The 278,681-nt window shown below is 39.6% G+C and overlaps 2 protein-coding genes and 1 long non-coding RNA gene across 9 annotated transcripts, besides 20 other annotated features; 1 reads left to right on the top strand and 2 right to left on the bottom strand.

The window, feature by feature from the left end:
- The first annotated feature begins 22,160 nt into the window (after window positions 1-22,160).
- ESD (esterase D) lies at window positions 22,161-48,605 on the top strand. 3 transcript variants are annotated; one of them, XM_011534954.2, is made up of 10 exons: window positions 22,161-22,259; window positions 26,417-26,464; window positions 28,441-28,515; window positions 32,752-32,840; window positions 35,511-35,609; window positions 37,070-37,194; window positions 38,246-38,365; window positions 39,828-39,926; window positions 42,238-42,405; window positions 48,365-48,605. In XM_011534954.2, exons 3-10 carry the CDS (start codon window positions 28,448-28,450, stop codon window positions 48,443-48,445), a joined length of 849 nt encoding a protein of 282 aa, XP_011533256.1. In that variant the 5' UTR covers window positions 22,161-22,259; window positions 26,417-26,464; window positions 28,441-28,447; the 3' UTR covers window positions 48,446-48,605. The 3 variants fall into 3 exon arrangements, with proteins under 3 accessions (XP_011533256.1, XP_005266335.1, NP_001975.1); XM_005266278.4 differs by lacking the exon at window positions 22,161-22,259 and adding an exon at window positions 22,616-22,637; NM_001984.2 differs by lacking the exon at window positions 22,161-22,259 and adding an exon at window positions 22,700-22,756.
- Window positions 22,783-22,832: an enhancer, noted in NCBI's record as "active region_7713". NCBI's record gives its function as "activates an Ori minimal core promoter by ATAC-STARR-seq in GM12878 lymphoblastoid cells {active_cell/tissue: GM12878}" and the evidence as "EXISTENCE:reporter gene assay evidence [ECO:0000049][PMID:35858748]".
- Window positions 22,964-23,565: an enhancer, noted in NCBI's record as "H3K27ac hESC enhancer chr13:47370431-47371032 (GRCh37/hg19 assembly coordinates)". NCBI's record gives its function as "activates a minimal SCP1, AML or CMV promoter by ChIP-STARR-seq in primed H9 embryonic stem cells {active_cell/tissue: H9 hESC(primed)}" and the evidence as "EXISTENCE:reporter gene assay evidence [ECO:0000049][PMID:30033119]".
- Window positions 23,143-23,192: a silencer, noted in NCBI's record as "silent region_5327". NCBI's record gives its function as "represses an Ori minimal core promoter by ATAC-STARR-seq in GM12878 lymphoblastoid cells {active_cell/tissue: GM12878}" and the evidence as "EXISTENCE:reporter gene assay evidence [ECO:0000049][PMID:35858748]".
- A 9,623-nt stretch (window positions 48,606-58,228) lies between the features above and the next one.
- Window positions 58,229-59,703, bottom strand: LOC107984563 (uncharacterized). The gene is made up of 3 exons (XR_001749983.2): window positions 59,613-59,703; window positions 58,927-59,024; window positions 58,229-58,360 (listed from the first exon to the last, which is right to left on the bottom strand). It is a non-coding gene; the product is annotated as an uncharacterized LOC107984563 (long non-coding RNA).
- On the bottom strand, window positions 66,820-266,691 carry LRCH1 (leucine rich repeats and calponin homology domain containing 1). 5 transcript variants are annotated; one of them, XM_017020483.2, is made up of 20 exons: window positions 266,158-266,691; window positions 169,516-169,660; window positions 150,705-150,831; window positions 138,015-138,120; window positions 133,820-133,956; window positions 131,882-132,009; window positions 130,665-130,728; window positions 127,220-127,325; window positions 124,844-124,968; window positions 120,458-120,525; window positions 118,654-118,740; window positions 114,704-114,793; window positions 114,557-114,593; window positions 108,017-108,070; window positions 107,264-107,336; window positions 104,197-104,301; window positions 96,531-96,640; window positions 90,877-91,014; window positions 85,863-85,940; window positions 66,820-69,321 (listed from the first exon to the last, which is right to left on the bottom strand). In XM_017020483.2, exons 1-20 carry the CDS (start codon window positions 266,462-266,464, stop codon window positions 69,211-69,213), a joined length of 2,196 nt encoding a protein of 731 aa, XP_016875972.1. In that variant the 5' UTR covers window positions 266,465-266,691; the 3' UTR covers window positions 66,820-69,210. The 5 variants fall into 5 exon arrangements, with proteins under 5 accessions (XP_016875972.1, NP_001157685.2, NP_001157683.2 ...); NM_001164211.2 differs by lacking the exon at window positions 66,820-69,321 and adding an exon at window positions 74,963-78,219; NM_001164213.2 differs by lacking the exon at window positions 104,197-104,301.
- Window positions 151,510-151,559: an enhancer, noted in NCBI's record as "active region_7712". NCBI's record gives its function as "activates an Ori minimal core promoter by ATAC-STARR-seq in GM12878 lymphoblastoid cells {active_cell/tissue: GM12878}" and the evidence as "EXISTENCE:reporter gene assay evidence [ECO:0000049][PMID:35858748]".
- Window positions 151,620-151,839: an enhancer, noted in NCBI's record as "active region_7711". NCBI's record gives its function as "activates an Ori minimal core promoter by ATAC-STARR-seq in GM12878 lymphoblastoid cells {active_cell/tissue: GM12878}" and the evidence as "EXISTENCE:reporter gene assay evidence [ECO:0000049][PMID:35858748]".
- Window positions 152,355-152,404: an enhancer, noted in NCBI's record as "active region_7710". NCBI's record gives its function as "activates an Ori minimal core promoter by ATAC-STARR-seq in GM12878 lymphoblastoid cells {active_cell/tissue: GM12878}" and the evidence as "EXISTENCE:reporter gene assay evidence [ECO:0000049][PMID:35858748]".
- Window positions 171,507-171,676: a silencer, noted in NCBI's record as "silent region_5326". NCBI's record gives its function as "represses an Ori minimal core promoter by ATAC-STARR-seq in GM12878 lymphoblastoid cells {active_cell/tissue: GM12878}" and the evidence as "EXISTENCE:reporter gene assay evidence [ECO:0000049][PMID:35858748]".
- Window positions 180,359-180,458: an enhancer, noted in NCBI's record as "active region_7709". NCBI's record gives its function as "activates an Ori minimal core promoter by ATAC-STARR-seq in GM12878 lymphoblastoid cells {active_cell/tissue: GM12878}" and the evidence as "EXISTENCE:reporter gene assay evidence [ECO:0000049][PMID:35858748]".
- Window positions 200,243-200,745: an enhancer, noted in NCBI's record as "H3K27ac-H3K4me1 hESC enhancer chr13:47193251-47193753 (GRCh37/hg19 assembly coordinates)". NCBI's record gives its function as "activates a minimal SCP1, AML or CMV promoter by ChIP-STARR-seq in primed H9 embryonic stem cells {active_cell/tissue: H9 hESC(primed)}" and the evidence as "EXISTENCE:reporter gene assay evidence [ECO:0000049][PMID:30033119]".
- Window positions 200,746-201,250: an enhancer, noted in NCBI's record as "H3K27ac-H3K4me1 hESC enhancer chr13:47192746-47193250 (GRCh37/hg19 assembly coordinates)". NCBI's record gives its function as "activates a minimal SCP1, AML or CMV promoter by ChIP-STARR-seq in primed H9 embryonic stem cells {active_cell/tissue: H9 hESC(primed)}" and the evidence as "EXISTENCE:reporter gene assay evidence [ECO:0000049][PMID:30033119]".
- Window positions 211,940-211,999: an enhancer, noted in NCBI's record as "active region_7708". NCBI's record gives its function as "activates an Ori minimal core promoter by ATAC-STARR-seq in GM12878 lymphoblastoid cells {active_cell/tissue: GM12878}" and the evidence as "EXISTENCE:reporter gene assay evidence [ECO:0000049][PMID:35858748]".
- Window positions 224,425-224,474: a silencer, noted in NCBI's record as "silent region_5325". NCBI's record gives its function as "represses an Ori minimal core promoter by ATAC-STARR-seq in GM12878 lymphoblastoid cells {active_cell/tissue: GM12878}" and the evidence as "EXISTENCE:reporter gene assay evidence [ECO:0000049][PMID:35858748]".
- Window positions 240,747-240,796: an enhancer, noted in NCBI's record as "active region_7707". NCBI's record gives its function as "activates an Ori minimal core promoter by ATAC-STARR-seq in GM12878 lymphoblastoid cells {active_cell/tissue: GM12878}" and the evidence as "EXISTENCE:reporter gene assay evidence [ECO:0000049][PMID:35858748]".
- Window positions 241,117-241,426: an enhancer, noted in NCBI's record as "active region_7706". NCBI's record gives its function as "activates an Ori minimal core promoter by ATAC-STARR-seq in GM12878 lymphoblastoid cells {active_cell/tissue: GM12878}" and the evidence as "EXISTENCE:reporter gene assay evidence [ECO:0000049][PMID:35858748]".
- Window positions 241,797-241,846: an enhancer, noted in NCBI's record as "active region_7705". NCBI's record gives its function as "activates an Ori minimal core promoter by ATAC-STARR-seq in GM12878 lymphoblastoid cells {active_cell/tissue: GM12878}" and the evidence as "EXISTENCE:reporter gene assay evidence [ECO:0000049][PMID:35858748]".
- Window positions 248,156-248,205: a silencer, noted in NCBI's record as "silent region_5324". NCBI's record gives its function as "represses an Ori minimal core promoter by ATAC-STARR-seq in GM12878 lymphoblastoid cells {active_cell/tissue: GM12878}" and the evidence as "EXISTENCE:reporter gene assay evidence [ECO:0000049][PMID:35858748]".
- Window positions 265,534-266,234: an enhancer, noted in NCBI's record as "H3K27ac hESC enhancer chr13:47127762-47128462 (GRCh37/hg19 assembly coordinates)". NCBI's record gives its function as "activates a minimal SCP1, AML or CMV promoter by ChIP-STARR-seq in primed H9 embryonic stem cells {active_cell/tissue: H9 hESC(primed)}" and the evidence as "EXISTENCE:reporter gene assay evidence [ECO:0000049][PMID:30033119]".
- Window positions 265,558-265,877: an enhancer, noted in NCBI's record as "active region_7704". NCBI's record gives its function as "activates an Ori minimal core promoter by ATAC-STARR-seq in GM12878 lymphoblastoid cells {active_cell/tissue: GM12878}" and the evidence as "EXISTENCE:reporter gene assay evidence [ECO:0000049][PMID:35858748]".
- Window positions 266,438-266,497: a silencer, noted in NCBI's record as "silent region_5323". NCBI's record gives its function as "represses an Ori minimal core promoter by ATAC-STARR-seq in GM12878 lymphoblastoid cells {active_cell/tissue: GM12878}" and the evidence as "EXISTENCE:reporter gene assay evidence [ECO:0000049][PMID:35858748]".
- Window positions 266,558-266,747: a silencer, noted in NCBI's record as "silent region_5322". NCBI's record gives its function as "represses an Ori minimal core promoter by ATAC-STARR-seq in GM12878 lymphoblastoid cells {active_cell/tissue: GM12878}" and the evidence as "EXISTENCE:reporter gene assay evidence [ECO:0000049][PMID:35858748]".

Genomic DNA, 278,681 nt, shown 5'->3' with positions numbered 1-278,681 from the left:
CAAAGCTCATGTTAAAACTGCACACATTGCCTAAATGAAGCAAAATGTGTCCTTTGCAAAAGTCGTCAGTCTTGCCTGTAACTTTTTCAGAAGATATACAAATAACATAAAAAACATATTGTCATTGTAAACTATTCAAATATACAACAGCTCACAGCCAAATGGGAGGGTCCCTTTTACAGCTGTTCAGTCTCTTCTACTTCTCATCAACAGTATGATGTAAGTCACTCCATCCTCCATACTCCTTCCTTCACTCCAGGAGTTCAAAGAAAGAATTCAATTGTTTTTCTCTTTTAGGTTCTCTCTCCTGTTCTCTTCTCTTGTCTTCTCTTTTCTCTTCTCCTCTCTTTTCTCTCTCTCTCTCTCATTTCTCTGCCTGTGTGTCTGTCTCTCTCGATACATTTGATATCTTCTCCATCAGGAAGTCGTGTTGGCTCAGTCTTCAAAATATATCCATCACCCCACACCAAAACCACCATCAACTCTCACATAAATGACTAAGTAGCTCCCTTCCTGGTCCCCTGGCTTTTGTTCTTACCCCACCCAGAAAATCTGTTCACATCACAACAGCCAGAGGGACCCTTAAAAAAACAATCTTCTGCGCAAAAGCCTCCAATGGCTCCCCATCTCATGCAGAATAAATGCCTGAGAAATTCCTACATAACCTGCCCAGCCCTCATCTCTCTGAGCTCTTCTTCTGTAACTCCCTGAGCTGTGACCAGCCACACTTGGCTTCCCAACTCTTCCAGAATGTGAAACGTAAGTGTCCACTTCAGGCCCTCCAGAATGAATGGAGCTCCTCCAGCACCTTGATTTTAGCCTAAAGGACTCATTTCAGATGTCTAACCTCTGGAACTGTAAAATAATACATTTGTGTTGTTTTAAGCCACTAAGTTGTGATGTTATGGGATCACTGGGGTGTCAGTTTTTCTGGCTGGATCCATGACCACAGCACCTTTGCCCAAGTTCTTGTCCTACGTCCTGGAAGAATGAGGTATGCAGACAAGTGAAGGCTGAAGAAGAAGAGTTTTATTTAGTGTTAGAACAGTTCAGAGCAGTGGGTAGCTCTTCTCTGTAGGCAGGTCATCCAGTCAAATGTTCAGCTCTTAGAAGAGGGGAGGCCCTGGAGAGGGTGGCTCTTCTCCTCAGGCAAGTCATTCCAATGTATCTGCAGGTCTCTGAAGCTCTCAGCAGAGAGGGTAGCTCCTCTCTGGTCCTCCCATTATCTGCAGCTCTCAGTGGAGAGGATACTCCTCCCTGCAGCTGCTGGTCATCTTCCTCATCTCTCCATCCTCTGCTCTCTTAGTTATCTGCCCATCCTCTGCCCTGCTCTGGCTGGGCCCAGGGCTTTTATGGACCTCACAGGCAGCCCAGAAGAGGTACCATGAGACCCAACTCCAGTCCTGCAGAGACTTGCAGCCAGGACAGCAATCTTCCGCCCTCCCTGGCCTGAAGGTGGGGCCTCACTGGGGATCTGCCCCCTTCCACCCAGTTCTCTGTCTGCCTCCCACAGCCATTCATGGCCCCGGGGTCTGGCCCCAACCCTGCTCTGAGATCAGAGCAGGCAGGAGTGAAGAGAGGCCAGGCAGTGGGAGCAGACACCCCCGAGCCTGCAAGGACTGAGGGGGTGGGTCCTTCCTGGGGCCCCCGAGGGTGCAGGCTGCAGAGATGCCCGGGTCCTGCGCCTGGGAGGGCAGTGGCAGCTGCACCCATGCGCACCCGCCCTCCCAACTCAGAAGGGACAGGGCTCCTGGGCGGCTGCAGCCATGCCCTCCTGGGCAGGGCTCCTGCTTGCTCTGTAGAGCAGGAGGCCTGGGTCTGCAGCTGTGGTTTGAGAGGCCGCAGCAGGACGGAGAGCTCCCGTTCCAACTCAGAAGGGGCAGGGCTCCCACTGGCTCCATGGAGTGTGCAGCCCCAGCCGTGCTTCCCTGCTGCAGCCAGCATGATGGCAGCAGCCACTGCCATCAATAATTTGTTACATTAGCAATAGAAAACTAATACAAAATCCAAACTTCATTTCAGAGTAGCCACAGGCAAGCATCACTTCTAGACACAAGTGGGAAAAGTGCTTCCAACTTTGAACTTTCACAAAGTTCCTAGTGAATGTGTGGCTTGTTTGTTTATTTCTGTGTAGTATATGGCAACTGGAAACCTGGTCTATTCAGTAGACATAATGTGTAGACAACCTGGTATTCAAATAGAGAAAAGGCAGAGAGAGCAAAAACAATTTTATCCAAAAGTTACTGAAAATCTTCCATGGGGCAGACACCATACCACAGCAGGCACTGTGCTACTACGCAGTATAAAAGAAACAGATTCATTCAATGATTGCGTTTATGATCTGAGAGACCAAAATAGATGCCCCTTTATCAACTAAAATGGACCCTAAGCTTTAAGAAACAAAAGTTAATCTACAAGCCGAAGGTTCAGGACTCAGCCAGCATGCAACTTCCTAAATTCCTACAACTGCCAAAACAAAACAAAACAAAAACACTCTTGCTAAACTCCCTAACAATAGGAGCTATCAGGCAAAATGTCAGATCCTCCTTACCTCTGATTCACAACCCAGAACACTGCAACTCTGATTGGACAGAGGACTGGCCTTAGAAACACCATTTCCTGATAAGCAACTGCAAACCCCAAGCCAGTCACAGCCAGCTTATAGAGACTACACACAAGTTGTTTTTGTATCCTCTAGTACATCTTTTGATGTAAAGAGCCAAATTCCACCTCATTTTAATACTAAAACCTTGCCCCAAGGTGAACATGGACTGTATGTTACATATGTTTACCCATTGTGCATGCACTTGACTCCCCTTGTAAATATGTACAGATTTTCCCCAAACCTACTGAGTATGTATGATTCTATTGTGTAACACACACTCGTGGGAAGTAAAAGCAACCTCTTCCTTCCTTCTCTGAGAGAGAGCATCTTCTCACACCAGGGACTGTCTGTTCCCAGTTTTCAAACTGATATCACCAATAAAACTCTCCTTTCTACTTTATAGCCATCCTGGTGGTACTTTGGATGACAAACAGATAACAATTGTTATTAATAATTAATCAGCCAACTAGAAATTATTGATCATCTCCTGCTCAATATTATGCTACATGCTGAGTGACACAAAGAAGCATCAGAACAGGTTCACAATTATGTGATACCAGACTAGTAGACCAGAGTGAACAATGTGAGGCAGGATCTATCGAGTTTCCATGAAATTATGAGTATAATAGGAAGTCAGTGTGGACTAGCAAGAGTGGCATGGGTGAGGAGGGAATTTGAGGGCACCTTAGGCAGGAGAAACAATAAGATCAAAAGTGTGAAGAGAAACTGAGCATAGCAGGAGGGAGGGATAATGAGGGAAATAGCTTGGTTACAGCAGAGGGCCTGATAGGGAGCAGCAGAAAATAAGGTTGGACAGGTGTAGCACAACTATAATCTTTCTTTAAAGGCCAGGCAGAGGCATTTCAACTTGATGTAACAAGAATAGGGAGCTGTGGCAGACTTTTTTCCTGTTTCATTTTGAGAATTTGCAAATATCAAAAACAACTGAAAGAACTGTACACTAAACACCCTCTATGCATCACGTGGACCGTCAATTATGTATTACTACATTTGCCTATTTGTCCTAGTACCTAGCTATCAATTATATTTCATTTTGCATTTTTGTTTTTGGCTTTTTTTAATGGTGGTAAATTTTCAATTCTTATTCTTCCAGAAGAATCTTGACTCATTTTGCCAATTTCTGCAAAAATACCCTTGGAATTTTGATGAGGATTACACGAAACTTGTAAATCAATTTAGAAGGAATTTACATTTTTTAATTATCTGTCTTTCTTCCCAGGAGAATAGCTTCAGTAATGTTTTGTGTTTTATATTTTTCCTTTTACTGATTTCTCAACTTTATGATGCAGCTTATTCTTAGGTATTTTATTGATGATGTGGACATCTTTTTTTCCCCTCATTTAATGTTTCTAGCTGGTGACCCAGGTCTTTCCTTTCATGCCCATGCTTAGCCAGACTTTGCTCATTTTGCATATTTCTCTTATACAAGGCTCTATTATAACGTGGGCTCACAATGCCAGATGCAGGGCTGAGAGGAGTAAATGGTCTATGCACACAAACAGTTCGTTTGTCAATTATTTATCAGAAAATACATATTTCTCAGTACTTATATACTCTTGCTAACCTGACATTTGGGAGAACAATTCATTCACAAAAGTTTCAAGAGTCAAGGAAATAAAAGACTTAGAAGTTGACAAAAGATCATAGCTAAAAGTAAATATATGTCCTTCTTTAATAGTTGGTAGCATCCATTTCCTGAATTGATCACTTATTTTCTTCTGAGAGAATAAAAAGCTGGACTACAAAGAATAGTTATTTTAAATTAAAGACAAAAAGATAATGGGTATGATAAAATGTTCATTTTCATCTAAAGTAGAAAATCAAATGGACAGCTCTGTGGCACATATTCTTATCAGCACAAGGCCACATTTTTCTTTAGCCATAGTCTTTAATTCAGCTATGAATGAGCAGAACTTTTAAAAAACATTATAAGTTTCAAAAATCAAACGAATAAAATTGGGAATCTTATTGCCTTCTCTTCCCTCATGTCCATTCTCTATAGTATGTTTATAGGTAGCCCTTTTTATTAGATTTTGTGTATCCTTCCAGTATCCATTAACACAAATACCTACTTTTATTTCCATTTTATATATAAAAAGTAGCATACTGCATACATCTATACTTGATTTATACCTTACATTTTTTAAACTAGAGATTGATCCATATTTCTATATACAGAACTACCTCATTCTTATGTAAGGCTGTATAGAATCCCATTTTGTAATGTACCTTAGTACATTTAAATGGGGCTTTATTGACAGATATTCAGGTTATTTTTCTTGTTTTGGTGTTATACACAATGTTGCTATGAATAACCTTGGAGGTATAATATTTAATACATTTGAAGTCATATCTGTAAGAAAAATTCCACAAGTACTGGGTCCAAATATTAATGTATTTTTAATTTTGACAAATATCATAATTTGATTTCCACGGTGTTTGTTTCTACTTTGTGCTCCCACCAACAGTGTGTGAAAGAATTTGCTTCTCCATGGCCTTGCCAAGAGTGTATTGTCAACTTTCCAAATTTTGTCTAATAGGTAGAAAATGGTATCTCAATGCGGTTTTAATTTGTATTTCTTATGATAAGTGAAGTTGAGCATATTTTCATACCTTGAAGGCTCACTTGCATTCATTTTCCTGTGAAGGTCCATGTTGTTGTGCCATTTTTCTATGTGGTGATTGCTAGATCTTTTTCTGCTTGATGTCTAGGAGCTCTTTATTTCTAAGGGAAGTTAAATTTTAATTTATGGTATGAGTTTATTATCTTTTTCCATTTTTTCCTTTTTTATTTTACTTATTGTGTTTTTCTCTTATGCAGAAATGTTGTTTCTGCTGTTGCGGTTGTTGCTAATGTCAAATTTAATGCATATATAGGGGTAGTGTTATGGATACTAAATTGGAATTGTGATTAGAAGGACCTTCTCTACCTTAAGGTTACAAATAAATTTGTCTATCATTTCTTCTAGTACTTTGATGGTTTTATTTTTAAATTTTAAATCTTTGATGTTATTTGGTATTTAATATTTAATTAAGGTTGTTTTATTTGATAGTTTAAAAGTATTACCTACATCAGGGAACTATTCAGATTATTAGTTGAATTATTAATTTTAACCTTAATTTACACATGGGGAAGTTAGTTTCACTGTATTTTTTTTTTGGTCAGAAAAAACAAGGCAGCCCTTCTCTGCATGTGGCAATAACAATAAAACCAAATGATTACAAGTGATTTCAAATAAGTGAAGAACAAAAGAGTTCATATTAGTTTTAAGCAAATATATGATCCCTCATATATTGAATTCAGTTTGATTATCATAATTTATGGCAAAATGCTACTGGATGTGTGCAGCAATTAGAACTTTCATACATTGTTAATGGGGATACAAAATGTTATGGCCACTTTGGAAAATAATTTGCCAAGTTTCTTATAAAGTTAAACATACCTATCATTCAACCCAGAAATCTCACTCCTACATCTTCACCTAAAAGAAATGAGAACCTAGGTTCGCAAAGACCTATATGTAGATATTTATAGAAGATGTATTCATAAAAGCCAAAATCTAGAAATAATCTAAGGTCCATAAACTGGTGAATCGATAAATAAATTTTGATACATTCTGACAATGGACTAATACTCAAGGATGAAAACTAAAGGAACAGAAATTACATCAGTGTTTGCCAGAGGCAGGAGGTGGGAGAAAGGATACAAAGAAACTTTTGGGGGGAAATGGAAATTTTCTGTACTTGTACCTTGTTTGTGGTGCTGGCTACATAACTACAGATACTTATTGAGCTATGCAGTTTAGAGGTAAGTTTTGCTATTTATAAATTATACCTCAGTAAACATGATTTTTTTTAAAAAAGTGAATATACTCTGATTACCACTACCAATTATGACACAGTAACTAGCACTGCACCTGTCCTTCCGCTGAAGAAAACTCTACCCCTAGCAAAATGCAGCAATATGTTTTCATGCACTGAAAAACAAGCAGTGAAGCACCGTGATCCTTCAGAAAAGGAAAACCACAAGATGAGTCCCATAATTGCCCAAGTTTTTTTCCTAGGCACTTTCTTGCCACAGATCATAAAGATGGGACCTAAGCACAGCAGTGATATTATTGACCTGAGGAGGCAAAGATTAGAGTTCTGGGCTGCTGAAGCAGCTAGAATTTGTGAAAGAACTTGAGAAGAGAGAGCTATAGAAAGTTGGTTCCAGAATTCTGCATGAGGATTCATATGGGCGCTTGGCTAGGTCTGACATAAACATGCACAAGATAAGACTTCATGAGACCAAACAAAGATCATGTGCTTTAGGCTGAGGATACCCCAAGTTATGCAACACTGGAAGATATTAGAGTTCATTCCAGCCAGAGTAGAGAGATGTCACTGAGCATTTCATGTATTAAATTGTCACTCAAGAAACACCATGCCATAGGAATAAAAAGCATATACCAGGCTAAGGGGTATGCCCTAAGAATAAATTCAAACCAAAAGTGACCTACCTACCATCAAAAAAGTCTGACAGGACTAAAAAATAAAAGGATTGTCAGTAAATGAAGTGCCTGCTGATAAAAACTCACTACCCTGTAACCAATACAGCATAATGCAAACACCATACCACATGTCATTAGCATTATCCAACATATTACCAAAAATTACTAGACATGTGAAAAGAAAAGGAAAGTGTGACTCATAACTAAGAAAAAAGTCAGTCAGTGGAAACCACCTCCAAGATGAACAAGATGTCAAAATTAGCAGATGGTACTTTAAAATAGCTGTTAAAAATGTTTGAGGACTTAAAGAAAAACATGGTCATAATGAATGAGCAAATGTGGACAATCTCAAGAGAGAAATGGAAACTATTAAAAATTCAAATAGAGTTTTTAGAACTGAAAACATAATATTCTGCAGTAAAGTATTCATTAGGTGGGCTGAACAGCAAATTGGAGACAGTAGGGAAAAGAATCAGTGAACTTGAGGATAGATCAGTAGAACTTTTTCAACCTGAGGAACAGAAAGTGAAACTAACTTTTTAAATTTAATGGAGTCAGGGTGACCTGTGCAATAATGTTAAAACGTCTAACATTGGAATTCATTTGGAGGAATAATTACAGTTCTACTAGAAGAGGAGAGACAAAATTGGACAGAAAAAAATTTGAAAAAATATTATGGTCAAAATACACCCAGATTTGGTGAAAAACATAAATTTACATATTTTACAAATTCACTGAAGCTCAAGTAGAATTAATGAAAAGAAAATCATTCCCAGACACATCATAGTTAAATGGCTGAAGACTCAAAAAGAAATAGAAAATCTTGAAAAGCTGCCAGAGGATCAAGGGAAAACACACTGTATACAGGGGACAACATTACAAATAAATAACTAAATTGTCACCTAAAATGATGGTGGCCAGAAGACAATAGAAAAACATTTTTAAAGAGAAAAAAATGGCAACCTAAAATTCTATATCCACCGATGAAAATATTCTTTAAAAGTAAAGACAAAATGAAGGCATTTTTTCAGTAAACAAAAATTGGGAGAATTTGTTATAGGCAGATTTGAACTCTAAGAAAGCTACAAGATCTTCAGACTGAAAGAAATGATACCAGGAGGAAATTCATGTGTATTGGAAGAAATGAAGAATACTGAAAGTGGCAAATATTAAAAGGATGTGTTATGCCACTTCTTCTCTTAATTATTTTATTATGATAAAATATTTGCCTATTTAAAGTAAAAGTTACAATACTACTTCTATAGCACACTTCTATAGTTTTATAATGTTTGTAGATCTAAGAGTCATGATAACAAGAAATAAAATAATGAGGAGTGGGGAAATAGAAATATACAGTTACAAAGTTCTTACATTAAAGTGGTATAATATTAAATCAAAGTAGACTGTGATAAATTAAGAATGCACATTATAATCCCTATAGAACCCACTTAAAAACAGAAACAGGTACAATTAAAAGGCTAATAGAGGAATTCAAGTGGAATTATGAAAAAAAATCAATTAACCCAAATGAAAGCTAGAAAGGAGAAATAAAGTTTAAAAGGTGGGACAAATGGAAAAGAAATAGAAAAAAAGTAGACCCAAATCCAATTACATCAATAGTTAAATTAAATGTAAATGGATTAAACATTCCAATTAACAAACAAAGACATTCCATAATGATAAAGAGCCCAGGAGTTCAAGACCAGCCTGGACAACACGGCAAAAACCCATCTGTCTCTATACAAAATTTAAAAATAGCCAAGCATGGCAGTGCACACCAGTAGTCCCAGCTACTCAGTAGGCTGAGGTGGGAGAATCACCTGAGCCTGGAAAATTGAGGCTACAGTGAGCCGTGATCATGCCATTGCACTCCAGCCTAGGCAACTGGAATAAGACACTGTCACAAAAAAACAAACAAACAAACAAAAACTTCCCTGGAGTAAAAACCAATTAAATATAAAATGCTCTAAGCTCTGAATTTCCTAAGAAATAGGCGATACTACGATATTGGGACTTTAAAGGGAGACAAGTTGTTATGGAAATGTGAACCGTTAAAGACTTTATTAACAGAAAAAAATTATTATGAGTCATCTGATGGAGACATGACCAACAGTGAACTAGACTGATATTTCTCAGAGTACATTCCAGACTACATGAATCTTTCAGAATGTCCAAAGACAAAAAAAGAAACTATAACCCCCTAATGGGAGTTGCATACTGTAAACTAGCACCTTGAAGACTCGGACTCGGTGACATCTTTTGTTCAACCTACCATTCCCACATTTAATCACAGAAACATAAATCTAAATAATATCCTACGGAATTGGAGTTTCTCAATGTCACTCTGAGAAATGTGGGACCAGATTTATAAAGAAAGCCCATTTACTAGCCAAGTTTGATAACAAGATAAAATTTAAAATCAGATATAAATTGTTTTGTGAGCTGTAACTTCACCCAAGTGTATTCCTCAAATATACAAGCCTATGAAACTCCAGAAAATTGGCAGTTTTGCAAGAATTGTCCTTTCTATACCAGTCAGTTCAAATATAATGATAATGTTGCTACTATTCCCTTCCCATTTCCAATAAATTTAAAATAATCTTGGCACTATTTCCCATTTCTTCCATTCCAAATCAGGTTCTGGTTTATAAACATCTCTCCTCTTTTTCTCATGTTACTATCTCTGCTAAGTCATTTTACTCAGTCTTTTAAACTCTGTTCTTTCTTCCCCTTATTGATTTCAATGAAAGCACTGTTAGAGCTGGCTCTTTTTTTTTTTTTTTTTTTTTTGAGACGGTGTCTCGCTCTGTCGCCCAGGCCGGAGTGCAGTGGCGCGAGTTCGGCTCACCGCAAGCTCCGCCTCCCGGGTTCACGCCATTCTCCTGCCTCAGCCTACCGAGTAGCTGGGACGACAGGCGCCCGCCACCGCGCCCGGCTAATTTTTTTGTATTTTTAGTAGATGCGGGGTTTCACCGTGTTAGCCAGGATGGTCTCCATCTCCTGACCTCGTGATCCACCTGCCTCGGCCTCCCAAAGTGCTGGGATTACAGGCGTGAGCCACCGTGCCTGGCCAGATCTGGCTGTTTAACCATGTCTCTTATTCACAGTATAATGCTTCTAGAGGGTTTCTGCAACATTGCTGACTTCCAGGTTATATGGATTACTTTAGTAGGAGGTAGACTGGAAAAAGTCAGAATTTAATAATTATTGAGACATCTTGGCTGTGTCTTCTCAAGTACAACTGAACTAGTGTGGGCTAAAAGCAGCTGACATTCACAAACAGTAATCAGGTTCCATTTTGTGGGACAAATATTGCTTTTTTGCAAGCTTCGTTCTGCTCCAAGAAATTAGGCTTATCTAGTATTTGAGCTGGAGCCAGATCACTTGGGTTCATAGCAATCTAAACTTAAGCTTTATTTCTAGCTGTACCAGTGCCTTGACTAAGGTCATGTATCTCCTTGTGAATCAGTTTATACTCTGTAAAGACAAAATTAACTTTATGCAAAGATATTTGATGATGTTAACTGAGTTAATATATATAAAAAAGATTTGTTTTACTGAGAAATAATAGTATTTTCCCATGCTTTTAGAAAAAGTAAGCTTGGACTGTGGTTCACACCTGTAATCGTAGCACTTTGGGAGGCCAAGGCAGGAGGATCACTTGAATCCAGGAGTTCAAGACCAGCCCTGCCAACACAGCAAGACCCCATCTCTACAAAAAAAAGAAAAAAGAAAAAAAAAAACTAGCCAGGCATGGTGGCAATGCCTGTAGTCCCAGCTACATAAGAGGCTGAGATGGGAGGATCACTTGAGCCCAGGAGGTCAAGGTTGCAGTGAGGTGTGGTTGCACCACTGCACTCCAGCCTAGTTAACAGTGAGACCCTGTCTCAAAAGAAAAGAAAAAAAGAAAAAGTAAGCCCTATGAAAGCAGAGACTTTGATTTGTCTATTTCTGTATTTCCAGTATCTAGAAAAGTACCTTGCGTATGGTAAGCAATCAATGACTACTTGTGGGTGAAAGAATAAATTAATGGATAATAGTATAACTAGAGATCCAGAGATATAACAAACAAATTTACTTTGCCCAGTGACATAAAATAAAGCCATATTCTTGCACCTAATTTTTTATATTTTTAAAATTAATTCCTTGTTGTTTTCATTAGTTGTGACTAGGGGAAAGTATTAATTTGTTCAGTCTAGAATGCTTTGATAACAAAAATAATGTATAGGATCAGTATCTTCATCATGATTATTATTGATGAAGAGTATTATTATTATTGGCGGTATGGAATGGCAGTTAAGCACACAAACTCAGGATTTCAACTGATGGAAGCAAATCCCAGCTCTGCCATTTACTAGCAGACAGTTCTCAAAAGAAGACATTTATGCAGCCAACAAACATGTGAAAAAAAGCTCATCTTCACTGGTCATTAGAGAAATGCGAATCAAACCCACAATGAGATACTATCTCACTCCAGTTAGAATGGAGATCATTAAAAAGTCAGGAAACAACAAATGCTGGAGAGGATGTGGATAAATAGGAACACTTTTACACTGTTGGTGGGAGTGTAAATTAGTTCAACCATTGTGGAAGACAGTGTGGCGATTCCTCAAGGATCTAGAACCAGAAACACCATTTGACCCAGCAATCCCATTACTGGGTATATACCCAAAGGATTATAAATCATTCTACTATAAAGACACATGCACACGTATGTTTATTGCAGCACTGTTCACAATAGCAAAGACTTGGAACCAACCCCAGTGCCCATCAGTGATAGACTGGATAAAGAAAATGTGGCACATATACACCATGGAATACTATGAAGCCATAAAAAGAGATGAGTTCATGTCCTTTGCAGGGACACGGATGAAGCTGGAAACCATCATTCTCAGCTAACTAGCACAGGAACAGAAAACCAAAAACCACATGTTCTCACTCATAAGTGAGAGTTGAACAATGAGAACACATGGACACAGGGAGGGGAACATCACACACCGGTGCCTGTCAGGGGCTGGGGGCTAGGGGAGGGATAGCATTAAGAGAAATACCTAATGTAGATGACGGGTTGATGGGTGCAGCAAACCACCATGACACTTGTATACCTATGTAACAAACCTGCATGTTCTGCCCATGTATTGCAGAACTTAAAATATAATTTAAAAAAAAGAAATAAAAGAAAAAGAAAGCGGGTCTTGCTATGTTGCCCAAGATAGACTCCATCCTCCCGTGTCAGCCTTCAGAGTAGCTAGGACTATAGAAGTGCACCACTATCCCCAGCTATTGAGAAAGTATTTTTGAGTTTAGTGAGTGAAAGTCAGAACTGATTTTACATAGTTCATAAAATATTTGTAGAAGGGATACAAAATTAAATCAGTAGCAAAATAAATGTATATGTAACTATGAAATGTAAATTCTATTTACCCATGATATTTGGAAATTGGAGCAGCCTCCCACGTCACATTTCCAAACTAACACATAAAAACAAAAATAAAAAAATAAGATCTCAAATACAATAATGTTTCAAAAATAATCAGAGGCATAGATTATCTCAAGGTGTCAACCTAGAGTTGCTAGATCTGTCATATTTTATCAATGTAAAATGTTAAAATGTGCAAAAACTCTTCTCTAGTTAGCTGTGCTATAAAATAAGCCATTAGATGTTTTATTAAACATAGTTTATAAAAACAAAAGTAGATTAAACCTAAAATAAGCTTTTGATTACTCCTAGACTCCTTTGTCAAGCACAAAAAGTAAATAGCAAAATAACTCACACTTGAATTTTTAAACTGCTTCTAGGTCATACACAAAAACCACTACATATTCAGCGTAGCCCTTAAATCACCTGTATTACAAATTAAAGACATAACTTTTATCAATTAATTTATAATTTGACCCTCCTACTCCATCTTCTAAAAATGATTGAAGGACAATTAATTGCAGTAAGAGCCAAACATATCCCCAGAAAGAGAGAAATGAGAAGTAAAAGAGGAGAAAAGAAAACCTTTATTTAAACATTGTAATTAAAGTAAATACTGGAATGCTACAGTAATGGGTAAAACTTTATTCTGAGCATCCTAAAAACCAGGACAAAGAATGAAGTACAACACATAGTTCTAACTGATGGACAGAAGTATGCTCATTTATCAGAAAACAAACTTTTATCTAGACTGTTAGTGCTAAAAGAAATACTTATAGGAGACTTTGTAACCAGTCACTGAACTACTTTATAAATATTATGTACAGCTATTTCAAATGTTACATTTTTTAAATCTTAACTGTCTATATAAGAAAATAACGCCATAGCGTCATTCTGTACATGCAACTCTACTGAAGGCAGGGAGATAATGGAAGGTAGTGAAGTCTAGGTGTAGAATTTTCTATTATCTTTAACATATTGTGCACATCAAAGATAATGCGTTCATCAAAATATCCCATTAGAGAATTATAACTAGAGTTAAAGACTTCTTTGTGATTTCTGAGTTCCTATTGGGACTTTGTAGCAAAATGTGCTTCAGGTTTCCCACCATGAAATGTGAAGCGAGCCAGGCGCAGTGGCTCACGCCTGTAATCCCAGCACTTTGGGAGGCCGAGGTGGGTGGATCACCTGAGGTCAGGAGTTCAAGACCAGCCTGGCTAACATGGTGAAACCCCATCTCTACTAAAAATACAAAAATCAGTTGGGTGTGGTGGCGAGTGCCTGTAATTCCAGCTACTTGGGAGGCTGAGGCAGGAGAATCGCTTGAACCCAGGAGGCAGAGGTTGCAGTGAGCCAAGATCATGCAATTGCACTCCAGCCTGGGTGACAAGAGCGAAACTCTGTCTCATTGCCCAGGCAAGGTGGCTCATGCCTGTAATCCCAGCACTTTGGGAGGCTGAGGCAGGTGGATCACAAGATCAGGAGTTTGAGACCAGCCTGGCCAATATGGTGAAACCCTGTCTTTACTAAAAATACAAAAATTAGCTGAGCATGGTGGCGAGCACCTGTAGTCTCAGCTACTTGGGTGGCTGAGGCAGGAGAATTGCTTGAACTCGGGAGGTGGAGGTTGTGGTGAGCCGAGATCACACCACTGCACACCAGCCTGGGCGACAGAGTAAGACTCCATCTCAAAAAAAAAAAAAGAAAAAAGAAAAAAAGTGAAGTGCCCTACTGTTGAAGAACACTGCAGAATGAAGGGAGCATAAAAAGAGAACAGGACATGCTGGTGGGGATGTTAAGTGGCATAAGTGTTCTAGCTGATATTTTGGCAATTTGTGTTGGGAAGCTTAAAAAGGAGAAAATATTTTGACTTAGTAATTCCACTTCTAGGACTATGTCCAATCCCTGTGCAGCAGCAATTCTATTTCTAGGAAATATACCTTGCAAGAATACTTGCTGTGTGCACAAAGGTATATACAAAGATACACACATTGAATTAGTTAGTTCTTGCACTGCTATAAAGAACTACCTGAGACTGGGTAATTTACAAAGAAAAGAGGTTTAATTGATTCATGGTTCTGCAGGCTGTGCAGGAAGCATGGCTGGGGAGGCCTTAGGAAACTTATAATCATGAAGGAGAAGAGGAAGCAGGCACATCTTCACATGGCAGAGCAGGAGAGACAGAGAGAGAAGGGGGAAGTGCTACACACTTTTAAACAACCAGTGAGAACTCAGTATCACAAGAACAGCAAGGGGGAAGTCCATCCCCATGATCCAATCACCTCCCACCAGGCTCCTCCTCCAATACTGAGGATTACAATTCGACATGAGATTTGGATGGGGACACAAAACCAAACCATATCACTCATATTCACTGCTGTGCTGTTGTAATAAACAAAACTATAACGGTCTAAATGTCCAAGTAAGTGTGGTGGTTTTGAAGATGTGTTCACAAATTCTTTGACACTTCTCTCATCCAGTCCCCTCTCTTGAATTCTAGGTAGTTTGTGACTACTGTGACCAATAGGCCGCACTGTGTGGACTTCCATCACTAGGTCAGAAAAAGCCACACAGTTTCTGCCTCTCTCTCTTGAGACACTTGCCTTTAGAGTCCTGGGTCACCATGTAAAAAATCTGACTGCCCTGAAGGGGCCATGTTGTTAGGAAGCTCCGGCCACATGGACAGGTAGGTGCTCTGGCCAACAGCCAGCACCAACCAACAGGCATGTGAGTGAAAATACCACCAATGATTCCATTCCCCAGTTATTGAGTCACCTCAGCTGCTGGATCTCCCCAGCAGAGGTCTCAGACATCATGAATCAGAGACAAGTCATCCCCATTATGCCCTGACCAAATTCCTAACCTACAGAGTGAGCGCAACAAGATGGTATTTCACAGGACTAAGTTTTGGAGTAGTTTTTTATGCAGCTTTAGTAACCAGGATAATATGCCATTGGTTAAATAAAATATGGTACATTCATAGAATGACATACTATGCAGCTGTTTAAAAAAAAAGATGGGGTAGTTCTAGAATAATACATATAATATTACCCTTTATACCTTCTTCTCAATTTTACTATGAACATAAAACTGCTCATTAAAAATTAAGTCTTTAACAAAAAAAAAAAATCTCAGTTATCTGTGGTAGTTTGTGTCAAGGATGACTTCCATCTACTCCTTCCTTCTCAGCACATAGATGTCATTGCTTCCTTCCGATGGACTCTGGGCTGGCCTTAGTGATTTGCTTGGGCAATAGAATATGGCAGAAATGACATTCTGGGATTTCCAAGACTATGTGTGGTGTTATGATATTTCTTGGTTATTGTCCACAGTTCCTGGCTAACCCCTGCAGCCCTTGTTACAGTCTTGTGTTAGAATATCAGGTGTGTTAGGACTCAGGGGCAGGCCACCTGCCCTCCTTTCATTCTAATGTTTCCCCCATTGGTCTGACTGTTGGTCTTAAGACGCTCCCATGAAAGAGTCCCATGCTTTCCCTGGGGGAAGAAATGCTGAAGTCATGAAGTGTCCATAAAAGCCCAGGAGGATAGGGTTTCGTGGGCTTGCGGATAGCTGAACACGTGGAAGTTCCTAGAGGATGGCTCACCCAGGGAGAGCATGGAAGCTCCTAACCCCTTCCCCCATACCTCACCCTATGTGTCTCTTCATTTGTATCCTTTGCAATGTCTTTCATTAAAAAACGGTAAACATTAGTAAGTGTTTTCCTGAGTTCTGGGAGCCACTCCAGCAAATTAATTGAACCCAAAGAGGAGGTCATGGGGATCCCAACTTGAAGCAGGTAGGTCAAAAGTTCTGGAGGCCTAGACTTGCGACGGTGGGTTCTGACACTATCTCCAGGTAGATAGTGTTAGAACCAAATTAGAGGATACCCAGCTGGTGTCTGCTGCTTGGTGTGTGGGGAACAAAACCCACACATTTGGTCACAGAAGACTTCTGTGTTGACAACTGCTGTGGTGTGAGAGTAGAGGAAAAACAGAGAGAGTTTTCCCTACCCACTATGTCATAAGAAGTGTTGCAGCTTCTGCCGGGGCTTCTTGCAATGCTTGATAGGGGGCAGCCAGACCTAATGTAGGAAGTCCAACTACCCTGAGACTACCATGCTGTGAGGAAATCCAAGCTAGCCAGGTGGAGAGAAGGTGCTCCAGCAGCCTCCAGTTGTTCCCGCCATTCCAGCCCAGGCACCAGATAGGAAACTGAAGAAGCTATCAGCAATTCAACCTCCAACCATCTGACTTCAACTAGATGAAGAACCACAAATGAGATGCACCAGCTAAGCCTGTCAGCCCCTGGACCCATGAGAGATAATAATCAATTGCCACTTTAAGCCACTAAGTTCTGGTGTGGCTAGTTACAAAGCAGTAGGTAACTAGAACATCACTTCCCTCCAAAAAAATCGTTTTATGATTTAATATTTAAAGCAGTATTTAATCTGTAAATTAAAAGGGCAAATTGCTTTATTTCAAAACTGTAAAACAACTTTATTTTGGGTTATGAAATAAATTAGTATGCAAACCTAAGGAAAATGTTTCTATGAATAGACTGAGTACATGTGTCTGTGAGAAAATCAATTAAACTGAGAAATGTAAAAACAAATTTGCAATTAGGGGAAAAAGTACAAGAGAATAATGTTAGCAATTTAAACAAGGATGTTTGCGTCCAGCTTTGTTGAATAACTCAAAAGGGATATTTTTAAATGTTGATTTCATAATCTGTCAAAAATGTTAACCATCTAACAAATGGATAGCATCACTGTTATATGCTAAGCTTTTGTTTCCTTTATGTTCTTTTATGGAAAGAAAATAAAAATTTACTTCTGCATTCTATAAACAATAAAAAAACGTATTTCAATCCTGAAAACATGATAATTACTAAACCTTTGTCTTAGTCATACTGGGCTGCTATACCAAAATACCTTAGACTAGATAATTTATAAACAACAGAAATTTACTGCTCACAGTTCTGGATGTTAGAAAGTCTCAGATCAAGACATCAGCAGATTCAGTGTCGGTTAAGGGCTTCTGTTATAAGAGTGCTTATCCCATTCATGAGGGATCCACTATCATCACTTCATCACTTCTAAAAGGCCCCACCTCTTAACACCAACACATTAGAGATTAAATTTCCACATATGAATTTTGGAGAGACACAAATACCCAGACCATAGTAACCTTTCATGAATTCTAAAGCCACTTGTGTGCCTACGATTTGCAAGTATTAGAGCTAGGATATGACTCAGCTCCTGCCTTTCAGAAACTTACTTATATTCAAAATTGCAATGCAATGTTAGGTGCCACAATAGAGGTGTGGCTGTACAAGGGCTAAAGGTGCACTGAAGAGTGCTTAGCTTTATCTAAGCAGTTCAAAAAGTTTCCTTGGGGAATGTGCATTTGAGCTGGGAACTGAAAAACATGTAAGTTTGTAAGGTAAATTGTGCATGGTGAGAAGTGTGTTGTGGGATAGGCAAAAGGAACAGCATGTGCAAAATCATGATGGTATAAGAGCATGGGGTGTTTAGATTATAATTAGGAGGGAAGTAGCTTGATACAGCTTCAGCATAGGATGGAATTATGAGGGAGCTGTAGCTCATGAACCTGGAGGGATAACTTGGTAATAATGTCATCTTCATTCATAGTGCCTGGCACATAGCAAGTGTTTCTTAACAGTAATATTTTGAGCATGTGTGTGTACAGATGCAGCCATGGGCTGCATTACAATGTTTTGGTCAATAACTTATTATATACACTACAGTGGTCCCATAAGATTGTAATACTGCATGTTTACTCTACCTTTTCTGTATTTAGCTGTGTTTAGATACACAAACACCATTGTGTAACAGTTGCCAAGAGTATTTAGTACAGTAACATGCTGTACAGGTTTATAGCCTAGGAGCAACAGACTATACCATGTAGCCTAGGTGGGTAGAAGGCTATACCATCTAGGTTTGTGTAAGTATACCCTGTGATATTCCCATAGTGACAGAATCAGCTATCAATGCATTTCTCAGAACACATCCCTGTCATAAAGCAACTCATGACTGTAGATAGATAGATAGATAGATAGATAGATAGATAGATAGATAGATAGATCCATTTATCTGTCTATTGAGAGAGAGAGCTGGAGGGAGGACATGGGAAAAAGAAAATGGAATTTCTAAATTGTTTTCATATAGGGAGGCAAACAGAAAGGGAAATTTGGGGTGACTTGTGGATATAATGGTCCTTGCAATAAGGCCAAGATGGCATATCTGCGGGGATTTCTACCTAACAGCTGATTCTTCATAACCAAGGAAGCTGTCCTAGTTCTCAGCCTAAAAAGATAATGATATAATATCTAGAGCTACTGACTTTTGGAGGATACATAAAACCCCAATTTTCTTCTAAATTCTTAGTTTCCTTTAGCAAAATCCCAGCCATGGTTATAATGGTAATCTCAGAATTTTTTAGTTGCCTCATTGTCTATGAAATAGTTTATTTTACTTCACTCTCCATGTTTACAAATAATTATAGAAGCATGTTTAAGCTATGCTGGGGAATGTGTAAGTGACTAGGAGGCATTTTAGAAATGACCTAAAGAAATAGTTGGCATTATTGAGAAAAGGATCATGAAAGCATAGGTAGTCTCACTAGCAAAATACTAATCTTACACCAAAGGAGATTTATAAGCATTAACCAAAACAGTTAGTGAACTGGCCTTTTGTCAGTTTTCATACATGCCAATGATTAACAGATAGCCAGAGTTCATTTTGTTTCTAATAAGCTATCAATGGAACTTTAAAAATTATGAATAAACTGACAAACTGTGGCTCAACAAATATGTAGAATGTTAAGAAACTTAACAGTACTGTAATTGAGCAAAAGGTGATAAAAGAATAGGAGTCACTTTGAACAGGAAAAAATCTATAGTTTTAGTTCTCATGCTAACAAAAATAACAATAATGGCTAACACAAAAGTCTAGCTCTGTACAATCACACACTAACTCTTGATTTTTTTGAATGTGTGATGAAAAAGAAATATAGCTTTTAGGATTTAAGAATTAAAAAAAAAAAGTAAATGGAATTGAGGCCAGATGCAGCTGGGTGCAACGGCTCATGCCTATAATCCCAGCACTTTGGGAGGCTGAAGTGGGAGGATCACTTGAGCTCAAGAGTTCAAGACCAGCCTGGGCAACATAGCAAGATCCCATTTCTACTAAAAATACAAAAATTAGCTGGGCATGCTAGCACACGCCTGTAGTGCCAGCTACTCAGGAGGCTGAGGCAGTAGGATCACTTGAGCCCAGGAGTTTGAGGTTGTAATGAACTATGATTGCGCCATTGCACTCCAGCCTGGGTGACAGAGTAAGACCCTATCTTAAATAAATAAATAAATAAAATTGAAATATGTGAAATTTGGACATTTGCTAATATGAATGTGAGACTGAAAGGCTTGTCTGTACTTGTTGTATTGTACTCTGCAGTTAGAACTTAAGATAACAAAGTCAAGATGGAACAGTGGCACAGGGCTATAAGTTTCCGGTACTTGGTTCAGTTCCCATGATCCAAAGTCTGGTCCTCAGAGTACACATTCAGAAACTCAATTCTGTAAGGTGAGTATCATGCTCAGAGATGGTAAGTCTTTGGGAAAATGTATCATCTCAGCTACACTCACCAGAGACTAAAGCATTTTTAACCTAAGTTCTGATTTATTAAATAACAATGGAGCCTATTATTTTCCAAAATGTCACTAGATAAGAATAGAATCAAAATAAAGGGAATTTTGAAAAATGTTTATCTAGGCCAGTGGTTCTTAACTAGGGGCAATTTTGCAGCCCTCCTCTACACCAACCCCTCCTTCCATGGACATTTGGCAATGTCTAGAGACGTTTTGGGTATCTAAGCTTGTTAGGGGTACCACTGGCATCTAGCTAGTGGAGGCCAGGGATGTTACGAAACATCCTACAATGCACAGGGTAGGCCTCCACGACAAAGAATCATCTGGCCCCAAATGTCAACAGTGCCGAGGTTGAGAAACCCTGTTCTAGTCTGTGGAAAAGCCACAAGGACACTTCTCAAGTAGCATATTTGATACCCAAGAGATTATATTATTTTCTATGTATGGTGTCTTTTCTAGTCTCTCTAAAACTATCTTTGCTATGGATTGAATGTTTGTGTTCCCCAGAATTCAAACATTGAACCCTAAATCCTTAACGTGATGGTATTTGGAGATGGAGACTTTGGAAGATAATTACACCATGATGGTGGAGTCCATGTGAATGGGACTAGTGCCCTTACAATAAGATGAAGGAACCAGAGCTCTCCTCACCCCACCCACCAAGTGAGACTACAGCAAGAAGGTATTCCTCTGCAAACGAGGAAAAGGGCTCTCAGCAGGAACAGATTTCATCAGCACCTTGATCTTGGACTTCCCAGACTTTTAGAATGGTGAGGAATAAATTTCTGTTAAGCTGGAACTGACTAAAACAATCTCTTTTCTTACAGGCTTCAAGTATATTTGACTTTTTCTCATTTTTATTGCATCCCTTTATTGCCTCCTTAAGATTATATTCCTACTCATTTTAGTTCAAACCAAGAGTCCTATATCCTCTCAGCCACACATTTACACATAATTTTTGGACTATTTCTTTGTGTACTTAATATTCATCCATTTTTATTGGTAGTGCCATTTTTTAAAATGTCAACCTTAATTTCTGATTTCAGCCTTCTTTGCTTCCATGTCCAAATAATAATGATAATTATATATATTCTTAATATTTTTAAGCAATCGACTTTTGTGGATCTATTAACATTTTATTTATGCTGGGTAAAAGAAATTTTAGTTCTGCTTATTCTCACATTGTATTCACACAAGAACCCTTTAGTAAAGAACTTCACACTTACAGTTCTTTGGCTAGTCTGCACCTCACAGCAGTCCACTTATTAGGCAAATATATCATTTAATCAATTATTTCTCTTTGTTCAAACATCAGTTATAAAGAACTTGCAATTTAGGTATTTATTCTGTTTCAGTTTTGAAACTGAAGAAAATCCCCTTTTCAATGATTTATACTTAAAGATAGTAAAAAGAAAGTTTAAAACAATTTACTTCAATGCTTTCTCAAAATAAAAACATTATTTTGATGAAACATTATTTTCAGTCTAAGTTCCAATTGATCCACAGGTTCAGTCCACAGGTTAATTTAGTCCAAAGATCACTATGGCAAAATGGGCCTGAGCCACACAATAGATTCTGGCAGGTAATCTCTTGTGTGGCAGCTCATCCATACTTAAGTCAGCTCCCATAGCTACACAATTTGCAGGGCCCAATTCCAGACACAAACGTGGGGCCCTGGTTCAACACTTACTGAGAGAAAATGTAGCGTCCTTCTGTTCTGGGGGCCGGGTAATAGCACAGGTTGCAGGCCCATGAGGCCAGCCCCAACTATCAGATTGTGTATTTACAATGTCAGTCTAACCGTTGCTGAAAAATACTTAGCTCTGTTGTAATCAGATTTAATTTCTCAAGAGGCAAAGTACACTCAACAGTTTGCTTAAATCAGAGAGACCAAAAGGAAAGATTTGCTGTAAATTATCAACTAGCAAATCTTAGTCAGTTCAACTTAATTTTTATTGAGGGAAGAAGGGAGAAAACAGAAAACTGATGGAGTTCCCACTGCGTGTCGGCCACTGGAGATTTCAAAGGTTTCTTGTTTAACTCAAGCTACCAAGTAGGTGACGTGGATAGTCTTGGGACAGAGGAGTTGAGGGAGTTGAAATTAGGCCCTAGTTTCTACATAAGTGACACGGAAACCCTCTGCACGAGTTAAGCGAAGCTACATCTCAAGTTTATTAATGCCTCGGGTTCTTGCTGCTGGCTCTGGGAAGAGTCTGAGCACGCACAGCAGACTGATCCCCGACAAGGTGACAGGGACTAACCTAACGCCCTCCTCGTTGGTCCTAGTAACCACACAGAGCAGAAACGCGGGCGAAGGCAGGAGTTGGAGGGGGCGCCCACGCGGAGGCTGCCGGGAAGTGCAATGTGCAAAGGCGGCGGGGCCATGGAGACTGAACTGGAGAAGAGCGGGTTCTCGGAGTTAAAAGCGAGAGTGAGTGGGACCGGAGGGGCGGGGCATCATATGGGCGGGGCTGAGGCGAGGCCCCGGCGGCCATCTTGAGCCCCGCCTTTTACTTCGGCCCGCTTCTTCTGGTCACTCCGCCACCGTAGGTAAGACTGGGTTCGGGTAGAGGCCTGGACGTTGTCAGCCTTCCTGCGGCTGCGGCACGGCTAGGCGTGATCGGGGCGGACGCCGAGTCCTGCGGTGCAGGTATCCGCAGGCACGAGCGCAGAGACGGCGACCCTGGGCCTTGGGCGCCACCATCCATGACAGGAGGCCAAGGACCTTTTCCCGTGACCCGGAGCCTCGCCTCTAATCCCTTTTCCTTCTCTGAGCCTCCAACCTAGTGTAACCCGGGGCGAGCGCCCGTTTACCTACTGCCCGCTACATTTGTACAGCTTTTTCCTGTTCAGAAAGACTTTCCTAGACCCGCAGCCACCGCGCGAAAATGTGAAGTAGATGTGTACGCATTTTAAGGAGGGAGCTGGCCTCAACGCGTTACTAGCGGCCGCCGGCGCCTGGTTCGGGGGAGTGTGGACCTGCTGCTCTAGGCAGCGTCCGCGTCGGGGCACGAGCCAATGGCGCGGTCAGGAGCACTCACCTGATGGTGCCGAGGGGAGCACGTGTCTTTGGAGTTTGACAAAATCTGTTCGGGTCGTAAAATGCTCTCAGAGCGCTGTGGGGGACTGGAAGTCATTTCTGATGGGGTCATTAGGGAAATGGGATTGAGCGCACCTGGAAGGAGAGGGCATTCAGGTTGCAGGAAAAATAATAGCTCATGTTTGTGTGTGTGGTAGAAGCAGCATTTTAAGCACTACGTGAATTAACTCATTTAATTCCCAGAGCAACCCTATCAAATTGATATATATTACTGTATACCCATTTTGCAGATGGGCAAATGAGGCATAGATTAGCTTGCCCAGTGTCATGTAGTAATAAGTGGTGAAGTCAGGGTTTGAACCCGGAGGGTCTGGCCCCAAAACCTGCTCTGAAACCATTGTACCGTGGCATTGAGTAAAGCCACCCGATAGCAACATCCAGGCCATCCTAGAATTATGCATAGTTGAGTTTAACTAACAAAATAGGGAGTGAGACCAGAAAAATAATCTGGGACCAAATTATAGACCATATTTAGAGCCATGTGAAGGTGTTTGGCGTTTATAGATGCTATATTTTTTTTAAAAAATTTTCCCCAGAGTTTAATAGAAATCCTTACCTAGGCAAGCCATGTGAATTTTTATGAAGGAAAAGAGACCCAGCCTAGGCAGCATGGCAAAACCTCCTCTACAAAAAATTACCTGGGCATGGTGGTGCCACCTGTGGTCCCAACTACTCCAGAGGCTGAGGCGGGAGGATCACCTGAGCCCGGGGGCCGAGATGATTGCAGTGAGCCGAGATCAGGCCACTGCACTCCAATCTGGGCCACAGAGTTTGACCCTGTCTCAAAAAAAAAAAAAAGAAGAAAAAAAAGACTGTGTTTGCACACAGGTAGAGTGTGACTGAAGTTTATATGGAGTTTTATTCATCTATTTTTTCAGTGATCCTGCATGGTTTTAATTTTATGAAATTTTAATGGCATTAAACTTGAAGAAAATTGTACAATTAACATGGTCTTCCATTTCAGTGACTTTCTGGTTCTCAGCGACTGGCCTAACAGCGAAAGGGATTAGTAGTCTCCACCTGCAGCAGCCAGGGGGTGATGAGGCAGTTCTCATCTGCTCATTATTGTGAGCTGGCGAACTGCGTTTTTACATATGACTAATGGATACTTAACACTACTGAAATACACACTTAGGAATGGTTAAGATAGTAAATATTATGTATGTGTTTTTATCACAGTTTTTAAAATACTAAATAAAAATGACTAACAATTCCACGTAGGCCGTATTAGGCTGCAGATGAGCTGTTGGTAGGGATCCGTTGACCAGTAAATTAAGTGGATTAAAACCCTAGGCTTTCATGCAGGATTGATCGTAGTGGGATGTATTAGGAAGAAAGGAAGAGGCTAAGTTTTAATTTCTTATATATAATTAGGATGATGGCAGTGGGAATTCAAAAAGAAGGTAACTTTGAGGCATCTCAAATGTAGATTAGGCAAGACAGGCATGAGTCTGAAAAAGAGAGGCAATGAAAAGAGGAATGGTTTGAAGGTGAGATGCAGAAGCTTAATTTTAGGTGTGGTAAGTTTTAATAGCTGGTGACATGTCTTGGTAGAAGAGTCCAGCAAGAAATGTCATTATGGGTACTAATGCTTGAGAAAGATTGGTTATAGAGATGCAGATTTAGATTATTTCACCCAGAAAATGTAGTTGAAATTTAGGGAATGAGGTTTAGGGAAAGAGTGTGAAGAAAAAAGAAAAGGGAGGTGGGAGGAGACAGAGTGAAAGGGAAGAAGCCAGATCCTGAGTTTTCACTGAGAAGAGGATTTGAACAACACAGTGGTGGTCAACAGCAGTTATTGGAACTGTAGATTGTTGGTTTTGGGAACACCTGTCTAGGTTGTTAAGAGCCAGTGGAATAGGACATCCTGGAAATGAAGAAACATCAAAATCCAAGGAATCTGAGAGAATGGGAACAAAAAAACACATGTAGAGATTTATGGAAAACTTGAGACACAGGGGAAGAAGGATAAAAATAGAACTCAGATTTCTGGAGGTGGATGACATTTAACTTTAATAAGTAAAGGGCCCTGTCTCTACAAAAAATTAAAAAAAAAAATATTCCAGTGTGGTACGCACCTGTAGTCCTAGCTGCTCAGGAGGCTGAGGTAGGAGAACACTTGAAGCTTGGAGTTCTAGGTTACACTGAGTCATGATTATGCAACTGTACTACAACCTGGGCCACACAGCCAAGACCCCATCTCCAAAAAATAAAAAATAAAGGGAAGAACAGTAAGGTTTGACCTTTAGGGGAATGGATGTATTATGCACTGAGAGACCCTTTCTTCTCCAAAGAATGTTGATGTTCACTAACATTTGGGAAAAATTGTGTAACTCCCACTGGCACTGTGAAATTGTTTTTCTGTTTTTGTTGTTGTTGTTGTTGTTGTTGTTTTTTGGAGGGGAAGGAGGAAGGGTGTTGTTTGGTTTTTTGGTATTCCACCCTACTCTGTCACCCTATTTCTCCCACAAAATCTGTTCTAGAACCTAAATATATATTTGTTCTAGAGCCTAAATGAAATCTACCAGATAAGTGACATGATATATACTATGTAAGTTTCCATATATATTTTTCTTACTGAATATCAGTCACTTCATCGTTCATAAGCCCACTTTTCTTATACATCCTTTCTAGTCACCCTAGTAGTAGTCCTTCAGTCCTCATCTCTTCCCTTCTTTCTCCCCATGTTACAAGTTCGACTTACAACTGAGCCAGATAGATCCATCTTCCTCTACTTACCTAGTCCCCACTCTTATTTTCTTCACTCAGGAGTTGACTACATCTCATGCTTCGAAATTACACTTGAAAACTTTGTTTATTGATTTAAAAAGATAAAAAACTTTCATAGTACTTTTACTTCAGCAGATGGTTTTGACCAAGTACCAACAAGCTTTATGGCAAAATAGGTATTAAGGTGGCCTGTGGCAAATAATTAGATTATGGGCAATTAAGGTAATTAAGTGGTGATGTGGTATCCCATCAGGGTGTACAGTCATTTACCTCAAAAGAAGAAAACATCTCTATTGAGAATGCATATGCATATAAAAGCTCTGTATAACCTTTGCTGTGAAAAGTATATCCCATTTGTAAACCATTGGTGTTTTTTTCAGAATCGCCTACCATTTGGTGCAAGCAAAAAGCAATCAGCAATTGGACAGGTAAACTTGTTTTATTGTTTATATGTTACTCTGAACATTGAATGAAAATACCACTAATAGCTTGTTTTAAAACGTGCTATTTTTCACATAGAAAAATTCTATTGAAAAATATAACCACCTATTATAATGTATCAGATATCATAGTATATCACAGTATGTCATATCTAGTTCTTAGTTTATGTCATATTTCTTGTTAAGCCTAACATATTTTTTTGATTTGTAATTAAAGATAGTTTCTAAAATGGTGGGTAGAAAAAATACTTTAAAAGCTTTGTTTTTTAAAAAATATTCTACCAACTTTTAAAAAGTGTTTTAATCTTGTTTCTTCTGGCCAAATGAAAAGCATTTGATTTTGAATTTTAAGAGCAGAGAAAACTGACAACTTGAGGTTTATTAAAATAGACGAATAGCAAAGATACAGACTCCTATGTACCAGATACGTGCTCAGTGTACCATCTTTTGCAAAGTGGATATAGTCCTTTCTAAGTTTAAGAAAATCTGGTTTCCTTGTGGAATAATGGAGCAAATAAATTTTATTTGTTGGTCTCATATATATGTATTAATATATTAAAATTAGTATCTCTCTCTATAAGTTCATTATTTAAGATAGGATTGTTAACAGTAGCTAAAGTTAATATTCAGTAACTAATAACATCTCATGGGAGTTTATTGTTTAAGAATTAATCTTTTATAGATTAAAAGCATAAAACTGAGCAGATGGTAATTTCTTTGTGTACAGTTGTAATATCATAATTCTATAGAATCAGTTATCTTAAAGTGTCTTAAAAAATGAGTATTTAAAGAACCTCTAGAGAGTCAGGACAGCATAGCAGTTAAGAGTAGGGCTTCTGATGTCAGACTTCTGGGTTCAAATCCCAGTCTTCCAAAATAAAACTATTTGGGTTTATTGAAGAAATTAGAGATAAGATTGAAACTAATTTTTTAAAGTATTTTATAAAGACATTTCCAAAATTAGCTTTTTAAGATTATTGTTATACATCTTTGAAAGAGTAATCCTAAAGCTCCAGCTGATTAGCATGTAGTAGTGCATTTCTCTGAGAAGATCACCAGGGTGGTAATACCTGTTCCTGATATCTAAAGCTTTTTCTTCAATATGTAGGACTTACTGCCTTATATTCTAATACAGTGTTTCTAGGAATAGAAAGGGAATCTTTCTTTGAGAGGTACATGTCAGAATCAGTGTGGTTTCCCTTTGCTTAATAGGCATTTATGATAAAGATAGTTTTCCAACTTTTTTCCTGTATTTATCATTAAAAGCAATAAAATATGTCATTTTACATGTAAGTTTAAAATTATTTTTACATGAAAACAAAAGATTTGTTGGACAGAAAAGAAGTTAACAGGCTTGTTTTACTTATTGGTTTGTTTTAAAAGGAGAAATAAATGTTGATCTTAAAGTTTCATATCACTTTCTCTTAAAAATTCATGGGATGAGTAATTGGATCTGGTTTAGTGTCTAGAAAAATGTGTATCACACCGTAAGTGTTCAGTAATGTTACATATTATTATTACCAAAATCATTATCACATCTTTCTTCCATTTTAAAATCAACTATAATCAGTCATACCAATTCCTTGACTACTTTGTTGCAGTTGATAGGCAGACTATTAACAATTTTTAATCTTCTAAACTAAGGTAATTAATTGGTAACTTATGTATTTTCTGCCTCTTTTAAAAATAATTTGGGGCAGTCCACCACAACGAAAAAACTTGTTAATAAATTAGTAATGATATACCAAAGTATGAAAGCTTTTAAAAGTGAGTAACAAGTGTAAATGCATGTATGAGCGTTAATCAGTTTCTTAATATTATTTACTGGAGAAAAATGTGAAAAAAAAATTCTAAGTAGAAAATAGTTGTATGTTCAGATAATTTATCTGAAGGCAATTAGTTTTGTTTCAAGTTTTTCAGTAACTAATTCTCTGGAAATTAATGAGATTACTCTTTACTAATAGGAAAAGAATGGCATTGAAGCAGATTTCCAGCAACAAGTGCTTTGGGGGATTGCAGAAAGTTTTTGAACATGACAGGTAACTATTAAGAAGATATAATTTTAGATACCTCATTCTGTTGGATTATTTTGTTCTATTTTAAAACCAATCTTTATCTAGATATTATAGTACCTCATTTTACTTTTAAACTTGCTTACTCTCTTTCTGTGGTTATGTATTTGACAATTCTACCAGACTTAATTAACTGTGGATGTGATTGTGTGAGGTAGAGCCTTAACAGAGAAGTATCTTCAAGCTTTGACATGATGCTCTTCTGAAACTTTATGAAAATGCTTATGTTGCCAGTAAAAATTCTGAAAACATTTTCTTTGAGGATCTCTAAGTGTAGGAAAAACACCTGGACTTTTTGAGAAAGATGGCACACTAAACACATGCATTTGCTTCCGCTGCCTCCAAAACTCTGACTAACATGGCATTAAGTAAAGAGATTAAACACACACGCACACATACATATACCTATAAAGGCATAAAGAAGCAGGAGACAGGAGCTAAGAATAACATTTTAGAAGCAGGAATACAAATGGAGAGGTAGTACCTGACTTAGTAAAACCTAGAAAGCTACATTCTAAACATAAGCAAGAAAACCTGAGAAATGACACAATTTATTTAAAGCCATAGTAATTGGAGGCACCAGGGACCCCTGAAAATAAGGATAAAAGTTGAGCTTAGAAAAAAGATTAATTGAAAGTCTGTTTTTAAAAGGAGATAGATCTGAGAGTGTCCCAGCTTTATGGACTGCCTCTTCCTAACTCTGGGAAAGATTGGAGGTAAGTTCTCTAGAGAAAGTAAACTGTTTGTACTGGGGAATACCAGACACAATTAGTGGGATTGTGATACTGCAAATAGATTAAGCAAAAGTTTGCACACTGAGTTTCTTCCACTAGCTTTCAAAATTTGGGGACTTAGTCTTATATCCTTTAGAAGAATTTCTTTGTGGGGAGTTTGAGTAGCCCAAAGGAAGAGATTTCAAGATACTGAGATTTGCCAACAAAGTAACCTAACCAGACCTTACAGTAAAGCAATGATTGACAACTCCACCTGTAGGCACAGTGCTTTCAACTAGATTTTTAGTGTTTCTCTCTTAAATAGGAGTGGACAGCTAAAGATCACTAGACATTTGTATAAAGTCTTTAATTTGATATGAACTTCTCTTCATATCAAAGTATAAAAGATATTGACCTCTTGACTTCATAGGATGCTATTAAAAAATATTCAAGTACATGGCCAGGTGTGGTGACTTACACCTGTAATACTAACACTTTGGGAGGCCAAGGCAGGCAGATCACCTGAGGTCAGGAGTTCGAGACCAACCTGGCCAACATGGTGAAACCCTGTCTCTACTGAAAAAAAAAAAATATATATATATATATATGTACAAAAATTAGCCAGGCATGGTTATGCACACCTGTAGTCCCAGCTACTTAGGAGGCTGAGGCAGGAGAATTGCTTGAACCTGGGAGGCAGAGGTTGCAGTGAGCTAAGATGGCACCACTGCACTCCAGCCTGGGCGACAAGAGCGAAACTCTGTCTCAAAAAACATAAAATAAAAAAATCCTCAACTACAAAAAAGCCTAGACATTTAAATTTTGGTAGTAGAAATGACAAAACTCAATAGAATGGTTAGTTGAACATTCTAGAAAGTAAAATAAGATAAAAGTGATAAATCAGAAAGGACAACAAAATTAGAGGACTAGTCCAAAAATCCAACATTAAAAGTTAGGAATTTTGGAAAATAGAACAGAAATAGAGGTATAGATATAAATAATAAATAATTCAAGAATTCCCAGAACTGAAGTTGCCAGATTTAAAAAGTTGTCTAGTACAATGGATGAAAATAGATCTACACCAACAACATAGTAAAGTTTTAGAGTGTTGGGAACAAAGAAAATTCTCAAACATTGAGAAAAAGAGAAAGTAGATTAAGAATTTTTCAAAGGTTTAGGTCAGCTCAACGGTATTACTAGAACTAAGAAGGCAGAGCAGCAGTGCTTTCAGGATTCTGAAGGATAACTTCTATGTCCAACCATATTGTCAATTAAGTGAGAGTAGAATGAAGATGTTTTCATATATGAAAGGTCTCAAAGTGTATTTCCCATGCACTTTTGGAAGCAACTGAATAATATGCTTCACCAAAATGAGGGACTAAAGCAAGATAGCTGAAGGCATAAGATCCAAGAAAACAGATCAGAGGAGAAAGAGTTTCCAGATGAGTGGAGCTATATTAAGGCAGCAACTAGAAAGCAGCAGGTCAAAAGTTGGAGATGGTAGCCAGTAATTACATGTAGCCATTTACATCAAATTAGCTAATTAATAAAACTTCAGTCCCACTAGCCACATTTCAGGTGCTCAGTAGTCACATGACCAGAAGCTGTTGTACTGGACAATACATAGATAGAACATTTTTATTAATATCACTGTAGAAAGTTCTGTTCGGCAGTACTGGTCTGAAGGGGTTTTTTTAATGTAGATGAAATTGATAGAACTGACTGTATTAGAGAGGAAATTTATGAAACCAATCAGGGTTGGGGGAGTTTGGTATTGAATTAGTGATACATGCAGAGTGACCACACAAATATCTGTGCATGAGATTGTATTCTTTTGGTAATTGAGCAACATCTTAATGACATGATAGGGACAGAGGTTTCAGAAGATTGCTTGATAATCCTGTTGTGTTTTTTTTTTTTTTTTTTGCTTTTACATAAGTGTTAATCATACCACTGTTGAACATACTTTAGACCTGATTTATTCCACAACTGCTTGAGAAAGGTCCTCTTTTAAAAATTTTGTTGTAATAACAAAACAACATGAAATATACCCTCTTAACAAATGTTTAAGTGTGCAAGAAAGGTCTTAAGGCACCAACCATTCTGTAACAAGATTATGTTCTCTTGATTTTACGTATTGATAACAGATATCCCTGCATTGAATATGGATTTGATATAGTATTATAATGAAAGTAAATGTTTCAGCTTCCCTAACAAAAGTTGAAAACCTAAAAACAAATGTCAGAAATTTTTTGTGCCGTCAGTCATCAACAAGAAAAGTTGCTTAGAATAATGTGGAAAAAGAAAATCACCAATATGCAGAGAATGGAAAGGAGCATACAGAAAACTTCCCATGATGGGGCCTTTGTGGGAGTCTATTCCTAACAAGGAAGGATAACCAGTAACAAAAAGGAGAGAATTACCAGCTCAATGAAAACAAAAAAAACTGAAAGAAAAAGGAAAGTAATGCTAATATACTACATGGCTTATCTCTGAATAGCATTTATAACTTCTTAATATTGATTAACCAAAATTATATGTGATACGATAGTGGAAGGAGAAATGTAGGGGCATGCAGAGAGCAAAGACAGGGAGCTGAAAGTTAACTAAAATCCTTCTATAATGGGAAGCCAATAGATAATAACTAAAAACTGAAAAATCTAGAAGCAGTAATAAAGTCATATTATGTAGATAGGGACATAAATACCAGAAAAATCAACTAAAAGAGGTAAATTAATTATCTCTGGAATATGGAAAATGAGAAGGTTGGAGAGTTTTTTATATATTTAGTTTTTATATATATTTAGTTTTTCATAACAGTGTGTGGAAGTATTTACTATTTAGTTACAGTTTACTTTAAACTATGTACTTACATAACTTTGATAAAAAGATAGGTGTTTACTCTGAAGTAGTAAGAGTTTACTTCCATTTATATGATGTTTTAAATAAACCCATGAGAGATCACTGTTGCATGAATTACTGTTTACTGGAAAAACGCCTGTGGTTTTAATCAAAATTGTCTTTTCTAGTTGCATTAATAGTGATTGTGATAAAATATTAGTGATGAAAGAGCGAATTAAGGATGTGTTGCATTTTAGTGCCTATGAACAAATATGTAAGATCTCAAGAATTCATTTTTTTATGAAAGATGATTTGTCATTTCATACATTTCTTTAGAAACAAAAACTATTTTTTAATAAATGCCACAATGAATTACATTTATTTTTTCACTTATTTTGCCCAGAATGACAGTGCCATGCAAAGTATAGGCTCAGGTTGGTTTAGATCAGTATGCTAAATTGACCACATTCTTTCTTTAAGGGACAAGTATATTCGTTAAATGTTAGTGGAACCACTTATTTTGAACATTAAATAACTTATTTTGGACCTTTAGTATATATCTTACTTTTTATATAGTGCATAATTATTTTGTTTCTGTATTGATTAATGAGGGGCATTAATATTTTGTTGTTGTTTTTGTTAAAACTAGTGTTGAACTAAACTGCAAAATGAAATTTGCTGTCTACTTACCACCAAAGGCAGAAACAGGAAAGTGCCCTGCACTGTATTGGCTCTCAGGTAAGTATTATGCATTTGAGTTTTATAAAGTCGTTTCTATTTTCTTTTTAACTGGCTTATCTTACCCTTTTATTTTAACTTGGTAGGCTTTTTGAGCCATTTATGAAAGACTTTAAGGACCTGTCATAGTCTACTCTGTTACTTTTATCCTCAGAATAATTTCAGACCTACTGAATTATATTTATTTCATATATTTTTCTAATAGACCAAGTAATTTAGCAGAGAATGTAAAGTTCTGTACTCAATAGCAAGGGCTTAGAAAACTTATTTACTTAATTTGGACCTACCCAAGCATTTCTGGAGTTTATAGAGACTTTACTAGTCCATTAGAACAATATTAGGTGAAATCAGGACACCAAGATACTCTAATTAGAAACCAGCTATTGTAAAAAGTCAAATAACTTACAGTGTTCTCTAAAATATTTTAACTGGACTCCATAGAGCTTCTCTGACAACAATCTGGAAAGTCACAAAAGAACGCTAAGGCTTCTCTTAATCAGTGTTTCATATTAACTACTGTAGAATAGATTGTGAAGAGTAAGATTTTGACACCTGCAGTTTTGAAACCTCTATGCTAACTTTTCTTTCACAAGACGCTGGTACTTCATCTTCAGAAGCAAACATAAGGAGAGAATCCTAGCAACTAAATTGTGTCACAGAGTACTATTTTAATTTTGTTTCCTTCAAATTGGTTCCTGTAACTTTGATTTAACAAATCCTCCCTCATGTGTGTTTCATCAAGGACAAGTCCCAAATACCAGTCTTTGAAAATGAGAATAAATATTTCATCTTAAAGGGTAAAGATTAAGTGCATATCTGACTTTAACTCAAGAAAACATTTCTGTGATTGAATGAAGAGCACTGATTTTGCTAGAAGAGCATTAGGTATTGCTAAAAGCAAGAGCAACAAAATTAGTTATTTAATTGTCTTAGAAAATATAATATTGTATAGCTAAAAATGATCTTAGAAATCATGTAATCCCTAGAAAGAAAATGAGGCCCAGTGAAGCTAAATATTGTCCAGGGTCACACGCTAATGTGGAGTTGAACAAGTTTTCTGACTCACAGTCCAGAGCTGTATTTAGTTTTTTCTCCTGTTGTTTTTGCGTTTTGTTTCTGGTGAGGGGTACTATAGTCATATCTCTTGGCTAAACAATAATAACCAGAAGCCCTGAGGCATTGTGTCATAGGTACTCTAATAATAGGGCCCTAAGTTTTAACTAAAATTGAATCTAGCAAGACATATCTGAGCTTTACAAGTATAAAATACAGAATTTTTGTTTGTTTACATCAAATGACAGGACAGTTTCCTTAGTGAGATGCTGAAGAACAGATAGACCTTGGAAATTAAGGCTTGATTTTCTGAGTAAAGGTAAGATTGCCTGACCAGTGCACGTGAGAAATGGTGACAAAAAAATTTCAGAAGGTTTACTTCCCAGCAAGTCTAAGGAAAACAATGACAGAAAGATTACACAATTATTATATAGCTAAAATAGAGAAATTAGCTGAAATCAAAACAGCCAAACTGAAATCTTAAAAGATAGTTCATGTGTAGTGATTTGTATCTTTCCCAAGTGAAGGTGACCATTGAAACAGCCCTTTATTAGCTGTGTACCCAATAGAATTGAAAACATGTCCATACAGAAACTTGCACATGAATGTTCATGGCACACTATTATAATAGCCAAAAAGTATAAACAAACCAAATCTCTCTCAACTGGTGAAATGATCAATAAAATCGATTGCTAGTTCATTCCTCACCATTCTCACATCATTGTAGTATTAGATACCTATAGTAAAAGAATTAAGTCATCTCCTCTATCATGACTGAAAAGCATGGAGCTAGGAAAAATAACAGAAACTTCTAAAAACTGAGGCTAAAACTCAATTTAAGGATGGCATATGGTCACCATTACTCTCTTTTTAGTTCAGTGAAGAATACAAAGATGATTAAGCTAAATTTTGTTGCTGAGAACTATCTGTATGTAAAAAAAAGTATTTGTATTATGAAGACCATAGTATTTGCTTATTTACTGTGAATATGTTTTGGTGCAGAAATAGTGCGATGTTTAATTAGCATATTTGATAACACTTCACTGGGGTTGTTTTAATATTGGGCTTATGCACCATATTGTCACTCTACAGTTTGAAAATTTCTGAATTCCCAAACACTCCTGGTCCAAAGGATTTTAGTAATTGAAACTTTAGTAGTGATTTTAAAAGGATAGTTATGGGATCACTTAACCTAACACAGTTCTTAGGTTAATACTATTACAAATTTTGTGAAAAAGTGAATTTTAGTGTCTTACTCAAAATTGTTTCTAAAGCAAAAAAAATAATAATACCAAATGAGCTTGTTTTCCTGTATTATAAACAGTTTAAAGCTTATAAACCATTCACAATATAGCATGAGATAATTTATTTTTAATAATTTCAACTTTTATTTTAGATTAAAGGGGTACACGTGCAGGTTTGTTATATGAGCGTATTGCGTGACATGGAGGTTTGGGGTATGAAAGATACCATCACCCGGGTAGTGAACATAGTACCTAACTGGTAGTTTTTCAGCCCTTGTCCGTCTCCGTCTCCCCCTGCTCTAATAGTCCCCAGTATTAATGGTGCACATCTTCATGTCCATGTGTGCCCAATAACAATATTTTTTATCTTCAGGTTTAACTTGCACAGAGCAAAATTTTATATCAAAATCTGGTTATCATCAGTCTGCTTCAGAACATGGTCTTGTTGTCATTGCTCCAGATACCAGCCCTCGTAAGTGTTTGTGGTCTAGATATCCTTTGTAAAAATCTAAATCTTTAAGACTGGTATAAAGTGGTATGATATATACATTATACAATTCATTTTATATTTTTGCTGTTATCTCTATTAACCTTTCAAGTGGCATCATGACTCCAAAATACCATGCTGTACATTTTCCTCATTGAATTTTACTCATGACATGGCCTTTATGAAAGAGGATAGTTTTGCTATTCCCATTGTACAGATTAAGATACTTCAAAGCAGAGATTGAGCAACTCAATTCATATATCATGTTGGCACTACTGTCAAAATACTAATGTGTAATGCATAGGAAATTATTTTTCTATTCCAGAGGTATACTGTCTTGTTGCATGATAATTACATCTTTTTTCATCTCTGTTAACATCAACCATACAGTTAAACAAGTATTAGTTTTAATATAAATGATTTGAATATTTACATTAGAGAAATGAAAATATCAACTACGTGAGACTCAATGCATCAGACAGTTAAAACTTGTTTTATGACTCTAGAAGTTTCAGGAAATGGAATTTAAATGGCAGTAAAACTAGGGAAGTTATATGGCTGGCCTGGCAAGTAGTATATTTCCTTTCACAGGCCATATTATACAAAAACAATGCATATCTGGTTAGAAATATAACAACAGATTTAATTCAAAATAATATCAAAAATATAAAATACGAAAATAGATATATAAAAGGGAAACTAAAATTTTGTTATCATAAACGAAGACTTTAATAAATGGGAAAATGCTGTGTTTCTAGATGGATAAAATGAATCTTACGACAAGGTCATGTCTCCAAATTACTCTACGTGTTACTGTAATTCTATTCAAAATCCCAATGGTTGGCTTTTTAACCACATGCAAGTATATAAAATAAAATGTAACAAGTTAAAAAGAAACATAAGAAAATTCCAGTGGAGGTTGGATAGATAGGAAAAATGTGATGGAAAGCATATTAGAAAACATTTTCAGTTCAAGATAGTAAGTTGAGCACAAGCATCTGCCTCCCCACTCCTGTGTAAAGAGAATTTAAAAAGTGCTGATAGTGAGAGAGGGTCATCAGGGAAGGGATCACAACACATTTCTGAAAGATAAAAAGAGGATATAAGTCCTTTTTGACAGGTAAACCAGAGTAAGGAAACATATGTTCAGAGTACATAAGAAACTTCATCAACAAAGAAAGTTAGTGTATCTTACCTTGGCAGCTGAATACTCCAGCTTGGAAGGTCATTTTTTACCTCATTGGCCAGAACGAGTCGCAGGGCCCCATTCAAGGGCAAGAGGAGCAGGAAGTATAATCCTATCATGTGCTCCAAAAGGCAGAGAGCTCACAACATTTGGTGAACAGTTCCCATGCAAATGGACTTGCAGATTCATCTGAAAGTGTGTTATTAAACATGGGCCATTACTACAGAGCAGATGAAACCACAAGATTGTTTCTTGATAGGTGGCTGCAATATTAAAGGTGAAGATGAGAGCTGGGACTTTGGCACTGGTGCTGGATTTTATGTTGATGCCACTGAAGATCCTTGGAAAACCAACTACAGAATGTACTCTTATGTCACAGAGGAGGTAATTTAATTTGTATTGTAATTATTAATTGATGACTGCCAAGAGTTTGATTTTGAACACAAAGTCCTTACAATCCTGAGGATTTTAAACTAGGGTATAAAAGTTACTAGTAAAAATTCCAAAGTTTGCTAGTACTATAGTTCTATTTACTGCAATTTAAATTAACACTAAGTACAATTAAAGAATATAATCATTATATTGAGACCTGTTTATACTACCCAGAATAACCAAGAAAATGGTATATGAAAAAAACCTTTAATTTGCCTGGCAGCTGGTTCATTTGGATGTATTTTATAGTGATAAGCCAAGGCTTAGTTAGAAAACATAAGTGGTAAAGCATTACCTCTATTAATAATATTTGTATGCTGCTTATGCATTTTCTGAATTTTATATGATTTTCATTGTTACTATGTATATCATAAAAACTTAGAAACAATAGTGTAAGTTTTTAATTACCCATAATTCTGTTACCCCCCCAAAACACTTATGTTTTGGTATGTTCCAGACTGTTTCTATGACTAGTTTTCACGTAATTCTAAACTTTTTTATTTTCTTCTTCTTTTTAAGTTACATATAAAAATATTTTCTAGTGTTATTCTGATTTTAATAATTGTGTAATATTCTGTCATATGCCATAATTGACTTTTTCCTCTTATAGAATACTTATGGTTTTGTATATGTTTTTACCCTAATAAATATTACTGCATTGATTATATTTGTGCATAATGTTTTCTCCCTAAGGACTTTTCCTTAGAATATATTCCAAAAAGTGAAATTACTAGGTCAAAACTTAAAAGCATTTTAAAGGTTCTTTCTGCATCACCTTCCTAAAGTGTTTTCTAAGAAGTCTGTACCATATATTTTCCAGGGATATATTAATAATCATGGTCTGCCTGAGGATTTAGTTTTGTTTTGTTTTCATTGTTACTAGTTCAAACCATTGTAAGACTATGATTTGGCAGTATTGATTGTGTAATTATTTTCTGTAACTTTGAAATGTCTGAACTTATTTTCTTTGATATCTTTTGTCACACTATTAAATTTTTTCTAGCTTCCCCAACTCATAAATGCCAATTTTCCAGTGGATCCCCAAAGGATGTCTATTTTTGGCCACTCCATGGGAGGTCATGGAGCTCTGATCTGTGCTTTGAAAAATCCTGGAAAATACAAAGTAAGATTATCTAAACTTCTAGTGATAAATATTTCTCTTGAATAACATAATATTAGGAACCTTCAAAGAGTAAAATTACAATATTGTTAGTATTGGAACTAAACTTTTCTAGTGTTGAGAACTTTGGGGTGTTTGAAGGGTGGGTATTTAATTTGACCATAGAGTGTATGCTGCAGAATCAGACGCATAGGAATTCAGCAAGAGTGCTTTCTTATTGGCCTACTGGAAGTATTATAAAATGTAGCTTCTCCTTTAATTGTTTTTATTCCAACTATAGTTTTGAACACACTTTTTTTCTGTAAAGGTTATTATTACTGATTAATGTTATAGTGGCAGGATCTATCATTTATATTCTTACCAGGGATGTCTTTGTAAAGTTGACTTTGATTTTCTGAGGTAAAAGATATGATTTGTAGAAGCTTAAGAATTGTGTTCTTAATGCCTCTAATGAAAATTGAAATGCAGCTTGATTAAAAAACATCACTCTCAGCCTTTCCCAGAGTCAAATTTGAATAACTACCATATGTAGTATGTCATACTGTGCAGAACAGCATGTTACAAGAGTTGAATAAGGAAGTGTTAAAGCAACTAGCATCTTAAAATTTCTTCTGCCTTTAAATTTACAGGGCTGTTCATGCCCTTAAAATTGGTTTAATTCATTTCCTCCTCTTAGGAAGAACTTGATTATTTTAGGTGTGCTACTGAGAAATGAAAACATTTCTCATAACAGTTTCTTTCTGTGGCATCAAATATTTTGTTTTTGGTACGCTTTATTATCAAGTTTTATTAATTCATGGCCTGACAGTGGGCTTTCTAAGTAAGCACTTTTATTTCCATTTTTTAAGGCAGTCTATCATGTCTGAGGTAGAAAAGCAAACTTAGTTGATTTTTTTGTCCTTTAAAAAAGCTAGTAGATACCACTAAACATTTACATTGATGAGTACTCTGAAGTTGAGAGATCCCATCTCTGCATCTCATCCAGTGAAAAAGAACATTGTATAGAACACAGAGTTGTATTAAAAATTCTGTCATATTGAAATGCATTGCTCACTGCTTTGTTGGTACTGTTTAAGAGAAATGTGTCAGATTTAGTAACATGTTCACTAAGGTAAGCATGAACTGTTTTATATCACTATAGATTAATTTTCAGTGCTAAAAAAGCAGAAACGCTGAACATAGACTTCTGTTTGTATCTTAAATTGCAATGTATTGTTTTGCATTATTTTAGCAACTATACTTATTAGCTCTCTTAATAGAATACACAAAAGATGTATTATGGAAAGGCCTGCAATCTAAGCCAGCAATATATCAAAAGGAAAATTGTTCACAGGGTTTTCATGGCAAGTCAGAATTTTTAAGCAAGTTGCAAGTAACTTCTATATTTTTAAGTAAGTTGCAAATATCTATTCATATTTAATTTAGCAAAATATAACTTGTTTTTAAATTTCTTTTGTTTCTGAAGTCTGTGTCAGCATTTGCTCCAATTTGCAACCCTGTACTCTGTCCCTGGGGCAAAAAAGCCTTTAGTGGATATTTGGGAACAGATCAAAGTAAATGGAAGGTAGGTACTGAATGGCTGTCTTAATACTCATTCTTAAGTTTCAAGTTTGTTTAAAAGGTTGGACATATATTATATTCCTACCCTGCTCATGTTAGGGCTCTAGAGCTGAGACAAATTAGCAAAAGATATATATATATCGATATATATATCAATATATGAGATATATATTATTATATATATTATTTTATATATATTATTATATATATTATTTTATATATATATATATATAAATCAACAAAAAACCCTACTTTCTAATTGTATTGAATCATGGCAGATATTCTGGGGCTATATTTTTTTTCTACTAATGGTTAATTTATATTTTTATTTCTAAATTAACATCACTTCTAAATTAACCAAAAAATACCACATATTACAGGTTGAGCATCCCTAATCTAAAAATACCATATATTACAGGTTGAGCATCCCTAATCTAAAAATTCAAAATGCTACAATGGGTATTTCCTTGGAGCATTACCTTTAAGCGTCATGTGGGTACTCAAAACGTTTCAGATTTTGGAGCATTTCTGATTTTGGATTTTTGGATTAGGGATGTTCAACCTGTGTTACTAAATTTAGACTTGCCTCTTATTAACTATGTGCTCAGTTGTGTAATAGAAGCAAAGAAGCCTGGCTTTTTAAATTACTTTGTTTTCAAAATTTAGCATTTCAGATCTCGATTTTAAATTCCAGACACGAGTCTTTAAAAATAGATATTCTGTTATGTACATTTATGTGAATATTCCCACAGCAAGATTGCTTTTTCAAGCATGCAAACAGGTGCTTTCAAGTGGAAATAAAAATGACCCTTTTTCCTGAGAGCCATGTTACTCTTGTGCAGAAATGGGCCATTTACAAACTCTGCCAAGAGTTTGAATACTTTGCAAATGAACTCATCATGATGTGTATTGTTAACAAGCAGAAAATACTTGAATGGGTAAAAAATGCAACTTCTTTGTCTTAAAGTATTTAAAGTATAGTTCTGTGTTCAGGGTTCATTCCTACATGAACCCCTATTTTATGTAAGGATGATTATTGAAATTCCAACACATTTTATTTAAGGATGATTACTGAAATTCTAACTAATTAAAGGGTTCATCCTTTAGTAACTAGATTACAGTTTTGTTTAGGCTTGAATTTTTACTATGTTTGAAGAATGCTAGAAATGATTTAGGATTAGGTCCTTTGAGAACTGACATTGCATGTACATCAGTGTTTTGAGTCTTCATCTGGTGCAAAGTCTATGCTAGGTTCTGAGCTGTTTTGTCACGAAAATGGTGACCCTTTCACATCCACCAGGGGCTTATGGTCTAATAGAAGAATTGGGTAAAAGACCAACTAATTGGAGGGTGAAGGTGAGAGGTAGAGGTACAGGTAACCTAAAAAGGAATCTAGATATGTACTTTTCTCCAAGTGACAGTAGATTTTACTGTCTTAATTATGTTGTATTTAGGGTATTATTTAATTTACGATTGAAATCAGGAAACCATGTAGAATTATGAAATCATAGAATTTAGAACTAACTAGTCAGACTTTATAGGTCCTCTCCCACTCTAAGATGAAAGGAAATAGAACCTTCAAAAGCAGGATACTTAGAGGACAAATCTTTTCGTGGTTGTTTGTCTTGGTCAATGTATAAAGTTGTGGTTAATGAATATATATGAATAAGAATATTTCGAGGTGGATGATAAAACATAAAATTGTAACTAGTGGCAGCTCCTCAGAGAATAAATTTGAGATGATGTTGATATGATTCAGATGATTCACACCAGGTGTTTCTGAAAGCTTATGTAGATAGCAGAGGTTTGGTGCTGTTCAACAGCAAAAAAGAAGGCTGAATGTGTTTATGTCTGGAATTACAGCCATAAAGAAGAGACATAAAAAAAAAGATTATCTGAAATAGAGAATATTTGGAAAAAGATCATGGAGTTAGAAGAAGCTTCTAGTTTCCAATTTGTGGAAGGAGTTACAAAGGAAAAAAAATCATGTTCTTGCTGGAGCCAAGAGGAGATTAAGAATATTAAAGGTTTAGAAGGAAAAAGGCCATTTTCTTAAGAATCCCTGAGATATGGGATTCTTGCCACTAGTCTAGGACTGCTTGAAAGTAGGGAAGAGACTATTATTAGAAAATAGAATTCCGAAGACCTTGTAAATAAAAGCCTGGCAAGTCAGATTTTGAACCAACTTAAAAGCATATTTCTGATTTAATCAGCCTAAGAGCTTAAATAACTTTAAATTTCTGTTTGGTACTAGTATAGTATATCCTGAAGAGTATCTTTGAATTTATTTTTCAATGTTACTTCTCTTTTTACAGGCTTATGATGCTACCCACCTTGTGAAATCCTATCCAGGATCTCAGCTGGACATACTAATTGATCAAGGGAAAGATGACCAGTTTCTTTTAGATGGACAGTTACTCCCTGATAACTTCATAGCTGCCTGTACAGAAAAGAAAATCCCCGTTGTTTTTCGATTGCAAGAGGCAAGTATTAGGAAACTTTAGCTTGATCTAGATAATGTAACTATGAAAAATTAGGATTCTGTGATATTTTCTTAACTTTATTTTAGAATATAAAATGCTACTTCTAGTAAGTTTTTAATTATATTCAGACACTTGAAGTGAAAACCTGCCTATAAAATTAATTATATCTAACACTAAATTTGATAGAAATAGGAAAGCTTTTGGCAGTGAAAAATATTGTTTTCCATCAAACCAGTAAATAACAAGATTTTTAATGCTTGAATGATGATTAATCTTCAGCATTAGCAGATACTTCTTTCTTTACACATGGACCTTTGCTGCAGTAGAATAAAAAGGACAAACTTCTACCTAAATTACTCCTTATTTTATGTATATATTTTAGCCTCAGAAGTTAAGTATTATTTATCACACATGTGCTTTATATTATTTGACTTTCATATTAATCTATTCATTGTGCTACTTGATATTTCTAGTTGTTTAAGAATAATTACTGAATCCCAATGGGCTTGCAAGTTTTTTTTAACTAAAATATTTTTGACCGTCCACTACTCACCTAACTCTATATATGCTACCATAGTCCTAATTAAGGAAGTTCTGCTTTTATTTTTAAGAAAAATTCATAAGCTTCAGAATATAATTTAAAATATTTTAGAGTGAAAAATGAGCACTGAAAATTATACATGGTCATGATTTTTAAATAAATTTTTATCCATGTTTAAGGATAATGTGTCAGGCACATTGATCTAAAATGTAATTACGATGGTAAATGTTCAAATCTAGATCAGTGTGTAATGTGGTACATTAGTTTGTAAAATGCTTTCACAGCATTAACTCATTGTTAATTCTTATACCGCCAAATGAGATATCATTTCTTTCCTATCCATCTGTTTTACAAATGAGGAGACAGGCTCAGAGAAGTAACCTACTTATCTAAGGCCACATAGCTAGTAAGTGGTGGAACCAGAACTGGAACTAAGGCCATTTAACTGCAAATACTGACCTCCTGTCATTTATCAAGCCATTTTCAGACGGCATGATATTCTCCTGAGGAGCAAAGGAATGGAATTAGAGCTAGCACAAGGAGAAATTGTGCATAGCTTGCTGCCTACGTAACTTATGCAGAAGATCTGAGCAGTCTTCCTGTTTTTAGGGATATTTTGCACATGTGAACTATATAGTGAGAAAATGTCAAAAACTAATACATGATATACTGTTTGTCTCTTAGTGTCCATCCTTGAGTAATAGAATTTTGTTTTAGATTTATTTGAACATTTACCATCACAATTAAATTTTAGGTCAACAACCAGCCTTGAGAAATCCAAATACCAATTTGACTATAAATATAGTAATACGTTTAACTGCAATAACTATAGCTATAAGTGCGTACCAAACCATGTTTTTTCCAAATGACCTTAATTTCTTGGCACTACCCATGTTGGATACCTCATTTGCTTCCCCAAAGACTGGGCCCAAAATTTCTGTTGTTTCTACAATGATTCTGCCTGCCAACAAAGTCTGAAAATCTCAAGTTTGTTATAAAAACAGCACAGTTAGAACATGATGACATTCCTGGAGGGAAAAATAAGTCCACTTATTTGTTTCTAAAATGCCTGTATCCCAAGCAACTAGAACACATAGTTGGCTATACTTAATGAGGAGTCAAGACAAACCATTCAATTCTTCTAAAAAAGTAAGAAAGTATTCAAAGCACCAGAGTCACAATGTTGAGCTCAGGTGCAATTTTCTATTCACTTTACTTCCAGCATGGTCGGGTTAAGAGTGGACTACATAGCTTGAAGCGGATTTCGTTGAGATTCGTTGTAATTGAATCAACAACTGAATGAGCATGCCTAAGTAGTGGCTCCAGAGAGTCTGCTTTCAGATTTTCTTGCCAGCTTTGACCCAAGATTACCCTGGGTCTGCGAGTTTTATCACCTGCTTTATCATTTGATTACAAGTATAGTATAACTGTATTTCCTTGTGGGATAGAAGCTGTAAAAAATAAGCTGAAAATAATAGGGGATATATATAAATAAACGATCTGAGAAAGAATAAAGAAAATAATTACAATCATGCACATGATTTACTCAACTTCATTCTTTTACCTCTTTTTAATGGTGTTAAATGCTCACAATTTATATTTATACTCTGTCGAATGTCAAAAAAAATTTTTTAGAGAGAGGGGTTAGTGCATCGGGGATATTTATTTGGTTATTATTTTATATAATTTTTTCTTTTTCTATTTTGGCTTCAGGGAATCTAAATTGAAAAAAAAATACTAGGTAGCAGAATTCTGATATCTAGTGTACAGAGATCAAATCTTAGTCTGAAAAAGAAGGGCCTAGTATGTCTTATCTTTAGTTATTGGAGTTACACAGTGAGAAAAAAAAATTTAGTGACCTAATACTGTGAAGAAGTTTCCAGAAATAGTAATCTCTTTTTGTGGAATAGAAGGAGAGGCTATACTACCTCCTTAAGTCTCAGGACCTTTTTGAAGATTGAGAGGCTGTTTTAGCCTCTGCATCTGCCTGCTAGAGAAGAGTAAGAACATGGCAGAGAATCCCAGAAATGTAGAGCTCTCTCATTCATCTCTGTATCCCATGCTTATTTAGCATAGGTATCTAGCACAGAGACTCTCAATACTTGTTAAATGAATACAGTGCAAAGTCTTCCTCCTTATACACTGAAGAGATTTAATAACCTGGGGATTCTTATCCAAGCTTTTCTAATTGGGTCTGGAAAATATATAAGAAAACACTGCCTGTTAGGATAAACATCCATCATAGCTGCTGGAGCACTGCTCCCTTTTTGAGAGCTGAGTGAAGAATGAAAGAATGAAAGGTGTTCATTTATTTTTATACTCCAGGAGTCAAGAGTTTTGCTACCAAGGATTTTCCATTTAAAGTGTGAGGTAGAGGAGAAAAGTCCCCTTCAAGTGTCACTAAACATAGGCATTTGCACAAGCTGCTTAACATATCATACCAACTCATTCATCAAAGAATTTAATTAAAGAAGCCATCCCCATTTAATAAGACTGATAAATAGAAACCCTCGTCAGGGATGATACAATTAGCTCGAATTGTGTAACTTCAGCAGGATACCAATTGTTCAAATGTATTCTATTGCCTTTTTGTTGACATTTTTTAAAATTCTTGGGCCCTCAATGGCAGGCATTTTCTTCTTTCTCATATAGGTGAATCTTTATCATTATGGAACTTATGGTCATTTGTTTTGGATTTTAGATGTCTTGTCTTGCAATATATTCCTGGGTTTACCTTGGGACTTCTCTAATAATAATGATGGCTATTCATATGTGTCTGATGGCTCTTAACACACAAGAAACTAAGGATAAAAATATGGCATACTCAGTCACATTGGAACTTGGTCACACAAGTCTTTTGAGATATCTGTTTCCCTGCATCTGTACCCATTTTCTATCAGATCCATCTTTTGATCTGTGAAAAATGGCAGATAATACTTGGTACATTTTACAGGTTTGGTGGCCTAAAACTCCAGGCCTGTTTAACTTCTTAACAATTCAAGAATTATATGGATGGAAAATGTTTTTCTTTACATTTCTTTCTTTATATAGGAAACTGTAATTTAGCTCTAAATTCAACTAGCCAGCTGGGACTAGTCTAATCATTGAGAGACATGACACCAAGTAATTCCGAGGCTCAGCTTTAATCTTGACAACATTCCTGTCACATTCACTTCCATGATAGAAGACAGATTGCTTTAGAAGACTTAAGTTACCTTGACCTTAAACTAGAACTTTTTATTAACAGCTGTTCCCAAGATAAACATTTAATACCTCTCTGGAAGGGAGAGATTGAGAACATTTACTGATTCATCAAAACCTTGGGGATTTCCTTGTTCTCTGAAGCGTCAGTGATATTTTTATTAGCTCTATTTTTATTTCTTAGGTGCTTAGAAAAATTCCCATCTTTTCCCATCAGTGACCATTCACTAGTTCAAAATGGGAAAAACAAAATCTTTGTTAGACTTTCATTTCTTTCGGTTTATTCAACCTTGTATTTTAATTGTAGATAGGGATAAATTATCTGGTGTTTGATACCCTTAGAAAGTTCTTCCCACCTGGAGTGTAAATTAGTTTAACCATTGTAGAAGATAGTGTGGTGATTCCGCAGACCTAGAGGCAGAAATGCCATTTGACCCAGCAATCCTATTACTAGGTGTATACCCAAAGGAATATAAATCATTCTGTTATAAAGATACAAGCACACATATGTTCACTACAGTACTATTCAATACTATTCAATAGCAAAGACATGGAATCAACCCAAGTACCCATCGGTGATAGACTAAATAAAGAAAATGTGGTACATATGCACCATGGAATACTGTACAGCCATAAAAAGGAATGAGATCATGTCCTTTGCAGGGACATGGATGGAGTTGGAAGCCATTATCCTCAACAAACTAATGCAGGAATAGAAAACCAAACACCAGGCCAGGCGCAGTGGCTCACGCCTGTAATCCCAGCACTTTGGGAGGCTAAGGTGGACGGATCACAAGGTCAGGAGATCGAGACCATCCTGGCTAACATGGCGAAACCCCGTCTCTACTAAAAATACAAAAAATTAGCTGGGCATGGTGGCATGCACCTGTAGTCCCAGCTAGTCGGGAGGCTGAGGCAGGAGAATCGCTTGAACCCGGGATGTGGAGGTTGCAGTGAGCCAAGATCATGCACTCCAGCATGGGTGACAGAGTGAGACTCCGTCTCAAAAAAAAAAAAGACCAAACACCACATGCTCTCACTTATAAGCAGGAGCTGAATGGTGAGAACACATGGATATATGGAGGGGAACAACCCACACTGGGGCCTGCCAAAGGGCGATGGGAGTTGGGGAAAGCATCAGGAAGAACAGCTGATGGATGCTCGGCTTAATACCTAGGTGATGGCTTGATCTGAGCAGCAAACCACCATGGCACACGTTTACTTATGTAACTGCATATCCAGCACATGTACTCCTGAACTTAAAAGTTGAACAACAAAAAAAGAAGGAAAATGCGTTAATACCTTATTGTAATTATTTTTTTTTTGGAAGACTATTTTTTATATTCAGAAGAAGTGTCAGAGTCAGCAGAAAGGGATTATTTCTCCATTTACCTACAACAATGGTTTTAAATGACTGGATAGATAGAAATCTCTTTCAACTTAACTGCTTAGCACATTGCATTTTTCTCTGTTTCATGTTAGTTTTCCAAAGGATTACTGACTTTTTACCTAATTTGCTAAGGGATGTCAGGCCTTAATGACATATTTCCCCTCACATAAAGATACAACATGCTTTTACTGTGTAGGAGGAATTGTTAACAGGATTTATGATGGCTGTGTTTGACTTCCCAACAATGATAGAACATTTGGGCATTTTTATGTTCTTTTTCTATATTGTTTGTGTGCTTATTTTGTGTTTTAATAGTCACTGTCTTACTGATGTGCTGCATTTGTGAATTGAAATGTCTTGCCCATGTTTCTAAGATCTCTAAATCCTGATTCTTTTCATCTTGGTTGATATGACAGTGTCATATCAACTGACACTGTCAATTGATAGTGTCATTTTCAATGACAGTGTCTACTCTGCATATTTAATGCACTCTACAGTGTTGATATGACATGTCTACTCTGCATATTTAATTAATGTGTTACTTCCACTCTTTACATATTAATGGCAGCATTTAGAAGTTAGGCTATGTTTAGAAGCTAGGCAGAATGTTTAGTTTTCCTTCACATTTTTGCTGCTCTTTTAATGTACAGTGAAAATGTTAAAGTACAAGGATGACAACCTTGATTTTATTATAAACCTTCCTCATACTTCCTTAATGTTATGACTATTTGTAAGCAAATTAAACGACCTTAGAGATATATTTAATGTTCCTAATACTGATGTTCCTGAATGGTAGATAAATGTCTTATCATCTCTTTATCTTCTAGGGTTATGATCATAGCTACTACTTCATTGCAACCTTTATTACTGACCACATCAGACATCATGCTAAATACCTGAATGCATGAAAAAACTCCAAATAAGAGAATCTCTTCAGGATTATAAAAGTTGTAAAATGCAACTGTATTGCTGAGCAAAAAAAAAAAAAATTCAAAACATTGGATTTTATAGTGCTAAAAGGGCTTTATTCTATAGTTGAATCACCTCTGAATAAAGATATAAAACCTACTTCTGATTTTAAAAGTTATTTTACAAGTGTTCACATAGGAAATCTTTAATGCTCTATAGCTTTTTCAGTGTCGTTTGGAAATTCTTGTATTAATCCCAGGTCATAGAATATGAATGTAATCCTATTTGAAGTATAGAGTAGCAACTCTGGAACAGAAGACTTAAAAGTAATTTAGCCCAGACTCCTCACCTTTCCAGACTTTAAGCCTCTGAAGACATTGGACTGTCTTTGTCATGTTCATTGTTGTATCTCTAGTGTCTAGCAAGTGTCTAGAAAGCAAATATCCACTTGATTTCTAGTGGATATTTAATAACTGTTAGCTACAGAATAAAGAGGTAGGCTCAGAAAGGTTAAATGAATTCCCCATCGTTACACAGCTATTTGTGGGATATTAGAAGACAGATTTTCTTTTCTTACCTATTGAGTCTAATATATTTGTGAACATTGGTTTTTGGGTGTATTAAGGTTCTCAAGAATTAAATAAGATTCAATCTGAAAATGGCTAAATAAGGAAACGTATTAGTTTCATATGTTACTGTAAACATGAATATTTTCCCATAGTTGCAAGCAGAGATTTAACTTGGTGAGCTCACCAAGAAAAGTAATATCTCTGTAAATACCCAATTGTTTTCCTTTAAGAACTTTTAATAGACAAACTTTTTGAAATGTGATAAAAGCCAGTAAAACATGATAGAAGCCAGTAAAACCTGGCTGCTTTAAAAATATATTTTTTTCTGTTAAAAAATAAATTTTAAACATTCAGTAGGAATGCATATTATGGTAACTGAAGAAAATGACATTAAGTTCCTAAAGTTATAAAATTAGTATTATTTAAACATCAGTAGTCAAGGTTGAGCCCTTGAATGAGCTGTACACAGAATGGTTCTCATTTAAACAGTCTTGTGTCTTCTAATAAGATCATTCATGAACGTTTTACATGCTGGTAATTTATTTGTGAAGAAAAACAATTGTCCCTAAGATCATTGAGGTTGAGGTTTAAACCAGGGAAGCAAAACTAGTAGGAGATATATACATTAAGATTTTTTTTAAAAAACGAGGAATTGGCATACCTGGATTAAGAAAATGTGGCACATATACACTATGGAATACTATGCAGTCATAAAAAAGGATGAGTTCATGTCCTTTGTAGGGACATGGATGAAGCTGGAAACCGTCATTCTCGGCAAACTATCTCAAGGACAAAAAACCAAACACCGCATGTTCTCACTCACAGGTGGGAATTGAACAATGGGAACACTTGGACACAGGAAGGGGAACATCACACACTGAGGCCTGTTGTGGGGTGGGGGGAGGGGGGAGGGGGGAGGGATAGCATTAGGAGACATACCTAATGCTAAATGACGAGTTAATGGGTGCAGCACACCAACATGGTACATGTATACATATGTAACAAACCTGCGCGTTGTGCACATGTACCCTAGAACTTAAAAGTATAATAAATATATATATATAAAAAAAAAAAAAAAAACAAGGAATTGGCATACCTGATTATGAGGGCTGGCTAAGCAAGTCCAAAATCCATAGAGCAGCAGTCAGGAAGGGACAGGCACAAGCAGGACGGACTCTGGGCATGGGCTCAAGCTGTTGTACACAGGAGGAATTTCTTCTCTCCTGGTGAGGCCTCAGTCTTGCTTTTAAGGCCTTCTGATTAAGTGAGGTCCACTGGATTGTCTCTCCTCTTTAAAGTCAGTTGATTAGGGACTTTATCTGCAAAATTCCTTCATAGCAACACCTAGATTAGTATTTGAATAACAGGGGACTGTAACAAACAGCTAAGTTAGTTAGTGTATCATTGTTAGAAAATAGTTGCTTTGCTTTTTTACACGTAAATGCAAAACATTTAAATATTCATTAAGTAATTGCTGATGAACAGCTAATGTTAGTAAAGACAAAGACCTTTAGTTAAAACAGAAATGACTGTTGAGGATAATAAACCAATACATTTGAGCTTGCTTTTTTGTGCCACAAATGCTGGCCTGGGGAGGGATGAGTCCTTATCAATGCCTAAATGTAACATGAGTTTCCCCAACTAGAAAGAGTTCAATCTTAATGTCTCTCATATTGTAAGGTTCCATCTCAGTGACATAGTTAACAATACATAACCTAAACATTAACTCCCAATGCTTGTTTAGGGTGTTTCTAGAAGTCACCTGACAATCAGGTATAAAAGGAGGTAAAGGAATCTGACATTTCCTGGATTATGTTCAATGTAAGACCCTTGTGAAGATTATGTTCTTGAAGAAACGTAATACTGTAAAGCCACCACCATGAAGAGTAAAAGGACAAGCCACAAAGTAGATGGAGATGCTTGCAACACATATATCTGACAAATAACTTGTATCTAGAATGCCTGAAGAACTCTCACAAATTCTTAAAAACATAAAATTTGGCAAAAAATTTGTACTTAACAAAATAGGACAAATATGGCTAATGAATGCCTGAAAATGTGCTTAGTAAGACTGGGGAAATACGAATAAAAACTACAATGCAATGAACCTACACACCCACCTGAATGGCTAAAGTTCAGACAATGGAAAATCCCAGGTGTTGACAAGGAAACATGGCGACCTGAATTATACTGCTAATAAGGTGCAATCTGGCAGGATCTGCTAAGGTCTAGTTCAACCTTAGCAAACTGGTAAGGTCTGATGAGGCCTCAGACCTTACTTAGCACGTCTCCTATAGCCTTTCAATGCATGTTTCTGTACTTAACAGGAACATTATGGCTACATGAGAATGTTTACAGCAGCACCATTTACAATGGCCAAAATCTAGAAATAACCTGAATCCATCTATAACAGAATTAGTAAAATTGGAGCATATTCATACAATGAAATATTCTACATGAATAAAAATAAACACACTATAACTGGATGCAGCAACATGGATGGGGTCTCAATCATAATCTGGAAGAAAGAATCCTGACACCAAATTATGTGCTATATAATAACTTGGTACCATTTTATATGCATAGTATTGAAGACAGGAGGTGTTACACATAGCAAGGCAATGGAAGGGGGTGGTGGGGGGCATTCTGAGGGAGAGGTGATTGGAGCATGGCAGGAGAGAGTACTGGTGATGCTATCTTCATCCAGGTGCTTGGTACATGAGCATGTTCACTGAAAATTCATCAGGCCATACACTTAGGATTTATAAACTTTTTAATATGTGTTATACTTTAATAAGGTTTACATTAAAAGTATATTAAGTAGTTATGCTGTGAAGATCATAAATATACTACTGCATGAAGAATTTAAAAATCCTGATGTTATTGCAAAGAATACTTATCTTGGGGGATACAATTTCCAGTGGCTACATCGTTTATCAATTCAAGTAATATTGTATCTCAAACCACTTAGAAGTGAAGGTGATGTGAAAAGTTGCTGCAAAAAGTGGCTGTAGGCCAGGCGTGGTGGCTCACATCTGTTATCCCAGCACTTTGGCAGGCCGAGGTGGGTGGACCACTTGAGGTCAGGAGTTTGAGACCAGCCTGGCCAACATGGCAAAACCCCATCTCTACTAAAAATGCAAAAATTAGCCAGGTGTGGTGGCAGGTGCCTTTAATCCCAGCTACTCAGGAGACTGAGGCAGGAGAATCGTTGGAACCTGGGAGGCAGAGGTTGCAGTGAGCTGAGATTGCACCACCGCACTCCAGCAACGGACTGAGACTCTATCTGCCCCCTCCCCCAGAAAAAAATGGCTGTAGTGATGTTACTGATATTGACGATGCAAATGAGTTTAGATAAAACCATGTCATAAAATCTTACAACAGAATATTTAATATTTCCAAGCTGACATATCTCAAGTATTTTTAAAGTATACATATAAAATCTGTGACAAGTAGGCATGAATTATATATTTAAAAATGTATAAATGTATTCGAATTAGCCAAAGTTTTGGATGTTATCATTAGAAAAATGCAGATCCAGGCCAGGCGCAGTGGCTCACACCTGTAATCCCAGCACTTTGGGAGGCTGAGGCAGGTGGATCACAAGGTCAGGAGTTTGAGACCAGCCTGGCCAACGTGGTGAAACCCCATCTCTACTAAAAATACAAAAATTAGCCTGGCATCATGGCGTGCACCTGTTATCCCAACCACTCAGGAGGCTGAGGCAGAAGAATCGCTTGAACCCGGGAGGCAGAGGTTGCAGTGAGCCAAGATCGTGCCACTGCACTCCAGCCTAGGTGACAGAGCGAGACTCCATCTCAAAAAATAAAAAAAAAGAAAAAGAAAAATGCAGATCCTCTCATGTTCAAGGTTGTCTTGTATTTAGGCACACTGGGTATATACAGTATGTAACAGATTACATTGTTTTATCGACCTTCTGCAATGAAAGCCACTTTAAAATTAAAACAGCCAGATTTTTTTTTAAGCTTTCATTTTTGAAGCCTAGCCTCCAAGTAATCTGAAGAATTGGGGTTTCGGATGAAGAAAGGAAATGTCACTGTTGGTGTTCCAGTGATGGGGATGGCAACAGCAGTAGCTAAGAAGACATTGGCAGAGGTTGCCGGGGGGGTGGTGGGGGGAAGTAAAGATGCAGCGATGGCCACAGCAGCACAGGGGACCATGACAAAAGAGGCATCCACTACAGTCGAAATGGAGGACAAAGTGTTAGAACCAGTAAGAGTTTCGTAAAGTGGCTAGAAACAATATAACTGTCTCAAAATTAGTGATTTTTCTATAAGTCTATGTTTAATAAAAATTATTTTAAAATGATCCTATTCACAGCAGCAACAAAAAACTACCTAGAAAGAACTCAAACCAGAATTGTATAATACCTCTAGCAAATAAAGTAAGTCTTAAATGGAAAGCAATATCATATTCATGGAATAAAACTCTCAATATTGTAAAGCTACAAACATACCCCAGATTAATCTACAAATGCAATATAATCTTAATCAAAATCTCAAAGTTGTTCATGGAGCTTGACAAGCTAATTATAAAATTTATATGGAAGAATATGCCAAGACGGCTTGAGAGAGAACAAATTGCTCTGCCAGTTGTCAAGACATTATAAAGCTGTGATAATTAAAACGGGTTTGGACTCAGAAGAGTTCATCCCATCAGAAAAGTCCTGCCACAGACCCACACAGAAATTTAGCGTATGTTAATAGCAATGTCTCAAATCAGTGAGGAAAACATGAGCCTTTCTGTAAATGGTGCTGCCAAATTATTTTTCAGTAGCTTTGTGGAGAAAGATATACAAAAGGAGGCCTGTGTAAAGGCATGCATTGCAGCCTTGTTTGTAATAAATACGAAAACAACCCCAAATATTTAAGAATCAAAGTAAGTTGGTGAAAAATTTGACACTGTTTACATTTTCACAAGCCATCAAAACAATATGTATTTTGCTATAGGTACAAATATATTTCATGGGAAAAGTTCTGAATGGAAATAATGAGTTACTTCTGGGAAAGAGGAGGAGGGCACCAGAGTTGAAAATAACAGCCAGAAAAGCTTTATTTTTGGTGGATTATATCATTTTTACAGAAAAAGTTATTCATGTATATTTTCAGTTGTAAAATACTAATTTTAAACACTAATAAATGTTGAAAATCAGAAAGAACAGTGCTTACACTCATCTGTGCCAAGGTCCAGAAACACATTTTCATGCTTCTTACTTTGTATTTCTGAGAACTTAAGTTCTGGTTCAAAAACACATTGGAATTAAAAAAAAAAAATAGAATTAACATAGCTGACTGTGTGAATAATGAGACTTTCAGGAGAAGAAACCCTTGTAAGGTCCTGCCTCCCAAAGGTACTTCAGGCCAGTCATTGCATCTTTCAAAGGCCAATTCCTCACTGGAAAGCAGAGTAAATAAACAAAAACCCCTACACTAACTCCCAGGGCTGTGTAGCAAGACAAGATACCCACATGAAATCTCTGTCATCTTATCCAGATGTTAGTGACTAGATGCATTAGGGCCATTGAACTTCAAAGTGACCCGTGCCGTCCTTCAGGGGTGCACAAGACCATCCAATGGACAGGATTAGAGCTTCTGTCTATATTTATTTTTATTTCATCATCTCCTGTTAAAATTTCTATTTTTGTGCATGCCTTATAATATACATAGCATATTGGTATGCTAATGTATACAATTATAAATTAAAAGTCATATAGTATGGGTGTGTGTGGCAAATGTGCCTCCCAAATTTCTTTTTAAGCTTACTTTTTAAACCACAACTTTTTAAGTGAGAGGAGACAACATTGTGAGCACCAACACACAGATTATCTATTGCGCTATTAGTTTCTACTCTGCCAGTACAAAGAATGGTTGGCTATAGAAATAAAATATTTTCCTCGAAGAGAGAACATAGTTTGTAAATTTCTCATCCTTTCATAGCCCTGCTAGTCCAAGAGAAAATGTCTTTTGCTTATCAGATATATATTTTTTTATTTGTTGTTGTATTTGGCCCAACTCTGGGATTCCAATCCATGACCAGTGAATTTTCGATTTCATTTGTGTCTCTTTGGCACCAGGTGGCAGCTTCTGTCTCTAACGACACTTAATGAGCTTCACTTTCTGGTGATAGTACATAAAGAAAATAGAGTTCTAGCACTTTCTTTGTTGGATGATAATAGTATACTCAACCAAATAAAGTAACATTTTCATCTTATTGGGCTTATTAGAAAAATTCAAATACCCCTAAAAATGAGGCATGGAGCTGGGAAGTGGGTGAGGCAAGGGACTTTTTTTTTTCCAATTTATCCTAGATATTATTTTGGGCATTCTGGTTTTGGGGTGTATTATTTTGTGTGTGTGTGTGTGTGTGTGTGTGTGTGTGTGTGTGTGTGTGTGTGTGTGTGCATTTAAACCCTGCATTTAGAGTTGTAATATTGACCCCAGGCTGTTCACGTGGTTGATTGAAGGCAGATTGCCTTATTAGTCATTGCTGGTTCAATGGGATTAATATTCCTTAAAGAGGAAAGCCTTTTCCTTTTGGGTCTCTTCTGAAAACATTTGAGTAAAAACACTGCCACCCAGTGTTTCTTTTAGGAGAAGCACAATAAATATACCGTGCACTCTTAAAAAGTTTTCTAGGATGAATAGCAAATCACCCATTTTCTTAGTTATATTCAAATAAGACCTGACAGACGACAGAACATGCCCTGCTTTAAATGTAAAATAGGCCGGGCTCAGTGGCTCACAACTGCAATCCCAGCACTTTGGGAGGCTAAGGTAGGAGGGTTGCTTAAACAGGAGTTTGAGACCAGCCTGGGTAACCATGAGACACTGTCTCTACAAAAAATAGAAGAAAAAAAAAATTAGCTGGGTATGGTCGTGTGTGCCTATAGTCCCAGCTGCCTAGGAGGTTGAGGTGGGAGGATTGCTTGAGCCCAGGAGATCAAGGCTGCAGTGAGCCATGACTGCACAACTGCACTCCAGCCTGGGTAACAAAAAAAGACCCTGTCTCAAAAATAAAAATAAAATATTCCAGCCCATATCATGCTACGTAATGCAGAGAGGCTATCCCAGATGTTGGAATGATTGTTTGATTTTCAAGCATGAATTCTAAGACGATCCTGCAAATATTCCAGCCTTACGTAATCATTCTGACCTGGATCATGGCAAAAAGACCAGGCTAAGGGCTTTGTCACCATTCGAATCCTCCCTCAACCTTTCTGCTGCAGTCACAGTTGTTTTCATCCAGCCCTCAAGAAGTGCTCTCCAGGCCGGGTGTGGTGGTTCACACCTGTAATCCCAGCACTTTGGGAGGCCAAGGCAGGTGGATCACTTGAGGTCAGGAGTTTGACACCAGCCTGGCCAACATGGTGAAACCGTCTCCACTGAAAATACAAAAATTAGCTGGGTGTGGTGGTGCACGGCTGTAATCCCAGCTACTGGGGAGGCTGAGGCAGGAGAATCACTTGAACCCGGGAGGCAGAGGTTGCAGTGAGCTGAGATCGTACCAGCCTGAGTAACAGAGCAAGACTCCAACTCAAAAAAAAAAAAAAAAAGTTCCTGTCCAGTACAGTTCAAGGCAGCCTTAGGTAGCAGCTCCCTTTTGCAGGGCCCACATCTGGAGAAACCTGTGTCCTCCCGCCTGGTCTCTTTGCCCTGCCACCCCACAGGCTGTGCATTTGCCCACCTCTTCTCTTCTGCCCTCCTCGTTCCCAGGGGAGGGGAAGGTGGGCAAATGCACAGCATTCCAACATCTTTCTCTGAAAGTTTCTGGCCTCCTCACCTCTTCTTGTATTCTTCATAGAGCCTGTTGGACAGAAGTGGGATTTGCATCCTCTTTGCGATGAACAAGCACCTTGTTTTTGGAAGGTGGTGGAACAGAGCGCCCATTATTTTGGGACCTCTGCTATAACCATAACATCGTTTACACACATAAGTAAAAGAGAGATAATGACAATAGGACCTACATCCTAGGGTCATAGAGGATCAAATGAAACAACCCAAGTAAAGCCTTGAGCTATTTACTCATCTTTTTTTAATTATTAGATATTTGGTCAGTGACTTGGTAAATAGAGGAAGATGTTATAGCATAATCGTTAAAAGTGTGGGTTCTAAGACAAACTCCAGGAGTTGAATCCCAACTACGCCACTTAGTATTCATGGGACCTTGAACAACTGACCTCCCTGTGAGATGGGGATGATTGTAGATGTTATCTCACAGGGTTCTTGTAAGATGTACAGGCATTGCTACTTGTACACCTCCTGAACAGTGCCAATTAGGTAGTAGCCACTCATATTAGTCAGGGTTCTCCAGAGAAACAAGATCAATAGGATATATATAGAGAGAGAGATGGATGACAGGGGATTTGTTAGAGAGATTGGCTCATGTGATTATGGAGGCTGAGGAGTTCCACGATATGCCATCTGAGAGCTGGAGAACCAGAGGAGCTGGTAGTGTGGCTCAATCCAAGTCTGAAGGCCTGAGAAGCAGGGAAGCCAGTGGTGTCACTCTCAGTCTGACGCCGGAGACTGGGAACCTGGGGGACTGCAGGTGCAAGTCTTGGGGTCCAATTGTCATGTAGTTCCTATTGTCATTTTCTCTCTTTTACTTATGTGTGTAAAAGGATGTTATGTTGGCGCTCCTTCTATCCTAGTTCTAGCAGAGGGCTGGAGAACCTGCAGTTCAGGAGAACAGGAGAAGCCAGTGCCCCAGCTTCAGGAGAAACAGAGAATTCACCTTTCCTCTGCCTTTCTGTTCTATCTGAGCCCTTGGCCGATTGGGTGGTGCCCGCCCTCATTGGTGAGGGCAGGTTTTGTTTACTCAGTTCACTGACCCAAATGCCAGTCTCCTCCTGGAGGCAGCCTCACAGACACACCCAGAAATTATGCTTTACCAGTTATCTGGGCCTCCCTTAATCGAGTCAAGTTAACACCTAAAATCAACCATCACACCACTCGATAAGCATTGGGTATTGTATTTAGTTTTCCTCATCACTTATATCCATGACTTCCCTTATTTAGATTCCTGTAAGAAAAATGAACTATTGTGGGGTCTTTTCATGCTCTTTCCCCATTGAAATTATTATTTGTCTAATACGAGCTCGATAAAAGAGGTTTATTGAGAAATGAACATAAAGCAGACACAGATTATTTTTTCAGGGGTGCCAAGGTGAAAGAAATAATCTGGAGGGGATGGGGAAAAAACTCACCAAAAAGGAGACATTGTCCGTAAGTCTTGAAGGCTCAGTAGCACTTCATAAAGTCAAGAAGAGGTGAGCGGGTATTCCAAGGAGCAGGCGTAGCACAGGGAACAAAGACATGGGAGCACCTGGAAAGAGGAGACTGGAGTGGCTGCAGCAGAGGGTGTTAGCAGTAGGACGGAAACAGTCTGGGAAGGGCAAGCATAGCACCAAAATCAATTGTGTGAGTAATAGTAAAGTGCTGAATATGTTTCCAGTAGGGAAGAGACATGATAAGACTTGCTTTTTCTAAATATTATTGTAGCAGCAGAGAAGGGAGGAAGAAGAGGAGGGAGACAAGGTGACAAATGAGCCATTGACCACTTACCCAGGGTGAGCTGATCAGGGCAGGCGCTAAGGTAGCAGGGAGAAAGAGGAGAGGCTGGGGCTGAGAGATGTTTCTGAGGGAGGATCTGCGGGGCTTAGTGACAGACTGAAAAGGACAGGAACACATCAGTGGTCATCCTGCAGTGTCTAGCTTGGGAGGCTGGGAAGATGATGAAATCACTGAACCGGGAAACGCATATAAAGAAGGAGTTTGGGGAGGTGCAGAGGGAGGTCAATTTTAAACATATTTGCAGGACCCATAGGACATCCAAGTGAAGATACCCAGAATGGACCTAGCATTGTGAAGATATACAGAGTTATAAGTTACCTAGGCTGGTGGACACCACCAGAGATCTTCAGCATGGATGGAAGAGTGCCAAGCATTTCATTTCCAGGAGGGCAGGGGTTGGGCACAGAAACAGAAGCCTATGAAGAAGATGGAAAAATAAAAACATTGAGATAAAAATTGTACTAAGAGAGAACTGGCTTTCAAGAAGCAAGTTTTCAATGATCTCATATGCCACAGGAAGGTCAAATAGAACAAGGACTGAAAAGAGGCCATTGGATCTGGCAACTGAGATGTGGGACCCATGACCAAAAAGTATTTTCAATGAAGTGGTATGGTTAGAAGAAGAAATGAAGGCATTTGTCCATTCATTTATTCAACAAATATTCATCAAGCACCTATTATATATCAGGCCATGTTCTAAGCCTTGAGGATATGGTAGTAAACAAAACCAAGACCTCTATTCTTTCTAAGTTTACACTCCAGCATTGCTTATAGAATACTCTTTAAAGAACTTAACAGGGAGAGGAGAAACTAGACAGTATTTTGAGGGAAAAGATGAAGTCAAGAAAAGTATCTTTCTTATAGCCTGGTAATGTTTGAATTTGTGGCTGAATAATTAAACTATAGGTGGAGAGGAGAGGGTGGAGGAGGAGATCAAGAGACAAAGAGAGAGAGAGAGAACAAATAACATAAAATCTCCCAAGGCTGTGGAGTTGGCATCTAACCTTGGGAGGGAGAAGTGCCATCTACTCCTCCAAGACAGGAAATAAGTTGACACTTCACTGCTGAGGCCCTCATTTTCCTTGTAAATTAAGAGGCAAGCTGGGGACAGACTGAACGAGATTTGAGACAACACTTTGGAAGAGCTGAAGCAGGAAGCAGGAAAAGAAGCCAACGGCACAAAGTCAATATTCAAGCAGAGTTCTGCCCAGTTAAGCAATAAAATTATGTGGCAAGGAGTTCTGTTACCTCACCACCTACACATTCAGTCTAACTAGAGGCTGTGTGGAGTCTTCCAAGGCAGTAGACATGTCTTCTCCCCTTCCCCTTCCTCTGGCTTTTGTGACTGTAGCAGATGTCTATGTGGAAATCAACTTAGAGGACAGCAAATTTTTTTTTTTTTTTTTTTTTTTTTTTTGGAGACAGTCTTGCTGTAGTCACCAGCTATCTGGGACTACAGCACGAGCCACCATGCCCCTGCTAATTTTTGTATGTTTTGTTTGTTTGTTTTTGTAGAGGAGGGGTTTTGCCATGTTGCTCAGGCTGGTCTCAAACTCCTAGGCTCAAGTGATCCATCACCCTCAGTCTCCCAAAGTGCTGGGATTATAAGCATGAGAAACTGTGCCTGGCCTTTTTTTCTCAGAGAAAAGCGATAGTTGTGTCTTAGTCTGTGTGCATTGTTATAAAGGAATACCTGAGGCTGGGTGATTTATAAAGAAAGGAGGTTTACTTGGCTCGGGGTTCTACATGAAGCATGATGTCAGCATCTGCTGCTGGTGAGGGCTTCAAGCTGCTTCCACTTATGGTGGAAGGTGAAGGGGAGCCTGTGTGCAGAGATCACATGCCAAGAGTGAAAGCAAGAGAGAGGGGGAAGGTGCCAGCCTCTTTTCAACAACCAATTGTGACAGGAACTAAGAGTGAGAACTCACTCCTGGCAGAATGGCACCAAGCCATTCATGAGAAACCCACTCCCATGATCCAAACACCTCCCACTATGCTCCACCTCCAGCGCTGGGATGAAATTTCAACATGAAACTTGGTAGAACCAAACAAACCATATCTAACCTATAGCAAGTTGTTAGGAGAGTTTATTGGCCAAGTACCCCATTTTATTTACTTTGGCATTCCTAGTCACATTGGAAAGCGGCAGCCTATCCGCTATTCCTCCCCAGTCTCATCCCCACCTTGCCCCATTTTATGACTCACAAGTACCAATATGTTGCTCACTGCCTTTAAATGCTCAGTGACTTCTTATCATGGGTGTTGCTGACCCAATTTATCTTTGCAACCAGCATTAAAAAGCACAGAGCATAATGGTCAGATGGATTTTCTATAGGTAACTGCCTGCCATGACTTTGGTGTCATCGCCTCTCTCACCTTGTCAGTAAATGTCACTTTACCTTCATCCAGATGATGACTGTCTTGCATTCTCGATGACGCTGTGCTTCACGCAGCGATCCTCAGCTCCAGACCTGCCTGACAGCATCCTCTGCCCATAAACACACGTACTTCTGAAAAGAAAGATCTACAGGTAGGACACAGCTGTCTTAGCCCTGGGTTTGTACTGACACAGATTTCCAGCCTACTTATTTAGACAGTCTTTCTCAAGTGTTTGCTGGGCTTTCTTATTATTCATATATAAACAGAAATTAGTGTGTGGCATCACTTTCTGTCTTTTTACTTTCAGTCTATGCCCTTATATCTCGTTGTGTCTGTAAATATATAGTTGCTTTTCTTGGAAATCCAATCTGCCTTTCAGCTATCTAGTTTCTTGCTATTTATCATGCTTGCTGATGTATCTGAGTTTATTTCTGCTCTGTTATTTGGGTCCCTTCCTTTACTCTGTTCCTTCTGCTTCTTCTCCCCAGTCTACATCCTTCCTTACTTTTGGAAGGGACTTTCTAACTTTATATTCTTCTCTTTACTGATCTGAAAGTGATAGACACTCTTGTCTTTTCATTAAAGTTTTAACATTTACATTTAACATGATTGAAAATGCAACAATGCATCTACCCTCCTCCAAAATAGCAAGAAACTGAAATATTTTAACTGAGATCAAGCCTTTTCATCTTGTATGTAGTACTGGCCAGCATTTTCTTTCTATTTTTGTTTTGTTTTGCTTTTCAGCAACTCCTACCCTAAATTAGCCATTAATGTCATTAACGTACAGCCAATGTTTGTTTGGATATGCACACATAGTTACATGTTTATCTTTTGGCCACTGTTTTTTTTTTGTGGGGGGGGCGGTTAGACCTTCCTTCTCCCTGAAATACATCATTCAGTGAAAGTGTGTTGATAGTGAATTACGTTTTTGTTTGTCTGAAAATATTAAGCTATTTTCTCTCAGTTCTTTCTTCCTTCCTTTCTTTCTTTTCTTCTTTTTCTTTCTTCCTGTCTTCCTTTTCTTTCTTCTCTTTCTTTTCTTCCTTCCTTTTTTCTTTTTCCTTCTTTCCCCTTCCTTCCTCCCTTCCTCCCTGTCCCTCTCTTCTTTCTCTCTCTCTCTCTTTCATTCTTTTCTTTTTCTTTCTTTCTCTTTCTTTTCTGTCTTTTGAGACTGAGTCTCACTGTATCACCCAGGCTTGAGTGCAGTGGCACGATGTCAGCTCACTGCAACCTCCTGCTCCGGGGTTCAAGTGAATCTCTTTCCTCAGCCTCCCAAGTAGCTGGGATTACAGGTGCACGCCACCACACCCGGCTAATTTTTGTATTTTTAGTAGAGACAGGGTTTCACCATGTTGGCCAGGCTAGTCTCGAACTCCTGAGCTCGAGTGGTCCACCTGCCTTGGCCTCCCAAAGTGCTGGGATTACAGGCGTGAGCCATCACTCCCAGCCTCTCTCAGCACTTTGAAGAGATTATCATTGATTGGCTTCTGATTGTACTGCTGAGAGATCTGCTACAGTACTTTTTTCCCCTGTAGGTAATCTGTCCTTGCTTTTAGAATTGTCTTTATCTGCAGTTTTAGCTTCCTCTTTAGAGACTGTAGGGAGTTCCCTAATTTTCTTATGATAAACAAAGCATTAAACTAAGTATGTGTTTATTTTATTACACATTTCTAGGCGTGTTGTTGAGGGAAGTTTTCTTTGTGTGTGTGTAAATACGTCAGTTCTCTCTTGGGAGCTTGGCTGGGATACCTCTGCGGTATGAGACATTCTGTGCCATTTCCCAGAGCTTTCTGCATGGCGGGGCTTCAGTCACTCCCTGTGGAGCTGGTTTAGGAACACAGCCCCTATTGGCCATCTTCTCTTTCCTGCAGTACCTCCTCACCCCCCTGCTGGCTCCCAGTGCCCCTCAAAGACCTAAGGGCCCATGTCTTTATTTTAGGTCTGTATACTTGTAAAGGAAGCCTCTAAAATATTCTGTCAGTGCCTGTCCAGGGAACTCCACCTTTCCCTATAGTAAACAATACTACCCAGTGGGGGATCAGGGGGTGCAGGGAATGCATAAAATCTAACATTAACAAGAAAAAAAGTCAATATGTAAAGTTTTAATATGTAAAAATGTATAAGATGTCTCAAAGAAAATATCCCAAAGGTTTAATCATTACCTATAAGGTGGAATTCTGGATCATTTTCCCCAACTACTTTTATACCTGCCAAAGCTTCTATATTATGCATGTGTCAAAGGATTCCCTATTTAATAAATAGTGCTGGGAAAACTGGCTAGCCATATGTAGAAAGCTGAAACTGGATCCCTTCCTTACGCCTTATACAAAAATTAATTCCAGATGGATTAAAGACTTAAATGTTGGACCTAAAACCATAAAAAACCCTAGAAGAAAACCTAGGCATTACCATTCAGGACATCGGCATGGGCAAGGACTTCATGTCTAAAACACCAAAAGCAATGGCAACAAAAGCCAAAATTGACAAATGGGATCTAATTAAACTAAAGAGCTTCTGCACAGCAAAAGAAACTACCATCAGAGTGAACAGGCAACCTACAGAATGGGAGAAAATTTTTGCAATCTACTCATCTGACAAAGGGCTAATATGCAGAATCTACAATGAACTCAAACAAATTTACAAGAAAAAAACAAACAACCCCATCAAAAAGTGGGTGAAGGATATGAACAGACACTTCTCAAAAGAAGACATTTATGCAGCCAAAAGACACATGAAAAAATGCTCATCATCACTGGCCATCAGAGAAATGCAAATCAAAACGACAATGAGATACCATCTCACACCAGTTAGAATGGCAGTCATTAAAAAGTCAGGAAACAACAAGTGCTGGAGAGGATGTGGAGAAATAGGAACACTTTTACACTGTTGGTGGGACTGTAAACTAGTTCAACCATTGTAGAAGTCAGTGTGGCGATTCCTCAGGGATCTAGAACTAGAAATACCATTTGACCCAGCCATCCCATTACTGAATATATACCCAAAGGATTATAAAACATGCTGCTATAAAGACACATGCGCACGTATGTTTATTGCGGCACTATTCACAATAGCAAAGACTTGGAACCAACCCAAATGTCCAACAACGATAGACTGGATTAAGAAAATGTGGCACATATACACCATGGAATACTATGCAGCCATAAAAAATGATGAGTTCATGTCCTCTGTAGGGACATGGATGAAGCTGGAAACCATCATTCTCAGCAAACTATTGCGAGGACAAAAAACCAAACACCACATGTTCCCACTCATAGGTGGGAACTGAACAATGAGAACACATGGACACAGGAAGGGGAACATCACACACTGGGGCCTGTTGTGGGGTGGGGGGATGGGGGGAGGGATAGCATTAGGAGATATACCTAATGTTAAATGATAACTTAGTGGGTGCAGCACACCAACATGGCACATGTATACATATGTAACACACCTGCACGTTGTGCACATGTACCCTGAAACTTAAAGTATAATAAAAAAATAAAAACAAATTATTACATTAAAAAAAAAACCATGTATCACTTTGATAAACAGGGAGAAAATTCCAAAATGAAACAACAACAACATAGTAATATTGAATTAAATTCAAGGAGAGAAATGGCAACGAAATTAAAGCCTTCTTCAGTAAATCCCTTTTATCCTGCTCTTTGTGGTTTGGCCTTGATGTGACTTAGCATTCAGACTAGTCCAGGTAAGACTCAGTTGATCAGGTTTTAGCATGTGACTATGCTTGCTTTTCTAGGTTTAAACATTCTAATAATTGCCCAGGAATTTTTTTTAACTTTAGAAACTTCAATGGAGTCAACTCTGCTGGGAAGCCCTTCTCTTCAGTGAGGGTACAGACCTGACCTAGCTGAGCCTCTATCTGACTCTTTCTTACCTGCTGTGACCTTGAACAGATTACCTGAACAACTGAGTCTCAGCTTCTACTCATTAGTTTGCATTCTTAATTAGAGCTGAGAGAAGCCCAGCTGAAACTGATTTTATGCAAAAGTTGTAGCCTCTTGGAAGTACTCATGAAAGATTTAACTACCTGGGCTTCAGAAATACAGGATTTCTTTCTTACTGGACCCAAACTTCAGGGTTTTTTTTGCTGTCTCTTGTGCCTCTGTCTTTCTGTAGGCCAGTTTCTCCCTAGATCTTTTGTAGGTTTTATGTCTTCTGTCTTCGGTCACCAGGAAAAGAATTAAAATCCCAAAGAAGAGACTTGCAAGTCAATTGTGAGGAAGGTGCAGCTCCTGAATGGATGAACCATAGCCAGGTGGGCAGTGCTATGTATGGGCCACAAATCTTTGTGGTATATGAGGCAGGAGCAGTTCCTACTCCTAGGAGTATGTGGTGTTAGGTGAACAGTCCCTTGGTGTCCACTACAAATCTCTTCCTTACAGGGTTATGTAAGTTTTTGAGCTAATGTGTGTAAAGTTTATTTCACCTCTTCAGTAGACACTGCTGCACTGTTCTAGGCATTGGCGATTCAGCAAAGAACAAAACAGACAAGCAGCCTTGTTCTAATGGGGCACACAGCTGAGATACAACACTCGACCCACAGTAGCTACTCAATAAATTACGCGTTTCCCTGTTGCTCCAGCAAGTTTAAGATGGAAAGTGTCTGTGAAGAGCTGGACTTCTGTAATATGCAGAGGGACAACTAAAAGATTTTGGGATTTGGCACAGTTGCAGCGCCTCAAAGGAAAACACCATGGGCCATGTACAGAGTGTCTTGACTCAGTAAATGAGGATCTTAAATGCAGAGGTCCTGATACTGCTCCCTGAAGGCCCTGCTCAGGCTAGCAGTTTCGGGTCTGTGTGTATTTTATGTGGGGTGGGGTGGGGTGAGAACGTGGAAATGATGTTACTATATTCACTTGAATTTCTCAAAGCAGCTGCTGTCTACCAAAGGTAGGCTAGCCCTGTGAGGAAAACAAGACTGGCCCAGATCTAGTGGTGTAATCAAGGCAACCATTTCATTCTCTGGGTGTCAGATACCACAGTTGAGGAGGGAGGCCCAGATTCTGTGGTTTTCACAACATGGGCCAAGAAATCTTAAGTGTTCTCAAATATGCCCAAAAAACAAGTAGGGGTCCTGAATCCATGCTTTCACCTGAACTCCAAATCCATCATAGCAAATTTGTTACTCCTGTTATGTTACGCTATAAGTTTTAGTTTGGGAGAAAAAAAGAGTATCCTGAGGGGTGTGTGTGTGTGTGTGTGTGTGTGTGTGTTATCGACAGATAGATGGATAGAGTCATTCTTCTGATAGCTATACATGAATATACAGTCATGTACACATAACAACATTTTGGTCAATGATGAACTAAATATACAACAGTGGTCTCCGAAGATTATATAATACCATATTTTTACTGTACCTTTCCAATGTTTAACTATGTTTAGATACACAAATACTTACCATTGTGTTACAACAGCCTACATTATTCAGTATAGTATCATGCTGTGCAGGTTTGCGTCCTGGGAGCAATAGGCCACATAGCCTAGGTGTGTGGTCGGCTATACTAAGTGTGTAAATATACTCTATGATGTTTGCACAATGACGAAATCACCTAATGACACGTTTCTCAGATATATCCCTGTTGTCACATGATGCATTACTATATATTCTTTCTCCAAATTTTATACACACCCAGCCATACATACATATAACATATACATATTATGTGCACATATACATAAATATACATGATTGCTACAATCTGTTTCAGCAATGACACCCTATGATGTGTGTGTGTGTGTGTGTGTGTGTGTGTGTGACCGGGGTCAACCTTTTTGATGGGTAAGTCAATCACAAAGTGGTTTGTACAAATCCAAGATTTTAATGGCTGTTAAATAATAAAAGGAAGGATATTTGCACTATATACATTCTGTCCACTGACGATACTGTCAGCTGGCCATGCATTTTATTGCACATATAAACAGTGTACAAGGATCTTGAAGACGTCTTAGCCATAGAAGGACTGCATTTAAAAGAAAAAAAAGCAATTTTACAGAAGACTGAAGCCATTTACATTACACAACCAACTTCAAGAAAATAATAAAAATTAATATCAAAAGAAATACTTTAATTTTGAAAAAAAAATCTCTCAAAACAATGATTACAAAGCTTCATGCTACCATATATACACGTAAGAAAATATTTCAGGACCCCGCATTCTGAATGCCCGTGAAGGTGCAGCAGGCTAAACTCCTACTTATATAGTCAACCTTTGAATGTTGCTTAAATTGTATACACTCTTTGTCCAAAATGTTTCTTTACATCATTATGCTATTTGACAAAACAGGTATTTGTGCAGTACAGAAAAATATTAAAATACATTTTAAGTTAGGTTAAAGTGCACAGTACATCTGATAGGAAATAACTGCTAGCTGCCAATCCAAATTTCCGTTTTCAGAAACCTCCCCCCATCTTCCCAAGAGTGGAGGGCAGCCATTGCCTTGGTTGATGTTGGTCTGTGCTGACTGCACACTGAATCCTCCTCCTGGTGGTGTCTTTTCTTTTGCGTCCCCCTCTACATTTGTCTTACAAACTGTGGCTGCTGCTGCTCTAAAAACTTCCAATGGCTTTTCGAGGAGGTGAAAGTGCAGTCAGCATTCACAAGACTTAGAAAGGTTAATTACTGGGACATCTGTGATTGCAGCGTGAGTGCACATGCATGGAACTGCCTGCAGAAGGCTGCCGTGTTCCGTGAATCTCTGAGAGCAGCATGGGTTCCACTCCTTGGCTGGTTCTTCTCTAGCCCTATTTTGTTGCACTTGCTCCCTCCTCAGCCACTCAGCCTCACAAACTCCACTTACTGCACCCTCCCCTTAGCCTGCCTTGGTGGTGCTGCCCACAGGCTCACAACGACTCACTTCTGAGGTTTCACACCAGAGACTGTGAATCTTGCAGGATTTTACAGACTACTTGGAAAACCACCAACCACCAAATTAAAATAAAATGAGCACATCTCAGAATCATTTCCTCTTTTAAAACTGGCAGTTGTAAGAAGTGCTGGTTTCCTGATTCAGGTCCTATGTGCCTTAAGTAATTTCTGATACTCAGTCGAAGCTTCCCTTCAAACCCTTTTTGGTTCAACAATCAACTTTTTATCATCTCCACTTTCCTATGCCATTTCTTCATTATCTACCTTTGGTGCTAAGCTCTCTTTAACGTAACCCAAGTTACAGTGCAAAAGTATACTTCAAGACACACGATGCTAACACTTATTATTTCTTTGTGTTAAAACGTGAATGTTTTGTGCATAGCAAAAGAAGTATGAATCCAAAAAATAATTGTTCACATTTTAGCTTCAAGTTTAATATGTCTTTTTTTTTTCCATCACAGCTATTTACAAATAACTTTGGGGTGCTCTCTTGATTTTAGTCAGTTCATTATATTGGGGGACAGAGGGCTGCTGGAATGTAGGAAACTGGATGGAATGCAGAAATATAAATAAGACCAACGTTCCACAAACCAAAGTGTCAATATTGCCTCCCCAGAAAAGTTGTGTCCTAAAAGCACCTGTTTTTCGCTTTTTTTTGGAATCATATATACCAGAAACATTACTGAGACCTAAACTACCGCACACCAAAGAGGATAGAAAATAACTCAACATTTATATTAAAATAAAGTGTTTAACCACAAAAAAGCAGTAATAAAATAGTTTCCTAATTTACAATTTGCATCCAAAGGATGAATAACAACTCACTAATAAATAATATTTATATAAATATTTTGTATGTCGAAAATAGTTTTTTAAAAGGCAATGGTCTCAAGAAACCTCTCGAAAAATTTGGTGGTGAAAAACCTGATTGTGCCCCCCTCCCCCCACTAAATACATAACGAGTTTGGTTTTAATAAAACGAATGCGTCTTGCTGCAAAACGGTTGTGCTTGGCGTTTTGGTAATGGCAGTCGGTGAGTGTGGAAAGGATGAAGGAGGGTGGAAAAGGCATTGATGTGCTGCTCAGTTTTTTTTTCCTCCAGCTCCCTCTCTGGTTTCAAGATAAATACCTGTCAAGTCTTAAAGTCGGAGGTCAGCTCTGAAAGGTAGAAAATCCTCCCTTAGACTGAAAATTGTTTCAATGTAACTGGAGTCAGTGAAGTGACAGGCAGTGGGTGGGAGAGAGGGTTGAACAGGTGCCTGGAGCAGAGTTCAGGATCCTGGATGAGAGCAGAGTCTGAGCCCCCAATGGAGAAGGGGTAGTTTCATGTGAACAGAGCCTTCGTTACGGTGATGTCTAGTAATGCTTGAATGGTAATGCCCACTTTGACCAGGCCTTTTTCTTCAAGGATGTGGTGGGGGAGACATAGCTTTTCCTAAAAGGAAAAAGAATAAAACATCAATTTTTAGATGATTGTACTCTCATTGTAAAATCCTGCTACATCGTTGATGACATCAAAGTTAGGTTGAATACTCTAGTATGCCTGTTTGATCACCTACACCAAGCTCCTTCCTTTGCTTTCAACCTACTGCAAAGACCTTTTCTATGTTTGCAGAGAAAATAATGATTTTTCACACATGCAGTTTGTTTCAAAAAGGCTCCTAATCACCATGAAGTCTGCAGATCTAAATATTTAAGAAAGTTTTACACTAAATAACTGAGCTACAGAGTCAGTCAGAGAGCATACACCAAGAATATAATAGCTTCTATTTTTATAAAGCAAAACTGCAAATAGCCCCTGACACATTTTAAAGGCACTCAAATATTCATTTGTACCGACCACACATTGTTATACTGACCATAGAACTTCATTGAGTTCATTTTACTTCCTGTGACCTCTGGAACGCAGGCAAGTGGGTGGACTGGCAGCCTTTCTTCATGGTTTATGAACAGTCTTTATAAATTGGTAATTATAACTACAGCCCTCAATAGCCTCCCTTTCAAGACTCTTTCATAAAACTGTCAAAGACACATATGTCCTGCTACTCTCTCATGCTGCATTTTTGCTCTTGGGAAATGTCCAGGACATACTATTTAAGAAAAACAGTAAGCGTGAGTCCCTCCTTGTGTGCAGAACCTTTCATGCTCCACAAACCAGTTTACAGAATAACACAATGAAATAATTTTCCACCTTTGTTATTTCACCCTGGTCTGATATCATTCAAGAGAATCTTCTTCCAGGGTGTGTCTCCTTGGCTGGAAAAAGACACCACGGCAAATATTCTTTTATCTACTTGATGACAGTGTGTTTTCCACAGCCCAATGTTTACTTTTTCTTTTTTCTTTTCTTTGACAGGAAAAAAAAAATTGTATTTATTTATGGTGTCCAGCATGATATTTTGATAAAAGTATACATTGTGGAATGGCTAAGTCAAGCTAATTATCATATCCATTATCTCAGATACTTATTTTTTGGTAAGAACACTTAAAATAGAGTCTTTTATCAATTTTCAAGTATAAAATACATTATGATGAACTATAGTCACCATTTTGTATCCTTTGACCAATATCTTCCTATCCCCACCTCCCCACCCAGCCCCTGGTAACCACCATTCTACTCTCTGCTTTTGTGAATTCAACGTTTTTAGATTCCACGTATTAGTGAGGTCACGCAGTATTTGTCTGTCAGTGCCTGGCTTATTTTACTTAGCATAATATCGTCTAGGTTCATCCATGTTGTTGCAAATGACAGGATTTCCTTCTTTTTAAGGCTGAGTAGCGCTGTTTTGAAGGAGAGTTTAAGTGGGATCTGCATCCAGCCCTAGGTGATGGAGTCACTGTTCAGCAGGAAGCCAATTGGTGTGCTCTGCAAGGAAGGGCTTCCTTCCACGTGACACTTGCTTGAGGAACCAGATCTTCTTGCTGCCTCAATGCAGAACTCTCCAAAAATTACCGGAGACACAGGCACTCTGTGCTTAAAAGACTTTCAAAGGACATGACATGACATCTCCAATAACTTGTTCCACTGTCTCAAATGTCAGTGGGTCTTACTCTCTCACCATCTTACCGTATCTGCTTTTCACCCTTCCCTACCTTGTGGCAAATTCAGAGAACATCAGACTTTAACCTAGGCCTTAAGAGATGGCCCCCTGTCAACAGAAGACAGTCGATTCTTTAAAGAACAATTTTAACCATGGTTTCATGTCATTGCTGTGTATCAAAGTAGGATTATCTTGTCAATGGCGTATCAGGTGAGCATGGAAGTTCATGCTGCCTGACAATTTATTAGCCAAGTATCAACCTGAGAAAGGATGGGGGAGTTCTGTCTGAGTTGTGAGCTGTGAGCCAGGCTGTTAACAATGGTGCCTCCTTTTGCGGCATGGTGAGGGATATCTGTGGCCTGATGACAGTGTCCAGCCTCCCCGGCACCATCTGCCACGGGCTTGTGAAATCACTTGAATCTGGCATTTCACTGTTAAGGCAGGTTCTATAAGGGCAAAGATATGTCTTCCTCATTCTATTGGCTCTGACAGCACCCAAGTCGACATCTGGCTTTGCAGGAAATTGTAAATGGCTGTTAAGTACAGTTAAGTTCCTGGTGCCAGATATTACTTGGGGAAAACAATTCTTTACTTCATACCATATGTTAAAATCAATTTGAAATCAAATAAAGAGTTGAACATTAAAAAAAAAAAAATCTACAACACCCCTCCCAATAACATAAAGGTGAATATTTAGTACTTTTTTCTGATAAATGGATGGGAAAGGATTTCCTAAGCTAAAAAAGCATTATGAAAAAGTCACAAAGGAAAAGAGCAAAGCAACTGATTACCTAAATATTTAAAGCATCCATGTGTTAAAAAAACAAGCCCGATTAATAAGAAGATAAGTAACACTTTAAAAAAAAGTATTTGCATCAAATTACAAAGGGAACAATGTGTATGGTGGCTCATGCCTGTAATCCAAGCACTTTGGGAGGCTGAGGCTGGAAGATCACTTGAGGCCAAGAGTTCGAGACTAACCTGGTCAACATAGTGAGACCCCCATTTCTCCAAAAAAATTAAAGAAAATTAGCTGGACATGGTGGTGTGCACCTGTGGTCCCAGCTACTTGGGAGGCTGAGGTGGGAGGATCATTTGAGCCCAGGAATTTGAGGCTGTAGTGAGCTATGATTGTGCCACTGCACTCTAGCCTGGGCAATAGAGCCATACCCCATCTCAAAAAAAAAAAAAATTACAAAGCATTTTATATGACACATAAGCTCAACAAATCAGTAGGAAAAACACTAACAAATCAACAGAACACTGGGCAAGGAATGTGAACAGCAATTTTTGAATGAGGGATTTGCCTAAGGCAGTGCAGCACGACATTTTGCTTTTCAACCTCAGTGTTTAGTTATGTGTAGTCTAGAATGTGCCTGAATTCTAGCACGAGTATTCCCATAGAGCCTAATCTCTGTGAACGACACAGCTTATATGGAGCAAGGTGTCCTATCCTGTGTCCTGAAAGGAGAGTGGCATGTGTCCTCCAATGAAGGACTGACCCCAGGGCCTGATGAGCAGTGGCTCCAGTGGCCTGCAGGGTTCTAAGCTGAAGGGCATGCGAGGGAAAGGCTGGGGGCTTCACAGAAACGGGGATGGGAAGGTATCGAGGCCTCAGCCTCCTGCCAACAGGACATTTGGACACTTCACAGACTGAGTTAGGTGAAGGGCACCCTCTTTCCCAGGCCCTTGTTTTTTCAAGCAGCATTCCTCGCCTTCCTGGTCTCCACATTCCAAGCCAGGTGCAGAGTCCGAGATCCTCCCTCCTGCTTGTATGGCTAGTGATGAGGAGTAAACAGAAGACATAAAAAGATACCCCTCAAATTCTTCCTGCCTCTTTTCAGACCCCCTGAGGAAGCCCAGAGGTGCCCTCAGATTACTTTGCTGAGGTTGGAGGGATGTAAGAAGACTCACACAGGAAAACAGAAACCTTATACAAGCATGGCCATTCTGGTTATTCTATCACAGGATTGGAATGAAGACTCTGGTGGGAATTACACCTTGAGGTGCTGGTTGGAAGGATGGCCAAGGGGAGGCTTCCAACCAGGAGGCGTCCCAAGAAGGGGTCAGGGCCATTTGCCATCACACCAGTCAGGACACTGCATCTCCCACAGAGTGGGGGGATCCTTGAAGTGTGCACAGAAGCTGGACTTAGGAATGAATCATGGTAGGTTTACAGCTGGATGAGGAATGACTCAGAAGAGAAGGGCCCTCTAAGGATCAGGCAGGTAAAGTGGCCCTTCCAGCAGGCCCCTTGTTCATAATGGACTTACAGCAGAGACAGCTGTACCTTTATATTGACTTGAAATGAATTTAAGTTGCACTGTTATAGGATCCCGGAGATTTTTGTTGAGAACGTGACAGTAGACTCTTAGTTTGCCCATGGGCTTTTTTTGTTGTGTTTCTTTTTAAAGTACGGAGCGGAGTCATGAAGTAGTCTCCTGCATAAAAATAATGCTTCTGACCGCCTTTGAAGAACTCATGCTTCAAGTTACTTCTCCAATGGTAGAATCTGTTAGGTTCACCCATATCCCCTCATCCACCCTTCTGAGCCACAGCAAACGACATTGGAAAAGACGGCAAGCCATAAAGACTAAATGCTAGCTTTGAAAAACTTCTGGGCTACCTCCTATGTGCCTGGCACCAACACTACAGGTTTGTATTGGTGATTTCTTTATGATAACCCTGCAAGACAGACATTAATATCTCCATTTCACAGATGAGAAAACTAATATAGAGAGAGAGTTCAAGTAACTTTGTGACACTAAACAGCTGGTAAGTCCTGGAACCAGGGTTTGAACTACATGTGTCTTAGAGCCAGGGCTCTTTCCACAATACTATGCCTCCTCCCATAAATCTCTTACTTAATGGTTAAATATGTTAGGTCTGCGGTCATGATATAGGAAGAGGTCCCGTGGCCCCTGGAGTTTTTTGATGGCTAGTCCCATCAATTTCAATGTCAGATGGGACCAGCGAACCCTCAACTCAGTGTCAGGGTTAGCTCTGCCACTCAGCTCATCTTGTCCTGGCAGGAAACACCTGCTGGGAACAGGATGAGCCGTCACTGCCTGACTCTCCTCCTTCTACAGTTTCTTATGCTCCCAAAGAGACCCACACTTCTAAGCCAGCCACTAGCCTAAAATGGCATCATCCCACCAGCATATTTCATTTTGTTCAGGCTGCTTCTTATATATAAAGTCCTGGCACTACACTGTTTGAGCTTTAAAACTATCTGTGTGTTATTTTGATGTACGAGAGCTTTAAGTTCCTGCATCAGTTTCTTCAATGTGAAATGGAGACCATTCAACATCTTACAGAGATTTCTTGTTGCTCCTCCCTGGATTATTTACTTTGCAACCATGCTACCTTCTAGTCCATCCTCTCCCTAGAACACTTCATTCTCTACACACACATATGCCTCAACCCTAGTCCCTCTCCCCTCCCCACTCCACCTGGCTATTCCTGAACGTTTGCTAAGTCTCAGTGGAAACACCACCATCCCAGGATGCGTTCACGGTCCCCTATTCCCCATCAGGGTCAGGTCTCTTTTCCAGAATCCTGTACCCGTTCCACCACAGGTCCTTATCACTTGAATTCCTCTTTACTTGTCTAAGGACCTACTAGATCAAGGGTGGCAAACTATGGCCTACAGGCTAATCCAGCCCGCAGCCAGTTTTTGTAAATAAAGTTTTATTGGCACACAGCCACACCTATGTTTGATGTATTGTCTAAGGCTGCATTTATGGTACACAAGCAGAACTGGGTAATCCCAACAGAATCTGCATGGCCCAAGAAGCCTAAAATGTTTCCTTTAGGCCCTTTATGAAACAAGCTTGCAGACTCCTGCTATAGACTGTAAGCTTTTTGAGGACCAGGCCATGTGTCCCAGTGACTTTTTTATCCCCAGGGCCTTGCAGAGATTGCTCATTCAATATTTATGGAATGAAGGAATGAACACAAAAATGAACAAAGTCACAGTGAAAAGCCAGGCAACTAGACTCTGACCATCTTAAAGAAGAAAAAAAGGGCACATTCTATATACCAAATTGATTGTTTATTGAGAACTAATTTTGAAATACGAAGCCTAATTTTTAAAAATCAAGTCTCCTGAAATAAAATCATATTAAAGTATTTTTCACCTAATCCAAAACAACTTTCAGTTTCTTAAAATTTTAAAATATCATCCCTACTTTTTCCCCACAGGCAAAGGCAAAACACCCTTTTGTCCTTATGACTCAATCAGGCATCTACATGAGTTTTCGAGAGATAACCCAGCTCACCACGCGCTAGTTTTAATTTCTTACAAACAAATAGCAGCAGGCTATCAAGTGCCTTTATTTATCTACTCTCATTGATGAAATTTATACTCGATTATCATACATTGTAGTTCTGCGGGGCCCCTTTCCACCAGCCCCATTTCATAAGTGTCTCTCCCTAAAAATAACAAACCAGAAATCCATAAATAGGAAAGATGATTAGAAATTAGGTGTCACAAATTTTGGAATTCCTGACACTGAGTGGAGAGTTGCCACCAGTTGGAGAAACTGGAGAAAGAGAATACAAATGGCTATTTCAAAATAAAATGTAAATAGATACTTGGCTCCTTTTATCTAACATTGGAAGGGAGTACTGAAAAAACGGTCTTTCTTGTGAGGAGGAGATTTGGTCAGCACAATAAACCACTCAGTGACATCCCTGACTACTTCTCAGACTCTAAGGAGGTCAGCCAGGTATCCCCAGTCAAGCTGCAAGGGCAGGCATCCGCAGGCATCCAGTTAGCATATGGGCTGGTGCACGGGTACCTTGGAGAAAAACCACAGAGAAGCTTAATATTCTGATTAGAAATTAATGGGTTGGCAATGGACAGAACAGTTCATTCAAATTTTTGCCTAAAGGACTAAATTAATTGTGTTCTGCTAGTTACCATACTACTAATGAAAAAACATCATCCAATAAATCCCAAGAAGTGCAGCGCAGCAGAGTACAGACAAATTAATGACACAAAAAAAATCAAAGTGCGTCCAAAGAATACTTTGGATGCCAGAATTAAAATATAAATGTCTTTTAATTTGTCTTTAACATGTTTTAATTGAACTATATCAACACTGAAAATTAAATCTACTCTTACATGAGTGTCCTACTCAGTTTTTATTGATATTATTTTAAGGTGGCAACCCAGTAAGTTTTCTTTTTTTTTTTCCCATTTTCTCCCCAGAAAGAAGGGAAAAACCACCACAGTGGTGACCATTAAAGAGAAGCCTCAATGCACTGCAGAGCTGGATGGGAATGCTGAGAGCTCATGAATACATGTATCAATGGGCTGATAAAAACTTGGAATAATCACCCAAAATGTGTTTATTAAGCAATTTATGGCTCAGGGTGCTCATTAGACATCGTACAAAGGGATTTTATTGTGTTACAGATTGAAGAGTACAAGATAGCACCAAAAGTAATTCAGTACATCTGTGGGTTATTCATATACAACTGAGGTTAATTAGATAACTTCCACATACCCTGCATTTCACCAATCAACACAAAGTCAGGAGGAAAAAAAACTCACATAACTCAAGATACTGTCATGTAAAGAATGCTTCCTGTTAGCAAATCTGATCTGACTTAGCAGCAAGGAATCTTTATAAATATATTCTTCTAACTATGTGGGTCTTCCATATTTTCAAGTCCCCTGGATTCATGAAAATGTTCAGAAAAATAAGATTTTCTTCGTAGTAGCCATCTATGAGAGCTGTTTGCATCTTAATAAACTAGAAATTTATCTTGAGGAAGCTAAGTCCATCATCTCCCCAAGCTAAGAAACAAGATTTGGCAAACAGCATGTAAAATAAGGAGGCTGCCTTGACCTTGGAACAAGGCCCTCTCATATTATACAAAGACACCCCTGAATCCAGGGACATTCTGGCTAAGATAAAATTCTTTTTTTTCCTTTTAAATGCAAACTGATCACATTGCTCCAAATGCAGATATAGTTACTATATAATCCTTTGAGCTGACTTAAAGCAGTTTGCTAGTTAATATCAGTGAAAATCAAAGGCTAAATGAACATTTCAAATAATTAGAGAAACTACATTCTTCTAGAATGAAAGTAATCTTCTTCTTGACTCCTGCCATCATAACCCAAGCACCAGGACCAAGAATGTTCCACGGCTCATGGCTTTATTTGAAAATGAATAGAGTCGAATCCGTCACATTCTGGACCGGCAGTTACTATGTGATGTGGCAAAAAAGCAGTGATCCGTTCCATTGTTCAAAAATAGAAATCTCTCTGGAAAACGCTTTTCTAAGAGCCTCAAGAGAAGACCTAACAAGGAATTAAGCAGTAAAAAACTGGTGTTTAAGTGACTCCTCCACGTGAGGCTCTAACAGCAACGACACTTCCTTCCCTTGAGCGCCCTTCTGCATAGGACAGAGGGGCTTGCCGGGGTGGAAGTTGGCGGCCACACTGCCCAGCGCCCTTCGCGGCTCCCTTTTTAGGAAATTTGGGAGGAATCCAATCGAATGGCCATCAAGGCAGTGTGAGTACGTGTACACGTCCAACTTGGTCAGTAGTGGTATTATTAAAGTTTTGTATAGATCAAGTTGGGCCAAAATGTTAGTTTTCTGTCCTCCCTGCAAGGTGGCCCCTATACAGCTCAATTGCCCAGTCCCGAATTAGAATTCTAGTTCAATACTGACCCAAAGGAAAGACTTCCATATGCTAAATCCCTGTCCTTGACACTCTTGTCCTGGAATTCTCCTCCCCTCTGCCCAGGGCAGCAGCTCACCGGGAGGGAGAGGAGGAACTGCGTGGCACTGCTGCTGGCACTATGTGGATGAGGAAGCATGCGGTGTGCATACACTTTGCAGTCGTCGTCGTTGTATTTCAGTAAGTGAGAGGAATTATACTAAACTGTATTCTACAAAGTTTGTGCTTCTGGAAAATCTGATTTGCTACTGTTCAGCTTCAAAACTCGAGAGATAACTGAAGACATGACAGGGATGGAAGTTTGCAAGGCAAAGGCTCAAAGGTAGGAAGGACCCTGCAAAGGTTGAGGGCGACAGAGCACAGCGTTTGGATGCACGTGCAGACATTATGCGGACAGAGCATTCCAGTGGTAAGTGATATAGACCAGCACTATAAAGAGAATATGGACAAGACAGAAGCCTATAAGGTCCCTGGAGCGGAGGGCAGAAGTTGGTGGTGGGGCTTTCTCCCCGAGTGCCAGCAGAGTGTCAACAGTCTTTCGAATGTGACGAAAATCCAACTGCAGGATGTCACACGGAGAGCAGAGGTCAGCCTATTCCGAGGGCAGCCATTAGAACAGAAAGAGACAGTGCATACAATTAAAAATACACGGAGGAACAGCTAGAAAGAAGCACACATTTTTGGTTACTAGCAAATGGCAGGAGTAACCCCTTATTTCAAGCAGGTAAGACCCTTTCATCATCAAAGATTTTTTAATCCATCATAATAGTAGAATAGAATACCTATTTTGTGCCAATGGGTCAAAGAAATCCTTCACTCACAATCTCGCCATGGAGGAACGGCCTGTTCTGCAATTTACACATCATTCTGCCTTTCACACAGTTTTAATATTCAAGGTATCATGTGCTCATCAGTGGCATAAAAATAAGATTTTCACGTGGGACATTTCAACTTAACCTTACTAAATGAAAAACTATAAAGTTTAAAATGGAATCCCTACCCCCACTCTCCATTCTCTTAGTGCATTTTTTACCCTGGTCTATGTAGACTTGGATATAAAGTAGTTCTCTCTGAAAGTTAACACACACATTTAATTTTTTTTTTCATTTTACGCTTGATAAACTCTGGGCAATGCTAGTTCTAAGTATGTCCCTACATGTGTCAGAAAGTACATTACATTTCATATTTTTGCAACAACACATTAACCAAAAGTCTAGGGGAGGCTTCTTGGATGTGTAGTGAGAGTAGAGAGTAAAAGTACACCCCCACATGGAGTTACTATGTAAATTGCTTCACTACTAAACAGGTATATTGGGGCAGGGGGGGTAGACCTCTGTGTTTTATCTACTCAACAGTCACCATGTAAGGAAGCAGAACACCTATTTCTCAGCTAACTGCAAACTAAGAGGCTCAGTTTTCTGCGTTGACTTTCAGCAGCCTATTGCTGTCAGAAAGCAAACAATTGTCTCACATGCTGAATTCCTGAACCGGAAATGACCACAGTTTAAAATTAACAGGAATTATAATTGATATATTAGCAAGAAATAAAAGCTGTGGTTCTGTTTCCAAATTAAACAAAGATTGAAAATACGTGTGATCTATTTCATAAATGCAGTTTTATTTACAAATTAGGTGAGGCATTTAAGATATATGTTATGTATATTTTACATACTTTGCTACAATTTTGTCCTTTATTTTGGCCTCACTGCTAAGCAGCTGCACATCATGGAGTGACTGAAAGATGTTTCTAAGTTAGAAGTTTTGCCTCACTTGTGTCCTCTGAAGTTAGCTCGATACCCTCAGTTAAGTAGGAATACTACAAAATTAGGTTGGTTGAATAAGATTAAAAACATTCTAATTTTATTTTATTAATGAAGTTAGAGATACTCTTAACAAAATATTTTTAAGATGAATAAATCATGTTATATGTATTCAGATGTTGTATCTTTTCTCAGTGGATCTGGAGAAATCAAGCTACCACTGTTAGGGTTCTCCCAAGAATTAAAACAGCTACACATAAATTGGATTTCACTGGGAGACTGATGCTGCTCATGGATTAATAGATGAGGAAACATCTAAGAAAAGTTTTCTATTGCAATAAGAATTTTCTATTGCAATGTTGTGCTTGACCAGGGAAATCCGAGCAAAGCAGTCATAAGACAGAAGGCTGATATGCAAACTGAAATGTGATTTTCACAAAACTAGTATTTTCATGTTAAAAGCAGATGATTCTATCTTCACCAAGTATTTCAATACATTTCGCAGAACCCTAAGGAACATGTCTGGTCTGCTCTCTGGCAGCACCATCAGAGAACTAGAGTCAGATCAACTTGGCAGTTTTCAGTAGTACACTCCTCATGGGGGCAGGCAACACAGACCATTCTTCTCATCCAGGAAACAATTTCACGATGCCACAGACTCTGGGCTTAATTAAAGTGGGTGAGACCTAGAGTCACAGCCTATAGTGGTTAATTTAAATTAAATCATAATCTCTAAAGAAAAAGGAATGGATCTAAGACTGTCTAGTAGGCAAAAATGTGAAGCACCATGATGATTGTGTGGAGTGTGAGCTGCTGTGGCCATCTGAGAACTGCTCTCTGATTCAACCCTATGTCACATAGCCAACAGTCATTTCAGCCCTTGAAATGGGGCCATGAAGCAAACCAGGGCTAAAATTCCTAATTTCTGACCTGGGAGGTTCTGCCCTTTGTGCTTTCCAAAATTTAGCCTTACTGAGAGGGACGTAGAGATTATACTTTATTTCTTTATGAAAATTAAAATTGGAAAATGCTAAAAAGTAAGGAAATTTAAAGAGGCAAAATTTCACCATGTATTTACAAAGCATTTGTAATCACTGCAAGCCATTTGTAAAACACAGTTAATTCACTAAGAGTCCCCAGAGGCAAGTGCGGATGCTAATGCCCATTATAGTGAACAAAAATCACAATCGCCAGAGGTTAAGAAATTCACTTAGGTTGCACACAACCAGAGTGTGTGACCGAGATTACTACTGGACCAGGTTCCCCAAATACTATGGATACAAAGAGAAAAGTAGACAGATCCAGCAGTTCAGGGTGTACTACAGTCTAAATTCTAAGAGCTAAACATATCTAGGCAGAAGTTTTATTTAAAACTTTGGAATATATTTACTTTACTTAAATATAATCTTAATATAAAAAGTCAATATGCTTACAAAGTATTTTTTAATCTAAAATATCATAATATAAGAATGTTCATGGTCATTCTGCAATATTTAAAGCCATAATTCAGCGATGAGGTATAATTTGGCAGGGAGAGGAGAGAGGTGGGGAAGGATTTCCAGTCTTCTCCAAATATATGACAACTAATTGCCAATTTTATGAACTTAGAGAAAGCTAGGAATAGCTTGGAAATTAGTTGCATTCTTTATAGCTAGAAAAGAGATAGATTGGCTGTTTTCAATAAATTATGAATTTTAAAATTGATGTTAGTAAAACAATGAACCTGTCTTTCACCCTTAGAATTAACCAATATAAATGGAAAATTAAAATAAATCTTGTAATAAGAATCTCATCCTTCCACAAAGTGTTAGTTATGATTTAAATTAACACTAAAGTCATTGACTTGGGGAAGAAAAATAGGTATAAGGCTCAGAGAAGATAAGGGACCCATTTCTCTTATTCTTAAGATTAAAACAAAAAAACAGTAGCTTCAATTTATAGATTGTCTTTCAAAAACAAAAACTTCAATCAGTGGTATGTGTAATTTCCTAAACCCTCACAAGAGGTGTAAAGTGGGAACGCTATTATGACTTTCATATATAAAACCTTTAACACAAAAAATGCGAATATGAAAATTACAAAAGATAAGGAAAACTCAGCCATAATTCCACTTACATTGACACAATCATCATTAGCATCTGAATGTACTTTAGGGTTTTATTTGTAACTCCCTTTGGCTGATGCAGAAGCTCAAGGATGCCAAGTGACCTGCCCTTTTGCATGTGGAATGAAAACTTTCTCCTTCCTCCAGCACTCTGAGCTGCCCAGATAGGCAGGAAGGAGCCCTAAGCTGAAAGGAGGCTACCACTGTCAGCTGAGTTGCTGCCTTTAATCTTCTTCTCTATCTTTTCTCTGGAAACAGTAAGGAAGATGAAGGACTGAACATTTAGACAACAGAGTACATTTCTATTCTAACTCCCCTCATCTAAAGAAGGCAAGTCTGTTAAACTAAGGATCTCATGCCTTACAGAAGTTTGAGATCAAAGTTACCTATTTAAAATTAAGTAGAAAAATTTCCCTGGTGAACCAAATAAATATCTATTTCCTAATTTTTTGATGCTTCATAAATTAGATTTCTCTCAACCTGAGAGAATACTAATAAGAGCCCTAAAATATCCCTAAATTTGGATCCATTTGAAAACCTCCAATAGTCAACCATGAACTGTACCTACCAGGAACATGTAGCCAATCTGCTACATAGAGGTTAGAGGTCAGGAATCTCCAAGAGCACTCAGAAAAGTCAAAGGAAGCCCCAATGTGTCCATTAAAAGCCTCATGGGGTCAAGGCCTAATTGGAGTCAGATTCTTAGGTGACGCAGAAAATATATCCCAAAGAATTTGGAAGCCCACTAAGGCCTGTCTTCAAGACCAAGTTGATGCTTGCACTAGAGGTCGAAGACAGCTACAAAGTCTGACCACTAAGCATCAACAGCACAAAGGGATGTGGGATGGTACCTAATGCTGCTTATAATTCTGAATGTAGCCAATGTGAAAATGCTGCATTTATGAATCAGCCACAACAGAACTACTGTCTTCTACACTACTGTAAAAAGTGGGCTTAAAATACCACCAAGGGTTGGGCACAGTGGCTCATGTCCGTAATCCCAACATTTTCGGAGGCAAAGGCAGGAGGGTGTCTTGAGCCTAGGAGTTCGAGACCAGCTTGAGTAACACAGTGAGACCCTGTCTTAAAAAATCATAACAAATTTTTTTAAATGTCGTGGAGGGATAGTCTCACCCACTAACCTTTACTATTTATTCAGTGAATTTAGGTAGTATACTGCCACAACCTGCACAGACATGTTTCCTGGATATTAGAGAAACCACACAGTGGTTCCAGCTGCAGAAGCAAAGAGAAGTGTGTCATGAACCATGACCCACCCTGGAGCAAATGCCTGGGACTGCGTTTATGGGGACTTCTAAAGAAAATCATTTATTATTATTTCCATCCCATTTTCTTACTTTACATGTAATAATTTAACTAAATCTGCTTAGCTACTGTATTCCATCTATATGAATGTGAAAAAATTATACAAACTGCTGACCCTGACTATGGTTTATAGTTTCAAACTGTGATTCTATTACATAGGACAAAAAATTTTAGGCTTAAGAACACAGCTGTGACTTTTCAATATCTACAGGATGATTTATCATTGTCAGTTAGATATTTAGCTTATAAAATGCAGAACTTAAGATCTCTGTGGCTTGTGTGTGTGTGTAGATAAGTTATAGATGGAGAAGTAGAAAAAGCTTGCAAATTAGAGGGAAGTAACTACACTGACTACTAGGAAATCAGTGAATATTTTATTACTCAAATATTAAGCTTGATGCAACAAGAAAAAGTAATGATATAGGTCCTCTTTTTTTAGGTCTTTAAAAATGTCTTTTAAAATGTCTAATTATAGATGGAGAATTTCTGCAAGAAGTCTTGTGATATAATTACCTTTTCAGTGTAAATCATCAATTGTACTGTGCCACACATACACTCAAGTCATCAACCCTCCTAGGTAGGGAAGGAAGTATAAATATCTAAGGTGGGGTGGGGAAGTCATCTGGTCCCTCAATTTAGTGTCATATTCCTAAGGTAAAAACATTTCCTGTACTCTGTGAGATGAAAACATGTTGTTTTGAGTATACAGGAAAATGCCAGTTGCCTTGCAATAGGAATTTCTGATTTGTCACTAAATATTCTTTACTTACTTTAACATTATCATTAAAGAAGTTCAACTGTTAACACACTTTTTGTCTAGTAGAAGTAAATTTAAACTCTAGTCACCAGTAAAATGCTATTGGATTATTCATTAGGATATATATGTGTACACACACACACACACACACACACACACACACACACAGAGCAAATTTGAAAATCACCTTGGCCAGGCACAGTGGCCCATGCCTATAATCCTAGCACTTTGGGAGGCTGAGGCAGGCGGATCACCTGAGGTCAGGAGTTCGCGACCAGCCTGGCCAACATGGTAAAACCCCGTGTCTACTAAAAATACAAAACTTAGCTGGGCGTGGTAGTGCACACCTGTAATCCCAGCTACCTGCGAGGCTGAGGCAAGAGAATCGCTTGAACCCGGGAAGTGGAGGTTGCAGTGAGCTGAGATCGTGCCACTGCACTCCAGTCTGGCCAGGTGACAGAGTGGGACTCCATCTCGAAAAAAAAAAAAAAAAGAAAAGAAAAAGAAAAAAAGGAAAATCACCTCAAGCCTTAAACATAATTCCAGAAATACGCTAAGTGATACTAAACATAGTTAAATGGGACACTGCCAGATAAAGATCATTCACTGCCTGTATTTGAACCTTCTCGGGAATTATAAATTGTACATTACTGCCAGGGGCATCTTGAGAAATTATGATAAATTTTGCTCTGGATTTTTATGGTAATTTAGTTTCCTTTTCTCCACTTTAAAAGGAAATCTTAATTACCAATCTTTACTCACAATAATTGGTTAAGGGCATTTCCATTTTATTTTATATCACTGTAAGCCAAAAACACATTGATGAGTTTTAAAAACCACAGGGAGTTAGGTCATAACCTAATGACCTAAAGCACTGATGAAGTGCTTTCTAGCACAGACACAAATAATTTATCATCTGAAGCTTGCCATGAGAGTTTTGATTCACACATGGGAAATCTTACTAGCCCATGACAGAATCAAATCATTAGAAAAGGTATGTAAGTGCGTTCACATATATATTCAAAGCCAAGAAATGTATATGCAATATTAAAATGTACACACACAATAGACAGATTATAACATTGCTGAAAGCAGAATAGATCACAAAGACAGTCCATCATATAAAATTTACACTCTTTAAAAAATAAATTTGTAAGCTTCCTTGTATTGATATAGCTCTGACTTAAAGATGTTTTAAATAATGCTCTCCTTTTCCTCAAATAAGATGAGAAGTCTACCGCTATCCCCCACCTCTGAATCCCACCAAGCTGAAAAAAGAGGGAAAGAAAGGAAGAAAGGAAAAAAAAGGAAGGAAGGATGGAGAGAGAAAAGGAAAGGGAAAAAAGTCTTTGTCAATCTCAGTAACTAATTCCTATCACTGAGTAGAATTATACTGAAATATAACTCTTCATATACTCAAAACAGTATCGCATGTATTTTTAAAATTACCTTATCCCTGGGGCATTAAGAAAGAAGAAATCATAAGAAATAAACTTCTATCAATTTCTGTTTATCACAGTGAGGATAAACTCCTCAATTTATATGGCTACTCCATATTCTGAGTGGATGGCCTCCTGTCTGCCTAAGAAATCAGTTTATGTTCCTAAAAGCAAAGTCTTTAAAAGCCCCCAGCCATCTGCCTGAGGCTGAGGCTGGGTCCGAGGTTGGAGAGAGAAAAAATAGCAAACTATATGTAATTGAATTGCCTATTGGGCTCAAAGCAAACTGAAGGCAAAAATGAAATGCAAATAGTTAACAAACTGTAAAGCAACACACAAACGCTGCTATTATTAATGATAACGATTAGTGATAACAATAACTATAGTATTTCCAATGTTGATTTTTTTATCCACATATGGAAAATACAGCTACAGAGAATGATAATCAATAATCAGCAGGTCTTTTCTTCAGAGCCTGGGATAAGAAAACCATCAGCTCCAAAATTCTACTCTATGAAGCCTAAGAGAAGATTCACTTACAGCCTCAGCAATTTCTGCTCTTGGAGAATCAAGCGGATTAAAATTTTTTTTCAAGTCTGAAATTTCACACTTACTTCAAAATCTTAAATTATTTCCCTTTTTCCTCAGAATTGAACATATTGCATAGTCATTTTACTTTCACTGCAATAGAGCAAGTTAAAGTTTATATAATTTATTCAATATTATTTCTCAAGAAAGGTTGAGACAAAAAAGCATGTACAAAGCTTTGCATCGATTCAATGGTTCAAACTCATATATTAAATAAAATTTTTACTAGAACACAGTTATATGAAGTAAGTTTGATGTTACCTCTGGTACTCCTAATTTTCGGCATGCTTCCAAAAAGTTTTCCACATTTCTTCTGCATTTGGCCATGCTAAGTTTGGGCTATAAATGCAAATATACGGAAATAATATATTATTTAAAAGAGAAACCATTTTAATAACATGTTAAATTTTAAACTTCCCAAATGGCACAAGCAATACATGTTTATTGGAGCAAAAGAAAATAACACATAAGCAAATAGAAGAAAACAAAATATCACTCAGAAACATCCATCTTAGATTAAAAACTGTTAATATTTTAGATTCTATTCTTCCAGACACTGTGTTCATATATGCCTACATAGATATACATATATGCCTATGTATATATATATAGATGTTTGTATATCATGTATATACACTGATGTATATGTATGCAAAATTTTCTGCATACATATGTATATATGTATACACACGTATGTTTATATTGTTTATATATATGCACACACACACGTATATATAGTTTTTACGGGATCATACTGTTGTGTAACCTGTTTTAGTTTGCCTAAAGTACACCATAAACATCAACTTCCCCATCAACAAATATATTCCTATATAAAGGGTCTAAATTCACCAGGCCAATTAACCTCCTTCCCACCAAAGCCAGGGATATAGAGGCAATATCATGGTAAACAGCACTGAAAATGGTGGATGTTCAGGACTTAACCAAAAGCTTCTCACAATTGAATTAACCTTGGTTATAGATGGCCTCTGAGGTGTGGGATGGGTAACAGGCACATTTCATATATAATATACTATACTTTTTTACATGGTACGTTTTGAACACTTTGCTGCTAAATTGTAATATTCCTCCACTATTTTCCTTAGGAAAGAAAGCAAGACGCATGACTGATTCCAATATTGTAGGTGGAGGAGCAACTGTGATAAAGACTGGCCTTATCCTGCTCATGTGAGAATGACGGAATTCATTCCGTCTTATAGAGGCACAAAGCAACTATCATCAAAATCTAATTTGTACAGCATTTATTAAATACAAAAAGAAAAGCCCTGCCAAAAACAGAGTCTGTTGCCCTGTGAAACAATTTAAGTTGAAAGCTAAATAAATATTCTCCATCTTGATTAGGGAGGAAGTCACGTCCCTCACGTGGGCCCTAAAGAGATGTCGCCAGCAGCTGCTTCGGTGGTTTTGCCCAACCCCTGGCATGTCTCAGGACAAGGCCACTGCATGAAGCCTTGTGCAAACAGAAGCAGACCTGAGGAACATGACTGAAGATAACAGAGGGTCATGGACCTGGCAGATGAGGTACCAAGAGGCATTTCATCACGCCAAGACCCTAGCGTTTCTCTCTGATCGTTTGGGCCCATTATCTTCCTTCATTTACTTATGATTTAGGTGAGTCTTTTCTGAAACTCCAAAGATGTCCTTAGGTGAGTCTCTTCTGAAACTCCAAAGACGCCCAACATCATTCCAAATACTTAGGTCAGCCCCAAAGAAGTTAATGGAGAGTGTGTTTCAAGCTACAGAAAAATAATTCTCCCTCTTTGGGAGTGAGGGAGGGCGTCTTCAAAGATTGTTGCCTAACTTCAGGTAGAAAAGTACTTGTGACAAACGCAATGGTTAAAGCTTCAACCTCACCACTGGTCCAATAATAAAACATTATACCAATTATACCAATTGAAATGCCAATGTTTTGCTTATCAAATTGTCAGAGGCTGAAAAAGTTCATTTTTCTAAGGAATAGTCTCTAAGGATACTGACAATGATAGTGATTTTGTTCACTACTATATTCCCTCAGTTTGGCAAAAACAAAATGGACAATATTAGTTTCATGAATGAAGAATTAGAATGCTTTTGCTGGTGATAATACTGGTAGAAAAGATGCTCTCATCCACTGCTGCTGGCAGATACAACTGCATTTATTGCTTTACTATGGGTCAGATACTAAACTTGATGCTAAAGATACAACTGTGGAGCCAAAGACAAAATCCCCAGGCTCACTTACCTCTAAAGCAGCTGGAAATATTAGCAACCTAAAGGAAGGTACAGTATAATACAGGATAGTTCTTAGTTGTCATGGGGTAGGTGTGACGGAAAATGAACAAAGGAAGAAACCCTGTCCTAAGGCGTTGAGAATGGTTTGTTTTCTGAATGCTGAAATAGAGAAGGAAAGGGAGCTAGTGACGCTGAAGAACCAAGGAGATTTGGGGGGCAGGTGGGGGCATGGCTTTCTAGGCAGAGGGAGCTGCCTGTGCTGAGCCTGGGGCAAAGAGCAACGGCAGAGAAGAAAGAAGGAAAGCAGGTTCTACGGCTACAGCGTGGCTGGGCCTGGTCCAAAAGGTCATCAAGATGCTTGGTGAAGAATTTTTGATAATTGGACATGTAGAAGTGGATATTTAGAAACAAACTGCATTTCTAAAAAGGAAAACTATAATATAATAAAACAGGCTAAAATATGTTATAGTCAGTAAATTAGGCATTTATGAAGAATTTTAGGCTGGGCGAGGTGGCTCACACCTGTAATCCTAGCACTTTGGGAGGCTGAGGCGGGCAGATTACTTGAGATCAGGAGTTCGAGACCAGCCTGGCCAACATGGTGAAACCCCGTCTCTAGTAAAAATACAAAAATTAGCCAGGCGTGGTGGTGGGCACCTGTAATCCCAGCTATTCAGGAGGCTGAGCCACGCTTGAACCCTGGGGGCAGAGGGTGCAGTAAGCCAAGATCGTGCCACTGCACTCCTGCCTGGGCGACAGAGGAGACTCCATCTCCAGAAAAAAAAGAGAATTTTAATGACATGGGGAAATATTTAGGTTTCAATAATACATTTAAAAAATTACTAGTCTATATGAGAAGCTCACAATTAAAAAACAACTTAATTTTACCAAAAAAAAAAAAAAAAAGCTTATAGTAAAGAAGACATAATGGTAAAAGCAACAGTGATTGGTTTTGGGTAGGAGGAGAATAAAGAATGATTTGTTTTCTTTTGCTTTCCTTTATTTTCTTTTTTTCACCAGTCACTCATTGTTTCCTATTATTTGTTTAATTTTAAAATTTTTATTTAAAAAAAGCAAAATGGTGAAAACCAAAAGATTTCTAAAACAATGTAGCATTTTTCCTGAAGATAAAGGTAAATGGGTACACAATTCATGATGTCCTCTTACGTCTTGTAAAATGATCATTGTACATTGAAATTGAAGGCTGAGGTGTCTGTTGTGTCTCTCTCATAATTTGGGAAAAATTACTGAGAATCTGGCACGAGACTCAGATGACTTTACGGCAGTTTGGACCTCATTTGTAAAAGATACTGGAGTGTTTCATATTGGATCATGGAACAGAATTTACTGTCCCACATTAAGGCTGCTAGAGGTAGATTTGTAAAAGAAGACAAATTGGTCTTTTTGTCCCCACTATGTTTCTGAGGCTAAAAAAGTGGTTGAACCTTTGAAAGAAAAATATGTTCAATATGATAGATAAGAAACTAAGATGAAATAAGGTCATTGGCTAATTTTTCCTGCTGTCAAGAGAAAAGAAAGTAGGACAAATCATGCCACTGTGAGGCTCTCCTGGGGATGGGAGAGGGCGGAGGAGCTTCACGTGAGCTTCAGTCCAACACACTGGGCTCTGAGATTTTATGAACATTGCACTTTTATGGGGCTCCAAATTTCCAAAACTTGCCATATAAACACTAATGATTATAATGGCTTACATATATGTGTAAATTACATGAAGTATCTTACTTCATACTTGCAAGAACATTTCCATTATAGAGAAGAGCAAATCAAGTTCAAGAGAGGATTGCCCAAAGTTGTATAGCTTTTAGAATTTTAATCCAAACCTTACATTCTTAACCCCTAAATTCTTCTGCCTCTCCTAACAAACAGCAAAAAGGGTGAGCAGTGATACTTTTTTCTCTATTTGTATAAATCCTGTGTAGGTTTCAAGGACAAGTTTATCTGTGATTCCTCCACTTTCATCTGAACAACCATAAAACTGACTCTTTGGCTCTCTTCTAGTTCACAACATGCTGTGATACCTAGGAAGAGAGCCCTGAGTGCAGGCTCTATCTCCTCTACAGCAGAGATGAGGATCTGGGGGCGCATTAAGGAGTCTCATTCATGTTCTCCTCCCCACTACGTCCCCAGCATCACCAATGAGTCCTTGAGTGCAGTGACTGATCAAGCAATTGTTGAAGTCATGACTGCTAACCAACCCCTTGACAGGTTATTCATAGTATTTTTCATAGAACTCACATCTTTTCAGGGCTATCCCTAAAATCCTCCATGATGAATAGAGGAAAAAGATTCAATTTAGAAGGGAAGTTACCAACCAAAAGCAGCTTTCTGAAAGACTTGTCACTGTTTAAATAACTCTTGGGAAAAAGAAATTTTTATGTTCCTATAGTCTTAAAGTTAGCACCTTGATCATCAGTCAATCAGTAATTTCTTTTTTCTTTTTCTTTTTTTTTTTTTTTTTTGAGACAGGGTCTCACTCTGTCTCCAGGCTGGAGTGCAGTGGCACAATCATGGCTCACTACAGCCTTGAACTCCTGGGCTCAAGCAATCCTCCCACCTCAGCTCCTGAGTTGCTGGGACCACAGGTGCGTGCCACCATAGCCAGCTAAATTTTGTATTTTTCATATTTTTGTATTGTGTAGTTTTCTATTTTAGAACCCCGTCTCTACAAAAAATACAACTCCTGAGCGCAAGTGATCCACCCACCTTGGCCTCCCAAAGTGCTGGGTTTACAGGTGTGAGCCACCGTGCCCGCCCAGTAAGTTATTTAAAGTGATCTGCTTGATATTGAAATAAAATTATGTTTCTGTCATTTATATATTTATTTTAAAATAGTCTCTCATTTTACCGGGAAAATGTTGCTTCATTCAAGGCCATTCTTTCATTCCTTTTCTGCCTTATAATGGTTTGGGGCCCAATGGAAAAGATTTGAGCAAGCTCCTACTGACACCATTGACATCCTAAACCAACAACAGTGCCCCCTAAAGGTCTGTTTTATGTCAGTTAGTTTCCCTTTGGTGTTACTTACAACCGCTGGTGATGGGACATGGATGCTTGCAACCGACCGTGGGCGGATGTGGTTGACCAGATGGCAGAGGACGACACCATCCATGAGGGCTGCCCCCAGGTCTTCGTGTAGACTGACCTTCAATCTCATCTCAATGCTCTGTTGGGGAAATCAGAAGGAAGCCAGTTAATATGAACACTGAGGTAACTGTGAGTAAAATACATTTATGGGTATTTATGAACTGAGGCACTAATTTCATCATAGGAAATAAGGATAACAATGCCTAGAAAACACTGACATTATTTAACTCTTTCCAAACAGTATCAAAATCTCTCTTTATAAAAACAAATTTAGGTGAGTGTAAAATTTTTATTTAATAGAATGAATGGAATAATGGAATCACTCTTTGAGCGTGATAAATAAAAACCAAATCTGACTGGTTCAGGCAGTCTGCATGGGGCAGAAGAGGGATTAAGAAATGCTTTTCTCTGGTCGGGCACAGTGGCTCACGCCTGTAATCCCAGCACTTTGGGAGGCCGAGGTGGGTGGCTCACCTGAGGTCAGGAGTTCAAGGCCAGCCTGGCCAACATGGTGAAACCCTGTCTCTACTAAAAATACAAAAATTTCCCAGGCACGGTGGCAGGTGCCTGTAATCCCAGCTACTTGGGAAGCTGAGGCAGGAGAATCACTTGAACCCAGGAGGCGGAGGTTGCAGTGAGATGAGGTAGTGCTACTGCACTCCAGCCTGGGTGACAGAAAAAGAAAAAAAAAGGAAATGCTTTCCTCTTAGGCCAGGAGTGGTGGCTCACACCTGTAACCCCAACACTTTGAGAGGCCGAGGTGGGGAGATGCCTGAGCTCAGGAGTTTGAGACCAGCCTGGGCAGCATGGTGAAACCCTGTCTCTACCAAAAATACAAAAAATTAGCTGGGCGTGGTGATGTGTACCTGCGGTCCCAGCTACTTGGGGGACTGAGGTGGGAGGATGTCTTGAACTCAGGAGATGGAGGTTGCAGTGGGTTGAGATCATGCCATTGCACTCCAACCTGGTTGACAGAGTGAGATCCCATCTCAAAAAAAAAAAAAGAAAGAAAGAAAGAAAGAAATGTTTTTCTCTTAGACTATTTTTAGCTGAGAAATCAATCTTTGTCCTTCTTTTAAAAATTAAACTTTTGATTTTTGAGATAATTCTAGATTCATATGCAATTGTAAGAACTAATACACAGAGGTTCCACGTACCCTTTGCCCAATTTCCTTCAATGGTAACAACTTTCAAAACAACCAGGATATTGACATTGACAAAGTCAAGATGCACAACATTCCCACCAGCACAAGGATCCCCCATGTTGACCTTTTATTGACACGCCCTCCCAGCTACTCAGGAGGCTGAGGCAGGAGAATCACTTGAACTCAGGAGGCAGAGGTTTCAGTGAGCCGAGATTGCGCCACTGCTCTCCAGCCTGGATGATAAAGCGAGACTCCGTCTCAAAAAAAGAAAAAAAATTATAGAGACATCCCCTTCCTTCCCACCCCCAAGTTCCTCTTCTGCCTTGCTCCCATTCTCCTTTCCTTCTGGGCCTCCCAAGACACGAATGTTGGATCATTTGTTACACTCCCACAGGTCCCGAGGCTCTGTGTCCACTGATTTTTCAATCTGTTTTCTCTCTGTTGTTCAGATTAGATGATTTCTATTGTTCTCTCTTCTAGTTTCATTCCAGTTCTTTCCTTTATCATCTCCATTCTGCTGTGGAGCCCATCCACTGGGCTTTTTGTTATGAATAACGTATTTTTCAGCTCCCAATTTCCATTTGGTTTTTCTTCGTGTCTTCTATTTCTTTGCCAAAATTTTCTAGTTCTCTGCTGGGGTATTCTTTTCCTTTCCTTCGACCATGTACATCGTTGTTCACCGAAGCATTTTCATCATGGCTGGTTTAAAAATATCTGTCAAATAATTCTAACATCTCTGCTATATCAGTGATGTCATCTGCAGATTGTCTTTTTTGCCTACAGTTTGGGATCTTCCTCGTCCTTGGAATGATGAAGGATTTGCAGTGGAAACCTGGACATTTTTGAATTATGTTATGAGACTCTGGATCCTATTTAAATCTCTGTTTTAGTTGCCTTTTTTTTTTTTTTTTTTTTTTTGACACTGCTCTAGCAGGGGAAGGTGGCTGCCACCATCTTGTTACCGCCAGGTGAATGCAGGCATCTGGGTTTTCTACTGGGTGTCAACTGGCCAGGGAGTGGGGGAGGGGTAGGTGCCTCCTTACTGCTGAGTGGGGGTGAGAATCCAGAATTCCCACGTGGTCTCCACTGAAACTCTGGGAGCAGACGAGCTTCCTTACTGACCAGTGGGGATGAAATTTCTGGCTCCTGGCTTGGTCTTCTCTGACACCACCCCAGCAAGGGGAGAAGTCTCACTTGACTCAGCCCTTGCTGGTGTGGGTGAGGGGGGACCACAGTGTTTCCTGTGGTGTTCAGCTGCAGTAGCACATTTATGGTCTAAAACTTTTGTGTCTTGCTGGGCTGTCCCTTTCCTGGTTATTTGGTTAGAGAAAGTCAGCTTTTATTGTTGTTTTTCTAAAGTCTGTGCCGATTACTGTTTCTGGGTTCCCAGCGACTTCGGCTCCAAGTCTGGATACATGAGGCAAAAAGAAAGTCCCCTGGAGCTCATCACTATGGCGCCCCTCAAGTCTCAAGGACCCTAATCAGTCCGTCTTCTTCTCTTTACCTTCCAGAATGTTCTTACATTTGTTTTATGTATGTCTAGGGATTTTAGGTGTACTTAGTGGGAAGAATAGGGCAAAGTATGCCTACTCCATCCTCTTGGAAGCAGAAGTAGAGAAATCGATTTTCAAACCTTAACTAGAGCTTCTGCAACAAAAGCCCCTTTTAACTGAATCACAGCGTATGAAAGGATGACTTAATTTGGTGATTTTAATAAATGAAAACTTGAAAAACACTGCATATAATAGTGTTATATAAATTTCTTTCAGAACTGTCCTGTGTGTGGACAATTGTTTTTAGGTACTCTTTCAGGCTCTAATTTTATATCACTAAATTAAGACATAAATGATCAATATGACCCATGTTTAAGATAAAATTGTAAGATATCACTCCTTGAGGGGCATAGCTCAGCTTCTGATCTTAGTTGCATAGATTTCATAAAGTTCACCTTCCCAGTTTACATCACATCCAGATAGTCCAGGCAAATGACAGAGGTTTGACTTTCCCTTTGTGTTTGCTCAATCACCACAGTGGCTTAAAGTGGTGGTAAGAGGTTTTTTTGTTTTCTTTTTAAAATTACTTCCTCCTGACTCTTTGCTAAACCATATAAAAAGTATCATCTGCTATAACAAAGAGGCTGACCTATCCTAATTTAATTTAATCTAAATTTTGTTTATAGGGCTCACTGCTCATTTGTAGAACTCATTGCTCTCTGAAACTGTGTATTTATTTGTTTCCGTCTTATTTACTATCTCTCCCCAATAGACTATAAGCTTCAGAACAGCAGAGACCTTTTTGTTCTCTCCTACATCCATTACCTAGAATACAGCCTGGTAGAGAGTGACAGTCAATACACATGTGCTGATGAAAGAAGATTTAACATCGAATCTATCTCCTCCAAGAACCTTTCTTTCTTTATTGAAAAAATTTATTTTAGATTCAGGGGTACATGTACAGGTTTGTTACATGGGTATGTTGTGTGATACTGAGGTTTAGGCTTCTAATGATCCTGTCACCTAAGCAGTGAACATAGTACCCAATAGGTAGTTTTTCAACCCTCACCCCCTATCTCTCCCCTTTTGGAATTCCCAGAGTTTATTGTTTCCATCTTTGTGTCCGTGTATACCCAGTGTTTCACTTTCCCTTATAAGTGAGAACGTGGTATTTGGTTTTCCATTTCTGTATTAATTTGCTTAGGATAGTGGCCTCCAGTAGCATCCATGTTGCTGCAAAGGACATGATTTCATTCTTTTTTATGGCTGTGTAGTATTCCATGGTGTTTATGTACCACATTTTCTTTATCCAATCCATTGTTGATGCGAGCCTGGGTTGATCCCAAGTCTTTGTTTCTGTGAATAGTGCTGTGATAGACATATGAGTGCAGGTTTCTTTTTGGTAGAACAATTTATTTTTCTCTGGGTATATACCCAGTAATGGGATTACAGGGTTGAATGGTTGTTCTGTTATTAGTCAAGAAGCTTTCTTAGACTCTTTTAGTTCACAGTTATGACACTTCTTTCTGAACATTAAAAACTCATGCAGCAATTCATAACGTGCTGTCTTTAGTAGCTAATACCAATGTTTTCTTCCTTGGTGATTGATTCCTATACTGTTAATTAACCTTCCATACATTTATGTATGATCTTCCTAACCTGACAAAAAGACCATGCAGGTAGACAAATACCTACAGAGTGCCCATTGGGAACTAAGAAATACGACAAGAAATAAGACAGCCATGGTCCCTGCCAGCTCCAAGTTTAAGCTTCAATGACACCCAGCACAAGACTTCCTCTTTGGTAGAAACTCAAATGGTTTGCCTATTAGATAATTGATTTAAAATCTCTGGTCGGTTTGGGGTACAAAGTGAGGATAACTATAAACATTGTTAAATTAATGTAATATTGCCAGGCACAGTGGCATGTAGTGATAATTTATGCCTACCTACTTGGGAGGCTGAGGCCAGAGGATCACTTCAGCCCAAAAGTTCAAGGCTGCAGTCAGCTATGATCATACCATTGCACTCTAGTCTGGGCAACAGAGAGAGTCTCTTAAAAATTAAAAATTCAGCTGGGTGCGGTGGCTCATACCTGTAATCCCAACGTTTTTCTAGTAAAAATACAAAAAATTAGCTGAGTGTGGTGGTGCACACCTGTAATCTCAATTACTCAGGAGGCTGAGGTGGGAGGATCACTTTAGCCCAGAAGGCACAGGCTGCAGTGAGCCGAGATCATGCGACTGCACTCCAGCCTGGGTGACAGAGTGAGACTTTGTCTCAAAAACACATAAATAAATAAAAATAAAAAATGAAAATTAATTTAATATTATTAAGTAAATAAATGACAGGGCATTAAACTATACCTGAATTGAAATTGAAATAGTGCCAGCATTTATATGTATATATTATTTTTTATTTACTACTATCTCATATATTCCTCACAAAACTCCACTAAGGTCAATTGGAACCATTTTTTTTTTTTAAAGAGACAAGTTCTCACTGTTGTCACCCAGGCTGAAGTGAAGTGGTACAATCATAAATCACTGCAGCCTCGCATTCCTGGGCTCAACTGATCCTCCCACCTCAGCCTCCCGAGTAGCTGGGATTACAGGCATACGCCACCACGCCCAGCTAATTTTTGTATTTTTAGTAGAGACAGGGCTCACCATGTTGGCCATACTGGTCTCAAACTCCTGGACTTAAGTGATCAGCCTGCCTCTACCTCCTAAAGTTCTGCGATTACAGGCATGAGAAACTATGCCTGGCCAAAACATTTTTTTAGTATACAAAGAAACAGACTCAGGGTTGTTAAGTGGCTTGCCCAACATCCAGCAGTCACTAAGTGACCTGGCTAGATTTGAAATTAGGACTGCTTGCAATGTTTCAAAGTCTGTTTCTCAAAAATGTAGAATGTTGCTTAAATTCTCCTTTAGTTACATAATATTTCTTGGGTACCTCACGAAGTTGTTCCACCAGCTCTTTCTCTTCTCTCATCTGCTCCATTTTCCTCCGGATTGTAAACTGCGGGTCTATAGATTCCAAATTTCTCTGAGGTCTTAGAAACACTACAATACAAAGGGGAAAAAAAGCCTTTATATAGTGCCTTGTCACATAGGGCTATTCATATTAAAATCAAACAGTATTTTAATTTGTCCAAAATAATTCATTTACCACTCAAAGAAACAAAGAAATTCCAAATCCACAAGAAAAGCCTGGCTCAAGTATTTTAAAAGAGACAATATTTTAAATTGTACTAGTTTGTGTGGACTAACAAGCTGTATTTTTCAGTGATAATAAACTGAACCCAGGGCAAGGTCTGGGTCACTGGGACCATTCCAAGCCACTTGCCTGACAGATGTCCTACTTCACTCATCTTCCCACTGTCTTCATTCTAAGTTTTTATTTACACTCAACCCTTTCATTAAATTCAGATAATTTATTTCAAATAAGGCTCTAGAATTGTTGTATGTATTAAAAATAAGCACAAGTTAATGTTTTTGTTGGCATAAAGTTTTTTGTAAGCCTGAGTTAAGAACTAAGTGATGATTACATATTTGAGGGTGTGGTGGAAACATTCTGCCTTCTAGACTGTCACTGGCAGACTATCTAAAAAGTTAGCCCTTTGGAGATGAGCAAGGACACCTTTTAGGAAGGCTGGCAAGATTGGAAGTAGCTGAAGGGCTCATGGCTGGCTTCAGGTTCTTGAAGTTACGACTTCCAAGAATAGTAACTAACAGCGGGGCATCCTCTGAAATGAGCTGAGAAAACACATGCCCTTCCCTATGAAGGAAAACACCTTTTAGACACCAATCAAGAAGGTAAATAATGTTCTATGCATCGGAGAATGACTACAGCAAGAGTTTTAATTAACTTTTTAATGATACAAAGCCCAGGGCAGACTTAAACTTGATTTTTTTTTTCTTCCTAGAGATTTTTATCCTTGCACATAAGATGGATGAAAGAGCTGTTCAGAGCCTTGGCTCCCCCATCCCACAGACTTTCAGATTGAGGTAGGGAGGGAAAGTCCCTCAGAAAATTTTGGGCAGAGAACTCCAATGTTAGAAATCCATACCACATAGAAGGCTGCATGGTGTACTGAAGTTACAGAAGTTTCAATCATGATGATTTAAACAATGCTGAATAAGAAAGAATGTGTAATTTTTATTCTACCCTGACATACATTTCCTATGGACCTCTTTAGAAGCTATTTCAATATTTCAGATTTCTAGAAATTAAATATGATTTACAAATAGAATACTTTGGATACAAAGACTTGAGTCCGCTCGGTGTAATCAAAAGTCCTGTGCTCGCCTAACTACAATATTTTAATTTCAATTTGTGCCTTTGAACATGCATTCTCCTTCTCACATCTCAGTATTTTCTTTCTAAATTAGTTCTAAGATTCTTGAATTCACATTCTGATGCTCTATGGAAGTTGAGAAAATTGACATATCTTAAATCGTCGACTTGAGAGTTAATGGAGAAAGAGGATGATTTAAGGTACGCAAGGCCTGTCGCCTTCTGGAATCTCAGAGAGGAGTCAGCTTGTGGCCTGGGGCCTCTGCTGGAAGCCACTGAGGGAAGTCACAGGCAAAGAACACCAAAGGCAGTCACAGGAGGGCTGTCACCAAGTCCCACAAAACCCAAACCTCACAGGACGTAGAACCAATTGTTTAAAAAGTAAAGCCAAGGTCAGTAAAAGGACAGAGTGACCAGGCAGGGAAAGATGAAAAGTTCACAGAGAAAAGGGAACTGAGGAAAACTCTGACAAATTAAGACGCATGGAAGAAACTGGAGAATGAATCACATTTTACACCATTTCAAGCAACACCAAAAAAGAGACATATATAAAAATATAAAATATAGAACTAATTTGCACCACCAAATTTACCAAAAAAAGGTCAAGAAATGCAGATAGAGTTGGATAATACACACATATGCCAGCAAGGGGCGCCTCAACACCGTTTAAACACATCGAATGTTTTCTTTGGAGCTGTTACTTTCCTTTGCCTTTTTTCTGGGGGTAATCTTATCTAATAATATTTTCAATATGTTTTTATTGGCAGATTTCAATCTGAATATGAAACTATCAGGAAGTTAAATGAACCATGAGCTTTTGTTCAACACCACATTGCCTTATTAGAGCCCTATGTGAGATATCAGGATAACGAAATGGTGTCTGGGTTTTACTTTCCTGGCATCATTTTTTAATTTTGCATTCCTTTGTATCTTAAAAATATAACATGCATGTGTGGGCATTTGCTCTATGAATGTTAGGCAACCAAAAGTGTTTTAAAAACCAATTGAACTGTATTTTTTAAAATGAACACTTAAAATTATCAGAAATACATAAAATGATCAGAAATAATGACTATATCACTATTAGTTTTCTGAATGTATTCATTACTATGACATATAAGAGAACTTAAGGCAATCTCTTTAGGCTCATAATAAATCTACCAAGTACAAAAGTGCTTGCTTATTTTGCTGGGTTTGTTACAACAGAATAACTTCACCGGGACCATTAAAGTACCTCTGATTAAATTACCTACAGTTTTTTCTTTTCTTTTAATTCCTATTTAAATAATAAATCCAGTGAACGGTCTGGGTCCAGGCTTCAGGAAATTGATCTACAAAAGAATTATTCTGCTTTTCCTTAATTTCATATCACTAAATTTCAAGAGCTCCCTTACTTAATCCAGAGGAATAAAATTTAACTTGAGGCCATGAGACAATATTAAGAAGCAGCCCCCACTGTGAGCATGTATTTTTCAAGTCAAATGCTCCTGTGACTGTTGAAGTGTACATAAGAAAAAAGATGGGTGAGAGAGCAGAGTGTGTGTTATGAGTGTGTTGAAAGAGGTGAAGAGGCGGTGATTGGTTTTGGGGGGCGGGTGGAGAGACACAGTCTCACTCTGTTGCCCAGGCTGGAGTGCAATGGTGCGATCTCGGCTCGCTGCAACCTCAACCACCTGGGCTCACGCGATTCTCCCATCTCAGCCTCCTGAGTAGCTGGGACCACAGGCCTGCACCACCATGCCTGGCTAAGTTTTATATTTTTAGTAGAGGTGGGGTTTCGCCATATTGCCCAGGCTGGTCTGGAACTTCTGGACTCAAGTGATCTACCTGCCTCAGACTCCCAAAGTGCTGGGATTACAGGCGTGAGCCACCGTGCCTGGCCAAGGTAGGCAATTTAAGATGAAGGAAAAAAAATAAGTTCTGCTTAAATTAAGCCTATAGTTTAATTACTGTATGTTGTATAAATAACATTTATTTTTATTTTGTTTTGAGATGGAGTCTCAGTCTGTCGCCCAGGCTGGAGTGCAGTGGCACGATCTCGGCTCACTGCAAACTCCGCCTCCCAGGTTCAAGAGATTCTCCTGCCTAAGCCCCCCAGATAGCTGGGATTACAGGTGCCTGCCACCACGCCTGGCTAAATTTTGTATTTTTAGTAGAGACAGGGTTTCACCATGTTGACCAGGCTGGTCTTGAACTCCTGACCTCAAGCGATCCACCTGCCTCAGCCTCCCAAAGTCCTGGGAATTCAGGCGTGAGCTACTGCACCCAGCATAAATAACATTTAAAGAATGAAAAAGATTTGCACATATACGCAATTTACTTAGCAGAAGAGATAAGCATGGACCCTGCAGGGTATAATGAAATGCTTACGTAGAATATCAAATTCATACTTGCAGATATAGGTCAAATTCCACTGATCTTTCCATCATTTTCTGCCTTTTCTTTCACTCTTTACCCCATCCTCATCTCTGAGCTGGGAGTAATCTCTGTCTTCTGTGAGCATACAAAATTCTTTTATCTGTGTCTCTCCCATGGCACTCACCACTTTCTATCTTACAGTAGAGTGATATTTCGCTCCATTATGGATCTGTAAATGTTTATGTCTGTTTCCAACTTGTACCCTCTATTCCTGCCCCACAAAGCAGTGAGTGGGGCAGAATGAGTTTGTTGAACGAGTAAATGAAACAAACGTTTCAAACACTCCCTCACTTAAAGCTCAGTCTGTTTGGAGAACGTCATTGCAAAGATTATTCTATTCTGATGATCAGTCGCCTGAGTTTTTCCTCTTATGAATAATCTCCTAAACTTAGTTTCTAGGTGTGAATGCATTAGACTCTGAAATAAATGTTATATGAAAGCAAAGAGATTTTGGCTGTCTCTTTCAGAGCTGCATCCATAGTAATGAGCATCATGTGTAGCACATAATAGGCACTCAGCAGATATTTAAGGATGTGTACAAGAAACCATTTATGTACTTGTTGTGAGAACATCTTTGAGTCAAGCAAAGAAAGAAAGCCCTTTGCTCTAAAAATTGCCCAAATGCACTTTCTCATTTAATTATTGCATGAAATGCATCTTCATATGAAAAATATTTATACCTAAATTTAACTGAATGAGAGGAGATTTCTTCTCTGTGGAAACATGAAGTTTTAAAATGTAGCTCTCAACTTCTCCTTGGAAGTTAAGAACCTGAACTGGACATGATGTTTAAGATATACAAACTCAAAGGCAGCAGTATCTTGGCTTTGAAAAAATATCACGAGCTTTAGATCCAGGCTACTGTGAATCAGAACTCTCACTAGCTGATTCATTCATTCCCTTCTGGTGCCTAAAATTGAACTGGACACATTCGGTGTCCTCAAAATGCTCACATTTCTTCTCTATGGTCTTAGACAATTTACTTAACCCAGTGACTGTCAACCTTACTTGAACACCACATAACATCCCATAAAAAGAAGTAAAACAAATGACCAGTGCTTAGACTCAATGCTACACCAAATAAATTAGCATTTCTGACTATGGGGCCTAAGTGACTATAGTTTTACAAAACGCCCAGGTGATTCTAATATAAAACCAGAGTTAAGAGCCACTAAAAAGCCTCTTATATCCTCAGTTTCTTCATTTCTCTAATGGGAAAAATAATACCTATAGTGCAAGATTACTGTAAAAAATTAAGGAAAATATCTGTAAACTGGTACAAGATACATGGTTATTTCAGAGACTAATGTAAACTGGTCCATTCATCCATTCTCTGGTGATAACTTAAAGATTAATTTTCAATAAGTATAAATTAGCACCTACAAATTCACTGCAAATGAAAGAGCAAAAATGACCCCAAAGAAGATAGAAATGGTTTTTAACTTCAAAGTGAAGGGAAGAGGAAAGATTCAGTAAGAGGACACAAGAGCAGGGGGAAAAGCAGAAGTTAAACTATCAGGTTAAAAACGGAGGTTAAAGCTGTCCCATCCAGCTCCAGGGGTGGGCCCAGAGAAACCTACAGACAAACGTCCACATCCTCCTTCATCCACCTTATGGGGCAGAACTTTGGGGACTTTGAGAACTCAAACTCCCAAGGACCTTCTACCCAGGTTGCCAATTTTAAAAAATCTGTTTGAAGAATAAGTTTTAGAGAAATGGGGAATTTAAAATGAGATAGAATGGGAATAAGATATTTGAAAGAATTTTAAAAAAAGGATAATTTTATATAAAGCAAGACAGTGAGCAAGGTAAAAAAAGGACAACCTTACCAAAAATAATAACTAAATGTATAAATAAAAGTCAAGTTACATTATGTTAGGTTGAGCTGGTAATAAGATAATGTTTATTTATAAAGGTTATTTACAAAGATAGCATTACATTAGAAAATGTATTCCAATCACAGGTCAAAGTTAAGAACAAAGAGAATGAAGATAAACATAAAAGTCAGATCTGGGAACCTAAACAAATATTTGTAAAGACTATTTCGGTACAGAAATTTTTCTGTTGCCCAGGGCATAGTAGAGACAAATTGCAAATAGGAAAAAATGACAACCTCCAAACATCTGACATGATCGACTGAACCGTGAGTATTGAAAACGATGGCTTTATTATTATTGTGGTACAGCATAACAGCTGCATGTGAATTCTTGGAATTTTTACTCATAGAAAAAATAACTATTGCAAGGTTATTTTATTTTTAGAAAGATTTCCACAATGATTATTTTCTGTGGAAATTTAAGGATTTTTAATCAAATGAAAGCAGCCTGAATGTAGATGCGGCAGAGATGATTCCAGAGTTAGGAACCCTGGTGCAGCTTCACCTCCACCTCAACCCCACAGTGTGACCCAGGCAGCTCACCTCACCTTTCTGGTTTTAGTCTGTTCGTCTATAAAGATAGTAATTCTACTGCTACATAAGAAGACTAATTGTTTCCCAGTTTTAAAAAAAAAAAGGCCTTTGGTTTCAGATATCATTCCTAAGGAAATACCAAACCACACATAAATCTTTCATTCTAGGCTTTATTTCCTTTAAACAACATTAGGCCCATAAATAGCTATACTTTCTGAAAAACAAAAATGCCTCCCCTCCATTAGAAAAAAAAAAACTTAAGTAAAGAAAATGTTTATCAAGAAAGTTTCCATTTAGCCCTCTTCAACTTCCAAAATTTACAACTGGATGGTATAAGGAGGGCCATTTGTTTAATAACTGTTGTTTTTTAATCCTATTTATTTTCCGTTTAAAAATTTAGAAATCTATGAAATATTAAAAATTCTTTTTATAACTACTCTGCCAAAGTATACATTGTCTTTCTCCATAAGGAAATTGTAGAAGCATTTTTGGTTGAATTTTAACCAGAAATCACAGCAAGTGTCTTAAACATATATTTTCCAGGTATTACATGTAACATACTTAGATGAAAAGATAAATATTATCAGAAAACGTATCTTTCCATTGTGTTTGCATTGTGGCTATACCCTGTACCTCACTACTCTTCCCTATAAATCACATTCTCTGTTTCACTTAACTCGACTGCAATCACTTTGTATTCTGAAGTAAAATGTTTAAAATTTGAATATTTCAGAGACTAGGATGAAATTAGACTAGAATGGAGATTACGATATAGGTGGTGTGCAGATCTAAATAATTATGTTTTATTGTAATCTCTTAGGCTATATAAGATTCAAAATTAAAAGATACCCACATGAACTCTAGCTGAGTGTCCTCGATTTTTTATTTACACATTTGATTCTCAGGCCAAGTTACTATCCTTGAATGTCAAAAAGATGAACCTATACTCAAGAAGGCATCAAAAGTCAAAATATGCCAATAATTTGGAAAAAAGAAGGCAAATGATTTATCTTCATTTTCAGAAATTTCTCCACGTTAACATTATTTTCAATGCAATACTCTAGGATCAGCCATGGTACATTTTAATTACCTTAGAAATCTCACACAGTAAGCATAAATAGTAAAATATCAAACTCTAAAACCATTTAGTTCAGATGCAGGAACAAGCGGAGATAAATCCAAATGTGCAAACCCCAAATATTTGTAAACAAGCAAACAAACCAAAAAACCCAAGCAGAAAAGGGGAGAAAAGAAAGTATTATAATGCCTTCCCCAAATCCAGAATAGTCAAGTTAATTAAACTGGAGTTTGACAAACTGCTAGAGAACAATCCACGTGCACTTTTCTGGACTTCACTTTCCAGGCTTACACATTATTTCTCATACCAAGCATGCAGGTGAATATACTCTATCTTCAGCTGCACAGAGATGAATGTTCAGTATACGCATTGGCTTATTAATGAGAACATTGGAGAATAGGTACAAAGCCACCTACCATTGTCACTGTCTCCTTCAGATGGAACACTGTAGCTAGAGCTGTCCCATGTCTGTGCCTGTGTAAGTGTGTTGAAGGAGATAGGAGGAAGAATGAGGGCTGGGTCTGCAGGGGAGCCAGAGAGCCAGTCCGCGTACAGTTGCACAAGGACCAGGAAAAACCAAAGGGGCAGCAGCATTTCACAAATGGCATAGGGTTTGCATGGAAATGAAGAGTGGATTTCATTTATATGGGGTTTAATTTCAAATGCACAATATAGGAGAAGAATGAAAGATGGTGCATGGAATAAAAAGAATGATAAAAACTGAGTGTTAGTACCCATCAATCATACACTTTGCATGCAGTTCATATTTGTTAATCTTAACAGTTCTGCAAGCCCACAGACTTAGAGTACTAATGAATCAGGTCAGAGGAAAGAAAGAGTACCCATAGGTTAGGTAGATAAAAAGCAAAAGACCTGCCAGATACGTTCCTCAAAGACTTTCTAAAAAACTAACAAAATATGATTCACACACAAAAAAATTGGTGACATAGAATAAAACTTAATATGCGTAAATATATCTATTATTTAGAAATAAAACTATTATAGAATCATCATTTACCATTAGTGATTTTTTTTCTCCAAAGCAATGTCAAATTTCTTTTTAAAGACACCTGTAGGTCTATTGGCATGCTTTATAGATAGCTGAATCTAGCTAATTCTTTTCTCAATCCTGGACATACCTCTAAATACTGTTTTCAATATTGCTCAGTTAAAAAACAAAAAACAAAAAATGTTGGAGACTAGTACAGTCTATTTAACAACAAATCCAATTAATCAACAGAGATCAATCAATTTCAAGAACTTCTGAGTTGGTCACTTATGAAATGATAACAACTCTTATTTTTGCACTAAATATCCATATGGCAATTTCATATTTAGGAAATATCTATATTATTTTTTATTCAATCATAAGGCAGGGCCGGTAAAATAAATGGATATAGTTCTAGATATAAATATTTGGGTGTGTGCAGTTGTCTTTGTTCGGGAGGAAAACACAGAAAGAAATGAAAGAAACTGCCAGCCTACTTTAAGAATCTAAGTTCTTATTTGAACTTGCTAATTTAAGCAGTCTGTTTTTATTTATAACACAGAAATCACATAAATCCACATACTTTCAAAATAAAAATTAATTGGCTTTAAGCATTCTAAAGCTACTCGATCAAAAGTGGTTTCTTTTAAAACTATATGCTTTCCAGTTAAGATTACTGTATATATTACTTTCCAGAAAATGTGAAAAATACACTTAAGCATATATACTATTTTAAAATTATTAAATAAAATGAAATAAATTTCCATACATAATGCAAGTTTTTAAAGTTCCCACATGTCACTTGATGATCCTGAAGGTAAACAGCATTATTTACAGCAACCAAACTCCATAGAGCTTTCAACAACAAGAACAATTTCCACATTGGTTAGTCAGCATTATAGAAAGGCTGGAAGCTTGGAAAGGAAATTAACTTTGTTTTCTGCTATTCAAAATAAAAGCTCCATTTATTTTTCACTGCTACAAAGAATGTGAAATGGTTTAACAGCCCCAGTACAATGTAAACCCTAACTGTAATAAGTTGAGTTTGGACTCTATAAAAAGAATAAAAAAGTCACCAAAATAATTCTACAATTGCAAGTTATACATTCAAAAGAATATTATTCTCTGAAGATCCATTCAACTTTTGATTTGCTCAATTATGCCATGCTTTTAAACTGTGTAAAACTGACTGTGAGGATTAGGAGACAGTCTGCAGCTCAACATGAGGTCCTCAGCGTGTAAAATAAGTCTCCTGGTGGGTTGTCACTGAAGGCACAGATGAGGTGTGCCTGGACTCACCTCCATTCCTCCCAGGACACACCTGAGACCGTGGAAAGGAAAACCCAGCCAAGGGCCTCAGCCCGGAACTGATCACATTTGCTTAGCTCCAAACATGAGAAGACCAGCCATTTGAGTTTTATTTCATGTAAAATTTGGCTCTCCATAAAACACTCACTAACCCTTGTCACACTCAAGCACTTTCTCAAATGGCTTTTCTTCTATGGCCCATTCAAACTGCCAGGAAACCATTACACCTGGCCACTTGTTACCCATCAATCAACCTGCCCCAAGAATGAAAAACATTTCCTTTATTAAAGAATCATCTTTGTTTTTCCTATGGGTGCCTTTTTGCAAAATATACACATGTATAACCTCTACTGTTGTCAAAATGCTTTACTGGAGAACTCAAGAACATCTGAGTTCTCTACCAGTTCTTATTTAAAAGCGTCTGAATTCTTTATTAGCACTTGCTTAAAAGCATCAGTAGTAAGTGTAGACTAAATACCAAAGAGTCAAAAATATTAAAACAAAGAAAGACCTAAAAGAAGGAAGATTAGCAACAGAACTTCAAATAAATGGAGAAATCAGAAGAATCAAATTTTTCTATACAGAGTACTTTCTTTTCAAAAGCAACCATTATTTTGTACATTGCTATAATTTACTTTTGTGAATAAACTAATAACAAATTAAAATTGGTAATATAAGCAGAATGCTTTCTCAAAAGACTTTTTAAAAAAGTAACTCCTGACCACTCATGCAAGCCTTGAAATGACCACTCTGTTATGTGAGTAAACACACAGAACCTACCAGACTCAGAAATCAAATGAGGATGTCTCAGAAAGGAGTCACTTTTCCAGAGGCAGGCTGCCCCTTAACTCAGCCGAGCAGCAGGAACCACTGGGGCCAAAGCTATTTTATCTTCCTTAGGTAAAAAAAAATCAATAGAATATTTCTTCCCCGCTTACATGCTCCCACCACCTGTTTTTTCTTTGCTCGGATTCAAACGAAGATAGAATATCCACTACTGATAACACGGACTTAGCTGATTCACTGAAAACAAAGCTACAAACTCTGGCCTCCCCTAGCTGTAGATGCCAGGATTTCGGCTCAGCAGAACTGACAAGGATGTGCACATTGATAATGCATACACTTAAAAGGCTCAAGAGAAAGCAATGAGTTATTTAGTGTAAGAATGGGCTGAGGTTTTCATTTACCTGATCGAGGCTTCAGGCCAAATGGAGCTGTGCTGTTTGTGGTAGGAGAGACTGCAGGGGAGTTCTCTCTAATCTGTGGTGTTGGAAGGAAAGGAAATTAGGAAAAAAATAAAAGGAAAACAGAAGAACTATGTATGGTTTTCTATGTTCAAGGATTGTAACAAAACTACTCCCTTTTTGCATTCGCTGCTGTGTGATGAAGTCCTGGCCAAAAAAAATCACTTTGTAAAGATGTTAAATGGCATAACCAACAGAATGTTTGTTTTAGAGTGACCCACTCAATTTGTTTTGTCCATTTTAAGAACATTTTACAATTACGTGACACTGGCACTCCTCTTGCACAGCTGTGTGCATGGGTGCATGCACACACACACACTATATCCATTTATATCCAAAAGAGGGCACATCTGATGAGGAAACAGATAATACTGAACTCAGTAATACTGAATCACACACTGAATCATTTATGGAGAACAAGACATTCTAAATGTTTCCTATTTAAGTGATCTTCATTCTGTTTTCTTGTAAAGATGTTCCTACATTCGGTTTTTAAAAATATATCTCATAAAAATTAATCTTTAATTACGAATAGGACCAGATAAAGCTATGATAGCTAATGAGAGTTAGACGGATTCCCCCAAAGACTCAATTAATTAATTAATCACAAGTCTTAGATTATATATTTCTGTAAAAGATATTCCAATCCAGCCATCAAGAAACACCTCACCTTCCATTAATCTTCAAGAAACTTACCTCATTTGGAGAATACTGGCTCCCGTTACTCTGTAATGTTAGATCACTTTGCACCTTAAAAAAGAAGAACAAAGCATGGTATGTTCCATTAGACTGTGAAACTGTTGAGGCAAGAAATTCATCTTTCTTACTGCCATCATGTCCCCGGTCCATAGGTGCACAATGAATATCTGTTGAATTAATTAGTTAGTGTGTTCAGTAACTAAGTAGACCATACTCATACGTTCTGAAAACATGCAGCTGTATTCATAGAAAAATACGTTTAAAGTATTATACAAACTAAGATAAAGAACTTCCCAGAGCAAGGAGTTCACTCCAAAATATCTGTGGATGTCAGCTTACCTTGCTAGGTGACCAAGCTGCCTGCTGGTTCCCATCCTCATTTTAATTATGATTTTTAGAAATGGTTCAAGGTAGTACTTCCTAAATATGCAGAATCACATTGGGAGCATTCAATAAATACACGTCTGGACCCCAAATTAACTGGGCAAATCTCATGTTGTCAGTTCAACATCAGATTACTTTGGCAACTACTGGTTAAGAGAAAAAATTATGAATTTTTTCTGTCATAAAATGTGCAGGATTTATAACTGGTCATGGAGAAAAGTCAAGATGACATCCCGATTTCCAGCAGGAATGACTGGGTAGATGGTAGCATCACTGAATACCACGGAGAACACAGGAGCAGTTTAAGAAGAAGTTGATAGTATCAGTTTAGCTATGTAGAGAAAGAGAAATTTGTGGGGCATGGAGATAAAATCTGAATACTGGGGTACAGAGGGGAACCTGAGGCATGAGCTACAGGTTTCGAAGTTATTATTATTTATGGGGTGCCTGAGTCCATGAGAGTGGCCAGATGGTCCACAGAGACAGTGAAGAAATTGAGGGACAGTGGCTGAGAGCAAAATCTTGTAAAACCAGCATGAAAGGGACACGCAGAAACAAGGAGCCCACAAGGGACACACTCTAGTTTCTTACCCAGATCTGCCTTCTTTATAAGGTAGTCAAGAACCCCCTGATCCTCCCTAATAAAAAATTGGGCGTTAGCTCATATAAAAACACCTTCATATATGCCACCAAATTATTGTACATTTAAGATGCCTGTTCCTATTCATTGTTGAGGAGTGCTATTTAAAAATCTTCCCACCTTTGACACAAATCCAAGAGGAAACCATATTTTTAGAATAAAATGTCACAAATATCCCTATTCAATCAAATGGCTTTGTTAGAGCTGCTAACAAGTAACTTCAGGTTTGATTCTTTCTATAAGCAATTCTTTCCTCTAGTTTGTCCTATCGTCTCGCAGACCCTTCCCCGTTCGATATTTATGTATGAGCCATGCAATTTGCAATTCTTCCTGCATGGATGCCAGTGCCATCCACACTTGATGTGGACAGTCACCTAAAGTATGTTTAAAGTCAGATCACGTGATGTGCCACCAATTACAAACCGCTTCATAATCCTGGCCTCCCCTTTCCGTGTGGCTCACACAGAGCTGATCCCCCACAGCCACGGTGTCTTGCTCAACATAGCCTCCTGGCTACAGGGCCAAACCCAAAAATGCCCAAAGTCTAAGTTTACTTTCCTCTCCTTAAACTCTACCCCTTCCCCAGTGTCCCTGAGCACCTAAAACAAGCTCAGGACTGCAGACCATCTTATTTCTTCTGCAAATTTTTCAACATCTAAATCTTACCCCCACAATTAAAAAAAAATTCACTAAAGTGAGGGCAACTTCATAGCCTTCATCTTCCAGTCCTTTACACAAAAACAAGGCTGAATCTAGCACAGGCACTCAACAAATACTGGTGAATTAATATAGGGCTATGCTGAAAGATGTTACTTTCTGCTTGAATGAGACAGAAGAAAGAATATAAAAATAACCAAATCATAAGTAAGGATCATATTTTAGCTCTCCATAATCCTTATCACTGGCCCTGTGAATTCACTACTCTCTTTTCTTTTCCTTGTGACTTCCTTTTTCCATCAGGGCCAGCTATTCCCCTCCTTTTTTAAAATCATAGAGATGTATCTGCCAAGGACAGATAATTGCCCTACAGAAGGAAAACAAGGAGTGAGAATTCCTTATACCAAATACTCCTCCTTCAGCCAAAAAAGAAAAAAAAATCAACCTTATGTTAAAATAACACAAAACATTGTAAGTTGGGGATAGAATAAAAGTATCTTTTTTTTTTCTTGAGGTTTTCTGTCTTCTAGGGACTCCCGAAATCATGGGCACAGGTATATATGCGTTTTTAAAACTCTATGAGAGTGAAAGCTCAAAGACATTTTAAGTAGCATGCTAAAATAAAGGTGCTAAGGAAGGTTGGACCTGGTACATTCTGTGAGTACAGAGGAGTAATACAATCTGCCCAATTAGAGCAGAAAATTCACTCTGGAGGCAAGGGTGCAGTAGCTGGCAGGGAGGCCCTCACAGCACTGAGCACAGGACCTGTGCAGAGCTGCAGCTCAACACCTACAGGCTTAATGGCCTTGGCTGATGGAACAAACAGACTCATCATTAGAGGGAAAGCTGGGCTGGGCCAACTGACTGAATGATTGATATATGACTTGGAAGTCAAGTTTCCTACTTTAGGAGGATATTAGGCTTTTCCACATAATATAATGGTAGCAAGCATGGTTAAACTTCAGGAAAAACCCATGAAGCTTTATGAGCATGTGGAAAAGTGTCAGATGATTTTCAATTTAGACAAACACAAGGAAATGAATTTAAAGGGACATAATATACACTTTACCTAAATGATGGAGTGTTTGCAGCTATCAGTTAAGACCCAGAGATCTGTACATCAAATAAGCAGTACACTGAAATTTGCTTACCAAAGCCTAATCCTCATCATCTAATTTCCTATCTCTCTCCCTCTCTTCTTCCCTCCCTTCCAGGAATCCTCACGAACTACTCACTGTGTAGTAGTTAGGTACTGAGTCGGGTCCCACTTCAAGTGAGAATGCTAAGTGTTTGTGCTATGCAATGAGAAAGACAAACAACAGGAGAAATAAAGAGGAGATCAATAAGTACGAATCCATTTTGAAAATCTAGAACTGACTGCAAAGATAGAGTTCACCTTTGCTGATGGGAAAATGGGAGGAAGCTCCAAATAAAACAGTCTTGGGCTGATATTAAGGAAATGTGACATTTAAACATTCCTTCCCAAACCACCAAAATGTTGAATAACAATAGCAATTTCTAATAACCATTGGAATTGGGTAGTTAGTAAATCAGCGCATGTATTGCTATTAGATTAAAAGATGGGATCAGGCTGGGTGCAGTGGCTCATGCCTGAAATCCCAGCACTTTGGGAGGCTGAGGTGAGCAGGTCACCTGAGCTCAGAAGTTTGAGACCAGCTTGGCCAACGTGGCAAAACCCTGTCTCTACTAAAAGTACAAAAATTAGCCAGGCATGGTAGCGGGCACCTGTAATCCCAGCTACTCAGGAAGCTGAGGCAGGAGAATTGCTTGAACCCACGAGGTGGAGGTTGCAGTGAGCCGAGATTGTGCACTTCAACCTGGGCGACAAGAGCGAGACTCTGCCTCAAAAAAAAAAAAAAAAAAGATGGGATGAAAACTAGACCTAGACAAAACTATGAACTGGGCTCAGTCTATATTTAGTATATACCCATCCCTTATTCCTTCCATACCCATTCACATTACTGGAAGCATTGTTCATGCACACATAAGTATAATGGCCGCTCTTCTTCTGCCAAGATCTGCTCTGAAGAAAAGGTTTGATGCAATCAGGCATCACTAAGGTTTGTAAGCATGACAAGACTTAGTGCTGCCACTAGTCTACAGCATGAAGAGGCAATATACCACAGTGGGAAAGCAGGGCCACGCCTTTTACATGTAACTGAACTGGCCAGTCACTTGACCTTGAGCTTCAAATCCTGCATCATCACTCAGGATGCACTTTTCACTTATACCTTTACCTAGAATGTAAACTCGTAAGTGTAGGACCTCTGTGTCTTTAATGCTACTTTCTCAGTGTCCAGAGTGGTGCTTGACACATGGGAGGCAATCAACGAATATTTATTGAAGAAATGAAATAACGATAACTTATGTAATATACAAAGCACATGATCTGGCATGTAACAATACTTCCTTTTTAAAAAAAATTCAGGAATATATACATCTTAGAAGACAAAATTATTGGAATGACCATCCAATTGTGTATTAAAAATGGAGGGGATATATCTTTATTCCAGAAGCTTTGTGTCTTTCTTGTGCTCCTGAAATCATGCAAACAGGTGGCCATCTATTTTACTAGAGTCAAAAGTGGGTCTGCAGCTGGATGCTAAGATGGTCTTGAACTATCTTGTCACAGACTGCTTGTTAGTTGCAACGAAAAAATAAAACAGCAATTACACGGTGGAGAAATGGACTTATATCTTGATTGGGTGATAAATTAACATCACCAAAGAGGGAAAGATGGACATAGTGTGTGGCCCCAAATGTGATGCCCTGAGATGGTCACAACATCACCTGTGCAGTATTCGAAATCAGAATGCAGAAGTTCAAACTGATAAGGAAACATTAGACAGACACAAAATGAGGAACATTCTATTAAAAAGGAGGAGGTTTGTGTTCCTCAAAATTTCAAGGTCATAAAAATCAAAGAAAGGTCATGGAAATGTTCCAGATAAAAGAAGGTTATAGATACCTGACAATCAAATGCAGTATCTGCAACTAAACTGGATCTTACACTGAAAGGAAAAAAATGCTCTGATGAGCATCATTAGATTAACTCACAAATTTGGAGGATGGGTGATAGATTAGATGAAAATATGTTATCACCATGAATTTATGAAGATGATAACTGAAATTGATTGTGTAAGATAAAAATCCATATTCTTAGAAAACACACACTAAAATGATTAGGGATAAAGGACTATGATGTGTGAAACTTACTTTCAGCAAAAGAATTGTGTGTGTTTCAGAAAAAGAACTGTGTGTATGGAGAGAGAGAGAGAAAGAGAACAAATATAACAAATGTGATAAAATGTTACTAGTAAATCTAATTTTACAAGATTATCATTTTTGCAAGCTTTTGTAGAACACTGCAAATTTTTACAACTTTTATAAGTTTAAAATTATTTTCATGTTTAAAATTATTATTACAGGTGTGAGCCACCTGTAATCTCAGCACTTTGAGAAGTTAAGGAGGAAGTATCGCTTGAAGCCAGCAGTTTGAGACTAACCTGGGCAACAAAGCGAGATCTCATCTCTCAAAAAATAAAATTAAATTAAAAAAATTATTTCCAAATAAGAAGCTAAAAAAGAGGTTAAGTCTGCACAGAACCAAAATCAATCTCAAAGGAAGAGCTTGATGAAATTGGTCCAGGGGAGACTGCAAATAAAAGACTTCCAATGTCCCACTATTGGGTAATTCAATGAGGCCTCCACCCAGGGAAGAGGTGGTACAGTAATTCTGTTTAAAGGCCACACCAATAACAATAATAGAGAAGTAAGCTAATAGCTAACATTTAGGTACCCTATATTATGTGACATTTTCTGAATCAGAATTCCTAATTCGATCTTTACAATAGGTAGTATTATGATCCCAATTACAGTAATGAATGTTTAGAGAGGTTAAGTTCCCCACAGTTAGCCAGTCTTTGAGATGGGACTGATACCTAATATAATTCCAAGTCGCTGCGCTTAACAATGAAACCACACTCTCTAGCAACATGGCTTTCCCTTTTACATTAATACTTCCCTTTTCCTTATTTCTTTAACATAGAGACAAAGTTAAGAGCGTGAAACCGCTTTACTATAGTACATGTGCAAACACCTCAGTGGGGCATAAGGTGTTTGTACACAATCTTGGTGCCTAAATTAGCCATCCTAAATCCATTCAGGAAATGGGTTGTAGCCTATGTTTCATTCCCAAATCACCAGCTCGAACTTCTCTCTCTAATCCTGGGGTAACATTCTGGCTTTAGGACATTCTAAGGTCATCTCTAGTGTTATGTCAAAACTGCTTTCTTTACAGCCATCCAAATTTCACTCCATGTAACTCTACTGAACCCATCCTTACCCTGTCTTCAAATATCACCACCAGTTTCTCTTCATGATATTCTCTCAATCCTCCTCGACATTCCCAAATAATTTGTTCTTGTCTTTCAGGTGTTTTCTAGCTAATTTCCATCTGGCCAATTCCCAGACCTTTTCTTGGCTCTAAAATCTACATTGAATGGTCCTCCTCCAGGTTCTGACACACAGGCAGATTCCCTATGTATTTTAGTTGCCATCGCTTGACTCAGCAAGATGATCTGAGGTAAAAAAATCTACAGAATCTAATAGAAATAGCCAACTCTCATCTTCAACAGAGGGTGAGGTATAGCAGAAAAGCAGAACTAAAGAGGCAAACGTATAAACAAGTTGAAAAATGTGTCCTGAACAAATCTGAATATTGGCCTCATTAATAAAGATGTTTCACTCCCTGACAAATCTTTACAGAATGTGGTGGCCAGTATTCCATGGCAAAATATTGCACAGAGTTCTGGTGAATCTACCAGCAGCCTTACCTCACACACCGGAGATGTCTCCAGCTGTATTTGACCACTGTGAGAACAAGGAAAGAAAAAAAAAGATACAAAGTGAAATTTAAAGCATAGAAATGTCAATGTATTATGAAAAGAGAAAACATAATTTGTTATAAAAGGCAAGCATACTTCAGTGCAGAATCTTGTAATTCTAAGGCTTCTGCTGATCCCATAGGATATAGGTTTAAAACACTTCTCTCTGTAATATCTGTGCTTAATCTAAAGAGTAGGAAAAAAAGATATTAGTAAACGTATTAAACTTTTATTTTTAATAAATTCTATTGGTCTTATTCAGTTTAAATTTTTAATTTACTAAAAAGTTATGTTTATCTTTAGGATTAAGTGAGGAAAAGTTTATGACAGAAATTTCAAAGTGCATGGTATTTTCCCACTGCATGCCAAAATATAATATTCCATCTGCTATTGGTAATACAATCCAACTTGTTTGTAATATAATAGTAATTTCTAATAAAATCAAAATTTTCATAGGTAGTATAGCATATACTAAATTTTATTTTAGAACTTTATGAATTTACAGAAGCAAGTCAAGTTGCTGAGAGTATTACATTATAGTATATGTACCAATGGCATTTGGTTTTAATAGGGAGATATACATTATATCTCTCACTTAAAAAAATCATAAGCAATTTGATATGCATTTTTACTTCTGAAATAGTCTCAAACAGTTTCTAAATTTCTGCTATTTTAAGAGATGAAGATTTTTTGTTCTTAAAGACCTATAAAGCCAGGAATTTCTGTAAGTTATATAAAATTTACAAAGTCATCTTAAACAGGGATGCATTTATATTATAGAGGCCTATGAAAATGCTGTCAAACTAACAATCAGAAGGCCTTAAGAGAAGAAATCAAGATAAAGACAGAACAGCAATAGCCAACTAAATTTTCTGATGCATAAAAGGTAAACTTGAAAAATTTAATCCCACAATCAATGGCTTAACTAAAAAAGAAAAAAATTCCTGGATCTATGAAATGTGAGATAAAAGAAAAAACAAAATGTGTATGTAAACTTTTTTATTACTAATATTCAGCCCCAAAGTAGTTAGAAATAAATGACATCTTCAAGTGTCCTCTCTATATCCAAAACAAAACCAGGGCTTTTCATGACTATTAAACTGGCTCACAGAACTATTATAAAATTAGATGTCATATTATAATAGTTATTTCAGGATAAATAACAATGATCTAAAGCAGCCAAAGTAGTGGATTATTTTAGAAAGAAAATGAAAGAATCCATATAAAATTTTACAACATAGTATTTTAAAATAGTGCTCCATAAAGATGCAAATCAAGTGTCACTTGGAAGGTTAGTTGGGAATGTTTTCTTCCACTATCTTAATATATTTCCTTCCATTTTAATATATTTCCTTCCATTTTAATATATTTCCTTCTTAAAATCCATCTTAATATATTTCCTTCCAGTTTTTCTAAATTTCCTGCACAATTGGTACCTAATTCTATCTATATAATTGGGACCAAACATTGTGCGTTTTTACATACTTTAAAAAAGTTATATACTTTTTTAAAAGTATAAAAGCATTCTGTGATATCACTAGAAACTTTAAAAAACATTATATTGGCCACATCACATTCTGTCTTATCAAAGAGTATAATATACTTAAAGTATCCCCAAATTGTTAGATAATTTCTTTTTCCAAATATTTGCTATTAAAAATACCTACCCCTCATTCTCTACCCCAAATTCCCCAAATTGTTCACGTCTTCTTGTCTCTTAGGATAAGTTCTTAGATTTCACTCCGAAGTTTTATATGTTTCTAGACTTGGTTACATACTAAGTTACTTCTAGAATGGTTTTGCCAATTTACTTCTCCACCGGCAGTTTATGTATTATTTCAAATCCTCATAACCCTAAAAGGTAGGTACTTGTCACCCCCTCTTATAGATGAAGAAATGGGATGCAGAGAAGTCATACAACTTACCCAAGTTAACTGATGGTGCAGCTATGTTTAAAAAGTTTCTAGCTAATTCAAAGTCTGTTCTTTCTACAAGCCACACTACTTCCTGATTCGTTATAATGAATACATGTACACGGGTGCACATGCCTACATGTACTAACATACATGTATGAACAACCATACACATGCATGGATACACGTAAACACACATACAGGCTCTCCTGTCCTGTTTCCTGCCCTTTCACTAACTGCCCCGGCTTGGGATGTAGAATTCAACTCTTTGAACATACCTTGATTAGGTGCCTATGCCACGAGCCAAACATAAGGGAGAATTAACAACATGAATAATCATGTTTAAACACCATCATTGCCTCCCTCTAAATATAAATTAAAATCTCAGCTCCTTAACAACATCCAAAGCCATCGCCTGCATCATTCTACACTGTCTCTGGTGATTCGCAGTCCTGGCTGCACATCAGAAGCACTGGCTGACTCCAGTCCCCAAAGGAAGTGCCTGGTATCTGTTCTGAAAAAGTTCTACAAGTGATACTGAAGCACACTAGGATGGAGAGCCTCTGTTCTGCCTGAGATTTTCCCAACCTGGCTCCATTCATTCTGACCTTCATGCCTTTACCTAAGCCTTTCATTCAATCCAGAATTTCTCTTTTTCTTGAAATTGGCAGTCATTAAAGGTCCAGGCCATTATCCTATCCTTCAGGAAGACCAGTCCACCCATCTCCCCTTTTCCTGGGGTTGGGCACTTGCTCGAGTCTATCCTTTTTACCTCCACTTGAAGCACTTGAATCAATTACAGTTATTTATTTATTTATTTGTTTTATTATTATTTTTTTGAGACACAGTTTCACTCTGTCACCCAGGCTGGAGTGTGGTGGCACGATCTCGGCTCGCTGCAACCTCTGTCTCCTGGGCTCAAGCGATTCTCCTGCCTCAGCCTCCTGAGTAGCTGGGATTACAGGCGCATGGCACTATGCCCAGCTAATTTTTGTATTATTAGTACAGACAGGGTTTCACCATGTTGGCCAGGCTGGTCTCGAACTCCTGGCCTCAAGTGATCTGCCTGCCTTGGCCTTCCAAAGTGCTGGGATCACAGGTGTGAGCCACCGCGCCTGGCCCAGTTACACTTATAACTTCTCAAGGCAATCTCTATCTATTCTAAATTCTCAGAAAGCAAGAGCTGTGTCTTGTCCATCTTTACATCCCCCAAGGTGCACACTGCAGATCTTCCCATACTCCAAGCACTCAATTAATGTCTGCAGAATTGAAATGTTTTTCAAATCAATTGCAAAAGACTTCCAGCTGTACTAAACTGATCCGCCACTATTCTTTCAGGGCCAGACATCATAGGTGGTATATTCTCATCAGCATTCTGGGATACACTAACTACGCTTTTCATAAATTTGCAGAACCCAGCTAGGATTGCTGCGTGTGATTCCCGTGTTCATCATATTATAAGACCACATCAGTTTACCAAGTCCTCTAGTTCTCTAGAGATCATGTAGTTATTACCCGATACATGATACCTGCTATTGTTTAGCTGAAAAATATTTTGTCCATGGGAATTCCATTACCATTAGTTAAGAAATCGAAAAATATTATCCACATATCCACTGAATGTAGTGCCTATTATCGATCAAGGCAAATTCAGATTTTAAAATTATCCTGTATCCCAAATCTTTAGAAATATATTCTTCAGTTAACATATATTTGGCACTACCCCATATAAATACAGTACTACTTGATATACCAATTCTTTCCTTTTTGGAAAACATTTTCTTTATATTTTTTATAAATCAGGGGTTTAAACTTTAAGCAATATAAAACATGCACTTTTACCATATTTTTGTTTTCTAAGAATTTTACCAAAAACTCCCATATGAACTTCATGAGGGGTGAATGAACTCAATAAAGGGTGGTGAAAGGGGAAATTGATCTCACTCCCTCCAGAAGTTTGACTCTTTTACTTTTGCATCTTGGGAAAACAGGCAATAAACATGACTTTTCTTTGTTAGTAGCTGGACTGGGCCAAAATCGTCTGTGTAGGTATTTTAGGAATTTAGACAATGTACTCCATACATTAGTATGCATTATTTACACATGAAACCTGGACCAAGGAGACATACACACCCATTGGGATCTTGCAGCAAATCTACTGCTTCTCTCAGCTGCTCGATCATTGCTATATCCATGTCCTGATCTTTGGATGAACTTATTCTGTAACGTGAAACCAAGCATAAGAATGAAAACGATCAATACAACATGAATATCATCTAATTTCTTAAAAAGCAAACTTACAAAAATCCATCTAACATATGAAAATGATTTCGACAGATTCAGTGTTATGGTGAAAATGTGTTTGTACCTTGTGGGGTGGGATGGCAGAGCACGGTGGGAAGAGCCCGAGTAGGGGAAGCCCAGCTCTGCTGTAAAGCAGCTCACATAAGATTTTCATGCCTGTGCACCCCTAACTGCCCCTGTGCACAGTCAGGCAATGGCCTAGATGAGAGGCTTTCACCGTTGTGCTTTACTGAGTTCTAGGGGGCTGCATGGAGGGGATCACCTGGCTGAGTCTGTACTACTTCTGGGCCTTCCAACTCCCGTTCAACCAGTTTTATTACTTTCATGCATATAGGGTTTCAGTGTGGGACAGTGGTTCTCAGTCCAAACTCTAGATGCAGCAAAATCATCTGTGGAGCTTAAAAAACATGCCAGGCCCTATATGTCCAAGTGGGTCTGACTAGGAGTTCAGCATTTTATAAAGCTCTACAGATAATCCTTTACAGCCAGGGTTGAAAGCACTAGGTATGAGATTGAGAATGGAGTTTCCAAACCGTTATATAGTTTAAAAACAAGTGCCTCTTTCCCTATGATTCTCTGATTGTTTAATCAAGCTAGGCCTCCGTGGCTCTCAGCAGCATATCCAGTGAGTAGCTGGTAATACAGACCGTGACCAGAGAGGAACTTTCCAACGTTTTTAAAGGGCAAGAGAGATTTGATCACAGCAAGCCCTTCCCACCATAGAATGTAAGCCAATGACTTTCTGTAAGGAGAAAAGTTTTAACAATGGGATAAATCCTCACTAAGAAGAAAAACCCTGCAAGGTATGATGGAGAGTCAACACCTGCCTCCCAGATTATAGAAATAAAAATCCTGGGAACAAAAACTATACTCTATGTCACACAGTCCAAACTCAATTCCCCTGGACATGATTCATTGTCTGATGGGATCACACACCCCCTCCCCTGTAAATCTTGCTAAATAAATATTTATACACAATAGAGTAGAAGGATTATCTGTCTGGTACAAGATTCCTTGGGTTCAAATGCTGGCCCTCTGTGACCTTGCGGCAAGATAATCAATCTCTCTGTGCCTCAGTTTCGTCATCTGTGAAATGCGGGACAAGAACAGAACTTATCTGTTAGGAGTGTTGTAAAGATGAAATGAGTTATGGCCTGTCAAGTATTTAGGACAATGCCTGGCACATGATGTTGAATAAATGGTAGCTCTGGCAGTTAGAAGTCTTGGGACCAGAAGTCTACGGTGTTCTCAGATCTTGAAGGGGATGACTTGGGGTAAAGAAGGAGATCAGCGCTACAGATCACTTCAGGCCCAGCTGTTGGCTTCTTCAGGCAATTGTATGGATGGTAGAACCTCCAATCTAGAAATTCTAGCTAATTCTCTGAAATCACATTACTACCCGCAACCTCAAAACAAATAAGACTCAAGGCCAAGTAAGAGGTTTGTACTGCCCAATACCACGACAAAAAGCATCAGACAGAGAAAAACTGGCAACTTCTTATCAATATTGTCTGTAAGAATATCAGCTTGCCCACAGAAAAGCAGGTCAAAATTCTATCACAACAGAACTGCCAGACTGCTTGCAAAGTGGATTTGAGTGATGATGGCTTGTAACCAAGGCCTCGGCACTCACATGCCCTCAGTTTGCCAGTGCACATCCTCTTCTATCCGTAACAGCTCTTCACAGTCTTCTGCCCTTGCCTGTGGACAAAACACACAGGGTTCCTGAAAACCATTGGCTACTCAGTAGTCAGGAGCCAAAACCTGCCCAGCCCATGTTTATAACAGCGTTATTCACAATAGCCAAAAGCTGGAAACAAGCCAAACAGCCATCTATGGAGGGACAGATAAACAAATCTGGTATGTACATGCACTAGAATATTACTCAGCCTTAGAAAGGGGGAAATTCTCATGCATGCCATACACACAGATAAACCTGGAGGACATTATGCTACGTGCAATAAGCCAGTCACAAAAATACAAATACTGTACTGATTACACTTATATGAGGTGTCTACAGTAATCAAATTCATCCAGACAGAAAGCAGAATGCTTGCTGCCAGGGGCTGCCGGGAAGGAACGAGGGAGTTGTTATTTAAAGGGTACACAGGGTCAGTTTTGCAAGTGAGAAGAGTTCTGGAGATAGGCTGCACAACGTAAATGTAGTTAAAACACTCTGAACTACATGTACATTTAAAAAATGGCTAAGGTGTACATTTTGTAAGTATTTTCCCATAATTAAACATTTTTAAATTTAAAAAAATGTGGCCCAAGACCACAGCATCTGTTAACTTATCATCAGAAATTTAAAGCTTTACTGGATTTCCTATTGCCCTTTTAGCACCTTCTTGTATTGAGAGATCCCTCTCCTGTGCTTGTGGGTCACCTGTGAAGATGCATCCTAGTGTTTGTGAGAGCAGGGATGTGTGTTTAAGTGTGAGTGTGCACGCATATGTGTGTAGTGGGGAAAAGAGAAAGTGTAACATTCTTAACAACAGAAAAGTGCTTCTGATTGCATCTAATAGTTTTCACGTGTACAACATCCAGAATCACTCAAATGTTCTCCCTGCACTGTCACCCCACTTTTTCCCAAAGCGGCAATGTAGTGACACTGGCTATTTGGAAAGTCATGTACCACCATGAGCCTTCCACAGGCCTCCTTGCACGTTCATCTCTGACACAGAGAAACGCTGCTTTAACCCAGCTCATGGCTAGAATGAAAGCCAGCCTGAATAGGGCCACATTTCCCTAGCTAGGAGAGAACACCAGCCAAAAGGACCATTTTTGGTGTCAAGGTTCTGGCATATCATTAGCTAACTGGGGACCAGCCAGTCCTCCAGATGTGTTGTTAGGACAAGACTTTTCCCAAGGACATGGCTAGCTGCCCAATGCTGGACTCTGGCTGGGAACACACTTGGACTTTTTCTGTAGTGATTATACTTTTCATGTACAATACAGTCAACGTATAAAAGACTGTGCCACTCTCCACACTCCAAATGACAGAAAAATTCATGGGTAAAAATATACTACCAGAAATGACCAAGACAACGTGTTCTTACTTCGTTTTGTTGGGTTTCAATGATAGAAGCAAAGGGTATTTCTTTTTATTTTTTTGTTTCACAACTAAAAGTAGCCAATAGTATAAAATGTCTCTTTTTTTCATTAGGCAAAACAGGCGTACTGGGTTGCTTTTGCTAAGCTAAATGGTTTTACAGTTGATCCTCATTATCTGTGGATTCTGCATTTGTGAATTTGCCTATTCACCAACATGTATTTTTAGTCCCAAAACCAGTATTCGTGGTGCTCTGGAGGTCATCTGCAGACATCTACAGAGTGGTAAAAAATTTGAGTCCCAGGATGTGTATGTTCCCAGATGAGGTGGAACAAGGTGACACTCTGCTTTCTTCTTTCAGCTCTCTTATTGTAAATAAGTGTCCTTTTTCACAGTCTAGTTAGTGCCATGTTTTCACACTGTTGTGTTTTTTGTTGGTGATTTCACTTTAAAATGGCCCCAGACATAGTACTGAAGTGCTGCCTTGTGTTCAGAAGCCCAAGGAAGTTGTGATATGCCTTACAGAGGACAATACGTGTGTTAGACAAGCTTCCTTCGGGCATGAGTTACAGTGCTGTTGGTTGTAATGTTCATCAATCAATATATGTTAAATAAGGTATGGTTGTAATGTTCATCAAAACAATATATATTAAATAAGGTATCTTTAAACAGAAATACACACACACCAAGGTTGTGTGCTGATTGGTTGACAAAAACGTTGTGAGCAGAGGGTGCAGGAACCCAGCCCTCTATTTCCCCAGTGAGTTAGGGCTCAGTATTGGATAATTCGATATGCACAGTGATGTCACACAACATAACTGCTGTGAATAATGAAAATTGACTGTGGTTGCAAAGGTCCAAGATGCTTATTCAGTAAAGAAAACAGGATTATGTAAAGCATAGAACTCTGTTTTTCTGAGAAAGGGTCTCACTCTTTCACCCAGGCTGGAGTGCAGTGGTGCAGTCATGGCTCACTGAAGACTCACTCTCCCAAGCTCAAGTGATCTTCCCTCCTCAGTGTCCTGAGTAGCTGAGACTCAAGGAGCACACCACCACACCCAGCTAGCTTTTGTTTTTTTGTAGAGATGGAATCTTAGTATGTTGCCCAGGCTGATCTTGAACTCCTGGGCTCAAGTGATCCTCCTGCCTCAGCCTCCCAAAGTGGGGGATTACAGGTGTGATTCACTCCGCCAGGCCAAGCACAGGTTGAAAGACTTAAAGTTGATGGATATCAAGCCTAATACGGGCCTGATTTTCAAGCACAATTTTTCCTTAACTTGTTGTAGATGTTCATTTTATCATTAACATTTTTCTTTTGATTTTCCAAGAGAAGTATCTTCCAGAAAGCCTTTGCCAAGTTGACTTCCACACGCCTATCTGCTCCTCTAGTTTCCATCTACAGGACCCATTCTGTAGGGCAGCCATTTCCAGGAAGTCCTTGAAATCTCTGAATCCAGGGAAATTTGCTTTCCTGAAACAATACGCTTTATTCTTACTAACTGCTTTGTTTCCTCTAGAACTTAAATATTGATATCTTCTTAACACATTCTTCAGGGTTTCCATCTTTACCTTAGATTCTTAACTTAAGATGAATGCTCGATATACTCCAATTTTCACATTTTCATGGAAGAATCGTCCCACAGAGCTGATAGATAGGGTCTAATCTGGGGAAGCCTTGTAGAACCAGTGGCCTGAGAGGAATGTCATTAGATTTGCACTTTAGAAAAATGTTTGGTGGCAGAATATAAAGAGTGTGTGTGTGTGTGTGTGTGTGTGTGTGTGTGTGTGTACACACATGCATGCATGCACGCGGGTGCAGCATTGGGTAAGAAGTGGAGTGGGCGGGGTGGTGCCTGAAGTAATCAAAGTGAGAAACTATGAGGCTCAAATGAAGCAATGTCAATGGAGACAGGGGACAGAAACAAGGCAATGGGTGTGACCTATTTTAAAACAAGGATGTATGGATTAATGACATTAAATATAGCAAGTAAAGAGTTAAGACTGTGTTTTATCCTTCTACACAACTTCTGTAATCTATAAACATATGTCACGTTCATTATTTTTATCTGGAGGCCATAAACATGTCCTGAGCACACGAAGGTCTCCTACAGTGTAAAATTCAGCTGTTTTCCTCTCCATTTCCTTGAAGGTGATGCCCAGAGATGTTAATTTAGGCTGGGTCCAGCCATCAGGACACAATGCTCAGAAAATAAAGATGAGTACTTAGGGATCCCATTCTTGGCTTCAACATAATAACTCAGAAGTTACCTCGAAGCCACAGTGAATCTGAATTTTACAAAAACAATAATCTTTATGATTCTTGGGCACCACAACCTGAACCAAAAGGGCTGGCAGAAACATACCAAGCACCTAATCGGGTTGTGAAGTAGAACCTTCAGTATCTGCTTCAGTAAAGGGCTAATTTTTCTTTCCTCCCTTTGTTGCTGCCAAGATGAAGGTTTTCCTGACAACTCGGCAACTTCACCTGTCCTTTCAATGCCTCGGGGCACCTACAAAAGTTCAGGAATAAGTGTCCTCAGAGAGATCTTTCCAAAAAGGAAAGACATTCATTTATCAATTTTAAAAGTCTCCACTTTTGTCTTCACACTATAAATATACTCCCAAGAAAAGGATTTACCTAGAACATGTTGAAAAGAATGTGAAACTATTTCAGCTTTTACTGCGTGGCAATGGTCACACTAATGAGTTTGCTAATTTGTACGATGCACTGAGTAGCGGAAAGAAAATCAGATCCATAAACAGACAAATGGAGAGGCACACAGGGCAGGGACCAGCTCCTCACATCAGCAAATAGACACGCTGAGCGCTGAGATGTTTGGAACGCTTCAGGGAGGGTGCAGCAAGCTGGACATTGAAGGGGATGGATTGGCAACCTTCAACTTAAATTGTACGGTGCCAAACAGAAGGAAATAAGTAAAAAAACGTAGTTGATCCTGAAAATCTTGCCTTATAGTTCATAAATTCCGAATGGAGACCATCTGCTCTATCAGTAAACTGGTCTCTTTCTTCTCCTGAGTTGGTGCTGTCACCCAAAAGGGAAGGCTCCGGTTGAAATTCCTGATGAAATTCCCCTATTAGGAAAATATAGAGAGATGGAAAGCATGATTTCATGAACAGAAGAGCAAAACACAGCTGATCTTCAAATATGATCTAATCACTTCAAGTCTTCTGTGTTCCCTATGAAGAAGGTATATGAAAAACCCAAGTTTTCTCTTCCCTGCAGGGAGGAAAAGATAAAAATAAAATAACCCCAGAAAGCCCCAAACTGAGCTTAAAAAGTCAAGGCCTCTCTGGGCTCAGTTCCCTATGAGAAAAATTAGATTTTCTCTTACTTTTTTAAGGAATGGAGAAAAGAAAGTATAAAAGAGGCTTTTTTGCCCTCAGTAATATGTTACTATGTATTTCATATTTAAAATCCAACAAATATTGAGCAGCTACTAAATGGCAGGTATTATGCTAAACATTTTAGGGATTAAAAAATCAGCCAAATCTGACTCCTGTCCTTAAACAGCAAATAATCTCAAGGAAGAATGTGGGAGGGGAACTAGGCAAGAGCCCCAAATCATAACAGCAAAAGAAGTGTCTACAAGAAGGGCCACACAGAGGTGACAGCATGCCCAGATGTGGCACTTCCACCTAGAATGTGTTCCAGGGGAGGTGGGGGAGCAAAAGGAACACCCTGCAGAACTCTTCCAACTGTTCTGAAGATGAAAAAGAACCATACTGGGCCACCCTTTAAACACTCTGAGCCAATGCAATACCCACATCTAGACGAGAGGGGGAACACCCACTAGTAACAAATTACATAATTCTTTTATTTGAAAAATTTGCCTAAAATACTACCTCCTACAGTGTATAATATTACTAACTTTATATGAATTAATAAAGTGGCAGTTATATTTGTATATAAAGCATACAGCTATGTTTTTAGACAACATATGGTTCCCATGATAATCTCAGGTAAACAGAAATGCTAAACTTAAAAACCGAAGTGTAAGAAGTGAAAGCCAACACTAAGGTTTGAGTGAACTTAAACAGCTCTCCTATCATGAATAAGAGCAAATTCCAACTATTTATGAGAAGATCTGTATATTAATCCAGTTCTGCACTATTTATACACTGTGAAACAGTCTCTGCCACAAATGAGTAAAACTAAATGCTTGTATTTTCCTTAAAAGTCATGGGGAAACAGGGGCAATCAAAAAATCGCCTTAATGTTACCCAATGAGGGCTTCCAACCAAGATATGAAACGTATTACAAGGATCTTGAAGGCACACAAGACAGTGTTTAGTGGTCATTTGATGATTATTAAAGAGCCACAGAATTTTCAAGCTACACTGGACCTTTGGTATTACCTAATCTAATCATCTCATGTACAGGTGAGGGAATCAAGGTCACCTGACTGGGCCAAAGTCAAGTAGCTTCTTGAACACACACCTCAACTACATTTCCCACCCTCATGTGCAGTGCGATGTGGCCATGGGATGAAGTCTAGCTTATCAGTGATGGGCACTCCTTCCAGACCCAGTCCATAAAAACCTCCCACGAGCAAACCTCCACGCTCTTCTTCTGGCTTAAAACAGATGGACATGAAAGTTTTGGAAGGCCTGTGTTAAAGATGATGGAGTCATGGTATGAAAGGAGCTTGGGTCCTTAAATCAATACTCAGAGGGGAGTTGTCTGCCAATCACTAACTCCATTTGAACTTAATTTGGATTGTGTTGAGCCACAGAGATTTGGGAATCTATGTTACGGCAGCTAGAGTTTTCCTAACTAATATATCTATCATATCAATATTTTCTTTCCAAGAATGGATTTAAAGAATTAGCCGGGCATGGTGGCAGGTGCCTGTAATCCCAGCTACTCGGGAGGCTGAGGCAGGAGAACCCCTTGAACCCAGGAGGCGGAGGTTGCGGTGAGCCAAGATCACGCCACTGCACTCCATCCAGCCTGGGAGACAGAGCGAGACTCCATGTCAAAAAAAAAAAAAAAAAAAGAATTTTATCTAAGTCTTCAGAATGAGATTAGTTCTACTATGTACCGTAGGAAGTAGTACTACACACACATCAGCTATGTGACCAATGGCAAGTTACTTAAACTCTCTGAGTCTTGGTTTTCTCACCTATAAAATGGAGATGATTAGAGTATCCATCTTTGACTTTTAAATTTTAAATCAGCTCAACTTCCCAGAAGAACACAGTACCTGGTACATAGGACATACTCTAGAAAGATTATCACTGCCCTATCTGTGCACAGGTTATTTTAAACATAACATTTGAAACTGAAAAACAAGCACTTTCTCCACATTTTTATTCTCAGACCTTTAACGGGGCTAAGGCGATGGCACGAGTCCTCCTTGATGATCTGTTCTTCTTCCATGATGTTTGACATTGGCACATTGAGGCTAACAGTGTCTTCGTCAGAAGGCTAAAAAGATACAGTGCACTGTTTAACTCAAGAGAAGTGTTATCAATGTAGATAAGGAGAATGCTATGTAATAAAACAACATCCTGTGATTCTCACAAATATCATATTGAATATAAGTTGCCAGATACAAAGGTCAATTCCACTTATGTAAGTTCAAAAAATGCAAAACTAATCCATGGTATTTAAAATTAGGAAGAGGTTATTCTTGGGGTCGGGGTGGGGCTTTCTGGGGTGCTGGTAAAGTTCTGTTTCTTGAACTGGAAGCTGGTTATACGGGTGTGTTCACATTGTGAAAATTCATGGAGCTAACACTTATGGGCTTCTCTGTGTTTTCTTCTCTCTGTTTTAAGCTGAAATCTTGTCAGGTACTGATACACAGTTTGGATGTATGTCCCCTCCAAATCTCATGTTGAAATGTAATCCCCAATGCTGGAGGTGGGGCCTGGTGGAAAGTGTTTGGGTTTTGGGGGTGGATACCTCAAGAAGGGTCTATGCAGTTCTTGCTATGCGTTCATGTGAGATCTGGTTGTTTGAAAGTACATGGCATCAGCCAGGCGTGGTGGCTCACACCTGTAATCCCAGCACTTTGGGAGGCTGAGGCAGGTGGATCACAAGATCAAGAGATCGAGACCATCCTGGCCAACATGGTGAAACCCCATCTCTACTAAAAATACAAAAATTAGCTGGGCGTGGTGGCACACACCTATAGTCCTAGCTATAAGGGAGGCTGAGGCAGGAGAATCACTTGAACCCGGGAGGCAGAGGTTGCAGTGAGCCAAGATCGCGCCACTGCACTCCAGCCTGGCAAGAGAACAAGACTCCGTCTTAAAAAAACAAAAAAAAGTGCATGGCACCTCCTCCGTTGCTCTCCCCCAACCTCGTTGCTTTCTTGCTCTGGCTGTCACCATGTGACAGGAGGCACTCCCTTCACCTTCAACCCTGAGGCCCTTGCCAGTAGCAGTTGCTGGTCACATGCTTTGTGTACAGCCTGCAGAACTGTAAGCCAACTAAACCTCTTTTCTTTATAAATTATCGACCCTCGGGCATTTCTTTATAGCAACACAAGAATGAACTAATACGGGTGCCTGTTTTATTTCTCTGTTTTAGGCTGAGGAAGCTGCATCACATATATAAAAATGCTAAACAACTGTAGTAGTTAAAAAGAACTGCTCTGTGTGATTTTTGGAAGAAAGCTTCGGCTTTAATAATTGGATTAGTTCTCTCTGAGGGCTTCCTTTCCCACAGTAGCTGATGACGTTTATTCAGAAAACCTATGATTCTGAAATATGGAGCCTGGTTTATTTTCCTATGTCTCCATTTTACTGTTGCTACTTAGGAAATAGCTTTCCAAATCTCAAAAATCAGGAACCTCCACAAAACACATTTCAGGAGATTGTGGCTTGCTCCTAAGTTCTTGAGGTATGGTTTTCAGAGTCTGTCCTTGTTTACTTTTGGACATATGCACAGATTGTTTAGAAACTGGCAGAAATTAGGCATGCATTTCATTCATTCAACAAATATTCATAGAGCTCCACACTTTCCTGTTTATCTTGATAAAAAGATGTTTTTAATCTCTCAGTGACAAATGCTAAATCAATCAATGGCAGCAGCCAAAGAAAAAGAATGAGGTGTGATCCCTGAACCCCACAATGTCATCTAAATGGGAAGTAAGATCACCTGATCATAGATGGTAAAATCTTTGCCAAACCAAGTGAAAATAGGAAGCTATGTAAGATAATTTGGAACACTTATCACTCTAAAAAATAAATTTCTTGGAGGTGTACTTAGGAAAGGAGGCTGTAATATAAGACAAGGAAAGGCCAAAGGCAAGATGTGTGCATTTCATTCTGTTGAATATAATCTTTTCTGTATTCCCTTCTCTTTCTACCCACCTCTCATCTTAAAAATTTAGCAAAATTCCAAAGATATGCATCTAATTAAAAGGCACAGAATAAATCCTTGGGCTCCTTTTAGAATGATATTAGCATCCTACTTATGCTTAAGTGACAACAAAAGGATAATGAAGTTCTTTATGTAATGTTTTATTAATGAGTTTAATTAGCCTTAGAAGAGAGATAAAGCAGAGTCTGTTTAATTTAACAGAAAATATACTTAGGGTGAGTAATTTCTGAAACAATGGTCCATTTGCGAGGACTTAGGAGTTGAAGAGGATGAATTAAAATGCAACTAAAGCAATGTGTTTAGTATCCCCTCTCTCCCACTGAAGCACGGTAAACTATTCATGTGCCTTCCTATGGGTTATTTTCTTTTATTGACACTGGCCTTCTCTGCCTACTAACTCTTCTTCTTTTCAAAATGCTCTATATTAGAAGGATTTTTAAAGATAAAGAATCCCACTTTTTAATATACTGCTATATAGAGTATTTTGTGAAAAATAAATTCAAATACCTTAGCTACCTATTAAAATTCAACGACTTGAGGAGAATTGGAGAAAGGTTTTTTTCCTGGAGTCATACATAGAAAAAAATGTGAGTTTCTTTGATGGGGTGACTGGCCTATTAACTGCAATTTCACAGTATTATAATGTTAACTTAGTAACTACAGAAAGTAACTTCCCTCAAAAAAAGAAGAGCACCTGATACTTTTCCTACCACTCCTTTCTAGATCCCTGAGGCCAAGAAGCTCCATTTAATGATACATTAGTGTTAGATTTTGGGGACTCTAATAGACTACATGTGAGATAATAAATCAGTTATCAAAGCATGATTTATAACCACTATAGGAAGTTCTAATGTGTGAGGCCTGTTAGCTTGCAAGTAACCAAACTTGTATCCAATTAACTGAACAGAACAGAACAGAACACAATCTAAGAGTCTGAGGAAAACAAACATTGTTATAAAAACTATAGCTACTCATAAATGCATTTCCTGTGGATCAACTATTAAAATAAAATGTACAGTTGATTCCTTAACATTTACGCATATGTATAACAATGTTTTTCTAAATTACTCTATTACTGAAAAATAAGCGTATGTATAAAAGTGCTTCACGGGCACTTGCGTACTACTTAGCCATTTTGTAATATTTATTGAGCACTCAATAATATTTTAGATAATGTGTAGGAGAGGAGAAGATACAGACTCCACTCTTGAGGCATTTACAAAATATTAAAGATATTAAAGATGCAGAATAAGTAACAACAGCTAATATTTATATAACACTTCGAGGATTTCAAATCACATGAATATACAAATCACTTTTACGAATATCACATGAATATACAAATGAATCGATGCCCTTTAACAGAAAGGAGTTCAATGAACACTGGTAGATATGTCTAGAAGTACAGAAGGAAAAGAATCTGATCACTAACTTTACCTCGGTGGCAGATAATCGCTTATCTCCATTATCACTTCCAACTCCCGAATCAGAATCCTTCTTGCTGAGATAGATGCCATCAATATTGAATTCATTTAAAAAAGATTAAAATCACAAAGTTCACACCAAGAAACATCAATTTATATTCTAATAATAATTTTGCTACGCAAATTTTTATTATTACCATAAGGCAACAAATCAGTCTAGTATTAAAGAATATTAAGACATGGACCTAATGAAAATCAGACAGTAGCACAGTCTAAACACAGGATAAGATAAAATTCTTTGTGTTCGGGGTTTCATGGATTTATGCTCTAATCAAGTGGCTTGCTCTTAGATGTCAAGGTGTTTCTTAAAAATAGTTACCAATGTTCTTATTTTACTGCATCTAGCATATAAAAAATTAATAAACCACATAACTGCTTTTACCCCTTATGTTATGAAATGTGGTTACTTTCAATAATTCTGTAAATTTTTATCCAGGGATTAAGTACATAAAACAGTGTACATATTTTAAGCATTATATAAAAGTAACATTAGAGTAGTCCAAAATTTTAAATTTACTTATGTAGCAAAAAGTGAAGGAAAAGATTTCTGCAGTGAAGACTTCTTAAAAAGAACCTGCATTTCTATAACTGTGTTCAGTGTGAGAATGTTGTTTTTTGGAAGCTCAAGGCTTGATTTATGCCACAAGAAGCTCTAGGATGTGTGAAAGGGTTCTAACTTTTCCATTTGAAACAGGAAGTGGCGACAAAACTACACATACTGCATTTTTAAAAGACCAAAAATAAAGCCTTCATTTTTTTCTTAACATTGTTCTGGAGGCATATTCAACATTAATAATTGCTAAAAAGGCATGTCTGGGCTCAATATAGTTATTTTGATAAGTAAAAAATATTCACATTTGTATTCTAGATCTTATTTATAAGTATGCACATATTTACTCAGGAAGAACTGATTATTGATTAGGAGACAGATGATATTTGAGATATACCAAAATATTCTCAATAGCAGCAGTTTTTTCTTTCATATCCCAATAGTTTCTCAACTTCTTGTTTTAAATACAAATTAGGTGATTAAACCAAATTGTTCTGTTTTGCTTTGTTTTCTGCAGATACCATGGTGACTTAAAACAAACAGATTTTGAAGTCAGCTACCTGGAGGGCCTTGGCCTAGGCAAATTTTAAACTGGGGCTTTGAATGAGGGCATGACTCACCCATCTTCCACGTGCTGGTGTAAATGTGGCCTCTCCATGGTGTGGAGATAAAGGGAGTCAGCTGTCTTAATCTGGCATGCTTGTATGCTCAGATACTTAAATATGTGAACTTTGCCCTTTGTGCAAATCTACAAAGAAATTAATAGCAATCATATTCATTTTTCAATGACAAAACAAAATGTAAGTATCAAATCCTTACTCTGTATATTTCAATTTTCCCAGTTTCATTTTAAGTAACACCCTACCAATGTACACTAAATCCGTCCTTTCCAAAACATGTAAGAATTTTGGGAATCATTCCCTCCAAATTCTACTTTGAATAGAAAATCATGCTTAAGCAATTTCCCATTTTTTCTTGCATTAAACTATAAAACTCTAACAAAAATGTATTCAAGTATATATAGTATAAAAAATATAAACTCAGATGACCAGCCTGGTGAAATTCCAGTTACAAAAGATGAGAAAAGCACAATTATTTTCGAGCTGATAGAAAGCAATTCAGAGCCTAAAAATAATTGTAGATTTAAGAAGCTGTTAAATTATTTAAAAAGAAAATAAACTTCAAAATATTTACATGGTTAAGCATCTGAAAGCATAGCACTTCATTTTTCTCTCATGCAGTTTAACATTTGAGCTGGAGACTTGTCTCTAAATAATCAATAACCATGTTTTAAGGTGTTTAAATTCCATTTTCCAGCTAACATTCAAATAAGGAATATATGGTTGGGAGCAGTGGCTCACGCCTGTAATACCAGTATTTTGGGAGGCCAAGGCGGGCAGATCCCTGGGGGTCAGGAATTAGAGAGCAGCCTGGCCAACATGGTGAAATCTCGTCTCTACTAAAAATACAAAAACTATCCAGGTGTGGTGGCAGGCGCCTGTAGTCCCAGCTACTCAGGAGGCTGAGGCAGGAGAATCACTTGATCCTGGGAGGCAGAGGCTGCAGTAAGCCAAGATCACACCTCTGCACTCCAGCCTGGGCGACAGAGCGAGACTCTGTCTCAAAAAAAAAAAAAAAAAAAAAAAATCAATATACTCCATGAAACAAATTCAAATAAAATGATAAATAATAAGACATTTAATTCTGGAGTTGGAGTGATTAGCATAGTGAGCCAAGTGCTGGTGAATGGATTTGATGCAATGGAAGACAATTTATTGTTTCTCACATTCACTCAAGGGTTCACTGTGACTGTTTATAATCAAGTTTTATTCAGTATTATTCTCTTCAGCAGAGAATCAGAAAACTGGCCTTTGGAGAGTTGCTTAAGCATGATTGATAGCATTGGGAATCAGAAAACAATACCCCAAAATGAAGGTCTCAGAAGCAAAAGTTTTTCTCTGACCTCTCCTGCCCTCCTGCCCCTCGGTCCCATTCTCCCAAGGAAGGGAGCCTTACAAATTTGAATCTTCCCCAAAGCTGGTCATAGAAACCAAAACCCCTTTAAAACCTCAAAATATTACTGGAACTTTCCCTCGGCCTTTCTGTGTAAAAACTGGCCATAAAGAAATGATCTGACTTCTCTTGTTTGACAGTAGGCCATAAGACCCCCCATCGCAAAGAGGGTCCTGCCCCACGCCCAGAAGGAAGGAATGATCCTCAGAGAGCCCAAGAAGAATCCAGACAAACAGGCCCTGCTGGGTTTCCTCACTCAGTCTATTAACATGAGATCATACTCTTTTTGTCCAATCATATTTCTACATGGCTGTCCATACTTTGTAAGCATAAAAATGGACAATTTCCCCTGTATCTTTGGGTCTTCACTCTGGAGGCTTCCACGTACATGTTAATAAATTTTGATGCCTTTTCTCCAATTAATCTGCCGCTTGCCAGTGATTAGTGATTTTCAGCAAACTTTCAGAGGGTGAAGGGGAAATTTTCCCTTGGCTCCTATAACAGCACATCCCATGGGGCATTGGCTTTGCTGCAAGACCCCTCACCTGTGCTGGAGGAGACTGCAGAGGGTTATTCTCAAGTAGTAACACTTGCAGCTGCTTCATCTCTCTAAAACAAATTGGAATCACGAGCACTTTGTTGCAGGAAAAGTCAAACTTTACCAAGGAAAGATCTACTAGTTCTAAAATAATAGAAAAAAGAAAAAAAGAAAGAAAAAACCTTAGAAATCAATAAGATTAAATGGCTAATCATTCAAAAATTAATGTTCTGCTTCTCAGGAAAAATACAATTGAGTATAATCAAAGGCAAGTTGTACATTAGGAATACATGGTGTGTGTACATAACATTTTACCAAAAGAGGGAAAATCTTTTATTGCATGCCCCAAAGTTTTAAATTGTTGTTAGTTCTGATAAAAACTGGAAACACTTAACATTTACAATATCTATTGTTTAAAAATACTTTTTTTTTTCAGCAAAAGAATCACGCAAGCCACATCACACAGGACATGTTTATGTTTTAACTTCAAACTGTTTCCCAGTAGCACTCGCTAGCCCATGAGTAATACGTTAATTACAGAATATTCTTATCTAATCAATGTATTTGGGCTGGCATTATCCCAGAACTAGCTACACTAAATATATTCATGAGTTTTTCAACTGCATTTTAAAAAATAAATGTTATCCAATTCAGAATTTTCCGACAGGCCCTGTAATTCTGGTATGATGAGACTTTATTCTACAGCTTTTAAAAAGTCTTCTGTAGCTCCACTCAGAAGACAGAACATTACATTTAGCTTAAAATCCCCACCCAGTGGCACAGTAGACACTAAGTAATTTCAAGCATTCAAAACGACACTGGCAGCTGCTAGGAATAAAGTCAAATATATTCCATAGAGCAGAGAGGCTGGGCCACGCCAGACATCTAGGGTGATGCAGGCAAGCCACTGAGATCTCTGTGTGAGGGGCTATGAAGGGTTCACTCCAGAACGAGGCCTCGGAACTTTTGTTATGGGATCTGTTAAGGGATGGAATATTGCGCTTTAAAACACTCAAGGAATTCTAAAGTGGACGAAGGGCAAGAATTAGACAAAGAAGAGTAACTGAAGACACTGACCTGGAGTAAAAATTCACACTATTTCTCCTCTACCCCTACACTGCTCTTCAGTCTTCACTTTACTCAGCTACGTTATGTCAAATTCCAGCAGGAAAAGATTCTAGTAACCAGTACCTCTCTCAGAATTCAAGGCACTCTGGGAATGTAAGGGACTGTGTTTTTTAAATTGCCCTGAGTAGTTAGTTCATTGCTCAACCCAGCTTGTCTCCCCTCTGGCAGGATAAGGGATTGACCTCAGGCCACACTAATCCTGGAGGACCCTGGAATCATGAAAGTGAAACAATAGGAAAAGCAAGATCCCCTTTCACCTCACAGCTTGTTTGTAAGATGATAAGAATTATGAAGATTCCATGATAAGAGGAACACCTCCTAGCTGTTTCCCCTAGCAATATCAACCTATCTCCGAGATGGTTAATTAAAGTTAGCTTAGCAAATCACTGGAAAAATTTAACTGGACTCTGGATCTTTAGCAATTCTTTGCCACTTAAAATGAAGACTTCAAAGCAAGACTAGAGGGCTAAGTTCATGGAAAACATAGCAGGAGAAAACTTACAGGTAAATAAAATAAGTGAAGGTTTTATAATGACCATTTCTTTTCTAGTTCCAGTTTGGGACACAATTGCCATCATAGTTCAGGAAAACAGGAACCAGACAGTTTCACAACAATAAAACGAAGGAGAAAATGATAATTTTGCAACACCAGCCCAGGAAAGGTAAAAAAAAAAGTGGAGTAGAGAAAGGGAGTAAGAAAAAAAAGAAGCAGAAGAACAAATCCCACTCTCTCTCCCCACTGCTAAGAGAGGCAATGAATGGCTATTTTAATCCCCTCTTCATTCTAGTCCTAGAAAGAATAAAATATGGTCTTCTTATTGCAGTTGTTGTAGTAAAACCACCACAAAACTGATATGAGTAATCAGACCACAATTTTGGTGTTTTCTTTTTTCATCCTCAAATTGAAAGCATACGAGGAGGGGTATCCAAAGAGGAAAAACATATAAGTAAATAGGGAAAGTCTTTACAGTCACTGACTGAAAGTATTTTCAATGGTCTTTTGTCAATAGAGTTCTCCAGAGGGAAGCAAAAAGGAACTTGATATTGAGGAAGTTATTTTTTTAAGAAATTTCCAGTAAACTGAAGTTTTAGCTTTGAGTATATTCTTAAAATATCAAAACTGAGAAAACATAATTATGGAATAACTGATCTTTTTAAGGGAAAGGAATGCTTTTAAGGTAAGAAAATGAGGAACCAGAGAGAGACAAAAATCTAGATTTTGTGAATATACTTTCCACATGTTTCCAGACTATGACAGGCAATTGCAAAATGATCAAATTAATTTTTCCTTTTGAAAATGAGAGTTCAATTATTTAGGACATTTTCACAATGATTAACATGAGAGCTTAAGTTTAAATGAAAGTTTTCTTTAACTCATAAAAGGTTGTATGCATATAAATTTGCTGTTAATAAGCTTTCCTTTTGTGCTTGCTTAAACCAAATACAAGTTTTGTATATCCAAAAAATGAGATTGTACAAGGACAAATTGAAAAATCAATCAATATTTTTCAACCAAGTCATCTCAAGTACTGAAGTAAAAAATGTTGAGTTTCTAACTCTGCTTCTCTAAAATGCTAGTCAGTATGAGAAAGGTGAAAGATGGCAAGCGGACTTGAACCTCCCATCTATAAAGCACATTACCTTTTGCAAAGTTCTTTCCCTTTCATGAGCTCCATTTTCTTGCCTTATTATGAAGCATTTCAAGCCAAAGATCAAGATGCAGAGACAGGATAATTAAAATCAGGCATCCATAAATTGTTCCATTAATGTCAGATTAACCAAATGCTGACTGTTTCCAAGTACTACAGGGTTTTGCTTTGAGAAATATTTTTAAATATATGTTTGAAATCAGCTATGTCTAGAGACTTTAAACAAAAACAGTGGAAATCAATGTAATCTCTGAAAACCAGAGTATGCTTTGGAGAAAGCATTCAGGGTTCCAGGACTCATCCGTTCATTCCTGATCCAGGTCCAAACCCAAACACCAAATGCAGATCCACTACCCCCTATGAGGCTGCTTTCATGCTCTAAATGGTATGCAGTTTCTGAATAAATATACATATCTGCCTTGAACTCAACACACTACTGGACAGACATGCTATGGAAGCCCATGGCTGCAAAGCAGGGCTGTCTGAGGTCTTGGCATTCATGCTGGATGGTTGGGAGCCATGTCTCAATGCTGAGGTTCTGCTGTCACCACTGGTGAAACTTACCAAGACCACCAGTGAGACATTAGTCCAAGTATCACTCCAGCAGAGGCAGCACCCTCACCTCAGAACAGATTCTAGACACTGGGAGTTCCCAACCAGTGCTCCCAGATCCCCAAGGCTAGAAATCCTGACAGACAGGATCTGTAGAACAAAGTATGTCCCCGAAATTTCACGTTCCAAAACGTCACATACCCATACCCAAAACAATTCATGTCACCCCTTGTGACGGGCTGGCTTGAGTCCTTCCAAAATTCATATATTGAAGTCCTAACCTCTATTACCTCAGAATGTGACTGTATTTGGAAATAGGGTCTTTAAAAGGGTAATTAAGTTAATTAAAATGAGGTCATGAGGGCAGCTCTAATCCTTGGTGTCCTTGTAAGAAGAGGAGATTAGGACACAGACATGTGCAGAGGGGAGATGACGAGAAGACCCAGGGAGGAGAAGATGCCACCCACAAGCCAAGCTGAGAGGCCTCAGAGGGAACCAACCCTGCTGGCACCTTGATCCCAGGCATCCAGCCTCCAAAATTGTGAGAAGATGAAGTTCTGTTATTTAAGCACCCCATCTGTGGTTCTTTGTTATAGTAGCCCCAGCAAACTAACACACCCACGTCCACCCCCGTGCCCCACAGCATTACCTAGGGGAATGATTTTGTTGCTGTAGCCCTTGACTAGAATCACAGCCTGAACATCACTTTTTTGTTATCTGTATGTGAAATTCAAATCCTAATTAAGTAGTAGGCACACACACACACACACACACACACACACAAAGATCGACCCTCTTCACAAAAGTAAACCCCCCAAAACATAAAATAATGCAAGTCTCCCATTTTCTTCATTTTCCCTCTTTCTTTTTTACCTTGTGGTAAAACTTTAAGGTAATTTCTTCTGACATTCAGTTCTCGTAGAGATTTCAACTGACCTATCTGCTGGGGCAACGCTGTGATCTCGTTGCAGCTGACATCCTGTATCAAAAGCAGAGAGAGAAATAATAAACATCTTTTTCCAGGAAATCAAGCATTTCATGTGAAATCTCCTTAAGGAATTTAAATATTTGGACAACTACACAGGTACACTTTTATATTCATCTCCAGGTCCCTAGCATTAAGACTCAGCACAGAGAAGAGAAAGCTGAACATTTTAAACTCCCTCACAGGAGAGAAAAATGGAGAAAGGGTGGACATTAGTAGCATTCGCCAGCTGCTTCACCAGCCTCTGGCCTGCCACTTTGACATGCTTCGATTTTACTGAATTCTCACCACAAACCCATTGGGCAATATTGCTAGCCTAATATTTACAAATCAAAAAGTGGGGCTCAGAAAAGTTTAGCCAGTCGCCCAAAGCATGCAAGTGCCAGAGTTAACACTAGAAATGAATTACCAGCTCACCGTTTAGCCACTATCCCATCGTGCCTCTAAACAAGACTACAATGCATCTTATTTTACCAAACTCTCACATTTTGCAGTGAAGAACTAGAATATTAATGCAATGTTTGGATGCACTATTTATTTAAAATGGAGTTCTTCACCACAGGCTAGAAATCTTACAGCTGACCACCTTGCCATACACTTCACAAGCAATTCTTGTCTTCTTTGCTTTAGGAAGCAAATACTCAATTAAGCCTTGATTGGAATCCCCTCTTGACACATGAGAAATGGAGGCCTTGACATTTATAATCTTCTATATCCTTAGGATCTCCCTGAATCCCACTCTTCCTCTTGGCTCTGGGAGCCGTGCTGGGCTCTTCACTCCCCCACACACCCCCAGCTACTCCTGCAGTGTAGACCAGTGCTCTCTCTTAGCTGGGTGCTATCATGATCTCCTGACTGGTTTCCATACATCAGTCTCCGCCTTGGATGCATCCTTCACAGAGCGGCCAGAGTGCAAATGCCATCATGCTGTTCACCAGCTTAAACACTTGCAGAGGCTCCTCAACAACTATAAAGTCCAAACTGGGCAGTAAGGCCAGTATCTATGATGAGGTCTGTCCATTTCTCCAGCACTTTTTCTCTGAATGTCCCTCCTCACAACCTACACTCCAGCCATGTTACTGCTTCTGGCAGTTTTCAGTATTTCATAATTCCCAAACTTGTTCATGCTCCTTCCCTGCCTGATATGCCAGTCCCCAATATTGTCCTCTTGTCCCACTGACTCATTTTTAAAGACTTAATTCAAGCCTCAACCTCTTTCGTGAAATCTTTCACGAGGCTTCCCCCACCTCTCCCACTCTGATCTAATGCCCAGGGAGACTGACCACTTCTTCTTGTGTGGTCCTTTAGATAGCATGTCACTGTAAGTCATTTGCTCATGGGTTTACATTCCCCTTTAAACCTATGAGCTCCTGGGTGGGAGGGACCATGTCTTATTCATTCCATCCTCCCACTGCCAGGTGGAGTGCCAAGTATAAAGTAAGGGATCAATAAATGTTGGATCAAACTTCTAAAATCCACTTACAGTGACACTCCATAATACTGTGGCTCCTTCTGTCTCCAGGACCCTAGGACCCAGGATGCTCCAACATACATACCAAATCCCATGCAGGTCCCACTTGGCATCACAGAACTAAAGATACAAATGATTCCAGTGAGATCAAGGCCTTAAATATCCCGCTTTACTTTTGAACCTGGAAAAGCTCTCCCCTTTCACCATAGAAGGCAGCAGAGCCTCGTTTCAGAAATCTGTTTCACTTTCATTCAAATAAGATGAACTCATCATCGACCAATCCAGTGAACACCCCCAGGCTCCACATTTAGACCAGGCTGTACACAACACAGTTGATCCCTGCCCTCTAACCTGGTCTCATCTAAAAGGCTTCAGGTGATCTATCAACCTGTCCTCACCAGGACAGTGCTCAATGGATACCACCCGATGAAGAGGAACAGTATCACTCTTGCTAAAAAGGAATGAAGTTGTCCTCTATAAAGGCTGAGTGTGCACAGTGCAGATACCTCCCCAAGCTTCTCTGTACAGCTGTCTGATGGGGGAGGTGGGGTGGCACGGGCTGAGAGCACCGGGTGTTCAGCAGCATCACCCCCAACTGCGGTTGCTCTATCCCTCCTGGCCCAGAAAAGTCACACACAAGTTTGAGAAAAACACTTCCAGTGTTTAAAACAAAAACAGAAACAAACTCCACAAGCACATCTGCAGAGACAAAAACGTCAAAGGAAGTAATTACAGAATTAGGAGGTCCAGAGATCGTGTTCAGTCACTCTCAGCCCCTCGCTGAGTCAGTAAATTGCCCTGCCTTTCCGAATGTATTTCCACATGGGAGAAGAGAACAGTGAAATGCCATCTTTTCCCAATTACGGGGGCCTTTGCTCAGTCACAAGAGCCAACAATCAAATGCTTTCAATGAAAGCTTTCTTTGCCTTAACTAAGTTACAAATAAGCAAAAGGTGCCATTCCATCCTATTTTAAAAGAGTCCTCACACAAATACCACACAGGTGAGTCCTAGAAATGCAGGAAATCAAATCCTTCTATGGAACTCATGACCAGATACAGTCACTTGGGTGATGTTGTTGGCAGGAGAAATGGGCGTGCTCGTGGGGAAGAATTAGAAGGAATTATTTGCCATCTCTAGAGAAAATGGACGTTATTGGCATCTAAAACAAGTTTTTTCAGTCTTGTGAGTGACAGCACGAGAAAGATCCTTATATAAATTATGGAAATCACAGATTTTCAATATGAAACTGACAATTTCCAGAAGCTTCAAAGACATAATTTTTTAAAAATCTTTCTCTGAATAAATAAGGAAGGAGGAGAGGAAAGCAAAAAGATAACAGATACATTTAGGTAGCACGTTATTCACAGCATGAGATGAAACTAAGCCTTATTCCATTTTTTAGTGTGAACTATACTCACCTTGCTCTTTGCTGGTCATGGTTGAGTTAGCTAGGAAATCAAAATATGCTGTTTCTCTAATCATAAGGTGATTTTTTTCCATCGTATGTTTCTAACATAATAGCCTTATTAAAAAATCAACTCCCCCTAGCGATATTTGAAAACTTATTTGGCAGTAGGGAAAATGGTCAATTTACTTTAAAAAACTTCCTGTAACGATAAATACAAGTTTTTTTCCTTCTGATTTAGAGGACAGGATATCTGTAGACAATTCAAAACACAAAGTCCAATTGTCCATTCACATTTTGGAGGGTATATGGTGAAGGTCAAATTATTTTAATAGTACTCTGCACTGTTGTCAATTACTTCCTGTCCTGACAAATAATGGGGGGAAAACGCCCAAGCAGATTTAGCACATAAGATAACATTTCACTACTGTGTAATCAATATTGTAGAAATAGTGCAAAACTCTATTCCCACAAGGCATTGAAACTTGCCACGTTTTAAAAAGGTTATAAATTCATCACAAAAATAAAACCCCATGGGTCACTATCTGAATTAGCTGGGGGTTAAGGAGAAAGAAACAGGAGATAATAGTCTAGGTGTTTGGGGATAAAATACTCCTGTTTTGAAAATGTAAAAGCAATATTTCTAGAATGGCCTTGTTCTCTAGAACACTTTTGTTCAAATTCAGCCTAAGATAAGGTATGAATTTTACAGACTGATTTAAAGAAGATACGATTTAGGAAAATGAATGTAAATAAAAACAACACTAATGCCTCAACTTCGGCAATTAGTAAGAATTTATCAGCTTATAAATTCCATATTCAGTTATTTATTAAAATAGTCAAATGAATCCCTTCTGAATTTTCTATTAGCCCTAAGCTATGTCTTAGAGAATGATTCCAAACTTCAGTGAAATCATAGCACCCTATAGTTAGTACTATAATACCACAAATACACAGGCAGATCAGAAAGAATCATGAGCATGTTATAAATATTTACTGAATTTATTCTTTTTGATAGAAACGAATCTAATTATAGTAATATAAATACTCAAGTTTAAGTTTTTTATAGACCAGTCAGTCCAACTTTGTCATTTAGATAAAAAACAAAATAGAGAATTTGAACTGTGACTTAACACATACTTACTTTCCACTGGTCATCATGTTTTTAGGTAACCAAAAGAAAAACTTTAGAAATAAGATTCTCTCCTCATCACAATAAAAAGAGTCTCTAGAAGTATTAAAACCATGTTGGAGTTTAATATATTTTTGTTACTAAGTGCTCGTTGCTAACTGACCTTCAGAATGCAAAAATAACAAGGATTTAAATTCGGAGAATAAATTCAGGGATTATTAAACTAGGTTATACTCACTTTCAGAAAGCAATATGGTAAAAGAGACTAGAAGTTTTTTTTGTTTTGTTTTGTTTTGAGACATTGTCTCGCTCTGTCGCCCAGATTGGAGTGCGATGGCGCGATCTTGGCTCACTGCAAACCTCTGCCGCCCAGGTTCAAGCGATTCTCCCGCCTCAGTCTCCCAGGTAGCTGAGATTACAGGTGTGTGCCACCACACATGGCTAACTTTTTTTTTTTTTTTTTTTTTTTGTATTTTTAGTAGAGACGAGGTTTCACCATGTTGGCCAGGCTGGTCTCGAACTCCTGACCTCAGGTGATCCACCCGCTTTGGCCTCCCAAAGTGTTGGAATTACAGGCGTGAGCCACCGTGCCCGGCTGACTAGAAGTATTTTTTTAAGGAATGATGTCTAGTGAAAACCAACATAGGCCGGGCACGATGTTTCATGCCTATATTCCCAGCACTTTGGAAGGCCAAGGTGGGCAGATCGCTTGAGCTCTGGAGTTTTAGACCAGCCTAGAGAACATTAGGAAACCCTGACTCTACAAAAAGACTTAAAAAATTAGTCGGGCATGGTGGCATGCACCCGTGGTTTCAGCTACTCGGGAGGCTAAGGTGGGAGGATTGCTTGAGCCCGAGAGGTCAAGGCTGCAGTGAGCTGTGACCATGGCACTGCATTCCAGCCTGAGTGACACAGTAAGACCCTGTCTCAAAACAAAAAGAAAAAAGAAAAACAATATAAATACTGTGTCAAGATGATCTTGGTTACAGAATAATTCCAGTAAGACCAGGACACACACTGGAACTGCAGGTAGTATTTGTACACGTGACCTTGCTCTGACACTTAGGTTTATGGTAATACTGCTTGAGATGTATTTTTGTAAGAATCTAGCTCTTTATTTAATTGAATAAAATGCAAACGTTCTGACAGGAACTGCAAGCTACTAATAGTAGCCTCCTATCACGTAGCCATGCCCTTTTGTGGAAGTGCATTTTGTATGACTCACTGTGTAACTTTAGGTAAATGTCTTACCCTTTCTGTGTCTCTATCAAAAGAACAGGTAAGGATTAAATAATTCTAATTATCCTCCAATATGAGGAAAGTCCATTTGCTACATCAGAGATAATGAAATGATTTTGGTTGAAACACAGGTATGTAACTAACCGGGAAATGTCAATTTTGATTTCTTAACAGTCAAAAACCCTCAATGCTTGTGGTCAGAACTTGCTGTCTTTCCCCCCACCCCACCGAGACGGAGTCTCTGTCACCCAGGCTGGAGTGCGGTGGCGCAATCTCGGCTTGCTGCAACCTCCACCTCCCAGGTTCAAGCGATTCTCCTCCCTCAGCCTGCTGTGTAGCTGAGATTACAGGTGCATGCCACCATGCCTGGCTAATTTTTGTATTTTTAGTAGAGACAGGGTTTCACCATGTTGGTCAGGCTGGTCTCGAACTCCTGACCTCGGCCTCCCAAAGTGCTGGGATTACAGGCATGAGCCACCGCACCCGGCCAGAACTCGCTGTCTTAAAAAGAAAATATGTTCATTTAAACTTGAAACTTTCTCAAGAAAGCTCTGGGATGACAAATTATCACCTTTCAACACCAGTGTCTTTTTCCAGAGCAAAACTCTGTTGCACAGTTCTCCTAAGTTTACAAACACACGGCCTACCCCACTGCTCTTCAGAAGAAAGGCAGAAATGGAAGCACAGAGGGCCTTGCGCAAGCCCTGGGTTTCCAATCATCCCACAGAAACCAGAGGTTAGGAGGCGCCTCCAGAGACAATGAATGGACAAACAGCATGGCGAGCACGTGAATTTATGCCTCCGCTGTTATCTCCCTCAGAGATTGGAACGCTACCCAAGCAAATAATGAAGAAGGGATTTTCCTCAGCAGCTGCTCAATAATCAATCTTTGAATCCAAACTCTCCACACAACCAAACATTTCATGAAAAAAGAATAAAAAATAGCATATCCAATCAAGGCCAGGAAATGCACCTTCCAACAAGTCGTTACTTGAGCCAGGCCTTGTGAGATTTTTGATTAGAAAAGCAGGTTTTAAATCAGAGATACTGTGTTCTCTTATGTGAAGGTAAGAGCTAGAAGACATGATTTTCACACACTGCATGACTTCAGAGAGGACAGAATTGAAAAAAAAACATCTCTGGACCACAACATGTCACCATGTACAGGGAACCAATGAGAAAACTCTTCTTTGGCAAATGCCCCATAAAAGGCTCTCAATTTTATTGTGTTCTAACAGTGTGTTTGTTTTTACAGCTGCCTGTTAATTATAACACATGGCATTTATACAGCATCTCTTAACAAATATACCTCATCCATCAGGCATGGTTTAGCAGTAAAAGAACCATGTTTCCAATATGTTAACAAGGTTTTAATGAGTAAAATGAGATTTAGCCAACACAAGTCTACAGATCCCTTCCCTGACTCTTGGTTCCACAGTAACAAAACATTAGTGAGACATTGACCATTTGTACCAAACCTTTTTTTTTGTAACATTTTCCTCCCACAACTTTAATGGAAAAACCACTAGGAGTTAAACCAGGGAACTCCAAGGAGAAAAATCACAGCCCCACTCCATGAGGGGCTTACAGTTTCGGTGAAGAGACAGTGCTGTATTGTGGTGAGGACGCTGATTAAAAAACCTGGTTTTGACTCCAGCTCTACCTCTTCATATCCTTGTGGCTTTGGCTAAGTAATTCTAAAATTGAAACTTATTTGTAAAATATAAACATGATACCTACCTTGCTAGCTTATTTTCAAGACTATATGAAATAATACATGTATACCTAGCAGAGTGCCTGGTATATAGCAGGTGCTCAGTAAATGTGAATGCTTTATCTCTTCCCCTTATAGAAAGCACAGGCAGATAGACGTACAAAGCAACATATCCATACTGCTACAGCAGTGAGGCAACAGAGCACATAGAAGTCATTCAGAGCAGCCAGGAAGGTCAGAAAGTTTCAGATCATTCCCATCTGAAATGACCCTGGAGGGGCCAGCTCCATGGAGCTAAGATTCCATAAGTTTTCCTGCACCTGCAACAATGTGGAAATACAACCTGGCTGCTCTTGTTGAGTCAAGAAAAGGACATCTCAGTAGTGTCTCTTTGTGGCTTCCTCATGGGAGGGGGAACAACTGCTTTTCGACATTCCCTGCACAGTCTCAAATGGCAGGACAAGGCAGTGACTGAATGGGAATGCATTAAAAAAAGATCTTATATAATTCTAATGTATTTAGAAAGATAAGATACCATTTTCCAACTCCAATTCCTTTCACAAATTAGAAAGGACAACTGCTTTGTTGTAGATGGCTAAAGTTTTTTTATTTTATTTATTTATTTTTTTAAGGGATTGCTGACTCTGGAATGTTCACTCACACTTAGAAAAAAAGAGAGTTCACAATTCTGACCAAGCATGGTGGCTCATGCCTGTAATCCCAGCACTTTGGGAGGCCAAGGTGGGTGGATCACTTGAGGTCAGGAGTTCGACAGCAGCCTGGCCAACACAGTGAAACCCCATCTCTACTAAAAATACAAAATGTTAGCTGGGTGCAGTGGTACGTGCCTGTAGTCCCAGCTAGTTGGGAGGCTGAGGCAGGAGAATTGCTTGAACCTGGGAGGCGGAGCCTGCAGTGAGCAGAGATTGTGCCGCTGCACTCTAGCCTCGGCGACAGCCGCTGCACTCCAGCCTGGGTGACAGAGCAAGACTCTGTCTCAAAAAAAAAAAAAAAAAAAAAAAAAATTCCATTTGGAATACTCTGAGTCTAATGTGAACAATTTAAAAATATTTCTTCTAAAATAGTTAACAAACAATGCTTAGAGCCTAATAAGCTGAGACACTGTCTCGGCGCTAAAGGGCTTCAAGTATTCTGAATGCTTGGGGTGCTCCCAAATCTTATAATAAGTTGGTTACTTCGTGACTACAAAACAGAAGCCTCCCACGGCAATTCTAGAATTACTTCTGGCCCTCCAGGGAATTTTTTTTTCCAATTGATAGCTAAAAATAATGATATGGTTACCTATAGTAACACTACTATTTTAAGCAAAAAGATGAAAGATAAGTGAGAATGGATGGAAAATAATCTTTTTTTTAGACCGTGACCTTAAGCAAGGCCAGTCCCTCTTTGTGGTTAAATAATGACCACTTATTAAATTTTTGCCAACTTCATAAGTAAATGCTTTTCCAAAGATCACGCTTGCTCATACACAGGGGCAGGGAACGGAAAGAACACAGGTGACGGAGCTGCCGAATCCAGGAGGGTGGCCACTGAACACCAGAAATGTGGCCAGTCCAACCTGTGATGCACTTTCAGAGTTACATACACACAGGATTTCAAAGACTTAGCATGAAAAAAAAGCACCTAAAATATCTCATTAATATTTTTTATATTATACAGGTGACGAAGTAATAACGTTTTGGCTATTTCAGGTTAAATAAATATTATTACAATTAATTTCACTTGCTTCTTACTTGGCTATGTATCTACCAGTACTTTAAAAATCACATTTACTGCTTACATTATATTTCCACAGGACTGCGCTGGGTGAGGGTGTTTCAGCTTATGTTACAATTTAGCTACACAGGGGTGACCTTCCGTATGTCATGCACTGGCTTTCTGCCTCGGGTTTCTTCATTCGTAAGATGTCAAGAGTTTGGACTAAATGCCTTTTACAATCCCCTATCACTCTAAGATCCTAGAACCTGTGGGTTCAGCAGTTATTGCTGGTGGAGAAAAGACACAAGAACCAGGTGAAGACAGTCCTGTAATGCAGGGCAGCCCTCGTTAGAGCTGGGGCCAGGACAGGGTGCCCAAGAAAAGCATGGGGTGTCCCTTAGAGCCACCCGACAGCCAGTGTGTCCTGACGCTGGAGACAACGCTGTTTACACGTCAGCCCTGCAGCTGACAAAGGGTATTTGAGGAAAGCCCTGCTCTAGTATGCGGCTGACTCTCAGGCTCAGCACATGTGCCACCTGCTAACAGATGAGCTGGTTGACACAGCTCTAGAGCACAGCTGATGGAAGGCATGCGGTGTCATTTACACCCAAGGTTCATGGGACAGAAGCACGTATCAGCACCAAAAAGTTCCAGAAGATTGATCTCACCCATGTGCCACCCATCTGCACGGGACCTCAAATAATGAAAAAAAAAAGCAACTTGTCAGCTTTATTCATAATTGGCAAAACTTGCAAGCCACCAAGATGTCCCTCAGGAGGTGAGGAGATAAACTGTGCAGGCAGTGGAATATTATTCAGCACTAAAAAAAATGAGCCGTCAAGCCATAGAAAAACATGGAGGAAACTTAAATGCATATTACTAAGTGAAAGAAACCAACCTGAAAAGGCTACATACTGTATGGTTCCAACTACATGACATTCTGGAAAAGGCAAAACTATGGAGACAGTAAAGATCAGTGGTTGCCAGGGTTGAGGAGGAGGGAGGGATGACACAGAGGATTTGTAGGGTAGTGAAAGAGACACATGTCATTATACATTTACCCAAACCGATAGAATGTACAACACCAAGAGTGAACACACTAATGTAAACTGTGGACTTTGGGTGACATTGATGTGTCCGGATAGGTTCACAGATTGTAACAAATGAACCACTCTGGTGGGGAACGTTGATGACAGAGAGATTGTGCATGTGTGGGAGTAGAGGGTATGTGGGATATCTTTGTACCTTCCTCTCAATTTTGCTGTGAACCTAAAACTGCTCTTAAAAATAAAGTCTGGTTTTTTTAGTTGTTATTCATATTGTATTTGCAAATCCTAAACCAAATTTTAGCAACCATGGATTTTGTGGCTATCAGATACCTAAAAGAAGCATTAAAAGAAAAAGCAGCAGCATATGACCGTCACTTTCATCCAAAGCTTTCACCTAGGAAATTTTTTGTTTCCTAGAACCAGTTAAAATGGCACCTTCTGAGTTATGTGGACAGCAAGATTGAGTCTTCCTGCCCCCTCAGCCCCATTCAGGCCCAGCACCTGACGGTCTTCACAATCTGCCCCAGCCATCTTTCCAGGTTCACCTTCCACCATTCAACAGTAACATTCAGCAAACATCTGCTGGGTGCCTATCAGGTGCCAGGCACCTGGGATGCAACAGCAAGTAAGCAGCTATCAGGGTGTGGGGGGAGCTGGCACAGAGAAAGCCAAGTAAGAAAACAACTGTGATGCTATGAAAATTGAGTAATAAGTATGGAGTGCTTGCCTTAGGAGCACCTAACTCAGGCTTGGAGGATCTGGGAAGGCTTTTTGGACAAAGTGAGATCTAACTTGGCTAAGAACTAACCAAGAAAGGAGCGGGGAGGAAGAAACAGCCCATGACGAAAGAGTGATGTGTGCACAAGTCCAGAAATGAAAATGAACAAGGTGCATTCCCAGAAGGTAGGAACTTGGAGAGTGAAGGTGCCAGTGGCAAGAGATGAACCCGAAGAGGTGAGCAGGGGCCTGACCACAGAAGGCCTCGAATGCCCTGTGAAGGAGTTGCCTGTGGCCTAAATCTAAGGCAGTGGGCATGAGGAGGGTGTGCCCAGCCCCATTCTATCTACCTAGACTTCAGCAGGATTAAACGGCTTCCTACTCCCAAGCACGACATGGACTTCTAGGATGTATTGCCTTTGCACAAGCTGTCCCTTCTCCTTGAATGCTTTCCCTGTCCCTGACTTCTTTTTTCCTCCTAGGAAATCCCACATGGGCTTATTTAAGGGGCCTCTCAAAGGGCTCTTCTTTTCCAAACCTCTCACAACCCGAAGACTGAATTAATTAATCATTCCCTGCCTCGTGCACATGCTTCTTGTAATAGAAACTTTTGGGGACAGGGTTGGGGGGGGATGGGCAGTGTCTGCTCAAATTAATATCTGTCTTCTTTCAGAATTACCCCCTTTGGTGGCAGCCCAACAGCCACATCTGAGCAGTGTGACCATGTGCCTTGGGCACAGCAGACTCAGTCGGCGAGAACATCAGACCAGATCTGCCTCTCACTTAGAACCCAGGGCTGAGAGATGCTAGTAGGTCTCTTGCTAGGTGCTTTACCTGGGAGAACATTTAAACTTGGGCAACCTCTGCCGTTGTATGGAAGAGGAAAAGCTGAGCAGAAAAATGAACCGCTGCCATGGTCCTTCACAACATTCCAGTGTCTTGTCCTAGTCACTCATGACCTGTGACCAAATGTCTTCATCGTAAGTGATCTGATGGACCCCTGTATCCTCTAACCAACGCTGACTTTTGGTGTGAGCTAGCTGGAATGAGTTTTGGACAATGCTATCAAATAATCCATGAAAAAGACACTTTCTATAGCTCTAACGTCTTTCTACAGCAATTATTAATTTCTATATTAAAGTCAAAGTTGATACGTATGTGACATGGGTGCCATCACTCTCCTAGCCCAATCCCACTAAAGACATGACTAAGCAATCACAGCATTCTCTATCTGGGCCTCACAGGCCAGCACCGTGGTGCTCCGGGTGGCCCCAGAGGAGTTGGCACAAAAGACAAAACTTATTGGCCATCATTGTTCTAGACTGGAATCTACTGAAAGACAGGTACTGTGCCCTTTTCATCATTTAATCACATCAAGCCCTGTGCCTGACACAAGATCAGGATGGAATAAGCCAATGCTTAGATGATAAATGAAGACTATCACCTTTCAGCCTGACTGCTAACTCCTGCTTCTTCCTTCACCTATGTTAGCTCAATGGAAGTTTAGAAAGTATTCATTCTTTCCCAATTTAGAAAAAGGGTAAATAATTAAATTAGTAGTGAAAGAGCTGAAATATAACAGTGCATCTCAGCTTCACACACATTTGTAATCCATCTCTGCTCATCTATAGCTTGTTCTCCTTTTCTATCCCTAGGGACACGGTCACATTTTAAAATTACAACGATTTGCGACAATGATTTCTAAAATCTCGACAGAATCAGAGCACCCCATTCTTTCTGTCTTCTGACTTAATTTTATACCTTCATGAAGTGTGGCCTACTAACTTATTTGGAGATTATTTTGGCAGTTTAGCCATAATTTTTTACAAATTTATATGCAATCTGAAAATACTAACTACAACATGATAGCCCATAAACTTCAAAAACGGCAAATCCTGCAAACTTCAGGAGCTGTAAATTACAGGAAGCCTTTAAATTCCAGGAACTGTGTCTGTCACAGTGAAGTTTCAAAGCTGTTCCTCTCCCCACTTAATGTCTTTATCATATACCTGCCCTCAAACAACAGAGGCTCTACCTTGTCCAACCGTAGCAAAAAGGTTTTCTGAATACCTTGAGAGGCTATGATCAGTCAACCAACAAAAAAGAGCATCTTAAAAATCGGTAACATACCAGCTCCATTAACTGTTTGAGCTGACCTATCTCTTCTGGTAATGATCCAAGTTTGTTGTTACTTGCGATTAAGACTTTGAGAGGCAGACCACACAGGCAGGCAGGCAGGGCGGACAGCTGATTTCGACTGCAAAGACAATACAACAAGAACACATGTAAACAGAAAGGCCACTTCATACTGTCTGTGAACCTGTTTTTAACAAGAAAGGAAAAAGGAGTGATCTGAGAAGACATTTTACAAATACAAGAAGTCCAATATATTTTCTGTGTGACAACTCAAATGACAAGTATGTAAGAAAACAAAATATGTTTTTCTTTTTTTAAAAAAAAATAAAAAATAAAAAATAAGGGTATGGGCAGTTCTCAAAGAGACAACTTTATTCAACACAAGGAATGCCATCAAAGTCCCCCCGCCACCCCGCCACCCCGCCACCGCCACTTAGAAGCTGAGCCCTCGGCCAGCCAGGAGGCAGATGGAGAGCACATCCTGCACAACCAATAGCAACGGGAAGCTGGTGCCAACTGCCCTCTCCTGACAATGTGTGCAGGAAACTCAGCTGGACCAAAGCAACCAGCACCACACAGGCATCATTTCATCCATTGCAGTAGGGATGGGGAAGATAATTTTGCTGCAACTCACAAAACCACCGGGCTCATTTCCAACATTTTGACTCAGCTTCCTTTTGTTAAAACAAGGGTTGCTACAGTTTAAGTCTGTTTTGGTATCTGCAAGAGAGCTAACTAAAAGAGAAAGAAAGGAAAGTTGGTCTTCTGGCAAAGTGGAACTGCAGCCCAGAGGGGTTTAGTTCCACAGAGCAGCCAAAAAAGTCTAAGTTGATGTCTCATCTCTGCTCTACAAGAAGAGGGTCTCTACCCAGAAGTTTCTGAACTTTCTATCATCAATGCTTAGTTTTCATGGAGATGGAAAATACTAGATAAATAAAATCTACGAACCATCCTTATTTATATGTCAGCCATTTATTTCAATCTCCTCCCCCACAAAAAGCCCCTTTTTCCTGCTACCAAGCAAAAAGACAGATGGGTTTCAGTTTCCCTTTCTTTCTCTGCCCTTCTGGTGTTGAAGCCAACAACCACAGAGTGAAATATCTAAAAATCTGTATGTCATTCAGTGTAACTATTTAATAAAACTGCTGTGTGTTTGCACACACATGCATAAAGTTTCAGAAGCTGTGTTCCTGTGTGAGTGTATTTATAGACATGCATGTATCTGTGTATGTGAGGGGGAGAGACAGACAGAATGGAAATACACCAAAATACTATCGGTACTCCTCTTCGGGTATAGGTACAATGGATGGTTTTTATTTCCATTATTATACTTTGATGTATTTTCCAAACTTTCTACAAGTGCTTTTATCATCAGGAAAGAAACATCATTATAAAATGATAAATGTGACCTGGATATGTGTTACGAGTGCTCCTATTTGTGAAAATTCTTTATTTTTTATTTTTTATTTTTTTAATTATACTTTGAGTTCTAGGGTACATGTGCACAACGTGCAGGTTTGTTATATATGTATACATGCGCCATGTTGGTGTACTGCACCCATTAACTTGTCATTTACATTAGGTATATCTCCTAATGCTATCCCTCCCCCCCTCCCCCCACCCCACGACAGGCCCCGGTGTGTGATGTTCCCCTTCCTGTGTCCAAGTGTTCTCATTGTTCAATTCCCACCTATGAGTGAGAACATGAAAATTCTTTGAGATGTATACTTATGATCTGTGCACTTTTCTGAATATATGTCATTCTTCAATTAGAAGTTTGACTCTCCTCCATATGAGGGAGCAGAAATCTGGTTAACTGAAGGGCAGCTCTACCTGATGAGCTCAGAAAAAGCAGGTGCTGTGCTGTGGAAAGAACCTTTCTAATCTGGGCACGGCCTTGTCAACACCTTGATATCTCTGCTGCTCCAGGGCACTCAATTACCCATGTAACTATGTTTTAGCAAGAAGAGATACAGTCATATCTTCTCTCCATTGTGCAGACCCATGGAAAAAGCTATTTCCAGAAAGAGGCAGATTTTTCTTTAAGAGGGTCCAGCAGAAGGAGGGAGGAGATTGAGTGCCCTCCTGGTAGGTTCCTGGCTTGCAAAAGACCAACCAGCTCTTCACTTTCCCTAGTTAGCAGGATTGGACCAAGAGAATAAGGGCAATGGGCCCGCACTGGCACTCTCTCCTGGTCTCTGGGGACGGTGGAAGGGAGGAGCTAGGGCCAGCAGCCTGTGTTTCTGCCTCTCACATCCCTCCCAAGGCTCTCTCTCACCAGCAGGGGCTCAGTGGGACTCTTTTGGCTGGAGGAGGGGGTCTTCCTGTTACCCTGCTGTGAGGGCTTTTTTCAAGCTCCAAAAAAGGCTCCTTCAGAAAAGAGAACTCAGTTTATTAAAAGGTGGCAAGCAAATAATTTGAAATGTAACTTGTGGTTATAAAATATTTGTTAATATGCAATTTTATAAAGTGAGGATCGGCAAATAAAAATGTTAATAAGGCAAGTCTATTTATTTGGAGCCATACGTAAACCTCCTTTTGAAGAGGGATAATGAGAACAAAGATTAGTATTTTCAAGAAAGTTCTACATTCCTATTTTTAGCAGAGTTAACAAATACAAGTTAAGATCTTTCCTACATTTCTTTGCCTGGAAACTCAGAGTTACACTCTAAGTTATCCGTCTCACTAGTTGGTGCAGGGATCTAACCAGATTAGCAGATATGGAACTGGGAGAGTCATGTATCATACTACTTTGAGAAACACAAAGAAAGTTCTGCTCATTCAGATGCGTGAGTATTTGAGATTACATGGGTTTATTCTCATTGGAAATCTTCCAGAGTGGGTACTTACTTAAAATAAAATAAAATTTAAGCTTGTGAAAACATTCATGGTCTCTTTGAGGGGAACGGATGCTTTTTACACTAAAAGCTGCTGATGGAATGGCCTATCTCATATTTATGTTCCATATATGTCTTGTTTACACTGTAGTTAATCATCTGTAGACTTACCAATTCACCATGCTAAGAATTTAGTCACCGTACAGCAGGCCACAGACCTGGGGCACATTTCTTCGACTTCATCTCTCTGCTCCCTCAGCCTCTACTTCATATATTTTATCACAGGATGTTCCTGTATTACTTGTAATTTCCCCAATAGAAAAAGGAAATACACAGGCACACAAAAGCCCATTTGCTCTCCAGCAAATATTTAGACAGGAGAGGAAAAGCTGCATTCCCTTTAATCCTCTACCCACTAGCAACCACAGCAGCAGCCTCAGCTTTTTGAAACCACTCTTCTGGCAGCAATTTTTCTCAAGCAAGTAAGTGCCTCAGGCCACAATCCACTATCCTACACCCCTGGTCTTCTGCAGCCTTGGTGCTATAAACTGGCTCTGTGCTGAAAGAACGTTTGAAAATAAGGCCATATTGTATCCGACAAGCTACATCACCAGAGCCAAGTCTACACCCCCACCCCTACCCCAAACCTGTCTCTTTGTCACTGTCCCTGCAGAGTCTGGGTTGAAGATCAGGGTGGGGAGGAAAGAGAAAGAGAGGGAAGGCAGTGGGCTTTTACCAGATCCATATTATTGTGAATGCTTCATCTTCCATCTTTTTCAGTTAAATGACTTCCTGCTGGATTCATTTGTCTATTTCATCATTTCAAGATGAAATAAGGCAGCTCAATATAATCTAAACATTCTTGGCAGCCTAAATTTGCAGGATACATTTATCTTGGCTTCAAGTACCACTATCCCTCACTTAACTCCTAAATTAAGGAATTTACAAACCAAATCACTTTTTCTGGTTTTACTTTTAGAGTATTATTTTGATGTATTTTGACTATGGCACTTATTGATGTCCATAGTTTGAGTCTCAATCTTAGTATCTGATATTATTTATTATTGGTTTATCAAAAGGTTATTTTCCTTAAGATATGTGATTATAAAGACATGCTATGTTCTTACAGGTGATTTTATTAACAGAGCATAATACCCACATTTTTAAATTCTACTGGAATATACCTCTGTATTTTCAGTGAATGGATTCACTTAACAGAATACAGAAAATTATTTTCACTTAGAAAATAATTTATAGAAAAATTTATATAACAAATTTACTCACTCAATTGGCTGCTTGGTGTGGCAGAAAAGTCACCAATTGTAAAAACCTTTCAGATTGTCAAGAGACTGCCCCTCCCAGACTAAGCCAATTTTTAAGTAAGAGATAAAGAGAGAAAGGCCACCTGTTGTGAAATTTTAAGACCTGGGTTCAAATACCATAGAGATGATTTGCCACAAATCAGGTAAATCATTTAATCTCTCTGGTTTTCTCAGCTATAAAACAGAGACAATAAGACCTACCTAACACGACATTATAGATGTGAAAATGCTTAGCCCAACACCACATCCATATATAAAGATTAAACCTCACCTAGCCACTAATGTAACAAAGCAGCGAGGAGGTGACCATAGAGAGCATAGGTGTGCTCAGCTCGATTTTACAGCCACGTGTTGCTTAATGACAACGATACCTTCTTTAAAATGCTTCATCATGCCATTGTGTTATTGTGTGAATATCACAGAAAGTACTTACACAAACCTAAGTGTCTAGCCTACTCCATGGCTAGGCTATATGATATAGCCCATTGCTCCTAGGCTACAAACCTGTACAACACGTTACTGTACTGAATACTGTAGGCAACTGTGACACAATGATAAGTATTTTTGTATCTAAACACATCTAAACATAGAAAGGGTAATGTGTTATGCTCAGATGTTAAGATGTGGCTACAACGCCTATGTCACTACGCCATAGACATTTTTCAACTCCATTATAATCTTATACCACTGTCACATATGTGGTCCATTGTTGACCAAAATGTCATTATGTGGTGTATGACTCTATTTATTAATTTTACTTATTGTACATCCTAATTGCTAAAATTTTAGCCACCTTTAAAATATGGTTTAATGTTTCCCTCACTGAAAACATATACCAATTAAAAATAAAGAGATAGCTCAGACATGCCAGGGTGAATCAGGCTGGGCTATAAAATTTCAGGCCCAAACAAACCATGTACCTAATTCCAATCTGGATAACCAAGACTACAACATATAATCCTATAAATGACATTTTCTCTCTCATCCTTCCTAATTCCAGGATCCTGCCATTTCACTGGAAAAGCATGAATATCCAGGGGTTACAATCTCTGTTTACTACTTGTTTTCAAATAGTAATGGAAATAATGATGTAAAGTCATTAACCATCACAAAACTATTAAGGAAATGACACAGGCCTGAATCTAAAGAGTGACAGAGAAAGCTGGGCAGGTTTCACAGCGTGGATACTCTGGGCTTATCCAATACTGAGTCTCAGCAAGGGAAAGGAGCTAGCAAGGATCCAGTCATTGTTGATTTGAATATTACTGTCTGTGCTTGGCACTCGACCTACAGTAAACAGCAATTATTTTACTTTAGCCTAGTAAGTTTCCTTTTCACAGGATACCTCACCTAATTTTGTTTTTATGCTCTTTTATGAATACCCTGTTTGCTTCTCATCAAAGTTAGAGTAACTTTTTGCTGTTTTGCATATGACACCTGACTGTTGTCTTTATATGCACACAGCAGTGAACAATATCCATAGAGAACCATTTCCTTTTTCCTGCTTGTTCCATTCTGAAAAATCCACCATGGCAAAATGTCTCACCCTGGTTCCCCCTAATGACTGAGTGCTTCCCCTTCATTGCCTGCCCTTCCCCTACATTCCACCATCATTAATTACACGTCTAAGACAATGAGCAACAACAACAACAACAAAAGCTTTGCTTTCAGTTGCCTGGTGACAGTCTGGTCAACTGTAATTTTATGCTATAAAGCTAAAATCAAATAGAGACTATCTTTACACTTATGTAAAGCTAAAAAATAACATTTGACATTAATTTTTAGGACAGAGATTTATTATTATCTTATATATTTATATTATAGGTGCTTAATTACATAATGTATATTAAATCTGGGAGCCTAAGTTTAAATCTAACTTTGAAAGCAGTTATGCTAACTACAACCTGACTGTGACAATCATTTGAAGACTTAAAATGTTTTCAGACTAGAAAAACAGAATCATCATTTGAATTGAATCTGAAACAAGTCTTGAAAGCTACACCAATCAATTTCACACTCCAAACACATAAAAGCCATGTGTTGAGAAGGTAAAAGATTAACTTTAGAAAAGAGAACTGCGAGAAGAGCAAGAAAACAAAAACAGAGTGTCTAAAGCAAGTCTGAATTCAGGCAAATTTCTGCAACAGTCATTTATTTCACAGTGCATTTTCCTATGCATACCTGCACCATATTTGACCTCTTGCAACTGAACTGGTTTCCCACAATAATAGCCTATCTCCTCGTGAGTATAAATAAACCACTGCTTAAAATATTCATATATATATATTCCCCCCAACGGTCAGCAACCAATGTAAGCTACCAATGTCTACACTTAGATTTCAAAGGGCAGTTTTGATAACTAGCTCTATCTTAATTATTTTCTCTCCTTTCTTCTAAGAGTTCTTCAATTCCAAAAGATCAAGGCCTATTTTGTGCTCTAAAAACCACTGCTTTAAATTTCCTCTATTTTAAAATGGAATTGAATGCTCAAAATCAATTGAGCTTTCAAAATAAGTGAACTGTGGATGTTCAAAGAGAACTCAATATGTAATACCAGCCAAAATATTAATTTTGCAAACACTTTTAGAGGCAACAATGTAGATGTGGGCTTTTAAGTATTAAGACTTGTAGCGGCCTAAGCTCTGGGTCTTGAAAAATACCATTGTGCAGATCATTGCTCCTGGCACACAGGAAATTATCACTAAATGACTAGGAAAGATACACGGGCAGTGGAGATAATTCTCCCACTTTTTGGAGCTATGTGCCAGGTGAAATCAACCCTAGTTTCCTACTATCAGGAAGGTATTCCTACTTTGCTTCTCTTCCATACCACCTACCAAAGCCTAGAAAACATACATTTTCAAGCGATTCTCCTGCCTCAACCTCCTGAGTAGCTGGGATTACAGGTGCACACCACCACGCCCAGCTAATTTTTGTATTTTTAGTAGAGATGGGGTTTTACCATGTTGGTCAGGCTGGTCTCAAACTCCTGACCTCGTGATCCGCCTGCCTCAACTCCCAAAGTGCTGGGATTACAGGCATGAGCCACGGCGCCTGGCCAAAAATATATATTTTTTACTTTAACATCTTTCCCCCTTAAAAAAGGAAAGGGATACTGATACTGACTTAGGTGAGCACAGTCTACTGAGATCAATTTTTACCTAGGGACATTAAGGTAATAAAAATATTCATAATAAAAATTAAGATGCCTGCATATTGCCATTTACCACTTGAAGACGCGTTCCTCTCCATTTATTTCTAGAAATGTTTGAATGTGGAACATGCATGGATATTAGTGTACGTACATCCTTTTTTCCTACTCATCCCTCCAAGGAAATGAATCTTCAGAGAGCTTCTATTGTATAACTTGACAACTACTAATAACTAGATTCTTCTTTAGTGTTCTAACATTTTTACACAGAGTAAAGTTTTGCCAAAAATTTTACTCTTTGCCAAAAATACTAAAAAATCCACTTACTTTACTCAAATACTAGCTCTTTTGACACTTTGCTTCTTAACCCATATTTCAATTTGCATGATGACACAGCATGCCACAAAACTTAATTCAACAAGTCAACAAATATTTCTTGGCTAATATATATAAGGGACTGTGTTGGCACTAAGACGATTATTTTATTTATATTCACAACCATCTTGTAACATAAGTACTAAGACCTCCCACTTTTCAGACACAAAAACTGACATTCAGAGAATTTAAATAATTCATTATAAGTTGCCTGGCTAGTGAGTGCCTCTGTGTTCAGGTTTGAAACCGGGTGGGTCAGGCTTTAGATCAAATTCTGTGATCTCCCCTCTACACAGTGCAGCCTTTTCTCATTTCCTCTGGAATAAAACGTACAGGTAAACCAGGAAAACAGTGGAAGGAGGGCACAGAATTCCAAGCACGAGGCAATGAGATACTGAACTAGTAGTTAATGATTGATTTATGTAAAAATGAATGGAGGAAAGGGGTCAAAGATAATTTCTGAGATTCTGACCTGGGGTGCTGGAGAAAAACAGTAGGAGCATGAACAGAAACAAGGATCGAAGATATACTAATTTGGAAAAGAAGAAAATGGGCTTAGTCTAGAACATACTGGAATTTGAGGGTCACTAGGACATCTAAGAGGAACTGAATATTAGGGAACCGGGGAAATAAGGGCTAGTGCTCAACTGAGTCAAAGGGATAAAGAACATATTTGAGACACAAGAGGCATAAGGTCTTGGAGAGAAGATTGAAGACCAAAGCTTTAGGGAACTCTAGCACTAAGTTGCAGGAAGAGAAAGAATATCCAGATACGGTAATAGAGAAGAAAAAGGAAGTAGAAAAGTGACCAGGAAAGCATGTGACCAAAGACAACAAAGGAAGGCGCTATCATGTCAAATACTGAAAAGAAGTCGATTATTTTCTACACCTGCTGAGTTCCTGCTCTGTCCAAGAACCTGTTCTAAGCTCAGAGAAAATACAAAATGTGTGTAAATCCTAAGACTTTATGTCTAACAAGACTAGCCAATTTCTCTCTAAGCTGGTATCACCTACATCCTACCTGGACATTGATCATATATATATACATTTTTTTTTTGAGACGGCCGATCATGTATTTTTAAAGTGCTGTGGCAGCAGATATTTCCTTCTGGGATTCTAAAAATCTAAGTTAAAAAAACTTATTGACTCCTAGGCCAGGTGCGGTGGCTCACGCCTGTAATCCCAGCACTTTGGGAGGCCGAGGTGGGTGGATCACGAAGTCAGGAGATCGAGACCATCCTGGCCAACACAGTGAAACCCTGTCTCTACTAAAAAAAATACAAAAAATTAGCCGGGCGTGGTGGCGGGCGCCTGTAGTCCCAGCTACTAGGGAGGCCGAGGCAGGAGAATGGCGTGAACCAAGGAGGCGGAGCTTGCAGTGAGCAGAGATCGCGCCACTGCACTCCAGCCTGTCTCAAAAAAAAAAAAAAAGTGACTCCTAAGGAATACAGAAAGTGAGACTTCCTTTACCGATCTTATCATGCAAGGTGGAATGAAAGGACTCCAGGCTGGTCCTAAGAATTCTGTAAACAACTGCTTGCAGATTTTTGGCACCGTGGTCAAATGTTCAAAGGTTGCCTCTGCTGAAAATCCCAGGCTGTTCTCTCCTACTGGTACTGAGGTCACAAGGGTCTGGTTCTGGGACTAATTTACTTGAGGGGCCACAACTCATAACAGTTTACTTAAATTCCCTGAAGATCACCCATTCAAATTATTGATTGAACAAAAGTAAATGAACTGCCCTAAAACACTAGCTACTGCTTCAGCCCACCCCCCACAGCCACCCACACACAAACAAGCTTTCCCAGTTCTTAGGACACACAATCTGAAAGGAAACATTTCACCATCCCCACTGAGTATCACTGCTGATATTCTTTTCGTTCTTTTTGGTTTTTTGCTACTTACAGACCTGTTCCAATAGTTCATGAAAGTGCACAATTCTTGTATGTGGTGATATAAATCTGAAGTATTTGGGCTGGGCGCAGTGGCTCACGCTTACAGTCCTAGCACTTTGGGAGACTGAGAGGGGCGGATCATCTGGGGTCAGGAATTCGAGACCAGCCTGGCCAACATGGTGAAACCCTGTCTCAAATAAAAATACAAAAATTAGCCGGGCATGGTGGCGGGAGCCTGTAATCCCAGCTACTCAGGAGGCTGAGGCAGGAGAATCGCTTGAACCCACGAAGCGGAGGCTGCAGTGAGCTAAGATCATGCCACTGCACTCCAGCTTGGGTGACAGAACAAGACTCAACAAGTCTCAATAAATAAATAAATAAATAAATAAATAAATAAATAAATAAATCTGAAGTATTTGGAGTATCAGAAAAAAAATTGTGAACAATTTTGCAACAGGCAAAAAGAGTACCAGGTGCCTTGTCTAATGTACCTTTCCAGGTTATCTCTGCCTGCAGACCTGCAGATGCAAAATGTGTTACAATGGAGGAAATGTGAAGCCCCAAATTAAAATGTTAAATTTGCTGTACTTACTATAACCCTGCATACCAGACTTAGAAAACATATATTGTTTTCAAGCGTATGTGGAATATTTACAAAATTAACTATGCATAGCAAAACTTGACCAATCTAATGAATCTATTTCAAACAGATAATATTCTCTGACACAATATAACTAAATTAAAAGTAAACTTTTAAAGATAACTTTAAAAACTGTTCTATAAATATTTAGCCCAGGTGTGGTGGCTCACGCCTGTAATCCAAGCACTTTGGGAGTCTGAGGTAGGTGGATCACTTGTGTCCAGGAGTTTGAGACCAGCCTAGGCCACAGAGCGAGACTCCATCTCTATAAAAAAATTTAAAAATTAGCTGGGCATGGTGGTGCATGCCTGTAGTCCCAGCTCCTGCGGAGGCTAAGGTGGGAGGATAGCTTAAGCCTTGGAAGTCAAGGCTGTGGTGAGCCGTAATTGCACCACTGCACTCCGGCCTGAGTGATGGAGCAAGACCCTGCCCATCACCAAAAATGAAAATAAAAAGAAATTTAACACTCACAAGCCACAGAAGTAATAATGGAAAGTAGAAAAGCCTGGGAGTGATTAACAACCACTGCATAGCAAAACTTTTAGGAGTCAGCTAAAGCACTATGGACAGGGAAATTGTGGACTTAAAAGCTCCTGTAAGAAAAGAAAAAATCACTGGTAATCAATGAGCAAAATATCCAAAATCAAAAGCTAAGTTAAAAAAAAGTTATTAAAACACACCATCTTCCATAAAAGTGGATAAAGAAAAAGAATGCACAAATTTATAGTATTAGAAATAACAATGGGAACCAATTATAGCTACAGTAGAAATTTTAAAAATACAAAGGCCTTCCTTGTGTAAATACTGATGTTGTTCCCTTGGAAAATCCCTAACAACTATTTTCATAATTATGAAACTGTCTTAAGGGGCATGAAATGCAATAGAGATCATGTTCAACAAGGTAACAGAGGTGAAAGTGCTTAGTGACCTATAAAATGTCAAAGAAATATATCTCATTCATTTCTATTAATTATGAAATAGTGTAGCCTAGGGATAAACCACTTTCCTATTTCCTATCCAAAGTTAAGGGTTGTTGAAGGGCTCAGATCTGATGGTGTGATGGTTAATCTTAAATCCTATTTAGCTATTAAGAAGTAGTGGTGGCTAGGCATGGTGGCTCACATCTGTAATTCTAACACCTTGGGAGGCCAAGGCGGGCAGATCACTTGAGCCCAGGAGCTCGAAACCAGCCTGGACAACATAGCAAAATTCCATCTCTACCAAAAAAAAAAAAAAAATTAGCTGGGCATGGTGGCGCACGTCTGTAGTCCCAGCTACTAGTGAGGCTGAAATGGAAGGGTCACCTGAGCCCAGGGAGGTCGAGGCTGCAGTAAGCTGTGATCACACCACTGCACTCTAGCCTGAGCAACAGAGCAAGACCCTGCCTCAAAAAAAAAAAAAAAAAAAAAAAAAAAAAAAAAAAAAAAAAAGAAAAGAAAAGAAAAAGTAAAAATGAAAGAAGAAAGAAAGAAAAAAAGTGGTGGTGGTGATGATCCCCAAAATCCACACCTTTCATATATGTATGTTTTAAAAAAAAAAATCTCTCTTTTTCTCTACAGCACTTGTTATAGGACTTGGTAAAGTGCAGTGTTCTTAGAGGATATATAGTAAGTTGATTACTGATGAAATGGCAATGTTTCACAGTGCTTTTTATCTGTCTCATTAGACAAATAAATGCAATTTGGAACTTGTTCATTTGGGGCTGGCAGAATAAACTTTGACAATATATATATTGTAAACAAAATAATATATACAACAAAAAAAAAATACAATTGAATTAGGAGTGGGTATTTACCTCAGTTCCAGAGCACTAACCTGCTGCACAAAGATCTTAACAACTCTATTAAGATCAGAAACAGAACTGAAAACAAAACCAACACATTCTGACACTACTGTAGTTATCAAAGTCATAATATCCCTTTTGTGTCTCTCTGTTCTTTTTTTCAATACACACTGATCCAAAACAACAGCTATGATCAGGTGATATGTAATAATGGGAAAATCCTCCTTGGAAGTTATGCCAAATATGAACTATCCTAAAAGGAATTCAATCTGATAAGAAATAGCCAATCATTCACTCATTCACACTTTATAAAGCCTGTCAGCTACCAATGGCAATGGACATAATTTTACAGGCACAATAATTTATAAACACATTAATAATTTTAGGGACCATTGGCTACGGGTTCCACCTTGAAAATAGATGCCCAGTGAGCACTAGAAAAGGCAAAGCGTAAACTCCACATGGTTGGCCGTGCGTATGCACTGGATGACTCCAATGGCCTCTTCCAACTCTGCTATCCTGTGAAAAATATTTTCAAATTTTAAGTCAGTTCACTTTCAAACTCCAGTTCAGTTCACTGTGTTTTTGGTGTCTTTCTGCTGATCTGTCATTTCACAAAACAAAACCTGGCTACCAAAGACCAGCTCGAAAATATATACATTAATATACACACTAAAGTGTTCTCATTTTCTCTTTGAATGGGGTAAGATCTTCATGAAAGAATGTGGGATACACATTTTTATCGAATTGAACAAAACTCCTCCTCCTTTCCAGTTTAGGAAGACATCATCAATTCTTTCATTTTTTTAAGAGAGAAGAAACACTAGCCTACAATTGAGACTTTCTTTAGAATTGTCAGTGCAAGGAGAGAAGACATTTCTTCTACAAGTAAGAAGAAATGTAGTTAAATTTAATTTTTAGTTCACAACAAAAAAAGTATAAAGTCTGTGTTTTCTAAGGCAACCCTAGCATGCAAGACACTTGTCCCAATCCAAGATGACTTCTCAGTGTGACTCCCAGAGGAATGTGGGGATACGGGTTATAGGACCATCAGGAAGCTGGCTCTTTCTGCACATTGTTCAGCAGCCGAAAAGAATGCCAGGCTGCAGAGAAAGCAGCCAAAACAGATTCCTTTTATGGTGTGATAACATTTTGTTCAAGAGACCGCCCTGTTCTTTACAGGCAATGCTTCGGAACCCACTCCTAGTAGGTTGGGAGAGGTTGGGGCTTCTAATGAATAAACCAGGCCTAGCTGAGTGTATTTCACCCTAGAAAAGTAAAAGCACTCACCACGACTTCTGGAAGCAATATGATCAAATACTATACAGAACTTTCATTTCTTGGCAGCCGCTAACGCTGAAATGAGACTTTTTAACCAAGGTCCCTATTCTTAGATTCACAACACTCCTACTATTGCCAAGAGTTTTGCTAGTCTGGGTTATTTTATTTTCCTATGGTACATTTTCTTCATGAGGCTCATCAACAACAAACTCTCTAGCATCTTAAAATAGATTTTAAACTTTGTGAGGCTTTCCTGTGTAACTCAGGTTCAAAGTGTTGGTTCCTCTATAGGAACAAATCTTGCTTAATCATTTTTATTGTTCTTGGCCACATGTCTTGGATTAAGACACTTTATAACAGGAAAAGACACAGTGGCACATATACTAAACTAACATAACCTTTTGTTGTGAACGCCAAGAGGCAAAGATTAAAAGCCCAAATCCTTCAAACACAGGCTACATAAACAGCAGTAAATTAATATTTTCCACAAACATAACATTTCTGTCATGTGAGAAAATGTGAAAAATATGTAAGTGTTTTTAACTGCACTTCACAGTAAGGATTTTTTTCATGTGCTAATTAAATTTATCTCTAATTTAGGACTAGAGGTTGTTGGCAACAAGCAGCCTTTTGACATTTAAAGACAACATATCAGCCAAGAAGCTGGTTAGGGAGTGACATATCACCACCACCGCCACCATCATAGTCATCATCATTATCATCACCATCACTATCACCATCACTATCAAATATTTATGGCTGTTTACTCAGCTGAAATACACAATATACCCCAGAGGGTGTAATCAGTTTTGAATGTTTCCCATGAATTCAAAGTAGCTTCATATGGCATCTTCCTACTTTGGAATATACAAAATTAATAATTTCTACATGCAATTTATTGAGAGAAGAAAAAAATCTAAATACAGTGAGGTCACATTGATTTTAAGTACAGACAGACAAAATCTGTGAAAATTTGAAAACCAGCTTCTTGGCACTATTTGATCTAACAAGTCTTTCTTTTCAATTAATAGAAATAAGAGGAAAATTTCTAAGTGCTACAGAAAAGAAAGTATTTTAGGGTACTTGTTTATAAAATCAGATATACTTGCCTATTTGTTAAAGCTCTTTCAGATCATACTATACTTGATATCATCTACCTTAAGTGTGAGCTCAAAAGCAATTTACAGTTTCTTTAATTTTAAGAAATTCACACCGACTTCCCCATACATCAAAATTAATGATAATGTCCTGCATTGATTATATACTTCTATGTTGGATATGTAAGTTTTTTCTTTGGCATACTATCCCATTTATAACTACTGAAGAAAAAACACTAGATTAGCTCTTCTACAAAGTGGTGTGTTTGCAGCATCCTAAGTCTCTGTGTCCTTTTCAAGTGAGGGGATTGGCAGTCTCTCCCCAAAGGTCAAAAGTCAATGAAGTCCACTACGACCCTTCACCATACCCAACAAAATATATATTTTATTTTGCTAACTTAATAATATCCAGGAGGAGCAGAAAAGACGTGAAAAGGCCACCGTGGCTAACCCTGGTTGTTGTGGAGGAGACATCACGTTGTCATCACACACAAGCATGATATTCTGAGTCCCTCCTGCTTACCAGGCTTAGGGATGGCTGGGAGTGGGGTGGTAGTTTGTGGACAGGAAGAACTCACACAGACAACACTATCATGTGGATGATACTACTCAACATCTGAGAAGACTTCAAAAGAATTTTATTAGATGCCACTGGTATTTTCTAGATACAATTACATATTTGGAAGTAAACAAATGTGACAGTCACTGTTTCACAGATACTAATAAATCTTTTAGGCAAAAGCTATATTGCATTCAACATCAAATCTGATAAATATCTCAATTTCAAGGGTCCAATTCCTAGAAGACATGTTTCAACTATACCCAGTAATCAAATAGGAATTAAAGGCCTTGTAATTGAATAACACAAGAGGACCAGCTTTCTGATTACTTTAAAGATTACTCTCATTAATATTTTTATTTTATTTTCTTTCTTTCTTTCTTTCTTTTGAGACAGGGTCTTGTTCCGTTGCCCAGGCTGGAATGCAGTAGCACAATCACGGCTCACCGCAGCTTCAACCTCCCAGACCCTCTCACCTCAGCCTCCCAAGTAGCTGGGCCTACAGGTGCACGCCACCACGCCCGGCTACTTTTTGTATTTTTTTTTTCAGTAGAGACAGGGTTTCAACATGTTGCCCAGGCTGGTCACGAACTCCTGGGCTCAAGGGATCTGCCTGCCTCGGCCTCCCAAAGTGCTGGGATTACAGGCGTGAGCCACCAAGCCCAGCCTACTATTTTATGTTATACATTTATACTCATGTAAAAAATTTTATAGGAGGTTTTGAAAATAATTATATATGTATATATAGTATCTGGCTTTCAAAAACTTTAGAGGATAGCTACACTTTTTTTTATATCTTTATACAATACCTCTGTGAGATAAGCTTTTCCTCAAATTTTCTCTATTTGTCAAATTCCTTCAAAGAGCACATGATTCAGTATGGGAGAATAGGTCTCAAACATGGTAATATTAAAAGTAGGAGAAGTGGGCAAAGAAAAACAGAACAAAAACAGAATGACCCATGTAAGTGGGAGAAAACAGATGCAACCAGGAAGCTAAAAATTACAGACTGTAAACCATATTTGAAGAGTTAGATGCTTAACAGCCTCTTCCTATATTCTTTTTCCTTTCCATTACCCAGGAATTCATCACAAAACTGTTTATAACGTACCACATGGTCCTCTTCAGCCATGATCCGTTTCAATGAATTCTCTGTCTTTGCCTTAAAACATCCTCAGATCCATACTGCAATATATTCTTCCTACCCATCTGAAGACAGCAATAATCTATTCTCAACTGGGGGTGACATGGAAACCATCACACCAAAACCATTTTACTAATGTTCTAAAAATATAATATACATTTTAAGATGACATTATTTAGTGTGATTAGCATTTTAAAATCCCTATCATTGTAAAAGTAAAATGTTATCTATACCCAAAAGTTTCTCAATGAACATGGACTAAATACAACAATGCAAAGTTAAATATATAGACTTACTGCATCCAGGACTACCAGCAGTGAAAATGTCACACACAGCAGGACAGGAGTAGGTAAGTAAACAGACCAACTACACATGCTTTCCCCTGTATATGTTGGAATTAGAGTACAGATGTCTTAGGAGATACTGACCCAAATTCTATAGACACTTATGCTTGCTGCACCAGGAAATTCCAAGGTTATTAACACCCCACTATGGTAGAAACAGCAAGAAAATTCAAAATGGTCAGATAAGTTAGAAATCTGCAAAAGTGAAGATTAGATATATGAGCCTCCAGACAATCCTAACAGTAACCTACACCTTATTTACCAAAAAGAAGTTAAGGCTACTTAAAAACCTGCTAGGATTTTTTTCAACCCTGACAAAAAAAAAAACAAAAAAAACAAATACACTTGGCCAGACGCAGTGGCTTACGCCTGTAATCCCAGCACTTTGGGAGGCCGAGGCGGGTGGACCACGAGGTCAGGAGATCGAGACCATCCTGGCTAACATGGTGAAACCCCGCCTCTACTAAAAATACAAAAAATTAGCCGGGCGTGGTGGCGGGCGCCTGTAGTCCCAGCTACTCAGTAGGCTGAGGCAGTAGAACGGCGTGAACCCGGGAGGCGGAGCTTGCAGTGAGCCGAGATCGCGCCACTGCACTCCAGCCTGGGCGACAGAGCAAGACTCCGTCTCAAAACAAACAAAACAAAACAAAAAAAAAAAAAAAAAAAACATCAGCAGGCCTGGTGGCCGGCGCCTGTAGTCCCAGCTACTTGGGAGGCTGAGGCAGGAGAATGGCGTGAACCCGGGAGGCGGAGCTTGCAGTGAGCCGAGATCGCGCCACTGCACTCCAGCCTGGGCGACAGAGCAAGACTCCGTCTCAAAACAAACAAAACAAAACAAAACAAAAAAAACAAAACATCAGCAGGCCTGGTGGCCGGCGCCTGTAGTCCCAGCTACTTGGGAGGCTGAGGCAGGAGAATGGTGTGAACCCGGGAGGCGGAGCTTGCAGTGAGCTGAGATGGCGCCACTGCACTCCAGCCTGGGTGACAGAGTGAGACTGCATATCAAAAAAAAAAAAAAAGCACTTCTACAGAAATGCAACTTAAACTCTTTTTTTTTTTTTGACATGGAGTTTCGCTTTTGTTACCCAGGCCGGAGTGCAATGGCGCTATCTTGGCTCACCGCAACCTCTGCCTCCCGGGTTCAAGCGATTCTCCTGCCTCAGCTTCGTTGAGTAGCTGGGATTATAGGCATGCGCCACCACGCCCAGCTAATTTTGTATTTTTAGTAGAGACGGGGTTCCACCGTGTTGGCCAGGCTGGTCTCGAACTCCTGACAGGCGATCCCTCCGCCTCGGCCTCCCAAAGTGCTGGGATTACAGGCCTGAGCCACCACACCCGGCCAGAAACTCATTTTTGACTGCAAGGAAAACAAGACAAAACCAGTAATTTTCAGTAGCCAACTAAATCAAAACTAAAAACAAAACTAAAAAACCACTGACATTATACCTGGTTCATTGAACTTTCTGAACTTTGATGTTGGGTATATCTGTTATTCAACACAAGTCTTGCTCCCCTTTGCACACTAACATGACGCAATGACATGAGTAAAGGCTACATTCAGGCTTGCAATTGGGGATCTTGTATTCACCGTAAAGATATATTTGATGAAACAGCTTCCCTTTCTCTCCTGACATCCCAGATATGGGGAAAGGATTTAGAATTTGACCAGAGAACCTAGCTGCAAAGTCTAAAACCAAGGCCTTAAAATAACTGATTTTCTTAATATCAGAGCTACTCAGGGGCATTAATATATGATATTATGTTGTGCATAATCAATCAATGCACATTACTAAACCATGCTCAGCAAACACTGACCTAAGTTAGCGGGATGTAAAGATAGATAGCAAACTTTGTATCTGGCTAGAGTTGTTCAGTGCTCCTCAACTTTCTTAAGAAGGCTTAAAGTGAATGGGCTCAATTAGTACTAGGTAGCAAAGCCCAATGTTACCAATAATTGCCAAAGATCACCCAGGCTTTCTCTTTTTTTTTTTTTTTTTTTTGCTCCTTGTTTGTCCTGACAACCAAACTCTTTTTCACTTCCTTTATACTTCCTCCTCCAAAATCTACATGAATACTTGAAGACAACATAACTACAACCTTACAAATGCCAATTAGACAAAGAGAATAAATGATATAATATAAATCATTTTTTTAAAAAAAAACCTTGTCTTATTCATATTCAGGGAAGTCTAGCACCAAGGACAGTATTAACAACATTACAAATTTATTAGAAAAGTTATTACTTAAAACATCTGTGTGTGACCTACATCAAAGAAAAATCAAGAATTGCAAAAAGGGGAAAAAATGGATAGAAATGAAAGCATAAGTTTTTTATTTCTTTCACTGAATTTGATTACAACTTTTATGTTTAACCTACCTCAAGTTCAGGTAAGTCAGCATCTGCAGATTAACGATGGCCTCAGGAATGACTCTGATACAGTTGTGATACAGATTAAGAATTTCCAGTGATACAAAATGGCACAATTCCATTGGAACTTCAACCAGTCTGTTTTTAGATAAGTCTATAAGAAAAGGAGAGAATATTTTCTCAACAAAATTTGAACAAAATCAATACACTTTTATTAACCACAAACACTGTTTTTCTTAACATTATACATTTTGACCAACATTATCATTTTTTTTTGCACCTCTGTTACTACAGCACTGTGATTTCTATTTCCTTTTTCTATTTCCTTGCCAAATTCTGGGACATGTGGGATTTGGAAAAGCAAAAATACCACTAAAACTTTTTAGCTCTCTAAAGAACTTTTTACTGTAACTAAAAATTATGTCCAACTCATTCTACCAGACAAGTATGCAAAATGCTATCCTTTAACGTATCTGAATACATATATATTTACCAAAATTATTAATTCAATTTTTTTTTTTTTTTTGAGACAGGATCTCACTTGGTTGCCTATACCAGACTGCAGTGGCACGATTTCAGCTCACTGCAATCTCAACCTCCCAGGCTCAGGTGTTCCTTCTACCTCAGCCTCTCGAGTAGCTGGGTCTACAGGCACGCACCACCATGCCTGGCTAATTTTTGTAGGAACATGTCTTTTACATCCTTTACAAATGAACCCATAACAGACAATAACCAAGTACTTTACTCACTAGAATTACTGAGAGCCTATAATATATAAGACTGAGATAAATTGTATCTGTTAAGAACTGACACTATGAAGCACAATCAGCAGTAAAACTGGACACCACTGGGCAAAGGTACCAAAGAAAGCAATCACAGTCCCCAGAGCAGCGTAATCATACAGTACGGCCTACAGTATTACCATCCTGATGATAAGATTATGCAATAGTCCTTAATATCCTAATATCTAAATGAATGGGAGACATGATTGTCAAATTCCAGAAAACATAGACTATAAGGAAAGAACCACTACTTTTGAAAACAACTCAACAATAAGAGATAACCTCACCCTGTATCAGAAGAGACTCAAACAGTAACTGAAGATTTTCAGTAAATAATATGTAACATATACTTAAGAAACCACACCTTAGCCAAAGAAAACACAGAAAATGTAAATATGTCAATATCACAGATGAAATAGATGTTAAAGAGCCACCTTCCCTCCAATAAATAAATATACAAATAAGCAAAATCAGGATGAGATAGCTTCAGAGGGAGAATTCTAACAAACTTTCAAGGAATAATTTTGAGAATGATGGTTTCCAGCTTCATCCATGTCCCTGCAAAGAACATAAAATCGTCCTTTTTTATGGGTTCATAGAGAACACGAGGATCTTATACTATCAAAACAATTCACCTTATAAATAGACCAAAGTGAAATGATATATGATCATCTTCAAGGATATGTAAAAGGCATTTGGTATTAATTTTTAAACAACCTTATTAAGGGATATTTTATATATTTTACACACACCAGCAAAATGACACAAAAGAAGAGATATAATTTATGATAATAGCAAAAGGGCAAAATCCCCAGCAAATCTTAAGGAATATGCAAAATTTATATGAAGAAAACTTTAAAATGCTACTAAGGCAAAATTTTAAAAGGTGATGACAATTATCTCAATTATATCTATATAATTTAAGGCACTTCCAATTTAAACAAAAAAATACTTCCAGAATTTTAAAAAAACTGTTGGGGTTATTGCACAAGTTGATTCTAAAGATCTCATGGTTAAATAATGTGAAAACAGTAAAGTATTTCTCAACAAAGAAGAGCCCTGAGAGGATGAGCTCGCCTGGATATTAAAAACACATCATAGAGCAGTGTGGTGGATAGATGGGAAGGTCAATGGCATGAATTACTAAGATGGGAAATGGGTCAAGAGACATACATATGGAAATCAAGGCCACGGACCAGACTGGTACAGGTCTGCACAGCAGGAGGTGAGTGTCAGGCTGGCAAGTGAAACTTCATCTGTATTTACAGCCACTCTCCACTGCTCACATTACTGCCTGAGCTCCGCCTCCTGTCAGATCAGCTGGGGCATTGAATTCTCATAGGAGCATGAACCCTATTGTGAACTGTGCAGGCAAGAGACCTAGGTTGCGTGCTCCTTGTTAGAATCTAATGTCTGATGATCTGTCACTGTCTCCCATCCCCCTCAGATGGGACCTTCTAGAGCAGGAAAACAAGGTCAGGGCTGCCATTGATTCTGTATTATGGTGAGTTATATAATTATTTCATTATATATTACAATGTAGTAATAATAGAAATAAAGTGTACAATAAAGTAATGCGCTTCAGTCATCCTGAAACCATCCCCCACCCCGGTCTGGGGAAAAGCTGTCTTCCACAAAACCGGTCCCTGGTGCCAAAAAGGTTGGGAACCACTGAAGTGTGCAATAAAGGTGGCATTTCAAATCAACAGGGAAAAGACACAAGGCCAGTAGTTCGAGAAAACTAGATAGCCATTTACAACGAAAAAAAAAAAAAAAAAGATGACTACCTATCTCGCACCTTTTATCTCAATAAAGTCTAGATGAATCAGAGATCTACTGTGAAAAGGGAAGCTGTAATAGCACCAGGACAGCATGGGTTGTGTTTACGATCTCAGAATGGGGAAGGCTTTGTATGAATAGTATAAAGCCAGAGTGCCAAATTCAACACACACAAAAAAGTATGGCATTTTAAAACAAAAACTTCACCATAAACATATATGACAATCAAGGAATGGGGGAGGATGGAAAGTTCTACAATTCCTAAACCTAATAGGCAAATTTTTTATAAACAGAAAGAGCTTCTACAGTTGACAGAAATAAGACAAATCATAAACAAGAAAAGAAAAATAGATATGAACAGATGGCTCACAGAAAATGATATACGAATGGCTCTTAATCATATGAAAAAAAGGATCAACCACACTCAAATTAGAGTGACACAAATTACAACTAAATGGGATAGTATTTTTCATCTATTAGAATGGTGAATATAAAAAAATCTGATAAACACATTGTAATGCTGAGGCCATGGTGATGTAAATGAAGGACATTTTTTGGTAATATCTGTAAATATTACAAATGCACATACACTTTAACCTAGCAGTCTTTCTCATCTACAGATATTCTTATACATATGCAAATGACATACTTTTAGCATGGTTTCTTTTTTTTTTTTTTTTTGAGTTGGAGTCTCACTCTGTCACCCAGCCTGGAGTGCAGTGGTGTGATCTCAGCTCACTGCAACCTCCATCTCCTGGATTCAAGCAATTCTCCTGCCTCAGCCTCCTCAGTAGCTGGGACTACAGGCATGCACCACCACGTCCAGCTAATTTTTGTATTTTTAGTACAGATGGGGTTTCACCATGTGGGCCAGGCTGGTCTTAAACCCCGGACCTCAGGTGAGCTGCCCACCTCGACCTCCCAAAGTGCTGGGATTACAGGCATGAGCCACTGTGCCTGGTCAGTATGGTTTCAAATAGCAAAAGATGGAAAGCAAATAAAATAGAGGACTGGTTAAGTATTAATATACCATTAACAAACATCATAAATATGCTAAAATTAAATCAATCAATATTAATGTAATGTTAATTCTATTTTGTGTGATTGAATGTAATATTAAACATTATATTCCATAATGGAATACTAATACTATGCAGCCATAAAAATGAATGAAGCAGCTCTATATGTGCTGATACAAAACAAACTTCAAAATAGATTATAAGTGTTTAAAAACAAAAACAGTTGCAGGACAGTGCATATAGTATTTGTGGGTTTTAATGAATATTTACATAATTATTTAAATATAAGTAGATTGTGTCTGGAAAGCTACACAAGAAACTGTTTGAAGTGGTTGTTTCTGGAGAGAGGATCTCTGGCTAGGAGGACAGGAGTGAATGGGAGGAACTCACTGTAGATACTTCTGTGCCTTTAGAGATATCAACGCATTGCTTATTTCATTGTGATACATAATATATACATATTATGATAACATATGTAATTGTGTGTATGTGTGTATACACATCTCTGTCTCATTCTCCCATCAGCATTCTTACTCTTTCTCTACACGAAGAATTTCATTTCACTTAAAAAGAATTAAGAAGCAAGAGCAAACTGTGAAGTTCCTCATATTAAATTAAGGAAAATATTAAAGCAACACTCCTTTCACGAATGTTTAGAATCTAAATAGAAAAGAATTCCAGAAGTCTCTTGTGTTCTTTCTTTCTGAAACACTTTACTAGACATAGTGGTCTTGATGTGCTACAGTGCTGGAAGTTTGCCCCGAAAACTTATATGTGTGGTTTCCTTCAGGTTCAACTCAAAGAAAGTTCCACTGAGGGTCCAGTTTACATTCCAAACTTAACCTTTCCTGAGAATTGCTAGAACTATACTATCTAATTGAATGAAAAAGATACAGAATACATGTGCGTAGAATATTTCAAGAACTATTTTAGGTAATGAGAGTGTTTCTGTGATTTCAGCATCACCAATGTTTCTTTAAGCAAGAAGAAAATAGTATTTTTGTAGCAATACTGTCACATAGCTACGAACCTTTTAAAGGACAATGGGACATAAAATTAATAATAGAAACCACTCTAACCTGAGAGCAGAAGACTAGTTCTAAATCTACGACCACCTGAGATGTTTGAGAAAGTTACTCAATTTTCTAGACCTCTGTTTCTGAATAGGTAATATTAAAGTATATACAACTAGATGAGTTCTAACATTCTTTTCAAAGCTAAGATTTATGTGAATAAGTCAAATTTATTCTGAAGTCAAATATATTAAATCAAAAATATTCAAAATCCAAGAAATTTTGTTTCATCATCATAATTAATAGCAGCAGTTAAATATCACAAGAAGTTATAAAATATAAACCCACCAATACTGTAATTAAATATTGGCACATTATTTTAATGAATTTGACATTTCACTGTAGAATATATATTCCATCATATAATCTGAATTTTAAAAGTGTTCTGTTTTCAAACTTGGGAAAAATGTAATGGTAAGACAAATAAATTACAAAATGACTTACAAATTCAGCTAATATTCAATTCTGGGCTACACTTACTAATGGCATCATTAATAACAATTTGCTAAAAACATGCTAGAATATTGCACTAATTAGTGTATCAGTCTGGTATTTTCATTACTATTTACAATACAGATTATATTTGCTCTCCCCCCTTCTTATCTTTTCCTCCATAATCTCCAGGTTTGAGGGAAAACTCTGGCATTTTTCCTTCCAAGTAATTTCTTCCCTGGCTGTGTGACTGCATCCCAGAAGCAGCTGTGCTAAGGGCTGGTCAGAGCCTCTCAAGGAATGAGATTAGTCCTGCTAGCTGAAAGGAAAAGGAGGTTTACCCAGTAAAGCCTTCATTTTCCCATTATTTTAAGTTGTGTCTGATCTCTTTTAATTCTTATTTTTAATTATGCTATTCTATATGTACTTTTTTAGGATTCCTTTCTGAAAGGAGCCAGGCTACACATTATACATTCATAAAGTTATAAGGTAACAATGGGCTTCTGCCATGCCCAGGCCTACACTGGGGGACAAACAGGCAGACCACCCTGTCCACTGAGTTAGTGAGAATTCACCTATGCAATGGGTCCCCTGTTGTCTTGGGTTTGTGTTACAATTTCTACATTAACAAGGATGAAACTATATTACAAAATCTACACACAGCTTAGACACTTTCACTGGCTATACAAAAACAGTTGCCCAGATCGGCATCACCCAAGTTAAAACAAAACTGCAAAACAGAAAAACAAAAGCTTTCCTTTTTTTTGTTGTTTAGTTTTAGTTCACTCCCTGCTGAATTATGTATGCATCCTCAACGTACACTAAGGATGGGATAGCTACGGAAATGGAAAACTACTTCAGGCCTACTTTCAAGGAGTTTAAATTTTGAAAAGTAAGATGAGGCAAACCCAGAATGAAACATAAGGCAGGATGCCCTAATTGTGCTTTAAAAATGGTGCAAATAAAGAGCTAGGCATTTGGGAGAAGGTAGATGAATGACAGCTGGCAAAGTTTACCACGCATTGACCAATTCAAGCATGCCTGACACTGGAGCTTCACATCTGGCACCTCATTTAAACCACTGCATGTAGCAGCAGTAGCCCCACCAACCTAAAGATGACAAAACTAAGGCTCTGAAAGCTTCTGTCACTTTTGTGCCCAACGCTAACGATGGATAAAGCTCCCCACACAAGACCACTCTTTCTCCATGGAATAAGGCCAAGCAAGAACAGCTTTATTATCAGGAAGATACAGCAATGAAATCTTCACTGCACTTTTATGTGTCCAAAATTCAACCAAAATAAAGTCGACATGGTCTTCGTATAAGCCCAGAAGGTAAGAAAGTGATGAAAATCATGGATAAAAAAGGAAAGTACTGAAAAAAATAGGTCAGCTGATGGGCTTAATTCTAGAAGTAACAACATGAAGCTTGGCTCGAATTGCTGATTATATTAACCTTACATAAACACTCTATTTTGATTAATAGGTTTCCAAATATATGACTTGCTTTTTCTCTGAGTATCATTTAATCCTCAACTTTGTTAACAGAAGAGAGGAAGAGGGTGCAAAAAAAATGGGCATGTTTGCTTTTTGATGCTTTGCTTAGGCTGATGTGGAAATCATAGTGTGTCTTTGAGAGCACACCATGGGGAAGACACCTAGAAGGGAAGGGGAAGTGAGTGTGGATCAAGATGTTTTGATTCTGATAATCCAGAAGAGATAATCCCTTTACAAACAGTGGGAGCGAAAGATATACGTACATGTTCAAAATTTTTCTGTCCTGATAACCAAGAAATAAAACAACGTCTGGTCCCTCTTTAAAAGGGAGAGAAAAAGAGAGAAAGGAAGGAATGAATCTAGGACTTAATTGAATTAAAGACATGAGAGGGCAGTCCGTTCATGGTTCACAGAGAGATATGAGCATTCCTAACTCTGCCTTTTGAAAGGTCAGAGCCATGCCAGAAGCACCACTAACAATGACAGATACATCAAGTTGTGAGTAATGAAGGTTCTCCCACTCAGGAAAGACAGAAAGAATAAGAGCTCATAGATAACAGGAAAATATTAAAAAGGCAACTAGTATCTTTGTCTTGAACGGCAACCAAATAAGAGGGAGCAAATGGGCAAGGGGCTGTGAAAAGGTACAGTAGGGTCTGAGTGACAGAAAGATAAGTAAGCTTTTAAAAGCTAGAGATACATGCAGATAAAGAATTTGTGTATGTCTTTGTTATTTATTGCTCTAATTCTATTATAAATATGCTTGTATAGAGGTGTTAGTGAATCGGCTTATGAGCTATTTGTATATTGTTTCTCAATCTTGTTGGCACACTGCAATCACTCGGAGAGTTTTTTTTAACATCCTAAAGCCTGGGGTTCATAGCCAGAAACTTTAGAGCGTGGCTTGGACATCAGGATTCTTGAGATGTCCAGTTGATTCCCACTGGGCTATGGGAAAGCCAGGTGAGCAGACGACACAACCTATTTCTGCTTTCTCTACCTAAACCAACCCTCCACAGATGCTGCTGTCCTAAGAGCAGAGGTAGTTCCCAGAAAGGGTCCGATTTGGATACCAGGCTAGTACCTGAGAAATAAGCTGATTTGGGAAATAAAATCTTACCCAATCCAGAATTAAGCATTGCTAGGTTAGATCCTTACTCTGAACTCCTCAGCTAGTTTCTGATACAATCAGAGCAACAAGAATCTGACCTGGAATGGAGTTTTGCGTATTTTGAGTTGTCCATCATCACAGAAAATTTGTGGGGCTTTTTTTCCTCACGTAATCCTCATCACAACCTAGCGAGGCAGGTGCTGTTACAATTCCCAATCACGTGCAGGCACTAAAGACTACAGAGGTTAGGTAACTTGTCCAAGGACACTGAGTTAGTAAGTGGCAGAGCCAAGAACTAATCCAGGTTTGTATGACACCAAAGTCCTGTCTTGAATCTACTGATTCTGCCTCATAGAACTGCATACAGGCAACATCAGTTGTTCATATGGGTATAGCTTGTAGAAGAAAAAAAAATGACTGACCCATTTCAGGTGCCTGGTCACCAGGCATTAAAAAGTTTCTATAGCTCTGTACTAAAAGTAAGTGACCTCTGGCCAGGTTCCTAAAATTTTCTCCAGAAAGAAGAGCACATGTCTTTAGTGCCACGTATCCTCCATCCAACCCACAATGGGCATTGTCCTTTCCTGCTGGAATCCCAGCCTAGGTCTGGCTCTGCAGCGTGGAGCTGGGCCACCACAGCTCTATCTGTGCAAACATACCTAGGCAGCAAACCGGAACCCCAGAACCACGTCCTCCCCACGTCCGCCTCTTAATGGAAGCATTCACATGAAAGCCGAGCAGCCAGAAATAAAACAATAAGAGTCACCACTGCCAAGACAAGCTTTCCAAATCCCTAAAATAAAGTAGCCAGATGAATAAAAATAAGCAGGGTAGGGTAGAAAAACAGTCAATGGAATCTGGTGTGCAGTCAGCACGATTGGAAGCACGGTGTTGTTTTTGTATGAAAAAGGAAAGTGGTGTCTCAGGAGGATCTGGACGAGTTCCCCACTCTCCAGCAACAACATCCTGAGTTATCAGCCACCAGAGCCATCGAGCAGCCATGCCGACAGACCAGGACAGCTGGGAACCTCGTTTGCAACATCTTGTTTTATGGTCAGAAGAGAAGATCTCATCTTGAAAGTCAAAATCATTACCAGTTCCACAGAGGAAGACCAAATGACATCATAAACATGTTATCGTGGAAATTTACTTTCAGAATCTTAACACTCCTCATGATGTCTCAATAACTGGGTAAAAGGTGAATCTGTCATTCACTCATCTAAAGCCCTGGCCCACCACAAAAGTGCATGGAACCTGCTGTTTTCCCAGTACTGAGGGGGCTGCTCTGTTATCTCCACCCTCTTGCTACTCTTCCTGGGACCACTGCCTTGGTGAAGATAGTCCTTGGGTAGAGGTAGGATCTAGGGTCATGTGCCCTCTTTGGACAATTCATCCCTATCTTCACCTAGGCAGGCAAGGGTCTCTCTAGAAGAATCGCAGCTACATCTTTCTATCCATCCTGAACTTCCTCTCTCAGCTCCGCAATGTCCTCGGTGTCTGACCCTCACTTCCCACTCCTCTAGACACCCCACCCAGCCCATAACTCAGCACCCATGGGGCACACATTCAGAACTGCCCCCCAGTAAGGGAGTGCTACCCAGCCAATAAAGCAGAACCCATGGGCTGACTCACCCCTGACTCTGCAGACCAAACAACCCAACGCTTCCAGGGTTAAATAGGCAGAAATATTAAGCAGTTCCCTACAAGTTTTGAGTGAGTCAAGATCTCAGCCTGCATCTCTTAAGAGATCAACAAAGAAGTCAGGTCAAACAACAGAAATGTGATCAACAATTCTCCAATATGAACCATGAGGTCTTCCCTGATCATCTCCTTAAAACTTCTTTCATAACCATCTTAACCTTCTTCCTCTGTTCTACATTTTCTTTTTATCTTAGCACATAAATAACCTTCTAACATAGCAATGCGATTTAGTCATGTAGATAGATGTGAATTTTCTCTCTTCCCTTCCTAGAACGTAAGCTCCATGAAGATTAGGAGCTTTGTTCATTGTTGTACAGTAAGAGCTTAATAAATATTCGTTGAATTGAATATTTATTACTAAAAGTAAGTGAGCTCTGACCAGGTCCCTAATATTTTCTCCAGAACAAAGAGCCCATGTCTTCAGTGCCATGTTTCCACCCAGCCCAAGATGGGCACTGTCCTATCTTGCTGGAAACCCAGGCTGGTTCCAGGTCCTCATGTCAGACAGCTTGAGTTCAAACTCTGGTCCCACCACTTAGCTGCATGAACTTGGAAGTAATTACTTAATTTCTCTATGCCTCAATTTCTGCATCTGTAACATGAGGACATTAATAGTACTGGCTCCATTGAATTAGTGAAAGGACTGAATGGGATGATACATATAAAGCCCTTAGAGCAGTGCCTGCCACAGAGTGAAGCACTCTAAGAATAACTGCTATCATGATTATGTTAGCTATTACTGGGTTCCATGAGACACAAATAAATAAATAATAGTTTTGTACAATAAGTGAACAATCTGTAAGTTAGTTTGAAGGTTTCTCTTTCCACTAAATTAGTAGTCAACTTACTTAACAGTTTTCTCTAGCTCCATTCAATGATCAATGTATCTGTTCCCTCACTCATCACAGTGCCAACTATATGGCTTGGTTCAGTTGCACCTTATAAACACTGGGAAGAAGAAGTAAGATGATGCATGCAAAGCAGTTAGCAGTGTCTGGAGTTCAACAAATGACAGTTGAAAAATGAAATATAACTAGGACACCAGGCCTCCTCTGATACTCTCTGAGTGCAGAAAGGGAGACACACAGCTCATGACTTAAATTCTAGAGAGAAGTATGGGAATAAACATGAGTACAGATTACTGTAGGGACACTGGTCCCCAAGGGTGCAGAAGAGCCCAAAGGGCTTCCTGGCAGGTACAACACTGCTTGGGACTCTGCCTAGGACAGGGATCCTGAGACCCTGGGCAGTGAACAGGGGTGTGTGTCGGACCATCTTCCTGGCCGAGCAGGCCAACAGCAATCATGCAGATAGCATGAGAGGAAGGCAGGAGACTAGGGATTCTCTGGGGTGTGAGAGGGAGGGCAGAGGTCTCAGAAACTTTCCACTGTGAGGCTTTAGAGCTCAAATGGCCTTTCACTAAATCACATGATTATTTGAAGTGTAACAAATACCTTATTGCCTGACTAAAGCTGAGCAGCTGGTAACAGTCTCTTACCAGCCAGACCACAGACAGTCTATGTGATACCATAATTCAAAGAAAACTAGTTACTAATTAAGGGATCTGACAACTGCTACAAGGTGAGTAATTTCGGAAATGCAAAGAAAATGAATCCCAAGGATGCTAAGGCACATTGACTTTCTGCATGCCCAAATTTACATTACTACACTGGGATCAGAGAAAAGAGTGGACTTCTCTCTACAGGGAGACAGAAAAAAGGCAGAGAAGTAGGCTCTGTGGACGCTACGGCTGCTGCTTTGCTGGTATGTTATCATTCCAGGATTAGAATCAAGAATGAAACAAGGCACTGCTGTGAGTTGCTAATTACATAAATATTGAAACTCTTAACCATAAAAGAAATGTTCTTTGCTGGAAAATAGAAAGCCTTTTATAATAAAAATGACCAAACCAGAAAGTTTTTTTCCAGGATTTTTCTTTGCTGGAAGCTGTTGAAGTCAAATATACCGTGAAACAGTCTATTACACTTCAGTTAACCATAATCCTCAATTTCTTAGATTTTCTTTTATTATATACTTCACAAATAACAAATAAAAACATAAGGAAAGCCAAAACTACCCACCCCCCTTGCAAAGGTAAAGAGGATCTAGAGGTTTTGTAGTATAAACAGCACGTCCACGTATGTGATTGATTAGATCTCTCCTATTTAAAAAAGCCTTTTAGTGGCATATCAAACTTTTTTTATTTTGATACAATGTGTAGTAAATAATCTTAGGCATGAGGCCATGTAAGATCTTCAGTTAGCAAAGATAAAATTATTGTCCCTCTAACAGACTTGCTAATTTGGGATGGAAATGTATCAGTATATTTTTAAAGACTTCCAACATAAAGAAATGAATCCTCCTTTTTACCTGCAGTAAATTATAGTTCCACTAAGCCAGATAACCACTACTCAGGTTTTCCAAATACTTGTGTTAAACATAAAGTAGAATGAAGGCAGCAGGCATCATTTTGAAGTAGAAATCATGCAGAATTCAAAATTTATACCATATGGTATTAATTACATCAGTAACTGGTTAATTTCAAACGAGATAAAAATTCAAAAGCTATTCAAAGGTTCCGTGCCAGTTTTAACATATTGCTGAAGAAGTCAAAGGAGGAATTATTGCCACAAGTTTTATCCAAAAAAAGTAACCCTCAAAGGTATTGCCAGTGACATTTTTAAGTAAATATAATTCAGAAAATTCAAAGCTACTGTAATATATTTAATGTCCCATAAGAAAGTAAATTTTATATGAATCGATTTGCAAATCCATAGTAATTTTCTTGTATATAATACAAATACTATATTTGTCACAAATATTTTATATGTATAAATGTATCCATAGCAACCTAAATTATAATTTCATCTATACATCCTTCTTGGAAACGACTCAAAGATATCGTTTGAAGCAATGTTTAATTCAGCTTTGTTCTCTTTTGGATAAAATAAGAACTTGAAATTTCAAATGAAGCCTACAGTTTAGGAGGCTGAAGTGGGCAATTAATTACGCTTTTCTGTTTTGTGAAAGCTTCTTCTCTATAGTCATTCAAGGAATACTTGCTGTGTACCTACTATGCGCCAGAAATAGTTCTAAGCAGTGGGCAAATCCAGCGAACGCTGGCAAGGAAATCCCGCTCTCTAGAACTCACCCTCCAGTGGGGTGATACAAACACAAATGACAAGTAAAATATACGGCATGTTACAGGGTGGTAAGCGCTAGAAAGAAAAATAATAAGAAAAAAAAAACTACGAAGTGCGGGAGAAGCGTGGCAACTTTAAACAGGGTGACCAGGGAAGAATTCGCAACCAAGGTGACAGCTGAGTGCAGAGCTGACAGAAAGAAGAGAGGAAGGCACGGGATCCTTAAGGGCTGAGCCTTTCCCCAGAGGGACAGAGAGCAGAAAAGCCCTAAGGTAGCAGCAGGATGGCATACTGCAGGCACACCAGGGAAGGCTGTGGGACTCCAGCGAGGGGACAAGGGTGAGAAAATCAAGAAAAGAGGCCAATGAGGTCATGGAGTAGGCAATCACATAGAGCTTTCGGCCACTGTAAAAGTCTGCCATTTCCTGGCCACTGGAGGGCTTGGAGCAGAGGGTGGCTCACATTTTCATAGGCTCTTCTCGCTAGATTTGTGTTTGGAATCTAGGGCAGGCAGGGAGGCCAGGGAGGAGGTGACAACCCAAGCAATGTAAGATGGTGGTTAGACCTGAGTGGCAGAGTGGAAGTGACAAGAAGTGGTCACATTCAGGTTGTATCTTTTGAAAGTAAAGCCAACTGAATTTGCTGATTGGATGGGGGTTTGAGAGAAAAAGAGTAGTCAATTATGATTCCCAATTTTGGCCTCAGAAATTGGAAGAACGGAGTTGCCATCCTCAGATGTGGAAGCCTATGGCAGATATTGGGGGGCAGGTCAAGAGTCATTCTGGAGATGCAAATGTTGAGACACCTATTAGATATGCAGGTAAGGAAGTGTTCACAGCTGGGCCTCGGGACAAATGTTGGGAACTGTAAGAGTATAAATGGCATGGAAAGACATCAACTCTAAAGAGGAGTGAGTGAAGATTAGAGAAGAGGGCCATGCACTCAGCCCTGGGACATTCCAACCTACAGAGGCAACAAGAGGAAGAACACTAAAAGGGAGTGGTCTGTGAGGAAGAAGGAAAACACAGGCCAGCAAGGTCCCTGGAAACCAAGTGAAGACAGTGTTTCAAAGAGGAGGGAGTGCTCCACTGTTCCTATAGCTGCTGCCGGGCCAAATCAGCCAAAGACTGAGAAATGACTGTCAGATCCAGCAAGTGGAGGCCACAGGTGACCCTGAGAAAAGTGGTGGAGGGGGAATGTAGGAGCAAAAGCCTGATGAAGGTGGGTTCAGGAGAGAATGGACGATTACCCAGAGTAGTCAAATTTACAGAGATAGAAGGTATAAGGATGGTTGCCAGGGGCTTGGAGGAGGGAAAAATGAGGTGTTAATGTTTACTGGGTACAGAATTTCAGTTTTGCAAGATGAAAACATTCTGCAGATTGGTGGCTTAATAATGTAAATGTACCTGACATTACCGAATTGCACACTTAAGAATGGTTGAGATGGGCCAGGCGCAGTGGCTCATGCCTGTAATCCTGGCACTTTGGGAGACCAAGGCAGGTGGATCACTTGAGGTCAGGAGTTCAAGACCAGCCTGGCCAACATGGTGAAACCCCATCTCTACAAAAATACAAAAAAATATTAGCCAGGCATGTGGCACATGCCTGTAATTCCAGCTACTCGGGAGGCAGAGGTAGGAGAATCGCTTGAACCCAGGAAGCAGAGGTTACAGTGAGCCGAGATCGTGCCATTGCACTCCAGGCTGGGTGACAGAGCGAGACTTCATCTCAAAAAAAAAAAAAAAAAAAAAAAAAAAAGGTTGACATGGTAAGTTGGATGTTGTGTTGTATATGTCTTACCAAAATTAAAAGCTTTAAAAACTTTGCAAAGAGAGAGACTGAAAGGAGAGGAATAAGTTATAATGAGTTCAGGCAAGTCAAAGTAAAACAGAGCAGATAAATGGAAGCTGGAGAGGGGCATGGTATGGGGGAAGAAATCAGCATGTTTGTATGCTGATGGGAATAGCTTGGTGGCCAGGGGAAAACTGATTATTCAGAAGAGAAAGGAGACAACTGATGGAGTGATGTTCTTAAAAAGGTGGGAGGGGGCCGGGTGCGGTGGCTCACGCCTGTAATCCCAGCACTTTGGGAGGCCGAGGCAGGTGGATCACGAGGTCAGGAGATCGAGACCATCCTGGCTAACATGCTGAAACCCCGTCTCTACTAAAAATACAAAACAATTAGCTGGGCGTGGTGGCGGGTACTTGTAGTCCCAGCTACTCGGGAGGCTGAGGCAGGAGAATGGTGAGAACCTGGGAGGCAGAGCTTGCAGTGAGCTGAGATCGTGCCACTGCACTCTGGCCTGGGCACCAGAGCGAGACTCCGTCTCAAAAAAAAAAAAAAAAAAAAAGGTGGGAGGGGACCGGATCTTTCAAGTGGAGGGTGTGGCCTTCCCAGGGGCATCAACAATTCCTCCACAGCAAGGGAGACTAGCCAGCGAGTGCAGACAACTGAGAAGATGTGGTGGCAGGTACACAGGGAAGCTCTTTCTAATTGCCTGCAAGCCCCGTTAGCTGAGAGGCAGGGATGGAGATATGCTAAAGGTTTAAGTGCAGGAGAAAGTATGAAGCAGTGAACAGACTGCGGGAAAGTCTCTGCAGAAGAGCACGGCGGTGTGAGTGCTGGGTGGCAGTAAAGCCCCCTTGAGTTAGTGGATATGAATTGAAAGTAAGGCCTCTGGGATGGCCACAGTGCATACAGACACCTCACTGAAATAAATAGAATTCACTGGGTTCACTTGGTTGTGTTCAACCTTGTTACCTGTGCCTATAAAAAACCCAATCCTTATGGAGATAATAATAACTTTTCAAAACTACTGGTTTATATTCTGCAGCTCTGGTCCCAGAGCATGTATCTAACTGGTAAGGGTCAAGGGAAGTCACTACCAGTAAGCATGCTCATCGGAAAGTCAAAGAGCCCGAAGGGAGGCTCACACTGACTACGTGGTACCCTCCCAACCCTTCCCGCCCCAGGAAAAACCACCCACACGTTGGCTCACTTACTCACTCATTTATAGATGTCTGCTATCAATGAGACACACCATGCTAGATATTAGAGACAGACATAAATAAGACTCAATTCACAACCTCAAGTAACTCAGACTCTGACAGGAGGGGGAGACAGGTAAACAAGAGAAAATGTATGAAGAGTTAGATTTACATTTAGCAGCATAGTTATATCTCAACTCTGCAAAGGTTGAGAAAGGCTTCAAAGAGGCATTGAGCTGTAAGCTGAGCCTCTGGATAAGTATTTGGAAGTCTGCAGGATGGAGTGGAAAATTCACTCCAGATTACCAGGCACAGCCTGAATGAGGAAGGGAGGAAGAGAATAGCTCTTTGAGAACTGTGACTGGCATTACGGCTGAGGCACATGGGATTGATGGCCAGTAGGGATCCAGGGAGCCAGCTCTAGAGGCCATGGTTACAAAGATCCAGGTGAGAAATGAGGAAGGCCCGAAATAAGGTGAAGATGGGTGGCACAGAAAGGAGGATTCGCCAGGGAAGACATTTGTGAGGTAGAATTCGCAGACCTTAGTGTTCCATTAAACATTGAAAGCAAAGAAGAGCTGGTGGCATCTGGGGCTTTCTGACGTGGATGAATGACTGGAAACGTGCTAGATGCTCAAAAGAAATGCAGGAAAGGCTGGGCGCGGTGGCTCACGCCTGTAATCCCAGCACTTTGGGAGGCTGAGGCGGGCAGATCACGAGGTCAGGAGTTCGAGACCAGCCTGAACAACATGGTGAAACCCCGTCTCTACTAAAAATACAAAAATTAGCCGGGCATGGTGGTGCACACCTGTAATCCCAGCTACTCAGGAGGCTGAGGCAGGAGAATCGCTTGAACCCGGGAGATGGAGGTTGCAGTGAACTGAGATCGTGCCACTGAACTCCAGCCGGGCGACAGAGCGAGACTCCATCTCAAAAAAAAAAAAAAAAAAATGCAGGAAAAGAAACAGGTTTGGAGGTGATGGTGGGAGAGAGGAGAGTCACGATCAGTTTAGATATTCATGCCTTGACTTAGGGTATCTATGGAGCAACCAAGTAGAGAGTATGTTGACCACCAGATTGTGGGTCTGGAGCCCATGAGAAATGTCTTGGCTAAAATGCGGGCTTGGAAGATCCATACAAATAGTTACCACACGTGATGTCACCCTGGAAAAATGTGAAACATGAGGAAAGAAAATGAGCTAGGAAAAGAACCCTCCAGCAGCTGCTACCATGAGGCCAATGCCTGTCTCTTTCCCCTCACAACTTCTTGAAACGTGAAGGCTTGGCTCTATAGGCCATGGGCTAGGGCAGGAAGTCCTAAACCAAAATGTAGTTTTATTTCCACTATGGCACTCTGCCCCAAGTATTTATTACACAATTCAATAATGATGATGGCATTCTGCTGATACCCTGACCAACTGTGTATAATACAGGGCAGAATTTAATTGCTACATTATCACTCACTTTTTAGGAACCAACACGATCCATGCTTTAGAAATCAATATTCTTTTGTTATATTTAGGGTCACTATCAATTCCCAAAACAACAAAAATATTGTAGGCTAAACTACTATGTTTATTGAGAAGTTAGACTCCTTCCAGAAATACTTCCTTGGGCAATTTTTTTTCCTTAGCCCAAAAATATGAAACAAAGAGTGAACTGTCTACAAAGTGCCTGATTTTCCAATTTTTAAAGTTCACATTTAGCTAGGGCAGCACTGATAAGAAAGACATTTTTTGTGATGGTGGCTGAATATAGTATATTCCACTGTGGAAGCATGAATGTTAAGGCTAGAAATAGTTTATTCAATTCAGAGGATTTCTGCAGTCTTTTTAACAGATCTATTTGGAAGCTTTTTGCTGCATTAAAAAGTAATGAAGTTGTTGACAATAAAATAGAAACCATTTCATATTACTGTTTACCAGAAACTACAATAGAAACAGTTTATCTAAATAATTTAAGGAAATATATTTAACGGGTATATTATTTTCAAACATATCATTTCCAAAAGACTTAAATGTAGACAAAATGCTTATTCTCTTGAGACTTCTCTTTTTCCTCTCATTTTGATCACACAATTTACACATCTAGAATTCATGAATAACAAATAATTGTTGCTCATATTTTTTTTAAACAAGGGTTTTCTCAAAACCTCTGAAAAGAGATACTGTTTATGGAATATATTCAGAAGTCTACCCTCTTCAAGCCTCTTGCATTATGCCTTGAACTTGAAGAGTAAGTAGGTTTTATCTTTTCATTTTCAATTGTCTTGTAAACAATTTGAAATATAAATCTGTTAGAAAATCTTCTTTTCTCCCCTGAAGTTCAAACTGTATATTAGTCTCATGCTAAAGTGGACATAAAAATGATGAAAAAATTATCCAGTGTTACCAATGAGAATTCTCGAGGTCTCCACTGTGATTCAACCGGCAATTACTGTGACCACACAGGCATATGTATGGGGCAGACATATGGCACCAGGCTCAAAAAATGCTTCTTAACTAGCAAATGGGGGACTGCCAGTACCACAAATCCTCATGGCCATCAACTATTATTAAGCACTTATTTTGTCCTGTACACATCAAGTCATCAAGTGTTTCCTATGAATTTAGGTTTGTTTTTTTTTTTTAGACAGAGTCTTGCTTGGTCACCCAGGCTGGAGTGCAGTGGCACAATCTTAGCTCACTGCAAACTCTACCTCCCAGGTTCAAACAATTCTGCTGCCTCAGCCTCCTGAGTAGCTGGGACTACAGGCATGCACCACTATACGGAGTTAACTTTTTGTATTTTTAGTAGAGATGGGGTTCCACCATGTTGGCCAGGCTGGTCTCGAACTCCTGACCTCAAGTGATCCACCTGCTTTGGCCTCCCAAAGTGCTGGAATTACAAGTGTGAGCCACCACGCCCGGCCTGAATTAAGTCTTAATCTCATAACAACTTAATGGGAGTATTATTCCCACTTGCAGAAGAGGAAACGGAGACGCAGAAAGGTAAAATAATTTGACCTCTAACACAGCTAAAAAGTGGAAAACTTGTGATTGTGTTTAGTGCCACTGAATTGTACATCTAAATTAAAATGGTTAAAATGATAAATCTTATGTATATTTTATCACAATAAAAAAATCACTAAAAATTATATTTAAAAAGAATCAACAGCTAGATCCAAACATGACTCCCTATACCAAACTAAATTCCAGGTAGGTTAAGAATTTAACAGTAAAACATAAAATAAATAAAATTACTAGAAAAAAAAAGTAGAAAAGCTGAGACTCAAACTCAAGTTCTCTAGCTTCAGAGTCCATGCTACATACTAACGGTCTTCCACAAATTGCTATTTTATGGGTAAAAACTACCCAAAGTGCTATTTTATAGACCTGCCTCATTATCATCAAATTAAGTTTCATAATAAGTCAATAGTGCTTCATGGCTTGCTGGGAAATATACAATGCATTGAGCATGTTTGGCTGCTGAACATATGAGGGACAAACCCCAAGACAAGTTTGGAAGCCACCTAAAAAGCCTCAAAATTGTAACCAGTTGATTTGTTGTAAAGAGACAGTCACTCTCAATAAGCAATGAGACGGCATGGCAAGTGCAGTGAGAACCTACTTTTGGAGCATGTAGTTTGAGGGAAATGTTTGCTATGGAAAGGATGCAGAAAATAATCACACTCGTGTTTTAAGAAACCACATGCATACAGCAGAGAACAAACAAAATTACAGTTTTCCAAAATACCTCAGAGTTGAAAGCTTGCAAAAAGCCTCAAGTCTTTACTGCAGATCTAAAATAGAGTTCAGACAGGAAGGGGTGGGGAGGGTGCAGATCCCAATCTTGAGGTCTCCAGACAAAAAGATTCCCAGATCTAGAGAGCACATATGTCCCTGAAGGCAGAACCAGAAGCAAGCTGGTGTGGGACTGCAAAAATCAAAGTGAAAAGCAGATCTTTCCAAAAGCCTGCACTTACACAGCAAAGAGTTTAAAAATGCCTCACATACAGGACTGCCCACCTTGTTTATTTTACTGTCTTTCATACATTCAGTTAATTGGTGTTTTCTCACCATTGTTCTGGATATCAGTTTAACTGCATTTTACAAAGGAAGGAAAGCCAAAATGTACCTCTCCCCATGCATTCAAATCCTCAAGGCTCAGTATAATTTACATTTAACAAACACTGCAGTCTTTTCCCAGTCCCAGTGTCTTAAGACACACAAAAGCTTGGCAGAGAACTGAAAGAGAAACAGAACCAACTGCTTGGTAGAGCTCTTATCAAATTAAGGAACTTCAAATAAAAAGTAAAGGTATCTTGGATTCTTAAATAACTGGTCAGACTGAAATAAGAAAGACATACATCTTTAGATTCAGATGACCCTGATTTATAAGAGCTTAAGTCCCCCATTGCTAAATCTAAATAATCAATATCACTCTGATTCTTTGAGTTTGCTGAGAAAGTAGTAATAATAAATAGTGATAACCTTCCGTAATTTTGGAAGCTAAGATCACAAAGAGAATGCCCATTTTTATAACTTATAATCAACTGTCACAGGAAGGAACAGAAAAATAGTCTGCCCCATCCATCTGCTGTTCCACCCACTGATTATGCCTCAGGGACTCAAATCCTAGATAAGCTCTGAGACTTTCCATATGGCCATTATCATCAATTTTCAATGAGCAGTCATTGAGTGAGTGGCAAGAATATAGCAAAAAAGAAAACTAAAGTCAATCAGTTGCCCTGTGGTTCCAAGAATAAGGTCCATTGACATCAAAATTGTTAGACTCACAAGCTCTAAGGAATCACTCTGTAACTTTCCCTTGCCCAGAATTCTCCCTGAGCCTCACTTTCCTTCCCTGCCTTCAGCTTTCCATTTTCACTTACTTTAATCCTATTCATTCTTTAAAGACCTGCTGAATTACCACCCCTGGGGGAGACCCCTGCTCCATCCAGCTACAAGAGATGTCTACCTTTTCTAACTGTCTGGAGAGTGGACCTGGTTTGGGCTGTTACTCATTTAGCCCTGATACTGTGGTTCATGTCCATTCAAGGTTTTGGGCCTGAAGGAAGCTAATCTATCAAGATATTCGTAGGAAGTGACATGCGACATAATAGCAACCTGCATTGCTGGCTCCTCATTTGTGTTCCTGCTCCTATTCTCCCCCATTTCCCAGGCTTTCTGACCCATTCCCATAGGCTCAGAAACACACAGTTTCCCCAGCAGCAGAACCACAGAGCCCTCCACAAAGTCTGGAGTTCCACTGAGCACCCATCACATGGGCCCTGAGGATGCTGGGGCTTGCTGAAGACAGAATCAAAGGCTGAGTTACAAGGGGCTCCAGCCAATGGCTCATTGGCAGCATTAGCCAGCTGCTCTGCATCTTTTCAAGCCTTTCATGAACTATGCAATTAGAGGTATTCATTGTGCTTATTTTATTTTTGATTGGCACACAAGAACACATAAAGTGTATTTCCATCAGACTACTATGGAACAGCTAAAAACAAAAATAACAGGTGAGATTTAAAAATAAAAAACAGAAATGGGCTACAAACCCTGAGAAGACAATCAGTGTTCTTTGGTACTGTTTATTAACTGCAGAAAGGTGTCTTTTTCCCCCACAGAGGCCTCTATGCTGGTTTTATCAGTTTACTACTCTGTTCACTGATTTTGCCCCTAGGCAGCCCTGGAACTTTGCCCTTGGGGTTTTCAAATGTTTTCTATAGCTTGCTAGGAAGATGGCATTAAAGTTCTTGGGAAAGGCCCTCTGAGATACCTTTATTTAATTTGTGGAGTTCAGGGAGACTTGGCAGACCACTGTCAAATTCAGAATGAACAATATATTAAAAATAATGTTAAAACTTACTATATGGATAAACCAATGGGTACATTCCATGATGTTTAGCAGCAGTAGAGCTGGATGTTTTCTGTCCAGCTACAAGACATGTTTCTATACTGCGAATTTGACTGGTCATAGCAGATTGATGACGCCATAACTCAGGAGTTGGTTCATCCACGATTTGTCTCCACACATTACTGTTTTATATCTCCAAGTAACAGAAGCTGGATGTGAAATTCATAGTGAGGCTGAACAGAGCACCCCACACTGCACCAGGGTCCACTCTAACCGTTCCTGTCATGGTCTCAGCCTGCCGGGCCTTGTGTTTTTTTTTTTTTTTTCTTCCCTGAGACAGAGAATCGCTCTGTCGCCCAGGCTGGATTGCAGTGGTGTGATCTCGGCTCACTGCAACCTCTGCCTCCCAAGTTCAAGTGATTCTCCTGCCTCAGCCTCCTGAGTAGCTGGGACTACTGGTGCGTGCCACCACGCCCAGCTAATTTTTTGTACTTTTAGTGGAGACGGGATTTCACCATAGTTGCCAGGCTGAATAGACTGTTAAAGGTCAGGTCTCGAACTCCTGACCTTGTGACCTGCCCACCTCAGCCTCCCAAAGTGCTGGGATTACAGGCATGAGCCACCATGCCCGGTTGGCCTTGTGTCTTAGATGTACCTTCTGCATGATTCTCTTTGCATGATCTCATGCAAACGTCTTGGTGTGTTTCATTCTTGTCTCCCAGTACTCACCAGCCTCATATCCTTCCTTACATCCCCTTCCATCAAGCAGCCCCGCATATTTTCATGAGTTAAAGTCATATTTACCAAAGTGTATCTGTATATAGTAGGAATGTAGTATGTCTTCTGAACTGTGCTCCTGTTTTATGATGGTTTTCATTGTTTTTGTTAGTGCTGTGCTTGCAAAGTAGCATAGATTTAGAGTGGTTGGTCCCAACTTAATATTTCCCATAAGCCAGACTGCCCCAAACCAATATTTCCCATAAGCCAGACTGCCCCAAACCAATATTTCCCATTAGCCAGATTATTCTGAATGTATGATTTTGTAGAACATGAGGTTTTCAGGAATATGTATATTGAATTATAGCAGAGACACCTGTAATGGTAATACAGGTCATGAAAACTGAGAAAAAGTAGAAAATAATGTGGATGACTCAGAGAAATTACACGGATCCAAAAAGTATAAATAAAAAGAAAAGCTTAAAAAGAAGGAAGTCTATTCAGCCCTTCAAAATATGCCATTGTTTTAAGTGGCCAACAACCAAGAACCATATCAAGGCAGGAACAGTGTTGCCAGACTCCAGTGGGAAAAGGACCCTGAACCCAGCATCCTTGTTGATCTTTGCCATACGTGTGTGCATGCACTAAGGTAGGTGGACCAGGGCTGAGAGGGAGGAAGAAGAAGAGGGAAAGAGCAGGAAAACAGTAGGGCAGGCAGTGACATAATGATACAACAGAGCACTGGACAACGTCCTCAACTCTGCCTCTAGTGAGTTTTCATAATTCATTCAACTTCTCGATTTTTTTATCTGTGCCTCATTTTTTTATCTGTCAAATTAAAATCTGGCCAAATTTAAAACTCTATGATACTCTAAGCCAAAGGGTTAGAAACAGAACCATTCCTTTGTACTTAGTTCCCAGAAAGATGGGTGATTTAGCTGGTATCACTTTTACATTTACAAATACCGGCATATATAGAATCACACAGATGCTTAAGCCCCAAATGTTATTTACCAAAGTGTGGGCTTAATAACATATGGGGCTTAAGCATTGTGTGATTACATGTCTGTCAAATTTTGTGTATATACATATACCCTAAAACACTGGTCAATTATCTTTCCAATTGGTCTACAAAATCAGTATGATTACTCCAAGTAGTACATCTATGAGTAAATGACAGAGCCAAAATGCAAACTTGAGTCTAGCAGATTCAAAATTTCTTTCCATTTCACTATGCTGTCTAACTAAAAGATGTCGGAGATATTTGAAAACACCCAACCATTCCTCAAACATTAATTTGAGGATGACTCATAAAGAAATTAAAGGAAATTAACACTACCTGGTGTTCATCTCATTTATAATAAAACAGGAAGTCAGGATATTACGAACCTTTTCATTTTGCTGTTTTTTTAAAAAAATCTTGCATAAACCGGTTAGTGAAAGAAAACAAAGAAAATATCAATGGCTATATATTTGATAGATTACCATATGTCCTTTCCTATCTGGTCCTTAATTTAAAAGTAGAAGAGCAACAAAACTTCAGCAAAAATTGTATTATGCTACCTTTCATGCACGTCCATGTGAGGAGACCACCAAACAGGCTTTGTGTGAGCAACATGGCTGTTTATTTCACCTGGGTGCAGGTGGGCTGAGTCCGAAAAGAGAGTCAGCAAAGGGTGGTGGATTATCATTAGTTCTTATAGGTTTTGGGATAGGCGGTGAAGTTAAGAGCAATGTTTTGCGGGCAGGAGTGGATCTCACAAAGTACATTCTCAAGGGTAAGGAGAATTACAAAGTACCTTCTTAAGGGTGGGGGAGATTACAAAGTACATTGATCAGTTAGGGTGGGGCAGAAACAAATCACAATGGTGGAATGTCATCAGTTAAGGCTATTTTTACTTCTCTTGTGGATCTTCAGTTACTTCAGGCCATCTGGATGTATACGTTTAAGTCACAGGGGATGTGATGGCTTGGCTTGGGCTCGGGGTCTGACACTACCCATAGTCATTAATAGTGTAATACAACCAAGGGACTATGCTTTGGAAAAAGCCATTACCACCCACCTTTGCACACTGAAAAGTGCTAAAACTGATCTGATGAAAATCAAGTCTAATATTACATATTTTGCATATAATATGTCATTACCAAGATTCCCAGGCTTAAAATTTAATTAAAAAGAAACATAAAAACATGAAGGAAGTGGTTTCACGCCACAACTCCTTACATAACATAGAATACTGCTGAATATAAGACCCATAGATTAAGTACAATGGAAGATACAAAAATACCATAGTCTGAGTGGCTTAAACAACAAACATCTGGCTGGGTTCGGTGGCTCACGCCTGTAATCCCAGCAATTTGGGAGGCTGAGGTGGGCAGATCACTTGATTCCAGGAGTTTGAGACTAACCTGGGCAACATGGGGAGACCCCTCTCTACAAAAAATACAAAAATAAGCTGGGCGTGGTGGCACAGGCCCGTGGTCCCAGCTACCTGGGAGGCTGAGGTGGGGGAATCACCTGAGCCCAGGAGGCAGAGGTTGCAGTTACCTGAGATCATGCCACTTTGCTCCAGCCCAGGCAACAGAGAGAGACCCTGTCTCAAACAAACAAACAAGACCAAAAAAAAAAAAAAAAAAAAACCCCACACATTTATTTCTCATAGTTCTGGAGGCTGAGGAGTCCAGGCTCAAGGAGTCCGGGCTCAAGGAGCAAGCAGATTATGTGTCTGGTGAGGACCCCACTTTCTGCTTCACAGATGTTTTCTCACAGTGTCCTCATATGGTAGAAGAGGAAAGAAGCTCTCTGGGGTCTCTTTTATAAAGACATCCCATTCATGTGGGCTCCACCCTCACGACCTAATCACCTCCCAAAGGCCCCATCTCCTAATACCATCGCCCTGGGGGCCAGGATTTCAACATATGAGTTGGGGTGGGGGGACACAAACGCAGTCCATAGTATTGTTCTAAGCCACTGTTTTGGGGTGACCTGTTTCATGGCAACAGATAGGTGGAGTACAGAAGTATGCAGAAGATAATAGAAGAGTATGGAAGAGGGTACTGCTAACACGGACTGAGGGAGTCGGGAAAGAAGTAAACACTTAAGCTACCCCTCAACGTGCCAACAGGGCGCCACTAGGCACTTGGGCAAGAGAGGGGGTTAAGAATCCAAACAGATAAAATGGCACAGCTGCAAATGTACATAGGTAGGTATGGTTAACACTCAGCCTAGAGTAGGGATAATGGCAGAAGTAAGGCTGAATAGACTGTTAAGGGTCTCTGTAAACAGAACCCTGAGGATGCAGGCTACTGAAGGTTTTTAAATAAGAAAGTAACAGGAAGAATCTCAATGGAAGGAAGATTACTGATTACAGTGAATCTGCCTAATACAAAATTTCACTCCACAAGTAAATGTTATTGTAACAAGGGCTAAGATGTATTTTGAAAAAGTAGCTAACATCGTTGGAGTTGTTGGATTAAGCTCACAATACAGAGATTTTCTCAAGGTGTTAATATCGTTTTTCTTTTTGCTTCATCCTTACTAAAGCAGATTCTGTTACCAGTATAAACAGCTGAATTCTAACTTTGCAAGGAGGCTCCCCTACCTCATCTGTCCAGTCTTCCCCCCATCTCAGGACATTTTCATAACGAAAACCCTCCATGCTTCACTGATAGCCTGTAAGACTTTTCAACTCTGTGGATCCCCTAAAATTCTCAGCAAGCTCAAACCACCATTTTAAGAGGCATTCATGTTCTCTCACCAACGAAAAATGAAAGAGCATTCCCTGAAAATGGAATGCAATAGCCCCGTCTTAATGAGTAGGGATGGGTTAGGAAATAAGAGAAACTGAGGACTGCCAAAGTGCTGCCATTCTGAAACTAAGTTAAGTGGGCCCTGGCCAATTCCCAAAGTGCTTTCCTTAATAAGGCATGGAACACTTCCATACTCAAATCCACATCAGTCAAATCAAACACCAGAGAACAAAACAAATGAAGGAGGCTTTTATAATGGAGTGTTCTATTTTGTCCACAAACTTTATAATCTAATATAAATTCAATCTTGCAGAAAAGGTATTGCAAGTTAAAAACAGGGCCTGGGTGTAGTGGCTCACACCTATAATCCCAGCACTTTGGGAGGCTGAGGCAGGAGGATCATTTAAGGCCAGGAGTTCAAGACCAGCCTGGGAAACATAGAGAGACCTCATCTCTATAAAAAATAGAAAAATTGTCTGGGTGTGGTGGCATGTGCCTGCACTTCTAGCTGCTCAGGAGGCTGAGGCGGGAGGATCGATTGAGCCCAGGAGTTTGAGGCTGCAGTGAGCTATAACTGCACCACTGTACTCCAGCCTGGGTGACAGAGTGAGACTCTGTCTCTAACGATAAATAAATAAATAATAAAAAACAGAGATGGGGAGGGGGGAGGGATAGCATTAGGAGACATACCTAATGCAGATGACGAGTTAATGGGTGCAGCACACCAACATGGCACATGTATACATATGTAACAAACCTGTACGTTGTACACATGTACCCTAGAACTTAAAGTATAATAAAAAAAAAAGAAAAAGAAAAAAAAAAAAAACAGAGACAGGGTACACAAATTATTCTTTGAGTCAAGAAAAGGGGGCGGGGCAGCAGTGGTGGAACAAATGATCAGATTGGCACAATTCCTAAGGAAAGGTGACAGACTTAAACATATCCCTAGAGGAAGAAGTTGACTCTGAACAAACAAAAAAAGCACCAAAAAGCGACCCTCCAAGGATGAGTAGACTTTATAAAGGAAGCTAGAGATTGGCCACTTTGCCTTACTGGTACTAAAAATCTAACATTTTATAGACATTTTATTTAAGACTCTTAAATTAATCATATTTGTGGCTTTCCTTATCCTGCAAAATATTTACTTTCTCCCCATTACAATCCTTTTATTAAATATGTCTTTCCCCACCATTACCATCTCTATGCCAAAGCCCCTACTCAGTCTACACATTCTAATAACCACAAGCATTATCTTTCACCAAGATTGTGCATTATTATTATCATTCAATAAAAAATTGCTCCCAAGATGAGGCAGGATTGCACTAAACACACCAGATGATAAGTCCCCAGCTCATATGGAATCTACAGCCCACCACCAGCTGCTCTCAGTGGAAGGATAATGTAAAGCTCAGCCTGAAACCACTTGCCCAATTACAGTGCATGCAAATGACAGACTGGCATCTTTTAACTACACTAAAAGCTTCCAGCCCAGCTTACTCTGGGACATGTGCCAGTGGGATGAGCTATTACACCACGAGTCTCTCCCCAAATGCTATTTTCCCAAAAGGCTTCAGCTCACTAAGCTCTGAGCAGTACGACGCAACAGCAAAGCTGCTCTACTGAAATTACTAATTTCAAACTCTTTAAAGAAGCTGAAGCAAAAAGGTAAAACGTTCTCAACAGAAAAGCCAACTTTATCACAGTGCTCCTAACTGTTGCTGGAAAATTCTGAGGACTGTCATGTTGTTTAAATTAGCAAGTAATTTTCTTAGCTTGATTCTCAGCAAAAATTATTTTCAATACACAAACTAGCCCCAAAAAATAGAATTTCCTTTTTCCTGTCACCTTACAGGTTCTCAGTTCCTTAGCAGTTCCCCTTGAATTTATTTAAAAAGCAGCATTATTTGAGTGGTACTAGTTGTACTAAAATAGTGGTACTAGTTTAGGACTAAACTTGCATGGAAGCAGGAAAAGAGTGAGGAAGCTCTACTGACACTGGAAATACAAACCACTTTCTGCAAGTTAATGCCTGCTTCTAGAGACAGTGTCAGGATTTGCACTGATTTTTAATGAGCTTCTACAGGCAATACACTTGCAGATGCTTGCCTGTTAGGAAAGATGCAAATTACACCCACCCAAGCTGAAGTGAATGAAAATCTATTTAATAGTGGAGACTGAACAACGATAGATTGTGTCTTATTTCCTTTGCAGGGTTCTAGTGTCACTAAGTTAATGGTATACTCTATTAACCAGGCAGGTGGTTGGCCAACTGGAATTCAATCAACACAGAATATACAGGATACCTCGCCTTGGGGGGAAAAAAAAAAAAAACCCATAGAAATTAGTGGGCTTGTTTAGATAAGTATATTATTATACAAATGTTTTATCACAGGGCTTCTCTAAATAGCAACTCCTATTGGCACATTCCATTTAATTCAGTTTATTCAAGACTGATTTACACACAATCTTACATAAACATTTCTATTACATAAGGAAGAATAATGTAATGTTTGCTTTATGTTTGGAGTCCAGTGTCTGGAACACAGACATAATAAGCCTGTATCTTATCCGTCTTTTAAATCCCTAGCATTTAAGAGTACAGAGAAGGGACTAGATAAATGTCTGCAGGATTAAGAGATGAAAGCAAACGTCTCAAAACAACACCTCCTCCCACTTGATGACTTCTTTTTTGTTATAATACAATATACAAAAAATAACAATTGTCTTAAAAATTATTTTTACTGATTACAATGAAGCTACTAACTCTCTTATTATACTGCGCTTTATATAATTGTATAATATCCAGGGTATTACAAAGTGAAATTTACTCAGTTGCAAACGCTGTAAAAGTCTGGTGTAAGATTTTCTTTTTTCTAAGAAATCTAGTTAGAGCAATGGGAAACAAGCAATGCAGAACCCCTTCCTGACTCACCTAGACTTTATCAAAGCTTTCCAACTAATGCCTTACCCCAATCTCTCCCCTTTTCTAATGCCACTGCAATTAACCCATTAAGATACAAATGAAAGCCTGTCACTCTCCTGCTCAGTAACCTTTTCTTGTTTTCTGCTGCCCCAGACTAAGATCTCAACTTGATTATATAGCATTCAAGCACCCTGCACTCAGAACTGAGCTCTAGCAAGTCAGCTGCATTTCCATTCATTTGACAAATGTGCATGGCATTTCCTACCAGACTCTAGAGTTAAGGCACCATTCTGCACTGAGGCCACTCACAGCTAAGTGGGAAAGATGGATGTATGAACAGATGCAGAAAATCCACTGTGGTACCTGCAACACACCTCCCACATACTGGCAAAAGGCATTTTGCAGGCAGAGAAATATCTGATTCACTGTATTTACATGACACTAGCGGAACGCATGTTAGAGAGTAAGAGAAAGATGAAAGTATCAAAAAATGTGCTCATACACATCCCTACTTTGGGACCCCAAACATCTTGGTTCTGAGGCATAAAACATGAAAAGCAGGGTCTTCTAGGAGGAGGCCAGGTATGAGCAAGGAAAAGGACTAAGGCCCAGTCCCTGTTCTAAGAGCCAACGATGACACCCAAAACAATAGCTTAAACACAGTCAGACTCAATGAATTAGATTACATCTCTTCCATAAGCCAAGAAAGGTAATGATATGTCCCCCATAACATTTCAGCATGTGATATAAAGGAGTTAATTATCTTTAGTCAATGATTTACTCAATGTCTCTGTAAAATGCGAAAAGCTATGTTAACTTAGTACAGTCATACCAAAATTCAAATTAAATGTGAAGCATGGGAATGTCCTACTCAAAAAGCAAAATTTTCCACATATAGTTATGCCAATAGCAAGTCCCCATGGACTTCAGTTACAGAACTCAACACTGCTTCAGAAAAATGTTTCAGATCATAGCCAGGGCCCTTCACCACTGCATGGCTCCCGTTCTGATTAATGACCTAACCAGAAGTTTTGCAATAATTAATACACACTCTCCCTTGAACCCCACACCTGTTTCTAGTGGAGAATACTACAGACTTTCATTTTACTCTATACTTCTCATTTTTTTAGTGAATAACTGAATATAAAGGCACATACCATGGAACAGTGGACATAGCATGTCCTCATCAGCATAAAAACAAGAAGAACAAAATTATATGCTTTTTTTTTTTTTTGAGACAGGTTCTTACTGTCACCTAGGCTGGAGTTCAGTGGCACAATCTCAGCTGACTGCTACCTCCAGCTCCTCGGCTCGAGTGATCCTACCACCTCAGCCTCACAAGTAGCTGGGGCTACAGAATAACATGCTTTTGTATTGGTAGTATGCAGAAGGATATGCAAGAAACTGGTAACACTGGTTGCCTGGGGATAGGCCACTGGGTAGCTGTGGATAGGCCTGGGAAGGAGTTTGGACTCTATACCTTTTCCTACTTGTCAAATTTGGAAACGTGTAAATGCACTTCTGAGTCCAAATATTTTAACAATCAAATACGAATACTAGAATTACGTTATCTCTATTCATAATTTAAATTAGTGCCGAACCAAAAGGAAATTAAACATACCCTTTCCACTGAACATGTATTTGATCCAAATATTGAAAGAACTAAAATGTAAAATGCAATTCTGCATTTTGGAAAATGAGTTACTGGTAGTAACACAAGGACTGAGAACGTGGGTATAGAATTGAGGAAATGCTTCAACGTAAGGAGCTATTTTAGCTACAATTCTAAACACATGAAATCCACCAGGCTTGCAATTTACTCCATCTTCCAAACAACAACAACCACCACAACAGCAAAAACAACAGTAGTGGTCAAAGTAATGCAAGTCCGACAGCCTCTTCATCCGAATGCCCACCTTCCCTTCTGATTTCAAACACAGAGCTTCGCGTGTGATTTCTTTCTAAGCATAAGGTTACTCTGACAATGATTTCTCTAATCAAGTATCTTCTCTTTATAAACTGCTACCATCTCTCTCTGCCTCTGTCCTGCACTCTGGCCCTCACTTTGAGACTGTTTTACTGAATAATTTATTCCTTAATGGATTTCCCGAAAATTCCTGGTCACTGCTTCAAACCTACCTTCTTAAACTAACAAATCAGAAGAAAAATTTTTAAATAAGAACTTTAGGCCAGGCGTGGTGGGTCACGCCTGTAGTCCCAGCACTTTGGGAGGCCAAGCAGGCGGATCACTTGAGGCCAAGAGTCCGAGACCAGCCTGGCCAATGTGGCGAAACCCCATCTCGACTAAAAATACAAAAATTAGCCAGGCGTAGTGGAGGGTACCTGTAGTCCCAGCTACTCAGGGAGGCTGAAGCATGAGAATCACTTGAACCTGGGAGGCAGAGGTTGCAGTGAGCTGAGATCGTGCCACTGCACTCCAGCCTGGGTGACAGAGCAAGACTCTGTCTCAAAAACCAAAAAAAAGGAAGGAAGGAAGGAAGGAAGGAAGGAAGGAAGGAAGGAAGGAAGGAAAAAAGAAAAGAAAAGAAAAGAGAACTTTAGATGTGAAGTTAGTCTGAAGTTCCCAAGAATCTGACAGGATTTTTCTAAAAATATTTGTAAACTGTGGCACCATCGCTCTAAAAGTTATTTCAACCTAAGAGGAATTCCCCTCCACTGCTTTCCCAAAACAAACCCACATGGGGAAAACACAACTGAGGAAAGACAGAGCAGTAGAAAGGTTCTAAGTGACTACCAACAGAATTCAACTCTGAGCCTCCAGGGGCAAAACTCAAAAAGGAAACCTGAGTAGTGAGAAAAACAGCTACAAGAAAAAAAAAATCTCTACAAGTTCCTCCGAGTACACTATCTTTTGTAGTGATGGAAGTTGTTCTATTTTATCTTTAACTTAGGCCTTAAAGAAATGCCCATTGAGAGCCTTCATTGGAGGACTACATTGTAGTGTAACGTCCAATTCTCAACGTCATTTTCCAGGTCAATGCAGAAGAATTCTATAAATGAAGAAGGTTCTGTATTTATAAGTTTTTTTGCAGCCACTATTAAGGGAAAAATACCAATGCAAAATTCAGTGCAAGACAGCACAGAAGACAAATTTTCCCACATACCAGGGTTAACTTAAAATTAAAGTAGCTATACTTTTATATACAGTTATGCCCCACACAACAGTTTCCATTAACAATGGACCACGCATGCAGTGGTGGTTGCGTAAATGGATCTGCCCTGTAAAGGTGTACCATTTTCACTTTTTATGCCTTAGTTTTACTGTACCTTTTCTATGTCTAGATATGCTTAGATACACAAATACTTACCATTTTTGTCAGGTAATGGGTGCTGTCAGGTTAGGGGGAGAGGAAAATTGCCTACAGTATGCAGTATGGTAACATGCCATGCGGGTTTGTAGACTAGGAGCAATAGGTTACACCATATACCCTATGTGTGCAGTAGGCCACGCCATCTAGGTTTCTGTAAGTCACTCGATGATGTTCACACAACAATGCAATGGCCTAAGGATGCATTTCTCAGAATGTGTCCCTGTCGTTAAGTGATGCATGACCGTATAGCTTGTAGAAGACACTAAGGGTATCATTATCAGGGCATACAGCTTATTGAAGATAGGGGCTGTATCTTACTTATCTCACTGTCCTAGTATCTAGTAATACCTAGTGCTCAGCAAATTCTCAAAAATATTTGTTGAAGGAATAAACAAATGAACAAAAGCAAAATGAGGAAATGGCACCACATTATAAAGAAAAAAATGTTTTGGGGCCTATCCTGAATGAGAGCTTTTATTGTCCTTCAGGAACATTCTTAAAAATTCTGAGAAGAGTTTTCTCATTCTCTAAGAAGACTGAGTAAATATGTCTGAGTCAGATCACTTAACTGCTACACAGAGATTGGATCTGTATCTTTCAAAGACAAGGGTTAGGCAAGGACCAACGACATCCAAATTCCCTCTAGCAAAGAAAAGGATGAGACCTTCAGGGGACCTGCAGTTGAGACGAGCCCCTGCGAGAACCTTGTTCATGGTTACAAGGCAGGGGCCGGGTGTCTTAGCCAGCCTCCCTGCGGAGCAAATAGGAATGTGCAGCTCACATGACCCTTCGTATCTCCTGCTTCAGATACTCAGGCACCAACTTAAAAAACACTGTTGGAAGGGACCACACAGATTTGCCGACATCCTTATTTTACAAAAGGAAAAAGAGAGACTTAGACAAATGAAGTGACTTGCCCACACAGCGAGTTAGTAACTGGTCCAGGATGACAACCAAGTTTTCCTGGCCCCTGATCCAAAGTTGTGTCTAACTCACACTCCTCTGCTCCTCTGCCTGAAATGAAGGGCTGACTCCAGGGCTATTCCCATCCAAAGCATCCAAGTATAAACAACCAAAATCACATCTTCAGACCTGACACAGGCTATCTGACAGTTTTGAGCACTGTGTTATTGTCAGGCCTCTGAGCCCAAGCCAAGCCATCGCATCCCCTGTGACTTGCACGTATACATCCAGATGGCCTGAAGTAACTGAAGATCCACAAAAGAAGTAAAAATAGCCTTAACTGATGACATTCCACCATTGTGATTTGTTCCTGCCCCACCCTAACTGATCAATGTACTTTGTAATCTCCCCCACCCTTAAGAAGGTTCTTTGTAATTCTCCTCACCCTTGAGAATGTACTTTGTGAGATCCACTCCTGCCCGCAAAACATTGCTCTTAACTTCACCGCCTATCCCAAAACCTATAAGAACTAATGATAATCCACCACCCTTTGCTGACTCTCTTTTCGGACTCAGCCCACCAGCACCCAGGTGAAATAAACAGCCATGTTGCTCACACAAAGCCTGTTTGGTGGTCTCTTCACACGAACGCGCATGAAATTTGGTGCCGTCTCTAAAAGGCACATAGAAAAAATGTTTCAGATCAGTTGCCTTCATGCAGAAATAAGAGATTTATTCTGGGGTGTGTTTTACGAATGATTGTTTACTCCTGTTTTTTAATACAACACTATTTAAAGTTCTCTGGGAAGAATTTGGAAGTAAGTGACTCAAGACATTACACTTTCATTTTCAGAAACTCTCTAAATAATAAACATCAGCCTCCACTGCCACTAGGAACTTGTATCTCACCGTGCTGTCAGGCTTATGACCAAAGACTGGGTTGGGGGTGCTGTCAGGTTAAGGGGAGAGGAAAAGTCATCTGTCAGACAAAGGTTCTGTTTAAGCTTATTTTGATAGCAAATAAGTTATTTTTATGGCGCCGTAGCATAAAAGTCTAGTTTACAGGGCTCTGTTTCTGGTTTTTGCCATTTACTTTCAAGTTTTATTTTAGAAGTTGGTCTTGTGCCTGGGGAAACTCATCTGGGAAGAGAAAGTACTGACTTCAGGGCACAGGTCTTGTATTGTTCCAATTCACTAAATAAAGCCATTTTTCTTATCTGCGAAACTTAAACCCGCTCCAGGATATTTTTCTTTTCCCAGTACACAGTTCAGCTGCCAAATGCATTACTGCATCGTAATTCTAAGTCCCATGTTTACATTTCTAAGAAACAATGTTTAATTACTCTAGAAGCAAAATATAAGGGAGCTACTCAAATTGTTAACAAATCGTAACCACAAGAGCTGCCTTGTACAGGGGTACAAACAGAGAGGAAAGGCAGTAAAGGGACAAGGGCCTACACGACATCTGGTGGCTTCTCTTCCCCAACACTCAAAGCATAATGCTTCCTGGGAAATCTTTCCATCAAACTATTCATAATGATAACTCATTTTTAAGACCATCCACACAGACTATCATAGCTGGGCACGTCTGTACATGTCAGAAATATGGGGAGATAATACAACTGAAAAACATCCAATCTTGGGGACAAAAACATTACGAGAACACTTGCGCTGAAAACCCTTTTTAGTCTTGGGAAACAATAAGACAAAAGCAGGTCCCAATGCAGATCCATCATGAATATCTTGATGAAGGAATGGAAGGGAGCTCGAAGCTGGGTTTTAAAAAAGCAAAAATTCCTAGAGTTGCATCTTATGCCACTTAACCATGTGATGAGGTTTGGAGGTTTTTTCCCCCTCCAAATCTCATGTTGAAATGTGACCTCCAATGTTGGAGGTGAGGCCTAGTGGGAGGCGTTTGGGTCACAGGGACGGATCACTCATGAATGGCTTGGTCCTGTCCTTGCCATAGCAAGTGAGTTCCTATTCTGAGTTCACACAAGAGCTGGTTGGTTAAAAGAGCAAGGCCCCTCCTCCCTTGCTCTCTCTTGCTCCCTCTTTCGCCGTGTGTCTTGCCTGCTCCCCCTTAGCCTTCTGCCTTGATTACAAGGTTCCTAGGCCTCACAGGTAGCGGAGCAGATGCTGGTGCCATGCTTGCAGAGCCTGCAGAACCATGAGCCAATAAAACCTCTTTTCTTTATAAATTACCCAGTCTCAGGTATTCCTTTATTGCAACACAGAACAGAGTAACACACCATGAAATGAACGTTTTTAAGAATAAGACTAAATTGTCAGCAGTAATAACTCAGATTCATTATTACCTACCTAATTAATTCATCAGTGAGGACAAAGATCCAGTGATAGCCCTAAAAAAGAATAGCATCTTCCTAATAAAATGTCTAAGGTGGGGTGGCCGTGGAATGAGCTCAAAGTCCCAGCTGCCCAAATGTCAGACAGTAATTCTGAAATGGTTTTCTACATTATAATACAATTCCAACAGGATTTTCTGACTCACTGCCTCTCCTCATGGGACAAAATGTTTTGATACTGCACCGTGATATACAATAGAGTAAGTCCTTCTTACGTCATTATTCATCTCGAATGTCATAATACCTTTCATCTGAGTCTGGCGCTCCCCGGCAGAGGGAGTTAACACAAAAATACATAAGGGAATTGAAACAAGGAGAATACACAGCATTCATTTTCAAATGAAAAACAACAATGTCAACTAGAAAACCTGATTCACGATAAAAGTCTAGGTGTAATTGGGAAACAGTATTTACCACTAGAGATCAGATTTTATTAAAACTTTTTAAAAAAAGTTTCCTTAACTGTGCATGCTTTTCCCTCTAAGAACAGTTTGGGTTTTTTGATCTTTTATGAATCTGACATTTCTTTATTTTCTCCTTATGTGGATTTGTTTGGCAGGTATTTGTGACTTCATGATTTTGTATCCTCTCTAAGTCCTTTTCATATTCTTTCTCCTAATCTTTCTCTAACAATTTCATCTCCCTGGAATAGACAAAAGGCCCCCAGAATTCAGTGATGGCTAACTGTCACACTATACTGCCTCAAAAGGCATAATCGGGAGGGGCAGGGAAAATGGGGAGATATAGATCAAAGCATACAAAGATGCAGTTATCTTGGATGAAAAAATCTAGAGTACCACACAAGTATTGTCGTTAATAATATTGCATTATATATTACAAATTTGCTATGATAGTAGATTTTAGGTACTCTCGCCACAAAAAAAGAAAGGTAACTATGTGAAATGATGGGTGTGTTAATTTAATTGTAGTAATTACTTCACTAGGAATATGTATATCAAATATCATGTTGTATACTTTCAATACATACAATTTAAAACAAAAAAGAAAAAAAAAAGGCCTATTAACGAAGGCAGCTCCAAGAGATTAAAAGCAACCTGGCTCACCTAAGGAAGTGTAGGAAGTGCTGATGAGGCAAAATAACCGGCTAATGTTTTTAATGTCGGAAAGAAGGTGTTTGGATCAGGCCACTTCAAAAGCCCTGGAGTGGAAGATAAGAATTTAGAGGACATTTAGGAACATACCAGACTTAGAGAATAACTTCTGTGGTCACCCTGCTTATGTTGTATATGTTTGAATCGTTACAGCTACAAGCTATCAATGACCCATTTCGAAATGGCTCAAGTCAGGTTCTGCAACACACCAATTAAATCAGAATCTCTGTGAGTAGAGCCCAGGCATCTGGATTCTAAAGCTCCCAGGGTGATTCTAATGCGCAACCAGGCTGAGAAATCACAGCATCAGCCAATCACGCTTTGGGCCTCAGGTCTTAGACCACTTACCAAAACCACATGGGAGGCTGAGTCCTGAGCAAAGCTGAGGGCTTATCATTAAGGAAGGGAGAGGGAGGGAGGGAAGCGTTGATGGCTGATGGGGAAGGAGCAGAGAGTATAAATACAATTTTAGAAAATCTTTTTTTCTTTTTTTTTTTTCAGACGGGGTCTCGCTCTGTCACCAGGCAGGAGTGCAGCCGCAATCTTGGCTCATTGCAACCTCTGACTCCCTGGTTCAAGCAATTCTCCTGCCTCAGCCTCCCGAGCAGCTGGGACTACAGGCACGTGCCACCACGCTCGGCTAATTTTTGTCTTTTTAGTAGAGACAGGGTTTCACCATGTTGGCCAGGATGGTCTCGATCTCCTGACCTCGTGATCCTCCTGCCTTGGCCTCCCAAAGTGCTGGGATTACAGGCGTGAGCCACCACGCCCAGCCCTAGAAATGCATTTTTTTAAAGAAAATTAAAAACCTGGTAATATTTGTTACGGTGATCTGAAATAATAATGTACAAATTACAGGTTTCTGCAGTTTTTCATTTGTTTACAACAAATCATATTATTCATCAATGCATATATATACATATATGCTAAACTGGGAACACATACGATTACTTCATCATTTCATTCTGTGACTTCAATAGGTTAAAATGACTGTCTTTCTTAAATTTCAGTTCCTAATTGGCCAATGTATAAACAATAAAATATGCAGCCTTAAAGATAAGCAAGGAAGATACCTTTGTTACCTTCAAAATGATATTGTAATCTGTTTTTAGAGATCATCTGCTTAGCCAGCAAGACATGCACAAGGAGTTGGAAACTTCCCTTTTTTTCATAATTTTGTTTTGAAAACTCATAAACAAACTCATTCAAAACAAACAGTCCCAGCATGCTAGCTATACGTTTTCCCCAGAAAATACAAAGAAGAAAAGAGAGTGGTCCTTGGAGTGGTCTAACTGACCTCATTCCAAGAGGGGTGCTTCAAAATTGAGACATATGAGCCTATCTCCCCAAAGAGGCAGGAGATTCAACAAAGCTGTGAGCTCTTCTGATGAATTTACATTTGGAGCCCACGACAGAATAGGCAAGGTGGCACAGCATTATGTCATGTCAAGTTACTTCTTGCTTATACATATTTAAAACTACAAAAGAGGAACAAGTATTCATAATTATTTTGCTCATTAATATGTTCATACCTTCATAACCGTGTATACAAAATATATACATTTGTATTGAAGGTGTTAACTTTAAAATTCAGTGAACCTAAAGGTATTGCTTGCTCTGTTTTATTTCATTGCATAACTAATAAAGTTTATTTTATATATATATTTAATTTTAAGTTCTGGGATACATGTGCAGGATGTGCAGGTTTGTCACATAGGTAAATGTGTGCCATGGTGGTTTGCTGCACCTATTAACCAATAAAGTTCATTTATATTGTTTAAGTATTTTCATCTACTCTTTAGCTATATAACAGGCTGTCGGTTTTGTTTTGCTGGGGAAAAAATGAGGTCCCCTTAAGGGCAAGATTTGCCATGTTGTTTTTTAATGATAGTGGCATTTAGTATTTAGTATGGAAAGAGTATCTACTTTACCTCCTAGTACTGAAAGCCACATACTGACAACAATGGCAAATGGTGCCCTATGATCTTTTCCTCAGTTAGCTCTAGGGCAATGCCCAATAACAGAAACATTATGTAAGCCACCTATGCAATTTCAAATTTTATAGTCATCACAATTTTAAGAAGATAACATTATTTTAATAGTACATTTTATTTAACCTAATGTACCAAAAATATTATCATCTCAACAAATAATCAACATTTTAAAATTACTTATTGTATATTATTCTTTTTAAATACTAAGTCTTTGAAATATAGCATGTATTTTACACTCACAGCATATCTCAACTTGGACATTAAATTTTTACTGGAAATCTTTTATCATAAACTTTAGAGATGAAAAGGTAAGCTCACATATTCAAGTTGTTCCAATCATATATATTGGATATCAATTTTAAAGTTTTGATTAAAACTAAATACAATTTACAATTCCATTATTCTGTCACACTACCATCTCTCATGTGTTTTTGAGCCAAATATCTCTATTGGCTATAGTACTGGGTGGCTGAGCTCTAGACTAGGAGAGTACGATGGTGCTTGAACACCACCCTGCTGTTCTCCAGAAGAAGTGGTCCATACCCCAACCAGAAGAACCCAAGGAAGGAAGCTGAAGAAGGAAGCTGTCACAGCTCAGGCCCAAATAATGTTCATTCCAATGCGGGAAGCTGAGAACCACAAACCCTCACTAGCATAAACCGATGGTGTTCAGTAAGACCCTTGGAGGATCTGCATGAGGATCCAACTCATCATGTGACAACTGCAAAATTGGTTCTCAGAAGCAAAACCAACCGGGGACACTAGCACCAGAATCTTATCCTAAAGCTTCCTAAAGCATGGTGTGATTAACTGAGATGAAAAAATCTAAGGCCCCTAGATCCCAGCACCTCTAGAGCTGTTTCTAACTTTGGTTGCAAATTCCCTCCCAAATAACATTTTAGAGTCACAGTTACCTGTTGAATACACATGCTAAGAGGATCAGTGATTATTCTGATAAATTACATTCTGTACCATTTTTCCTAAGCCATTTCCAGTCACTCTTATAAATGCTGCTTACCTAAATGCCCTGCAGTGTAGTGGGTGGTGCAGAACATGTCAGACGGACACATATCTGAAAAGATACTGTGTTATCGCATGTTTATAGCTGCACAATTCACAACTGCAAAAATATGGAACCAGCACAAATGCCTATCAGTCAACAAGTGGATAAAGAAGTTGTGATATATACATATACAGAGATAGATAATGGAATACTACTCAGCTATATAAAGGAATGAAATAATGGCATTCACAGCAACCTAGATGGAACTGGAGACCATTGTTCTAAGTGAAGTAACTCAGGAATGAAAAACCAAACATCCTATATTCTCACTCCTAAGTGGGAGCTAAGCTATGAGGACACCTATTCCCCAAAAACCTACTGAAATTAAAAAAAAAAAAAGGAAAAAAAGATATTATCTTTCAGGAGGAAGATTTGGGTAGATAACTTAATAAAATATTACAAGTTTTTAAATAAAAAATATATAACTATAGTGACCACAATTTTCCCCAAATTAGAAAAAAGGTGAATTACACAGCCTAAAAGAAGTAGAATAAATCAGCACTACCCTAGGAAATCTGCCTTTGAACACAAAACAGTGAGCCAAAAAATGTATACGATCACATACAATTATGTGTTTAAATGCAAGTTAATCTAAATGATTAACTTCTACATATGTTCAAAGGGAGACATCTTTTGGATTATCATTTCAAACTCTCTCCCAAATATTAATAAATCTTCAACAGAATTTAAAGTAAGGTCTAGAAAGTGAGCATTCCATTCCCTTCTCTTTCTTTTCATTTGATTTTGATGGTGAAGCTGATGAACAGTACAAGGGCCCAACTGCCGGCCATGACAAAAAGGAGAAAAAGAAAGTGGAGAAACTAGTTCCTGGACACCTTGGATGTCACAACTCACAAAGGTCAATCTTTTTTTCTTTATTCACATGCCTTCCTTCTATACAGACACTTGTTTAACGCTTCCAATGGGGCCCCTTCCTGCCCGTAGGCAGCTGTGTGTGTCTGGCAGCCCCTGAGCCCAGGCTCCATCTGGTCCCCGCCTCCCCGCTCATAGGCTCTAACCTCTCTTTCATGGACGTGCCATAGTTTGCTTTACTTTACAGCTATAAATTTTTAAAAATTACTTAATTATTGCCTGTCACTCCCTAGACTGTGGGTATCATGAGGTGGGGAACACCTCTGTTGTGTTCACCCAGTAAGCACATTTCCTAACACACACACCTTCACTCAGGGAGTGTTCAGTAAGTCTTTTGGTTGAATGAATTAGTTTACTATTTGGTTAATAAATTTAAGACCTTTTTTCATTCTAAAATTTTAAAACTCTCTATGAGACCTTCCTTTAAATAAAGCTTTCACCTTCAAAAAAAAATATCAGTAGCTACATGTTTATAAAAACAGACAATTTATTTCCTTGTGCCCTCGTTGCCAGCATTACCAAAATGTAGTTTTTAATCTTAGAGATTATGCAACTGAACAGCAGTGGATACGAGTGGTACACAAGCTTGAAGAAAACTGATATCCACATATTGGCAATGGAACTGTCACTCCCTAAGAATGAAGAATGTAGATGCTTTGTTCAAGGCAAAAACCCTATAACTCTGTCCCAGAACAACATTGCAAAATGGTGAAGGCATATGGGCCTAGTGCTTCATGCCCAAATATGGAACAGGTGACAAAGAGGCCGAGCACAGCAGAACAGACACTGCTTATGACCACTCTGTGCAGAAAATGCTCACCTGGTTTTAAATTGTGGCAACAAGTTAAAGGACACAAATAGCTAACTTGAAGTCAGCGAGCCTTTGTGGACATTAAGAAAATGCCTGGGTGGAGGCTGCTTGTACCTGGTTCACTCAAGGGTGCCATACAGCTCGGGAGGTCAATTACATGATATAATACATGCTTCCCCTCATGAGATGAGCAAGTGAGGGAAAAGCAAGCTCCTAACAGAGGATGAAATTTTGTTCTGTCAATTTTCTTTAAGGAGAATGCATGCAATGTGTACTGCAGTAATTTCTAGAGAAACTTAAATTTCTGTAAAGTAACTTATGGAGTTAATTGTCAATTACATGAAAAAGAAATCTATTTTTAGAAACCCACTACATTATACCAAAATCAGTCCAAGTTAAAGACTGCACATTATTAACTCTTTTAGCAAGAGACGAGCAAAAGTAACTAAATTTCAATGGTATCCTTTTGCAACTAAATTTCACCCTCTTTACTGTAGTAGTAAAAGAGGAAACAGGGTGAAGGAAAAAGGCACAGGTTATACTAAAAACCCTCCAATCTGTAAACTCAGGAAAATTAACTTGGCTTCTTTTCCTGCAGAAGGATGGATAACAAAATCATGTTTATCAAATACTTGTTATTAAAAGACTGTATGACACTCTACTAAGCATTTACTTCTTTTTTCCAGAAATTACTCCAATTCTGTCTTATGGTCCTTTCCTCACACTGAGTGGAAATACAAGTCAATGTTACCCCAAATGACACATGGCACCATCAGTGGAAACTATGATGGGCCACAGAAACACAGTGCGTATGTCTCTCTTTAATTCCAAAGCAAATCAGCTCTAATGATGAGAGTACCATCTTCCATCTCCACACCACATCTGGAGGTCGCACAAGAACACGTCTGCACTTTTCTGCCCTGTGACTCGTGTGAATGCAAGGGATTGGGAATCAAACCTGAGCCTGGACTAAGAGAAATAAATTGGATCCCAAGTTCTGGTAACTTTGGAAAGGCATCTGTGACCTATGATGCCCTTCACAAATCACTGACTTCCTGGGTCACACCCCAGGGTCGAAGTGCATCCCCCACAGGTCCCAGCCTCCTGCTTTGATCAGAAGGTGATTCATCACCGGTAAACTCTGGCTGCAAACTCATATCTCCTGTGGCCTTCCCACATCCCTCCCTGCCCTCAGTTCTGCTTCATACAAATCAGTAATTATTAACTATATTAGAGATGAACAGCCCCACTAAGCATTGCAGATCCTTCCCAGGAGCTGAAGCTCTCCATTACAAAGGGAACTGTGCCTTTGCGTCTCCACCCTTCCCTGCCGCACCCCTCACTCGCCAGGAAGTTGCTCACCTGGTTAATAGATAATAAATGACAGTCATCTTCCTAAGATGTCTGAGATCCTCAGATTTTATATTACACTTTCAATGAAACTAATACAAGTGTTTAACAGAGCGAGACTGTGTCTCATATTAAAAAAAAAAAAAGAAGAAGAAGGAAGAGGAGGAAGGGGAGAAAGAGAAGGAGAAGGAGAAGGAGAAAAAGGAGAAGGAGAAGAACAATGAATCATGAGGGCAAGAAGGTCCTCACTGACTCTATTTATTCATCATTTATGCACATGGTATTTCCAAATAAAAGAGCCTTGTTTCTATCTATAAAAAGGTCTAGTCTTTGTTTTTAATAATCCCAAATTACAGAAAAGCACCAAAACAAAATAAAAATTCAGCCTAAACCTCACCACTCACAAAAAAAGGTCTCTTCTAGATAGCTCTCTTTGACAGTACTCACAAAAGAGACCCCTTCCAACAGGTTTGTGTAAGTGGTTTTTTGGTTCACCACAAAATGAATGGCAGCAAAGTAAGCCTGGGAAGTTGTCCTGCATTTTCTCCGAATCTGTATTTGGCTATTTGGTATCCATCAATTACAGGGCAAGTTAACAGCCAAGTAGTTTCCATCTCCTCTGTGATCTAGCTGAGCCACCTCCTTATCTAACTCTCAGTTACCCAGCCCACATTTCCCCTGCCCTAAATCTCTCAGGGCCAGGAACTGACAACTAAAGACCATCCCAGCGCCTAGCCAACCCCAAGCTGATTCCTCCAGTCTGCCTTGCCTTTTCCATAAAAACCCAGTAAAGGCTCTGGCCTCGGCTTTCCCCTGACTCCCATCTCTTCCTCTTCACCCAAATAGGTGCTTCTCCTCCTGGCCCTGTGTGGCATGGAATGCCCTCTTCTCTTAGGAAATGTGAGTAATAAAAAAAAATTTCTTTCTGCCAGGTGCTGTGGCTCACACCTGTAATCCTAGCACACCAGCCGAGGCAGGAGGATCACTTGAGGTCAGGAGTTCGAGACCAGCCTGGCCAACATGGTGAAACCCCATCTCTACTAAAAATACAAAAATTGGCCGAGCGTAGTGGCCCACGCCTGTAAGTCCAACTACTCAGGAGGCTGAGGCGGGAGAATAGCTTGAACCTGGGAGACAAAGGCTACAGTGAGCTGAGATTGTGCCACTGTACTCCAGCATGGGCGACAGAGTGAGACCCTGTCCCAAAAAACAAAACAAAACAAAACAAAACAAGACTTATTTCAATGGACTTGTCCCCTCTGTGTCATCATTCAGTCATCTCTGTAAGTTAAAATCCTGTGGGTAGGAACAACACAGAAGGGGGGAAATGCTATAAATATCACCTCTGAAAGTAGCAAAAAGTGACAACTGACAATGAGGAAGGATATCAAAAAGTTCCCCATGCACTCATGAGTTTTGTCATGTGGGAGTGTTAATGTAACTAAGGGCAAGTCCTATAGACTCAGAATAGCCCAAGGGCACCCATGAATTAAAACCACAATGACCCATGTTCACAAAACAGTGTTGATAATGATGAGATTGAAAAAAGGTCGAACTGTGTTCTACATGGTCAAAATAAGATTTCAGAAGGTTAAGTACTTTAGAACGACTTATACACACACACACACACACACACACACACACATAAGGTTAAAATTAGAGTTTGAGCATTTAAAGGATATTTCAATGACTTGAAATGTTAAATTGTCCTGAGTCCTTTTCCTCAATAGTTGGGGAAAGCTGTGTTTGGAGTCAGGCAAAAGAGGTCCTACTCCCAGCTTCATCACTCACTTACTGTGTGACCTTGGAGAAGTCACTTCATGTCTCTGAGTCTCCATTTCCTCTAATGAGAAAAGAATATTGAACCCGACAATATCTAAGAAGCCTTCCAGCTCTGACATCTTATCTTTCATAAGTAGTCTGTCATTATTAAACCTAGAATGTGAATTCTAATCACATTTTCACCCATTATCACAAATTATAGGTTTGTTTTTATCTCATAACCAAGAAATGTAACATTTTTTAGAAAGAAAACTGAAAGAGAAAAGAAAACCCAAAGGTCAAAACTATTCAAATCTCTCCTTAAGGAATTTATCTCATGAAGAAATACCCAACTTCTCCCTATCAGGATATTCTGAAATCCCAGTCAAGAATCCCCAACAAAAATATTTACAAGCACATGAGAAGAAAACACATGCTTATGATTATTTTTAAAAAAGAAGAAGAAAAATGAGGTGGAGGAAGGGGTAGGATAGGAAGGAGGAGGAGGAGGAGGAGGAGGAGGAGTGCCCTCATCTTCAGCACATATACTGTATTGTGTGGGGCCTCTAAACAGAAAATAATCCGGAATTTTTTGTACCTCTGCTCTGGCAGGCCACAAGTAAGTTTTCAAAGTGGATATGAACGGATAAAAGGCACAAGGCTTCTGTAAAATAAATATATAAAGTAGCATGGAAAGAACACATTATTGTTCAATAGTCAGGAAGCTTTGGAGCCCAGCCCAGGAAAACACTCTGTAACCTAAGGTGTGCCCTTCCAAGTCTTGGTCTGTTTATAAAGGACTCAGAGATAATTCCAGACATGTGTGATTTCATGTCAATCCGACTTTCCTTAGAGAAAACATGTTTAAACTCAGAAGAATTAAGATTTGGAAAGGACAGGTGACGATTATTTCAATAAACTTTTCAGTACTGCTGCATGCTAAGAAAGCAGATGCCTGCTGGCTGGCCTCTCCACACAAAGGGATTAATGGGTCAATTTCTTTAAGAACTGGCACCATGACATAATTGGCTGTCAATTAGCCAGGCATCAATCAGATGGACTTTTCTCATCTAAGCTTTTGTTCATTATACCTTAGGCCATATCAAAAATATGGCTGAGAACATTCTCCGATGCCCCAGTTTCTCTCACCAAAGCATTAGGAATAGAAAAGCATGTGTGTCGTTATGTTGATAATGTCAGTGTCATCATGGTCTGTTCCTTATGATAAGGGTTAAAACTCTGTAGATAGTGTTGTGATGAGATAAATGACCTAAAATTACTTATGCTCTAAGCTCACCTAGTTCAAAGCATTTCATAAATACCTGTCACATTTTTCTGGCATATCTCATTCCTTGGATAATAAAAAAAGAAACAAAAGGATAAACCTTGTAGAACATCAGAGGCTGAGGGCAGAACAAGACCAACAAGATGTAAGTTCTGCCTGCTCCGCTCCAGATACAATTTCATGTTTATTCCGTATCACAGGGAAGAAAGGCAAACAATTGAAAATTAAAATAACACTATCATTAAGTAAACTGTTCTAGGACTCTGGCCCAGTGTGTTCCTTCAGAATTAATTTATTCCACTGCCTTGAGCCACCCCCATCATCCTATTCTAAGTGACTACAGGGAGAAGGCACAGGCCCCAGACCCAGGGAGCAAGGCTACTGTGCTGCAGCCACCTCGGTCACCCACAAGAAGACACCTGAGGCTCTGACACCTCTCCTCTGGCCACATCCAAGGCCCTCCTCACCATCCCCACCCCAGTTAGGGTTGCCAGATAAAATACAGGATGCCCAGTTAGATCTGAATTTCAGATAATTAACAATCTTTTAGTATAAGTATGTCTCAAATATTGCATGGGACATATGTATAGCAAAAAAAAAGTAGTTATTTATATGAAATTCACATTTAACTGGGTGTCTTGTATTTTTATTTGCTACATCTGGCAACTCTACCCCCTAATTCTTTCAATACTCCTCCAAACTATTCTATAATACAAGGAGAAAAATTAATTCTGGCACAAAAACAACTGGGAGGTGAGGAAGAATCAACAAGCTAATTTCAAAAGAAGTTTGGCCGGGCATGGTGGCTCACGCCTATAATGCCAACATTTTAGAAGGCCAAGGCAGGAGGATTGCTTGAGGCCAGGAGTTCAAGACCAGCCTGGGCAACATAGTGAGACCCCATCTCTACAAAAAAATTAAAAATTAGCCAGCTATGGTGGCACGAGCCTATAGTCTCAGCTACTCAGGAGGCTGAGGTGGGAGGATCGCTTGAGCCCAGGAGATTGAGGCTGCAGTAAGCCAAGATCAGTCCCCTGCACTCCAAAGCGAGACCCTCATCTCATAGTACTCTGAATAGTAAAGTATCCAATTAGAAAAGTGAAGGTAAATTTAAAATTGTTTTTAAACAGCATGTTTAAAACTACCAATGCTTAAAATGGTTTCTAATACTATTGACTCGGTTACCTAGGGTAGCAGGAGTCTTGAAATTTATTGGTGCATTCAGTGTTAGCTCCCCCTGTTGTCCACTTAATTACTGGCTTTAGTGACACATAGGAATCCTCCCTAGATTCTTTTCTGTTGTACACAGAACACCTCAGCGACACTAGCTTTGCAAACAACCCATTTGGGTTATGTAAGGAGGGCGGCTGACAGAAAGAGAATGGGGCTGACAGAAAGAGAATGGGGCTGACAGAGATTTCAGGGAAGACTTGAGTCAGGGTCAGGAGGAGGAAACTGGATGGCTTCCCAGCACCTCAGATCCACAGTGTGGCTCTGCTCTCCCCAGGGATCAGACACACCCATGCTCAGAAAACAGGGCCACACCAAGAAGAAATAAATTAGAGGCTCTCCGTGTCTCTGCTCCGTGCATAAAATGAAGAAGAATTAGCTTTCTCCTCCCTAGATCATAGAAAGCACAAGAGGCACAAAATTATTTACAGGATGAAGTCACAGGATACAGATATCTTATTATAAAGATACAGCCATTTATCTGACAAGAAATGAGTTATTTAATTATTTACATGTATGTATGTATGTATGTATGTATGCATGCATGTATGTATGCATGTATGTATTTGTTGACCGGGTCTTGCTCTGTTGCCCAGGCTGGAGCACAGTGGCACAATCATGGTTCACTGCAGCACTGACCTCCGGGGCTCAATCCATCCTCCCACCTCAGCCTCTTCAGTAGCTGGGGCTACAGGCACCACCGCAGTCAGCTAATTTGTGTATTTTTTATAGAGATGGAGTTTTACCATGTTGCCCAATCTAGTCTCAAAGTCCTGGGCTCAAGTGTTCCACCCAACTCGGCCTCCCAAAGTGTAGGGATTACAGACATGAGCCTGTACCCAGCCTCCATTTTATTTTAAATCATCAATGCCCTTCAATTAGGAAATAATAATAATGTTGAGCACTTTCTGGGTACTAGCCATTGTGCTAAGAGCTTTGCATAAATTTATCTCAGTCAAGCCTCACCACGTCCCTATGAGTTTTTTTAAATCCCCAATTTAATTTCATAGTTAGGCTAAATCTGCAAGAAGTTAAATAGCTTTTTCTAGACTACAGACACAGTAAACAGCAGGGGGCTGATTTAGATCCACTGCAGACTGACCCAAAAGCCATGTTCTTCACCCTGAATGGATTACCTGTCCCCAATTAAGCACGTGTTCTGGGTGGTAATCATGACACAGGAAGCAGAGGCATAAACTATTCCAGGAAACTCACTTAAATTTCTCTGGTCTTCAGTTACACAACGAAGCTACATCATCTTCAAAGATCCTTCTAATGTCCAAAAATTCAAGCTTTATTCTAGCGGAACCAAAAATTCCTCAGGGTCAGCTATACATAGTTGCATTAATCTACTTGACACCTTTGAGGCTTAGAGAAGTTAAGTGGTTTCCTCAAGGTTACCAAGCTAGAATGGAAAGAGATGAGATTCAAATTCTGATCTTTCAAATCCATGTCCTGGAAGTCACCTTTAAACCATAGCTGGATCTATGATCTTTAATTTATATGACAACGTTGCAAGTCAGTAGACATAAAAACATTCAGGTTACAAATCCAACTACTGAACACAGGCTATTAATTCTTAGGTTTATTAAACAAGCTCTTTTCTCCTAATAAAGAGAAAGCAGCTACAAAGTCCAACTCAGTCACTGGATATCAAGAGTTAGGCAGCGGCGTGGGTACTATGATACAAGCCCAGCCTATATTCCTAACACCCCAGGCATTGCGACTCCATAACCCCCTACGAAAAACAGCCTGGTCCTACGTGATCATGACTGGGTAAAAAGAAACCCAACAGAGCAGGGCTTGGAAGGTGATTGGGCAGCAGGCCACTTAAACATTGCTATGGAAATATAATTAGTCTTATTAACCTAATTCATTTAGGGTTTTGTGATACTTCAGAGGGAGCTGAGCCCCACCTGGATTTAAAAGAATTTGATGAAAAAATTCAGATTACAAGAGGACATTGAACTAACCTCAAGGGACCAGTCACTCAACCTTTAAAATCACCTATGTACCTATGATCTATGAAATAATGACTAGTCATTCTCCTCTATTCATTAAGACAACTTTTTAAAAAACTTATAATCTTATCTTTCCTTCATTTAAAGAACTTTTTCCTGCAATTTGCCTCAAACATAAGTTTTTACACACAACAGTCTCTACCCTCTAAGCAAGTTACCCCTCAGGTCATTCCACACAGTCTGCACATCTCTTTCTATACATGCTTTGCTGTTTTCTGTAGGGAGGAGAAGAGGGACAGTGAAGAGAGGACCAGAGCCAAGGCTGATGCATATTCTCCACACAAGGAATCATGCTGCGGGCTCTGAGGAATAAAAAGAAAAACAAAACCGGCCCTGCCCTCAAAGCATCCATGAGGTAGGTGATGTTGTGCTAGTCTAAGTGACAATGGAGACCAATGGGCCTGAGCCCTTTAACGGATAGGGTGGGTTGGCTTGTGATTCCCATACTGCTGAGTTCCCCAAAGTATAGATCTGATTCTATGGAACATTCAACCTGCTCAGCAAGCCCCATTTCCCAAGGAGCAGCTGCCTGTAAAGGTGAAACTGAGTAACTGAATACACAACCAGAGCTAACATGACTTTGACAATCAAATTGCTTTAAAGCGCTAACAGAATCATAGCAATAGGCCATCAGTCATGAGCAGAAAAGCTGACTGTTGCTAAAGAGCATGAACGACAAAGTTCTGTGACACCAGTGCTCAGTATTTGTTAAACTGCATGATGAAATAATGTGAGTCATAAAATCAATTCAATGAACAGTATTTTATGTAAATTAAATGGAAACACATATCCTTAGCAGTAACTGTAAACATCTGCAACTTGCAACAAATACTTCAGGTTCTGTGTGTGTGTGTGTGTGTGTGTGTGTGTGTGTGTGTAAATCTGGTCAGGATGTAAAAAAACTGTAAAACATATTTCTTACTGGGTGTCTTAATTTTAAAAGTTTGAAAAACACTGTCTTAGGCTCAGCAGTAAATTCAGTTTTGAATAACTGCAGCCAAAGGGAACAGCAATTAGGACCATGACCCAAGGAAAGGCAAACAAAAGTGAATAAAAATAAATACTTCCTTAGAAGGACTGACCATACGGTTCACAGTCTTGACCCTAACTCTGTTATTCTTGGCTTGAAATAATCCAGCCATCTGAGAAAACGACTGCAAAATACCTGAAAGATTTCAAGTGCAGGTGTCTGCAAGGCACACACCAAAAAAACAAATAACACCAGACTCTGAAAGACAGGAAGCCACCATTCCCAAACCATAAAGACATTGTGAGAATAAAAATGTTTATGTTACTATGTTAAAAAGCCTGGCCGGGTGTGGTGGCTCACGCCTGTAATCCCAGCACTATGGGAGGCCTGAGGCGGGTGGATCACCTGAGGCCAGGAGTTCAAGACCAGCCTGGCCAACATGGTGAAACCCTGTCTCTACTGAAAATACAAAAATTAGCTGGGTGCTATTTTTTAATACAACAAAGCTATTTTTTAAGTAAGCTATTTTTAAAATAAAAAAATTAAGATCGGTGGCGTGAGCCACCGCACATGGCCAAATACCTTTAGTTTTGAAAGGGCTAAAGAGTTAACACAGGAGAGGGCTAATACATTTACCCTACATGTTTTCCAATCCCATTACGTATCTCCATAACAAATAACCTGAACTGTCTTCATGGTCATTGATTCATTCATTTAACAAAAATGAACTGAGCACCTACTAGGCTGTGGCCACAGTTCTAAGGTAACATAAGGTAAATTGATTCTATATTATTTGTTTCTACCTACATAATTGAGGGGCTAGAAACATGGAAAATGCAAATATTTCTGAAATAAAACTACTACTAATAAATGCTACTAAGTTTAATAATAAAATACTACTAAGTTTAATCATAAGACTATCACTGATGGCCAAAATTTCTTGACATTGTAATAGTTCTTCAACAATATTATTTAGTCATAATTATCAGTCAGCTACCAAAAAAAATGAAAGTAACAAATGTTGGCAAGGATGTGGAGAAACTGGAACCCCTGTGTACTGTGGGTGGGAATGTAAAATGGTGGAACCACCATGGAAAACATTATGGCAGATCCTCAAAAAAATTAAAAATAAAGTTACCGTCTGATCCAGCAATTCTACTTCTGAGTATACAACAACAAAAAAAAATTGAAAACAGGGTCTCAAAGAGATATTTGCAAACCCACGTTCATGGCAGCATTATTCACAATAGTCAAATTGTGGAAGCAACCCAAATGTTCATTGACAGAAGAATGGATAAACAAAATGTGGTGTATACATGCAATTAAATATTAATCAGCCTTAAGAAGGAAGGAAATTCTGACACCTGCTACAGTATGGATGGACCTTAAGGACATTATATAATGCTAAGTAAAATCAGCCAATACTAAAAAGACAAATACTCTATGCTTCTATTTATATAAGGTACCTAGGGTAGTCAAATTCATAGAGATGGAAAACAGAATGGTGGTTTCCAGGGGCTGAGCTGGAGAGAGGGAGATGAAGAGTCATTTAATGGTACAGAGTTTCAGTTTTGCAAGATGAAAAGAGCTCTGGAGACTGTGCGACAATGTGAATATGTAACTGCACACTTAAAAACAGTCAAGATGGTAAGTTTATGTGTATTTTGCAATTATAAAAAATATATATCAGACAGTGTTTACCTTCGGGGTTTTTATACCATAGAGCATTGCCCATGGTTCTGGATGCGAAGAACAACTTCTCAAGGATCCTGTGTAAGTTGAATCCAGGCTTTGCAGCAGCCTAAGCATTTCCCTTACCGAAAGCCCATCCCGGAAGTTCTGACTCTAATTCATTGTCTAACCAAATAGCCTTGCAAAACCATTTCCTCAAAACCCAGAGCAAGGCTATTTTGTTTGTGTTCTTTTTTTTTTGTTGTTGTTAGTGGTGAAACTACAAAAGTTACAGAAAGTATAGAAAGATGGACAACTTTTCCCCTTAAATTTATTGAAATTAAATTTTATTTACCCTGTAGAATGTTATCTTGAAATTGAATTGTTTTTTCTTGAACCTACAGAATATCATGCATACAAATGTAAAATTTCTATAAATCTGCAAGCGTCTTTTCCCCCGAGACAAGCAAGTTCCTGTGTTGCCTATTTTTATACCAATTGTACACTAAACTGGGGCACCCTGGCTGCAAGAGGGCCAGACAAAACTGCCCCAGGGCTGCTCAAAAGAGGCCATTTTGCACATAAAGAAATAGTGTTGTTTCTGGAACTTCTAGAGGAAAGAGTACATACGCTGTATGCCAATTTACTCAGAAAATGCCTCAGAAACCATGGAGTTTAAACTCTATTGTCATTTTATTGGGTGCCCGCCACCTTGACCGGCTAATTTTTGTATTTTTAGTAGAGACAGGGTTTCATCATGTTGGCCAGGCTAGTCTTGAACTCCTTACCTCAGGTGATCTGCCTGCCTCGGCCTCCCAAAGTGCTGGGATTACAGGCATGAGCCACCGCACTCAGCCCACACAGTGATCCTTGTTATTCATGATGGTAGTTCTGTCTATGAAGTTGCCTTGAACACCGCCATAGGAAATACTAATCCTTAGCTTCTGGGGGAAACACAGGGTTAGGTTCCTGCAAGCCTCTGGTCACAAAATTTTCATCAACCAACTTATAACGTCATTTTATGTGTGTTTCTGTTTTTTAAAAAAAAAATGGCTTATTTGATCTAAGTTGTTGGTTCATTGACACTAAACTCACAGCCAACAGCACTAAAGCCCATGCCTGAAGAAAGCTTAGCTAACACATGTATTTTTCCCTATAAGGCACATCACAGCCTTCTTGCACTTAAAAACACTGGACAGGGCCAGGCGCGGTGGTTCACGCCTGTAATCCCAGCACTTTGGGAGGCCAAGGCTGGTGGATCACCTGAGGTCAGGAGTTCAAGTCCAGCCTGTTCGACATGGTGAAACCCTGTCTCTACTAAAAATATAAAAATTAGCCGGGCGTGGTGGCTGATGCCTGTAACCCCAGCTACTTGAGAGGCTGAGGCAGGAGAATTGCTTGAACCCGGGAGGCGGAAGTTGCAGTGAGCCAAGATCAAGCCACTGCACTCCAGCCTGGGCGACAAGAGTAAGACTCCATCTAAAAAAAAAAAAAGTCCTACTGGACAGTTCTTTAGCCCTATATTTGGGGAGCCATTTTAAACAGTGAAATCACCAAGAAAAAGCCCAAAAATGCAGAAGACATGGCACTGAATTGTCTGCATCCAGGACACTCGTTTACAGTATGAGAACTGAGGCAAGAAGGCAGAGTGTCACCTTGTTCAACCTCCACCGGGTACGTGTACCTTGAGCTACTCAAATTTTTTTGCTGCTCTGTACATATCCACCAATGACCACAAAGAGTCCTCACGGATGGATTTGGGGCTTACAAATACATTTTAGCAAGTAGGCCAATTTCACAGATACAGAATTCTCAAAGATTGAGGATCGACTGTATTAACCCATTTGGGAATTTTCTTAGACCTAAACTTAGAGTAATAGATAGGAAGTCTATTCAAACCTTTCTGGGGGAAACTTTTAAAAGGTCACTTGAAAATTCAAGGGCTCTGAGCTACATACATAGAGCACTAGTTACTATCTTCCTGGGGTGGTGAAAATGTCCTCTTCACTCCCCCAAATTCAGCAGGCAAAATGCTGGGCAAATGATCGATTGCCATGGACCTAGCCATGTTGACTACCAGCATCTACCACCTGCGTAACTTTGCGTGACTTTGATCCAATCGCAAGCTGTTCCTCTACCCATGACGGGATTTCCCACAGTCTCCAGAAGGCACTTCCTGAAAATCATTCCCTTTGTCTATTCATGCCTTTAACATGTCATCTCAATGTAGCTTCAAGTTAGAATTCACTGACATTCTTTCATATTCTAACAAAGATGTCTCTGTTCCAAGATCGCTATTTCATTTCCAGATATATGCTAAGATAAAATTCAAAATTTAAAAAATGCCCAATTTTTCCAATTTGCTATTCATAGCAGCACCAAGTGTCTTAAATCATAAAAATGGAAACATCTGACAGACATACTGCAACTACAAGATCCTTATAAAGTAACACATGATTTTTTTTATCTCCCTGGAGAAGTAAAGATGCTTTGATTTATAGTCATGATCAGACTGTACCAAAACATGCTGCCTCCTTGAAGCAGGTAATATTTAGGGCTGCAATACAAGCTTTCCTCGGTGTTCATTAGGATCACAGTGTTTCTTCAGAGCTGCAGGAAACATTCAAAATTCACCAGCCCTTTATCTATTAGAAGAGATAAGCACTCAAGATGTGTTCCCAGGGAAAAAAACATTTTTGATCATGTCAACTCCCTCATCTATGATAACCATCCAAACCTCAGCTCCTCCTCCTTTCCTTTGAAACTAAAATAGGAAGCACTGGCATGAAAAACTTCTGCTTTTTAAAGTCTCAAAACTGGTTACTTGTATTTAAAAGCCTTTTTGCCTGTTTAAAACTAAAAACACTTTTACACCTTCATTAAAGTTATGACCGATGTGTTTAATTTTAAAGACATAGCTGCCATTCTTAATTACTTCCTCTACCTTTAACATCCCTGTCTTACATAAAATATTCAAAAAAAAAAAAACAATGTGAGGCCGTGCTTTGGATTCCATGTGGCCAATTTCACTCTGTGGCAGTTGCCAGCAGAACTCCACATCTAGAACAACCAGTATGTGCCTAAGGCCTTTCCTGTTCTTTTTGTTTCCTTGAGTTTATTCCTGTCAGGTGTAAGCACTCCAGAAATGTAGAATTATGACATAGGAACTCACACTGAGTCATAGCTGGAACTCATCTCTTCTGAGTTCACAATTAAAAACAAATGAAATCTAAAATTACATTGAAAACATAAAGGTAGATGGAAGTTTAAAGTGCAGATGTGGCTTCAGCCCCAGCTGGATATGCTCAGGGGGGAACAGATGTCAGTAATAAACCTAGGAGAGCTACAAAAGTTAGCTTATATCCATCACCAAGTGAAAATGCTGACGTACATATAAAACTGTGCCCTGCCTGCTTTCCTACCCAGTCTGAGTGTGCAATATGGAAACAGCCTGGAAAAGAACCCAGAAACCCTGTGGAGATGCAGAGCAGGTCTGCCACATCAGCGGTGAGGAAGTCACTTACTGCATGGTCGGGGTAGGCTAGCCATGCAGCACCATCAGGAAAGGTATGGTTTCTTCTAACACTTGGCACCTGGCCTATGCATCCTCTAAGTTCACCAAAGAAAGAAAACACATAATCTGCGGTTACATTCATTAAAGTCTGCCACAGGAGAATAGGGTTCTCGATGGGTATGGGGAGATGACAGAACAAAACTATAAATGACCAGGAATGGAATAAAATTAAACCTAAAGTGACCAGGGCAAAAAGCAAACCCCAGAATGATCATCATGGTATTAATAATTACATAAAGACTATAAACTCAGAAGAAGCTAGGAGAACACCCAGAGCCTGAAAGTTGGAGAAGGTTATAGCTGCCACACTCTTTAGATGAAGTTCATTTATGAGACTTTCTTTATATAGCCTGTATAGTTACATAAACTAGAGTCAATCAGGTTTTTCTAAACTGCGCTCTTGTTACTAGATCTTATTACAGTCTTCACATTTCAGAGCTAAATTAAAAAAACACACACATTTAGCCATATGTTTTCTATGGAAAGCACTAACCATACATTTGAAAATGAGGGTGACTTTCTTTTTTGTATTTTGCAGCCAGGATATTTTATTCACCAAAATTAAGCGAAGCAGTTCCTACTTATGAACTCATATGAACTAATTCAGCCCCGTCAAATCGAGAAACTTTAAATATTAAATTCTACTGTACAATCTCAGCTGGAAGTCATCTCTCTCTCCACCAACCTTCCAGGGCACTTGGCACCTATCCTATAATGCAAACATTCTGTGTAGCTCAAGGAGGTGGCCTGATTTGGTGCATTCAACAGTGGCTAGAGGTCTAAGCCTCTTTGCTTCTGCAGGGAGACAAAGAAAAATCATTTACTATTTTGCAAAGATCGCTTCATTGAATTTTCTTGGGGTCAATAGCCCTTAGCAGAAAACAAGTATTCCACACTTGTTCTATAAGGTTCTAGGAGGTTCTTACAAACCTCATCAGCAAGTAGTATTTTTTACATAACTTGCTATTAGCTTGGAAATTTACTACAGTCTCTGTTTATTTTCTTCAGTTGTTAAATATGTACTTTTTTTTTTTTTTTCACTGAGATTAAAAGAGGAGTCCAGGCAAAACAGTAAGAACATGGGTAAGAAATGGAAAGACAATAAATGTCTTGACTTGTTTTCGGGACTCAGACTGCCTAGGCTTAAATGCCTGCAATGTCACTCCCTGGCTCTCTGTTCTTGGCAAGTTACTTCACTTCCCAGGCACCTGGTACCCACCTCTCAGGGAACCTGGTATCTATCCTATGATGCAAACATTCTCTAGTTCAAGGAGATGGCCTGATTAGGTGCATTCAACAGTGGCTATAGACCTAAGACTCTATCAACTTAAAATTAGTTTTATAGAGGAAATGATACCTGATAAAAGGACACAGGAAAGAAGAAAAAAAGTTCATTTTTTCTTCTATATCATTATTTGTGGTCCAACTTCACCAAAGCTACCACAACAGACAAATAATGAAATCAGATCAGAGTGAGTTTAGAATTCAGAAAAGCAGAAGAAACTGACAGAGATTGGGAGTCTCCCTGGAATGGATGTAGTGGTGGCACCAGCCTCATCAGGACCTGGCGATCAGAAGGATGGATCCCGCCTGGGCCAGCCTATCAGCAAGCAGCTGGAACGAAGGGGCATGCCGCAAACTCACAGACCTGCCCACGGTTAACTAGGCAGCCACTCTCGCCAACACACAGAACAAATTTACTCAAAACATATCCTCACTCTCTGAGATTGTGGTTTATTCAGATCACGTCAGATCGTGGTGACGTTTCACTAAAGTCACTTTGATTTATCCTGGTTCTAAAATTCAGTGTCTCTCTGTGTAGGCTCTTTGATTACTGCCTTTGTATTCTCCAGCACGACCGAATCAGCTACTAGGTATTGGGATTCCTAGAAATGTTTGAAGAATGGCATGTCCCAGTTAACCACTGACTAGAAAAACCAAATTTGTCTAGTCAATTCAGGATTCAGATGTCAAATGGACAAAAAAAAAAAAAAAAAAGGAAAGAAAGAAAGAAAAAACCTCTTAAGGAAAAACTTTTTTTTTATTTCAAGTCTTGTTGAAAAATGTTTGAAAATACACTGATGAACTTTAGTACTGAGTAAATGGAAGTACTGAACATCACTTAATACTTTTTGATGATTCAAAGCCTACACTTCCATAGGGTTTCAAAACAGCTATAAATACAGGGCTAGTAATCCAAAGGAGGATATTACTCCCAGTTTAAAGGCAAGCAGGAAAGGCTACATTGGGGCAGAGGCTGGGACCCGTGTCCTGAAGGGACATGGGGATTTGAACAGGTGGAGACTGTAGAGGGAAGGGACATAGGAGGACAGGTGGTAAGGGAATTTTAGGTAGAGAAACCTCACAAACTTACAGAAGCCATAAACCCAAAATCATGGTCTATATTGATTTTTAATACCAATGCGAGAATGAAGGGATCTATCAGTCTAAAGAGGTAAGACGGGGCCAGATCACACAACAAACTAAGGAGTTTTGCCCAGAAGCAGCCAGGAATCACCAAACATTCTTCAGCTCAAAGAACAGAGACTGGGAAGAGGATGACATGATCAAATGAGTGATTAGGTATGATAGAGCTGGCAGAAATGTATATGAAGTGGGTAACACTAAGTACCATTTAAAACATACTTTTTAAGTGCTTCACATATTTTACCAATTTAATCTCATTTTACAGATAAGAAATTGAGACCAAGGAATTAAACAGGTTTTTCCAGATCAGTGACTCCAGCATTCTCTAATAATGGCCATAGAGAACCAGTGAAGAAAACCTTGTTTTCTTTAAAGGACTTAGCACCATGTGTGGGACAGAGGAAGTGCTCATATAATTGTTAGTTCCCTTACTTGCCCTTGCCTATTATGGGCTGAAAAGGAGAAATCCAGGAGCTAAAAGGATGGGAATGCCACAGTGGCATATTTCACTGGGGCACTATCACAAGCCTTACAGTTTTGGGGGCCATAAGCAGTTAACTTGGGATGTTGTCTCCTGAAAATTGTTGCCTATAAGCTGTGGCTGACTCTGACTCAGGAATACTCCTGTTTTGAACAAAAATGATCAATCCAAAGTCAGGAGACCATGATTCCTCATTAATGGAGTCCTCCACGAGGCGCCGTACCTTAAAAAGCTGCCCAACTGTTCCTTCCAGTGGAAAGATGGTAGGGGCTCAGCATTGCAATCCTATGTTCAAAATGAGGACTTGAGCTACGGAATGCGTTGCTGGATGAGAAGTTCTGCCTATGCTGACAGTTTTAAAACAATACTCTATTTTTGATTCCAATACCATATGATACTAGGGAAGCCTTGAAAACCAGAAACATTTTTCACCCAAGTCCACGGCAAAGTTCAAGAATGACTCCATGGCTAATACTTAGGTTGCAAATCGATAAATGAGCTCCTCTCGGATCCAATGAATTGAATTGAAAAATAAAACTATAATTACAGTAGGAAGAGTGCAATAAAAGATGAAAACCCAGGCTCCAAGCCCCTATTTTTCTTTTGTTCAAAACACCATTATTGGTTTCAAATATGCTTGTCTGTCAACAGGGGTTAGTATCCTATTTGCCTAAAGGCAAGAGGCTTGATCTGATGGTTTTCTAGGGCCCCTTCCTGGTCTAAGAACTCTAATCTAATGTGGTTTTACTAAACCCAGAGCTCTCCAAAATCATGACTTTCGTCTTAATTGCCTGCAGGAACCTGGGGGTTACCCTCAAGCTCTCACTGAATAAATGATACCTAAAGTAAATGCTGAAAACTGCCTTTCCTATTTATGAAGTGCGTATTCAGAATAATATTTCTTTTTTCTTCAAATTTGATTAAAGTAGCCATTCCATTATGCCTTTTCATAAGGGAGTCACATTGAAGTCATAAAAATGTTACTGGAATCATTTTCATTCCAACAAATTAGATATTAATGAGGGTTTATCCTTACAATTGAAGAAAGGAACTAATTCATTAGGAAAATGAGTAACACATATATATGCTTATCAAGGGACCCTAAAAGAAATACTTTCATATGAAAGATGTGTTTTTATATCCTAAAATTATTTCCAACATTTGGTATGGAGCCAAGGCAATTCAGTAACTTTGCCATTTATAGCAAAGTTTAGGCCAAGTTGCGGGGCACACAAAAAAGTATACTTGCTTGACAATTTAAGTCCATAGGGCCAATCTGAATGTCCAGGCAGGAAGGGACTTTGTCTCACCGATATTCTGAGCTCTTTGAAAATGAAGGAGAGTCCCTATATTTCCACAGGTGTATAGCTCGCAGAGAACTTACAGGGGGAAAAAAAAAAGCCATAAGCAATGAAAAATAAAGTTCAGAGAAGAAACATCTCAGCTCCTAAAAGAGAAATCGAAAAGAAAAAAGAAAAGGACAGTCACTGATATACAGACCTATCTTCTCACTTCACTTGGGAATATATGAAGACTAGAAGGGAGTGAAAGTAGCTAAACTAGGGAAGAGAAAGAAGGTGAATCCATTCACCATTTGAGAAAACATCTGCCTGCCAAGCATAGACAATTCAGTTGTGGATCCAGAAAATTCCTTTCCCCATCAAATTTAAGATGAGACTTTTATTTATTTATTATTTTATTTTATTTTTGAGATAGGGTCTTGCTCTGTTATCCAGGCTGCAGTGTAGTGCTGCAATCATGGCTCACTGCAGCCTCAAACTCCTGGGCTCAAGTGATCCTCCTGCCTTAGCCTCCTAAAGGGCTGAGATTACAGGTGTGAGCCACCACGCCTGGCCAAGAAGAGAGTTTTAAATGTTAATAAATTGGCCTGTGATAACACTGAATTATATTGGGTTTCAAGAAATCACAAAAAAAGCAACACCTCCCTGCTGTCAGCAGCTCATAGAATGGTGGGCTAGACATAAACGTATACAAGGAAATTGCCACATTGTAAGAAAATGTCCTATTAGTGGCACATACTCATGGCCATGGAAGAGCAAAGAAGAGGAGATAGAAAGAGATAGGGTGAAGGGGGGAGGACAGGAAACCCAGTCAACTTTTAGTTCATGTCTTTTAAAATAAGGAAGAGACTCTAATCAGAAGTTGACAAGTGTCACCTTCCAATATTGTGACTTTCTCAATATCACAGAGGCCAGGGTTTTAAGAAAAATCACTCTGCGAAGATGACACTGACTTTTTCTTAATCTCCTCTACCTCATCTTCCCAAAAAAGATTAACTGAACTAATAAACTCCAAACTTCTGGCCTAACTTCCAGTTTACAGGAAATCATGAATGAGAGAAACTGAACAGCCTCAACAGGAAACAATCAGACACATCCTCCATGTGGGATGTCCTCCAAGGCAAGTGGCCTGGTCTCTTTCTAAAGTCAATGTCAAAAAAAAAAAAAAAAAATCCCAGGCACAGTGGCTTACACTTGTAATCCCAGCACTTTGTGAAGCCAAGGCCATTGGATCACCTGAGGTCAGGAGTTCGAGACCAGCCTAACCAATGTGGTAAAACCCTGTCTCTACTAAAAATACAAAAATTAGCTGGGCGTGTTGGTGGGCACAAGTAATCCCACCTACTCGGAAGGCTGAGACAGGAGAATCACTTGAACCCAGGAGGCGGAGGTTACAGTGAGCCAATATAGCACCATTGCCCTCCAGCCTGGGTGACAAGAGCAAAACGCCATCTCAAAAAAAAAAAAAAAAAAAAAAAAGTGAGAGAACTGTTCTAGATGCTAGATTAAACATAAAAGAGTTTAGGACTACAATATGAATTGCAATGCATGAGCACTGTGTATCTGAATTTAGGAAGAAAAAATCGCCATAAAAGACAATTTGGAGACAACTAGATAAATTTAAATATGGACTGGATACCAGATATAATGAGAAAATTATCGTTCATTTTTCATATTTTGAAATGTTAGTGTCTTTATGTACGAGAATGCCCTTACTATTAGGAAACAGATGCTCAAGAACTTAGGCCAGGCACAGTGGCTCATGCCTATAATCTGAATACTTGGGAGGCTGAGGCAGGAGGATCACTTGAGTCTGAGACCAGCCTGGGCAACATGGTAAGATTTCTCTCTATAGAAATAAAATTAAAATTAGCCAGGTGTGGTGGCATGTGCCTATAGTTCCAGCTACTTGGGAGGCTGAGGTGGGAGGATTAGTTGAGCCCAGAAGTTCGAGGCTGCAGTGAGCTATGATTGCACCACTGCCCTCCAGCCTGGGTGACATAGTGAGACCCTGCCTTAAAAAATATATAGAGAGAGAGGGTAAGCATCATGACATCTCCTTACCCTGATTAATCTCAAACTGTTCAGCAAAAAACATATATATATATATACACACATCCGCATACCTTCACATACACATATACACACACAAATAGAGAAAGCAAATGCAGGCTGGGCACGGTTGCTCACACCTATAATCCCAACACTTTGGGAGGCCAAGGCAGGCAGATCACCTGAGATCAGGAGTTCGAGACCAGCCTGGCCAACATGGCAAAACCCCGTCTCTACTAAATATACAAAAAAGTTAGCTGGATGTAGTGGCGGGCGCCTGTAATCCCAGCTACTCGGGAGGCTAAGGCAGGAGAATCACTTGAACCCGAGAGGCGGGGGTTGCAGTGAACGGAGATGGCGCCACTGCATTCCAGCCTGGGTGACAGAGCGAGATGACTGTCTCAAAAAAAAAAAAAAAAAAAAAGACAGAGAGAGAGAAACGAAATACAGCACCATGTTAATTAATTAATTTAGGTAGTAGATATACAGATGTGCTATGCTACATAAATTCTTCAATTTTTCCACATTTAACATTTTATACAATAAAAAGCTGGAGGAAGGGATGAAATTCTACTAAGACCTTAAACATATAAAAAGAAAGTAAGTACATCTATAAGGAAATTTAAAGGAGTAAACAAGCAAAGTTACGCCTTATTTACCATGTGAGTAGCAAAGACATCTAATCAGGCTAATAGGTTACTTATTTATCTCTGAAAACGGCTACCACTTTCAGTATCTCAGATTTGTAGGGGTTTTCTACTATAATCTATCCCAGATTGACTATGTAAATAAAAAATATTTTATTACTTCAGATGAGAGCGAAACTGTATGCTTCTGCTTTTCATGCTTTGGTGCACAGCATGTTATAAATATAAATGACTCCAAGATAAGTCAGTCAGGAAAGATCAAATAACTCAGTGTTTTTACAATTCTGTCAGAGATATATGACTGGATTTACCCATTAGGGAGAAATACAGCCTAGAGTTTGCACATTCCTCTGATTTTTCTCATATTAAATTATATTTAAATATTCCCATAATGCTAATAGTCTTAGCCCCAGCATCCCTTACATACTCTATGGTACCACAATGAAATGGAAACCGTAAGAATAATTTCAGCAATTGGGAGGAGGATGCAGAGATTATTAATTTCATACACTGTGTATAATAAGTGCTATATGAATTTTCACTGTTTCTCACAGCTCCTCTAACCCATGCTAAGATTATAATTTCAAGTCTATATCACCACAGATGTTAACAACAATAGATTTATTTCAGCTTTTCACCAACAAAACCAGACCAGGGGCATTTAATGAAGTTCATCTCCAAAAGTTTATTATACAACAACAGAAATAACAATAAGCTACTCTGTAATTTGTCTCTAAGTCCTAACTAACCATGACCGTTAAAAGAAGCATTTACTAAAAAGAGACTCGTTCATCAATTCAGGACAACTGAAATTTTCCTGACTCAAACACTTCCTCTTAGGCATCCACAATTATGTTCCAGTACTCTTGCTAAGAAACTCTATTAAGTTTTTTCTGATACCTTCTTCTTTCACATACACGTAGCATTATCAAAAGTGTCCTGAAAGGCGGTCTAATCTGCCTTAATTTGTCAGTGCCAAAAATCAGTTCCCAGGCCTCAACATTTGTCACTTAATCAGTACTATTGTTTGCACACTCTATTTGTAATGCAACTTATCAGGCTCTTGCAGATGGCATACAACGTATGCCATTCCATTGGCTGAAGAAAGTGTGCCACATATACAGTCAAAGACAAAGAGGGCACCTAAGGCCAACTCTCCACTCTTCTCTAGAATCAGGGCTAATGGAAATAAGAGATTTCACCCTGAACAACTAGTGTCTGTAGGGTGCTATTTTTACATCATTTACAACTCAAGCAACTTGGATTGGTAAAGAAAGGTCCAGATTTATTAAGTCTCTTCTAGTATTTGTCATGAGCTAGTTGATCCTTAGCAAACCACACGGCATCTCCAGGGTCTAAGCCAGAAGCCACTCCTGAGGTCATTTAACGGCCAACTCCTTTTCCTGATTAAGACCCAGTGAGATTCACTGTCTCTGCTGCTAAAACTAAGACAAAATCCTGGGTGAAATGAACCGCATCTGTGCAAAATTCTAATAAACTTTCCTGCTTGGAAAGAACCAATGCCTGAGAAAGCTGCTCATGCCAGAAAAATACAGCCACACATCCCAGGACCTGATCCTGGCGCCTACCCCTCACTGTTAAAGCTGAAGTATCATTCCTTAACCCAGGGAGGGAACTCAATAAACATTAACTGAAGCTGGGCATGGTGGCTCACGCCTGTAATCCCAGCACTTTGAGAGGCTGAGGCCAGCGGATTGCTTTGAGCTCAGGAGTTTGAGACCAGCCTGGGCAACATGGCGAAACCCCATCTCTACTAAAAATACAACAATCAGTTGGGTGTTGGTGGCGTGTGCCTATAGTCCCAGCTATTCGGGAGGCTGAGGTGGGAGGATCCCTTGAGCCTGGGGAAGTGGAAGCTGCAGTGAGCTAAGATTGCACCTCTGCACTCCAGCCTGAGTGACAGAGGGAGACCCTGTCTCAAAAAACAAAAACAAAAACCTAACTGAATGAAAAAATGAATGATGCTCCCCTCAGCCTTGCTATGGCTGTTTCTGGCTGCCAACCACATGTGACAGGCAACCTCTGACCCCACATGTGGCCCTCTGTGAGACCTTCCTGGGCAACAACTATCATGCTTAATTCAGTAAAATGCGCCACCTCTGTGGTCAGACCCCCTGATCTTTCCCCTGCCTGTCATCCTTTCTTCCTCTCTCTCTTTCTTTTTGCAATCATTTACTTTGTGTCATCCAGGAGTTAGCTTTTTCTAGATGCTAGACTGGCAATAAACATGTTCCATTGCCATGTTCCTGGGGCTGGAAGCTGTGAAAAGAATGCACGAGGCTTTTAAAGTTATAAAACTCAAAACAAATTTTAAAATAAAACAAAAGTAAAAACCAATTTTAATGTGCATTTTTCCCCAATACTCATGACTGAGAACTGGGAAATTACAAAACAGGGAAAGCTCTAAAAATAGACACCTGCAAAAAGCACGCCCAAATCTGAATATATGGCTTAGATTTTAAACGGAAAGAAAAAATTACAAAGATTTAAAGCACAGACTTTGTGGTTTGTTCCTTCAGCTGGAAAGGATTTCTTAGTACCGTAATTACATTTATTACATCAATAGCCGAGGAAGGTGGGGGTGGGCAGGGGGAATGACAACGTTCTTTCTTAACTCCAGCAAATCCAGTTACATCCAAAAAGATCGAGAGATGTAATCTAAAGAATGAAAATTACTTGAGTGAGCCACACATATTTACATAAAGCATATTCAGGACAACTAGCTTCAGATCACACTAATTTCTACAAAATCGGTGCAGGTTATAGAAATGCGTTTTTTTGTTTTTTTTTTTTTTTTTTTGAGATGCAGTCTCGCTCTGTCGCCCAGGCTGGAGTGCAGTGGCATGATCTCTGCTCACTGAAAGCTCCGCCTCCCAGATTCACGAGTAGCTGGGACTACAGGCGCCCACCACTATGCCTGGCTAATTTTTTGTATTTTTAGTAGAGACGTGGTTTCACCGTGTTAGCGAGAATGGTCTTGATCTCCTGACCTCGTGATCCGCCTGCCTCGGCCTCCCAAAGTGCTGGGATTACAGGCGTGAGCCACCACGCCCGGCTCTAGAAATGCATTCTTATGAGTAGCAGAATTCCAAGGACCAAATGCTTTTAAAACATCTTACTTAACAAGTAGACTCAGCATGTTTTGAAATACAGGTAAGAAATTCTACCAAATTGTTCCTACTCATTTCTAAAGCCTTACTAAACATGAGAGAAAAAGATATCTGTTCATTTTCAAAGCTGGAAATGTTTCCAGTTACCTATGAAAAATGCAGTTCTTTAAAGAACTACTTCTCAATGTCACTATTACCCCCATAAATTTCCCTTTACTTTCCAGTAGTGAAGCAAGTTGAGAATTCTCTGCTCTTTCATTGCTTAGTTGTATGAAAGTAGTTTGAGAAAGGAACTTTTATGTCAGACCAAAATACATTTCTCCATCAGTTCCCAATTGGCATACAAATTCCATCCATATTTTACATATAGCCTCATCTCAGGAAGATCCACTTTTTTTCGTAGCAACTGTTGCTTTATAAAACATTATTAATCGATTGCATGTGGGTTTTGATTATAAAACTGTCATCAGACTGAAATGGCCATGTTAAAATTAAGAAACAAAAAATGATTAAGTTCAGAGCACTTAAGAGGAAATCAAAGGGACAAAACCTTAAGGGACAAAAGCAACGCAGGTACAGATAAAGAGCCTAAGAAGAAAAACACGGAGTGTAGAGACCATCACAGGCTCCAACAGGAGCTGAGGGGGCTCTGCATCATCATGGGAAAAGAAGGCACCTGCATCTTTGCAACATCAACATCACAAGCTATGCAACCCAGACTCAGGACTGGAGATCTACTTGCCATGTGATAACAGGAAAAATAGTTAACTTTGGTGTCTTATCTCTTCAAACTGTAATGTGCACACAGATCACCCGAAATCTTGTTAAAATACAGACTCTGATTCATGAGGCCTTGGGTGAGGCCTGAGAGCCTGCATTTCCCACCAGCTCCTAGGTGATGCCGGTGCTGCTGGTGCATGGACCATAATTTGGGTATCGAGCTCTCAAATCACATGTGAAAACACTGGGTTAAGGTTGCATGCTATGAGAAACAATGGAGCTATATATGTAAAGTACTTTAGATTTCCTGGGAGAAAGCCACCATGAACTAAACTTAGAACCACCCCAGTGGTGAATTGAACGGACTATAATTGAAGTGTCATAATTATCCTATGTCTTTCAGTACAAATCCCATTGCCTAGAATTTCAGAGTTTAAAGTGGTTAAAGTTTTCAGTCTTTAACCACTGCCTATAAAATACCACCTCTAAAACATATCGAGAAAATATTATTCTATAAGAAGGAAAAACGTGTGAAAAGTAAGTTTCCTGACCTCGTGGAGTTTAAAATCTAGCTGACTAAAGAAAGCAAAATTCCTTGGCTGGGCGCAGTGGCTCACGCCTGTAATCCCAGCTACTTGGGAGGCTGAGGCAGGAGAATTGCTTGAACCTGAGAGGCGGAGGTTGCAGTGAGCGGAGATTGCGCCACTGCACTCCAGCCTGGGGGACACAGTGACACACTGTCTCAAAAAAAAAAAAAATAGAAAAATTCCGTAGCTGAAACAAGAGCAAATAATATAAACACAAATAAATGATTACGTTCAAAAATGTATAGTAATCTAGTCAGATTAAATCACATTGATAACATTTACTCTAGGAAACAGAAGAAAAACCTAGAGAGGTTAGTTACTTTCAACTGTCTAGAATCTAAAAATTAGATATCCTGTCCAAAGGTGAGTACTGACATTAGCACAGGCAGCCAGGAATCTGAAGCAATCTTTGGAGCCATATGTTCACAGAGTGGCTTCTGAGTTAGGAGCTTTCCAAGTTAAAGAGCAAGAGAATAGGTGTGCCTCAGAAGGCAAACAAAATTACGCTATGACATACCCAATCAAGACCTCTAGTGCAGGAAATAGATCATTGACTTAATTTATCAAGAAAGATATCTTGGTACAATAAGCCTCATTCTTTTCAATTTGGCCAGTAATCTCATGGGCTATATTTCTTTAGCACTCAAAAGCAAACAGAATATTAGTGCTTTCAGCATGCCTGAATGAGGATGGACATGAGATTATAGCAAATTTCACCTGAAACTTTAAAAAAGGAAAGCTAGAATCGACTTGTTTTGGTAACTGTCAAAATTAAGCATTTAATGTTAGAACTGACAAACTTACAAAAGATAAAAAGGTTTTGTGTTTTATGATCAGTCCTTAGAGAATCTGTGGCAGAATATTTCTTGAGACTGCAATATATAAAAACTGGATGGTCTCTGACATTGATTAACATGGATTTCTTGGGAACACATTTTTCAGAAATGTAGTCTTTTCCTGCCTCCACTCTTGACTATATATAGAACTGCCATTTGTTTTCTTACTGAGAGAGCAAGTCTTTGTGGTGCAAGGTGCTACCAGATTTGGAGTAGAAGCCTTTTTATTCCTGAGCCCAGTAACCTCTGTGAAGAGCTTGGTAGCAGTTAACTGTTTAACTACATCAAAAGCAATATGTGGCTGGGCACAGCGGCGAATACCTATAATCCCAGCACTCTGGGAGGCCGAGGCAAGCAGATGGCTTGATCTGAGAAGTTCAAGACCAGCCTGGGCAACATGTTGAGACCCCGTCTCTACTAAAAATACAAAAAAAAAAAAAAAAAAAAAAAAGCTGGGCATGGTGGTGCGTGCCTGTGGTCCCAGCCACTCAGGAGGCTAAGGTGGGAGGATCACCTGAGCCCGGGAGGTCAAGGCTACAGTGAGCTAAGATTGTGTCACTGCACTCCAGCAGGGAGTGACAGAATGAGACCCTGTGTCAAAAAAAAAAAACAATATGTTCATCCCTTCATTAAGACATCCAAAGGAACTCAAAAGCAACCATAGAGCATCTCTTATTGATCTCAGCCACTGGAGAGATGAAATGACCAAAAAAAAAAAAAAAAAAAAAAGATGAGAGCAACGGTTGTTCTTCCATTGGTAGGAGTGACTTGTAACAAAGGTCCTTTGTGTCTTTCAACATGCTCAGATTTTTAAAAATATATTTTTCTCTTTCCTTTTTTAAACAGTCCTACTGCAACAGCAATCAGGTTTTTTAAATTGTCAAGATCATGAAATGAGCAGATTTCAGCTATACCCTTCATTTTCTTTCTTTCTTTTTTTTTTTTTTTTTGAGATGGAGTCTCTCTCTGCCGCCCAGGCTGGAGTGCTGTGGCATGATTTCGGCTCACTGCAAACTCCGCCTCCCAGGTTCAAGCGATTCTCCTGCCTCAGCCTCCCAAGTAGCTGGGACTACAGGCACACACCAGCACGCCCGGCTAATTTTTGAATTTTTAGTACAAAGGGGGTTTCGCCATATTGGCCAGGGTGGCCTAAAACTCCTGACCTCAAGTGATCCACCCACCTTGGCCTCCCAAAGACTTCATTTTCCCAAAATAATTTCCAAAAGTCTCTTTTATTGCAAGGATGATTAATTATGGAATGGGGGGACAAAAAAAGAAACAGGAGCATGTGGGCTTGAGAAGGTGGAATATTGATGGCAGTAGGTGGAATATTCTGAAGGCCAAAGCCACCTTTGGTTGTGACTTTTGTCCCGCCTTTTCTCAGTTCAATATAAAGTGGCGAAGGACATTAACTGGAGGCAAACTGCTTGGGTTCAACCCCTGATAGGTCCATTTCTCAACAGAAAAATTACTTACACATTTGTGCTCCAGATTCCTCACATCTAACACGGGGATGAGAATGTCAGACCTTTGTCTTATAGAGTTCTCGTGAGTCTTAGATGAAATAATAAATCGAACGTGCTTGGAACTGTGCATGGTCCACTGTACATGTTCACTGGACGCCAGCTATTCTTACTGTACCTCTCTCTTTCAATTCCCACCTTTGAATCTTTTCTGTCCCACTTCTTTTATTCCACCTATCAGTTCTTTGGTTGTTGTTTTGAATTTATTTCTGTCCCAGGCCTTCCCACCTAGCCTCACTTGAAGCCTTTTCCTAAGACTGCTCCAGGCTCACTTAACACCATACTCCAGTTGCACACAGAGGTCTAGGGGGCTGAGGTGAGGCAGAGGAGGCAAAAGCTCTCCTGTTGCAGGGGCTTCATCCAGGCAATGAAAGAAATGAGGAGATTGAAGGAGCAAAGGAAAACCACACCTGCAAAGTTCCAAATGACATGATGCAGCTGACACATGAACCTGCTTTCTGGTACACAGGGACTGTGTTTTACCTTATTTCATTAACCAAGGTAATGCTAGATCCATTGGTGAGGCAGTCTAGAAGCTCACCCAGTGATACATCCATTAACAAAGAGTAAGTTTCAGCTACACACTTCAAATCCAAAATGTTATTAAAATATGACAACCACTACTAGTATTTTAATGACATTTTGGATTTGAAGAACAACAGAGGCAAGAGCTCAGCCTTTGTGCATAAGCCCCTTTTCCTAGAACTTTATTAGAACCAACTGAAAATTGTGTAATTTGTACCAACTGTCCTTTGGGCTCTGTTCCTCTTTGTTCCAAAAGCTCAGTCCCTTTGATATCCCTGCAACACATTTAAGCATTTCCACTTGGTCCACTCCGTGCCAGAAATGTCTTGCAAGTGACACATTTCTCCACTACGTCTTTGCTAATTAATCTACAGAACAAGAATGGCAAAAAGGGAAGGGACTTTCCTTTTGTTCTCACAAAAGAGTTTGTCATACAAGCCCTGCTACAAAAGGTGAATCAATTGGTGGCTTACGAGTCTTAGAGATTTGTTCCAGGTCAAAAAGTAAGTGTCCCCAATTCCCACGTTAAGACTGTTGGAGCAGAAAGCAGCATGCATGACCCCCAAAGGGTAGCATTACAAGAAAACATGGGTTAGGTTTCCTTGCAGTTTCGCTGCAGTAGTTTCAACTGCTGGGTAGGATGCATACTGCAAATTACCCTTTGGATAATTTCATTCCCTCATTATCACACATAGGATTCTAGCAAGGAAGTAATGACAGAAGGGCCCTACAAGAAAAAGTAAAATAACTCTCTTCACTATCTTAGAATTTCAGATAACAGGCAACAGTCAGGTTATAATTTGATGACAAGAGATATGATCAGTTTTAGAACTCCTTCAGTGAAAATAGTTCTACCAAGCTTTCTCAGAGCTAGCTTATTATCCAAAAATGAGTTAAACAGAACTTATTTAAAAATTAGAGGCAGTAGGAGGAGGACCTGGGAGAGGAACAAATGTTATAAAGAGGTCTTGGGCTAGAAACTCAAAAGAAATGTTCATGCCAAAATGCTCCTAGGGGTTCCCTTGCACATTCCACTTGACTGAGAGGTTTTACTTCTTCATGAGCCACTTTCTAAACCTGGCTTTTTCAGGTACAGACTGCAAGTCTTCTCAAGTTACTCTGAAGCTCCATGAAGTTAATAATGTGACAAGGCTAAGGTTAAGATCAGCCAACTCTTGCTTTGACATTTTAAATTGTCAGATGACTAACAATTTGACAGATGCTTCTGAAACAAAAGTTTTGTTTAAACAAGATTTTTGTTCAATTATTCAGATGTTCGCATTACTCAGGTACATCAAGAACAAAGTAATCAGATGCCTTCCCATGATTTTACAGAAAGACAAACTCTGAAACGGACAAACAAGGTGGTGAAAAGCCAAAAGGTAATTCAGGAAAGATACTGAAGATGATCCGCTCTTGTTGTGGTTATTGAGGTGTTATTCATATTATCAGATTGAGAGTGTTAAACTCCAAGAAAAGAGCTGGTAACCCTATTCCTCAATTCAGCTGAAGAAGTCATTAATATAGGGAAAATAATCTTTTTTTGCCACCAGCTACAAAGTTAGCATATATGGTTAAAAAAAAAAAAGAAAAGAAATTCCAAGGAAGAAAAAATAACTAAAAATAACTCTAGGCAAAAAGACACAATAATTTCAACCTGTCTTATATTGGCAGCTTATTCCATGGAGTTCTGAGATGGTACACTTTTCATAACGACTAATATCTCTCTGAAGAGTTGGAAAAATAAACACTGATGACTGCTGACAGAGCCAGAGTTAAACTGTGTTCTGTGGGTCCGCATCAGGCAGCAATCCAGTGCAACCTTCTGCCCGTAATCAGATGCCATCCACAGTCAAGCATATAAGGGCACTCCTGCTTAGACGAGGGACTGGACCAGGGTTCCAAAAGAAGCATTCCTTTGGAATATTTTGTTTTTAGTCCAAGGGCTACATACAAATTCTTGAGAATGCAGCCCTTTCCCTGCACACAGCGAGCCCCTCTACTTCACTCCCACCACCTACACACCAGGGAGAAACAGCCCAATGTTCTTCATGAGGGAGTGAATTTTGTCGGCCTTAGGTCTTGTCTGAAGAGTTGAGAGGTTGCAGTCTGGCTGTACCAGTGAACAACATAAATAAAGGTAAGGGCCTCAACCCCAGCATCTCCCCTCCTCCCGCCAACCAGGGAGTGCTTCCCTGTCCTTTCTGGCATGAAGGCCACACACCCTGTACATCCCCCTCCCACAATGTAAGCATCTGAAGGCCACACACCCCGTACATCCCCCTCCCACGATGTAAGCATCTGACTGCATAATTCAAATCCAAGCTAGCAACAGTTGTTTCTGCACCAGCTCTCAGGGACTGCCCCAGTTGCTAAGCTGTTTCAGTTCTCAAGGGAGTCCAAAAGACCAGCATATTATTTTTAGAGGGGATAAGGGAATTGAAAAACAGAAATAGGTTATTCTTAAGGAGAAGAACATGGTACTTCTGGCTGAAATGCTGGTTCTTACCATCCAGCAAGGCACTTAGAATGCATGCAATTGTTAATCAGACAGACAAAGACTTACTGTCTGTACATTACCAGGCTCCAGCCTTCATATTTTCCTCCGAATTTTAATGAGATCCTCCAGCTGCTATTAATGTGTCATCCTTTTGCTTCTGCGATGCACTAAAAGCAGCAATGTTTATATAAGGTGGCACCCAAGCCCAAGAACTGATGGGGAAGCAGGGCCATTGTCTGCATGGGAAGCTTCTAAGGCTGGGCAGTGGTATTAAGTCATGGAGACTTTCACTATGCAGGCGCCACAAAGCACGCATCCTTTCTGCTCTTCCAAATTAAACACAGACGACCACAGTTCCATTTGATTTTTAAAGCTAACCGCAGCCAGGAGATTTTGAAATGAAGGCTTCCTTTCCACACCTAATGCATCTCACTGTTGGAAGAGGTGGGGCAGAGATGGGGGAGGAGGTGCCACATGTGCCTGTGATTATAAGGGAGCAAATAAAGACTCACACTAAGTTTTTCTCTCAGCCTAAGGCAGAGGCTCAATCTCTGGAAACTAAAACCAAAGCTGACGGGGATTCCCTTTAGTGGGCACCACTGCCCTTCTGCATCCCCCATGGCTATGCCACAGGAGCAGAACCAAGGAGAGGCTCCCAGCTCTTGTTCTCTAGCAATTGTAAATGACAGCAGTCTGGAGGGTGGGGAGAACTTCTTGAAACCACCACCGGAAATCGGTCCAAAATAATGATTTCCTTCTCGTTCTCTTTTCTCCTTCCTTCCTTTCTTGCTGTTTCTTGTCTGCTTATGTCTTATAGTTACCAAGAAGCAGCTCACTAGTGATAAACTGTTGCAACTGCATTCTTCAATAAGGAACTCAATACCTTCTCTCACTCATGCTACAAAAAAAGCTAGTTGCTGTGCTTCCAGCTATCAGAATTCATTCATTTCATTCATTCCTTCTTTCAACACTATATCCACCCTGTATAACCTACCACCTTTTGAGTATAGGTAGGACCTGTGAATATGATGGGATATCATTCCAATTATTGTGTCATCTTAAATGGCAAAGGGATTTTGCAAATATAATTAAGGTTAATCAACTGTTGAGTGGGCCTGACCTAATTAGGTGATGCCTTTAAAAGAAGAACTGGGGGCCAGGTGCAGTGGCTCATACCTGTAATCCCAGCACTTTGGGAGGCCGAGGTGGGTGGATCACTTGAGGTCAGGAGTTCGAGACCAGCCTGGCCAACATGGTGAAATCCCATCTCTACTAAAAGATACAAAAATTAGCCAGGCATGGTGGCGTGTGCCTGTAATCCTAGCTACTTGGGAGGCTGAGGTGGGAGGATCATTTGAACTCTGGAGGTGGAGGTTGCAGTGAGCCGAGATGGCACCGAGGTTGCACTCAGCCTGGGCAACAAGAACGAAACTCTGTCTCAAAAAATAATAATAAAATAAAAGAAGGACTGGGGCCCACCCTCAAGTCAGAGACCTTTTCCTGCTGGCCTGAAAGAAAAAAGGCCACCATGAGTTCCACAATCACAAGGGACCGAATCCTGCCAACAACCTCGAAAGCTTGGAAAAGGACTCCAAGCTTCAGATGAGAGAAGCCCCAGCCAGTTCCTTGAGTACAGCCTTGTGAGACCTAGGGCAGAGAATCCAGCCAAACTGTGTCTGGACTCCTGATCCATAGAAACTGTGCCATCATAAATGTGCATCATTTTAAGCCACCAAATTTGGGGCAATTTCTTATGAAGTAATGAAAAACGAATACAAATGCCAACATAGTCCTAGCACTGTAATGGAATGCTGGAGACTGTAGACAGAGAAGTGCAATACAGTAAGGTGAATAATGATAAAGGGTAAATATAAAATTCTACTGAACCTCAGAAGGGAGCCTCTAATCCTGGCTGGGCCAGGTTGAGAACATTGAAAGGAAAGAGGCATGGCTCTCCAATATTCCGAAGGACACCACAGGAGACAACATGTAAAGCTCAGGGCTCTAATCAACGATAGCAATGTGAACATGTTGTGATAGCCTCCTTGGTCTCAGAATGGTCTCAAAATATGCACAGATCATTGGCATAGGGAGCGCAATTATTTCTGCTGAGTTCAGCAGCAACTGACAACTTCACTCAGGACTCCCAGTTATCAGAAGCCAAGGCATTTAAATGGTTTCACTTGGGAATTCTAACAAGTTTTTTCCCAACAATCTTAAGTCTACGGAAAAAAATTAGAACAAGACATTCTTATTTAGGGCCTGCCTAAAGGGAGCATTAGTATTAAAATATGCTGCCATGCATGAGAACCTTGCTAAAACTGCCTTTGAGTTTCTTGTTTCTCTGGCTTAGGAGACTGCCCCATAAGTTACATGAACAAAAGGCTCACGGCAAATGTCTAATCCAGCTGGCTTTCTCCTGGTCGCCAGCAAGCCTCAAGCCTGCCACTTTCTTTGGCCATAATCAGCATGTGCTTAAGGAATGCTGACTAATTCCAACGTTTGTCCAGGCAGGACACAGGGAGGTAAATCCACTGCCAAAAATAAAAATGCATTCCAAAGTCGAGTATTAGGTCACTCTGAGATGATGTACTATTTTATATCACTCCTGCCAATCCTGTGCTGCCGTTAATCAAGCTCATTCTCTCTCCCTCTGGACTTCTCAATGGATCCTCTTCACTCAAGGACTCAGGAGCCTGCTTCATTCTCTCATTTTAGCCAAAAAGAGCTTCATACATGCATTTCAGGAAAAATTTAAAGAGAGAGAGAAAGAAAACATGACTTACCTAAATATAAATTAGGCAATGGTTTCTGTATCATTCAATTCCATTTAAATCCATCCCATGAGCACACACTGATCTTGCTTTCAAGTCATTGTCCAAAGTTGAGGAAGTGTTGCTGACATCTAGTCAACACAAGAAGCTGACAAGCAACAGCTGTGCAATGCTTTGAAAACCCCTTCTGGAGGATTTTTGCAAGTAGGAATGAGACCACATCCCCCCCACAACACACACACACACACACACACACACACACACACATTCATGCACAGATTTTTCAGTTATGCTGCAGAGCAATGTGTCCTTCAACTTAGAGAATCATTTGTGTGCACAGCACATGAATGAGAAAGCCCTCCCACGCCCAGTTCTATCACCAGAGTCACAAGGTTGCAGTAAGAGCTCTTTATTTAGATAATCACACACGCATCTTGTGGTTCTGTGACTCTAAGTCATACGATAGACTATCTTCATCAATGTCTGGGGTGCACAGCTGAGCTTAAACTCCACTCCTAAAAAAAAAATTAATACAATTATTTGTGCTGGTGATGATAGAGGGGACCAGCAGCACTGCACCCTATCCAGCAGTTCTCTGTTCCTGTGGTCAGAGTCATTGACAATGTAGAACAGGAATGAAAGGAAGGCTGGACCCTAAAGAGGATTTCTGCCTATTAAAAGATGATGGTTCTTGTCCAGTAGGTATATTTTGGTTGGAACTTTTCATTTATCCCACTATCCATTGATCAAAAGGATTGGAAACTGTTATTCCAATATTCCAGAATGTGCTTATAGATACATCATGTAAACCTCATCCAAAGGCTAAACAGAATATTTATTATTACCACTGCCAAAAAGGACTTTGTTTGGATTTTGCTTTCCAAACACACAAGGAAAAAATTAAGAAAAAGCAATAAATAGCCCATACACCAAAAAAAAAAAAAAAAAAAAAAAACCCCACACACAAATAAATGCCAGACAACCGAAAGTAAACAAGTGCTTCATAATCATTTTTAAGTTACATGGGTTGACTTTTTAAAAAACCTTTTAAATGATTAAAATGTGTTTAACTTCCTTTTACAAGTTTTAGAATATGCGTATAAGTTTGTATGTTTGAAGAGAGGGAATAATTGAGAAGGAAATGCTTTAAAAAGTGGGGAAGTGGGATCTACAAATAATTATTTTAAGTCTTCTAATGGATAAAGAAAAAAAGTGCTCTTGTTTATCAGTCCACCACTCAACATAGTCGGAAAATGCCACTTCTTCCTTGATGCCATACAGCATGGTGTCCCCGTTCTTCCCTTGCATTGACACTTAGCACCTTTGGTTATTATAGATCTCTAGACTTCTCCTTCACTTGACTAGCTGGAAGCTCTAAAATGCAGGCAACACCACTTGTTTTGTATTTTTTAATGTTAATTTTTTTTAATTTTTAATTTCTGGGGGTACATAGTAGGTATATATATTTATGGGGTACATGAGATACTTTCATACAGGCATGCAATAATCACATCAGGATAAATGGGTATCCATCATTTCAAGCATTTATCCTTTGTGTTACAAAGGATAATTATACTCTTTAGGTTACTGTAAAATTATATTTAAATTACAATTAAATTATTATTGACTATATGGTCAGGCACAGTGGCCTGTAATTCCAGCACTTTGGGAGGCCGAGGCAGGCGGATCACCTGAGGTGAGGTCAGGAGTTCGAGACCAGCCTGGCCAACATGGCGAAACCCCGTCTCTACTAAAAATACAAAAATTAGCCGGGCATGGTGGTGTGTGCCTGTAATCCCAGCTACTTGGGAGGCTTGAACGAGGCAGGTGGAGGTTGCAGTGAGCTGAGATCATGCCACTGCGCTCCAGTCTGGGGAATAGAGTAAGACTCCATCTCAAAAAAAAAAAAAATATATATATATATATATATATTTGACTATAGTCACCCTGTTGTGCTATCATATACTAGATCTTGTTCCTTCATTCATTCTATTTTTCATACCTATTAACCATCCCCACCTCCTTCCCATCCCTCCACTTCCCATCCTCTGGTAACCATCATTCTACTCTCTATGTCTATGTCCATGAGTTCAACTGTTTTAATTTTTAGCTCCTACAAATAAGTGAGAACATGCGAAGTTTGTCTTTCTGTGCCCGGCTTATTTCACTTAATATAATGATGTCCAGTTCTATCCATGTGGTTGCAAATGACAGGATCTCATTCTTTTTATGGCTGAATAGTACTCCATTGTGCATATGTACCACATTTTCTTTATCCATTCATCTGTTGATGGACACTTAGGATGCTTTCAAATCTTGGCTATTGTCAACAGTGCTGCAACAAACATGGGGGTGCAGATATCTCTTTGCTGTACTGATTTTCTTTCCTTTGGGCATATACCCAGCAGGCACCAAGTTTTGTTCACTCCTGTCTAGGAAGCACCCAGCACAGAGTCCAGCCTTCATGCATTCCATTCATTCATCCAGCCATTTATTCACTTACTCGGCTCAAATATTTACTAAGCTGCTACCATGGGCAGACACTGTCCTAGGAACCAAGGATAGTAGTTACATGAGAAAAGAGAAAACAAGGTTTCTCTCAGCGTTTAATGATGGAAAGAGAGAGTGACAATAAAGAAGCAAATGAATAAGTCAGAAAACAAATGATAAGAGTTAACATGTATTGAATGTCTCTCAGATGCCAGGCATTGCTCTGCACTCCTTGCATTTTCAATTCCCCAAAGCCCTCTGTGACAGGTGCTATTATCATTTCTCTTTTACAGATGAGGAAACTAGAGCATAGAGAGGTTATGGAACTTGCCCAAGGTCACTGGGCCAGTAGATGGAGGAGTCGCTCACCCAGGCAACGTGGTTGCAAGCTACTGAGCACGCTACTATCCTTGTCACATACAGTAACAGGCAGTGGAAAGGGATGGGCTCATGGGCAAGTTTACTCACACTAGATAATAAATATTTGCTGGATGGATGAATGAATGAAAAAAAATGCAGCACCTCTTAAGTTTACGAAATGTGGCTGTGAATATAGAACTTAAAAAAAGCTTTTTAAAGTCTTTGCAATGTTTCATTACCTTCTTTTGCCCACAATTGTGCACTGTCTTCTTATTCTATCTTCCATATGACTCCACGAGTTAGGGAGATTTTGTCGAGCTTTTTTTTTCTTTAGTCAATATAATGAAAACAGTCGTTATAGGTAGCTTCTTTCAAACTATACCCCTGTCCACTCTGAAGTATTCATATTGCTATGCAGAATTTGCTTTTAGATCACTCTGTTCTCCAACTGGCATCTATGTCTCTTTCATTTCACGCACCTATTTTATCTTTTACTAAAAGCTGACACCATGCCATATGTATAATAGGCTGTGATCCAAATTAAACTCACTAAGCTTAAAGTAGTGTTGCAGTAAGTCTCAGGATGGCTCAAATAAGACGATAAACATATTTGGTCTGGGGATTATTACTTCACACCACCTGGGCCTGTTTCTCAGGCAGCCTGGCAAAGAGAACCAAAGTCCTCCCCATAAAGAGCAGCAAGCTCCAAGCTGAGAAGGACAGCAGGGTCAGGGAGTCCCCAGGCATGGCCTGCAGTGGGGGTACAAGTAGGAAGAGGAGTGCAGGGAATGGCCTCAGCCCTGTGCTGGCAGACCAAGGGAACAACAGAAAGACAGCTGTATCCGACAAGAGATATGTTCCCAGAGTAGTGGCAGAGACAGATGCACGTCCCCAGCATGGATGAGAATTGGGAGCAGTGAGAAGACCCCCTCCTCTCCAAAAATAACTCCCCCTCTGTGGGCATCGCCGTTCAAAAAAACAGCCACTGCCTGCCTGTCTCTCTCTCTCTCTCCCTCCCTCCCTCCCGCTCTTTCTCTCTCTCTCTCACACACACATACCCCAAGTGCCACATACTTAGAATTTGTTATTTTAGTCATCACAGCAACCCCATAAGTGTTATTACTCTCACTTACTTTACAGATGAGAAATGAGAAGTTCAGAGAGGTACATGAATTGCCTACAGTCACCCAACTGCTAAGTGACAGAGCCAGAATTTGACCTTGGTCTGTTGGACTCCAAGACCATTTCCTAAACAGCTGTGATGGTTCTAAGCCTCATGGATGGTCACAGCAAGAAAGGCATGGGAGCCAGTGAACAAAGGCATGGTGACTTGAGCACTTTGGCATTTCATCATTCTGGGAGAGTGTTCACAGCATGCACAGTTCCAGGAAGCTCCACAGCCCTTGGAAATGATACGCCTAGCCCGCTTCGAGAAAACCCAGTGTGCAAAGCTAGCGTTTCTCCAGTTTCTGAGAGCACAAAAAGCAATGGGTGGAAGGCAGAGTTGGTACTCGTCGCCACTTGAATCTCTGGCACTCATGCTAATGTGCATCACTGCGAATACCACTGACAACTGTTCTCTTGGCACACAGCACACTCAATGGAAACACGCCGCTGATCAAACAAAAGTGGAGGACATATTCCAAGGCCCAGGAACTGCACCTGATGCAGACCCATCCTCCCTCATGCTGGATGACTCGCACAAACAGCTGAGATGCACAAGATGCTGGAGCAGTTAATGGAGGTGTGTTTTGATCACCAAAAGTCTAACATATTGTAACAATTGTTGGAACACAAAGGAGTTCCTTTTTTGTAGGTATGAGTTTTTTAATGCCTAGTTACTTTGAAGGGTAAACTCTAGGGTGAATTTCAGCACTCTGCAAATCCACCAATGGAGAGGCCGAGGGCAACTGGCCGTTACCTTTTACTTCTTTTTACTTCTATGCCTGAGAAAGGCAGTTAAAGAAAGGAGCAGTGAAGCTGCCTGACTGGAGACAGCTAACCACACAGCAATTTAAAAATCTGAATGGGAATACTAAGTCATCTTCTCCTGTCTTTTAATTTTAGACACTCCTCTACTATAGTAAAGGTAGAATCCCTCAAGTAAATCTCTCAAAAGATAAGAAATTCTGTGACTGCCATTCTGTTCAAGTGTCTATCTCACCTCACCTTTGCTTTTACGTTGTCTCTTCTAAAAATCCAACATTCTTTATGGTACTACTCTTCCCTACCGGAATATGTGTGATATGCTCATGCTTCTAACAGAATAAAAGGAACTTTTGTTTTTGTTGTTTTTTAAGCAACCTATAACTAATTGAAAAGTTTCCCTAATATCCAGCTCTATGCTAGGCCATGCAGAGAGTAAGAAAAAGAAATAAAGTGTCCTCATGCACGCAGTGGAGCATCTCTAGGGGCAGAAAGACCTGGTTTAATTTTTATCTCTCCACTAATCAGCGCTGTGACCTTGAATGAATTATGTAAACAGAGCCTCCGTTTTTTAGAGATCTAATTCTCAATTTTTTTGGAGATCTGATTCTTAGCACAGGATAAGGACCCTGTGAGATAATAAGCTAAACCATCTCGATGCCAAGCCATAGCAAAGGCACAGTCAATGTCAGTTTCCTTTCTTTTCTACTCTCCTCAAGGCATTTGCAAGAAGTCAGCAAAGAGTAGTCAAACTCAAGTCAAACCGAATCCCAGTCTTGCCACTTAGTAGCCATGTGATCTCAGGCATTTCTCTCTGAGCCTCAATTTTCCAGTCTGTCAGATGGGAAGAAAATGTGTACTTACCTCCCAAGATTGCTCTGGGAGTTAGCTGAGGGAAGCCACATAAAGTGGAGAACACAATATCTGACTCAATAAATGAAGCTATTATCATTCTTATTCTTATTAGAGAAAAAAGACATGGAATTAAAGAACAATTAAGGACCAACTCAATCATTATAAACTCTGTTTTAGATGAAAAGATGAGTAGAGTTGCAGAGAGGGAGGCTGGCATTTGGGGCATCCTAGAAGAGGCAGGAATTAAAATTTTGAGATGACTGCTTGACAGGGACTGGAGAGCTGGGGTCTGTCATTGTTTTGTTTTGTTTATTTTATTTGGCAAGTGCAATGAAGACAGAAAAGGTACAATCGAAGGCAAAGCGGAGGCCTTAACCTGGAACATATGGGAACACTAATGGAAAAGGCAGCTGGAGCCACACAGGCCCTTGAGGGGAGCTAGAGGAAAACCCAGCAGGATAAGCGGGTTGGCGCCAGATACCAGAGGCCCTGTGGATCTGCTGCTAGGCAGCTGAGCCTCGGTGGGCAAGCAGGAGAGAGCCACAGGAGGGGTCTGGGCAAGGAGTATGCAGGATCACAGTGATTTAGGAAATTTGGAAGTGATACGCCACATGGTCCTGGTGCTACACGATACAACCAGGGGAGCCAGCCAAGTGCTTAACTTCTCCCAGCAAAGGGCAGTTCTCTACATTAACAATGTACTTAGATCCCTGGGGCTCAAACCCTGACTCCTAATTCTCCTAATTACTTTTGCATGGGGATCTTGGGCAAGTTCTTAACATCTATAGGCCTCAATTCTACACATGAGGAAATTTAAGGGAAATGATACCTATTATTAGGCTCAGAGGAGAAATAAGATCGTGTCTGCAAAGTGTCTGACATCCAGTAGGTGCGCAACAAATGCTTTCAACATTGGACTCCATTAGCTAACATCATTCCAGTGATCCCAGAAAACTTGGTTCAGCCACAGTTTTTTCTATCACTAAAATAAAATGCCGCTTGTTAAATACAGAATTAGAATATTTTATGAGTAAGACTACGTAAAGAGGGTTAACAAGACGTTTCGAAATAAGGAAAATAAAGATTAAAGAACGTCCACTAAAACAGAAATATCAGTCTTCTAATAGGAGGCATTGATTTAGCAATAAAGCCTCAGTTATTCTGTGTTTTAAAACAGCTTGTCAGTCAGGAATCGGCACCAGGCAGAAAGCTAAAAAGGTATTGGAAATGTTCTCCTTTTTAAGTTGGATAGTGGTAAATAGGTAAATTTTTAGTCTACTGTATCAAGGTATGATTTACATACAGTAAAATGCACCCATTTTAAGTGCAGAGTTCACTGAGTTCTGACAAATACATACACCTACCTATGTACTCACCATTCTAAGACATAGAATGTTTCCATCCTCTCTGCACCCCTTCCCAGGTGATCACCTTTCTATATGCTTCTGTCACTATGTCTGTTTTATCATCATTACTTAAATCATGTCTACATAGGGTACGGACTCCTTCCTATGTATGCAATATTTTGTAATTTTTAAATTAATGCTGTATTTTACCAACTAAAATAAACAACAAATGTCTAAGACTTTACTAAGAGGGTTTCTTGGCATGAAAGTTAAAAAAGAGAACCAGCCAAGCATTGTAATTCCTTCAAAGGACAGCAATATGGGTAGCTGGTGAAATGACCAGGATAACCTGGACCAATTCTGGATTCAATCTGACACAACTAGACATGGGTAGGTAAGTCACTTCACTTGAATCCATTTCACTTTATTCTTAAAAGGTGTTATCTACCACATCCCATGTGCATGGGGTGACCATATAACTTATCTAAATCATGCTGTGCTAAAAGAGGGTGCTATTATTCATTAGGCCAGGATGAGTTATAAACCCAGACTGTCCCCGGTAAACCTGGATTTAGGATGGTGCCACTTATAAGCACCCTCTGAGAGCACCTCTTATGATGTTCCCAGTGATCTATTGTGTTCTCTAAAGAAAAGAGTGTTGCATGGACTTGTGTCCAAAAGCCTTTTCTTATCCAAAGGTGATGGGGCTCATCCAATCCAATCTACCATGCAGTATTAAAAGATTACAGACAGACTGCCCAAGGAGAGAAGAGGTCTGAGACACAGAAACACAAGAAAGCACACACACAGAAACTATGGAACCACTTGAGAAAGACCAAGGCTGCCTGATTATGAAAGGACTTAGCTGAGTTATACTGTCTTTGTCACTCGCCCTCCTAAGAGGCAGGCATTAGGGGCTCTATCAGGACGCATTATCTCAGAACTCCCATGGTGCAAATTTCATATTGAGATACCAAGTCTTCATTAACATACTGATTCCAAGGACTTAGCCTGTGCAGGGGAGGAAGAGACAAAAGCAAGCCTTCACAGCTGCCAACTGAATTTTATAAAATATATCAGATTTAGGCACATTTGTACTTATAAAGTTATAGCACAGTACCTTTTACAGTACTGTATAGATACAAGAAAGCATTCATTGTAAATATCTGAACAAACCACAGCTAAGAGTTGATTACAAGCCTATAACCGATGGAATGACTGCTACAACTAAAATTAACTTGGATTTATCCAGGCTTTCTAAAACACCAGGAAAACACACACACACACACACACACACACACACACACAAAATTGCCTTAAATTGCATGCAGAGATTATCATTTTCACCTCCAAGGGAACTGCACAAAGAGAGATCTATTTGCCGTCAATTGCACAGATTCCTTTAAGTTGGATTTGATTTGCATGCACTCAAAAAAAATCTGTTTTTTAGCCATAATCTTGTGCTGCCCTATTTCATCTATAAAATTGTAGAGGTAATTAATGTATAGAAAGATCTCTATTACAAAATAAAACATATTTTTATATGTCAAATTGATGATTCTTATTACATAATAAAACAGTCTTTGGAATGTAAACATTTGTATTCTATAGGTAATGTTCTAGAAAGTAAACTTGGTCTTGCACTCGATGAAATTCGTTCATTTCTCACTGGAGGGAAAGTAAATATCAGTAAACTGTTTATAGAAAATATCAGTAAACTGTTCAATTAGGTCATGTGTTACAAAGTCTAACAAGAAAAGTTTATACCAAAGCTGAAAACCCAAATGTGTGTCTATATTTTTTAATAACAGATACCTTGAAGAATTTTTAAAACTAGTAATTGTGACTTGCTTTAAAACACAATTCTTAGAAATGGAGCTGATAGCTGGCCATCACAAACAAGTGAGGATTAGGGCTGGAACTCCCCATGCATATATCTGGGGTCTCTGAGCTCACTTTCAGATCAGTGGGGGAAATCACATTAGTCAGGAATCCGGGTCCTACTTGGGGATGAACTCTAAAATCTCTATGTCACCCCGAGGACCATCTGTAGAAATGCCATAGGCTTGATTCTCATCTGCAAAATCTCCTTCTCTGGTCTCTTCCTCTAGCTCTAAATATTCAGTGACACTAAAATAGAGGAGGATCCTGCACTTCTTCAACAACTGTTTGGGCTCCAATTTCGGCTCTGTCTTACTACTGGCTTACAAATATACTCTGACTGCCTAACTTGTGATAAGTGCCCTTCTCAGTAACGATGATACTCCCGACCTCACAAGGGTGTTCTGAGAACTGAAAGAGGAACATTCTGAAAGACCCTGGACCCAGACATGAGTCTGGCCCTACAAACATTATTCCCCCTTCCGAGTTACCATATCAGTAGCCTCAGGGAGATGTTGAAGCTATGACAAGGTTCTTAGTGAAATAACTTCTGACTGAAGTTCAAAATAAATGCTGGATGCCAGTAAAAGAGTGAGGGAAAAAAAAGATAACAATTGAATCTACTATATATTTATTCCTAAAGCTCAGCCTCCTAGTAGCCATTTCTTCACTTCTGGTAGAAGTGTTTGCTATTCATCTTCAGAGCATGTCAAGAACATAAAATTATTCATAAATTGTTCTTTGCCAAGAACATGAAGAGACTGTCAATGGTTTTTTATTTGTTTGCTTGTTTTTTAACTTGGAAGAGCTTTTAAATCAATGACAAGACTTCCGTAGAGACTGAAGACAGGCACCCCAGGCCCTCCTCTGAGGCCCCAGCCACCACTTCCTCACCCCTCCAATCTGGAGGCCAAAACAAGAGCTGGCCCCAGCACCCTTCACCTGAATACACAACGTGGCACAGGAATAGGGTTCCCCATTCTCTACTGTGAGAAACCTGAACACACTCTTCTCTGCGAGACTCAGTCCCCTCAAGACTCCTCTGTCCCAGTAGAAATTATTGTTGTCATTATTATTATTATTATTATTATTATTATTATTATTATTTTGGAGACAGAGTCTCATTCTGTCACCCAGGCTGGAGTGCAATGGCGTGATCTCAGCTCACTGCAACCTCCGCCTCCCAGTTCAAGCGATTCTCTTGCCCTAGCCTCCTGAGTAGCTTGGATTACAGGTGCCCACCACCACACCCAGCTAATTTTTGTATTTTTAGTAGAGACGGGTCTCACCATATTGGCCAGGCTGGTCTCAAACTCCTGGCCTCAAGTGATTTACCCACCTTGGCCTCCCAAATTGCTAGGATTACAGGTATGAGCCATTGCACCCGGCCCCAGCAGAAATTAAATCAAACCTAAGAACACCGTTGAATTGAGGAATAAAAACAGCATGAAAACCCAGAAGATGTGGTCTTGTCTCAACTGCTGACTAGCAGCATAACCGAAGGAAAGTCATTTCACCATCCAGCCTGTTTCCCCCCATGCAATATGGAATAATGAATACCACCTATGCTACCATCCTCCCAAGACTGCCGAAAGGATATAAATAACATGTACACACACTGAAAGCATGTACACCCAAGCTTGCTGGATACTGATGTTATTTTATTAATGTCACAGCATTTCTAGGAATTTAGTCTTTCTGTGCCTTATAACACTGACTCTCTTTTCTAAAGATACAGAATAATCATAATGGCAAAATCAGTGCCATGCACTGACCTAAGCACTTGACATATGTATTCATTTGTTCCTCACAATAATTCTATAATTATTATCCCCATTTTATGACGAGGAAACTGAGACTCAGGGAAGTGAAGTAGTAGCCATGTCCTGGCAGAGCAGGGACAAAGACCCAGCCACAGTTTGTGCTTTAGCCTCTATGCTAATGATAGGCTGACAGCTTCCAATTATCTACGTGACTGAAGAAGACTATGTCACATAGCCCCATGGAAATTAAGGACAGAAAGTGACAGGTTTTCTACTAGTCACTCACTGTTTGCCAGACCTGAGCCCTGCTCCTGTGCTATCTATTACCCTTTGAATCTATACAACCACCCAAGGGATAAAGAGCATTTTCGCTTCTAACAAATTACAAACCTGATGTTCAGAAAAGTTCACTAACTTGCTTCCAATTCCAAAATTAGTAAGTTGGGGAGATAATACAGAAGAAATATAAAAATTAAATAGAGAAGTGTCTAAGTTCCTGCACGCCTCCCTCAGGTGGGTGGCTCCCCGGCCTATTCCTCCCTGGCCCAGTGGCCTTCCTGAGGTCCAAGTGGATCCCTGACTTATGCCAACCCTTGTTTCCCAGCCGCTGAGTGCCCTGATCAAGGGACCTGGGAGAGGTGTGGGGAACCTCCGACCCCTGGCCGGAATGGCCAGAGGGGAGAGAATTATTTTCAAGAGGCAGGGGCCTCATTCACAGCCTGATGCCAAGTTCTCCAGATTCGGGATTTCATGTTGGAACTGGGATTGCATTTTTCCAAAGAAACAATAAGAAACCACCATTAATAAGAAGGCCCAGGTCTGCTAGGGTTAAACAGGGCTTTGTGGGTTGGCGGGAGAACCAAATCACAGGTTACCACCTTGTTTTTATAGGAAAATGCATGCCAAGTTCTGAAACAAAGCCTTGCTAGGAAAGGCTGATGGCCCCGTTTGTGAGTCGGGGGCTGCCCAGCACACTCCTTTAGTATGTGGAATCCAGTTGACAAGAGGCCTGTGCATGTCCCTCAAACCACATGCAGTCAAATCCTACACTAACATGTCTCATCTGTAACTACCGTTAGCTTTATCTTATTCTCCCCAGGTTTGGACCATCTGTTATTAAAGGTTTCACACCATTTTTTTTTGTTTTTTGGGAGGCCCACAACCTGGCTGGTTTGGGTGGGTTTGACCTGAGAACCCTATGGATGAGGGAAAGCCTTCCCTTCATCCCAATGTCACCTCCTGGCTCCACAGAAACGACCCTTTGATGTGAGCCTGGGAGACTCTGCCCTGGCTCTGGCACCTACTGCCATGCTGTGTACCCTTGGCCAAATGATTATACTCTCTGGGCCTTAGTGTCCTCAGCTATTAAATGAGGGAGAGATATGAATGGATGGTTTCTACATTTCTAATCTCCCTCTTCAGGTTGCAATAGAAAGGCATTGCTTGGAGTTATTGAGCCCCCACTCTAGTTAATACAGACCATGTAGCAAGCATTAAATGAGGTGAAACATCTATTACATACATTTAATACATATATTTGCATATAAAGCACTTGGAGCAATACCTGACATAGAATAACTGCTTGCTAATGTTAGCTGTTGTTATTATAACCAATGTCCTCATGACAACTCTACTAGGTACATACTATTATTATCTCCATTTGACAGGTGAGGAAACCGATGCATAGGGTTTAAGTCATCTGGCCAAAGTGACATAGTTTATAAGCAACAAGGCCAAGATTTGAACACAGGTCTTTGAAGCTCAGGAAACCCTATTTTTAATCACTAAGCTATACTTAAAAAAAAAAGGAAGAAATTCCATTTGGCTAAGGGCTGAAAGGCTTTGGTGAAATAATACTTGTTAATTGGAGTACTGTATGTGTAAGGGACTTTCAAATACATAATTTCTTTAATCCTCATCCAATTCAAACTAGGTGGAACTATGCCTTTATATTTTTGGCTATGCTCCTTACACAATAAGTGCTCAAAAGATATTGATTAGTTTTTCATTTGCTAATTTCAAACAATATTTGATATTATAAAACACCTGCCCATCTCCCTCAGAATTCACTATAACTCATTTGATTTTAGATGTAACATTGCTTATCGAACACTTGCAAATGTTGGTGAGAAGTGACCCCACCTTAGCTAAAAATAAAGTGTGACTCTAGGGACCCACCAACCACCGAAAAGATTCTAAGTCTATGAGAGATGGAGGAGGGGTCCAGATGAGCCGGAGTCATCCATTTGTAAGTGTATATGTGGCTCTCTTACCATTTTACAGCACATTCGAGGGCTCAGGAGCATTATTGGGACTCTCAGCGTGGATGCAGGTGTAGCTAGTGTGTGCAGGGCTAGATTCCAAGGACAGGATGGTTAACAAACAGACCTGTCTTGGGCCTCCTGCAAGAGCAGCATTGAGGGCAGCCTCACACAAGTCCAAGATCAGTTTACACAGGCTGGGGGAGGAACTCCAGCTACCAGCTACAGCAGGGGTGAGTCAGTGGGCGTTATGGGCTGAATTATGACCCCCAAAAGTAATGGAAGCACTAACCCCTAGCACCTCAGAATGTGACTGTATTTAGAGACAAAGTCTTTAAAGAAGTAATGAAGATTACATGAGGTCCTATGGGTGGGTCCCAATCCAATCTCACTGATACCCTTATAAGAAGAGGAAATTTGGGCTCAGGAAGGGACAACAAGGATTTGTGTATAAAAAGGAACGGCCTGTGAAGACCCAGGAAGACAACCTCCACCTGTAAGCCAAGAGAGAGGCCTCAGGAGAATCAAACCTGCCGACACCTTGATCTTGGACTTCCAGCCTCCAGAGCTATGGGAAAATTAATTTCTGTTGTCTAAGCCACCCAGTCTGAGGAATATTGTCATGGTGCCCCTAGCAGACTAATACAGTGGATGACACTGAGAAGTAAAAAGAGGCTATGTGAGAAAAATCAGCTCTCACAGGAAAATCTGAGCAGATCAGCAAACTATGCACAAGTAGGGGATAACTTCAGGGTAGATCCAAGATGATGGATGAAAAATGCAGAGACCAAGTGTAGGAAAGAGGAAAGAGAGTAATCCATCAATGTTTTTCTAGCATTTTCTGTCCTGGGCATGGAAGCCATACAAAAATCAGGAAAAGTCCCGTCTAGCCAAATCTCACAGGCCAGTGAAGGAGCAAAAAGGTTAAACATAGGGAAAGTATCAGAGGAAGGCAATAAAACAAAAAATGCCATAAGGAAATAATGCAAAGATGGCTTAAGGTCATGTATGATTCAGTGCTGACATCTGCAAGAAAGGGCTGATAGGGAGGCTGTTTGTTTTGACAGGCTGGGGGCCCAGATGAAATGAGAGTGGGGTCAGTAGAATCCTACAGAACAGGGAGGAGAAGGGACATGAGGTAAATGACTTGGAAAAGCAAAATGAAGGCAATCCAGAGGAAGGGCAAGCCAAGCAGTGTGTTGATGGTGCTGTCTTTGAATTGCCACCATTGCCTGCAGAGATAAAGTAGTTAAATCAGAGCTAAGCTGACTGAACCAGATCAGAAATATTGATGCTACTCCTCACGCTGTATGGCATAAACATCAAAAATAGGGAAGAATAACAGAGGAACACATCGTGTGCCAAAGCTATACATACCACACTGCAGGGGTCAGCTGTCAAAAGCAAGTCCACATGAGAAGCCAGAAGATTAGAAAAACTAAGATGGGGGCCACTTTCTGCCCATTTGGCAAGAACAGTGGAAAGGAAATTCAAGACACACTGAGCTAGAAGGCTCCTGCTCAGTTTCATCCCACACCTGTGTTAGGTCCCCCTCCAGCAGAGGGACTGAGGGAAAAAAGCAAACAGCAGAAGGAAGAAAAACAAACATCTAGGAAGATCCCAAAATCAAATAACCTGTCCCCGATTACTTAAAAATGTTCGGTAAGAATTTCAGGTATAGTCAGTTGAGCTGCCTCAGCACCAGCATCATATTAACAGAGAAGCAATAATTTCTTACCAAGCAAAATATGAAGTATTTCTGTTATGCAAATCAAACATACTGTTCTTCTCTGATTTTTTTCTCCAGCTATATCCTCCTTTATGGCCAGTGAAGGAGGATATGGTTAGGAAAAACAGTGAACAGAAATCTGACTATAAAAGCATTTCCCTTCTATTGCATGGCTGGAGTAAGCAAGGGAAGCCCCAATTCTCACAGTTCATCAACTTTCTATTCATGTAAACAATCTCACTTTATTTTTGAATTACTTTATGGGAGGAGATGGTTTCCAAATGTACTATTTCTTACTGCAGAATATGGAAGCAATATCACTAAACTCTTAAATTAGGATGAAGAATAACACAGGCATATTTCATGTTTGAGTCTATATTAGAATGCCTAGTTTTCCTACATTAAGTCTGACTTGGAACCCTGACCTTTCTTTTCTTTTTTTCTTTTCTTACTCTCTGAAATATCATGGCAAAATTCTGATGCAAAAACAAAAATCTTTCATGCAACAAAAGACTAGTAGCAATAACAGAAGCTAGGCTTCCTATGAGTTGGGCATTAAAAAAGATTATTCACTATGGAAAAATAGTTGGGTTTTGTGCCTTCCATCCTTAACACGTTTATAATAGATTACAATCTTATAACTTGAAATAATCACTGCAATTAACACCAAATTATCTTAATTCTAACAATTCACACAATCACTGAAATAATCACTGGTGGAATTGCCATATCTAAGCTCAAGCCAATATCCAAGACAGACGTTCAATTTTCCAAAAAGCCCAAGAAATTCTGAAAAGTGGCCTCACAAACAGGTTTTTCTGAGGCTTAGACAAAAATTCAAGTTACACATGGCCTGAGTGACAAACCCATAACCACCTTATATGGAGTTAATAATAGCATTTCTGCCATTTAAATTATCAAGGCTTTGAAAAAGCACATGCAGTACCACACCTGAAGGGAAATTATGGGGAGACATTAAGAGCAAGTAAATGCTGCCCAGCTGAAATATAAAAAGTCTATATATATGGGGGAACAGAAATGTATACACAAAAGAGGAAAATAGCTTGTGTTTAAACAAGCAATGATGAAGTTGAATGATATAATAGAAAAAGTCTATGTACATATACCAGATGGACAGCACGGGCAAAACAAGTTTGACTTCTGAATTAATCGACGTCAACATGGATTTCAAAAGGTATCTACCCTTTAAATGTTTATTACAAAGAGTTATTATGCCATGCCATGGGAAATTTCAGTTCATTACAGTAACACACGCACACAAAAAAAAGTCTCAGTCAATAATTTAAACAAGAATTTTTAAATGACAGGGTGTGCTAATTTGTGGCCTAGTATCAAACACCTACCAAAAATCAAATCAGATGTTGCAGTGACTGACAAACTCTCCAGTAGAGTCATCTCAGTGATGAAGGTCAAACCTTGGGCTGTTCCTTTATAAACTGGCACAGACCAAAAATTCCCAGAGGTTCCCTGGCCTATAATTGTATGCTATTATTCTAGAAGCATGATTAGTATGTCCTTGCCTTTTCAAGAAAGCAGCCTGTAATGCAAGCAATGAGAATAGCATGTAGGTTTGTGGAGACTGTTTTTGCCATATACCACAGACATGTGGAAGGGCCCATCTAGACGTGATTCAGAACCACTACAGATATTGTCTGAGTTGTTCCAAAAGCTTTTGTTTGATGTTGGAATTTATCTATACCTTAACAGGGAAGAAAAAACAATAGTAATAGGAAAGAAAAGGATATGAATCATAGTTTATGAATGGAAGAATATTTAGAATACATGTAATAAACAAAGGCATTTATCTGATAGTAACCACCACAAAAAGCAACAGGTATGTTAAAAACTACCAAATTTAATTCAATAGCAGAACGATAATTCAAAACTGGATATAACTATAAAAGAACATACATTTTAAGGAAACACATGTGATTTCAAAAATTTTATTATATTTATAGTGAAACATATTGATGGCAAAAATTATGAAATAAAGTTAAGTTGTTGAAAATGACTAGATTTTGTTATCAAGTCTTCTGTGAATTCCAACGACTAAAGAGTGCTAACATCCCAAGGACTCCATTGCTTTAGGATGGGAATAGGGTGTGGAAGTCAGCCTTCAAGAGATAAAACCACCCACAAATCTCAGAGAAGATCCTTTGAATCTGTACAGACATTTGAGAGAGCCAGATCACACAGAGCTAGGGTGTTATTCCCACAGGCTGACAAATCCTAGGCTTCAGCCATTTCCGGAGTCCTCAATTAAAGGGTCATAAGAGCCCTGTAGCCTTTACTCCATTATAAGGCAGGAGTTGGGTAGAAGAATATGACCAGAAAGACAGGCTTAAATGCCCTCTCTGTTTCTTTTATTCACAGAATCTTAGACTGTCAGGTTCATTTGTTTGTTTGTTTGTTTGAGACAGAGTCTTGTTCTGTCGCCCAGGCTGGAGTGCAGTGGCGCAACCTCGGCTCACTACAACCTTCACCTCCCAGGTTCAAGCAATTCTCATGCCTCAGCCTCCCGAGTAACTGGGATTACAGGAACCCAGCTTTTTTTTTTTTTTTTTTTTTTTTTTGTAGACACAGGGTTTCACCGTCTTGGCCAGGCTGGTCTTGAACTCCTGGCCTCAAGTGATCCACCCGCCTCAGCCTCCCAAAATGCTGGGATTACAGGTGTGAGTCACCACACCCGGCCAACTGTCAGGTTCTTACTCCACGTCTTGGCACCATCCTTCCAATCACAGAATATTCATAGGCACTTCTATCTAAATCCTATCCATCCTACAAAACCTGATCCAAATCCTACCTCTGCTATCAAAGTCTTTCCTAAGCATCCTCATGAAAATGACCTTTTCCTCTGAATTCTACACACAATGTCCATCAGTGCTACTTGGCACCTCACCTTGACCTGCCTTGGGCCTCAGTGGCTTCCTGGAACTGTTATTTAGCATCTCATGTATTCCTGTATTGTCTTATACTTTGCATCTCCTACAGAACTCTTCCCTCACACATAAATGGGTATTTTTAATGCTGCACTTCAATATTCTTCCCTGAGTAAGCTCTTTGTTTCCCACATAGTCTTTGTTTTGTTTGTTTGTTTGTTTGTTTGTTTAAGGCAGGGTCTCACTCTGTCACGTAGGCTGGAGTGCAGTGGCGCGATCATGGCTTTCACTGCAGCCTCAACCTATGGGCTTCCCACCTCAGCCGTCCGCATAGCTGGAACTACAGGCATGCGCCACCACACCCGCCTAATTTTTTATTTTATTTACTTATTTATTCATTCATTTTTTGAGATGGAGTCTCTCTCTGTCGCCCAGGCTGGCATGCAGTGGTGCGACCTCAGCTCACTGCAACCTCAGCTCACTGCAACCTCCGCCTCCTGGGTTCAAGTGATTCTCCCACCTCAGCCTCCTGAGTAGCTGAGATTACAGGCACATGCCACCATGCCCGGCTAATGTTTGTATTTTCAGTAGAGATGAGGTTTTACCATGTTGGTCAGGCTGGTCTCAAACTCCTGACCTCAGGTGATCCACCCACCTTGGCCTCCCAAAGTGCAGGCGTTACAGGAGTGAGCTATCGTGCCTGGCCTAATATTTTATTTTTCGTAGAGATGGGGTCTCACTATATTGCCCAGACCGTTCTCAAACTCCTGGGGTCAAGTGGTCCTTCCACCTAGGCCTCCCAAAGTGCTGGGATTACAGGTGTGAGCCACAGTGCCTGGCCCATAGTCTTTCCTGCTTAGAGCCAACTCAAAAAGATAATTAGCAATGAAATATTCCCCACTTTCCTTAACAAGACTTTCAACAAGTGTCCTGCATGCCAAGTCTAAGGGCTTCTTTTTTATTTTCTAGAACCTCCTGCAATCAGCCACTTTCTTTTCTTACTCCTTTTCAATTCACTTTTAATTGTACAAAATACCCTTTTGAACTTCTTCATTCAAAACGACACTACTTAATAAATCAGCACCAAAAAAAAAAAAAATTTGCTTTACTCATATGCAAATTTGTGTACTTGTTTTTCTTTGGCCCAATTTTATGCTTCAGATTATATGTATTACTAGTCATCATTTATACTCTTGCTACAAGCCACCTGAAGTCAATACAAAGCAATCTGTGTATTTATAAAACAAAGATATTCCATCTATCCTGTAACTCATCCTATTTATCCTGCAAAATCAATTTATTCATGTATCTCTCTATTCTCCAACTAGAATGAACTCCACAAGAAGGGATACAGGGATTCTCTTTTGGTCACTGTTGTGTCCCCAGTGCCTAGATCAGTGGCCAGCACTCAGAGGGGCTCAGTACATTCTTGTGGAATCAATGCTGGTTGAATGAATTTCCAGGAAGCCTCCCAGATTCTATCTCTCAACCCCTTCCCTCTGCTTGATGAGAATATGGTCAAGAACATGAATTAACGTGAGGCTGCCAGGGTTCCAATCACCGGTTGACCATCTCAGTAGAGGTATAATCTTCAGCATATTATGTAACTTGTCTCTGTCTCAGTCTTCCCATGTATAAATGAGGGTATGACTGGGCTCCTAGTGGGGACTAAGATCATGCAGATAACGCATAGAGAGGCGCACCCAGTGCTGATAGTGGCTCTTCTGTTTTGTCCCTTTCCATCAGTGACACCTGTGTCACTCACTGCACCTGCGTGGATCAGTCTTTCTTTCCCCGTTTCACCTATTAAAAGACTAGACTCTGACAACAAAACTTATTTTGATTCAAATAGAAGTAAATTAATAGGCTCAAAATGAGAGCTTGAATTTTTTCCTATCAATAAAGTATATGCACTTGAGTGACAGCTTAGACATCTATTCTATGTTTCTTTGTTTACATCTTGGTTTTCCACTCTGTTCAGATGGGCTATATTGCCCAGGTGCAGTTCTGCACAGGTGGCTGCCAGAAGCCTGACTTTTTACAAGGCGTAAACCAAATGGCCTGTAATATACAACAAAACTGTGAGAAAAAGCTTGCTCTACCACTCCCTGTCTTAGAAAATATATGGAAAAAAAAATCCACTTTGCCTCTTAGGCCTTTAAGGATCTTCATATGCCATTCTAATTTTAAGAGACATTCTTAAAGTAAATATGAGTCAAGGAGAAACCACTATCTTTATTATAAATGTTACTACTCAAACTTTCAACTGTACTAGAACTCTTACATGTACGCTGTGTCAACACTGTGTACACCGGAGGTAACTTTAACTCTTTATTTTGCTTTCTGGTCTCTCAAATAAGAAACTGTGCTCAATTAAATTTATCTTTAGAACAAAGAGTACATGTGGTTTACACCTAGCTTTTGACCTGAGGCAAAGACGTTTTGCAGAAGCAAATATTTAATACATTTGGGTATTCTAATTTCATGTAAAATAACTAGCTGCAATGAATACTTTTCTGATGGGGTTGACTTAAGTTTCTACAAACATGAATATCCCTCCACTCCTCTTCCCCCAAATAATACTGTATTTTTGGATGAGGAATTAACATAAAGCCTCTGAATTTTAACCAGTTAGATTTTCCTGAGCATAAAACATGTGCAAGTGAGCTCATAAATAAAAACCTGCAAAACTCACAACTTAAGCTTGCCATAAACAAGCCAACAAGAACACTTTCAGCATCCACTTCACATGGCGAGGTCTTAGCTAAAAGATGTGATCCCTAAAAGCACTGGTCTTCTCAAAGAAATGCCAACACAGCAGACACATCAAGTTCACCTAACTTTGTAAATAATCCTTAGCATAACTGAAGTAGAACAACTATGAAGCCCCCTTACTGAACTACACAAACCTATTATTATTAGTCATGCCAGCTCTATTTTCTGCAGATATAGCCAACCATAGCATAGCTAGCTCACGGTACACTCTATAGCAGAAGGGAAGTAAAATTTAATGTAGTTTTTTAAGTCAGTGATTCAGGCAATTCTTGGAATAAGTTCCACTTGAGAAGATGTAACTAAGAGGTCTTATTGAAAGACACTCCCCAGCTGTTGACAGCTCAACTTTGGAAATTCCCTCTTTTTTGCCGATTCCTGACTATCCCTAAATCCAAATTACAAAGTTTAATGACCCTGGAGAGCCATCTTTGCCTCCAGTGAACTCAGAACTGTATCTAAATATTCATTAAGGCTCTAGATAAATGTTTATTGAATTAAAAGGGGGAAAAGACACTGGAAACCTAGCCTCCAAAAACCCACTGCCTGCTCCCTTGCCCACTACAAGATTAAACTGGGTGCTCCTGTGATGAGAGTCAACCCATCCAAGACCCAGGGGGTCTGACCCTGGGCCATGAGGCGATGACAGCCAAGAGGTCTGGGCAGCGGCTCCAAAACGGAGCACCCACTGCCCTGGGAAATGTTGGGCGCTTGCTATGACACAAACCCTCCCCCAGGGAGCGGAACCGGATGGCCGGAAACCAAGTCAGTTCTGTATAGACCCTAAGGCCCCAATCCTATTCCACCACCCTCCTTCCTGTTTATAGATCCCGCTCCTGGAACTCCAACTACCAAAGAGAAAGCAGACGTTTTAGAAGTATGTAACACATGACGTAACTTGAAAAAGTTATGCTGCTTATTGGCGCGAGTTACAACTTGCCGGGCTCACACAGGAAAACAGGCTCACGTTAATTACTTTGCCTTTAATATGCCACGCCGTCCTTTCCTGGGGCCCCCGCAACGGTTGGGTAACTGAGAACCAGGTAGCCTCGGTGGTAGGACCCAAACTGTGTGGGCGGTGAGCAAAAGGCACGGAAGGAAGAGGGCCGATCGCTTCCGAAGCGGCAGCCGACTGGGATTCACTACAAGCCCGGCGGCTCTTTTCCCGCACAAGCGCAGGGAGAGGAAACTTGGGCACCTCACAGGCGGCACCGAGTTGCCCGATCGCTCGGCGATGTCGCCGAGGGGGCTCGCGGCACTGCGCCGATGCCCCTGGCTCGGCCGAGGGCGTGCCACCTTTGTCTGGGTTTCCCCACCAGGATGGGCTACGCCTCGATGCAAAGACGGCTTGAACTGGTTGGAGGCGCCGACGCCGCTGTCCGCGCTGGAGTTCCCAGCCCTGCGCGGGGCCCAGGAAGCCGACACAGCCGCCTGAAACCTCCCACTTACACTGCGCGCACGCGGCGCGCCTGCAAGTCCCAGCCCCGCGGTTACTTCCCTGGCGCGGCAGCCACAGGGTGGAGAGCCGGAGACCCCTCGCTCTCAGGCGCAGAGGCCCGGCGCACCCCTGCCCTCCTGGCACTGCATCGCCGGACCAGGCAGGGCCCCCGTGCCCTCTCCAGGGCCCGCTTCTTCCGCGCCCACGCGAGTCCCTTCTTCGGGAGACAACGGGCCGATGGACCCTCCCTCCCCCAGCAAGACAAGATCTCCGACTGTCCACCGCGTTAGGGAACGCACGACAGACACCCAGACAGCACCCACACCCCTGCCCGCCCCTCGGCCCTCACTCACCTGCCTGCACCGTGTCCGAGAGGTCGTGCCCGGGGGCTGCGGTACGGGGAAATTCCTTCAATTTCCTGGCGCTCAGGTTCAGCCCCCCGGAGTTGGCCGCCTCCTCAAGCGCGCGCTCCAGACCCCGGTTCAAGGGCAGGTTGAAGCCCCCGCTGCCACCGCCGCCACCACCCGCCCCGCCGGGGGCGCCGGTTCCTCCGTGGTGCTGATGGTGGTGGTGGTGGTGGTGGGGATGATGAAGTGGGTGCAGAGTAGCTACCGAAAGGGCCGGGACGAAAGGTTGGGGTTCGCTTCCCGGCGTCGCCATCTTCTCCCGGGCCCCCCCACCCCGCCCCGCCGCTCCTGCGGGGGGGTCACAGCGTTCCCCGCGAGGGGAAAACGGCAGCTCGGGCTGAGTGCCGCAGTGCTCCACCGAAAGGCGCTGGAAGGAGGGGAGGAGGGTGTGGGCAGGCGCGTAGAATGGGGGGCGGGCGGGGAGGCGGCCGTGGCAGCTCGGTCTTGAAGGTTTCCTGTCCCCGGGAAGCTAAGGACTGCGGCGGCGGCGGCGGCGGCGGCAGCGCGCATGTGTCTCCTCCCGCCCCTGCGCCCTCCCCCCGGCTGCTCTGCCCTCCTCCGCCGTCTGCTCTCTCCTCCTCCTTCCCCCACGCAGTCTGCCCCGCCTGAGCCTTCCTCCGCGCCTATTCTGCCGGCCGCCGCCGCCTTGCCGCGATCCGCCCCGCAATCGGGTACACGGCGGGGCTGGACGTCTGCTCCGGGGCAACTGAGGCGCCGAACCTCTCTCTGGGCGTCCTTTTGCCGCCCAGGAGGCTTTAGGGGACTGGAGGTTGCGGGGATAGGGGGGTGGTCTGAGAACACGGATAAAACGGCGGGAGGCAATGAATGGGATTTACAGTACAGTGAGGTTTGGGGCAGGAGAGGGTTCTCTCAATTCTGCGATTTATTCTGGCCGTTTAACCCAGAGATCCCCAAGAGGCAGTTTTCATTCACTATGGGGTCATCCCTGCAGATGCCCCCTGGCATTTGGGCGCTTACAATGAACCAGACGCTTGTTTAGGGAGTCTACGTAAGTTACCTCATTAATCCAGGGACCCCAGGAGTGCCAAAGTTGTTCCCCTGAGTCTACAGAGGAAGTTAATAAATGTATCTAAGGTCACCCCTGCAGTTAGAGGGGCGCTAGATTCGAGCTAGGGCCCTCAGAATCTAGGGTTGCCCTCCTTCACAGTGTACCCCTGGGCCAGACGCCAGCGCCAAGGGACGAATACGAGTGGGACAGAGTGTTTGCTGAGCGGCAGAAGAAAGCTACAGACATAGGAAAGAAAAACTCAAAATGAGGGCAGTGTTTATGGGGGACAGAAGACATTGTCGTAGGAGAAAGATGAGCTGGCTGCTCCCCGAAATTGGGTGGTGCCAGGAGAGGCTAGAAAGCCAGTGACCCCAAACAGCAAATCAGTCACAGCTCGAGTCTGAGCTGAAAGAACCATCGAAGTCTCCTTGTGCCCTTCTTCTTCCCGCTTTGGGGCATGGAAACGAACATGTCCGCTTGCAAGTGAATTCACATTCTGCCATCAGCCACCCAGTGGCACCCAGGCCAATGCTGGCACACCAGGGGCGACAGAGAACATCTGACACCCTAAGGGCAGACCAGCTGGACGATTAATAGAATACCATTCCTTTCCTGAAGTTAAAGCTTCATGTCCAACTTTCCAGGGCCTTTATTTTTGCTCTATTCTTAAGGCTTGATTGTCCCCTATGAGCGACTTGGCTTGGGGAAAATGAGTCGGGGGGTGGGTGCGGGGTTGTCGGGGTGTCAAGCACGAAAGTAATGCAACCCTTGGAGTAGGGGAGCTGGTTTTTTAAGTGGTAATACATAAGTTTGATGGCCTAGACAACAGGCTGGAACTGGTGACTTCATGGACTCGGCACTTAAGTATGGCATGATCTGTGTCACTTGAATTGACTGCACAGATAGTTGCCCTTAATTCCTGCGGGATTCTTGGCCCTGAGCAAAGCATTCTAATCTGCCCGGAGGAGACACGCGCCACCTGCTGGTATCCTCCCGCAAACCTCCCCTCTCACATGCCATTCGCCGCAGCCTTCCAGGCTTTTAAAAGTCCGGCTTCAAAATTCATAATAATAACGACAATAATAATAAATGAAAGTATACTTCCATCACAAAAAAGTAACCAAATTTCCACTTTCCTCCAGGGAGAGGAACAGAGAAAAACAAAATCCAGTGAAAAACAGAAACACAGAAAAAAATCCAATTAAAAGAATCTTCAGCTGAAACCAGGTGGTAGTCTGTGTGATCAGCAGTCAGGACATGATTTGGGACATCTTCTGGCTGACTGCAAATTTAGTTCAGACTAAGAGTCGTTGTGATGCATCATAGGAAGCATACATATTTTTTTAAAAGACCACTAATTCTTCTTTAAAGAAAATAATGGATTGCATATGAGCCCACGATTTGCTTTTTAACAAATGATCAGTCCCTCTGTTAGATTGACCTACTCATTGTGGTTTGTTTACCCATCTACAGATTACTAAACTGTAAATTCCATGAAATAGGGACCTATTCATCTTTGCAACTCTCTCCCCATGCCTCAGAATCGAGGGGAGTACTTTGTATATAATGAGTGCACAATTAATATTAGTAATCAATTAAGTATTGCATAATAGACCATGTGTTTAACAGGTTTGCCACCTGTTGATATGTCCTTTTTTATTTGTATAAATTTATGGGGTACTTGTTGATACATCTTTAAAGTTTCAAATGATTTCCCTGAATGAAGGAGTTTTTCTTAAAATGGGAGAGAGTACTTGACCCTTGAAAATGATCTTGATTATTTCTAAATATTAAAGAAACTCGACAAGCCATTTCCCCTTGCTGTCTTGCTTCTTCACTATTTCTTCAAGAAGATGGACATCTCTCTTTTGTTTAATACCCTGTTTACTTATTCTGAAAACAGCACCCTTTTGCTATTAAGGGCAGGAATCAGGCCCTTTTAAAAAAATCCGCTGCCTGGAAGATTCAACAAATAATGTTGTCTGGCTGAGATATTTGATGCAACTAGTAACATCAACATGAATTTCTCTGAAGATAAATAATATGTGTTTCAGGATTTTTCTATGTGAATCAGCTAGTTGATGAAAAAATGACCCTGATAAAATGAGGAAAAAAAAATAGGACAATGTCCTGAGTTTTTCATGAACCTGAATGTATTTAATTTCAAAAATTATATATAATTGTGAGGCTGTGCCTTCACTATTTTTTTTTCTGATGAAAAAAAAAAACCAAAACAATGGTAACAATAAATTGTAGTGTTTTTTAAGTATCCTTTTTCAAAAAATAACAAAAGGAGGTTACTAAAGTCAGTTACCAATTATTTTGATGTTGTTTATCTCTGAAATCAAAAACTCTGGGAACTACTGTACTTGCTGAGACCCTTGGTTTTCTTAAAAGGAAGTTAGTCATACATAAGTCTAGTCACCTGCTTTCAAGCATTTTCTTAAGCTGTGCTCACATCAACTAATCTTCTTTTCTTTTTTTTTTTTTTTTTTTTTTTTGAGATGGAGTCTCACTGTAACCTCCACCTCCCATGTTCAAGGGATTCTCCTGCCTCAGCCTCCCGAGTAGTTAGGACTACAGGCACCTGCCACCATGCCTGGCTAATTTTTTTTTTTTTTTTTTTTTTTTGGTATTTTTAGTAGAGATGCAGGTTCAACACATTAGCCAGGCTGGTTTCAAACTCCTGACCTCAGGTGATCCACTCACCTTGGCCTCCCCAAAGTGCTGGGATTACAGGTATGAGCCACTGTGCCTGGCCCCTTTATTTATTTATTTATTTATGGGACAGTGTCTCGCTCTGTCGCCCTGGCTGGAGTGCAGTGGTTCAATCCCGGCTCACTGCAACCTCCGCCTCCCAGGTTCAAGCAATTCTCCTGTCTCAGCCTCCCAATTAGCTGGGACTACAGTTGCACACCACCATGCTGGGCTAAATTTTGTATTTTAGTAGAGACGGGGTTTCACCATATTGATCAGGCTGGTCTTAAACTCCTGACCTCAGGTAATCCACCAGCCTCGGCCTCCCAAAGTGCTGGGATTACAGGCACAAGCCACTGCACCCAGCCCCTTTACATTTTTAAATACTTCATAGCTGACTATTGTCCAGACGCAGTTTTTTTTTTACATTCTGTGCCCCAAAGTCCCCAGCAAAAAACCTCAACCCCTTCATAGAGGCTCATACTTCCTTCTCTTGAAGCAACAAAGCAGTAGCTACTAGCCTCTGGCCACTTTATTTCCCTGTTTTCTCCCAGATTAAGGTGGAGTTCTGGCTCCTAGACCAGGGAGACTTTATTTAAGTACTCCTTTCTACAGCAGTTCCTGCGGAATAAAGAAACTGCAGAATCTATGCCTCAAGATAGGATTCTCAGAGAAGCTGGCTTCTTGACCATTCTCTGAATGACAATAGAGGAGCAGTCTTGATAAATCAATAACCTATACTTTAGTCCTTGTTCTGTCTTCATAAATATGTGTACATGGTCTTATGAAATGTCAATTTTCATTTATGTGTGATTTTTGTTTTTAAATCAATGCTTTTTAAGAAATTATATGAGATAATATAACCAATTGTATAACGGAGAGACAACATTCTGACCTAGAACTTATGAGTGATAATAGGATTTTGAAAAAACCTGAGGAAAACTTGGTTTGGACCACTGTGGATTAGAAGCTGATTGTAATGAAAAGAATATTTTGGTAACTCAAAAATGGAAAACCAATCATATGTTCTCACTTATAAGTGGGAGCTAAGCTATGAGGATGCAAAAGGATAAGAATGATACAACAGCTGGTCATGGTGGTTCACGCCCATAATCCCAGCACATTGGGAGGCCGAAGTGGGCGGATCACTTGAGGTCAGGAGTTTGAGACCAGTCTGGCCAACATGGTGAGACCCCATCTCTACTAAAAATACAAAAATTAGCTGGGTGTGATGGCGTGCGCCTGGAGTCCCAGCTTCTGGGGAGGCTGAGGCATGAGAATCACTTGAACTGGGAAACGGAGGTTGCAGTGAGCTGAGATTGCACCACTGCACTCCAGCCTGGGCGACGGAGTGAGACTCTGTCTAAAAAAAGAAAAAATAGAATGATACATGGACTTTGGGGGCTTGGGGGAAAGAGTGGGAAGTGGTGAGAGAGAAAGGACTGCACATTAGGTCCAGTGTGCTCTGCTCAGGTGATGGGTGCACCAGAATCTCAGAGACCACCACTAAAGAACTTATTCAGGTAACCAAACACCACCTGTTCCCCAAAAACCTATTGAAATAAAAATAATAATAATAAAAGAATATTTTGGCTTAAGGAGGTTGAGATCTCCTTAAGTAAGTTGTAAGGAAAAAACATCAGTGAGCAGTAGCAAACCCTCTGGTTCCTGCCAGAGGTTTAGGAGGCTTCCAGGTGAATTCACTAGAAAATAAGGACCAAAAGGCATCAACTAATAAGACTTTAACTTATAAAGAAATAGATTTTTAGGGCGGGTGCGGTGGCTCACACCTGTAATCCCAGCACTTTGGGAGGCCAAGGCAGGCGGATTCACAAGGTCAGGAGATCGAGACCATCCTGGCCAACATGGTGAAACCCCGTCTCTACTAAAATAAAAAAAATTAGCCAGGCATGGTGGCATGTGCCTGTAGTCCCAGCTACTCGGGAGGCTGAGGCAGGGGAATCGCTTGAACCCGGGAGGCGGAAATTGCAGTGAGCCGAGATCGTGCCACTGCACTCCAGCCTGGTGACAAAGCAAGACTCCATCTCAAAAAAAAAGGAAAATCGATTTTTAAATACCTGACTTTAAAAAAAAAGCAAATGTAAATGTTAGATAACAGATAATATTAAAAAACAGCTTTATTGCAACTGGTTCACCTAAATGTTTCACCAGTTCATTATATTATGTTATTGGTTTATAACATAGGCATATTGTATTATTGGTTTGTAATATGATGAATATGTGAATTATTTAGAGGAACCAGTTATTTGTTTATTAATATAGTCATGTCTCTCTTAACAATGGGGATATATTCTGACAAGTACATTTCAGATGACTTTCTTGTTGTGTGAACATCATGGAGTATACTTACACAAACCTAGATGGTATATCCTATTATGCACCTGGGCTATATATGGTATAGCCTATTGCAGCTAGCCTGTACAGCATGTTACAATACTGAATACTATAGGCAATTGTAACACCGTGGTAAGTATGCATTTGGGTATCTAAACATATCTAAATATAGAAAAAGTACAGTAAAAATTTGGTATTATAATCTTATGGGACGATCATTCCATACAGTCTGTCACTGACCAAAACGTCATTGTGCATCGCATGACCGTAAATCATTTAACTTGCATGAATAAACTGAAGCAGCATTATCCAGTGTGTGTGTCTCTGAACCTTAGTTCTTTAGGCTGCTAACAGGCACTATGCATAAAACATTTTTTCGCCAAATAAGTTTGGGAGACAAAGGGTTAATTTAAAAGTTTAGAAGTTGTTTTACTAACACACTTCTCTGAATCCTTGATATGCTAATGTACATTGTGAACATGGAAGAAGGAAAGATGATTCACTGCAGTTTTTTCCTATATATTTGACCAATAAATCTCATCTTGCAAGACTGTTATCCATGGCTCACACTTTGAGAAACCCTGGACTGGGGTAGTCTCTCTCATGGATGTGTCATCTTTCGATCGCCAATTATATCGCAGTTCAACTGATCAAAATGTACCTCCAAATCAATATTTTAAGTACCTTTTCAGGCCTGTTGTTCATTAGGTGGACTTTAAAAGGACAAAAAAGTCTTCCTATTTGTAGTTAAGGTACTTTGCATCAAACTAAAGCAGTAATTTTCATGTTCCCCAGAGGCCGTTTTTAAGACTCTTGATATCATTACAGGGATATTTTCCGAACTTAAGGCTGTCATTAGGGTCTAGTCAGAGGCTCCCAGAGTGGTTGTTCTCTCCAGATTTAGCAGAAAATGCCCTCTGGCTACAATGGCGTTAAGCTTCCCATACCCAGATGCTATCACTATTCACATACACAGGGTTTAAACATTAGCTGTCTAACGCCCCAAGTTATTTCTCAAATCCTGCCAGTGCGACATCTAAAGAGAGGTCCTGCTAGACAGTGAAGCAATAGTGCAGAAGCAAAGGAACATGGTCATCTCATTTTATCTGTTGGCAAATCAGGTCAACACGTAGCACAACTCACCACAGTTCAAAAGTAAAACCAGTTAGGACTTTCTTCGATTTCTGGTTGCTGCAGAGAGAGTAAAGCCAGAATTAGCGTGGTTGGGATAGAGGACTGACCAGAAAGGAAGTCCACCCCAGTGAGGGTGAACAGTGTTGGAATACCTCATAATACCCACAGGGGAGTGTTACCTGCATGTCTGGTCACAGCCGCTGGAGTCCCAGATACTCTTCTAAGAGCAAGGATCATCTTAGACTATGCCAATTGAAGCAAATCATAAATCATTGCCTGGGGGGATGTATGGCACAGCCCACAATGGGAGAATGCCCAGGAGGTAAACAAGACCCTAGCCCAACTGGCTAGGATTCAAGACAGGGCCCCAGGCATGATGGTGAGCCATAGTCCAATCAGGAAGCAATTGTCTAGCACAGAAAGTCTCTGCAAGGAGGGACAAGAAACTGCTATCAGTGATGGCTTATGGGAAAGAAAACTGGTAGAATGGGATGAGAGAAAGACTTCTCTTTCTCTAGATATCTGTTTGTTCAGTTTTACCTTGTGCATCTATAATTAATCAATATAATAATAAATCAGTTAATTAATTACATTTTAAAAATACCAATTCAGAAGATTGAGTTTGCAGCAATAGTCATTGAAGTCATGGGTGAGTCCCAAGGAAGATGTAAATGAAATGATACTCTGCAGGATGAATTGGAATTGAAGAAGCAAGCCAGAATAGTGTTACCAGGTATAGGAGGTGTGACAAAGGGTGCTTGGACTAGGATGGAGCACAGGGCATGCATAAGGATGGATGGACAAGAAGTTTTTGAAAGGAAAAGACCACAGAGTCTGTATTCAACAAAGATTTGCTGAACCGCTTCTAACTCACAGGTAATGTTTGGTACTGGAGTTGCAACAGAGAGAGCTCTGTCCTTGTCCTGCAATAATAGCAAATGCAAGAGGCAAAGACTTGGGGGACACAGAAAATCCTCTGTCTTTGAGAGAGTAGTTCTAGGACAGTTTATCAACATCCAAACTGCAGAGGTAAGGAGAAGGCAAAGAAAGTAGAAAGAGTAGGTGTAAGTTACTTACTCCAAGCGTTTGGGGGCTAGAAGAAAGAAAAAGATTAATAGTTGACTAAAAAACAAATAAAGCAGAGAAAACTGGTTTAGTTTTTAAGATGGGGAAAATTTGAGAAGATTTGAAAGGAGAAAAAGAAAGAAAAGGCCCGTGAAGAAGGTAAGATTGGTGAGCCCAGGAGGAGAAAGTGGGATAAGGATGGACTGGACACTCACAGGTGAGACATCCAGGGAAAGAAAGGAGATGAGAATTCAGGCGCCTCCTCTGATCCTGGATTTAAAAGATCAGGAGACCTGAGTAAGAACACTAATATGCCAAAGCAACAGTTCAGACACTTTAGGGACTGTATGCTGATGGGCCAAGAGTCTGAATATATCCCATCTGCTAAGAGCAGAACAGGAGGTTGGCAGTGGGAAGGGAGATTTGTGAACAATTCAAACCAGAAACCACAGATCAGGTGCCCATTGTACTCAGAAATATTTACTCTTTAGTTTTCAGCCCTAATTAGCATATTAACCTGTCCCTGAATTATTGATGCTACCCACAAGTGCTGTTTTTCCCCTTGAATGTGCCTATTTGCTCATAATACTTCTATGGACTGCAAAACTAAATACTCCTCTAAAACATATAACTTGGTGTTTAAGATAGAAAAATTAACTGGCTCCTAATAAGGACCAGTTGTCTCCAAATACCTTTCTGTAGACAGGGACACACCAGAGTTCAGACACAGCCTGTCAGCTCCTCAGCCAGGGAGGCCTAAGGAATCTAGCCCAGCTTCCCCATACTACAGATTGGGAAACTGAAATAAATGCATGAAGGTGAACTACCCAATGTCATGCATCTGGCCAGTGCAAAATGTTGCTTAAAACTCAAGTGTCTATTTCCTATACAGTGTTTTTTCTTTGTCCCTGTTAGTGGGAATAGAAGTCACCAATTATGTCACTACCTGCCATGCTTGGGGATCTGCTTGTGTCCTTCCATCAGTGGTTCATTTGCTTTCACTCTGAGTGGCTTGTTAAAGGGCTGTGGTCTAGGGTGCTGGCGTACAGGGCTGACGCTAGGTAAGAACTGTAGTCAGAGCTGGTCCAAGGGACATGAGATGCTCTTGCTAGTTGTCTCTGGGACAGGACAAGCCTTGTACCCTGGTCAAGCTGAGAGGCAATATTGAGTACCCAAAGTCCAGGCATAATACAAGGCCGTGATTAGCTAGTCTACTTCCTGTAATGACCTTTCAGGATCCTTTCTGCCATAATCAGAAAGGCAGGGTTCCCTGAACCTCTAGATCAGTAGCTGCAAAATATTTTGGGGGAGTGACAAATCCTTTGAAGATTTTTGGCAAGAGATGTAGCCTCTCCCTAGAAAAATTAACACTATATCCTACACATACAGTTTTTTATACAATTTCAAAGGTATTAGAGACTCTCTGAACCCTCTAGGGCTGATCAAGCATCATCTAGTCAACTCTGACTCTGAACAAATCTTCCCCGTTGAAAAAACATCTTGAGAGAAGTAGTTAGTTTAGTTAGTTCCATGAGACTATCTCAGAAAATATTCTACCTTTTACTCACAGCAAGTTTTTTTCTCCTAAACCTCTGATATTTCCTTTGGGCACAGAAGGAATTGTGTGACGTTAGAATTGTCTTCCAGCACATGCGTAGAGGCTGGGGTTAGTTGAGGTGGTGCTGATGAAGAAAGGTCATCCATGCTGACCCCAGGCCCATCTTTAACACTTTAAACTCCCCTGTCAGCCTCCATGGCTACACACTACTTGCCTTGATCCTCACCCAGCCTCTTCTAATCGCCTCCCATGGCCAGGTTAGATTACTCATGTGTGCTCAGGCCCTTTCCAGTGTTTCTGCCATCTGGCTAATGATGGGACACCATATGTCAACAGCAGGGAATGGCCACCCACCTACGGGTTGGGGCACAGGCCTGCCCTCGTGAACAGCATGGCTGCCCAGTGTGTGGCTCACTTCCTAATGACACAAGGCATCCCTTGCATGAGTCTGCAAGTAGGACACTGAGGTTCCTTTTACTCTAGGCTGAGTTTGTGGCAAATGGCATAAATGTGTTTGGGTAACATTTAAGTCATCCATCACCTTCCATATACCTAGAATTTAGAGTAGCTCAAGTTGTTTCACACACAGGAATAAATATTATCTAATTAAACAACTCATTACTTCTTTAAGTTAAAAATCAGGAGGCCAAGGCTTTAGTATTGAGTTTGTTGGCTACATTAACCAGATTTTCACTCAGCACCTTCCCCAAGGGGCTCCAGATTGCTCAGTGAATTATGGAGGAGGGGAAAGAAATTTGTGAAGCCTGATGTCAGAAAACCACATTAGATACCAGTAACAAAAGCAGGTGCTTTCTGTTTTCACACCTCGTTAGACGAAAAACTGGTAAGCGTGTAGATTATCTTGTGTGGTTGGCATTGAAGTGTGTATTATGGTGATGGGAGTGAGAGTAGGAGAACCTTAAATTTCAGATCTCCCGGACAGTGGATGGTAGCCTCATAATCTGATATGAGAGAGTCACACATCTTTCAGGTCCTTGCTACATATTAGGTTACCCTGTTTTTCACTCACCATTTCAAATTATATGTGCCTCTTTCTATAAATGGGACTGTTTGGATCTAGATGGTTCATTAAGAAATATCTGTTTCACTTTATCATACTTAAAAGTCCAAGAGATGGTCTAGGCTTATGGTTTTCTAAAAATGAGGCCAGGCTCTTATTTGCTTCTCCTTTCAGACTTCCTTTTATTTTAAAAAATAATTTGAATGCAAATGAGAGATATTAATGCAGGGCTCTTAATAATTGACTCTTGTTTTAGTCATTAACTATTGAATTAAGTAGGCAAACAAATATGTGTTCAGCATTCATTAGCCCACCCCTGCATAACTTCAGGGAGCTAAGAGGAAAACCCAGAGGGCTTTTATACATGGAGGGAAATGGAATGTGTAGCTGCCATATGACCTAGTCCAGTTGGTGAGAATAGTAGATGTGGCATTAACTTAAAATATATTTTTGTGAATTGTAATTTACATGCAAATTTGCTCTTTTTGACCTTGCCTTTGGTGTTTCCTTCAAATGAGTAAAATAATAAGCTTTTATAAACTGCATGATTTCATTAGATCACAAAAGTTCAGTAGAATAATGCATGCTATAGTTATTTCTTAACTACTGTGCTAATTAGAGTTCTTGAAGGCCAAGGTCATTTAAATACTATGTGTAATGGAAAGAGAATTGAACTGGGAATGAGGAAGATACAGCCATATTTCCAGCAAGGCCAACAGCCAGCTGTGTTACTGTGGCTAAGTCATTTAGATTCTTTGGAGCTCAATTTCCACATTTGTCAAATAAAGGGAGTGAATAGTGTGTGCCTAAAATCTCTTTTTTCTCTGAGATTTCATAACTTTCAAAATTACAGTTTGATCAACGATGTCAGCTTTCTGCTCTACCAAACGCGTTTTGACAGTACTTCTCATCCAAAGAAAGATATATTTCTAATGTGTCCCCTGCCAAGTCAGAGTAGGAAAAATTACATATGGCCTAAAGCTGGCAGTAGAGAAAACTAGTAGCCTGAATAATCCACAAAACAAATAATAATCTGTCATACTATCAGATGTGTGAAATACTGCAAACAAATTCAGTTCTAAAATTCTTAGGCAGGCGGCTATTGTATATTCCCTATATTCCCCCTCTAATAATACCTTGTTTATATTGCATTGATGAGCAGAGACCTAATGTTGCAGAAAAAGAACAAAAAATGTACAGAGGGAAATGAGAAGTGATGAAGGGGCAGCATTGGAAAAGGAATTGAGAGAAAGACTCTCCCAACCATCAATCTCGAGGGCAGCTAGTCAGCCAAGTGGGTTTAGGGCAAGTACAGAGGGATGGGGATTTTCCTACTGTTTGATATGCTGTTGCTGTGGACACTTAAGGAATCATGACAGTGATTCCTTAGTCACACTTAGGTAACCTAAGAATACACTTAGGTTAGTGTATTCACTAACCTAAGTTAGACAGTGAAGTAACACTAATATTTGTTTTGTTTTTGTTTGAGACGGAGTCTTGCTCCGTCGCCCAGTCTGGAATGCAGTGGTGTGATCTTGGCTCACTGCAAATTCTGCCTCCCAGGTTCAAGTGATTCTTCTGCCTCAGCCTCCCAAGTAGCTGCGATCACAGATGCCTGCCACCACAGCTGA

Source organism: Homo sapiens, chromosome 13 (genome assembly GCF_000001405.40).
Source record: "Homo sapiens chromosome 13, GRCh38.p14 Primary Assembly".
Classification (NCBI taxonomy): domain Eukaryota; kingdom Metazoa; phylum Chordata; class Mammalia; order Primates; family Hominidae; genus Homo; species Homo sapiens.
This window is presented reverse-complemented; position numbering and strand designations above follow the sequence as displayed.

Bases quoted from the DNA above. Each gene is read 5' to 3' on its own strand.
- ESD (XM_011534954.2), top strand. From the start codon at position 28,448: ATGGCATTGAAGCAGATTTCCAGCAACAAGTGCTTTGGGGGATTGCAG. The intron at 32,841-35,510 runs GTAAGTATTATG...TTTTATCTTCAG, and splicing joins TGCACTGTATTGGCTCTCAG to GTTTAACTTGCACAGAGCAA. The intron at 39,927-42,237 runs GTAGGTACTGAA...CTCTTTTTACAG, and splicing joins CAGATCAAAGTAAATGGAAG to GCTTATGATGCTACCCACCT.
- LRCH1 (NM_001164211.2), bottom strand. From the start codon at position 266,464: ATGGCGACGCCGGGAAGCGAACCCCAACCTTTCGTCCCGGCCCTTTCG. The intron at 130,729-131,881 runs GTGAGTCATGCC...CATCTATCTCAG, and splicing joins CACCAGCACGTGGAAGATGG to CAAGAAGGATTCTGATTCGG. The intron at 85,941-90,876 runs GTAAGTAACACC...TTGCATTTATAG, and splicing joins ATGTCCCATCACCAGCGGTT to CCCAAACTTAGCATGGCCAA.